The 215,676-nt window shown below is 42.9% G+C and overlaps 10 protein-coding genes and 1 non-coding gene across 15 annotated transcripts; 3 read left to right on the top strand and 8 right to left on the bottom strand.

Moving 5' to 3' along the window:
- Window positions 1-2,393: 2,393 nt before the first annotated feature.
- Window positions 2,394-15,660, bottom strand: GDI1 (GDP dissociation inhibitor 1). The gene is made up of 11 exons (XM_007438642.3): window positions 15,505-15,660; window positions 12,280-12,387; window positions 11,063-11,162; window positions 10,455-10,589; window positions 9,098-9,296; window positions 8,538-8,669; window positions 7,677-7,776; window positions 5,574-5,745; window positions 5,071-5,215; window positions 4,132-4,186; window positions 2,394-3,992 (listed from the first exon to the last, which is right to left on the bottom strand). The coding sequence occupies exons 1-11, from the start codon at window positions 15,547-15,549 to the stop codon at window positions 3,840-3,842; spliced, it is 1,344 nt and encodes a 447-aa protein (XP_007438704.1). The 5' UTR covers window positions 15,550-15,660; the 3' UTR covers window positions 2,394-3,839.
- A 4,551-nt stretch (window positions 15,661-20,211) lies between these two features.
- On the bottom strand, window positions 20,212-31,106 carry ATP6AP1 (ATPase H+ transporting accessory protein 1). Its single transcript, XM_015889923.3, has 10 exons — window positions 30,948-31,106; window positions 29,035-29,161; window positions 28,208-28,282; window positions 26,303-26,496; window positions 25,168-25,208; window positions 24,671-24,756; window positions 23,367-23,602; window positions 22,743-22,790; window positions 21,406-21,640; window positions 20,212-21,062 (listed from the first exon to the last, which is right to left on the bottom strand). Exons 1-10 carry the CDS (start codon window positions 31,043-31,045, stop codon window positions 20,853-20,855), a joined length of 1,350 nt encoding a protein of 449 aa, XP_015745409.1. The 5' UTR covers window positions 31,046-31,106; the 3' UTR covers window positions 20,212-20,852.
- Window positions 31,107-34,116: 3,010 nt separating this feature from the next.
- TAFAZZIN (tafazzin, phospholipid-lysophospholipid transacylase) lies at window positions 34,117-45,716 on the bottom strand. Its single transcript, XM_007438637.4, has 11 exons — window positions 45,461-45,716; window positions 43,238-43,391; window positions 42,339-42,467; window positions 40,109-40,154; window positions 39,906-39,991; window positions 38,589-38,669; window positions 38,391-38,432; window positions 38,248-38,310; window positions 35,537-35,589; window positions 35,323-35,400; window positions 34,117-34,766 (listed from the first exon to the last, which is right to left on the bottom strand). The coding sequence occupies exons 2-11, from the start codon at window positions 43,344-43,346 to the stop codon at window positions 34,665-34,667; spliced, it is 789 nt and encodes a 262-aa protein (XP_007438699.1). The 5' UTR covers window positions 43,347-43,391; window positions 45,461-45,716; the 3' UTR covers window positions 34,117-34,664.
- A 1,015-nt stretch (window positions 45,717-46,731) lies between these two features.
- Window positions 46,732-80,590, top strand: DNASE1L1 (deoxyribonuclease 1 like 1). 2 transcript variants are annotated; one of them, XM_088137777.1, is made up of 9 exons: window positions 46,732-46,821; window positions 65,363-65,525; window positions 67,364-67,452; window positions 68,341-68,427; window positions 69,761-69,873; window positions 71,066-71,178; window positions 72,739-72,896; window positions 73,112-73,208; window positions 76,641-80,590. In XM_088137777.1, exons 2-9 carry the CDS (start codon window positions 65,379-65,381, stop codon window positions 76,773-76,775), a joined length of 939 nt encoding a protein of 312 aa, XP_087993903.1. In that variant the 5' UTR covers window positions 46,732-46,821; window positions 65,363-65,378; the 3' UTR covers window positions 76,776-80,590. The 2 variants fall into 2 exon arrangements, with proteins under 2 accessions (XP_087993903.1, XP_007420525.1); XM_007420463.4 differs by lacking the exon at window positions 46,732-46,821 and adding an exon at window positions 62,178-62,309.
- LOC103057312 (uncharacterized) lies at window positions 58,301-61,963 on the bottom strand. Its single transcript, XM_007420464.4, has 2 exons — window positions 61,248-61,963; window positions 58,301-60,938 (listed from the first exon to the last, which is right to left on the bottom strand). The coding sequence occupies exons 1-2, from the start codon at window positions 61,854-61,856 to the stop codon at window positions 60,237-60,239; spliced, it is 1,311 nt and encodes a 436-aa protein (XP_007420526.2). The 5' UTR covers window positions 61,857-61,963; the 3' UTR covers window positions 58,301-60,236.
- A 382-nt stretch (window positions 80,591-80,972) lies between the features above and the next one.
- Window positions 80,973-87,344, top strand: LOC103062907 (deoxyribonuclease gamma-like). The gene is made up of 8 exons (XM_025165465.2): window positions 80,973-81,113; window positions 82,747-82,835; window positions 83,570-83,656; window positions 84,441-84,553; window positions 86,351-86,463; window positions 86,551-86,708; window positions 87,046-87,142; window positions 87,234-87,344. The coding sequence occupies exons 1-8, from the start codon at window positions 80,973-80,975 to the stop codon at window positions 87,306-87,308; spliced, it is 873 nt and encodes a 290-aa protein (XP_025021233.2). The 3' UTR covers window positions 87,309-87,344.
- A 2,539-nt stretch (window positions 87,345-89,883) lies between these two features.
- Window positions 89,884-94,356, bottom strand: RPL10 (ribosomal protein L10). Its single transcript, XM_007420465.4, has 6 exons — window positions 94,213-94,356; window positions 92,091-92,149; window positions 91,720-91,827; window positions 91,496-91,634; window positions 90,984-91,146; window positions 89,884-90,113 (listed from the first exon to the last, which is right to left on the bottom strand). The coding sequence occupies exons 1-6, from the start codon at window positions 94,233-94,235 to the stop codon at window positions 89,958-89,960; spliced, it is 648 nt and encodes a 215-aa protein (XP_007420527.1). The 5' UTR covers window positions 94,236-94,356; the 3' UTR covers window positions 89,884-89,957.
- LOC112540447 (small nucleolar RNA SNORA70) lies at window positions 91,300-91,433 on the bottom strand. The gene has a single exon (XR_003084536.2). It is a non-coding gene; the product is annotated as a small nucleolar RNA SNORA70 (small nucleolar RNA).
- A 1,133-nt stretch (window positions 94,357-95,489) lies between the features above and the next one.
- Window positions 95,490-107,744, top strand: IDH3G (isocitrate dehydrogenase (NAD(+)) 3 non-catalytic subunit gamma). The gene is made up of 14 exons (XM_007420466.4): window positions 95,490-95,634; window positions 97,939-97,980; window positions 98,892-98,903; window positions 99,602-99,699; window positions 99,842-99,954; window positions 102,068-102,128; window positions 102,504-102,636; window positions 103,136-103,269; window positions 103,723-103,825; window positions 104,176-104,322; window positions 105,279-105,373; window positions 105,551-105,611; window positions 106,951-107,046; window positions 107,552-107,744. The coding sequence occupies exons 1-14, from the start codon at window positions 95,566-95,568 to the stop codon at window positions 107,552-107,554; spliced, it is 1,167 nt and encodes a 388-aa protein (XP_007420528.2). The 5' UTR covers window positions 95,490-95,565; the 3' UTR covers window positions 107,555-107,744.
- An 866-nt stretch (window positions 107,745-108,610) lies between these two features.
- On the bottom strand, window positions 108,611-139,572 carry SRPK3 (SRSF protein kinase 3). 3 transcript variants are annotated; one of them, XM_088137773.1, is made up of 16 exons: window positions 139,419-139,572; window positions 139,062-139,149; window positions 135,905-136,041; window positions 135,452-135,560; window positions 134,321-134,408; window positions 133,104-133,191; window positions 131,956-132,062; window positions 131,520-131,685; window positions 129,124-129,145; window positions 120,305-120,507; window positions 117,901-118,173; window positions 116,899-116,996; window positions 113,055-113,162; window positions 112,012-112,081; window positions 111,427-111,519; window positions 108,611-110,806 (listed from the first exon to the last, which is right to left on the bottom strand). In XM_088137773.1, exons 1-16 carry the CDS (start codon window positions 139,459-139,461, stop codon window positions 110,622-110,624), a joined length of 1,878 nt encoding a protein of 625 aa, XP_087993899.1. In that variant the 5' UTR covers window positions 139,462-139,572; the 3' UTR covers window positions 108,611-110,621. The 3 variants fall into 3 exon arrangements, with proteins under 3 accessions (XP_087993899.1, XP_087993900.1, XP_025021301.1); XM_088137774.1 differs by having other exon boundaries at window positions 120,305-120,455; window positions 129,124-129,149; window positions 139,419-139,571; XM_025165533.2 differs by lacking the exons at window positions 139,062-139,149; window positions 139,419-139,572 and adding an exon at window positions 136,451-136,832.
- Window positions 139,573-144,446: 4,874 nt separating this feature from the next.
- PLXNB3 (plexin B3) lies at window positions 144,447-207,847 on the bottom strand. 2 transcript variants are annotated; one of them, XM_007420469.3, is made up of 35 exons: window positions 207,708-207,847; window positions 202,003-202,075; window positions 196,704-197,801; window positions 196,412-196,591; window positions 184,898-185,023; window positions 184,168-184,268; window positions 183,750-183,882; window positions 183,286-183,442; window positions 181,569-181,677; window positions 180,511-180,622; window positions 180,270-180,404; window positions 179,787-179,997; window positions 177,983-178,155; window positions 177,427-177,578; window positions 176,110-176,215; window positions 175,739-175,869; window positions 175,466-175,642; window positions 171,335-171,536; window positions 170,681-170,920; window positions 169,672-169,833; window positions 166,960-167,108; window positions 166,741-166,841; window positions 165,127-165,344; window positions 164,333-164,511; window positions 163,060-163,126; window positions 161,106-161,424; window positions 160,845-160,948; window positions 160,238-160,325; window positions 158,465-158,634; window positions 157,650-157,810; window positions 157,359-157,506; window positions 148,098-148,162; window positions 146,927-147,002; window positions 145,688-145,762; window positions 144,447-145,511 (listed from the first exon to the last, which is right to left on the bottom strand). In XM_007420469.3, exons 2-35 carry the CDS (start codon window positions 202,036-202,038, stop codon window positions 145,407-145,409), a joined length of 5,766 nt encoding a protein of 1,921 aa, XP_007420531.2. In that variant the 5' UTR covers window positions 202,039-202,075; window positions 207,708-207,847; the 3' UTR covers window positions 144,447-145,406. The 2 variants fall into 2 exon arrangements, with proteins under 2 accessions (XP_007420531.2, XP_087993897.1); XM_088137771.1 differs by having other exon boundaries at window positions 202,003-202,072; window positions 207,708-207,815.
- Window positions 207,848-215,676: the final 7,829 nt, after the last annotated feature.

Raw genomic sequence — 215,676 nt, 5'->3', positions numbered from 1 at the left:
CCTCTCCAGGTCCATGTGCCTGCTTTCTGGGTTGGGGGCAGAAGCTCGGCAATCCTTTGTGTGAAACTCTGTTATGAAAGGGGTCCCGCCGCGGAATCGGCGTCGCTCGCTTTCCGGAAAACTGCGCTTCAAAAACGTTGCCACGAAACGAGCCCTTTAACCGTTTTGCTTCAAGCGTGATCATCGGCTACTTTGTGCGCTATGATAAGTCATTATATGTTTATTAAATATGGTTTAGCACAGTGTTGTCCAAACTTGGCCACTTTAAGATGAGTGGACTTCAACTCCCAGAATTCCCCAGCCAGCATGCTGGCTGGGGAATTCTGGGAGTTGAAGTCCACTCATCTTAAAGTGACCAAGTTTGGACAACACTGGTTTAGCAGGATACACGAACCTGGTGAATTGGATGACGCATGAAGCCGATTGTAGATTGATAAACACGCTGCCGTATAATGTGATCTGAGAACCCAGCCGCTAAGCCCGACGCTCTTCTACCAACGTTACTGCCTGCGTGGAGGAGGCTATTAACTGCAGCTAGGAATTAGCAGTGAGAACTCTGTGAATTTCCCTTTTTAAAGAAGTGTTAGTATCGTGGTTGTAGCTATCCACTCATTGGTCAGAAAGGGTAAAGAAAAGGAACAAATAACCTTAAGGAAGCTGAGCTGCCGAACTTCGGAAATTCTTCCCAGAGGATCGTACTATGCAATATGAATGGATGTATTCCAATGAGCCTTAAATGAGATGTATTATTTGGAAACAATTCTGTTGGGAAAAATGCTTTCTGGAATCCTTTACATTACTTATTTGAAATTTGTTTGCAGTGATTGCTTACAGAAATTGTCTGAAATATTCCTTCTTTGCTGTATTAAAGATGTTCAGCTTCCCCATACGGTGCCAAAGTTGCCAATACATACAGAAGTGATACACATTCACTATTTTTTATTGATCAAGTAGAAAGTTGTCATTTTAAAGTCTGGTATCTGAATCAATCTGATTGACCTCAGCAGGTACCTTTATGCTAGTTGTATATTCAAAGTCCTGCACCAAATATTTTCAGAGGGCAATACTTAAGTTTTAATTGAAATAATCACTAAAGCTAGACCTGCAGATTTCTTTTTAACATATTTTAACGTATAGCAGTATAGCAACTGTGCCAGAATAATGAAAACCTAGCCCATATAGAGCATCTCTGAGGACAGAGCTACAGGTAGTCCCCAGTTTAAGACCAAGTTCCATTCCCAAGATCTGTCCTTTGGTCAAATTTGTATGTAAGGTGGTATTATGCTATATAAGTAGTATTGTGTAATGAACCATTGTGTATTTAACTCGAATCATTTTGTATTTAACTCAAATTTTGCTGCAATAGGCTCCATTCTTAACTATGGGTCATCTGTAACCCAGGCATTCTTGACCTGGGGGACTCCCTGGAAGTACATCACCTTCAGCTGCATGTTTTTTCCCCCCAATGAATAAAGAGATTCAGTGGGAGACATCTTGAAATGCCTTCCATGGTCATTTTATTTAGTGCTACCCAGGTTTTACAACTGTATAGCTGGGGGGCGGAGAATAATAGGAAGAAAAGGCTTAGTAGGAGGGATCTGCAGGGAAAATAGAACTTTTAAGTTATTTGTAAAGGAGAACCAAGCAAAGAAAATATTAAGAACTACTTCCAGTGATTGGTTTAGCAGTGGAACACCAGTCTTGCCTCCATCTACACTTGAAAAGAGGTGTAAATCAATTAGGCTAAGGACATTAAAGTGGTTGAAATGGTGGCAGTGGCAGTACTAGTACTGAAACTGAACAGCAGTCATATTAGATATGGAGTACCACTAAGACAACAGCATTAAATACAAAATAAAGTTAGGACTGAGGCTGTTTTTCCAAATCCTGCAGTTCGTTCTAAGCTTTTGGTTCTTGGTGCTGTATCCGGACTAGCAAAATGGATGCAGTATGACTAGTCTTTCAATTTTTCTAAGCCAGATGGGTCCAAGCACAATTTCCAATGGTTTTGGTTTGGGGAAAGTGAGAGGAGATCAAGGTACTGGCTGTACGAATCTGTACACAATCCCATGCTGTCTTAGCATCTCTCCCTCGCCTCAAGAGTTCAACAGCAGAAAAGGTGCATTATGTGACAGTCTGAAGCCAGAATCAGCTACACAAAAATAGTAATTTTTTATCATTCAAAACACCCTGGGTTTATTTTATAGTGCCACTCCTTCAGAAAAGTTACATGACCAAATTGAGGTGCTTCTCTGAAATTCTTTTATTTTTCTTCCATTTCCGGAATCTGATGTGGTGTCTTCCCTCTTTGGTGAGTTTAGGCCTGGACTTTACTCCCCTGCTTCCCGCCCCATCTTTTCTCTGCAGCAATGGTACCAGACAAGAGCCAGGGCTAGACTAAGTGTATTTATTATCTTGAGACAACTGAGCAGCTGTGGGGTAGAGAGAGCTGACCCCTCACATCCCCCTAGAGTTACAGACAGATTGTTAACCATAAAGCTGGCTTCAGAAGGAAGGAAGGCTCTGATGCAGGGCAGGCCCCAGGCCTCTTTACTCATGCCAGAGCCTAACCCCCACCCAAACCTCATTAATTGTCAGAAGTGCCAACAAAAGTTTAACCTGCTTCATTAATAAGTTACAATAAGTTACAGCAGGTGGCAGCAAGTGGAAAGGGACAGAATCATCTCCTTGTCCCTATGTCCAGCACACAAGAGACATACACACATACACATACAAATCTTCTCACGCTTGAGGCTAAAGAAACTAAGAGGAGTTGAGGGGACAAAATAGACGCAAGACAGAGAGGCCTGTGGGAATCTGAAGTGGCAAGGTGGGGGGCATGGGACCAGCTGCAGGGGCAGCATGTGTGGAAGAGATGGTTCAGAATGGCTCTTTGTGCCCCCACATCCTCACACTATTCCAGTCTCCTCTCAAAACAGAGGAATGCAGGTTCACATCATGATCAGGAGAAATGGGAAAATGAGGAAAGACTGATTATACGTATGGCGAGATATGGTCCCAGATGGTCCACTGCAAGTTAAGCAGCAAGCTGATTCACTATGCACCGGAAGGGAGAAATGCAAGGCTCAGAGGAGTAGGACGGGCACAGCTGGCAGAGATGAGAACGTCCAGCAAATGGAGGGGAAACAGAATGAAGAAGGGTGAGCAGTTGGTAACAGCTGGAGATCAATAGCAAGAATTAAGGCCAAAATATATGTTACATGCATGCTTTTACATCCTAGTGGCTGTTTTTCTTTTCCTCAATTAGAACAGACTAGCAATGGGGCAACCTACAATGAAAAAGTAATAGGTGTACTTAATTCTGCCTCCTCTCAGGTATGTATTTACCTTTGCTTATATTCATGGAACCCACAGGGAGAAAGAAGGAGTTTGCAACAGAAAAGTAGGCAGAATCCCCTGTGTCCAAAGGTGCTTTTTCCTACGAGGGGGCAGAATTCAATCCCATGCAATTCTATGTAATACATAATCTGGACCCAAATCCCTACAGGCACTGGAAAAACTGAAAGAGGCTTGTCTTCAAAGGATTGAGATTGCATCAATTTGATCCAACCTCAGTCTTGGAGAGAGGGTTATCTTGTTCTTGCACGCAGAAAAAAGCAGAAGGGGGAAAGAAGAAGAAAATTATTCTACAATTTTTTTCCTTGTGACTTACAAGGAAAGAAGTTACTAGACGTCTGGCATAGCCTGAATGAGGATCTGGAGGAAGAGCCAATCTCAGTGAGGTGTGGGAATTAAGCCAGTCCCTAGCTGGGAGTGTGGTCCCTTACATGGGAAAAACCCAGGGAGGGTGGGGTTCAGGGGAAAGAGAAAGGAAATGGTCACTGCTCGTTCTCGCCAAAGACATCATTCTGGCGCCGTTTCATGCTTTCAAAGTCAAATGGAGCCCCAGCCATGCGCCGGTAAATGTCTTTGATGTCATCACATGTTGTCTCAAAGTGGGTGGTGGCATCATATGATCGTGAACAGAATATCTGCGAGGGGAAAACAGGGAAACAAAATACAGGTTCACAAGCTGGAATCAATGGGGAGAGGAGGAAAAAAAGGCAAAATCCAGAACAGGTTCTGAAAAAATGCAGTCTGAAACAATTCAGAAAAGCTGAGAAATCTCACCTGACTTTCAGTTCCATCATCAGTGGGTTCATATATATCACTGATGGCCACAAACCTGTAGGGAAAGAAAAGTACTTAAAACCATTTAAATTAAGGAAGTGGAAAGCAATGAAACAAGTCGGTACAAACACATTTATTTTCCTACTCTTGATTCTAATCACATCAATATAATTTATAGATACAGAAACCAGCCAGCCAGGTTCTCTATAGGCTGAATTTATTAGTGTACTCATTAGCACTGATTCCTCTTTCAAATCATTTTTGAGACCCACATTTGGCTAGCCTCAAAATTTCAATTTTCCCAGCGCAAGTTCCACTACCACAACTCACAACAATATCCATCAGAAATTCTATAATCCTTCTGGCCATTCTGTGAGCTGATATAAACCTATTTTTATTATTTGTACATCATCTTGCCCTTGTTCCTTGATATTTTATTATATCATCATTCACTCTTTGCTAAATTCTTTCCCTATTTCAAAACCTTACTATTTAATAATGCCTGTAGGATTCACACGAGGCAATGTCCCACTCACAGAAAATTACTGTGCAAGGTTGATACATCCCTTCTTTCTGCCGTGTTTTATTTTCTTCCCTGGATGGAACAATCCAAAAATTACAGGCCCACTACATCTAGCTGGTGTTCAAGAGACTCATTAATTCCTCCTCTATCACTGCTTGTTGTATTTGGAAAATTCACAGCTCTTTTCCTTAGGCTTTCATTCTTAACCAAAGCTGGAAAGCATCTCTCAGGAATTCCCATGTTTAGCAACCTTTAATGAAGTGCAGCTGTGCCCCAGTGTTCTTATTTCACCTTATTCCTTAATGCCTATACAGTACATGTATCTTCAAGACTGTGAACTGTCGACAGTCTTAGGAAATTGTCCCAAGTTATAGCACTGGACAAACTGTCATCACAATCAACCCAGAGTCACTCACTTTTGGTCCACCGGTTCAAGCAGTTCAAGAGCTGGCTGCACTTCGTTCTCAGGAGAGTCTGTCTCTACAGTAGTGCTGGCAATAGCAATGTACTTGCCCTGGGCAGCCACATTGTGAGCGGAGGAAATGAGACAGACATAGATATCTGGGGTTGGGGAATGAAGAAAAAAGTTAGGGCTGTTGAATACATCCAAATCTATAGCCCCCACTATACCCAGAAGCTGCTCTGCAGCTCTTGAGGAACTGCTGCCAGTCGGTGTGTAGTAGACAATATTGAATTAGATGGATGAGCCCACTGACTTGGTACAAAAGAATTTCCTATCTAAAATGAATATCTGGATTCCCACATTCATTAAGCCTGCCCTGTTTCACATGGTTGATGCGTAGTTAAGTGGTAAAAAAACATACTAGATGCATGATATGCCATTCTGCAGAAGAAGCCCAAAGCATAGTACATTCAACATTCCCACATTTCTGAATCCCCATTATCTACATGCCCTCACCAGATTTGCGTCCCACTTGATTTTGGGGAATGATGATTTGACAGGAATTAGCATCACTGGTGCCACGGATAGGGTGACTCAGGATGCAGATGACGCGCACAACCTTCCCTGCTGGGCGCACTCGATCTGGCACGTAGCTTGGATCACAGATCAACTGTTTGCAGCGTGCCACCTGGAGGGAGGATCAGCATTAGCAAAAGGAAAATGAGGGATTCCCCAGTTCTTCCCTGCACGGTATCATGTGAAGTCCTAGCCTTCTTCCACACAATGCTCTCTAGAGGTATTGGGGCTAGGAATTCTACCAGTTGTACTTCCAACACATCTGGAAGATGTCAGGTTAAAGAAAGCAGACTTAAATGCAGAATGCTGAATGTTTAATTCAGAAATTAATTGTCTAGCAGGATAGGTGGGACACTGTATCCCCATGCAACCGCATATAAGTTGACGTTGATACTATATTCTTCTGCCTGCTGAAAGGAAATGGAAATAATTTAGTTCACCATGAAAGAGCTGTAGTATTCACTGAAGAAAAGCAAAACTAGCTGGAAGCACACCTAATGTTGACTTTTGGAGGGTTTTTTAAAAAAAATATTCCTAATACATTTTCATCTTTTTCTCCCCCTTTGTGCAGGGATTTTAATGCTTCGGCCCTTTTCGACCAGATCAGCTTTCAGACAGGATTGGATTGGATGACTTACTTGGGAATGACTAAGCGAAAGAAACTTAGCCTGGAGTAGCACATGAAAATGATGAATACATAAAAAATCAGAAGAGGGCTTTTGTAGTTCTTGAAACAAAGGCAGACAATACCGAGAGACTTCTAGGTGGGAACTCAGCTTCATCACTGATGCCAAAGTTCTCTCCAACACTTCCTGCCTATCCCCAGTAAGCTTAACTCAAGGCAGCAGGTACAAAAAGTAACAGGAACAAGGAGCAGTACTGTCAGAGGCGCTAGATCAGGCAGCTTGTCGCTGCCATCTTCATTTCTACAGAATGTTTCCAAGAGCTGACATACCCTCGCAGACGGATGTTGTGTCAAGAGAAGGGGGAGGGTCAAAAGGCTGAATAAAAAATTGCCAGATGTTTTCTCTTTAACTTGCAGGTTGAGGAAAGAAAGGCAGCATTGTGACCAGCTGCAGTATGGCTTTCAGGGCACCAGCTATTGCCTCATGATGTTATATACTGATGCTTGCTCTGGAGAAGAGGTAACAAAGGTACACTTCCCAGTGCAATGGGAAGAGGTAAGAAGAAGCTAGCCACAAAGGAAAGCACTGAGAAAGATTCAAGAAATCAGAGCACTGTCGAGGAAGTTCCCTTGTTCTAAACAATCCTCATATTTCAAGGCCTGTGGGGAAAAACAGTTTAGTAAAATGACATCTCCTTTCCTCTTGTTCTAAGGTTCAGGGAAGCAGTCTGAAGGGAGCAGTCTGACCTTAACCAAGAGCAGATGGGGATTCATAGCTCTGCAGTTAGCAGAAATACATGGCTTTCTAAATCCCACCTGGTTAATAACTGATTTGACCTATGCTCCATGGAGGAAGACATGCAGCAGCTTTAACCGAGATTCTATTATCAGTAGATTTAAGAAATGTGTGCTCTTCTAGATTTTGTACCATCCGTGTTCAGTTGGGTACCCTGGCACAGGAAAATACATGAAATGCAATAAATAAATACACTGATGAAAAAAGAAAAGGGGGTAGGATAGGGAAAATGAAAGTGTGGGTATTAAAACTAAATATCTGAGAATACACTCAGAGACATATTTTTCTACAATTCTCTATTAAATACCCAGGCCTGTTTTTATTGTCTTAGCTGAGACTGAAGGGAGGAGGATTCCCCACTCCAACTGCTATCAGTCAATATGGACCAGTTTAGGACTAACATAACGGGCTTAAATGAGAAAGAGTAGCCTCTAAATGGAGTTAAGACAGCAAAGGTAATCTCGAAGTTCTTGAAACAGGAAGTACTTAAGTTACATCAGAAAATAACTTTCAAGGACAATCTTTCTATTTCAGGAACAATCTTCCCTATACAATCACCCTTGACAGCAATTTGATAACCCCTTAACCAAAAGGAATGAAAATGCCAACTTCCAATCCTCACCTCTCCTTCCGATTTGACTCCAATGACCTTGCCACCTTCCATGACAATCTCATCCACTGGCTTGTTGAGCATGTAGGTGCCACCATAGATAGCGCTGAGCCTGATGACATGAAATGAATGAATGGTGAAGGGCACTGGCCAGACCATTCCCCCCATCCCTGCCCCAAAGACGTATCTTGCCAGCTAGCTGTAAGGGCTGGGCTATGCCAAAGACATGCAAGAATTATTTCCCCCATGGCTTTCAGTCTCATGTTATTCTCAACTGTCTCAAGTATCATACTATGGGAGTTCTTGCTTTTTTTCAATAGAATTTAGCTTCCCCTCCTCATCCAAAATTAAATTAACTTTCTTGGAACCCTCAAGTATATAGGGACTGTAAGGCTATGCTCGCTAAGAATTCGAGGAGTTGCAGTTCAAACACATTTGGAGAACACCATGTTAGAAAAAATTGATCTAAAATGGCTCTTTCCTTTTAATGTAGTGTCTGGTTCTCATGTTTATACTTACATCTACCCCAGCATTACAGGAAAAAACCAACAGTATCTTCTTGGATATGTATTTCAAGATCCCTTATTTAAAAGAGAAGTGACCCAAATACCCTCATGTACTGTATCTGTTCTTTGACCACTTCTGGAAACAAGCATCATAAGAATGAAAATTCTTCAAGAGTATAAATACAAGCATGCTTATGTGATGTGTGCATATTACTGGTTGTTCCAAGATGGTTCCAAGAATTTTTTTGGAACAAAACTTGGGGGGAAAATGTTAGCTGATAAGGGCTAAGCACAATGACATTTGTATCTTCTAGTCACAGAACAAAATCAGAGGCAAAAGCCTTGTTGATCGCATGAGAGGAAGTACCTGGCAAAGCCCTGGGGAAGCTCACCCAGGCCATACAGTGGGTAGAGGTAGGGGCTCTTCCCATAGCGGGCCAGGGATTCACTGTACAGTTTGATGCGATTGATGGTCTCCAAGCAGGGTTGATCCAAGTAACTGTAAAGAGAGAGAACAGCCAACCTCAGTCCTTCCCAAAGGAAGAGGGCAATAGGGGGCTTCCCAAGGGAAGAGTGAAGTGTGTTGTTTTCATAGGAAAATCATGTGTTCATAGTGGTTATGGATTGTTTTACATACTGATGTTTTTATGATTATTGTATTGATCCTGTATTTATATTAACACTGGGATCTGCTCAGACTTTAATGAAGAATGTTAGAGAAAGAGATTTTGTAGGATTTTTCTATAACACTCTCTCCTGAAAAGTAACCACCCCCAGTTCACTCTCAGCTGATCCAGCCATTCCCAGAGGAAATGTTTATTAGAAGAACTGTGGGACCATAATAGGTGTGGTACACAGTCAGAAATAAAGGTGACATACAGACAGGTCATCTGATTGCAAGAAGGAAAGTTCTGGTCAATCACTCACTCATCAGTGCGGTAGAGAGCCAGTGCATGTCCTGTGAAATCAATGACATCCTGACCCAGGTCAAAGCGTCTGTAGACCTCACGCATGGTAGTGACATGAGGATCCACTCCTTCCAAGGTCTTTGAATCATTCTCATCAAAGTTTGCCACAAACACCAAGAACTTGCGGAAGCGTCGCTTCTCAAACATGCCCATGAGATCTGTGAGAGATTGGGGGTTAGAGGAAGGGTGGTGGATAGCAGGTTAGAGAGCTAAACAGAACTTTTACAGCCCTAGCAGGCAAAAGGCTCCAGAATTTGTCCCTGACTAGTCCAGTTCAGGAGATCTTAAAATGCTGTCAATAGAATGCAAATGCCTCATCTTCAAAGGAGGAGAAAGTGCCTCTCTTCCTCCTTCAGTCTTGAAAGTGGATTATGGAGTATCAGAGCAATAGTTTTGAGTCTACACGTATATAAAGACTAGCATCAGAACTCCACAATCTCAAATAATATTTGAAATATGGCAAAAGGATTTATAGTCAGGAAGGCAATTATGGCCCATATAAATACAAATCTATCTGCCAAATCTATGCTGCAAGGAATTAACTGTAGAATAATTAAAAGGATCCAAGTACTACCTGTAGAGAAAACTGTCTGGTGAAGCTCTGCATAATTTGCAGTTATAGCCACGCTTCCTTCCTTACAACCTGTCAGCTCTACAGCTGCTAATATTTGGACCAATCACTCCTGATATAAACATATAGTACCAATAGAAGAGAACATATGTAGCTCAGGGTTGCTGTGGAGTCCTTGGGGTTCTCTGAGCTTGATTGTTTTCTTGCAAACGTTTTGTTCCCCGGTTAGGTAACGTCTTCAGTGCTAGCTAGCCAGGTAACGAAATGTTTGCAAGAAAACAATCAAGCTCAGAGAACCCCAAGGACTCCATAAAAATATAGCTATAGATTTTGTATTTCCTCTGAGGAGGCATGTCCATTCCACTGACTTGGAAAGAAAGGAAGGAAGTGGGTGGAGAGCAGCTGGTTCTCCACAAATGACCTTTTTCGTGTGCAAACTAAAGAACTTTAGGCAGGAGAAAAAAGTATATTTTGGCTATCCAAAGTCCTAAAAACACCATTCTAGAATTTTGCTAATGCCATTATATACTGCACTGGTTTGAACTGTTTCAGAAGAAGATTGGTGGTGCTTTGGCAGCTGTTCCATCTTTTTAAACGATTGCAGGGTCTATTATTGAATTGTAAAGCAGAATGCATAAAGTAGAATATACCTTTTAAAATGATGAATGCAAATAAACATACAACTAAAGTTTCCTGTCATTCCAAACACACCACATTTAGCATTTATGAAATCAGGCTCACTTACTGGATGCCAGTGCTTCGGTCTCTGTCGATGGCACCTTGTAAATCTTTCCTGCCTTATAGACAAAGCTGCCTTCCACCACTTTGAAATCTAGGTAGCGTGTCACTTCTGTATACAGCAGCATCTTCACAAGCTGGCCTGTGTGGAAAAAGATAAAGATCCCTGAAGCTCTTCCGCCTGCCTCCATAATAGCTCCCACAATGTATGCAGGACATCATACAACTAGGCTGCATAGAAATAATTTGTAAAATAATAAATAAAAAAATACCACTCAATGAATCAAAAGAAATTGCAAGCAGGAAAGAAAAAATCTTGGACAAGCAGACTTGCATGGAAAGTATGAGTTGAGCTATGGGTATAAGGGACAAAACTCCAAGGACTGATAAGCCAAATGTGCACATTTATTCAATAGTGTAAATCAATGAAATGCTAAAAATCCTGGCATTCTTCAGCAGCATACATTTCCCAGTGCTTATTATGCAGGTTGCCCTAAACTAGTGTGGATTCTCTTGTAGTGATGTCCTTTGTTCCCTCATTTTCATTCACCTTCAAGGAAAACATACCACATCTCTGGCTAGTTGACCAAAAGATCCAAATAGAGTGGGACTTACCATTGGCCATGAGGAATTTGGGGATAAGATCAACGTTCCAGTCCCGGCCACGCCCCATGCACTCAGGGGGCCCCTCCATAATCTCAAAGCGTTTGTAAAGCTGGCAGTTGGAGAAAAGACAAGATATGTATCATAATACTTACAAAAGACATTTCCATTAGAACTTGCTATACTAGCATAACATAATATATCAGTGCCATCAAAATACAAAAAGGAACTCCAGCTCAGTTTTATTCACCAGAGAATGCTTATTTCTCCTGGAGCAGAGCAGCACAAAATTTTGTCAATTCTCCACAGGAGACTATGTGATAGGCATTAGAACCTCATCACCACAAACTCATTTTGTGACCACTGTTATTTTCCAAGTTTCTTCGTGCAGGAATACTTCTCTCTTATATAGCATTTTAGAAGGAAAATTGGTACACAAGATAAACTTCATCTTTTTGTGTTGTGAATAGGCATCTGACTGGCGAAAAAAGCCTAACCAAATTAGGGTTTGTTAGTAAGTATTGGGAGAATACATAGTTTTTTCTTTACTACATTACTTCCATAACCCTACAACCATGGGGTTATAGCTACCTCTTGTAGGTGGGTGAGGCGACCCATTCATTTACAGCTATCAAAAATACTAATTTGGAAATTTCCAAGCACTCTTAGTCATCAAGACACATTATAGGAATGTTCATAGGTACCATTCAGTTACCTGAACAACTGTCTACCTTTCGGTAATATAATGAACCATACATTATCCCAGTAGGCTAGGTTTGTGCTAAGCCACATTACATTATCTGAGTGCCATATATTTTGTGCAAATACAACTGCTAGCTTTTTAACTGCTGTGGTTCAGTGTGTTGTCCAAGCACAGCCTATCAAGAATGAACAACTTCCAGGCCACATGTGGCCTCCAAACTTCTTTGCTGTCGCACCTATAATCACATGACAGAAAATGGGCAGTGTAATTTCTTATTATTTTCCAGTGGAAAACTAAGGAGACAGATTATGAAAAGCCTTTGGATATGCTTAGCACATCTAAAGCAGGAAAGAAAAGGATAAAAAGAAAATAACTGATTTTTTTTTTTTTAAGTTCTGGTTCTCTTGCATGAGGTCAATGCCCTGGCTACTGAAAATAATCCAGTAATAGTCAATGTGCAGTTGCCATATTCTGTATTCAATCTACTTCTAATACAAATATGAACATGCGGAGGCTGGGTTCTCACCTCCTCCAGGGGGGTAATCGATGAGCTCTCACCCCCATAATATGGATTCCGGTCCATGTGCAACACCTTCTTGCCATTCACGGACATGATACCCGAAAGGATACATTCCTAAGATAGAAAGTAAGTAGAATTATGCCTTCTCCACAATAGTTCAAATGTGCTTCCACTGCATGGTTAAGCTTCACAGTACCATATCTGAAGTGAGACATCAATGCATAAATTAGCATCTCATGCAATGGGTATCTTTTGTGTGAGTGTCCTTGAGACTATTCTATCTTCATGACCATCCCAAACTATTCATAGGAGAGAGTTCTCTCTCTCTCTCTCTCTCTCTCTCTCTCTCTCTCAGGAGCTTCTCTGTCCAAGATCTGTAGACAAAGATCTGTGTTGGAATTTTATTAACTGGTAACTGAAGTAAAACTGACATGATGCTCCCTGGTCGTGACCTGAAGTCAGTCTTCTGATGTTCTTTTGCCAATTTACAGCTTCACAGTGTAGAAATTTAAGGCAAATCCTGAAGCTAAGCTAAAGATGAGTGGATGAATGTGCATGACTGTAAGCAAGAGAAGCCCCAAAAGGTATTTTCTACGTTGTGAAAATCAGTGCTGGAACTTAAGTTATCAGACATACTTAATCTTGGTGAACTTCCACATCATTCTGACTATGTTTACACATTAGTTCCACCAACTCTATAAATTTATGGTGTACACACACCAATTTACAAATTTTCTATATGATTTGTTCCTCACCCATTATTTAAACTGTCTAAAGTTACTTCTGCACTAGAGTGATAAGGATTCAGCCACAGGATAGTGAAACAAGCATTCCTAATGTTACAATCATATGTAACTCTCCTAAACATTAATCACATGCGGTACAGACATTACTGAATGTGCACATGGGAACTATATCACTTCTCATCAGTGATGTCTCATGCATATCCAAGAAGCTCTTGCATTTGTGCCCCTCAGCATCCCAAATCACAGCAAATCTCACTAACTTTAGAAATAATTGTATTTCCTTGCAATAATAAACTGTACTTTGAATGTACAATTGGGAATATATAAGGGAAATTGGTGATTAAATCCCTGAAATAACACTTATTAAGGATTCTTCCAAAAGTTTAATTGCAACAATGTACTGGAAGTGGGACAATACAGAGTAGCCTTCTTGCCACAAGAATTGATATCAGGTTGGTGTCATAAGTGGACCAGTGGTTTAGGGAATGAAAGTCTGTAGAAAGTATAGATACAAATGGCTAATGAAGATTCAGTGCTTTTCTCTGCAAGAGCCTTTCCACTGTTGCTCTACAATACAGGAATAAGCCAGTTCTGTTATGAAGGGCCATAGCTCTGTGATAGATTACCCACTGAATGTGAAATGTCACAGGTACAATCCTTGGCACCTTCAAGTTGAGTTAGGAAAGGCTCCTGTCTATCTGAAACCCTGGAGAAACACTGCTATTAATACAAACAATCCTTAACCAACACTTTGACTTGGTAAAAGACATACTTTCCTATGTTCCAGTGACATGAGAAATCCTGCTTAAATCTCCATTAAAGGAGAAGGCAAGAGACTGAGAAAGGTGTGCAATGGATCAACCCCCCCTCAAATACAAACGCATAGGATGCACCGCATGGTTAGGACAGATGGTACTTTTATTCCAGCACTCGGAATGACAAGGATGATGGGACCATATAAGATACTAAAATAAGGGCTATCTATTTCATATTTTGGGAAAAGGAACAGATAGAAGGCAAGATATTTAAGACTGCAGAATAGAAAAAGCCATATGACACTTCCCCACACAGTCACATTTTGTCAGAATAAAAAAAGTGCCATGTGGAAGGCAGGAAAAACTGTCCTATGCTGACTTCTGAAGAAAAAAAAATCCTATTTTGTCTGGCCTTATCAAAGGACATCAAGCAATGGGAAAGCAATTACCCTTGCTGGAAGTATAAGTTAATCCGGTTCTACTAATATGTAAGTAGGCAACTCAAAACATAATGTTATAGAAAGAAGACCCAGGGATGTTAAGAGAAATACTGGAAGCTTGTAAGAAAAGAGAGAAAAAGGGCATTATTGACATAATGAAGATGGCAGGAAGAGAAACAATTATGTCCTTTTTACACTGCAGAGATTTGAAGAGGGGGACTGCTAATTAACATCAATAGAAGAAGCATTTGCAGTAGCATTTTCAAAGGTCACAGTGGGAGAAAAACCACAGAGAGAGTTCGGTATTAAATGAACTGCATATGGAAGATGGATGGTAAATTGTTTGAGTTTCAATGTGATACATCCACATCTGCAGGGATGCTCAGGACAGGGCACATAATCCTGCACTGCAGACCCTTCAATCTTGGGTACTGTTGGGAGATGGGATCACTGTCACATTGGTATTATAGGATCTGGGAGCAGAAAGTGTAACAGATGTATGACAGATGGCCAAAATGACACAGAAAGCTTGGGAACCAAGCTGATACCATTCCTGCTTCCTCCTTTATTGAGATATATTGCCAATGGACCAGAAAACCACATAATTTTGCAAGAGAAGCTTTTTACAAAATCAAAATCAACAGGCTCACCTACTTAATGCCTATATTAAAGGCACAGCTAGAGAGTCCAGTTGATGAGTTGGTAAACCAAATAAGAAGGGTAGACTTAAGGGAATTAAATGAACAAATGAAGATCCATGCAGTTGGTGCCTATCATTTCCCGCTTTCGGGAAGAGCTGATGGCGCCGGGTTGCATCAGAGGAGCTGCAATGGGGCCAAACGCATCACTCACTATGAACTAGAGAACAGGATGAATGTAGCGCTGGACAAAACAACTGCAGTTCAGAAAGAGAGCCGGTGTAATATGGATCCAAAGACGGCGAGGAAAGAGCAGAGGAGGGTGCAGCGACTGCAAGGAGACGCGCACAATAGCCCCCTCCCCCGCACAATCTGTACGCGTGATGGTGTGTGTGTGGCGCCGAATACTGTGTTTAGGAAAGCATTGCTGCGATCCTTAAGAGACAGGGATCGCTTTCGGGAAGGCCGAGGAGAACTGCTTATAGGGCGATGCAAGGATTGCAACCCCACCCGGACCTGGCAGGGCTGCTGATGACGAACAGGGATGTAGGAGCCGGAGGGAATGGGATGCAGAACTGCACGGAGGGGCGGAGGGGGAGAAGATGCAGGGAAGGGAGCGGAGAGGCAGGGTAAATGGCTCCGAAGGACTCACGGTCAAGCCGGTGCCCAGCACGATCACGTCGTAGGCCTCGTCCATGGTGCCGGCTACAGAGCCGCCTCCCCCCTCCCCAAGAGGAGCCAAGATGGGCCGCAGTACCCGCAGCCCGCCTGGATCCCTCCGCCGGAAACGAGTCCCGTTGAAGAATCTCTCCGCCGCGGGGAACCGCCCCGCCGAGCTTCGCTTTTCCTATGCCATAGACGCCAATGGGAGGCGGGGGGGGGAGACGGGAGAGGGAAAAATGCGCGTGCGGTGTGGTTTCTTTTCACAGATTGGTGCCTACGCTTAGAGGCACAGAAAAAGAAGTCCCGGTGCCGCTTTTCCTGGGCCGCTCGTTTGGGTGGGGAAGGTGGTTGCAAATCGCGAGGCCTCTGCCCCTCCCGTCGCCATGGCAACCGTGTTGGCACGATCGGATTCCGGTGCTGGAAGAAAATGGATCTGTAGTTCTGAGCAAAGGCGAAAATAACTGCCCCCTCCCCCGGCTTAGTTCCTTCTCCCCGTCCCACTCTCAAGCTTCCGTCAGAAACACCTTAAAGCTTGCCGATTGCAGCGATTCCCAAGATAATTCCGCCAAGGAAAAGAGGTCTGCGATGGGGAGGGGGAGGGGCAGGTTGGCCTCACGCTCGTTGCATCTTAATGGTGTCGGGGACTGCGGTGCATGCCCGTTCGGCTGCTGGATAATATTTTCGCCAGTTACGAAGCTGCCTGCCAGACTCCAGCTGCATCCCCGCTCCTCGCCAGCCGTAAAATGGTTGATAGGGCTTTGACTCGGCCGAGCAGTGTATGAACGCAGCCTTTGTGGTCTTCGCTGATCCCCCCCGGTTGCTACCAAAGAAGCCCCATTGACTTGCAGATTCACGTCTTGGTGTCTGAACGCTGCAACCGTCTGGGGAGAGGGGTTCAGACGATAATGCATACTATTTTTCGTTTTGCAATATGTAGTAAGACAGAACTGCTCTGGCTGGGGGGGCTGGGCAGCCCCATTTTGGACCCCAGCTTCTTCTGAAGATAACCCTACACTTTGGGTTTAGAAAGAATAGGTTCAAACCCTGACCTCTCCAGTCAAGAGTGGGGAGAAGAAATCTTATCTACAAGCTTAGAGGGCCATTGCCAATCCGGAGATACTACTGAGTATCTTCAGTATCACTCCTGGCCTCAGCAGGGCAGGCCCAGGATTGTCCAGTTTAAAAGAAACTCCGAATCAAGTGTACAGTAAGCAAGCGTACAGCAAGAGGATAGGGGAAAGAGCAGACGAGCATAGCAGGAAAAGAGGCGGGAAGGCGTTTTATGCAGGAGATCCCTCAGTCCTAGTGGCATTGCTGACAATGGTCTCACTAGGCAAAAATCAGACGAAGTGACTGACTCAAGTATGTGATGGTAGTGGGGTTTAAATGGATATTGGACTGGTTAGTCCTATCACTTATATATGTTAGAACAGAGTTTCTAAACCGCAGCAACTTGAAGATATGTGAACTTTAACTCCCAGAATTCCCCAGCCAGCATGCTGACTGGGAAATTCTGGAAGTTGAGGTCCACACTTATTAAGCTGTTGAGGTTGAGAAATGCTGTGTTAGGAGATGCTTAGAAAGTTTACTAGGTTTACTATGTTAAAAGAGCAGCCATTTCCTCTTTTGCCGATGGCACTATTTATGAAAATGCAAGGAAATGTCTCTTCCCTCTATCTTCTCAGCTACGGAAGTAGAAAACATCTAATTCAAAGGCTTAGTATCCCCACTTTCCCATGAGAGATACAGCACTTATGTAATTTTGCTCGATAGATTACAGGAGGAATTGAGACCCACAATAGCTTCAGGTATTGTAATTCCTTCTGTTGAATCCACAGACTTTTTTTGCATATTCACTCCCTGGGAAATGCACTTTTCAATGAAATAAGCATCCCTTTCCTCAATCCCCTCACATCCATGGTACCAACAGCTACTACACGCTTTTTATTTGTTATAGAAATCCAGGAATGGGGAATCTTTCTTCTGTTAGGGGCAGAACATGAAAAGTTCTCATTCCAATTTACATTCCTCAGCTGCTATTATTACATATCTTTCTTGCCTGAGATGTAAATTGACAGCATCCCACAAACTTTTAAAATTAGGCCAAAAACTACTGGTAGATCACAGTAGTACTAAATTGTGGAATCTTTAATTTTAAAATAACAATATACATAACATTTGTAAGTGCCTTTAGTTTTATAATAACTTGGCATATTCCTACAAATTCCACTTTTGTTTAAACAGGATCTAAGAAACCAACTTTTCCCATTTAATATGAAACAGATTGGGGGTTCATGAGTATAGATCTATATATTTACAAGGAAAGGTGTCACTAGAATATCAATATATACTGAAGATCTGGCTATGCAGAACTGTACTGAATGTTAAATAATGTGCTTATAATAGTGCCAAATCTAATTAAGCTATTTTGAAATTATTCTTGCATTGTTTAGTGTGATTTGCTTGCAATGTAATGCTTCACAATGTTTTTTACCACAGCAAAACATGTTTTAAAGGAAATGGGTTTTCAAATAGGAAAGATAGATATTTGTTTCTAAGATTCAATACTTACATACTTTTATAAAAGTTATATAGAAGTAGTTTTGAGCTCTGCAAAAGTATGTTATTGTGTCCTTAAATATAGTGCTTATCTCAGTGTATATAAATGGATCTAAATGAACTGAGATAATATTTAACAATAATAACCTATCAAAATAAATTTACTATCCATGGCCCATTGTATTATAAAAAATAAAATTATGCAAAACATGCAGATAAGCAGCGCCTTTAGATCTACATTTCATGAAAAGGTAGAACTGCAAGTGCTACTTAATTACAGCATAAAAGTCAGAAAAAACGACTAAGTTCTATCTATATATTTAAATATAATGTGCCAAGGACCAAGAGAACTGATTATCTATCAAGACTAACATAATCAATACATAGATTGCAAGCAGACCTATCTTGTTATTTCCTGGCTGATCTAGTGACCCTTAACAGGCCTTTCTCTCTTAACCAGCAACAACACTAGGAACATTACCCAGGCATTTGAGGAAATTGCCTGTCAGTCCCTTGTTTTAAAAGTCTATCATTTACTGAAAAGCCAACAAGTATTTCTGCTGTCATAAAATTGTACCATAATGCATGTATGAACTGCCTTTTTTGTTGTTGAAGCCCATTCCAGAGGCTACATCTGTGTCAACAGTGACAGCTGGAAGCAATGGGAAATGCCAGAGCTGTATACATTCACTCTCTTTTCTTTCACACCCTACTTGGCCCATTACCAGATCAGTCAAGCAACCTTTACTCTTTCTTTACTGACACATTTTACAGGTCAAAATGAAAGTTTTCTCATTGATTTTCTTCTGTCAGACAAGAAAATGTTTATCACATGTAACATTGCCAGGTTTTGTGTTGCAGCAATTGTCAACAGATAATTAGCGGACTGGGTATGGGCAAACACATTGAAGGTCCTTTTATTTAATCATAATTACTGGTAGATACTCTCTCAAACTGAGGTCAACCCTCTCCACTTAGATTTATTGCAGCTTATTTGTTTTTATTAACCAAATAAAACTTATTGATCCTATGGAAGTTCAATTGTTTTTCTTAAAATTTGTCTGGAGGTTATTGGTTTATAAATTTCTCTTAGCATATTAGTATTTTATTAGGCTCTTAATTTAGTTTTGAACAGTTAAATAATTTTAACTTTAATCAGTTAAACTCATATCACTGATACCTCATTTCAGTTTACTCTTATTTTAAAGATTGCACTTATACCTTTGATTCCACTTATGCACCCATCATCTTTCCTTGGTTTTTAATTTTTCTTGTATTTTATACTTTCTGTTATGAAGTTCTATTAATCACTGGCCAATGACTGTAATAAATTGGTATGATTGATTGATTTCACACCATAAAGTCTGCTGAGGAAGAGACTGATCTTTATTGTGAATTTATTACTTGTAAAAATGGATTTTAAGCTGAGGGCAATTAAAATTAGTCCAAGACTGCAAGTTGCTGTCTCCTGCCTTAATTTTTTTTTTTTTTAATCTGCGCTCAGTCGTTACCGACTCTGAAGTGATTGCTTTGGACAAGTCCTTTGCAGTTTTCAAGGCAAGGTGTTTCGGAAGTGGCTTGCCAGTGCCTCCTTCCTAGAGCAGAGCCCAGCTGGCGAGCGCAGGAGGCGGGGTTTCCGTTGCTTCGCACCCTTTTTTGGCGCACGCTGTTTTTCACGCTTACCGGCAACTGCTCCCGACTCCTTTTTGCAAGGCGCCGCCAGCATTTTTCCTCTCACCAGAGTGAGAGTACCCATTTATCTACTCACGTGAGTTTTCGAACTGTTGGGTTGACAGGAACTGGGGAGGAAACAGGAGCTCACCCTGTTAACGCGAAGGCTGGACTCGAATCGCTGAAGCGTCGACCATTTCTGGCCGGCAACTTTCAGTGTCATTAAGCCGCTGCGTCCCCCTCCTGCCTTAATACACATCTAAAAATCAGTACATCAGAATGCACAAAGCAGCATTCATAATTGGCGTTTGCAATAGACTGGGAGAAAAGAAAGAAAGATTATATATTCAAATAGTAAACCATGTTCCATGGGTTCAACTAAATCAAAAGGTGTTTCAGAATCTCTAGTCCTTCATAGCTCACAAGGAACTGCTACCACCCAACACTTAGGCACACACTGCACCGATCCAACTCTCTCTCCTTTATTTGCATCTTTCAAATTGCTGGAACAGCAAGTGGGTCATGAGAAAGAAACCCCACCCAACCTGATCACGAGCAGCATCAAGTCCCAAACACTTGAGTTATTATAAACAGAACTAATCACAAGAACCACAAATAAATAAGGACAAGGGGAGAAGAACTACTTGGAATACAGCAGAATGGGTGCAAAAAAGGGATCTGGGTAAGGCAAGGGGGAAAAATAATTGACCAAAAATGTACACCACTTTACATTACAAGGTAAGGTTATTTCTGTCCAGTAGAAATGCAAAGGGAATGGTGGTTTTCTCTGAAGAGATACAGCCTCAGCAAACCTCAGTGCAGATAGTCTCAGCAGTGTGCAAAACATAGGATGTCCATCTATCCAGTATGAAAACTATATCTCCATTTACTTACAGTTTGTCTCCAGGAATATTAGGTTGAGGAGAGAAAAATAAGGAGGGGGATGTGAGTGAGGAAGCAGCTATACAAGGTAAAGGCCTAGGACCAAATAGAATTTAGTGCATCGTGTTTTGGATTGGGAAGATGAAATGACAGATGGAATGGGCAGAATATGGGGGTACACAAGCTGGCCACTTTTTTGATATGAAGATGCACGTGAACTGGCCACTATTCTGTCTGGGGCACAGAGATGGTAGGCCCCTTGGGGTCATCAAATCGGTCCATAGTCTTGAGGCTCATGACCATGTGGAGGCCATAGGTGAAGATAGCAACAAGAAACAATGAGGTGAGCAAACCCATCCAGATTCCAGGAGAAAAGAAACCAGCACAGTCACTAGCATCAGAAAATGTTTCATTTGTCAGCTGGTAGCTTTGGATCTGCAGGGACAGAGAAGATTGTATTAGTGCTACAGGCTGGTTTAAATCTCCCTATATCCCACTATATTCCCAAAGGGATATTTACAAAGTCTGCCAGAAGTCAGAGGATGTGGGAGAGTGGCCTTGATCTCTGGCTGCCAATCACAGAAAGCAAGTAAAACCCATTCTCCTCCCAAATACCAGAATAATTGATTAAAAAGAAAGTTGGTCCATTGATACAGGGACAAAATGGCTTATTTCTGGAAAAGATGGACAGCTTGGTTTTACAAAGGACTAGAGCTTTCTGTTAGAAACTTCCCACTGTTTCAAGCCAACTAGAATATATTCTCCCCACTCAGCATACCTGAAAATTCATGATCGTCAGTTTCCACTGGGTGGCATTTTTGGCAGGGACCAAGATGCCCCCCAGAGATGGTTCACTGCTGACACAAGCACAGCTGAAGGAGTAGTTGGTAGGGGCCGTGATTTGGGTAGCGTTGAAGACAGCAGGAGGGTATCCAGATCTGACCAGTTCCACAGTGTGGAGGACAAACCAGTCCCGCTTAGAAATGGGATAACTGGCATTTGTCATTTTAAATCTGCGGTGGGGGAGGAGAGAGAAAATCAAGACAGGTGCAAAAAAAGAAGAGCAAAAATATGTAAAAATAATCTGGAGTAGTTCTTTAAAACCTTAGTAACCTTTCTACTCACTTCCATCGTAGTCCTCTGGGTCAATGCGTGAATAAAACTAGCCCCAAACTGCCTAGCAGCGGCAGGTTCCATCATGCATCACTATCTAATATCCACTAAAACAGCTTGTCTTCCATTTTAGATGAGATTTCTAAAAACCCCTTAGGGTTTTCATCAAGCCTTAATACTACTGCTAAAAGAGAAAGGTGGGCTGGCATCTTTCTGTGGCTGAGGATCACACTTAACATTTATTTGAGGCGGGGGAGGAAGAAGGGCTCCAGTGGACAGGGCTGGCTCATATATGTGGACTGGACCAGGATGTTCTGCTCTTTGCTTTTTGGAGGAGACTCAGTGGGAAGCTCCACATTTTAAAAGCATTAGACCTATTTTAGTACTTAAGGGAGTGTTTCTACATTATTTCCCCTTCAAAATGGTGGGTAACCATGCCACTGTCTTTTGGTTACTGTAGTGAAAAGGGCCTTTAAAAGTGAAGTCCTGAGTCAAGGTGAACTCCTGATGTCCACACAGTTTTCTTGGAAGCCATGGGGGCTGGATAAAAATAATTCAAGGGCTCTCTGTGGCTGTGAGACCTCAGGTTAGCACTCTAGATCATAAGGTCAGCCCTGGGAAGAGCTACACACAGACAAACTCTAAGCAACAGCACCCCTCATTCTAGAATATTAACCAAAAAATCCAGCCAAGCCCTTTGATGCAAACGGAACCACAAGAAATAACCTCTCATGCTTTTAAATGCCAGGCTTAAACAGTATGCTTGGTATCCCTTTTTATATATATATATATATATATATATAGAGAGAGAGAGAGAGAGAGAGAGAGAGAGAGAGAGAGAGAATGGATCATTACTTTTTAAAAAAAGGTATCAAATTTCAGATCTGCTGTAGGTAGAGAACAACTTGGTGATTTAACTCACAGACTGAAAAAGACAAGCTTACAATTGGTAAAATATATGCTGTTCTAAGAACAGGATCTGAGAAACCGTGCCAACTTTACCTGATTTCTAATAGTTTCCCGCCTATATTTGGATATTTCAGTAGCAACCTATTGAGAGAAAGCAAAGTTAGTTATACTGGGGTTAATCAGCCCCAAACTATACATTCTCTCTCCGTACTTACTAAAGATTTACATAATCTCCATGTTTAGCCAGTGCTGTGCAAACTTCAAGTATGATTCTACTACGCCAACCTTGAATTTGGTACCACCTACAAAAATCCCAGAGGACTATTTCCCCAAAATCGTGTGTGTGTGTGTGTGTTTAAATCTCACTCATAGTCTGTAAAACCCGAGAGAAACTTGGGGACAAAATGCAGGCAGTTGTGGATGCAAGGCAAAACGGAGCAATCCTAATGACATAGAAAGGCAGGGCTTCAGGATCCTCCACACGCCATAACTAGCAGAAGCAGAATCACATCAAACACGTAAATGTTTACCGATTGACATGCCAGCTTGAATGATTCAAAGGTGAATTCCATTATTTGTAGAAGTGCACTCAGCTTGGTCCTCCACACCCTTAGCAGCCAGCAACCTCCCATCCCACCTATACACACTTTCCTCAACGACAGCTCACATTCTCCCTCATCACACCCCACCATCCTCACAGCCCTCGCCCCAACTCACGTAGAAGCATTGAGATTCCAGGCAGACTTTTCCGCATCAACTGTGGCACCAGGGCCAAACGTTAAGTTGGTTAGGTCAAACTGTGTCTTGTTGATGGTCACTGAGAAATTACTGGCCCAGAAGAGTATTTTTGGGGTCCCAGTTTTGGGGTAACGAAGAGGTGCAAATGCTGTCTCCTTCTGAAGCAGCTGTCGCCCTAGCTTCTCTGGAGCCACATCAGAAACATCCCGGGCAACCTAGAAGGGAATTTTCACTTCTTTATACGCTACACGCATACTATATCCTACAACCAGTGTTCCCAAGGACAGCTTACAAACAGAATTACAATACCACACGTCAAAAACCTCACCAAAAGTCATTTTATCAGAGAATTGAGGAGGAAAAATAAAGGTGGAGAGAACACAGTGGGGCAGAAAAGACTAAGGGAAATGTTCTGTGTTGCAGACAAGGAGAAAGCCACCTCTGCTCTCCAATACAAGACCTTCTCCCAAAGTTGCTATCAAAGTGTAATTTTTATAGCAACAGCAAGGAACAGATTATTAAATATACAGGGAGCCATCGTATTTCATTACTGCCACTGAGTCTAAATGAATTTTTAAATTGATGTTTGCTGGGCTTCCCCATTCTTATAGCACAGGTCCTGGAGCACCACGAAGAGGTCAAGTGGAGCACTTTGCTGCATATCACCCTGGTTTAGGGTACCTCAGAAAGGCCTGCTCTGGAGGACCAGACGGCTGCAGTGGTTAAGGACCTGGGCTAGAAACCGGGAGACCGTGAGTTCTCATCCTCCCTTGGGCATGGATGACTTTGGGTCAGTTGTTCTTTCTCAGTCCAACCCGCTTCACCGGGTCGTTGGTGTGAGGAAAACAGGAAGGGGGAGCGTTATGCACCTTGAATGTCATACAATAAAGCCAGGATCTAAAGCCAATAAATAGGTAAATAAATGCCCCCAGATGTCCACACAGGCATCCATTGTCTGGAAACTCAGCTTTGGAGAAATCAAATTTAGCTCAGCTTCTCTTACTGCTAGCTCTTTTAGCAAAACAATTAATATTTTTAAAGAATCTAAAAAAAAACTTTTGTTACCTTCCTCCTGATTTCACCATTTGTTTGTATATAATTTCATCATCACTGACTATATTTTACTTTTAACATTCGTAATGTAAACCATGTGCCTATTATTAAGCTGTCTCAGACTCAAAGGCGGCAAATTAATGTGGCATCGAGACAATCACGTGTATTCCCAGGAATGGGAAGAGGAGAGTAGGAAGAGGAACTGCAGCGCAATCAGAAGGACTATGTACCCTGGAAGGCCGCAGAGCTGTCAGGATGGCTGTGTAAGGAATATCCTCTGACTGCAGAGCGCTCAAAACCTGTCCCAAGATCTCATCTGCAAGAAGAAATTTTGTTAGAAGAAAAAAGTGGCCCCAGCGCCTCCAATCTGAAGGCTAAAGCCCAGCCATGAATAAACACCCCCAAGCAGCACCACTTGCCTTCTCCAAATCTGGCCCAGTCTGCACATCTGCTCTTTGCCCCCCTATTTCACATGCGACGGCTGCTGTCCCTTGTCAGGGAGAACTTGCCTTGTGACTGCTCCTTCGTACAAGGTAGTCCAGTCAGCAAGGGGCAGACTGCTACAAGCTGTCTACTACAAACTAAATATGAGGCTGACCTTAGAACCAGAGTCCCGCCCCAGGACATTCCAAGCAGATACTGCCTTACTCAGCTCCGCAGGCCCACCCAGAATGCCTTCAGAGGCCGTTCTTCCCCAGTGGATTAAGGTTTTCAAGCTGTTGCTCACCATTGCTGGTCAGAACTTCCTTTGGGGCCATAAGACTAGAGCTGGAGTAGGGAAAAGGGGAGAGAGAAGAAGAGAGAGAACAGACCTTGTTTACAAAAGAGCCTCCAGTCTCCCTTTGTACGAATCTAGATTCTTCCATTACCGTTATCAATGATTCTCTAGTTGGAGAGAGAAATTTTGGCCACCACTTTCAGGAGCCACATTGCTTCTCACTACCTGATATGGAGGGGAGCCCAGATCAACCTTCCAAGACTGTGCAGTGGAGGATGATTTAAAAACCTAGGGGAAGTGCAACATGCATGGGTCTCAAGAAGTATGGGGAAGAAGGCAAGGGGGAAAGTACAAAAGCTGAAATACCCAGGTAGGCTACACAGAGTGAAATAGGAACTGCAGAGTAGGTTGGAGAGGTTGACTCTGGGGGAAATGAATAAGCTGGATCCAAAGCTTGAGGCTGTGCATCCAGAAGAGCAAGAAATGGTAACAGATTGTCTCAATGTTAAGTGTAACGATCAGTAGAATGTTATGTGCTCGTGTAAAGGATTGGAAAGCGGACTGGGGGGAAGGTATGAGAGAGCCATTAAAGAAAAGAAATTACACAGCCCCAAGATAGAGGGAAGTGTGAGAAAGAAATTCAAAATAACCCAGCCTTGGATTAGTATAAGATGGGACAGAGAAAAATTTGGACAGGCTTTCAAGATTGTTGTCAGCCCTTTGAAGTAGGCCAGGTCAAGAAACAGGCATGGCAGGGATTCCAGAAATACTCTTTACTGTACAGCAACAGAATCTTGAAAGCCTGTCCAAGTTTCTCTCTTTCTCCCATTTTATACTAAACAAAATCAAGGCAGAGTTATTTTGAGTTCGTTTCTCCTGCTTTTCTCTTTCTCAGGACTGAGTAATCTTTTCTATAAGTCCCCCCCCCCAATGGCTTGCTCCTTCCCTCCCTCCCTCCTTCCTTCCGCCCTTAATGGCTCTCTCATACCTTCCCCAAGGATGTCAGTACACTCCTTTATTGCCTGCAGCCCTGCAGATGCCTTACTTTTTGCACCCTGCAATACCTGTGTGCACACATGCACAAGCGGGAGGATACTCCAGCCTTAGTAACAAAAACAGAAGCCCTACAAGGCTGAATACCTACCCGGTGGTATAAGGCAATCGCACCATCAGTAAGGCAGGGAGGCTGGCATTGAGCTTCAGCTCCTGCAGAGTGTTCTGGTCCACGTGAAGAGGTGAAATGCCCAGCTTGGCCTTCAAAAAGGCAGGGACAGCACCAGCTGCAAACCAGTCGACAGAGGGAAGCACCAAGGAAGAGGGAGCTGCTCCCAAGGCATTCTGGTGGGAAGACGGTGAAACAGTCAGATCAAGGCCAACAGGATTTCCCGAGGCATGTTGTTAATAGAAGGGCCAGTGCTTCTTCATGATCTTGAGCTGCCGACTGTCCGTCTTTTAGCACTACAATTTTTTGCCTTTCGACTGCCATGTAGCCCATCTCCATCCAAGCCACTCCATGGCCCGAGTTCACTTTAATACTCAGCATTCTAGTCTAATATTTCAGCATTACCATTAATATATCCTAGGAAAAAAGATGTAACTCAAGGATTAAGGGTTAAATGCAGGTTAAGGGTCGTGGGCTAAATGCAGCCTTCCTGAAGTTACACTATAGCTCTTTTAGCCCACTTTTCATTTACCACCAAGATCTGGCGAGAAATCACACCAACGATTTTCAGTGACTGTCTATAAACAGTCTGTGGTTGCACGAAAGGGTTAGGGCTAGGAAAAAAAGGGATAAATGAAACATTTAGCACCTTTTAAAGTTTCCATTTGTAATTTACTGTCTGAAATAAATAGCACTGGGGGAGAGGGCTTTCGTTTGTCATTGTATATTCCAGCCTATTTATGTGAACTCATATGTGGAAAATTGTTGATTATTTTTACATTATTTTGAATTTCGTACACAGTATGAAATGAAAAATGAAAACGGAATAGTAGATAGGAAACAGCCCTTTGCTGGGCCTAAATCTGAATACCTGCATCTCCCCTCTTTAAGTGGCATAAAGAGACTTTATCCATTCACTAGGTTGAATATGTAATTAGATTTTAAGACTGTAGCTAAAATTCAAATCAAGTCTGAATTTTATTCCTTTTCCTTCCTAGAAGCTCAAGACAGCTAGGAAAGCTCTGTCTCCTATTAACATCTTCTCACAGACATCACTTGTGACAAGATTAGCTTGAGAGAGTCTGCAGGCTGCACAACTAAGAAAGAATTTGAATGCAGTTCTCAGGAGATCCTAATCAAACATACTTAAAATAATACATCCCAGCGATCCTGCTGCTTTTTATTATTTAAAAAAAAAAACAACTCCAAAAAAGCTGCTTCTCTTCCTTTCCCGTTTCATTTAATACAGCAGCATGGCTTATTTTTCTGGCTTCCATTCCCTTGCTACCTACCACATGTCTAAAGTGAAGAAACAGGAAGTCGTTCTAGCTTAAAGGACAGCCCAAAAAGGAAAGAAAAAGAAATTCTAGCTGGATACAATGGAAATTTAAAATCTATGACTGAGTTTTAAGATCCTCTTTTTACTACTTCTTGGAAGCAGTGGCCCAGTGGAAAAAACACTTGCAATGAAACCTCAGTTAAGAGAGCCCCATTCAGACTTCAGACACTCAAACTTCCATCCTGAAATGGACAAATCCACTGTGTCTGAAGGAGTCCGGCTGAGGCAGCCAAATATAAATTAATTTTAAGTTGATTTTACTTCATTCATGTGATTTATGACATCATTACACAAATGGAATAATCAGCATAACTTGATATAATTTAAGATTTAACAGACATTCAGGAGTAATGGATCCGCCTTCTTCCCCCAAGTGGCTCATTAAATCAAGGTTTCACTCTATATGTGTGTCTGTGTGTACATATATACACCCACACACATATACAACATACACCCACAAACACATATATATGTTCATACACACAAATACATGCACAGTAAGAGAAAAAGGTGAGCACAATTTACACCTCCCAGTTATTCTCGCTCACCTCCAGATTGGGGAAGGCGCTGTCTGGCTTATTTCCAAACACTCCACCATACGCTGTGAAATCCTCAATGCTAAGCTGTAAGGAAAGGCAAATTCTGTTTTAAACCCAGCTCTCTCTCTCTCTCTCTCTCTCTGGACCACAAGGCTTTTTGCACAGCATTTTTAACATTTTACGTTTTGACAGTAAGCCACCTTGATTTTAGTTCAGACCTACAGAACAGGTCAAAGGAAAAAATGGGCAAAAGGAGCTTTCAACAGAAGACTCTGCTCCGGGTTAGGGGCAACCGACTTTTGCAGCCTGCATGTTTTATTTTCTTGTCATATTAATATGGGAGGGGGGAGGGAGGGGAGGGAGGGGAGGGGAGCAATACCCAACCCTACAAGCAGCTTCAATCAGCACCGGCCAACAAAGACCCTGGTAAGTGCAGTGAAGACATGATGAAATGTCACAAGGTTCTCAGTGAACATGACTAAGCCAAAGCAGCTTCCTTTTATTGCCATGGGCACTCAAGAAACCGGAAGCCTTTTTTCCCCTCACTGAATCCCTAAAAGAACCACAATCAGTATTCAGGCAATGAACTCTATAGCATTAATTAATACTCAGTGGTAAAAAAGTTATTTCCAAAGGATTATTCTACTCCCACAGATTAGAATAGGAAGGATTTAGGAGTCCACATGAACAGTCAACATGCAACCACTGGCAAGAAGATACCCTCATGGCATAAAATTTATTTATTTATTAAATGTGTATGCCACCCATCTCCCCCAGTGGGTGACTCTGGGCGGCTCACAACAAAATATAATGAAGACGCCTGTCACCGAACTTACTTTCTCCTGAAGGAACAGCAGTACATTGTGAGGGCCACTGTCTACTGCTGAGTCCAGTAAAGATGCAAGCTGAGCTTCAGTCACCACATGCCCCTCATGGGGAGCTGCCAAAGGGGACCACAAGGAGCTGTGCTCACAAGACAGAGGGGAAAAAAGAGTCAAAGGAGAAAAGCTACGCTTCTCTTTCACAGGAACTTTTATCTTTCTCTTACAATATCACAGACTTTTTCAGCCTGCTGTCTTCAGGTGTACTGGACTTCAACTCCCACAAATCCCAGACAGCACACTGGCTGGACGTTACAAAAAGTGAAGGCCAACATGTTTGGATGACACCAGTTTGGGGAATGATGTTGATGCAGATAGAACGCATGTGATTAAAATGAGCATTTCGCTCACCACAAGCCAACAGTAAAGCTCTATGAGTTTTTAGGTTCAATATTTGGCCACCTGTTCAGTTTCCATGAAGGTTGCATATCAACTGGGCTCAAGCCCATCTGTGATTCCATATCTGCTCAATGAGGAAATTGCTCTAGCTTGAGCTGCAGCAACTGTAAGATGAGAATAAGTGATAAAAGAGCAAAATAATACATTGTTTGCATCTCTTATCCACAGCCAAGTTTTATTTCAACAAATAAGTCTTTTGAGGGGAGAAGAGAATCTGATGCCAACCATTCCCACCGAATTTCCAAAATATGATTGCTCCTAAGTTTCTCAGAGTCACAAAAAAAGTTATTCAAGACTGTTGAAGTGGAGGAGTAAGTAGAAACCCCATCACATCATCTGTTTTCTTGCATTAGAAGCTACATCCATTTACTAACTGCAATTGGTCACAATACAATTATATCTCCCTAGGCAAGGACAACAACAGAACAAAGGGAAAAATAATCAAATGGGAGAAATGTGTTAAAAAAAAAGGAGAGCAAATTATGAGAGATGTAGCTTCTGGTGGATACACCAAAATGATAATTATGGAAAGAAAAAGGGAAAAAACCAATGTAGAATAATTGTCTTCTCTTATACCCCCAAAACTGGTGGAAATAAACTCTTCTAAGGGTATGGAATGTCCCTTTTCTATACCCTGTAACAGAGATGCAAAAAATCCTATAGCTCTTGAAAAGTCCTCCTGGAAGCACCAAACTTTATTGATTCCTTTGGGAAAAAAGCCATCTTATGTAAATCGAATACTCTGTCCGTGTAGTGTCAGAAATGTCACACTGGGAATCTTGGAACTAAGACGTAATTTGTAAATGACACTTTTGCCAAAGTCAGAATCTCATTGGTAGAAACTAATAATACTGTACTATAAAATACTATAAAATTAAGCTGTTCACTATCTCAGTTCCCTTTAACACAACATCTTTAAAACCATCTTTGCACCCTATTCTGACAACACACATTTCAAGATCTCTAATATCTGAAGCATACTGCAGATCAAAAAGCTACATTTCACAATATTCTTCCAGGTCCATATAGCAAAGGGGAATTTCTTATTATTCCCAGAAATAGTAAACCCCGCTTTGCACAGAGGTGACCAAAAATACACTAAGAGACCCGTTTCACTCACAATCAATAGCGAGAATAGCTAATGACTGAATAATCTGCGATCATGAGACAATCTCACACGTTTCCCAGAATTGCACATGCAGTATAACTGCAGCAAATCAGTGTTCAAGGGAGATACAAATGCATGCGTTTGCAGCTTGGTGGTTTACATCTCAGGGATAACGCGTTTAAAATATCCAGAGCCGAAAGGTGTGGAGAAAGGGAGCGACCCAGAGGAACAAAACAGAATAAAGGCTCGGCTGGCTGTCCACGCAAAGCAATCCCAAACACATCCCTTCGGCCACCTCGATCTCCCATGACTCTAGTCCCCATGAACTCAGCCACGCAGAATATTCCAGAGTCCCACATACCTGTGACTCGACCAAGCCAGCAAGGGCACCTGTCCCGTATGTGCGGCCACCAGCCCCAGGCTCAGCAGCAAAACCCCAAAAACCCGCTGCAACGCCATCTTCCTTCCTGTTCCCTTCGCGGACCGTTCTTCTCCTGCTTTCCCGGCCCGCTGCAACCAATCAGAACCCGGAAGGGCGCTACCGGGCTTGGGAGAATATCCAATTAGAGGTCGGGGCGGGACCTTCAAGAGCCAATGGACATCTCCTTCATGTTGTCCGCCACTTCCTTTCCCGGGATCGGAAATCTCTCCGCAGTTCGGCAAAACTCGATTTTGGCTGTTTAAGGGGATAGTCCCTTTGAAGCCGAGGGTGGCTCAGGGTGATTTTATAAATACGGCCGGCGGCACGGAAGTGGCTTCCACTCAAGGACTGTCTAGGGCTTCCTCCAGAGTAAAAGAGCGTAGACTTTGCAACGTGGTCCTGTTCCCAGGCAGGACCCGTCGCAGGATTTTTTACTCGTGAGGAAAGTGTCATTGCGTGTTAGGAGCCCCTGCCCTCGTTTCCAGGTTGGAAAAAGAAGGAGCTTTTGAAGGGAAATGAGAGGAAGCAGAGCGTAGCCTGTTCTCTTTTCTTAAATTTCACCCTGAGGCCGAGGAACGTGCCTTAAACGTATTCAGAGTACATCCTTCTGTATGTGGAGGATTTACATTGTGCAGAAAATTATATATTCGTGTATAGATAACAAGCGACCTATTTACGTTGATGTTTTGTCTATAGCCCCGAAGCCTTCAATCATTAACCACTGAGTGGATATAGTGGTTAAGAATCCTGGCATGAGTAGGGAGAGGTAGGTTTAAATTTCCCCTCGACCAAGAAACCCACTGAAAGATTTCGGTCTCATAACTATCTTGTGGCTTAACATATCTCAAAATATTGTTGTAATGGGAGGGTCCATGGAGGAAAGAAACCATCCAGAGTCACTCTGCAGTGAGATGGGTGGTGGCAAGTTTGAAATATAAATAAATAATTAAAGTTACTGAATCACTGAAGATGTTACCTAGCCGGGTAATGAAATGTTTGCAAGAAAACCACCAAGCTCAGAGAACCCCAAGGACTCCACAGTTCAACCCTGAGCTACACATATTCTCTTCTATTGGTAAATAAAGTTAGGATAGTAATGAATTAGCATCTGTGTTAGGACCTTTAAAAAACATTGAAATGTGCTGAATATTGGACATCTATTAACCATGCAGACTTTTCAAGGCCACCAGCTAGGCAGAGATACAGTAAGGTATCTCCCATCAACAGCAGTAGCCCAGAGATAGGAAGCATAGCTCTTCAGTTGCCACTAAGATTTTAATTACCGCTTTCTGGCACACATTGAAAGATACTCCTAAGAACTCATTTATTTTATGTATTTTATTTATTACATGTCTACTCTAGCAACCACTGATGATTTTTCATATACCGAACTTTTCTGAATGTAATATCCAGCCCAAACATCCTATTTTGCACATCCTATTGAAATGAATGGAGTTTGTACACAGATGGACAAGCTCTAGGTGGGTTGGGGGGGATGGTCTTTTTCTGCAGCCACCAAAAGCTTATGGGTTGGCTTATCAAGTAGTGAGCTGCAGTGTGAATAATCATAGATCAAAATGTGCTCTTCACCTTGTTATTCCCTTTTTTGATATAGTATGCTGAATTCCTGATACTGTACCTGCATTGCCTAATAATAGATTTACAAAATACTCCAGGCCTGATGTCTGTTATAAAAAGAAGAGGCTGCACTTGTAAATGGAATAACAGTAATTAACCAGTATGACAGAACCAAAGCCTTCAGCAGTCACTATAAAAAAACGGAGGGGGGATTTCCTTCCCACTGTCCCTAATTAACAAAGCATACAATCCAATAAGAATCCTCTTATGCAAATTCCGCCCATTATATTCAGAGGCCTTACCCCAAACAACTTTCCCTGGTAACTTGTCTCCTATAGGTCAGTTTTGCCTGTCTCCCATTCTATCGCTCTTAACACTACCTAAAACTTGCTTCTTAAGGTCTCTTTTCACTGGGCTATGTTTTTAGATAGGAAGCAGCAGTTACCCTTTATTATTGCTTTTAGCTCCCAGAAGCTATTCTTGCATTGCTACCTGAGTATCAGACAGGAAGAGACCACCTTCTTCTCACAGCGGGTATTTTCTCAGTACTGTATTCAATACTCCCTAGAGAAATACTATACTGATCTAACTCCATCTTTTGTGGTTTAACAGGGTCAAAGATTGAGTTTTTTAATTACATAGTATGTAAATTGACAGATCATTGTAACAGCACCTGTTACTGTTCAGGGTTTTATGAATAGCCATTGTTAATAGATACTTGTCAAAGTCTGTAGTTTTTGAATTTATTTTCCCCTGCCTTCAGTGTCTAAAATTCACTCCCTCTCCATAGCCATGGTAATTGTACTGTATGCTTCTAGTTCAGGATTACAGTCACACATCTGATGAAGTTTACTGTAATTCAAAAGAGTAAAAATCACCCAGTCACTCTGCAGTGAGATGGGCAGTGATAAATTTGATATATATTTATATATAAAAAGTTTATGCCAACTTGTTTTGTTTAAGAGCAGTGCCTTAATTATTTTTTAGCAAGCTATCTGCTCTACCAGTTGGCAAAGGGAAGGCCTTTTCCTAGGTACAGGGGACGCGGTGGCGCAGCGGCTTAATGACGCTGAAAGTTGCCGGCCAGAAATGGTCGACACTTCAGTGGTTCGAGCCCAGCTCCGCACAGCAGAGTGAGCTCCTGCTTCCTCCCCAGCTCCTGCCAACCCAGCAGCTCGAAAACTTACATGAGTAGATAAATGGGGACGGCACTTGCATGGAAAGATGGGACCAAGTTGCTGGTAACGCGGAAGCCGCGCACGCCTGAAAATGGTGCGAAGCAACGGAAACCCCGCCTCCTGTGCTTGCCAGCTGGGCTCTGCTCTAGGAAGGAGGCAATGGCAAACCACTTCCGAAACACCTTGCCTTGAAAACTGCAGGGACTCATCCAGGCAGTCGCCACAGAATCGGTAACAATTGAGTGCGGATAAAAAAAAAAGTAAAACATGTTCCTCCCTGAAGAAACCTGAATTATGTGCAGAAAGCCTTAGCCCCTGGCAGGTTACAGAACTTAGCCCAGGCTGCAACAGGTTTGAATCATTTATTGGAAGTTTCCAAGTATAAAACCATTTCTAAACCAATTTTCTACCCAAAAAAAAAAAGAAATTCACAAAATGTGCTATGTATTCCTCCGATGCTCATTGACCAAGGCAAGCCACATAAAGAGAGATCATTGCAAGAATACAATGGGGGCTGCCTTTCCCCTCCCCCATTTACTCCTTCTCCTGTTCTTGCATCACCAGTAGTTGCAAACATGGAGCCCCAGCACCACTAGGTTCTAGCAAGAGGAAACTACACATAGTAGCTGCTGCAAGTCCCTCCCTTTGGGAGGTAGACACCAAAGCAGTACGATGACAGCATGAGGGTCAACAAGGGCATGAGGAGCCTTCATCCAATCTTCTGCATGCGATGCCATTCCACTTGTGGTAGGGTATGGATAGCAGGTGAGAAATGAGAAAATTTAACTTAAAAGCTATGAGTTAAAAGAAGTCCGTGCAAAGACTACATTCCTTGCCACGGCCCAGAACTGCATAATCCATGTTTCAGTAACAGAGCCTCTGATGCTTAGTCTAGTCAACACTAGCCCTGTAGCTTGAAAGTCTGATGCAGTCTCTCAGCCTGTTCCTTTAGAGTCTGGATCTCCTCCTGAATGAAATCAGTCAGGGCTTTGCGCATCTCCATCTACAAGCAAAAAGAGCCACAATCAACAAAGCCATGCAAACATATTCATAATGATTGGGTCCACACACCGTGTTAAGTCATAAACAAGATTTTGGCTTTGGTTTGGCTGGCTACATACATTCTGCTGAGCCCGAACTAAACAGACTACATTATGGCTTAGTATAGGGTATGAATCCAGCTAATGCCTTGCCATATCGAAAGCCTGTTTTGCTAGAGCCACAGTGCATCACCTTTCCCAATTTGGTGCTTGCCAGATGCATAAATGGTACAAATCTAAGCATTCTCATTTAGCATGCTCATTGAATTTCCAAAAGTCTGATGTGAATCATACTAAGGAGGCCACCATAAAGTCAGCATTGGCAACCTCTTCAGTGACTGGCATAAGATTTAAAGAGAAATTTCAACTGTTTTTTTAAATGTAATTTCTTGAAGTTCTATGGATGCTGTTGTGGCTAAGTTTCCTGCAGACACCATGCAGTCAACCTCTGCCATACAATACTTGTCCGATCACTACCCCTGGAGTACAGCTTTCCCAGAACCTTCCCTCTGCACTCACCGCTGACTTGTTTTCTGCCCGCAGCCGCTCTAGCAATGGCCGGACACTGAATGGCTTCCCAATTAACACAGTGATTTTCTGTAAGGAAGAAAATACCCTGTAATGACATTTCTAATGAGGATTTCTGGATGCAGTGTGCTCCATTTTTACAATTTCCATGCTGATTGGAATCCATTTTCCCCTCCCCCATCCAGTTAAGCCCAAACCCCCTCACCTGTCCAGCTCGGGGCACGTAAGGGGGTGCATTGGGGAGTACATCATTCATTCCTAGGGAAATTGAAAGACAGAATAGTTATTTTTGATCCAAGACCTGGTCCTTGTAGAGATTCAAATGACAACATAAAACAGGATTCCTACATATTTACTTGTTGCCCAGAAAGGATCATTTTGGCTCAAAGAAGAACTTGCAGTTCTAAACCCCCAGTATTCCATGTTCCTAATGCAAATAGTTTACACAGATATATACTTCTATGCTCAGCTAATTGTGCAGAAGTTCTTAGAAGTTTTCTCGTAATGTTATTATCCTGTTCAAACAGAATCACTGCAAACCAGTTTCTCTCACCCTCACACAAAATGGCAATTACTGTGAACATTCTACATCAGGAGGTGGGATTATGCAGTCTTCTAGATTTTGTTGAAATCAGCTCCCAGAATTCCACCATGGCCATTGATTTCTGGGAACTTTAGCAATGCCTACACCCTATCCTATTCTCAGTAAAGTCTAGAGGCGTGGGACGGAGTCAAAATTGGCAAAATGGAAGATGGAGCCCCGCAATGCAAGCCCTGCCCCATTTGAATATGCATGTTCAAAAGGGGTAAGGCTTGCATTATGATGCTCCACCCTCCATCTTGCTGGCTTTGATATTCCCTCCATGGATGCTGCTTCCTATTCTACACATTAGAATGATATCAGCAGCAACATTAAACATATATAACTGCTCTCCATACCGATTCCCTAAACCTAGTCAAAATAAAATATAAAGGGAAAAAGTACTTTATTATCACCATGAAATTGGGATCTGAGGACACATCCATACAGATGTTTCAGTGTGCTTTCCTTGTAGAATATCTTGCTCTGTCCTGAAAGCTGGTTTCTGCTTTGCTTTGTTAATGAGGCTGTGAGGGGTAGGGTTCTAAGAGTTTGCTGTGGAGCAAGTTTAAGATGCAGTTATTTGTGACTGCATTTTCCCTCCCACAGCATTCCCATTCCCATTCCCATTTGCTGGGTGTGGAAAAACAAGCGCCAATAGCTATCCTTTATGTAACAGGGGCAGGATTCCACACTGACAGCTTTTTATTGCTTCATGTTGTCTCTCACTCCTGTCCACTGCAAGGTCACCTGGGGCACCTGATACGGAGACTATATGATAAAGTAGCCTCCATCATTCCACCTCGTGAATCAGGCACCGCAGGTGATACATACAGTGGGTAGGATCATGCCTGCAGTTGGGGAGGGTGGCAAGCAGGTAGCACAGTGTGTGTGTGACAGTAAGATTATTTCTAGCAAATATGCCTTTACAGTCGTATTTACCCTCCCATCCCACATTTCCTCTGCCGTCTGCTGTCAAGCATGTTGGCAGGTCACATGAGGGGGGGCAGTATTGGCTGAAGTGCAAGCTTCATGCTGCCTCCTACATGGGCTGTGAGCAGGACACAGAGAAGATCTGGGAGCAGAAAGTACAAAGAGAGAATTCCTTCGTTTCAGCCCATGCTGGTATGCTGCTTGGGCTCCAGGAGGGGAGAGTAACTTCAGAGAGAATCTGACTGCTTCGGACAGCACTATCTCTCTCATGACCCACAGACAGCCCAAGGACAATGCTGACTTTGAAGTCACCCTCCCCTCCTGGGGCCCCTATGTGGCATCCTGGCAGTTTGTGTGGGAATGATGGTGGACCCACTTCAACCAGTGTTGTCCCCCCACCCCCACATTGTGTGATCTTGTCAGACATGCAGCAGGACTAGTGCTGGCCCCCCTGCATGACCGGCTTATCAGCCAATACCCACCACAGGCAACCAGGGGGAAGGGAAGGGGAGGGGAGGTAGCCAAAAGTGGCCAACAGGTACTGGGCAGACCCCAGCCCCTGCTACTTCATCAGCTCAGTAGCCCCAGAAACTCCAGACATTGTACAAATCTCAAACCTTGTGCCAGGAGAAAACAGAAAATGCGACTTTTACATCAGATCAGATAAATATAAATCGGAAATAGCTGGCATTGGCTATGGGCTGCGTCAGGGGGTATGTCCATTTTAAGTAGTTGGGGGCTGGATATATGTGGTTTGAGGAAACAGATTCATACTGGAGTTGTATTCATCCAGGGGACCTTACATCACAAAGAAGAAGATTCCCAAAGCTTGGCTTGTATGTGCAGATGGGGAAGAGTTTCTTGTTCCAGAGTGCCTTGTTGCAGTGCTTCTTTCCCTACTCACAGAAGAAGCCAGCAGATGCAAGAAGGTCCAACTGCTGTACAATGGTTTGCCACTTTACATTTTAAAAGCACCCTCTGGAATGGGCTCCTTCTCAGAAAGCTACTTCCGAAAAAGAAATGGTCAACTAATAAGGACAACTGTTTTGTAGTCATGTTACTCTATTGCAGTAAAACCAAAAAAGGTCTTGTGGCACCTTCCAGACTAACGCATTTATTATCCTTTAAGCTGTCACAGATCATAGTCCACTCCAGCAGATGGTGAACTGACTTGTGAGTTTCTGCCAGCTTCTCTGAGCACATTTTGGACATTTACTTTACTTCTAAGACTATTACAGTCCTGGGTGAGAAGAGCTACTTCTTCTGATATTATTCCTCCTGCATAGGTGTTAAAGGAAAATAAGGTTCAAGAGACCTATCTCACATTTAATCTGGCCATTTTAATTCATAGCCACTGTGAAAATTTTGTCCCCCCCTCCCCACACTCCTGACTGAGGTCTCACCTACATGCCAGAGTGGCAGTATAATTGGGTGCACACGGCACTCAGCCAGAAGACGCCCGATACCTGGAAGAAAGAAAAAGAAGCAGAATTAAAGGTAATAAAGTTGCCCCAGAATGCTCCTCGCTTCCTAGAAAAATACCTACCCCATTTGAAGCGCATGAACTCCTGGGTCATGTTCACTTTACCTGCAAAAGAAAGATGGATAAAATGTGGAGCAATTGGGTGCACTGCAAGGCCCCTGCTGAAGCTGGCAGTCCCACTATGGCAGCAATATGCTATGAAATGCATCCATGCCTTCTAACCCCCAGCAAGCTCCCAGAATAGCTTCCAGCTACTGCTACCTTCTGGGAACATGTGCACCCAGTCACCACAGTTGAGCTTCTCTAGTATATAATCCATGCCTTTCTGGTAGACTCCATCTCCTGTGAAAGGAAGGAACAGAGTCAAGCTTTTCCATCCCACACGCTCCTTACCTACCCTGGGGCTCCTAAAGCATATCCCCAGCTAGACTATTTGTCATCCCTGCTTGGAAAAAGAGACACTTATATCTGTAAGATTTTCATTTAGAGAGCCCTTTTTATCTGCAAAGCAACTGGTGATTTTTAGCAGATCTACTCAGAAATGTTATGATAGGTTACTATTATTTTCATTGAATGTGGCAAGTGTAACACTGGGAAATAAAGGTCCAAAGACCTCTTGCTGCCTCAATATTTAGGGAGGATCTCAAGATGGAAAACTACTTTTCAGTCTGATTTGGGCACTTCTGTCCTTGGTCCTGATATCATCTCTCCATTTGCATCCCAAAAGCTGCTTGCCCTGGTTAATGAATCCTATGAAAGGATTGCGTGATGATTCAAATTCGCACTATTCGAAGTGATATTTCTATGGAAAATAGGGTAATTGGTTCCAGCTTGATGGAAATAGGCAATGAAAATTTTCAAACATAAATGTTTATATGTACATTAATAAAATATTACAGTAATTTTAACATTATGCAGCTGAAGTTGATTTTTAAATCGATCAAACCAACCAACACCAACATTAAGCATTTCCTCTACTTCATTATTTTTTTCTTTCACTCTCTTAAACAAACTTAAAACTTTGTTCTGAATGGCTACTCTGCCAAGGGGAATGCGTTTTTGATTGCAATCCTCCATTCATACAGTTAAAAGATGGTCTGTTTCTGTCATTGTAACACTTCTATTCCTTGTAGATGTTTGCAAACCATAAAAAGCTGATGCAACTTTACCTTTTTCTTTTATTTCCCCTGTGTGTTTTATAATATTGCACACCATAGATTCAGCCATTCCAACATCTTGTCCTATTTTAGTATTGCTATGACCACATTCATGTCGTTCAGTTACATCAAATTTTTGCTCTAATGTCATAAGGAGCCTCTTCTTTTTTAAACTTGCACTGTTTTCCTCTGATGGAATCTTCCTTTTCTCCATTTTGCACACACAAAGATTAGCAGTGTCTAAAATCCCAACCACAACTGTGCATGCACTAGCTTCAAGTATGCACACGCTAGCCTCGCATTAACTGAATTTTGGGTCTCATTAAACACAACCTGGTATCAGTTTACAATATTGCATTATTCGAACTCACACTAATTGCGACCTACCTGTATTCCTCTATCAAGTAAACCAACTACATACCCCGGCAGACAGGAACGCATTGCCCGAGGCTGAAGAAACGAGAATGCAGCTCCTTGGTGAAGCAGATATCAGCAGCTGTTGGGGTCCTGAGAAGGCAATAAAAATATGTCACAATATTATCATATGTTCACCAAACCCAAACAATAGGGACTGAATGGGGCCCCTTCTTTTTTCAGGGAACAGCCACTCTTCCTCATGATTACCATCGCATCTTCTGCAAGTTCCAGACGTGTTGTAATTTCAGGATACCTGCAGAAGACACAACATTAATAACGCGACCAATCCAAACCCATCACTACCAACCAGGAAAAAAATGCAAACATAAAAATCAGGCAATATCAGAAAGCTGTTGGAGTGGCTTTGCAGTTAATAATGGAAATTTTTTACACAAATCACTACCTGGAATGTTTGTGATTCAGGGGAGAGCCACAGAGTTTGATGACCCTGCCTCGATTTGACTTGAAAGGGTGGCTTAGTTTCTGTTTTTAAAACAGGAATGTTTTCCTCTGACTACCTTTCAGTGTGGAATATATATTTTACTATTGTTGGTCACACAGTCAGCCAAATGTTTAGACTGGATTTGGCATTTTTATCCACCTGCCGAGACCTTCCCAAGGACCTGGGATTGGCAGATGTTGTTGTTGTGGTGGTGGTGGTGGTGGTGGTGGTGGTATTATTATTATTATTATTATTATTATTATTATTATTATTATATCATCATCCGGCCTTTTTTATATGTAGCTCAAGGAGGCAAACATACCTAATACTCCTGCCTCCTCCTATTTTCCCCACAACAACAACCCTGTGAGGTGAGTTGGGCTGAGAGAGAGTGACTGGCCCAAAGCCACCCAGCTGGCTTTCTGGGAGGACTAGAACTCACAGTCTCCTGGTTTCTAGGCCAGCACACCAAACTGGCTCTCTTATGCCTCATGTTTGGTGGTATTGCAGCTTTGCTACACATTGAAATGTTTAAAGAGGATTTTGTGCTAAAAAAATACCCTTGCTGAGACTCCAGTTTTAACTCCTGGGTGGCTGATTGCTCATCTTAGGAATTTACAAGTTGTATCATTCAGACAGATTGGAATCTTGAGGGCATGGCTCAGAAGCTTTACCACACTGAACCTTCTTAAAAGAAATATGCTTCTGGAATAAACTATAATGGAAAATATTATTCAAAGTACATCTGAACTTATTACAAACAGTGACAAGTTAAACAATAGGTATCATGGACACATCATTCTATTTGTTAGTACAGTTATGCTTTAAACCTTTGCTTCTTTTACTCATTTATACCTTTTTCATAATTTTAGTGATCATGATTTGTAAAAAATAGAGGCAGATAGACAGCTAAAGATAAATACAAATATATCTGAATACTGAATGCTAGATATTGTTTGAGACAATGTTAGGAATATGAAGACATTCTTGAAGAAGGAATGCAAGAACCATTAAGGAAATGACAACTTTTTCGGGAAAGAAGAAAAGGTGAGAAAGAAACTCAAGATAAACCTAGTGTGATTCTGTTTGGCATAAGAGGGGATAGAGGGATACCTTGGCAGGCTTTCAAGATTCTGTTATTTATACCCTATAATACTAAAGTAGAATTCCAGTAATCCTGTCCCCTGACCTGGCTTACCTTGAAGGGTTGGCAGGCAATAACCACCAATTCAGTGACTTACTGTAAATATGGGATCTATTATGGCGTTTTTACCAAATGAGTGTATGATGTGTTAGGAAAAGTATCAGAGAAAATTTTAAAAGACAAAAATAACTGAGATCAAATAAACTTTGTTTAGATGTGTTTCTGTTTCACAGCCATTACTAGCATTGTTTGATTCAAGATCATTTGCACTGGAAATCTTCAGTTGCTTTCTTGCTGCAAAAATAGTTAGCTAGAGGGTCTAATAAACTTACTCAGAATTTGAAAATGATTAAATATTTGACCAAGCAAGATCCATTAATTACTATACTGTTTCCTGTTCTTGCTTGCTTTTGGCCGAACCCTGAACCACCTACTTCTGAAACATCAGCAATGTAAGCTCCAGACCTCTGCAATTCTCTTATTTCCTTTCTCCCCTTTCTTTTCTTTCCTTTTTTCATGTAAAAACAGTGCATGCGTCAACTGATCTATTTCGGTGCATTCATAAATTTTCCTTGCTGTGTTAATTATATTGCTATTGTTGTTGTTGTTACTAGATGACGTTAATGATAATCATAGCAATAGTATAACAACCCAGACTACAGGCTTACATTTCTAGCCCTTAATAAGAGCAAATTAAAAGTTCTTAATGGAAGTTCGGTGAAAATGGGAGAAGCATCCCCTCTTGCTTGTTAGATGCCAAATCCTAAGAAAATGATGGGGCAGTCTCTCAAAGATAAAAAAAAGAACAACCTTTTCCTCAAACTGGCAACCCTTCCCTTCCCACAGCATACCCCAAAGATGTGGATCGTCCATGCAGGACTGATGGTTGCAGACAGTCAAGAGGGGGGTTCCTGGTTGGCGTTTCTCAATCAGCTCATAAAGAACTTCTTCATTATGGATATTCAGCTTGTTTACATACCCTGAACAGAGGACAACAAGGCAATAGTGTGGAAGGCAGCAGGTACAACAAACACTCAAATGGATTTTATTTATTAATCACATTTATATTATAGAGTTCCAAGGATCTAATTCAGATTGGAGCAAGCCAGATAGAATTAGGATTTTAGACTTCTGGTATTCTGTACACTTACAGTGTTAGTTAGTATTATAGAATGTTTTGGGTATTCAAATAATTTCATATATATGGGTCCAGCAAAGAGACCAAGGTCATAAGCTAGACTGGAAAGTCATAAAAAACATCCCAGAAGAAAGGAATGGAAAATGATCTCTTCAGTGTTGCCAAGAAAATTGCAAACAAATGTCCTGGAGTTGAATTTGACCTGAGGAGACTCAAGTCAAGAATTTTGGTGCCCCTTGCCCTCAGACAAAACTGACCAGTGGAAAAGGCAAGGTATATAAATCAATTGAGTACATTGATCAATCCATCCCTGAGCTAATATCCACCCCCTTCTTTTTCTTCCCTGATCTACTGGGGTTGCTAATCAATGTCCAGAGCTCAGAAAAATGAGAAGCCTTCTTCTCCAAAATCTGCATCATGCATAGAAAAACTAAGACTGGGATCTCTTCCAGTCACTTGGAACATGGGCACAACCTGAGCCTTGCTCTTCCTAATATTCTAAGTAACCTCCTTGATAATGTAGTCAAGGAAGCCTGGAGTCACAGATTTGCTTGATCAATCGATCTGCCAATCAGTCATCAGTCAAACAGAGTAAAGGTAATAAATACTCACTGGTCCAGAAGCAGCTATAGGTACCCACCAATCCCATGACCAGCCTGCTGGCCAAATTCCATGGCAGATTTGGGAACTGAGGAAAAGGCCATTTCACTTCCAGGGGCATCTTCCCATCCCTGGTGATCCTCTAGAGGCAATGCTGTCAGCTGTCCTGTGAATGGAGAGACAGCAGAGTGCTTTTCAACCAATGATTTCCATTATATTTCTCAGCTCACAGAGTTTGCTTGTGCCAAATCCTTCCCCTACTAAGAGGTCTCTGCCCTAACTTGCAGCTGGCATCACACCCTCACAGGATCATCTTTGCCCAAGGATTGCCACACAACATTAAAAAGCATTGCCCTGTATTTTGCAAGAACTGCTACAGTCACAAAACAGGAAGTTATGCCAAGAACACCAAAGACATCTCTCCAAAATCCTGTCCTATGACTATGACACCTCAGATTATTATTCTCTCTATTTAAAGATACTCATCATCAGAATTAAGCCAAACCATGTAACTGAGAGAAAAAGAATGCAGCTGAAATATAATGGCATGCTTATATGAGCCAGTACCATATGACATATGACTACATAGATATAAGACATGTAGAAGCTGATAATATTAATTCCACCTTCAAACAATTAACAAAGCATGTCAGTATCATGGATCCACCCCAGCTCCAGAAAAACTGGTTTGGGGAATGAAAAGGGTGGCATATACTATTATTAGGGGAATAAAGGTTTTGAGATGAACATCACATGAAATTATATCAAGAATAACATCTGGGAGAAATAGGAAATATTTGGAGATAACATAAACTACACTCTGGAGTAATCCCACACCCATTCATTTGTCTTTAGATTGGCTCTCCACAGCTTTAAAGGTCTGGTTCTCAATAATTTTAGGTGCAAGAAGCATCTCCCGATCTGAGTTTCTTTCCACATTATCACAGCTCTCTCCTCAGTGTACCAAATACAGGCCCCAGCCCAAGTTACCTTCACAGATGGTGCTCAATACACAAGCTGCCAGCAGGTATATTTTAACCTAATACTGTTAACATCATTATAACATTATTTAAAGTTTCCCTTTTGGAACTGAGTTAATAAGCATGTTTTCAAGACAGCAGAAAAGTCAGGCATTAGCTTGTTCAGCAGTTTGGTTGGAGCTGCAGGCCAAGCAAATAGGCATCATTGCATCTTTACACTGGTTGCTTGCCTACAATTTATTCCACAGGAAAATACCTACAGCTAAAAAATATTGCTGGGATACAGGAGAGGAAAAACGAAGAGATGCATAGCTCTAAATAGCAGCTGGCAATAGATTTTCTGCTGAAGAGACTTTGAACAGAACCAGTTTATCTGAGCATCAATCTGGAATTTTGACAGCAGTAATCTTTAAAGGTTGTAAATTCCCTTGTAAATACATGATGGGGAAAAGAGCATGCTGAAACCGTAATAATGCTTTGCCTCACACACACCCAGAATCAATCCTGATTTTTTTTCCCAGTAAACCTGTCACTTCCTGCCCTTCTGGAAGTGGGAAGGGACCAGCTGAAGCCATAACACTTCACCCAAATGCCATTCAGTATCATCAGCAATTTCTCCTACTGAAATATACAACTCTTGTTCATCTTTATTCTCCACTTTTCATGGGGCAGAACAAGGATGGGAAAATAGCAGAGAGCAATTCCATTTTCTTCATGGCTGCAATATGGTTTTTTTTTTAAAATAAAAAAACTGAATCTCCAGGTTGCCAGGCAGCAACCTAAACCCTACCAACCTCCATTTGCTTTTTTGTCCTACAAAGCAACCCCCGTCTTTCCCCACCCATTTCTCGAGCCTAGTCCTCCCTTTTCATCACTTTGCAAAGTCACTGAACCACAGTGAACTACGCTGAGCCACAAAGAACATCCGATCTCTTCACATATACTCTCTGTCTGCTTCTCCCACTCTACAAACCCTCCTCTGCTGGTTGCCAGCTTGTATCTGTGAAACCTCCTGTCGATGCATTAGTTGCCCGCCACAAATTCAAGAGGTGCAGCTCTCCCACTGAACTTCTACCTGCTGGGCAAGTGTTACAACCACAGAAATACAATACAACCCTCCACACGCATAACTTTATCGAGATGACACCTCTGCCCAAAAGATCATTCCCGGATTATTTTACGCGCCTTCTTATCAGGCCGTTGTGCTTTCCTTTCTCCTGACCGCCACTTGGGTCACCCATCAAATCCCACTCACCCACTTCCACTTCCCCTTCCCCGGTGCGATCAGGTGCGTCTCCTGTCAGCCTCCTCGTCTTTCTCCCGTGGTGAAAGAGGCACGCGCAGCCCCAGCGCGTCCCAGTTTTGCAACCTCTCGTCACACGTCGCTATATCTTTTCAGCAGGGCTTTCCAGGGGGCAACCGCATCAAACATTGCTGCAGGATCCCGACTCTGAGCTGCTGGAAAAGGCTATCCCGAGTGACGCACTTTCGGGCGAGCCCATGGAGATAGAGAAAAGTATAGAGGGGTAGAACGTCTGATTCCGGTCCAATCATGGTTTAAAAAAGGCCCCCGCTTGATGGTTCTCTCTAGGCGGGCGGAGAAGGGTTTCGCTCTGGCTCTCGTCGTCTCTATGGTGAGCGCCTCCGAACTGTCTTGGGAGTTGCGGCTCGGAAAGCGCGAGGTCAATTTTCAGAGGAAGGGGGCCGATAGAGGGTTTAGTTGTATGATTGAAGAGCCGGGAACTCCGACATTTTGAATAAATGCATGAAGAACAGGGCTCTTGGATTAGAAGACGCCTAAAGATATGGATAACTCTCACCCGGTTACTTAAAATGTGTTTTTTTTCCCTTTTCTGGTTTGAGCATTTGATTGATTATGTACCATCAAGTCGTTTTCGACTCCATAAGAGATTTGCGACCACACAGAGAGATTTTCTCCAGGACGATCTGTCCCTTACCGAGTCTTTCAGGTGGTCCAACACTGCACCCAATGGAGCATATGTCTATGTTATTTCACGCTTCAATACACGCTTATATGGAAAGAAGTGGAGTGAAGTCAGTGGGTTTGCCTTTGGGTAAATATGTTTAGAACTACACTCTATATGCTGCATTTGTTACAAGCTTTACTGTTATATACACATTTGGAAGGAAGTCGGATGAATTCAATGGGCTCGCCTCTTAGTAAATATGTATAGCAGTGTTCCTCAACCTTAGCATCTTTAAGATGTGTGGACTTCAACTCCCAGAATTCCCCAGTCAGCATGCTGGCTGGGGAATTCTGGGAGTTGAAGTCCACACATCTTAAAGTTGCTAAGGTTGATGTATAGGACTGGCCACCGGTTGTGAGAATCTAAGGTAGTATTTCCCAAACTTGGCAACTTTAAGATGTGTGGACTTCAATTCCCAGAGTTCCCCAGCCAGCATTCTGGGAGTTGAAGTCCACACAGCTTGAAGTTGCCCAGCTTGAGGAACCCTGACCTAAGGCGATCAGCCGAAAAGTAAACTGTCGCGAGAAGCGAGCACGCAATGTCTGGAAATAAACTACGTTTCCCAGCAGCCTCGTCAGCCACCACTCCGTTCCCACGGAGTGCGGTCGGTCCAGATCTGGAAACAGCCGTGAGTGGTTTTGTCATTTTAACTGCGGGGCTTTCGGCGGCGGACTGTGAAACCGGAACGCGATCCGTTGTTGAGAGCGTGTAGTTTCCCGCGCCGCTCAAAACGGCGGGAGCTTCTCGAAGCCGTTTGCAGTCCGTGCGGGGCGTCAAAGGGGGACGGTCCGGGGGCGGTGGAAGGCGCCGCGCCGTCCCAGTCGCCCCAAACCTCTGCAGGCAAGGAAGGAGGCTGCGTGGATAAGTCTGACGAAGCACCGAGGCGCACGTGTGGGCTGCCGCGTAAAGCCTTTCTTCACACCAAGCGTTCCGGCGCCTCTTGTCACGTGTAAACAGTCTGCATATGAGTCCGTCCATTTCTACAGACGAGGCAGCGACCGGGAACCCCGTCTTTCTGCAAAAGGCGGCGAGGCGCCTCTCTCGACCGCTGATAGCATTATCAAGGTTGCAAGAATTCAAACGCTGCTGATTTTTTTTTTTAGATTTTTTTATCCCACCTTTATTATTTTTATAAATAACTCAAGGCAGCAAACATACCTAATGCTCCTCCCTCCTCCTATTTTCCCCACAACAACAACCCTGTGAGGTGAGTTGGGCTGAGAGAGGGTGACTGGCCCAAAGTCACACAGCCGCCTTTCATGCCTAAGGCAGGGCTAGAAATCACAGTCTCCTGGCTTCTAGCCTGGGGCCTTAACCACTAGGCCAAACTGGCTCCCACTTTTTTTTTCCCCACCCACAGTTGCCCCCTTGCATCTGTGAAGCCCCAACATTATATACAAGAGGGCTTGTTTGTTTGTTTAAATTGAATCTTCCATGAGGTTTTGGGCTTTTTTTTATTCTTTTGCTATGATCACCTGAGTACAGGTTGAGAACCAGGGACTGCTATTGAATTGTATTTTTAATTAACTTAATTGAAATAGTTGTCCTGTTTAAGTACAATTAATGGAGGGTGTTTTGAACCATGTGTATGTGCGTGTGTGTTCGCTTTACTGCAACTGTGAGAAAATGTCTGTTTTCCACTAACTGTCAAGTGTTCTTAAACCTGCCTGTGCATAATTTGACTTCAGTTCACATGAGTACTGTGCACTAAATTATAAGCAGATGAATCCATCCAAAAGTACTGTACAGGGTCCATTCAAAAGCACTATGAACATGCTCAATAATTATGACTGTTTTGGAAAAGTAATATAGACTCTAATGACAGAGATTTTTAGCACATAATTCTTCTTAAAATAATAGGACTTGGCCTCTAATTCAAGCAGAAGGCCAAGATTAGATACAGCCAGTACTGCTAAAATAAAATTATTTCATATTTTTGTGCTTCTCTTTCTCTGTCTGTTTAGCAATTTTGTCAGCATGCTTTCACATTTTACTGTGTAGTCATGTGGCCTAGAACCTTTTTTTAAATCAAGATTTTATGCAGATTTTTTATTATAGTCTACACAGAATTAATAGCATCTTTGTATGCTGCATTAGCTTTTTAAAACCTTTCCGTATTCGTAGGAGGATGTAGGAATATAGTGCTAAATGAAATGTTTCTCCTATGGCAGAGAATCCATGGAGAAAAAAACAACTTTATCAGTTTGAATTTCTAAGCAAAAGGTTGGAGGTGATGTTCCTCTAACGCTACAGTAATTGACAGCTTCCAGGAGATGAGACTATGAGTCCTGTGATGCTATTCTACCCATGGTATTTGTATTAGATGGTTGACTTGGGTCAGAGACTACAAAATACTCTTTCTCCCTCTCAGATGAGTTGAAAGGGGAATGTTTAAAATACTTTTGGCATGTAATTTTTTACTCAACTGTATGGAGTAAAAATATTAAGCCATCAGATACAACTTCTGTGCTGCATTCATTCCTTAAGCCATTGTCTGCAAAATCATGCTGTGTCTTTTTTTTTTAATCCAAGATATGTTTTTGCAAGTACTTATCTGTGGTGACAATGCACCAATGCTCACCAGCCAAGTAGCATGGGGAGGGGGGGGAATACTTTTTTTTCCCATAGCTGCAGCTCTGCAACAGATCAATACCCAAAGAAATCTGGATTAGTTAACTCCTTGTTTTGACATCAGTAAGGAAGCAGATGGCAATAGCTAGGGCTACCTTAAGAAATATACTAAGTACAGTTTTGAAATAGTCTATCACACAATCTGGAACAACTGAAAAGATACCCAGCCATTGCAAAATGTTTTATACAATTTAACACCTTATTGTAGAACTAATCTGTAAGTAAGTTATTCTCCAGTACAGATAATCCTCGGTTAATGACCATTTGTTTAGTGATGGTTCAAAGTTAGGATGGTATTGAAAAAAAGCAACTTACAGCCGGTCCTCACACAGCCATTGCAGCATCCCCATGGTCATGTGATCACAATTAGGGCATTTGGCAACTGTCATGCATTTATGATGATCGCAGCATCCTGCGGTCATGTGGTCGTCATTTGCAACCTTCCCAGCCAGCTTCCAACAAGCAAAGTCAATGGCAAAGCTGGCAGGACATTGCAAGTCACAGTCACGTGATGTTTCACTTAACAACCTTAACCAGGACTGCCAGAACTGCTGTTGCTGAGTGAGGCAGTCACGTGACATTTCACTTAATGACTGCTTCGCTTGGCAATGGAGTTGCTGGTCTCAGGGTTGTTAAGTGAGGACTGCCTGTAATGGAAAGATTCTGAGGCTAGAAAGGATAGCTCTTCAGGATGATGAGTTTGAGATGATTGTGAAAGGTAAGGTAGTCTCTGGAGCGCTCCTCCCTCCCGTATGATTTGCTTTCAAAAAGAACATGTGTGTCCTTGTTTAACCTGATCAGCTGGTTCAGCATGCGGTAGTGCAGGCAGTGTTGAGTATGCTTCAGTGTGCCCATGCCATTGAGATAAAATGGTGAAGAATTTATAGCATTCACAGTTTTAAAGTGCTATATAAATATTAAATGCATCATTGACTATCTAAATAATGGAGCACATACTATTTAAAACATGCAATTTCATTGTACCTATTGCATTTCTTTTTTCTTCAAATGTATTTATACTTACACCAAGCATTATACAATCAAATAAAATAAACATTGCAACCCCCTACCCAATAAAGCTGGCAGTTAAAATGCATTGTAATTCAACAAACAACAGCTGGGGGAGAGCAAAAGCTGCTATCCAACTCCAGGATAAGTTGTTGGGTTATTTTTCCAAACAGCTGTATTTTAATTAAATTATGAAAAATTATTGTGAGGCAGGTTTCACTTAGTAAGAAGTTCAAGAGTACTGCAAATACAGAGAAGGCCCTGCTCTCTACTTCACCAGTTTTGATGACATTGTAATTGGATATCCTATGCTCACATCTTTGCTAGGTATAACTACATAAACCATATTTTAAACCATATAGAGGTTCAAGATGTGAGCTCCCTACCCCCGTTTAATAGGCATGTTAAAATGGGGAGAGCCTGAAGCAATGCTGTAAATGTGTGTGGCTGAACATGGTTACAGTCTTCCAGAGAAAATTTCTGCTTTATGACAACTGAATAAGAATATATTATGATGACAGAATTAGGTCCAATTGCAACTGTCTGGGACAGTTTTTCCTGGTTCCTTAGACCTAGTGAATTCCCAGAATTCTCAGACAACATGGCCAACAGGACAGAATCCTCACCCAATACCTTTGAGGGGCATCAGGTTGGGGAAGGTTGGTCAAAGAACTGGTGGCACATTTGTGTGGATTCAGGTTCAAAGGTCAAGGTGTGTTCTTATGTTGCCTTTGTAAGGTGTCGTCTGCCAGTTCTTACATATGTCTGTCTTCACTTTGTTACTGGTCTTTTTTTTCTCAGGGAGACTCAGTGGGTTGGATTTACTTGAACTCAATGAGACTTCAGTTAGTGATGACTAAATTTTCACACTGGCCTTATTCCCATATCAAGTAACCCGGGCTTTTGATGAATTCAGTCTGAAGTGTGCAGGTGCCTTCTGCTCAATCATTTTTGGTTGAGTCATCCTGCCAACTCTTTTTCAATTCCATGTGAAACCAGATCCCTGCCTTATCTTTTTCAAACAAACCAGTCATTGGAAGCCAAGAATAAATCATGGCTTATGACTTTGTCTTGTTAGGAAGGGGATAAGTTAGAATTCTGGGTATCAAGTCACAGTAAGCAAAACAGAGAAGTAGCTACTGAGAGTTGTTGAGCCACTCCTGCTGACCAGAGCAATCACTGTGTTCATTCACAATCACCCAGAATTCCTCATAATTCTGGTTTACCAATCCTGGCTTATCATGCTGTCCAAATGTAACCTCTAATTTTACTAAGCCTTAAATGCAGTAAATTGCTCTGGATCTAAGCTGTCTTGAGATAATACTGGAATTGTGATGACTCATAATCTGATACAATAGATCTAATTCAACAGGATGTTCTTGTATTTGTTCTATTCTAAAGCTTCTATCCTGCGTTTTCTACAGAAGCTCAAGGCAACATATATAGTTCTCCCTCCTCCATTTTTCTCCAAACGATAACCCCATGAAGTAGGTTGGGCTAAGAGAAATTGACTGGGCCAAAGCCACCCAGGAAGTTTCTGGGGCTGAGGGTGTAATAGCCTCTTGGTCTCCCCATTCCTAGTCCAACATTTTAGCCACTACATCCAGACTTTGCACCTAAACCACTTCCCAATACTGTATAGCTCATTACATGTTCCTATCCTAACATATTCTATCTTTCTATCTATTTGTATCCACAGGGATTAATTTCAGTGGCAGCGCTTGAAACCCCTTATATCAAACTGGCATCTTCCTCATAATATTGGACTATAAATCCCAGATTTCCTGGTCAGAATTCCCAGCCAATATAATGTCCACTGAGAATTGTGGGAATTGTAGTTCAACACTTCCACAGAGTGCCCAGTTGGGAAATTCTGGTTTGGATTACAGGAAGATGACCTATCACAGTAAGAAGAGTAAGGGAGATGTTTCACATACAAATTATGATCTTCACTACCTACACATTTTTGCCACACTTTATGAGAGGTTCATGTTATAAGAGCTGTGTAGATTGGAGCAAAAGCCTATTTAGCCCAGCATTCTGCTCCCATATGCAAACTATAATCAGGATCTTAAAGTAATAGCTCCTTCCCCAGCAGCTGATATTCAAGGGCATATTATATCCAATATTGAAGCTAATATAAAGCCACCACTAGTTATTATCTGACCCAGATTAATGCTGATTCATAAGCTGAAGGATGTTATTCTTTTGAACTGACCTAGTGGTGACAGCCATGTAACCTTGACTGCTCTTGAACAAGCTAAGCAGAGTCACACCTGGTTGCTATTTGGATGGGAAAGCACTTGGGGACCCCAGGGCTGCAGATTTGATTGGGGGATTTAAAAAAAAAATCTCCCTTGCTTTGGCTGCTAAGGAAACTATGTGGACTATTCATATAGTCACTAGATGTTGAGCTTGATTCAAAGAAGATTTTACCTTAGTATGCATATGTATGAAAGTCATCAAGGGCCCTCAGAATACCTGTATCCTTTTCTGTGTCAATTTCTGGCATGCTTCCCCCCACTGCCCCCCCACCTGCCCAGCACCTTTCACTTTGTTGTTGTTGTTTAGTCGTTAAGTCGTGTCCGACTCTCCGTGACCCCATGAACCATACTGCGCCAGGCCTTCCGGTCCTTCACTGCCTCCCTGAGTTTGCTCAGTTTCATGCTCATTGCTTCAGTGATGCTATCTAACCATCTCATCCTCTGCCGTCCTCTTCTCCTTTTGCCTTCAATCTTTCCCAGCATCAGGGTCTTTTCCAAAGAGTCCTCTCTTCGCATTAGGTGACCAAAGTATCTGAGCTTGAGCTTCATTATCGATCCTTCCAATGAGCAATCAGGGTTGATTTCCTTTAAGATTGACTGGTTTGACCTCCTAGCAGTCCAGGGGACTCTCAAGAGTCTTCTCCAGCACCACAGTTCAAAGGCATCAATTCTTCGGCGCTCCGCCTTCTTTATGGTCCAGCTCTCACAGCCATACATTACTACTGGAAAAACCATAGCTTTGACTATGCGGATCTTTGTCGGCAAGGTGACGTCTCTGCTTTTTAATATGCTATCTAGGCTTGCCATAGCTTTCCTCCCAAGGAGCAAGCATCTTTTAATTTCATGGCTGCAGTCTCCGTCTGCGGTGATCTTGGAGCCCAAATAAATGAAGTCTGTTACTGCTTCCATTTCTACCCCTTCTATTTGCCAGGAATTGATGGGTCCAGATGCCATGATCTTAGTTTTTTTAATGTTGAGTTTCAAGCCAGCTTTCGCACTCTCCTCTTTCACCCTCATCAAGAGGCTCTTTAGTTCTTCTTCACTTTCTGCCATTAGGGTGGTATCGTCTGCATATCTGAGGTTGTTGATGATTCTCCCTGCAATCTTAATTCCGGCTTGTGATTCTTCCAGCCTGGCATTTCTCATGATGTACTCTGCATATAGGTTAAATAAGCAGGGTGACAGTATACAGCCTTGTCGTACACCTTTCCCTATTTTGAACCAATCGGTTGTTCCGTGACTGGTTCTAACTGTTGCTTCTTGGCCTGCATACAGATTTCTCAGGAGACAGGTAAGGTGGTCTGGTACTCCCATCTCTTTAAGAATTTGCCACAGTTTGTTGTGATCCACACAATCAAAGGCTTTTGCATAGTCAATGAAGCAGAAGTAGATATTTTTCTGGAACTCTCGTGCTTTCTCCATGATCCAGCGAATGTTGGCGATTTGATCTCTAGTTCCTCTGCCTCTTCGAAACCCAGCTTGTACATCCGGTAGTTCTTGGTTCATGTATTGCTGAAGCCTAGCTTGTAGGATTTTGAGCATAACCTTGCTAGCATGTGAAATGAGTGCAATTGTGCGATAGTTTGAGCATTCTTTGGCATTGCCCTTCTTTGGAATTGGAACGTAAACTGACCTTTTCCAATCCCGTGGCCACTGTTGCGTTTTCCAAACTTGCTGGCATATTGAGTGCAGCACTTTAACACCATCATCTTTTAGTATTTTAAATAACTCAGCTGGAATACTGTCATCTCCACTAGCTTTGTTGTTAGTAATGCTTCCTAAGGCCCACTTGACTTCACTCTCTAGGATGTCTGGCTCAAGGTCAGTGACCACACCAGCATGGACATCAGGGACATTAAGATCTTTCTTGTATAGTTCTTCTGTGTATTCTTGCCACCGCTTCTTAATCTCTTCTGCTTCTGTTAGGTCCCTGCCTTTTTTGTCCTTTATCATGCCCATCTTTGCACTAAACGTTCCTTTCATATCTCCAATTTTCTTGTAGAGATCTCTAGTCTTCCCCATTCTATTGTTTTCCTCGATTTCTTTGCATTGTTCATTTAAGAAGGCCTTCTCATCTCTCATTGTTATTCTCTGGAAATCTGCATTCAGTTGCTTATATCTTTCCCTTTCACCCTTGCTTTTCGCATTCCTTCTTTCCACAGCTATTTGTAAAACCTCATCAGACAGCCATTTTGCTTTCTTGCATTTCTTTTTCTTTGGGATGGTTTTAGTTGCTGCCTCCTGTACAATGTTACAGACCTCCATCCATAGTTCTTCAGGCACTCTGTCTACCAAATCTAATCCTCTAAATCTATTCATCACCTTCACTGTGTACTCACAAGGAATATGATCTAAGTCATACCTGAGTGGTCTAGTGGTTTTCCCTACATTCTTCAATTTAAGCCTAAATTTTGCAGTAAGAAGCTCATGATCTGAGCCACAGTCAGCTCCTGGTCTTGTTTTTGCTGTCTGTATAGAGCTTCTCCATCTTTGGCTGCAAAGTATGTAATCAATCTGGTTTCGGTATTGACCATCTGGTGATGTCCATGTGTAGAGTCGTCTCTTGTGTTGTTGGAAAAGAGTGTTTGCTATGACTAGCTTGTTCTCTTGACAGAACTCTATTAGCCTTTGCCCTGCTTCATTTTGTACTCCAAGGCCAAACTTGCCTGTTATTCCGATTACTCCTTGACTTCCTACTTTAGCATTCCAATCCCCTATGATGAAAAGGACATCTTTTTGGTGCTAGTTCTAGAAGATGTTGTAGGTCTTCATAGAAGCGGTCAACCTCAGCTTCTTCAGCATCAGTGGTTGGGGCATAGACTTGGATGACTGTGATATTGAATGGTTTGCCTTGGATACGCACTGAGATCATTCTGTCGTTTTTGAGGTTGTACCCCATTACTGCCTTTCCCACTCTTTTATTGACTATGAGTGCAACTCCATTTCTTCTAAGGGTTTCTTGCCCACAGTAGTAGATATAATGGTCACCCGAATTAAATTCACCCATTCCCGTCCATTTCAGTTCACTGATTCCCAAGATGTCGATGTTCAATCTTGTCATCTCATGTTTGACCACATCCAGCTTGCCTTGGTTCATAGATCTTACATTCCAGGTACCTATACAATATTGTTCTTTGCAGCATTGGACCTTCTTTTCGCTTCCAGATACATCCACAGCTGAACGTCCTTTCGGCTTTGGCCCAGCCGCTTCACTCTTTCTGGAGCTACTTGGAATTGCCCTCCGCTCTTCCCCAGTAGCATATTGGACACCTTCCGACCTGAGGGGCTCATCTTCCGGCGTCATATCTTTTAGCCTTTTAACATTGTCCATGGGGTTTTCTTGGCAAGGATACTGGAGTGGGTTGCCATTTCCTTCTCCAGTGGACCACATTTTGTCAGAACTCTCTGTCATGACCTGTCCGTCTTGGGTGGCCCTGCACGGTATAGCTCATGGCTTCACTGAGTTACGCAAGCCCCTTCGCCACGACAAGGCAGTGATCCATGAAGGGGGCACCTTTCACTACTTTGTTTTATCCCTAGAATGCTATCTTTTGGACGCCCATGCTGAGATCTTATGTTCAAACTTTTTAATGTTTATGCATTTTTACGTTAGCCTGACAGTACATATATTTGGACGCTTGGTTCTCAGACACTTAAGACTTTGGAAGTAGCCTACAGTGCTTGTAAATTTCCTTTCTCTCTCTTTTTTGTCCTTTTTATTTTTCCCATGTTCTACCTTTGACTGTACTTGTAAATCAGATAAACAAAAGGAAGAAGATGACTTAGGAAATAGTGCCTAAGTTTACAGAGGATGCTGGAACCAGTATGTGATCCCTAAAAGGAAAGGGAAGGAAGAGAGGGAGGGAGGTGGAATATGGGCATATAGGATGAGGAACAGTCATCCTCTTTTATTAGTTTGGGACTGCACATTTAACAAACATACCTATTAGAGCCATCAGTCTGGACTGCACCAATCCAAATGACTGCAAGACGGCAGCAAAGAGATTCAGAAAGTGCTGTTTGGTACCATCTTATCATTGCCTGGTGCTTTGCAGCCCCAATCTTTTTCTGGATCAATTTTAACTTTTAAAGCTCTAAAAGCCTAGGATCATATTGCCTGAAAGGCTGGTTCAAACTTTAAGGTAGATACAAAAAGCTCTGTTTGCCGCCATCTAGTGGTCATCTGGAATTTGGCAGCCCAGATCTGGCAGTGCCAATAGCTATACTGTACCTCTAAGAATCCCTATTTAAATTGTGAGTGGCTTGCAATGTAATTTATAGACAATAAAGGTAAAACAGACATCTTCCCATGCTTTAGGAACCTCTTGTCTAGTCTGCTGCAACGTGTTTTACACGAGAGCTGCTTTGGGAACAATTTGGAAATTGTACTTGATTAGCATAGAATTGCACGATTAGTGGGGAGCAGGAAGCTTCATCCCATTTTACCTGGGCTTTAACAGTGACTTTATCTTAGCCCTTTCCTGACCCCAATTAAAAGTTTTAGCCTTCAAACCTCTAAACAGCTCAGGACCATGTTGCCTAACTTCTCCCATATACAGTATGTCTACTCAGACTTTGGGGTCATTTTTCAATAGCCCTGTTCCAAGTGTGAACAGTGTGAAGTGTAGCTGGCAATTCTTAAGCTTTTTAATATGGCCTCTCTGTCACATCAGTTTTTTCCTGCCCAGTTGCAAACCCACAGAACGCTATTTATTCCTCTTGGTGGCCAAATGAGAGGCCACGCCAACTGGGCTCTACTTCACCATCCAGATGTCCCACAAATTCCTATTGAACGTGCATTCCACTGTGTATGTATTCAGTCACCTATTATGGGAAGGGGCCCCATGGTCTAAGTTCCTCTTCCTTCTGACAGAGTGTGGCCACAAGTACTTGAGCCGTAGGACAAAACGAAAGCAGCTAGGCTGCGGGTACTTGGTCTGTTCCTCTCTGAAGAAACAGGCAGACAGACGAGTTTGTGGCTTTTCTTGGCACATGTTCGTGCAAGCGCACAAGAGTCCTCTTGGGGCGAAGGCTGAGTTCCCAGCTCTTGCCTATCCTTTTCCGATCTCAAAAGCCCTATCATGCACAGCAGCTAACACAAAGTGCACAATCACTAGATAGGGATGACCTCCTGGCACGCTGCTGACCTTTTTCTCCTTTGGTCACAGCAGTGCAGGTTAGGAAGTGTGTTCCATTAGCCACCCAGGTGTGCTTCTTGAGTTTACTGTCCTGTGGACTGTCTCGTCCTGGCCTAGGAAAGTAGTGAAGGGTGAGCTGTCCTCAACAGCCGGGTGCACAATCAAGGCGCACCATCCCAGACTGAGTGCTTCCCACAAACCAAAGCATGCCACTACTTGCAGCCTTGCTGAAGCCACCCCAGAGGAAGAAGAAAGCTATCCAGTTGTGGGCACAGTAATGGCTGAAAAGCCACTGAGCCACATGTTGGGCATCTGGAATATAACATACAGAGATGTAGCAACAGATAGTATTTCCTGGGTGGGGTTAGGATACTAGGAACCATTACTTGCAAGTTCTGGATGTGCCATGATGCCGAGAGATGTGTGACATATGTCTCTATGCAAACCTGATCTATGCCTCCCTGCTACCTGGTGTTCTGTACCAGTCTGCAGTGGTTGCTAGTCACCGTCTCACCCATGTTTTTCTCTGTTACACAAGATTACTTCATGAACAGTCAATACAGGTAGTCCTCGCTTAATGACCACAATAGGGATTGGAAAAATGGTCATTAAGTGGGGCAGTTGTTACACGAGTCACCACGTGACCGACCCAATTTTATTACCAATTTATGACAATCATAAAGTGATTCACTGCGGTTGTTAAGCAAGTCACTTGGTTGTTAAGCAAATCCAGCTTCCCCAATGGACGTTTTTTGCCAGAATTTGATAACAAACATGTGATTTGCTTAATGACATGTGATTCATTTAACAACCGCAGTGATTCACTTTATGACTATTGTAAAAAAAGGTCGCGATTTGTAATCATGTGATCGTGGGGATGGTGCAACAGTTTGCAATGGTCATAAGTGTGAGTACAGGTCATAAAGCACTTTTTCTGAGGCTGTCGTAACTTTGAACCATCATTAAATGACCAGTCGTTAAGCAAGGACTACCTGTACATGCTGTGTCTTGCAGATAAATTATTCTAAAACCAAAGTAGTAGTATTTGCCAAAAGACCAAAGAAACATAGATGGACTCTAGATGGTAGGGAGTATCTGGGTATCGAGTTTACTGAAACATTGTCTTGGAACTCACATATAGCATCAACAAAAATAACAGCTATGAGATCTATGAGGGCTATTTGTTCCTTCTTCTACTCAAAAGGAGGACACTTAGTTCAACGTGCACTTAAGATCTTCCAGGGGAAAACAATATCACAGTTGATATATGGGGCCCCAATTTGGGGGTTTAGTAAATTAGAAGAATTAGAAGTGGTCCAGAATAAATTTGTGAGATCAATCCTAGCCTTACTTTCATGTATACCAGCGGCAATGTTGAGATTAGAAATTGGCCTCCCATTGATTAATATAAGAGTAAAGAAGGCAATAATCCTGTATTATAGGAAATTAGTTCTTATGCCCAATAATTATCTGGCAAAAAAAATGCCTCTCCGAAAATTTTAATAGCAATAGATGGATGATTCTGTGTCAAAAACTATTTTTTCAATTATCCCTAGATCAGGAACTGTTTAACGACCCAAACTACCATATGCTATTGAGGGACTATTTATTTTTTAAAGATTTTAGACAGGATAGAGATCAGGTATGCAGGCTTAAGTTGGCCAAGTGGTATCATCTTTTTAAAAATTGGCAAGGAATGTCATATTACTTACAGTATTCCATACCCCAGTTCCTGAGACAAGCTTTTACAGAACTTTGTTTTCAAACAATGCCAACAGCCTATTTAGATGGAAGATATAGAGGGTTACCAACTACACACCGTTTATGTATTTGTCATACCTCACAGGTGGAAGATCTGACTCACATTGCAGATTATACCAAGAACCAAGAGTTAGATTTATTACGCCTTTGCTAAGTCAGTTGAATCAGACTAATCTAGAAAACATTTATTTCTTGTTGTATGATGAAAATGAATATGTAACTAATCAAGTTGCATTGTTTGCAATGGCTGCAAGAAAGATATGGAGGCAAATGTTGACAAATAGCGTGGCAAATATTAGAGGGGACGGACTGAATTGATATGGATCGCTGTAATTTTAAATGAATTTTGCTAAAATCTAAGGTTGCAAATAAACGTATGGAATGGAGTGCTGTGTCTGTGTATGCACACCTCTGAGTCAGTGTTGACTCTTGGTGACTGCCTGAATTGGTCCCCACAATTTTCTTGGCAAAATTTTGGAAGTGGTTTGCCATTGCCTGCTTCCTAGGGCTGAGAGAAAGTGACTGGCCCAAGGTCACTCAGCTGGCTTTGTACCTAAGGCAGGACTGGAACTCAGACTCTCCCGGTTTCTAACCTGGTGCCTTAACCACTACACCAAATTGGCTCTCTAATACATACTGAGATGATATTAATTTTAGTTAGCCCTCCTATCGTAGGTACCTTCTCGAGGGCAAGAGGGAGCAAGTCAAGAAACGTGCTGTGATACAAGTGCGAAGGGGTGGAGCTTGCCTTTTGTGACATCACAATGTCGGCTTTGTTATTTTATCGTCATTGTGGTTAGGATTTTAGGAATAAACACTCACGCCTCCTCCTCTCCCATTAAGGCTCTTTTGCAGCAGCCCAGAGCTCCTTTCACCTTGTCAAGGAAAAAAGGCTGCCTCACACGCAACACTCTTCCTCCTATGTCTTCTGCTTCCCACTAAGCCTAACCAGCTCTTCTCCCCCATCAACATCCACACGTTGTATGCAGAAATACAGCCCTGCCAATCTGGCACGTTTGCAGCATGGTCTGCTCTTGGTTGCTGGGCTCCTGTGGAAGCTGTCCAATAAAGTGACTGAGAAACTTCTGCTGAGGTCTACTCAGCAGCGGTTGCTCTTCTTCTCCCCCAACACTCAGTCCTCACACAAAGAAATGGGAGAAGAGGAGTCCATCCACAGGAACAGACATTTTGTTAGCTGCCTCGGTGACCTCAGGCAAGCTTCAGTAGACTGAAATGCTGTGTCAATGAACCTCAAGCAGGAAATCAGCAATTGCATCCCGGACACGCTTCCCTTCCAGTAGGTTCTGATCATCCTTTGGTTCAACAACAATTTTTCGATGTGGAATGACAAGGTACTCCTGTGCTAGAAGGCTGCAGCTGAGGACGTGCCCTCGTGCTTCACAAATATTGTGCAGAACAGCACAGGCGCTAATCACCGAGGCTACGTTTTCCTCTGCAACTGGCAACCGTGCTGTCAAGCACCGCCAGCGGGCCTTCAGCCTTGCAAATGCATGCTCCACAACCACACGGCAGTGATTGAAGACGCAGTTGAAAGTTAGCTTCCTCCGGTCTAGATGGCCTTCAAAAGGTTTCATAAGCCAGGCACGCATTGGGTAAGCTTCATCTGCCAATATGAGTGGGGGAATAAGCACCCCACCCAGCGTAATGGTTGGATTTGATGGCACAAAAGCACCCGAGTCCATCGCCTCACAGATGGAGGACATACCAAAGGTGAAGTCTTCATGGTTCTTACCACTCCAGCCCACTTCAATGTTTGTGAAGCGACCAGAATGATCCACAGTTCCTTGAAGGAAGAACGATAACATTTCCTTGTGGCTTGTGTATTCATATCCCTGTCCAGTGGGGGCACAAATTGGTACGTGGCAGTCATCTATGGCTCCAACACAATGTGGAAAGCCCATCTGTCCAAAGCCATCCATGATCTAGGAAATAAAAGAGGGACCAGCTGAAGAAGCGGGGGGAACCCAGCAAAGATGCGCTCAGTGATGATAATTTGAGACATCGGGGAAATGCAACTTCAGGAATTAAGACCCTGAAGACAATGGCATCTTTAGCCTCACCATTATGCAGGCAGGAATGTGTTAGGAAGGACTCAAGGGGGCCAAAAGGTGCTCCAGTTTTGCTTCAAGGACACTTGCAGGAGAAGGATATTGCTCCCCCCTGCCCCCCGCCCAGCCAACCAACCAACTTTGTCAACCTCTGAACATTCATTGGGTGCACAGGAAACTTACCTTCTGGTATTCCCCCAAACAAATGACATCCTTTAGAAGAACATGCTCTATTGCAAAGCACACCTCAAGAACAATGGAACCCACTGTTGATCTTCCAACACCAAAATGGTGGGCAACCTCCCGGTAGGAAGCCATGGTTGCCAGCCACCACACAGCAATGGCTACTCGCTTCTCCACAGAGATCGGCTGTCGCATAACAGTCAGCTGACGCTGGAGTGTCGGTCGGAGAAGATCAGCAATGTCAAAGAGTGTCTTCTTTGTCATCCTGAAGTTCTCCAGCCACTTCTCATCTCCCCATTCCCCCGTGAGGAGGTCCTTCCACCAGTTGGTGCTGATAGGGTAGACCCACTGGTGCCTGGGGGTTGGGGCTGAGCCCAGCACAGCACCCATTGCCATTCTCCTCAGGTGGGTGACTTGTCGGGGCCCCTGACCAAGAAGCAGGGGGTCACTCTGCAACCGGTTCAGCAAGGCCCAGAGACTCCTGATCCTGCCGCGACACCTCCTCTTACTCCGGGCATACCTTTCCACTAGGGTGGAAGTGCTTCGCAGGACAGCTAGGAGCACAGCAACACAGGAGGAGACAGTGGACAGGTCCCGGGGAAGTTCCATTGTTCCTTGCTGAGCTGAAAAGTGCTAAGCAGGCAGCTCGGAGAAGCTGGAAAAGGGGGAAGGGACAGAAACTGAGGCAGGAAGAAAGGCATCGCTGATTGGCCAGATTCCGCTGACGCACCTTTGGCAAAACAGCCCCCCTCCCTTTTGCTACGAATTTCCATCTTCTCAGACCGCGGAAAACTGGGGACTACGGAGAGGAAGCGACCTAGAAACGCACTGGGCGCGCACACAGATGAGAACGCCTCGGAAAGGACGCGAAGCCGGCGTAGATCGGGCAGCGCGGGGAACCCCGCATCAGTCTGCCAGCGCCCTCCCTCCCTGGCTGGCTATCCGATTCGAGGATCCGTCGAGCCTCTGCCCCGTCTGCTGCTGCCCTGTCGCCGCTGGGCGGGCAGGCGGCGAGGAGTGGGACTGACTTGGTCCCGGCGGTCACCAAACTCAGTGTGGCAGGTGAGTGCTGGCGATCGAGGGGAGGCGGCGAGTGCCGGGTGCATGAAGGACGATCCGATCGCCCAAAGTTGCGTGAAGGAAAGGAAGGGAGGACTCGCTACAGGAGCAGAGTCCGCAGCCCTTCCTATTTCTGGTGTCTGTGTCATGGCAGGCGAGATCAAGCCTGATCTTAAGGGTCGAAGTGCGGGTGTCCAAGATACGGCGACCTCTGGATCCCCTCTGGGAAATCGCAGGATCCCTCCCAGTCCTCTCCCCAAGCTGGTTAAATAACAGCCCTATGCCACTTCCTCTTTTCTGGCAAGAGCTGCTGCTGTCAAACCCGATACCAGCCCCCTTTCCGAGTTCGGATTATGATTCTCAACTGGGCTTACTTCGGAGTAAACTTTATTAGAATTGGCGTGCAAAAATGACCTGCTTCAGTTTTGCTCTGTCAGTAGATTTTGTCAAGAAATTAGCATGCATGTACACGCCCGGTAAACAACTGGACAACTTTGGATAGCGTGTCAGTATTAGGCTTTCAGCACTGATTCTGATTCTTCTAAAATGCTCTGAAATGGAACGAGAAAAGGCTGCTTTGAATTATTATGGTGGATCCCATTCACAGTTATCAGCATGAACGATTTCAGTTTACTGGCTTGAGCAAAGGAACTATTAAGGCTTATACTGTTGAGATGTACTTCAGTTTTCCTTCATTCTACGTAGCACAATCCTGGGCTACCCCACACAAAGTAGGTCTCCCTTCAGTTCAGTTGGTTCAGTGAGTCTTGCTCACAGCCTCCAATTGACTGGAAGCTGCTGCAAATGTCGGATCGCACGTTTGTCCACGAGAAAGAAAGACTATCCACCATTGGCCAAACTTTATTAAAACAAACCCCCAGTTCCTCAAATACTCCTCTTTTATTATGTCTGTTAATTCTAATAAAGATATTGGGCAACTGTACATTTTGAAATGGCTTTTCAACCTTTCCATCTACAGTAATGCCAGCCCGATATTCTCCAGATATCCTAGACTACAATTCCTATCAACTATTGATTGCATGGCATTATTCAGACTACATTTCCCATAATTACTGCCAATGTAGCCACTGGCTAGGTAACAGTGTAGCCCAATTAATTGGGAGAACTCTGGGAAGGCTGAATGATAATACTTTCACAAAACTAACCAACAGGTGCAACACTAACTTTTATAGCATTAACAGAAAGTGAGAGAGAAAGTATCTTTAACATTAAGATTCTGAGATGGCTGAAGCTTGGAAACAAAATCAAAATTTCTAGAGTTTATGATGACTGGAGAAAAATACAAATGTACAAGATGTTGTCAATCTCATTCATAGCTATACCACATGAGATGGAGGTTCCCTATGCAATCCTCCTAGGCATTAAAATCTGCTAGATAGGGAAGGATTTACCCAGGTCTGAAGAAATTCTGGGCAAAGCGTCCACTTCAAGATCCTTCCTCTGTCCTTAGCCCATGTCAGGCTAAGCTTATCTTTCTGCACAAGCTAGTTATCCTAGACAACTTTTTAATTTATTTTATTTTATCAGTCAAATTTATACGCTGCCTATCTCACTGTATAAATGACTCTAGGCGGCTTACAAGTAAAAACTGATAAGCAATTTTTACAAAAATGTACAAAGCTAAAAGCCACCATCCTCAAGCCACCCCCCCCCCAGTATCGTAAACCCCCATTGAGTCCCCATGCTAGTTGACAGCCAGGTCTTAATGCTCTTCCGGAAGGCCAACAGAGTGGGGCCAATCTCACATCGGGGGCAAGATGATCCACAGGGCAGGGCCGACAGCAGAAAAGGCTCTCCTCCTAGACCCTGCTAGCTGATGGGGTCCTTAACATGCCCTTCCTGCTGGACTGGGTGGGACGGGTCGATGTAACATGAGACAGTTCCTCAGGTAACCCGAGCCCATGCCATGAAGGGCTTTAAAGGTCATAACCAACACCTTGAATTGGACCCGGAAGCAAACTGGCACCAAATGCAGCTCACGCAGCAGAGGTGTTACATGTGCAGCCCTAGAGACGCCCATAACTGCCCGCGCCACCGCATTCTGCACCAGCTGCAGCTTCCAGATGCTTTTCAAGGGTTGCCCCATGTAGAGCGCGTTGCAATAGTCCATATGGGAGATGACCAAGGCACGAGTGACTGAGAGAAGAGCTTCCCGGTCCAGGAAAAGATGCAACTGGTGCCCAACACGGAGTTGAGCAAAGGCCCTCCTAGCCACGACTGCCACCTTTTCCTCGAGCAGGAGTCGCAAGTCCAGGAGGAACCCCAGATTACACACCGAGTCCATCTGGGGCAGTTTGCCTGTTTCCCAGATCACAACAATATTGAATTCTCCACTCAGCCATAGGCAGTTTGCAAGGATGCAAGAAATATAGTCTGAGAACAAGCCCCAGAACCTAGGGATGAAACAGATTATAAATCCAGGGCCCAATTACAATTAACATATACTTTGTTATATATGTTATACAAATGACATTGGTGGAGATTCTGTCAAGATTAAGGCTATAATATACAAGGAATACAACATGTGTCATGGCCCTGATAAAAATCCTCACATTCTTACGTGTGTGTGCGTGTGTGTGTGTGTGTGTGTGTTTGAGTCAATCTTGACTCCTGGTGACAAAATGGACAAGTCCCTGCAGTTTGCGGCAGCGTTTTCAGAAGTGGTTTGCCCTTGCCTGCTTCCTAGGACTGAGAGAGAGGGATCGGCCCCAGATCACCCAGCTGCTCTTGGGGCCTAACTCACAGTCTCTTGGATTCTTCAGTGCCTTTAACCAGTACAGCACCCTGGCTGTCTCTGAGACCCAGGTCAAGCCTGAAGACTGTATTGGCCCAGGAAGCATTGACACACTTTCAGTGGCTCCCTTGTGCACTTCTGCTGGATTGGTCTCTGCCTAGTTGCCCTCCTTCCCATTTTTAGCCTAGGCTACCGATCCCTTGCAAAAGATAATTCCCTTCCCCTTCTCCTCGCCCCTTCCAGCTCTTCTCAAGCAGTCTGCTTTCCTTCCTTTCCCTCTCCTTCATTCTTTCACACACAGGGCTGGATTCCTAAGGATGGCAACGCTGCTGCGCTCTCTGCCTGCTGTGCTGCTCCTGCTGCTGTGTTCGGGAGCAGCCGCCTTCCGGATATGTGCCTTCAACGCTCAGCGCTTTGCTCAAGGGAAGGTGAACAAGCCTAGAGTTGTGGACACGCTGGTCAAGGTGGGTGACAAGGCAGCAGCCTGGGGCAGAGTGAGTCCCCAGCTATTTCCTTCCCGTTTCTCTTTGGAGCACTTGACAAGAAAAATATGGAAAACTCATTTTATTTTTGACCAACATTGCAATACCACTTTTCTGTTCCTTTTTTAACAGCCTTCTTATCACAAATCTAAACAAGTGCTGTCAGGTGGAAAAAGAAGGGAAACTACATTGCAAGAAGGTTTTTATGTTGGCATGTTGTCTTTGAACCACATCATATTTTTCTAGGGATAGGGATTGTGTGTTAGGTGCCAAATTCAACATGGAAAGGACTTCTGCTTTTTTTAAAAAATAGCATTAAGTTTTTAGCCCATATGAAGGTATTGAAAAACTTTGAAATATCTGTTCAGAACCTGAGATCAGAACAATGGGATTGACTCCTTCTCATGCCTATTAGAAGCAAATCAACTCTCCAAATATAAAAGAAGTGAAAACTGTTTTAATTAGCATAAAATGGTAAAGGCTGCAATATTGGGAATCTTGGAATTATTTGATTTTTACACAAGACAATGTTATGCAGCAGGGGGTGTATTGAATGTTAGAATGCTGCTTACAAGCATATACACATACATTTGCAGTGAACATGTCATAGAAGAGCTAGGCTTACAAATATTGCCATCAACTAGTTTTTAGGAAGGTCATCTGCTTGTGCTGGGTGGCAAACAATAGCAGACAGGGGCTCATATTAATGGAGGAAAATACAATCTAAAGCAGTAAAGGGTTGACATAGATTTGCTACCTCACTGAGAACTAAGTTGACAACACTGTTATTTTCTATGGGCAGGGAACAAATTCTTTGTTTTGAATAGGTCATGCAAACTTCTGACCGTGCAAACTCCTACCTGCAAAATGAAAAGAAGCAGTCCAGAAATGATTTGGCCATGCCACTGGTTTGTGCAGATGTTGCCTAAAAGAAAAGTTCTAGAATAGGAGAAGACCTTTGCCTTAGAATTTGGGTCACTGTAATTATGTTCACCTGACATACTAAACCCTTAACCTGGGTTAGCTAAATATAATTGCTGTATTCTGATATGATACAAAACCCAAGCAAGTCATGTTGTAGTTTAATGTGATGGCCTGGTTCATCCAACATGCCAAGCCAGCTAGACTCCCATGATGTGCAAAACTACAACCCCCCACCATATTTTAGCCTAGTCTAGCATGCTATGGGAATTAAGCCTGTGAAAAGTTATTCCATCATATCTGTCCTGTAGAAGCCCCTATGGAGTCATGACATCATTCCTCAAATGATGTGACTTATGTAATTGGCATCACTTGCATCACGGCATGAATTGCCAACGGTGCATAATTTGCATCCCGTGTGCAATGATGTCATGATGTGCATGATGTCACTCTTCCCCTGGCTCTGGATACCCATATATCAATGTTGGGAGTCCATTTTAAGTGAAGAAGAGTTGGGTACATAGCAATGCAAAACTCTGGATTCCCTCGTTACTCCTCACTACCTATACACAACTCCATCTCAACATTATTTTTTTGCTAAGTAGGGTTTATTTCTGACTGAGTACAGCTAAGAGAAAAGTGGTGGGAGCAGGGAGCAGCTGGCAGCAATGTTCCTTTCCATCCTGCTCGCCTGATATGTGGACTACTCATTTTGCTGCTTTCTCTGATTCCAGCTCTTAGATCGCCTGGACCATATTGAGAGACGCAGAATCAGTCACAGCAACCAAAAGGCTCGGGGGAGGCAAGGTGGGGATTTCCCCAAAGGAAAGGAGAAACGGGTCCAAACACAGATGGGTTAATTCTTCTACTCTGCTCTATCCCCTTCTTTATGTTGACAGATCCTGGCTCGCTGTGATATCTCAGTCTTACAAGAAGTGATGGATGCAAAAGGGAAGGCAGTGCCTGCTTTGATGAATGCCTTGCGCCAGTGAGTCTGAGGGCTGCCGACGAAATATGATCCAAAAGATCAGAGGGACATAAATAGATGAGCAGGAACTGACCTCAGGGACAACTGAGAATTTGGAGCGATCAAATGCAGGGAAGGACACATATAGGCAGTGGAAGTGGAAAGGACGCATATGGGCAGGAAAGATGGTCCAGATATTTGAAGAAGACAAACAATTGGTTTTCTCCTAGGTGACATAACCTGGGTACAAGTCTCCCCCGCAGCCTCCTCAAAACAAAGGAGAGCTGTGTTTGATGAAGAGTGCTGTGTAGTACTCTTCATGGGCTTTGCATGCCAGAGTTGTCTAATGGGTTTTGCTTGGCTTAGGTCTGTCTGGGTTTGGCCCTCTGCTTCCAGCAATAGCCCTGCAAATCTGGCATCTCATCTGAGGGGGGCGGGAATAAAAGTGGAGACAGAAGTAAGATTGCCTTTGAGAATGAAAGGGAGAGGCTCCTCACTTTTGCAGCTATGGGGCCTGGCCCTCCTTCACCTAGGGCCTTTTGAAAAGGACAGAACTGACAATGGCCCTAGGTGAAGATAGGGGAAAGCAAAAACATGATCTTTCTCAGCAGGAAATCTTTCCCACAACGGGAAAAGCTCAAATCTGGGGGCTTTCTAGCTGACTCTGGAATATTTGGTGACGTCACATACGCTGGGCGATGGTGGGCTGTGATTGGAGGGCTCTCCGCAACTTAGTGCTCTGGTGATAAAGGAGGCAGGAAACCAGTGCCTGGATCCCTGGTCAGGGCCTTCCTGATCCACCCCCAGCCTGGATCAGAGATTATCTAAGATGCCCACCTTTCCACAGCCGCAGACTCTTTGTTCAGCAAATAAAGCATGCTTGAATCTAATGGGGGTTTCTTGTCCCAGGTTTGATGATCTTCACAGCTACAGCTACCTCGCCAGCCCTTTGCTGGGGCGTGGAAATTATCAAGAACGATATGTATTCATATACAGGTAAATTCACTTAGTCCACATGCTTGTAGCAATATTTAAGATAGGGTCTACATGTGTTATTGAACATAGGGATAATAAAATCCCCTCACCTTGCAAAATTTTTAATATCCATGTCAGATGCATTATTCCTTGTGGGTGCCAGATCAGGCCTTTGAGAATACCTCTGTCAACACACAGGGATGTGCTCACATACAAGCATTTCAACTTTATTTATTTATTTATTAAATGTATATGGCCACCCATCTCATACACATGACTCTGGGTGGTTAACAGTAAAAAACATTTTAAAAAAATTAAATTTTCTTTTCATACCACATATATACTCCACATATATGCACACAATCTTTTCTCTATCCATTTCTTTTCTCTATCTATCTATCTATCTATCTATCTATCTATCTATCTATCTATCTATCTATCATCTGTCATCTATCTTCCCTCATTTCATTGCATCCTCTGCCATGTGCATACATGGATTTGTGAGCAAATCCATCCACCACCATGATTTGCTTCCAAACATGAATAAATGCCTCCAGAGTCACACACCTGTTGTCTCCCAACTATCATCCTTCAGACACATAAGGAATCAGCCATACCCTTAAACCTGGAAGAGACCAAGGAAGAAGCTGTGAGATCCCACACACTGCACATTTAACGAAGTCTCACAATTTAAGTTGCAGGAGATGAAAATGATTTGGATTCACGGGCCTGGTATAAGCATACAGGGGAGATCTTGTGGACACAGGTGTGCTTACAGACACCACATGGCCAATCCTTGTCTCCACATAATGACCCTGCTTTTACTGGAAGAAGGATAAAGGACAAAACAATGTGCTAGGACTTTTCAGCAAGTTGTGCCTTGACACAACCTTCTGAATCTAATCCCACCAATCCATCCTCACAATGCATAATCCATTAAGCAAAACACTCAATGCACCAATAAAAGATCATCATCATCATCATCATCATTATCATCATCATCATCATCATCATCTAAGATCTGAAGTAAGAGTGAAAGAAGAAAAGTGACAAAATCAGAGGAGCTGTAGAATCAATACAATGTTATTCCCTTCTTTACTTATAAAAATGCAGTGGCCCATCCAAGGTAGGTGGAGGAGTGGAAAGTCAGAAAAATCAATGGGAGCACAGCAGGTACGGCAAAGAGGAGACTGAATCCTTCCCCCATTGCACTAGCAAGGAAAGTCCTTCTGAAGGTAGGAAGAGAAATACAGAAATCCAGCTTGGAGAAAAATCCAGTGTTGGGTCTTTAATGCTAACTTTCAACCCCTGCCTGGGAACAAGCCTGTTTTCCTGTGTTTTCCACTTCCTGTAGGAATCAGAAGACTCAGATACTGGACTACTATAAGTATGAAGACCTGCATCCAGACCGACCTGATGTCTTTGCTCGTGAACCCTTTATCGCCCGCTTCAGCATTGCAAACAAAAGTAAGATCCCAGATTATAAGTGGGGTTTCATTTCCAGCAGTGGGAAAAAATAATGCAAACCTCTGCAGGAGAAATGATCCAGAGGGAAGTTTCTGGCATTTTTTCTTAAGCCCCATTTCAAAGGCTCCTGCTGTTCTAGAGGATGATACCACCATGATGTTCTGTACCAGAAATCTCTATTCTCCAGTCTAGTTGGATCCAGGGACACGTTTAGAAAATAAGAAAGTAGCAGGACTTCTCATAAAATGGTTTGATGAGAGACTATCTAGCCATGAAAAAGAAATTATTGCTCTAACAAGCCATACACAAGATGGCAGTTGAATGAGTCAGAATCTCAAATGCCAGATGAGAAGTTCCCCCTGCCCCCCACCCAAAATAACAAAACATGAATTTAACAGAATGCAAACTAACAGGTTTCAGGTAACAGAGAAGACATTTACCTTAGAAGCTTACTGAGTACAAGATAAAAATGGGATCTAAGGCTGTATTGTTAGCTTATATACATGCCCTCACAAAGCAGAACACAATTATCATAATATTGATTTCAGAGACGGAAAACTGATCACCCTTGGAAAAACACTGATATTCCCCCCACCCTAAAATCTGCAGGAAAACATACCGGACCATAAAAATCATGGAAACAGACAAGAAGAAAGATTAATTTCTGCTAGCACCTAATGCTACCACTCAGTGGGATAATCCTTCTTCCTTTCTTTTTCCCTTTTATACAAGTTGCAATGTATTTTTCCTTTTTTATATACAATATAATTTCAGTAGGAGGCTTAGCATGCTAGAAAATGAGTTTGTTCTTCTTGCTGCCCCATCTTCTTTCTTTCCTTCCCCAAGAGTTCTCTTGGGCCACGGAGAGGAGGTGGGTGGGGACCCCTTGCTTTCCAGCACCTCTGGCCAGAGATTTTTTAAAAAGAGTTTCAATTTTTTCCCTGATACCTGCATTCAGGGAACCCTGGTTTGTTTCAAGACTGTTTAGGAGAACCAAGGGAAATCAAACAGAAATTCCAAAGCTTAGCTTGTTCTCACTGTTGTGGTTGAATTTATTTCTTTATTTTTAGCTTATCCTGTACTGACTACCCAGGTGTCTCAGTAGTTCATCACAAATAATGTGTTGAGTTTGGTTTCCAAGTTGAGTGGCTGATCCTTACAGTTATCTTTTTCTATTTGCTCTTCTTCCAAGAGCTTCCAGAGCTGGTACTGATCCCACAGCACACAATGCCATCGAAGGCTGAAGTTGAAATTGATGCCCTCTATGACGTTTTCCTGAACGTTCAGGAACGCTGGGGCACCAAGGTATGTCTGGGATTGATTCAAGAAGCAGAGAATTTATAGAAGGGCCTCAAACATAGGAACCCTCACACAGTCCTCCCCCTCTCCCCCCAGTCCTTTTCCACTACAGGTTGTCATCCCCAGCTACATTTGGAATATTAGTATTGCTTTGTCTATGAATACTGTATTCTTACGTAGGAAGACTTGTGATATTCATTCATACCAGCAGCATCCTGCTGTTTTCATCACAAGGAAAGCAGCATCGTGCCATCCCAGCACAAACCTCCATTCCTTTCAGGCATGCACACAACATCACAATCCACGTAGAAAAGGGGCAGGGCTTGCACTGCGAAGTTGTGATGCTGCTGGTATCAGTCTGACCTCCCCTCTCCCCTGTTCCCCTGCCCTCGCATATGGTGTTGATTCAAACATAGGAGAAGGCATTTCCTGGAAAAGATGGTCTTGAAAATAACTAGGTTCCGGGCTTGCTTTTTCTTTCATTCTCAGATAAAATCCTTAAAATCATTGAAAGTAGAATGAAACCAGAATTATATTTGATACATGTACAGCCAGCTAATATTCCACCAGCAACATTTCAGATTAATCTAAGTTTCCTGGGCACTTCCAAGGCAGCTCCACGTTAAGAATGCTATCACTTCATGCCAGCTGGCATGACTAGCTAGAGTTTGCCAATTATCTAAGGCTTGAAAAACCGGCTAGAAATAATGCTACCAACTCTGTGTCCATTTCAACATTTTTTTCTCACTTACTTATGGTAGTCATACTCTGCTGTTCATGAAATGTCAGTACAAGTGGACCAAACAAAGAAGGAAAATAAATTACTCATCTAATAGATAACATGTTAAAAACAGCATTTCATTATTCATGCATGCATATCTTCACAACAAACTCATAGAGTGGCCTCTGTTATCCTTCTGCAATGTGCCCTGATGGTCCTTGGAAAGGATTACAAGGTAATAGTGGTGACTTTGAATGCTCAAGAGTAAAATATAGTCTTGGTTGAACTGTAGATTTCTTGGCAACTATTTATTTATTCATATCCCACATTTATTAGTACAAATCAAGGCAGCATATATAATGCTCTCTTCTCTTATTTTCCTCACCACAACAACCTTGTGAGCGGGGTTGGGCTAAGAGGGACAGACACTGGCCCAAAGTCACCCAGCTGGCTTCCATGCCCAAGGCAGAACTCACATTTTCTCAGATTCATGTCCAGTCCTTTAACTGTTACACCAAACTGGCTTTCAATAGAAAAGTGTTTTGTTATTGCCTTTTTCAGGATGTTTTTCCTACTTCCCAGTTTAGCCTACAACTTTGGGATTTCCTAGTGGTCTCCCATCCATGTACTAACCAGGCCCAACCCTGCTTATCTGTTCAAGATCAGCCATGTGCTGCCACTTGTTGATATCCAATGCTATGTATTATTCTTCAAAAGTGTTGGCACGTTGCTGGGTGAATATCTGCCAATAATAGCTGCAGCTGAAATAGTGCTAACCCACTAATTCTACTAGTCACTTAATGATTTTGAGAGATCTGATGTTATTTCCTTTCCTTCCCCCATAGGACATGATGTTCTTGGGTGATTTCAATGCAGACTGTGGATATGTGGCCAAGAAACGTTGGAAAGAAATCCGCCTGCGTCAGAAACCTGGGTTTCATTGGCTCATTGGAGACCAAGCTGACACCACTGTTCGAGAGAAGACCCATTGTGCCTATGACAGGTGGGATCAGGACTGCTTTTGGGTCCAGAATCCTGGGGCTGAAGGGCAGGGCCCACATGTGGGGGGGTTGGCTTATCATAAAGAAAGAAGGCTCATAACATTGTGACTTTCGGAGTTATTTAATTGGATCACAAACAGGATCCAAGGTCCTAGGCTTGGGTCAAGTGAAATGTTGCAAGATCCATCCTGCTATAATTCATTTCTTTTCTCAACAGGATTGTGATTCATGGTGAACACTGCCTGAATGCTGTTGTGCCTGGATCAGCTGAGCCATTTGATTTCCCCAAGGAATTTGGACTTTCTGAGGAAGAGGTACCAGACACTTTTGGAAAGGAGACAGAAATGGTGTTATGTAACTACAAATGCGTTCTCTGAAGAAAAAGCTCCGTTTATTTCTTGGTCTAGCCATTTTTGTTTCTAAAAAAGGGCACTCAAAGCAAAAAAGCTAAGGAAGTACAGAAAACACAACAAAAACAATCCATGTTACTAAAATCACATAAGTGCAATCAATGAAAGAGCAAGATAATATAGTGCAGCATAAAAACTGAGAAATCTTAATTACATTGAAAGCTCAGTGAATTTTTTTTAAAAGAAGGAAAATCCTTCTGTATCTTAATCAAACGTATGTCTGAAGATGGTGGGATGCATAATAATAATAATAATAATAATAATAATAATAATAATATATTAATCTGAAAACAAAGAAATAAAGATCTGTTATTTCAAATCAAGTTCAACAAGAAGAGGATATCTGAAAAGAATGCACCAGTTCTGGAAAGAACAACATCCAGAATCAGAAATAAGAGAACAGAGGGTAGCAGATCAACGTCAATTTATAATATGAAATAAAGTATTGGAAGAACTGCAAAGGTCTACCCAGGGCAAAGAAATTGAAACCTACCTAATAATGAAAGATCCAGCAAAAGGGGCAGCATTAGGCAACTACAGGCCAATTACCTGCTTACCAACAATTTTCAGATTACTAACTGGTGTTGAGCTGATGCAGTCCCACAACATCTAGTTGAACATAAGCTCTTTCCACCAGAGCAGAAAGGAAACTGCCCAAACAGTAAAGGGACAAAATATCAGCTCACAGTTGACATGATGATTTTGGAAAACTGCATGAGAAGGAAGACCAACTTGAATGTAGCTTGGATTGATTATCAAGAAGGCATTCAACTCCCTGCCACGTGATTGGATAATCAAGTGCCTAGAAATAACAGGAGTCCGTAGAAACATCAGAAGTCTTGTGCAAAGATCAATGGCCTAATGGAAGACACAGTTGCTGGTCAATTGTGATAGACTGGGAGAGATTAATATCAAGAGAGGAATCTTTCAAGAAGACTCGCTATCACCACTACTGTTTGTCCTTGCATTGATTCCTCTGTCAACAGTACTGAACAAGTCAGGCCATGGCCATCAAACATTAAAAACATTTGCCAGGCTATCCTGTCTCCTTTATATGGATGATCTGAAGCTGTATGGAAAAGCACCATATGAAATAGAATCACTGCTCAACACTGTCTGAATATACAGCCAAGATATTGCAGTGGAGTTTGGACTGGACAAATGTGCCACCCTTACCATCAACAAGGGAAAAATAGTGAAAACTGAAAGAAGCAAGATGCCCTATGGAGATAATATCAAGAATCTGGATGAAGCAGATCACTACAAGTACCTGGGCATCCTTCAAGTTGACAACATCAAGCACACTGAGGTCAAGAAGAAGGTTAGTAGTGAATACATTAGGAGAGTGAAAGTCCAAACTCAGTAGAGGAAATACCATCAAGGCAATTAACACCTGGGCAATTCCAGTCATTAGATACAAACCTGGAATAGTGGACTGGACTCAAGCAGAACTAGAAGCCATGGGTAGGAAGACCAGAAAAATAATGACAATGAATCATGCCCTTCAGCCACACAGTGATGTTGACGGACTCTGCTTACCAAGGAGCATAGGTGGGCATGGAATGTTGCAAGTACACCAGACAATTGAAGAAGAAAAAAGAGCATTGTAAGCAAACTGGCTTACAAGAAAGACCAAATGAAGAATAGAAAAGAGACATGGCAAGGCAAAGTATTTCATGGCCAGTACACAAAAAAACTAGTAGGCAACGTAGATAACAACAAGACCTGGCAATGGCTAAGAGCAGGAAAGTTGAAAAAAGGGGCAGAGGGGCTAATTCTGGCTGCACAAGACCAAGCCTTAAAACAAATGCATACAAAGCCAGAATTGAGAAGACAGCAACAGACAGCAAATGCCGCCTCTGCAAAGAAGCTGAAGAAACAGTGGACCACCTAGTTAGCTGCTGCAAGAAGATCCACAGACTGATTACAAACAACGGCATGACAAAGTAGCAACAATAGTGCATTGGAATATCTGCAAGAAATACCATTTGCCTGCAAGCAAGAGCTGGTGGGACCACAAAACAGACAAAGTAATAGAAAATGAAGAAGCTAAAGTGCTCTGGGATTTTAGAATTCAGACAAGGACCTGCCACATAACACCCCAGACTTAACAACTGTTGATAAGAAAGACAAAAAAGTCTGGATAGTGGACATTGCAGTACCTGGAGACAGCAGAATAAAAGAGAAAGAACTGGAGAAAATCACAAAATACGAAGACCTGCAAATAGAAATAGAACAACTGTGGCAAAAGAAAGCAAAGATAGTACCAATAATTATAGGTGCCTTGGGTGTAATCCCAAAACATCTGGAGCACCACTTAAACACCATTGGCATTGACAAAATCACCATCAGTCAATTGCAAAAGAAAGCTTTACTTGGAACAGCTTACTTCATGTGACACCATCAAACAACAACATCTACCTATCCCAGGTCCTTGGGAAGGATTTGATAGATAAAAATGCCAAATCCAGTCTAATCATCTGGTTGACTGTGTGACCAACAATAATATATTAAACTTGTATGCTGCCCAACTCTCAATGACTCTGGGCTGTCAATCCTCAACACAAGAGGCAGGAAAATCATATGAAATGTAATTTTTCAGATACGTTGGCCTGAAACCACTTAAGGCTTTCCTCATAAGAAATGAATGGTGCTCAGAAACAATTTATGATGCTTTAAGAGATCAATTTAGTAGAGAAAAGGGCATAATGGCAACGCATTAAACCACAGTGTGGCCAATTAGGTTTTGGCTTAGTTTGTTATATAAACCTTTTATCCCCTAAATCAAGGTAAAGATCACCATGTGGCTTTTTGTATTGTGGGAACCAATGTCAGGTTTGATCCAATAATTTTTTACGTTAGCCACTAGTTCTCTATACTATGATAGGAGAAAGATATTTAAACAGGATGCTAAAATCATAGGCTAGAATTCACCAGAGGACTGGAAAACCAATCCCTGAACACCATTTCTATAAAACATCAAGATATATTAAGTGACTCCCTCTGTCTAAGTCATCTAATGTTTGAGAGATTATTTTAACTGCCTCTTCTCTCATATTTTCTTCTTTTCCATCAAAGAAGTACTGAAGTATCTGAGATCTGTAAAGTTCAGTGCTCCATGTTTATTAAGCAATTTTAAGTTCTAGCTGCAAGACCTTTCTCAATGATTTGGGATGATGGAAGCTATAGTCCCACAGCTCTGAAGGGCACTGGCTTAGGAAAGGTTGGGCTAAAGCGTTAGAATTTGTGATGAAGGCATTTCCCCCCTTGTGTTCAGAGCAGGAAATAGGAAAATGTCCACTTCTGATCCTTTTCTTTCTCTCCTCACTGTTCCAGGCCTTAGAGGTCAGTGATCATTATCCTGTAGAGGTGGAGCTTGTCTCATCCTGTAAGAAGCTTCAGCCAGCTAGTTTAGCTGGTCTGGTGTTGCTGGCCATAGCTGTGATTTCAGACTCAAGATGTGGCATCTGAAGGAAGAAGATGGCTGCTGTGCTTATCCTGTAGTGAGAGAAGTGGAGGATTACCAAAAGGACACTTGCTACTGTCACAATCAGCGCTTAAATCAGTTATGTTGTCTCTGGATGCAGCTTCCCTCTGTGGTGAACCCCTGATGTTCAGACAGTAGGCTCTCCTCAGAGTACCTTCACATTTTGGATTGATCCTTCTCATCAGGATTGGCAGAAGGACCCTTGAGGCAGCAAAAATGTATAAATTTTTCTCATCCAGTTGAGCCTTGCCTGGGCAAAGACTCTTTGAATTTGAGTATCTACTCATATCCTTGCATTCTGATTTCTTGATTCTGCTTCCTGATTGTACTTTGGCTCAACTAGCTCAGGGATCTTGAATACTGGATAGCTTCTGTCTTACCCTTATCAGAAGCTCAACCCTGACACCCGGTTACAAAGAGAGCTTCCTCGGGCCAGACTCATGATCTGAGTTCAAAAAGGTGACAGCAGGACCTTCCTCAATGAGATTTATATACTGAAGCTTGTGTGCTTTCATTGGCTGCTCCTTTGTCCTATAGCCTATGTTCTCTATGTTCTATTATGGAGAAAATGGACTAAATGGCCATGGGCACATGGAATCTGAGGCTGCTGTGAAAGTGTATTTTCGATGGGATCATGGTTTGGAGAAATATAAGATGCAGTGAAAATTGGCTCCTCTATTGGGCTGGTGCCTCCACCCACACTTTGGATATCCTGATGGAAGGCCTAATCTGGAGAAACGATTGTGCTGGCAAAGGGTTTCACTGTGATGTTTTGCAAGTGGACAATCTTGCATTCTACCAACATAATAAGGTTTCTGCTGTAGCCTCTATCCTCAAATGGATAAGACTGGGTCCTAATGACATCTATGATGTCCTTTATCAGGACCAACCAAAATGACACAAAGGCATGTGCAATATTTGGAACTGCCCAGAACTCTTCATCACGTGAAGTGGGGGGAAAGGATGAGGAGAATTCAGAATAATAGCTCAAAAGTTAAACTGAATACCATAGCCATGAGATTTGCAGTTTAGACTCATTCTGGGAGATTGTCCCAAGCATTCTGGAACGATGAAATAACCCTGAACAAAAGCATGTGGAGACAAAAAGAAGAAGAAAAAAAGCAAGAACTAGTCATTCTTTAACCAAGCAAGTAATGGAAAGTCACTTCATTTCTTTCTTCCCCCCCCTCCCCCTTTTGCTAGGGAACCTCATTTGGGCAAAAGGATCCAGTGAAAAGAGAGAGAGAAAAAACCCCATGACAATAATTAGTATTTAGATCACGCTCTGGAGAATGCAAAGCACTCTACATGTAATATCTTAGTATTCCTTGAAAAGATTATTTATGAAGATTTTATGCAGCTATTTTGCAGATGGGGAGTTGAAGCCGAGAGAAGTTACCTTGTCTAGGATCACTTCCGAATATCTCTTCAATGAAAGAAATACCACATCTTTCTGCTGCTAGTGCAATCATTTTAACAGTGATCATTTTACTAATCCCAGATGTACAGCATTTATGTGCTCCAGTATATATGTGCTGTTCAGACATAAGGAGTGAACATGGGCTTTACACCACAGCTGAACTTCTAGGCAGTGAATTCTGTCTCTGCCTTCCTCCAGAAAGAATTTGCATGTGTTTTCTGTTGCAAGGGATAGCTTCAGTTCGGTGGATATCAAGTTGGACTCCTACCTCCTCCAAAATTTGCAACAAAAATCTGTCAGCTGGTGGGGGAAATTAGGATCTCATCTCATCTCACCCTTTACCTAAACAAGTGATCTATGCAGGTGAAAATATTTGAGTGACTCATAATCCAGTAACGTGTTACTACAGAATGCAGGTGGAGTTCTTAGAGCCACATGCTTCCCAGGACAAAATGTCTTCATGGGGTAAACAACTAACATTCAAGATAAAAGAGTATTGGGATCTTTTTCCTTATTTTTTTAAAGGAAACATAGGCTCCTTGGACTTTATTCTGAAGCTGCGGTATTTACAGTTTCAGAAAAACTGTACATATTGCTTTATTTGTAAAACTGGGTATTCCTGTATCTAAAGCTCCTCTGATAGATACTTTCCAGTTTAACACAAAAGTATATTTCCTTCTGCTACAGAAGGCTTCTTGGGGGAGAAATACCAAGTTTAACCTATATTTAGGTTTCCATCGTTCCAGCTCAGGGCCATTTCTTCCTTTCTCAGTGGATTGCGTCTTCAGTAAGTGCATTCATGAAAGATGTTCTGGAGAGTGCATTTAAAAAGTAATAACTGCTCATACGTAAGCTCCCTTTTTGGTAGCCAAACAGAGCAGTTTGGCTACTGAAAAAAAAGGGTGGGCGGTGAATAATAAGGAACAGAAACATCAGTATAAAACTATAGGAATAGGGTACTTGATTTTTCCCTCTTGACTAAGGGAACATTTCATAAAAGAATAATGTATATGTTTCGTGTGAGTGTATGATTCCAACCTATCCCACTGAGCAGTGTGGACTCATTTTGTACAGTATAAATATTATATATTGTACAACACAATGTAAGCAATAGCTATATCTGAAAATCAGCACCAAAAATAGCATTGATATTTACAAGCTGAAGTTCAGTTCCCTGTCCAGCTAAAAAGAAATCTAGGTCTATATAAACAGGGATGAACATGTGAGCAGAATTGTCCATATAGATAATGGTCTGTAAGCTTCCTTAGTCCTTCATTTATGATTGTTTTAATATACATCTGCAGAACAGAGCCTATCTGGACTTAAAAAGAAAAAGAAAACGCTGGAAGATATTAGATAATTATGTGAAAAAAAATTCCTTTGGGGCAGTCTTAACATATTTCTGGTGATTCATAAATTTCAGTGCTTTCTGCACTTTTACCGCTTCCTAAAGTTAAACACATGATTAAGCAAGCTTTTACTGTAATTTTTAATTTTAACCAAAAAAGTGTTGCCAGTTAATAGACACTGGGGTGGATGGACAGTTTTGTGGATTTTATACCATGTACTGGTTATTTTGTAAACTGGTGTCTTTTGGGGAATCTGGAAATATATAAATATGTGTAAATATCTAACTAAGGAATGAACACTGGATTAATCAGGAACTCTTTAATTCTCTCTAAAATGATGCACTGTTGTTTAAAATGGTCTCAGCAGAATCCCTGCTATGTATTGAAGATACTCACAAAATGTCTTGCTTTGCACTATTTCCCAATCGCTGTCACTCCTTATTTATAGGTTAGCTCTATTCCCATGGCAAAACCTTGTTTTTCACTTTGTTCTTCCCCATTATTTGCAGTCTTTTTTTAAAAACACCATTAATAGAAAATATAATGGGCGATCGTCATGTTTCCAACACAGTTGTTCAAGAAGGATCTTACTTGATGTGGTAAAATTTATTATAAGCATGCATGTACATACAAGAGACCCTGCTTGGTGTAGTGGTTAAGGCACCAGGCTAGAAACCGGGAGATTGTGAGTTCTAGTTCTGCCTTAGGCACAAAGCCAGCTGGGTGACCTTGGGCCAGTCCCTCTCTCTCAGCCCTAGGAAAGAGGCAAGGGCAAACCACTTCCGAAAATCTTGCCAAGAAAGCTGCAGGGATTTGTCCAGGCAGTCACCAGGAGTCAAAACTGACTTGAAGGCACACACACGTGCGCGTACACACACACAAAAGTACATATGGCCACACACATACACATGCTTGTAATACAGATGGATATATACCCACATACATGCACAACCCCAACTGTACCATGAAACTGCATGAACAATCTCTATGAAAAATCAAAATGGATCAATAAAAGTATAGATGTGAAAAGGCGAATTGGCTAGTGTGGTTCATTCAGCCTTCCTCAGCCTGGGAACTGATGGAATTGCACTCCAGCTCATCTAGATGACAACAGGGTAGGGGTGGAAATTTCTAAACGGATTTTTCAGACAACCTTTGGGTCCTACCAGAATGCTCCTGAGGACCATCTACAGGGGATGCTAAAGAATCAGGAATCAGATGGAGGGGGACCAGCCCAGCGAAGTCCAGCGTTTTCTCTGCTACATTGTTCCATGCCCAACTCAACCTGCAGCACAAAAGCCAGTGTCCTCCTCCTTGCTGATGTGGCAATGTAGTCCTCTGTGCCATTGTTTTCCTCCTCTGCAGCTGGAGACACACATGCTCCCTCCTACGATCAAACACATACTAGGCCTATGGCGCAAGCCTTCACCTTTCTGCTTCTCTTGCTGGACATGATGCTTGTGGCTGCATCTTTCAAAATCTGTGCTTTCAACATACGCAGCTTTGGGCAAGCCAAGGCAGCCAACCAGAAGGTCATGGGAGCTCTTGTCCAGGTGAGTTTCTGTTTGGACTTGCAGGTGGAGGAAGTGGTGAGGACAGTGCAGTGAGAGAGGCTGGCACTCAGCCCAGCTTCAGAAGTGACCCAGGGACAGCTGGAGTGGTGCAGGGCAGAAGTGGACAAGTCCTCCCTCAGCCACGGAAGCTTACGGGGTGACTTTGGGCCAGTCACTCTCTCAGCCCAACCTATCTCACAGGGTGGCTGTTGTGGGGAAAAATGGGAAGTGGGAGGAGTATGTATGTCACCTTGAGATCCTGAATGAAAGGTGAGATACAAATCTAACGAAGAAATAGAAGAATCCTCATTCAAAGTAGTTGTGCCGGAAGTCATGCCCAGGCCACCACATTATATGAACAAAAAGGGGAAATGCAACAGTTCATCCATCAATTGGGAAAATTCAACAACTTGAAATAAAAATTGACACCATTTCAGCTGAAGTAGAAAGCATGTTACTGTATAAAAGCAAGTGGCACTCCAGTCCAATCTCATAACTATAGCAATGTTTGAGCAGGTAGGAAAGGTCTCAGATTCAGCCTCAGTTCTCTCTAGCAGAGTTGGGAAGTGCTTTCGTGTTTTGGTGGTTGGAGCTGAGGGGTGATTTTTGCGAAGTGAGCAGAAGCAGGGTTTTCTTTTCCTCCTTTGGTTTCGGAAGGAGTTTGGATTTATGTTTATCTACTTTCTGCTTACTTTAGAACTTACCCTGCATTTTTTAGGACTTATGCTACACAATGGTGGGAAACTGTTGCTATTTTTCAGCAAATATAGGAGGAAGGGGCTGGGGAGGTACAAAAAAGGAGCCTGGGAGTCTGGAGCAGCTCTAGGGTTTCTGTCTGTCAACCCTGGAGTTGACAATACTGACCTTGATTGACCAAAGATCAGAAAGTTACCTACGTTAATACAGATCAGTCACCCTACGCTAACCAAAAGGATTTCTTATTTTAATAAGCATGGGATGACCTAATTCTTGTCAATGAGTGTTCAGTGGACTGGTTTGAGATACAGCATCCTGAAAAATTGGGAGAGATTGGGGGGGGGAATAATGGAGGGGAGAGTAGACATAAACAATCAGGAGACCAAAGGCAAGTTAGTTGGCAGCTTATTTTATAAACAGCAACTGGGCTCAGGTGGCAAGAAACTCAGGAAAAAGCATTTGAGTTCATTCAAAGGGACTCTTTCTTAACAAACTCACTCTAAACGTGGGTTAGAAATTCCTCTTACAGTTTCCAAGATTCTGGATGTATCCAGCATTGAAGATACTTTATAGAAGTCCATGTGATTCTTTCTTTCTTGAACTTGCCCAGCTGCATGGGGCTTGACAACATTAATCACTTATGGAACTTGGAGGGCAGATTATTATGCAATATAGGCCTATGATGCTTTGATCTTCCAAGCAGCAACACCAGAATCTCTTGCAAATAATGTAGAGCAGTTTTTTTCAAACTTGGTAACTTTAAGATGTGTGGACTTCAACTCCCAGAATTCCCCAGAGTTCTGGGAGCTGAAGATCACACATCTTAAAGTTGCCAAGTTTGAAAAACACTGATGTAGAAGATGCTTAGGTGAACATCTCAAGTCATGACAGCAATGGATGGGCATAACAATAAGTATACCTCTTTTCTCACTACCAGATCCTCTCTCGCTGTGATATCTCTGCTGTGCAAGAGGTGCGTGATTCCAAGGGGTTGGCTATTCAGGCCCTGCTGCGGAGGCTCAATAGGTACCAGCAAACACTTCTAATCATAGACTCGGTCTTTATGTACAGCAGAATAATGTGATCTCCAGACAGTAATGCAACAGGGCAAAAATGGAGGACCACACTTTGGCCAGCGCACCAAAGAGTGAAAAACATTAGAATCTGTAGCATTGATATTGTACCTGTTATTCATATAGATTGTTCTAATGGCAGCAGGAAGAGAATTCTTCCATCTTCTTCTACATGTGACTGCGGTCTTATTTCATTCCACAATGCTCTATTTCTAGGCAGAGTGAGATAGATGCTTCTGATCATGGAGTTTGGGTGTCATCGAGGGCAGCACATTCTTAATTAATGAATTGCGGCCTTTTTACATCCAAAGGAGGCTGCTTATGGAATGTTCTGCCTGAGATGTCAGAGTTACTGTGACCATCCTTAAATACTATGCATTTTTACCTGGGAAGTGGATGTGTCCTGACGTTCTTCTGTGTGCAGTGAAATAGCTTGTACTGATTCTAAAACATGTGGAAAGCAGACATAGCTTTTGGATCACAGGTACTTCCTTGTAAATGTTAGTTTAGAATCAGGGAAAAGAGAAACCACCAACAAGAGTTTTATCTCTTCTTTTGGGAGTTGAAATAGGCCAGTTTTCCTGAACCGGGAATGAAATGTACAGTCCCAGTGGGAAGGTGGCATCTTGGTTTTTTTAAGTAGGATGGCATCACTGATTTCCTCCTTCCCCCTCCCCCCCATGACAGGTATGATCCTTCTCATCGCTATAGCTACCTAGAGAGCAAGAGACTTGGGCGAAGCAGTTACAAGGAGCAGAACGTGTTTGTGTATCGGTAATATCTGCAGGATCTGGAAATGTAATTAAACCAGAGCTTCCAGAAGCATAGCTAACACTGGCTGAAATATCTGCGGAAAGCTATTATAACTGCTAACAAACTTTATACTGTGTATCAACACTTAAATCACAGTCTTTATTCCCTAATATCTCTGTCCTGCCTATGATTTACCTTCCCAGTAGATTTGTTTATGATTCATTATGTGCCATCAAGTTTATGTCAGCTCTTAATCACCACATAAATGTAGATGTATTTTCTCCAGGATCATCTGTCCCCAATCTGGTCCTTCAGTAGAAACTTGGGTCAGACAGTCCTGGGTGACAGTAACTGCCCAAGGTGATTTGTCTCAGATCTAAATTCACCTTCATGTATGATGTTATGGTAAGTTCCTTGATTGATAAAGATTCAGGAAACAGTTATGTAAACAACCAGTTGCAAGCTTTTCCATTACCAGTGAAAAGACCTGCCTCCTCTTTGGATTACAGGAAAGTTAAAGGAAACTAGAAAAGCCCTAAGGGAGTAGGCGGTAAATTGGTTCTCAATGAGCAATAATACAATTGCTGAAAAATCTTGTACCCCTTTCATCTCAATAAATCTTGTTAAAGAAGATTCTGTGAGAATCATGCTTGGATAGAGTTACTTTGGGTTTGAGGCAACTGCCAAAAGCAGAGGACTAAGCTATGAAAACAATTAACCAGAGGAAGAGTCCATACTTCATCTTTTGGATAATGAAGCCTCATGGACACAACCTTTTTATCCTGATTATTTTTCTCACTGACAGTAGGGATGCTGTGTCAATTACGGCTTGGTGCCAAGTTGGAGATGAGGATGCCAGAGACTTTAAGGCTTTTGCTAGGGGACCCTTTGCTGTGCATTTCCACTCTCCATATACAGGTAAGGTCTAGTGGTTCTATACATAGGTCTAAGAACTTATGGGCAGAAATTCCTTAAGTCCAGGAACTCAGCGACATGCAGCAAGATATGGCAAGAGAAAGAATGTCAGGGACTGAAATCTTAGCATTTTGTAATCACAACTTTCCAGCTCTGAAGAAGGCATAGTACACAAGATTATAAGAAATACAACCCACTAAATATGGTGGAAACTGTTCCTGAAGTATGTAGCTAATTGTTCTCTTCACTATATAGAGCATTAACTGATAATGGAACAGTTAATGGGGTTATAGGCAGGATTCTATGTATCTTATGCTTTAAAAAAAGAATCTATATACTACTAAAACTCTCATGTCTGTAACCTTCAACTGGGGGAAATGGTGCATCATGGGCAACAATTTTTGAATCAAGGTATCTTGAATGGGCTAATTTACAGAATGCATCCAAAATCTGGGAATCATTACTCCTGTGGGATTGAAATTTGGGAAATTTGTGGCTGCTTCAGCACTGCTGTGCTGCTATGCCACCGTGATCAGCCCAGGTCACATGATCATCATGGGCATATTCCTGACCTCTTTCCCACCTCCCTCTGTCCCCTACACCCAATCAACTGATGGCAAGGCCCGACATGTGAGTGGTGATTGGCTGCTTTGGAAACGAGGCAGAAATTTGAAATCTCTTAATGGCAGTGGGCATTGAGGGAAGGATGAGGGAGCAACTTGGATGCATGCTGGCAAGGTAGGACTGGCTGGGGGGGCACCGGTGGTCAACAGGTGAACCCTCTTCCTCCATTGAGGGAGGGGGCCCCTGGGGACCCACCTCAGTGGGGAGTGGGGCTGCAGTTTTCCTCATGGTCCATGGCTCCCTTTGTTCCACCTCCCCCTAGCAAAGTGGCAGGCAGTTCTGCAGGTCAGCCGAGGTGGAGGAGGAGGCTTCATCGGGACTCTCCTGAGGATTGTGACCGGAGGGCAAATGGCGCAAGCCTATATTATATGAGGGAGGGAGGGAGGGAGGGAGGGAAGGAAGATTTCTGATGCTCCCTGCCAGTTTCCCACAAGCTAAGTCAATGGGGAAGCTGGCAGCAAGTTGTAAGTTGCTCATACTCCCACTGCTTTTTTGGCCTTGGTCATTCTGATTCTCTGTTTAGGTAAAGAAATCTCTCTAAAACAATGACCCAGCAGATCATGGGTTGCCTAGTGCTGAACTAAAAATTCAGCATCCTATCTTGACTGAGATATTCAATGACATCCAAGTAGTTTCTTGGACCAGTACTGCTGATTTACTATTATTGAATAGAAAGGCTTAATATAAACCTAAAGTATACTGCATAATATACTGTAAGTATAATATACTGTATGCCCATAATTATTTGCAAATAATGGAAAAGGACAAAGAACCACACAAGATACAGTTGTGCCACCACAGCACATCCTTATGTACATTTTTGGGGCTATTTTTGTAGCCATGAGGACAAGGTGCTTGGAAGTGTATTGCATTTTTTTTTTTTATGCCTTCAAGTGTTGACTTTTGGGGACTGCCTGGACTAGTCCCTGGAGTTTTCTTGGCAAGGTTTTCAGAAGCGGTTTGCCCTTGCCTGCTTCCTAGGGCTGAGAGAGTGACTGGCCCAAGGTTCCCCCAGCTGGCTTTGTGTCTAAGGCAGAACTAGAACTCAGGGTCTCCTGGTTTCTAACCTGGTGCCTTAACCACTACACCAAACTGTCTTTCTGGAAGTGTGTTGCTAGATGTGGATAAACTCTTCTATCAGCTCACATTGTCTGTCTTGCTATCACCTCTCCACAGTTGCTTCAGACTTTGTGCTGCTCTTGCATCATACCTGTCCTCGGGAAGCTGTCCATGAACTTGACCTGTTGTTCGAAGTATGCATGGAGCTAATTCAATGGTGGAAAACGGAGGTACATTCTGGGAGCAGGGGGTGGATGTTGCTGAACTAGATGAGCTGATGAACGCTTCCAATTTTTCCTCCTCTTCCATCTCAGCAGAATGTGATGGTGCTGGGAGACCTGAATGCAGCTGGTGCCTACATTCCAACAAGCGCATGGACAAGGATCCGCCTGCGCAATCACCCTGCCTTCCACTGGCTGATCAGTGACAAAGAAGATACCACCGTCAGCCACCGGACTTGCTGTTCTTATGACAGGTACTAAATTGCAGCTTCCAAGTTCAGCCATGTTTTCTCCAAAATGTTTCCTTCATCCCACAAACAGTCCTATCACTGTCAGCCTTTGAGGTAAGTGGCCACTAATCAGAAACATGGTAGGGCTGCTCTATGAGTTAAAGTGCGTAATCTGTTGAATTGAGGAACAGTCAGAAGTGCAGTCAGAACACTTCTGAATCCCTTCCCCAGCTAGGCCTATCAGTCCTCCAGGAATGCTGTAAGTTCCTGCCTCCTGACACAGATTGGCCACCTGTACAGTACCCCAATCATCTTGCTGAAACCTGGAAACAGAGCCCAACTGACACCGTCCTTTTCTTAGGATCATAGTCCATGGAGAAGAATTACTCTCTGCTGTTGTGCCTGGATCAGCAAAGCCATACAATTTCACACAGGCACTTGGACTATCTGAAGAAGAGGTGGGTTGGCTTGCTTAATCTCTCTCCTAAACAAAGGAATGATGTTTGCACATGGCAGGCCTGGAGAACCCAGACTTTCTCGTTTTTACAGGCCTTAGAAATCAGTGATCACTATCCTGTGGAGGTGAAGCTGCAGCTTGCTCCAAAGACCCAGCAGGAACTCTAAGTTGTCCACTGGCCTGGTGCATAAAGTGAAGGGAAATGGGAGAAGTAAGTAACCTCTCACATAGGTCCCTACTAAAGATCACCTGGGGTCCAGGAGTATTTGTCAACTTGCATGTTGCCTAATCACAGAAATGAGCCTCACCATCACTACCACTTGCTTCTCATTGTTTCCTATGCTAATGTAATTTTTATTGCTCTCTTTTAGTGTTGGTCACTCCAAATATTGAAGTAACTCCTGGGATTCCATTTCAGCTGGTCATTTCATTCCCTTGAATGGAAAGAATTGGACCTTCTAACCATTTCAAACAATGAAACATTTTTTGGGTGGGGCCCAGGCAATTCTGCTATTCTCCTCACCCCATCTCTTCTTCCAACAAAAGGCTGAGACTTCACCAAGAAGGCGATCTCTAAGAGAATCACCGACAGGAAGAGCCAGTTTCAATGTCAGGAAAATAACCCCTCTTAATAGCAACAGCAGTTTGGTAGTAGAACCCATTGTCCAGAGGTATAGCAGCCCTGATTTGGTGGATGCATTCAAGCAAAAGAAAGAGGTGGGAGTGGACCCAATTGCCTAAATAGCCTTTTCCAGCCCTATGGTTTAAGTAGTAGTAATTAGTTATTATTTGCAGGAACAGTTTTGCCACAAGTATGAATCAAGGAACTCTGTGGTCCTAACCAAGTGTGCCTTGAGTTTCATTACCTGTATTTGCAACTGAATATGAACATTTGACTGGCAGACACGGTATTTGATAAACATTCAGCTGTCTGAGACTCTCCAGGTTAAAATGCCATTTCCAACCCTTAAGATTATAATAGGCTTAATGTGCAATCAAATGTTACTTGACAAGGAGTTAGAAAAATCCACAAATTCCAATGTATTGCTTGTCTACACCAAACATTAAGCAATTTTGTACAATGTTAGGCTAAAATGAAATTAGTTTGTCTCCCAGAACCCAGGCATTTTATCAACTAGGTTAAACCATAGTATGAATTGCTTGACAGTGTATATTGTGCAAATGTGTTTCATTAGTCCAGACTTAGGATGCTGTGCAAACCAAATCATCAAATCACATTATAGTTTGTTTTTAGATTTATATACTGTGTGAATCAGCCATTACGGCTCATAGAATATGGCTCATGGCATACCATGTTGCATGAACCCACCAGTTTACTCAATAAACTGTGGTAAAACGAACTATCGCTTAAGTCTAATTTGTGATCCCAATAACATACTGATTTAAAGTGAAGCATTTCAAATAGTTTTTTCTGCCAAAGTAACCCTTTAAGAACAGACATTTCAGAAACAGGAAAGGTAGATAAAATAAATTTCTAATGGCAGAGATGTCATGATCTTACATGATTCCTTGCCCTTCACATTAGGACATGAAGTCACTCAAAATTTGGAGCTCCTTATGAACCATTTTTCAGTTACATCTTCCGTATTTACATTTTCCAGTTTGCCAACCTTTTGTTTTTAAATTGTCTTTATTTCAGTTAAACTATGTTGGTCCCAGAATGTCTTGCCATCCTCAGCACTGAACAATTCCCTGATACATTAACACAACTGTTTTTTCCCCCAATAATAGTTTCCAACGGGTCTTCTATGTGGACAAGTGATAAACCTGCCTGGCTTCAGTGATGCAATTCACCTTCAGACTATGATAGAAAAAGAATACAACTCCCTGATTTTGTTAAGTGGTTATTCTGAGTTCAGCCTTAGCAGCACTTGGCTGACCTCAATCGAAGCTAAGCAGGGATGGCCCAGGTTAGCATGTGGACAAAGGATGGTTTGGAAATTCCAAAGTTGTTGGCAAGACTACATTCTCCACACCAGTCTTAGTAAATTCTGTCATTTCAGTCTAAAGCCAGTTATCTAAATCATGGCATGATTGAATATGTAATTGATTCTCATCTAGTTCAGATTTTAGAACTTGCAATTTCTCCTGCTGAATGCACATTGGCTTATATGAAAATTGGAAGGCCCTCATGGGGCATAAAAGTAGTACTCAAGTGTCCACATCGGAGTCTTCTCACATTTCTGCCAAAGTACTACTATATCACTGAAGAATTATAAAACCGAACTAGCTTTCTAGGTCTGGAGACTTAAAACACATTTTTGTAGCTTAGTGCTGGTAGCTGTGCATTCAGCTACCACTTCTTGGAGCTAAGAAACATCTAAAAAACAAAGATAATTTATCCCTAACAACCCTCAATAACTTAAAACTTCCTGTTCTGAAGGAAGCTTTTCAATCTGCACAAACTACATACTCAATTTAACGTGCAGCAACCTCCAGCAGTCCATGTAGAATGCACCTAACTACACTGGTATGTTGCAAGGGTTAGACTGGTAAATTGTGCACATAAACATTCCAGGTGGCTTACCAGCATTCCCACAGAAAATAAATGTGCTTTCAGCACATTAGAACCCAATTCTGAATTTTTGCCCTGCAAGTCTTGGGCTTCTGTCCCTTCCTTAGGAATGCCAGTAACAGATCAGCCAGAGAGATTTGCTAATATGAGAATTACATCTTTTCAGATATACCCATTATCACTCTAACAGTAATGATCACAGTAGGTACACAGAGCTGTTTATTTTGATCCGTCTTCTACCAAGAAATTAGCATAGTTGTCCTCTAGCTACATCAGGCCCTCATGCTGCATGCAGGGCACGCCATTTATCTAAAGGACCTCTGTTGGGTATGTATTTAACTCCACAGCCATCAGGGATGAGGCGCTTCTCAGACACCATTTCCTCAAACTTATCAGCATTGAACTTGGTGAAGCCCCATTTCTTGGAAATGTGGATCTGGAAGAGGGAAGGAGAGAAGAGATGAGAAGATTGACCAGGAATCCAATCTGTGCTGAAAAGGCTGAATGCATGCCTCTGCTATTGCCTTCCAGGAACTAAGGGACACAAATACCTACATTCCCATTCCATCTAGAGGCAGTCACTGTAACACAGAAATCAAGGCAGGAAAAGAATGGAGAACACGGCTTTTGGATTTCTTTCCAACCCCTTTATCAGCAGTGGTCATAGGAAGCTTCTATATTTTCTTCTGTGTGATGAATTGGATCTGTTTCCCCATGTATTTCATGTACATGTACAGTATACATGCACACTGGGAAACACAGGGAAGGGAGGGGTTACACACTGCTCTGGGTCATGTGACCAGACGGGAGAAAGAAGAGGGGTTGCAATGGACCACTTGGCAGGAATCTGAGCCCCTGCTGGCTGGGGAATTCTGGGAGTTGGAGCCCATACATCTTAAAGTTGCTGAGGTTGAAAAACACTGCCCTACCAAATTGCTTCTCCCATATGGATGCACTGGGGATGTTACTTTTTTCCTGCAGTCCTCAGCCAGGTTCAGGCCATTTTTTAACATGATTCCCCCCCCCCCCCCGTTTCTGCCCTCCCCGCTTCATTTATTCCCATTCTATTTACTTTTCTGTGAGTTATCTTGCTGACAAGTAAGAATTCCAAGCCCAATACATAATTTCTAACACTCGGTGGATTTGGAAAAAATAAAAAGGAATTCTTATGGAACTGCCAAGTCAATTTGGATTGTGGTGGGACATAAATGTAATAAATAAATCAGAGATAAGAACAGCAATGCAATATGGTCTCCCAAGTTGACTGAGATATTTAACATACATTTAACATATTTATAAAGCCTACCTTCTGACGACCAGGAAATTTGAATTTGGCTCTGCGCAGTGCTTCAATAACATGCTCCTTGTTTTGCACCTTGGTGCGAATGGACATGATGACCTGGCCAATGTGCACACGGGCCACAGTGCCCTGAGGCTTACCAAAAGCACCACGCATTCCAGTCTGGAGCCTATTGAGAAACCAAAGCATAATTTGCAATCTGTACAGTGCACTGATGCTGGTGCCATCAAGCAAACCACCAATCAAGCTCTTTGCAGAATTTCCCAATGCTAAAGTCAGCTGATTACCACTCACATTCTGCTTGTTGCTATACTTGACTAATCTATGTTCCCAAGGTCCCTTAAGGTGCTCTGTACAACAAACAGGGCACGTACACAACCAAGGGAATTGCTGTGTGCAGACAGTGCACACCAGCCGCTGACAGCACCAGTGGTTGGTCGGCTTAATTGACTGCACGCTTATTTTCAGGCTTCGGCACAAGTCAAACATCAAAATTGGCTCTGTAACACATTCCTCACCTGTCAGCTCCAGCACACGATAACATCTTGTTGATGCGGATGACATGGAAGGGGTGCAGGCGCACACGGATGTGAAAACCATCCTTGCCACAACTCTTCACCATATATTTGTTGGCGCAGATACGAGCAGCTTCTAGAGCTAAAGGAAGATGCAGGAGGTAAATAGGGGAGATTACATATATCAGTAGCATTCAAGCAGACAGGCTACATGACCTGCTCCTTACCTTCGGATGACAATTGCTCATATTCATCTGACACCATGTGTCCACAGAGTGGGAACTCATCAACCTTGGCCTTCTTCCTGCCCAGATCAAATATCCTGATCTTGGGATCTGAAAAAAGGGGAAAAATACATAAACACTGTTACATGAGGTCATATGCAAATAAATGAGCGTAAGTTTCTGATATTCCTTATCAATTGTGAAATCACTGGTTAAATTAGGAACCAACATTTTGATCAGGCTACTGAGTCCTCTTAGGCAGTTCCAAATCAGAATAAATATTACATGGCTCTCCAAAACCACAGATATGCATATTGTTAAATGGATTTTTAAATATAGTTAAACTCAAGAGATAATGTTAACATCCTACTTACCAGGAACACCCCTGCAGAAGCGGGACTTAGGATAAGGCTTATTCTTGCAGTATCGATAACTAGAGGAAAAATGTTAAGTTGTGAGTGGGAAATTGGAGTCCAACTGAATGCTTTAAATAAATCAATATTACCATCTTTTGGCAAAATATAAGTTGGGAGGGCTATTCTTTAGTAGGTTGGTCTTAACAACTTCCAACTAGTCAACCTATTGCCTCTTAGTGGAACCTCTAAAATGGACCAAGGGGAGGGGATCAAGAATTTGGCCTCAGAGGTAAACCACCTTACCTCACCTTTCTATAAATCCACTTATGAATCGGAAGTAGCAGTCAAAGCAGAGAACTGCTTCCTGCAGCACTCTGCTGGATTTCTATATTGATTACAATGAAACGGAATGTTCCAGCCCTCTTGGCAATTTGTTTGCTTGCCAATGGGAATTTTATGCCTGTAGCTCAAGGTGAATTCTTATTTATACCTACCCTGCGGTGGCTTAAATTCAAGGCTGCCCTGCATCATGAAGCAAAAGACTAGAAATGTAAAAAAATGGACAGTACCAAATTTTGCTATCATGTACTGTCCGTAGACACTTTTACAGTTTACAGGAAAACTGTCCATTGAATCAATGTTTCTGTCATTGTCATAGTTCTGACAAACTCATAGATTTAGCCTTCTCTCAAATGTCACTGTGGGCTATGTTCCTCACTTCACTCATGCAAGCCTGACAGCTAATTCAGTAGAGCCCCCCACCCCCCAAGTTTCAACCAACCCAGTTTGGTCTAGCGGTTAAGGCACCAGGCTAGAAAGCAACAGACTAAGTTCTAGCCCTGCCTTAAGCATGAAAGCCGGCTGGGTGACTTGGGCCAGTCACTCCCTCTCAGCTCAACTCGCCTCAAAGGGTAGTTGTTGTGGGGAAAGGAGGAAGAGGAAGGAGTATGAGGTTTGTCTGCTGCTTTATTAAAAAAAATAATAAAGGCAGGATAAAAAAAAACTAAAAAAACAAACAAACAAACCTGGGGGAGCATGATCCAGTTTCAGAACATAACAGTGAACATCAACAATAGCTCTTGGTGTAGGCTTTTAACTCACATTAAGGCCTGTCCAAACCCAGTATGATACAACTGCTATAAATCAGTTCTGCAGTTTAAATCTCACCTATTAAATCTATACTCCACACATACATTTCAGAAAATATTCTTACCTAAACTGTTGCTAAATGTTCACGCGTAATCCTATGAAGGCAATGTCAGTATACACTACTTTACAGAAATGCCAAGTACTGTTAACATATTAGAAACAGGGATGAGCATTAGTAAATAACTGTTGCCTTCATATCTTGTGTGTAACTGACCACTGCCAGGAAGAGATGCAGGGCTAAACAGATTCTTCTTCTGATTATGAGCTTTTCGTCACAAGTATGAACATGGGAAATATTTTTGCCAAACCATGGTTAATAATCTTATCTTAGGCACTCCGTATCTGGGCGCAAAAGTTGTTTATTGTCAATTAGTGGCCGTCCAGATCATTGCGGCTCATATATGACAGTTGTACTAATCTCTCAAAAAGTGAGAAAAGTCCAAAGGAACTCAGCATTAAGACGACCCAAACAACTGCTGTGGTTTCCTCCTAGAACAGTGTTTCTTAAACATTTTGCTCTCAGGGCTGCTTCCCACTTTTAAAATTTATGGAGGACCACAAGAGCTTTTGTTTGTATGGGTTATATTTATCAATATTTATCATATTAAAAATGAAAACTGACACATTCGTAGAACATTTATTTCTTGAATCATATAAAAATGACAATGTTAAACCCGTCAGATATTAACATAAATTATTTTTCATGAAAAAAACCCGTATTTTTTAAAAATAATGAGAAGAGTGACATTGTTTTAAATTTGTGCGAGCATCGTCAATATCTGGCAAATAATTTTGATTTTGCGGACTCCTGGGAGAGCTTGGAGGACCCCAGGGGTCCTCGGACCACACTTTAAGAAACACTGTCTTAGAGTAAGGTTTGCTTTCTCTCTCCCTCCCTCCCTCCTCCGGCAGAAGCACATCGCCTTCCCAAGGAACAGCCAGCCACGCTCCCTTTGCTTAATCCTCGGGGCGGAGCGCTCGACAAACTCACCAACGTGCGGGTCGGCGGCCCATGATTGCGGGTCTGAAAGAGAAAGAGTTACAGTATTTCAGTCCCGACGCTCAAAATGAGAACCGGCCTGGGGCCTAGTTCGTTTCCCTTCCCCTGAACCGCACTGCCGCCATCACACGCGTACTCACCTCGCCGAGCGGAAAGAAAGTGGGGACGCGCCTGCGTACCACTTATAAAGGTACCGCTCTAGGATGGCTGTGACCATAGACAGGTCCTCGCGGGAGCCTGTGCTGGGCGGGGATTGCGTAGAGGCCACGCTATAGAGACATGGCTATAGAGACATGGCTCTGGAGTAGCCTCGAATGCTTTCCGGGTAGCGTTGGAGTGTTTATGTTATCCTGTTGGAAGCGGGAGGAGGAGGAATGATGAAGAGGAGAGCATAATAGGCGTTACCTTTGATACAGTCGGGAGAATTATGTCGCTTTCCTACATGATTTTGAATATGACCTAGGAGCCTTAGATATAGGGAACGAGTTCGCTTAAAATAACAGAATATTCTAATAAGATTGCCTGCCTGTATCGCTGTATTTTCGATTTGAGTTGCAGGACACCGTCAGCAGGCGTTTCTCTATCGCGTTCTATTTCGCCCACAAAGTTCGAGTGGATGGTAATTCCTAAAGCCTCCTTTTAAGTTCTTTTTCAGTTCCTCAGGTTACAATGGGAAGATGTGAACTGGGTGAAATCCTGTAATGCGGGATTCTTCTTGAACGCACTGCAGCATTTGGTTTGCACAGTTGGGATAAGAGGTTGGCTTTACTCCTGATATTTCAGGATTGTACAATTTGGCTTTTAAAGATAATTTTGGTGCAAACAGTTTTGTTTTATTGGAAGTTTACAGAAACAATCCAAGCTGTTAATCGAGGCTATTATACAGTCATGAGTAACGCATCCCCCACTTGACTACAGTGAGACATAATTTGTACGCATGTTTGCATAAAACCCAATGCAACACTAATAATGTTGCATTCCATTGGAAATACATTGTATTACAGCAGTTTTATCCCACCATATTCATATGATTCCAAGCGGTTCGCAATAATAATGTGTCTTATCACATTGAATTCTGACTAATAAAATAGTCACTGTCATACTCCGGAAGAACAGGAATGAAAAACGCAACTCGCAATTGAAGCTACAGAAGGAGGAAACATTTTATCTCTATGGAAAGAAAGACAAACCAGAGTGTCCCTTTTTTCAAGTACGGCGCGTGAAGCTTCTCACTATTCCTCGCGCGAGAACACGCCGACTCTCACGGGACTTTTTGCTAAGTCTCGCGATGTCTGAGTTTAGTGTCATCCCCTCTATACGCGTATCCCCGAAGGAGACTGAAGGATGGCCGTTTCGGTGGTTTTGAGCACAGCTAGGCAGCTCTGGAGGCCGACTCTGCTGGCACCTCGATCGGTGAGAGGCTTATTAACATCGAGCTTACGGGACGTGAAATCAAATGGGGCACTTCGGTTCGTTCAGGGGAGAAATGGGGGAACCGGTGCGATATTTCTGATTGGCTGGGGAGAGACTGATAGGCGGTGCAAACGGAGAAAGAAGCTTTTGCATTGGTTCGGCGTCCTGATAGGGGCGTTCCCAAATGGGTGTTCTTGATAGGCGCTTTCTATATTGGGGAGAGGGAGTAGTCGTCGTGGTCGGGGATTATGGCTCTGTTTGATTGGACAATCGAAATAGCTGCTTTTCAAAATGGGATGGTAAAAATCGCACGACTAAGACAACGCTTGTACGTCAGGCTTGTAGGATCTTGTTGGTTTTGCGAGAACAGGTTCACCAGCCGGCTCCGGGTGGGAAAAAAGTGCTCTTAAATAAAGGAGGTGTTTCTTGTGAACATGCTCTGGAACCAGGATCCTGTTTGAGAACAGAATTTAACTGCACTTACCCGAGACTTGTTCATTCCTTTCGTTGAATTTAAATGGAAAAAATGGCTTTGGTGTAATTGTTAAACGATTGATAGTCACAGGGAAGCCCTTGTTGATCTAGTAGAGATGTGTGAAATTGATCCTGTCTACTTTTGCACGCAGCCGCTCAAAGCCATTGGGAACTCACTGCTGCTCTTTAGTGGTAGCTTGATCTGCTGTTATGAAACAACGGAACGGTTTCCTCCTGTTTTATTGTTCACGTTGGAAGCAGTAGTCTGGTTAAAAAAACCATCTCATCCAATTAATTTTTCTGTGCGTTGGTATTGAAAACACAGAAACGAGTCATGGGGAAAAAAGAAAGTGGTAGCCATTGTTGAAAAGCATTTGTTATGTCTTGAGGGCCATTGCAAGTAATTTAGAGTGTATTTGCCTGTATTTGCTTTTGTACAAACTTTGCTGAAGCTTTTCCACATAAACTTTTGTTACTGAGCAAACTCAGGGAGGCAGTGAAGGACAGGAAGGCCTGGCGCAATATGGTTCATGGGGTCACGAAGAGTTGGACACGACTTAACGACTAAACAACATGTTCCTTCATATAGCAGGAAGGACATCCACCCTTTTTTCTACTCACTGGCTTTTCTGATTGTAGAGCAAAGTGTAAAGAAAGGGTAGAAAATTAGCCCTGAGTGTACCTTGCCATTCGCCCTGTTGCTTGTGACGGTTGGGTGGGATTACCCAGCAGGGCCTAAAGAACCACTGGTTCGTTACCTGTGTTGTTGCAGTATGGAAAGAGAATTCTCTCTGCAGGCCTGGCTGCTCATTTCATCTTCCTTCCCACTGAAATCAGTGGGAAAAGAGCTTTTTGTAACAGGCTTCAGGTCAATGTCAAATTGTCCCAGTTATAACCAGGGTGAAGGAAACTTTTATCATTTTTGGTGGACTTGTGAAAAGGCTAAACAATTTTGAGATCAGGTATGTATTGCTATTCAAAAGATTCTTAAAATGATCATTCAAAAAAAAACCAGAACGGTTCCTATTGGGCTTGATGGAGAAAGGACTAGAGAAACAACATGGATCCTTGCTTTTATATATGATCACAGCTGCAAGACTGTTATATGCGCAAAGATGGAAGGATTCACAAATACTTACCGTGGAAGAATGGATTATTAAACTAATGGACTTGGCTCAAATGGTGAAGTTAATAGCATTAATAAGAGATAATACTACTTCTAAATTTGTCTCCTCATGGCAACCCTTCTTAGATTACGTGCTTGTGTGGGGAAAAAATGAAGCTTTGACTGTGGGATTTAATGATTAGATGATTTGTTGATAGAAGTAATGTGAATTTGGATTAATTAGTGGTAAGAGATTAACCTTTTTTTAATTTGTATTCATATCTGTATTGGAGATAGTCGGAAGTCACTTTCTGGTTCATTTTTCTATCTGTTTTCACTATTTTAGTTTTTGTCTTTTTCTTTTAGTTCTATCTTTTCTTTGCTATATTTTCTGATTTGTATTTTAATTGTGCTTTTATATATCTCAGTAAAAGCTTAATAAAAAAAAATTGTCCCAGTTATAACAAGCTTGTGGCGAAATCCTACTGCCCCACAGTTGGTGAAACCTGAGTATAGAATTGCATCCTTAACATTTTTTGTGCATTTTGGTTTAATTTGAATTTGAGCAAAGTATGTGTAATTGCTCTGGTTGTCCCAATTTGATCTTTTGAAAATCACTGATGTGAATATATACAGATCCTGTTTCCCTCTTTTAAGAATCATAGACTTCTGGATTCCCAAGTGTTCTTCTCTTACCTCTCCTGTTTTTTCCCTCCCTCTCACAGGTACAGGCTATAATAGATGGCAATCGCAGGAACATTGCCTCGGTATGTATCATTTATGTATCTTTTACCATAGAAAGATTTTGTTGGGAAAAATCATACCCTGCTCCATGTTACAGCATTCCGCAACCTGGTGCGTTCCATTTTTGTTGGAATAGGTCCCACAGCAACTGTTTTAGATGGTCAGGCTGGGAGTGTAAGTATCATGAGGCACTGGACCATAAAGAATGTGGTTTTCAGTGTTGAATGTAAATCTTCTTTCTCTCTACTGAGTGAGCATCTAAAGAGACTGACTACTGGACTTCATCCAAAGTTAAAAACAATATATTCTAATCCAAGCCTGCTTCAGAACTGTTAGGAATTAGGAATATGTATAATAGGGACCTTTTCCATATTGCCCAGCCATGTATTCTGGCTGCTAAATTAAAGTAATTAGCAATTTGCAGGGAACTGATGAATAATAAAAGATCAGAGCGTGTGGTTGCAATTGCTTTATGCCACTGGAAAATATTTTCCCAGACTTGTTCCTTTGTTAACTTTTTAAAATGTCCTTATTTCACTCTTTCTTCAATTAAAGCTGATCTTTACAACCAGGTTGATTAGCTTCATGGTCACTTTTATCTTCAGATGAAACCTGGGTATCTCTGCAATCCTGAGTGATATTGCCTACTGGAAGTAAAATGTTGCAATTTGTAGTGCTATCATGGCTTGTTTTAGGACATGAGAAATTGTAAATGCATTGCCTGAATTCAGTATTTTATGAATATATTTTACAGTTTCTATATCTTGGGACCCTGTTATGGAAAGGTAATTTAAAAATGGTTTGGGTAATAATAACAAAATGCTCTGTTGATCCAAGATATTGTGATGCTTGATGTTACATTTTCTACGACTAAAACAAGTATTTTTCTTTTCTCTCTGCCCCACCTGCCCTGTTCCTGTCATATCATATACAGCAACAGAGTATCGTAAGTAATTTTCCTACCTCATCAGTGCTTAAAAAAAATTAAAGTGCTAGCCAGGGGATGGAGGCTGTCTCCTTCAGCTACTGAATATCCAAGAGAATTGCAAATCCCCATGCTGGGAAGTACCGGGCAAAGGAAATACTTACTTTTACATTTTTATTAAAAAGTGTTGTTGCGGGTTCAGAATTGATGGCAGAGGTCCATTGTCAAAAATCCTTTTCTTTCAGCTACTAGCTAGATAATCCCTAGAATCTGTGAAAGAGCTTTTCCATGCTGTTACTCCCAGGAATCCACTATAACAAAGAGACTGGATCTGAGACATACAGGCTAATATTTTATGACATCTGAAAACCATTTCCCAGATGAAAGACATATGCTGTTCACAGACACACAGCACCTTGCCAAAATATTCTGGGGCTGTAAAAATAGGCAACACAAACTTCTTCCTCGAAGCCCCAACTTCCCTGCCTCGCTTTGTCTCCCAAGGATGTCTTGCTCGTTCAGACTACCAGACAGTGCACAGGCTTCTTTGTCCCACTGTACTGTTTTTTTCCCCCCCCTTTGCAATGGACAGCCACAGGAAAGTTTTTGACAGTTCCCTGGTTTTCATGGATTGATGGTGATGCTCAATAATGCAGAGAAGACTGTGGATGGTTGGATTGTTTGAAATCATCATCTCTTTCTCTCTCTTTTCTTTGTAGCCTCCCCCAGCCAAGTATGGGGGTCGCCATACTGTGACCATGATCCCAGGAGATGGGATTGGGCCAGAGCTCATGCTTCATGTCAGGGAATTGTTCCGGTATTGTTTCTCTCTTTCCCCCTTTCTAGAACTTTGCCTAAAATAAAGGCAGCCTAACTTTGAACGTTCACTCCTGTTAATGCTGGAGACTTCCATTCTCTTTGGACTGTTTGGCCCAGAGATCTCTTTCTCTCTGCTCCAGGCATGCCTGTGTGCCCGTGGACTTTGAGGAAGTTCTAGTGAGCTCAGCGGCATCGGAAAGTGACATACAAAATGCCCTCATGGCTATCCGCCGTAACCGTGTGGCCCTCAAAGGTAATGGTGGTCCTTTGTCGCACATAGATAATCATGGAGTTGGAGGGGCTAAAACACAAGATGGAAGATGGACATTATCTGTGCTAATGTCGTTAACTCTGGTGGCACCTGGAAAGGGCTATTGTTCATATGGGGCACAGAAGTAGAATTGTACTGCTGAGATATGAAAAGTTAATGAAATCTGGAATGGAGGTGGAGACAGTCTCTTCCCATGTCCTGAATCCTTACAGTGAGAATAAAGAATCACAGTTGTCTTCAAAACTAATCTGAAGAGTTTTTAAAACCTTTCTTAAAAGGTATAGGTACTAAAATGTGTAAATATAATTCAACCAATTCAACCAATACTGTATATAAAAATCTATGCAGGATATAATAAAAAAACTAGCATGGATATGAATACAGAATAAAATACAAATGGGAAAAAAGGAAAAATTAAAATTTATCTACTTTTCTACAGTACAAAAGTTGTAGGTATATTGCAAATTACAACTCAATTTTTTAAACAATAAAGTAAACTTAAACAGCATGGATTGATATTGTCTGATCTTTCCTTTTTGTTAGAAGCCAATTCATAGACTGAGAGTTGGCTAATTTTGTTGAGGTGAGTCTTCCAGGAATGCACAGACACCTTCTTTGCAATAGTCCAGACACTATATAACCAAAACTCTGTGCAAATAGTTCCAAATTTGGGGGATATAGTTTAACAACACATTAACATCCTTAAACCATAACTTCCTCCCAAGGACTTGGTTCATCAGAGTAGTAAACTACCAACAGACATAAGCAAAGCATACACACTAATATACTTTCAAATGTATAGCATCTCCAACATAGGAAAGACAGTAACCAACGTTTTGAACAGCCATTGTTGAAAATATATCCCCGTATGATTTGTTTGTTGAATTACTCTGGTTTTTAAATCAGAAGACACTTATTTAACATTTCCAAAAATCCTAATGGGATATCTTAATTCTCTATTCCAACTTTCTTCTATCCTTTGTGTGTGTGTATGTAGCGATTCAGTTGATTTTTCCTATGATTTTTAAATAGGAATACTGTCAAATTCTCATGAGGTTTAAGGTCAGATCTTAATTTTTCACCCAATAATGTCCAAATATGTCTAACTTTTTAGGTGCAGGAAAAAGCCCAGGATTGCTACTCTATTCAGAACTAAATACTTGCTAGGATTTCAAGGACCCAGGTTCTGGGGTCGGCAAAGCATAGCTTGAGAGAGTAAGTCATGGCTCCTGTGTTACTGCTGAATGGCACCAACAGAACCCCCAGGTTTTTTTCAATTAAAAAAAAATAGGATCTCATGAGATGACCAAATAGCACAAGGTTACTCACTTTTCACATGAGTGCTACAAGATTTTGGCCATTTTAAGGTTTTTAATTTTTTTGATAGACAGATAGGATACACAGTAGTAACTGTTGCCTAGGGTCAGCAAGTTAGATAGCTGTTTCCCACGCTGATAGCAGACTGGATTTTGTCCCTGCTGGAGTCATGCATCATAGCTTGCCTGCTTGAATGTTGGTTCCGCTTAGATAGATCCAAGCATAGTGCCCCATGGGGGCTTCCACTGAGAGCATCTGGGCTCTTAATATTCAGCTTAATTCTAGAACAATCCAATTGGTGTAAAATATCCTGCCTCAGAATGCAGGGTAGACTTAATGATTATTCTGCCCCATACAAGCCTGTGGGTGAGTTTTGGGGAGATGGAGGGAAGACAGTGAGACAACTGTTTTTCCCCTAATGCCTGTTGGGAGTTAGACATGTTGTGGTTCATGTGGCCCCAGTTCTTTCTCTTCAGTCTGAACTAAAGTATTCTGGGTTTTGCTGTAACGTTGCTTAGAGTCATCTTTTGATTCATGCAGTTGGGAGAACCTTTGCATTCTCACAAACAGCTCTGGTGGTTTGGTGCTGCTTATTCCTATTCTGTGGCTGGAGGAACTGAGTTTAATATGCAGTTCAGGCCTTTGTCTTGTCATCCAAGAAATGCAAGAGTGATTCTATAGACGCTTTTCTTAAAGCGTCCTTCTCAATAGCTTAAGTTTGTCTGGACAGAAAGCCAGACCCCTTTATTCATTCATTTTCTTTTCCTGGCTTTTATAGGAAACATCGAGACAAACCATAACCTGCCACCTTCCCACAAGTCCCGGAACAACATACTGCGGTGAGATAAAGGCTCAATTTAAATGGCAGGCAGAGCTTTGGAACTAGTTAAGCCAGACCCACACAACGTGTCACTTTTCAGACAGCCCACCAGCCATACCTGTTGCTCCAGCAGCAACACAAGGAACCATTTATTTGACTGGGGTCTAGCATTAGACAGCCAGAGATAGTGGTCCATGTCTGGGAGACTACCTTTTGCTGATCGGATGTACAGTACAGCCTGTGGTTCGAGGCTGAAGGGTGAACAACTAGATTGAAGAAGAGGGGCGTTGCCTGTTTCTTTGCAGGTTGCATTTCTCCTGGTGCTTTCTTAAGCAGCTGGGAAGCAGACTCTCTCCACTGTGTGAGCTTCCCTTTTCCTTCTCTGTCTCTACAGCACTAATTTGGATCTCTTTGCCAATGTGATTCATTGCAAGAGCCTTCGAGGTTTGGCAACCAGGCACCATGATGTTGACATCCTCATTGTCCGGGAGAACACAGAGGGGGAATACAGCAGCCTAGAACATGAGGTGCTGATTTATACAGGAAGCTCGTGGTTTTATCTCTTTCCCCGTTTGTTCTGTTAGCCTCAACCCCATTTGCATGAGGGTAAATCTCTGTCCTGCAGGAGTACATTTGTTTGCTTTGCTGCATTGAGGAAGGGAAGGGAGTGGTGATAGTGCTGTACGGCAGACTATTGAACCCAGGGCTTTTCAGTGTTGAAGGATCAGAGGTGGTGGCCTGCCAAGTCGGAGACTCATGGACTGGGAGTCCTCTTTACTGGGAGCTGTCAGTTTGCAGTCCAGAGACTATCCTGCTATGTATTCTCAGCTCTTTCTCTACCTTCAAGGGCAAGCCAAAATCCTGGCAAAGACAGCAGGGGTACAGGCGAAACCACAAGCCAAGAATTAGCTTCTTGTAGAAATCCTCTGAGTCAGGATTTCAGTCTTCTTGCCCAGTAGGCACCAGGCCCCGCTTGGGCATGGTGGGTGGTAGAACCCAGGAGCCCTGATCACGCCCTTTCCACAGAGTGTCTCCGGCGTGGTGGAGAGCCTCAAGATCATCACGAAGACAAAGTCACTGCGCATTGCTGAATATGCTTTCAAGTTGGCACACGAAGCTGGTCGCAAGAAAGTGACAGCCGTCCACAAGGCCAATATTATGTAAGTCAGAAGATAGACTGAGTTCATGCAGCAGAGTGGTCCATTGTTGGTTTAACTGTGGTTTGCTGAAGAAACCATAATGGGCTGACTTCATATAACACGCTGAGCAAAAGCCAAAGAAACCAGCTCTAGCTTAGTATGAGGTGTGAACTGTATGAAGAACATTCTGCAGCCTAACAGTAACCAATAATAATAATAATAATAACCAAGCTTTGGGACAAGTACAGTCAGATATGGTGCCTATACGTGCCCCATAGAGACCCTTCAGCTTTAGGGTAATCTCCTTCCTCTGCTGCGGGGTGGGGGCAGGCTTCAGCACAGCTTTTTCTCCGTGTTCTCTTCTGATCCACAAACATTCTTACTCTTCTCTTGAAGCTCTTGCTGCCTCTGCTATCTTTGCTGGAGGCTAACCATTTGCTCTGGCTCATCAGCTCCTCTTTTCCTCCCCTAAAGGAAACTGGGTGATGGTCTGTTCCTGCAGTGCTGCAAAGAGGTGGCAGCTGGCTATCCAAACATCACCTTTGAGAGCATGATTGTTGACAACACCACAATGCAGGTACTTTGATGTTGGTTTAGTTTCAAGTCCGGCTGCAGCTGTAGGAGGCTGCTTTACACTGAGTCAGGCCCCTGGGCCATCTTGTCCACCATATTAACACAACTGGGAGGAGCTTTCCAGGTAGATTTATGGAGCTGTGCTTGGAAGTACATGGGACTGAACTTGGCAATCTGTAATGTCACCTCTTGATCAGGATTTGTGCCTTTTGTACATTGTGGACAAAAATGATTTTAGTTGGAAGTCTTTATGCATACTTTCAGGTAGATGTGGAGGATGTCACCCTGTCTCTCCTTAGGGTGGATAAGAGAAAGGCATGTTGCGATCACTCACTGCCTTTTTTGAATCTCCAGCTGGTTTCCCGTCCACAGCAGTTTGATGTCATGGTTATGCCTAACCTCTACGGCAATATAGTCAACAATGTCTGCGCTGGGTTGGTTGGAGGCCCAGGCCTGGTCCCTGGAGCCAATTATGGACGTGACTATGCGGTTTTTGAAACGGTAAGGTGTAGGAGGTGGCTTAGATTTTCAGAGGGATGGATCTCAAAATCAAAACCCAGTCATGATAAACAATGAGGCAGCAGTCATGGGCAGAGATCTTTCCATCGACTACTGCAGTATTTTCCAATTAGTTGGATGACAACACTGGCAGAATGCAGGGGGAGTCTAAGTGGGCTATGGGCTCATCAGCATGGTACAAGCACCTCCCGATTGGTCAAGCTTGATGAACTTTCAGCTATTCCAGCTGGAGGTGATGGAGCTTTGTAAGCAGCTGCAAGCAGCAGGGTGATCCTTTTCTCCAATAGTTGGTTCTTTGCTTCTTGATGCTGCAAAGAGGAAAAGGACAACAGGTGACCCAAACAGTAGCTTTCTTCTTCTTTGCTGCTGCTGCTGAGTGAATATCTTGTCCTCAATCCTTTTCTAGCTACAATTAAGCTCCCATTGTATGTTTCACCCTTATGCAACTTTGCAAGCAGCTGCTAGAAGCAAGATTCCCCCCCCCCCATTTCTCTTGCTTCTGCCTGCTTATAAAGCAGTAACTGTCTTATAGAACACAGCTATGCTCAGTTGGCCCTCCTCCACCTTGACTTTTAGCTTTGCCTTTCAGCCACTCCTGACTGGTTTGCATTTTGAAACCCTAGCAGCAGAATTTACTCCGAGTGCTATTGCTGCAGTTTTTTGTATTCTTAAAACTAGCAGTAAATCACAGAATTGGTAAGGACTAGTTAAACCACTGAGTTCCATCTCTTTCTCTGTTCAGAACCCAAGTTAACATAGCACGACAGAATACCTTAAATGTGTTTTCCCTGAAAAAAGTGGCCTGTTTTATTTCTATCATGGTAGGACCCAGGTTCTTTGATACAATTATTGGTGGGACATAGCACAGAAAAGGTTGAGGATTGCTTGTGATTACTGAAAATATCACTTGTGTTTTCCTTTATCCCCCTATTCCACAGGCCACACGCAATACTGGCAAAAGTATTGCGGGCAAGAACATTGCGAACCCCACAGCAATGCTCCTCGCCAGTTGTATGATGCTGGATCACCTTAGGTATGTAGTCTGAGGGTAAAATGAAGGACCAGAATATACTGATGGATTCCTAAGAGGAAAGATGACATCAGAATGAATAAATACATGCCCCAGAATCTGCTGCCATGATAATGGGGATGGGAGAAGAGAGACTGATTTGGGTTGCTGCTCCTAAGAAAGATCTGTCATCCATTGCAGATTGCACAGCTACGCGTCTGTGATCCGCAAGGCAGTCCTAACCGCCATGGATGATGTGGAAGTGAGTTGCTCTTATCCTGCTTTGGACAATCCTTGATCAAAAACATTGGGAAGTGATGAAAGTTTTTTTTTTTTTTAAATCTGGTCGCTTCTCCCTGGACTTTAAGTTACCAGTGTCCTTAAAATCCCCTGGAGAACTGGGAATGGGTTTCTTGATATTGGAGGGAATCTCTTTGGGTGTATTGGCCATAATAAACATTATATTACACAACATACTGGAGGGAGCAGAACCAACATGTTTTCCTATTCCAGGATGGAATTAAAGTGCTCATCATAATTCCCTAGAGAGAAATTGGCAGCAGAACCTAAGCTCTTTGAGTTTTCTCAACTAAAATGGTTGCATAGTAGATGAAAACTGACAGCCCATTTGATGTAATGGTTAAGGTTCCAGGCTAGAAACCAGGAGACTGTGAGTTCTAGTCTCATGTTAGGCATGAAGCCAGCTGGGTGACCCTGGACCCGTCACTCTCTAAGAAGCAGGCCATGGCAAACCACTTCTGAAATTTTGCCAAGAAAACTGCAGGGACTTGCTCAGACAGTCACCAGGAGTCAACACTGACTTGAAGGCACCAAAAGAAAAAGAAAAAAAGTGGAACCATTTTTCTGAATATAAGGGTGGATTGATAGAAAATCTACATAGCATTATAGGGCCAGTTGGATTTTTTGGAGAGCTTCTCCAAGAGTAGAGAGTGAAATCTGTCCTCACAAGCCTTTGATCTGCAACAGTGGAAAGAACTGCAACTGGTCCTTCTCTAATGATGGAATTTTGACATTGGAGAGGACAGAAAGACATACCAGAAAAAGCCATGGGATTCACGGGATGTCACATTCTGTTTCTTGACTTCCTCCCCAAAGTTGTGGGGCAGTACATCAACATCCCAACTGTAGACAATGTGATTCATACTGGTCCCTTTGGGTACAGCAGAAAGGCAATTGAAACCAAGAATGTAAAATCCAAATCAAGAAAAGTCCGCCCCCTCCCACTCCTGTCTGCCTGGTGACCACCACCAAAACCTAAGGAGGGGAATTCCACCTTGGGTTTACTGTGCCTAAGATTAATGACACGTGCATGTCAGATAAGCCTAAACACATTCTTCGTACATCTTACTTTACCTTGGGAGTTCCCAACCCATCCTTACTATAACATTTCTTCATTCTCTGTAAAAGTTTAATTTTATGTAACTTGGTAAGATCCTTACTTATGCCCCCCCCCCCCCCCCCGCTTGGGAACTGTAGTTGTAAAAGGCCAGCACTGGACTTCAACTGTGAGGGACCTATTGCTACAATGCAGTTGAGAGTGAGGCTGGCTTAATGTAATTTCTATATTTTCGTCTCTCTAGACCCACACGCCGGATATTGGGGGCCAGGGTACCACCTCAGCAGCTGTTCAGTCAATTTTGAAACAGATCACCAAGCCTAGTTCTAACCTGGCACAGGTAAGAGACTATTAGGATGAAGTTCCTAGATTGGGGGTGGGGCTGCAGTGGCAGTTCACGAATTGCTTGCTTGGGCTACAGAGCATGCAGGACATGGACATAGCTGCATTTATTTTTAGCAGGGAGTGGATTTAAAGCAAAGGGGGAAGGGATGGTGGGCACAGGTGTTGCAGCCTTCTCCAATATGATACTGGTCACATAGATTGCCTTTTACTCCCATCAGCTCTCTATGACAGAAAGTTTGGAAATTGTGACCCAAGGCAGCTGGACGATGCCTGATGGAGAAAATGTTCTAGGGTTTTTTATGGTTTTACTATAAAAAAAGCCAAGGAAAATGTAGTCGAGGTCACTGTAGGTAGGACCAAATGTCACCTCCCCTGCCCTAGATTTTTCTCTTGCAGGGTGGCGATTTCACAGTATACTTTTCATAGCCTGACTCTGTCCTAAAAGACTGGACTGATAGTCTCCATCTAATGCTATTAACACATTTGCTTTTTTTTAATAGTGAACGAAGCTCAAGACCAAAGCAGACACCCATTCCTACTTCAGTAAAAGCAAAGGAGCAACTCTTTTGAATGGTGTAGACCTTTTCATTTCAAACTATTCAAGTACAGTATCCCTCTTCTGTATATAGTGTGTAAGTTAATGTTGCCCACCCAGCTCCCTGAACTAGAGATAATAAATGTAAACAGAGAGGTCTTTTGGACTCTTATTTTTAGTCTGGTTGATAGAAAAACACAATAATAAAAGTAAAATGGAATATCACGGAATAAAAATGGATATTGAAGTATCCTGAAGGTGGATACAGTCAAGGTCTGGATAACAGTAGCCAGATCACGTACTTTGAAACAGAACTGGCTATTCAGTCGGGAATTGGGAATGTTGTGAACCACATTGCAAAAGAACTATATTTTGATTTTGAAAATAAAAGCTCAGACTTACTACAATGCATTTTCCCCCAACATAGGAATAATATACATAATAATATATATTTTCTAGTTTGCTTAACTCTAGTGCTGCTGGCAGAATGGAGGTTCGAAGGAGCCATTGGGCTCTACATCTTATTGTCTCCATTTTGATACACAGAAGGGTTAGATAAGTTTTCTGGTAGTAACCAGAAAATGACCTAATTTGATTTTACAGGCTTCAATAAATGTTATTTAAAAAATAAATACAATAAAAATGCCTTAATTTTTATAAGATCTCACCAAACGTGAGGTAGTGTAAAAACGTTTGGAGCTCAGTGACCACCAGCTAGAGGCATCACACTTCACTCACCGTTGCATTAGATGCCATTTGCACAGAAGGTGATGCTAGCAATTTTAATGTCCTTTTAAGCTGGTCTTGCTCAACTGTCCAAATTTGTTCTAAAATCCATGCTGAGTTCTGCAGCAGGATTACTTTTCTTTTAAATGAGAACAGCTGTATTAATTGTTAAGACAGTAACACCAAAACTGCAAACATTTTTTCATTTCAAAATCCTTGTCCTTGTAGGAAACTCTAACTGGGCTGTTCCTGCTCCCATCCCTGTTACAGTTTGTCCGCAGAAAAGAAGATCCAAACGTTATTGCAAATATTTTAATGAAAAATTCTGAATTCAATCCCTGTAACAGCACAGCATTCAAAACACCTCCACACATACTTTCCCCCAACACTGGCACACATGGGCCTCCTCTAAAGCAAGGCCATGGCTTCTCATCAGGGAGATAACAGTGCAAGAAAACAGCGTTGCCTCGCTCTCACTGGGTTTGGTTCTGGTGCAGCTCAACTTTGGTATAAACAACATTTTCACCCAGATGTTTCCCATTCACTGCCACAGGTTGAGACTGGAGTGTTCAGGAGAATCAGAACCACGTCTTCTAGTTCCAGCTTTACACCACTGACTCCAGACTGACAGCTGAATTTAGTTTCCACAGAAATAGGAATCTAACTCCAACCGACTTTGCTCCAATATTGTATCTCTAGGAAAAGGAAGGGCGTGGAACATTGCCTTTACGCCTGGCTCCAGATCTTTATTTCTTTCGCATTCCTTTCCTTTCCTAGGACACTCGGGAGAGGAGTGGGAGAGAAAGGCTTATATGTAACAGTTCTCACTTTTCCTCCCCTATTCAGTGCATCACAAACAATAGGTAGGCTCCATTGTAAAGGCACAAAGTAGCTTGAATATTTTGCTCATCTGGGTCAAGCCTTTGGGAGCAGCCATTCTTTCGCTGAAAAAAAAAATGCTAATCACAAGTAGCAAGTGTTGAAAATCAGGACAGGAGTTGCAATAGCAGCCCAAGATGGCAACAATTTGAACAACCCCAAACATCCACCATGAAAATACACTAACCGCACACATACAGCTAGCTTGCTTCCCCCCCAAGTTCTGCAAACACCAATGATACGAGGATTATTCTCTATTCCTAATCATCTCAAAAATTGGATAAAAAATGGGCTAAAGGAAATGAAACCGTGTAGAAGTAAAAACATTGGACATCACAAGGCATATAGAAAAACCAGACTGCTAAAAAAATTACTACATACCTTTGCAAAAATGTTTTCCCAACCGCAATGAGGGCTAGAACTTTTTTAGTTGAGGTTCTCAAAATACCAAATTATGAGCAGTTACTCAGCCCCTGAATAGTGAAGAGCATGCATATTAGGGGCTGTAGCCTAGTAATATGAAGAAGGAACCATAAATGCTCATGGAAGGAGGAGGGATACTACTACATCTTTCTATTTATTCAGCTGTTGATCACAATTCTGGAGAATCTTCCCAGCAAATGCCTGATAGCATTATCTAGGTACTGAGAACCCACTGGAGTATGAATCCTTCCTCTTCCACTTTGCTACTGACATAGTTCTACTTCTTTTTCCATGGGCTTCTTTCTCTCACCCCTCTAAATACTTCCACTTTTGAATTTCTACGTCAACATCATGTAACTCTACAAAACTTCATTCACTTGCGTAACAGGTTTTGCTCAAAAAAGGCCACATTTCCTAGAGGCTTAGAAGTTTGGGCAGGGGAAGGGATATATTTTCTTCAGAAAAAAGCTTTTGAATAAGAAATCGGCAACTGTTTCCAGCTTCTTGCTCCAACACTCAGGCACGTCCAACTCACCATCCACCTATTAATACCTTGCACATATCCATCCCTCTCAAACTACTTTTCTGCCACACTTGTTTAGTTTAAGGGTGGGAACCTTTAAACATATACCTTAAAAGGGAGAAAAAAATCTGCAAGTAATCTCAGAATTGGTTAAAAACAGTCAAACAGCATCAATCAATCAACGGCACCTAGAGAAGATGGCCATTGTCAACCAAGAAGGCATATGCAACGAAAGTGTGGGCAAGGGATCCCGGTCATCTTCCATTTGTGCTTCAGAAGTAGCCACAAAGTGATGTGTGGGATTCCAGTCCAGCCATACAAACCCTGGTTTAATCAGCCAGAGTCTCCAATCTTGGAACTAAGAGGAATTCTTCCTCCCCACATCATCACTCCAGCAAAGAGGGCTACACCATGAGCCAGGAAACTCCATGTGGGCCAGAGTCCCCTTACTTCATCAATCAGTTTGCTTGAGCAAGATTTGTCCCTAAGAATTTAGCCATGGGTGCTCGAGGCACTGGGCAGCTGTAGCACGCTCTTCTGGGATGTACTCCATCATGGGCAACAGGAAGTCCGTGAACTGGGCTGCTTGTTCAAGAGGCCACTCATATTTCTCCACCAGGACCTCGTAGAGTCCCCAGTGCTTCAGGTTCTTTATGTGACGTAGTTCCCCTGGCAAGACAGGCAAATGAATGGAAAAGTTGGAAAGGCCTCAGCTGACACGGTAACATTGTGAAGTGATCAGAAGACAGATCTAACATATTCTATGTTCACCATTTGTACAAGGCCACAGGTACACGAGAACATCTAAGTACATCATATTATATGTTAATCAGAATGGAGAATATGGTCAGCAGGTCATATCTTAAAGGCACCGACAAATAGCAGTGACATAAAGTGTTAGAAGCTGCTTCTGCATGAAAGCAACTTCATTCTAGATCCCACCACAATAAACATTGCAACCTTCATGCAATTTACTGCAAGTGGATAGACCATTGTTTCTACTAGTTCATCAGAAAGCTTAAATTTTTCCAAGCTTATTTCACCCTATACCAGGTTTTGTTCAGTAGAACTTTACCTTTCTCAACCCTCTTCCTATAAGCAAGCTTTGAACACATATGTACTGGAACAAAGTTTCCTCTAAAACTGTTCCTCAACCTTGACCACTTGAAGATGTGTGGACTTCAAATCCCAGAATTCCCCGCCAGCATGGTCCACACATCTTCAAGTGGCCAAGGTTAAGGAACCTTACTCTAAAAGATCACCCTCCAATGTTACTTTTTCCAACTTACCTCGCCGATTGAAGTACTCACGCGAGTAGCGCCCTGAAAGAGCAAAGTGGGGGGGAATATCGCCAAGTAATTCAACAATGTGGGCAATATGATCTGCAAGAAGGAAAGCATCAGTGCCATGAGGCCACGTATGGTGCGACCACTCAGTTATATTATAGTCTATGAATACAGGGGAACTCTGGAGTTATAAGCCTGAGACACTGCCTGCTATTTCCAGATCTCTGAATATCTGGCTGGGGATGCAAATTGAAAAAAAAGAATGTCAGGTAAAGAACCTATGCTGGATTCCTCCTTGGTAGCAATATAAAAGATGGTGAGGGATAATTAATGTGGAGTGATCTTGGACTAACATATCCCTAGAAATCTTCACCTGCCCAGTTCAGATCTATATGGGTTCTCCATTTCCCTTTCCACACTGAAACTCTGTTTTCTCAGCATTTCCTTTCATGGCCAGATTTTCAAAAAAGGTCAGTCCAGTTCCTTTTCCCAGCATAACCCTCCAGTGTTCCAGCACGCTACATGCAAATCTGCGGCATCACCCCACACCCACCACCCTCCTTGGTTCAACGAGCCAGTGCTCTCTACCTTCATCCCTTGTATAATCTTCTCCAGAGTGAGGTTCAAAGAGATAGTCCCCGGTTGCCAACTCAAAAGCCTGCCGAATAAAAGAGAGAGGGAATTTATGCTTGTCTACAGGGATAATAGTACCCGTGGAGCTAAAAGGTATCTCCCCTTCCCCAGAGCCCATGATTTTTCAGATGAATCATCTTTAGGATTCCAATTCTCAACCAATTCGTAACACTTCATCAAGAGCTATGAGCAGTGCTTGAATATTTGTTTCATCACACCCTAAAAATCAGATCCCAAGGCTACAAACAGGAGGACTGCACTGGCATGATTTTTACGTATTATTCAGTGGTCATCTAAAATCAGCTTCAGCACACGCGATTACATGGTTAGCTTAAGGCTGGAATCAGCAACGTGCTACTCATCAGCACCAGAGAGTGGTAGGTTACCCCCTCAGACTACTGACAATGTCATCGAAGATTTCAGGTGATTTATCCAGGTTGTGACTCCTAAACACACAATTCACACGCGTGACTTGATCATATTTTAAAAGCATCACAAGAAGCTTTTTGAAGTTGTTTACTGTGAGTTTAAGAGTATCTATCTGTCCATGAAGTATAGGAAAAATCTACCTACTGGTTTTGGGTGATTAGATTAAGATTTCTAAAATAATTCATTTAGGATTTGATAAGGGCTTTTGTTCTGTTTTACTGCTTTAAATGCAAAGTTATTATCTTATAAATACAAACAAGCAACTACCTAACATTTTACATATTCAACTTAAAACAAGTTCGCTTATTATCACAACCACCACAGGGAGGTGAAGAAACTGTGAGCCAGTTGGTTTATAAGGTAATGAATTAGGTGACAAAATTACTTGTTGTTGCAAGGAAATTCACAGCAGAACTTGAAAAGTATGTCAGCCAGTGGTTAGCTGCAAATTACACTGATAGATGTGTTGGAATTAAAAATCTATTCTATCTATTCTGCATAAAAGCAATTGCCAGCAGAATTTGGCTTAAAAGTAACACAGAAGTTGGGGAAGAAACCCTTGAACGTACCATACATGCTGTACTCCAGATATCGGCTGGAGTGCTGTAGACGGCACCAATCAGGACCTCCAAAGCCCGATATTGGCGAGTCTGAATGTCTTCTGTAAAATGCTTGTGCTAAAGAAATGAAGCACAGAATGAAGAGCCATCCACCCCCTTGTGTGTGTGCACAGCATACATCCTCCACAAGTCAACTCTTTGGACAACGGACGTTTGAACAGTAACCCAAATACAGTGGTACCTCGGGTCACGAATGCTTCTGTTCATGACCAATTCGGGTCATGAACAGCTCCGTTCGCAAAATTTTGCCTCCGTTCGCGAACGCCGGATCGGGTGACAAACAGGATCCACGGCCATTTTCCCTCCCGTGACACGTGGTCGTGGCTTCCTGTAGGGAGGGGGACTCTCCCTCCAAGCAATAACCGCCTCCCCACCCGCCTTCCTGTCCTCCACGCCAGAAGTCGCGTTGAGCAAGGTTAGCGTTCTCTCTCTTCGTACTGTATTTTGTTTCATATTTTTGCAGTTTAAAAAAACAACAACATATGGTTCAGAACGGATTAACCGTAATTACATTGAACCTTATGGGGAAATTTGATTCGGGACACGACCAAAATCGGGTCGCGACCAAATTCGGAGGGGTCCGAACAGATTAACCGTATTTACATTGAACCTTATGGGAAAATTTGATTCGGGTTGCGACCAATTCGGGTCGCGACCAGAGTCGCGGAACGAATTAAGTTCATGAACCGAGGTACCACTGTACTCTTCCCGCCATGTCTAATTCCCCCAACAAGACCACCCACCCCAATTTACTTCCCCAAAATGGCTCTCCCAGCAACAGAGCCTGCCTTGCTCCTGATAACAAATGGCTTTTGCCAAACTTTTGTATAATTCTTGCGCTCGGGACTATCAATGCATTTAATATGTTAAACATCTGCCACCTTCTCACTAAAGTTTGAGGGACTAACGAAAATAGAAATGAAGCATTTGGAATCTCTTCAGCGAAAAAAGAAGGCATGGAAAGCTTAAGGGTGAGGAAAAACTGATTCGTCATTCTGAAATTTCCTCCACAGCACAATGAGAAAAAAAACGGAGACATCCCATGGAGTCTCAAAATAGAAGACAGCCCTTTATGTGGAAAACACAGAAGTTCAGTTCCCAATTTTTCTCTGACTTCAATGCTGAGGCAGAAAATCTCTTCTCATTAAGTTTTTATTCCATCTGCAAGTGCTCCAAATAATTCTCTGTCTCCCTGTTCTTTTTAGTAAGGTAGACACAAGGGCTGTGTTGACATGACACTTACCCATGGTAACTGAACCATGGTTTACTCCACCCAATTCTCTGGCCTTTCAAGAGAGAGCAAAACATGCCTATCGCATGGGCTGTCTTCACATAATCAACTAATCACAGATTAGCTAAAATGTGGTTGGCGACATTGTGGTTTAGTGTGTCCTGGCAATATAACCAGAAAGTGGAAGTAAGTAAAAAGAAAAACACCTTGCAAGACATTTGTTATAGAAAATTAGGAATTAAGCTACAGGCAACATTGCCTTGCATATTACATTATCTTGGCAAAAGCAGAACTGGTGAAAAGCATTTATCAAGGTCGTACATACCTCTGCTCTATGAATGCGAGCCAGAAAATCCTTGGTTCAAAACTGGATCATAAAGTCAGTTTTCTTATGCCAGTCTTCCCCAACCAGGGCACCTCCAGCTATATGAACTTCAGTTCCCAGAATTTCTCAGCCAACTTGGCCACTGCTGAAAATTCTGAGAGTTCAAGTCTGTGCATCCAAAAAGTGCCCAGACATACGTTCGCATGACATACTGAACTACAAGCTAGCCAACCACATTTAAGCCTACCATGTTGTGCTAAACCAGCCAGTGTAGCTACTTCATGATTTAGCGAGGTCAAACCAGTCAATCTTAAAGGAAATCAACCCTGATTGCTCATTGGAAGGATCGATAATGAAGCTCAAGCTCAGATACTTTGGTCACCTAATGCGAAGAGAGATCTCTTTGGAGAAGACCCTGATGGTGGGAAAGATTGAAGGCAAAAGGAGAAGAGGACGGCAGAGGATGAGATGGTTAGATAGCATCACTGAAGCAATGAGCATGAAACTGAGCAAACTCAGGGAGGCAGTGAAGGACAGGAAGGCCTGGCGCAATATGGTTCATGGGGTCACGAAGAGTCGGACACGACTTAACGACTAAACAACAACAAATTAAGTAAACAGACTAAACAGTTAACTGTGCATGAGGGTGGCTCTGAACACAACCACTGGGTAAAGTTTATACCACCTATTTAAAAAGGATAACAAAAATAGCAGCCTAAGTGCTGCTGTGGTAAGTGAACTAAAGCAAAGCAGAAATGTACAAAAAGATGCCAGATATTGCAACTATTAATATTAGCATTTTAAAAAAATTCTCTCCCTCTCTCTTTCTCAAAAAATACAAGATTATGATTTATTATTGTTCCACATGTTTTACAAACACTGCTTCATTTTTAGCTGTACTACAAGAAAGTAAACAGGAATATAGCAGAGTGCTGGATTCTGGCCAGAACAGTCAGCGCTCAGTCCCTGGATGGCTTCACTGTCAGTCACTCATTCTCAGCCTGGGATACCTGACAGGATTCCAACAAGAATACAGGTAGTCCTCAAGTTATGACGGCAATTGGGACCGGAATTTCTGTCGCTAAGTGATGTGGTTGTAAAGCACAACATCACGTGACCACATCACTTAACGATGGTGATCCCCGCAGTCTCTGTTGCTGTTGTTAAGCGAGAATCGTGGGTCATTAAGGGGGCACATCCTTGCAACTTTCTGCCGGCTTCCAACAACCAAAGTCAATGGGGAAGCCGGCAGGAAATTGCAAGTCCCAGGTGGCTCACAAGCAGGCCGGCAGGCAGTAAACAGCTGTTGCTGGGTGGGGGAGGGAGGGAGGGGGTGCGAGGGTGGCTGGGGAGGTGTGGCGCAAGTGTGGCAGGGCTTGGGGTGGCTGCTGCTGGGTGAGGGAGGGTGTGCAAGTGACCAGGGAGGCGTAGCACAAGTGCAGTGAGGCTTGGGGAGGGTGCACAAGGGTGTGCAGGTGGTGGGGAAGATGTGGCATGGGTGTGGTGGGGCTTGGGGTGGCTGCTGCCAGGTAGGAGAGGGTGCGTGAATGGCCTGGGAGATGCAGTGCAAGTGCAGAGGGGCTGGGGGAGGGTGTGCAGGTGGGGGAGATTTACTTAAGCAACTTGTGACCTTTCTTGCCAGCTTCCCCACTGGCTTTGCTTGTAGGAAGCTGGCAGGGTAGATTTTAAATCATGATCACATGACTGCGGGACGCTGCAACTGTTGTAAGTGCAAGCTGGTTTGTGATCAAGTGACCATGGGGGTGCTGGGACAGCTGGAACTTCAAGGACCAGTCATAACCGCCACTCATTCAGCACCGTCGTAACTTCAAATGGTCGCTGAAGGAGTGGTTGTTAACTGAGGACTACCTGTACCTCCATATACATCACCCTAACCTTACTAGAATAAGGGTGGAATACATAGTTAATAAATAACAGCATGTAATTCTGAACTCTGCAAATATGTAATTTTCCACTGCGTTGTTTCTGTTGTATAATTTCTCAACTCTAGGAAAGGGAGAGATTCATCTCTATGGCTCCAAATACCTCCCTCTCATATAACACTATTTCACCCCCTTAAGTTTTCCCTATTCTTCCCCTAAGAGTATTCATTACTTTCCATTCTGTTAAGTTCCTAAACAAGCCAAATACCCTTTGCAATGCAACCCTAATTTTCCATTCTCCACAGGCAGCCACCATTACTGGGGAGAGGGAAGACATCTGCTCTAATTACTCACCACCCAGCAGGCATTGCCCAGATCTGCAATCTTCACTCTGATCTTGTCTGCATTTTGGGGTTCCAAAGGGTTCACCAAAAATTCAGAGGTGCCAAAAGCTGCCCAGACAGTTAGGGTAGAAAAGAACAAAGGGGCAACAAACAAGAACAATTGTAAGGAATTGCAATCAAAACACACATACCTCCTCTCTAGAATGGAAATGCTGCTCTAGCATCATATGGGGAGTGTAAGAAAAAAAATCAAAACAGGAGCTCCTCCCACCAGCATAAAAACATCTGTACTAAACCAAGTAGCCTATACCATTCTTAAATACATCAGTTTATGCTGGCTGGGGAATTCTGGGAGTTGAAGTCCGGGCATCTTAAAGCTGCCAAGGTTGAAAAACAATGGATTGGTCTCTACGGAATATCCACAGGGTTGAGAAATGGTGCAGCTTCTTTAAGTCTGGCATCTTTTCCTTCAGCATCTAGTACTGACTATGTGTAGCTTCCAGGCAGGCCTGAATTGGAGCGCTTCCAACCCCTCTCCCCCACCCAAATGTTGAGGCACCTTATTGTGCCACAAGAAATGAAAGCATTCAGAAACAAAGTCTCTTGCCTAGATCTTTGCTTCTGATATAAATAGATCTTTTAATCATCACCAAAGTCAGAATGGTATCAGAAAATGGCATCTTAGAAAGTGCCAGAAACACCATCAATTAAAGCTTTCAGCCCATCAGACCTGATTTACACATCATACTAAGCCATTGTTGTTCAACCCCAATTGGTTGAATAAGCCACCACCGGCTCGCCGCCATATAGGAATCTGGCCTAAGAGGGAGTTTTAATTCAGGGATAATGTGCTACCACAACTTTAAGAAAGTCTGGCTAAGAAGGGAAGAGATGCCATGGCTAAAGGGTTGTAGTGTGTGATTGCCAAGGTAGGAAGCTGGGATGTTCAGCAATGCTTGGCCACTATTTCTCTTTGCCTCCCCATCCCTGCGACATTGGAACAAGTACTCACTGCTGGGTGAGAGAAGCCCTCCGCGCTCCCGCTGGTTAGAAATGCCTGACAAGGCTGAGCCGGAGAAGAGTGATCCTGAGAAGCCGGAGGTGGTGGAGTCAGGGCTGAAGTGATGGCTGGAGGTTCCTGGTGGGGAATGCCCATTGCAGCTGTCGTAGGCATTGTGTGTGTAGAAGCCGGAGGACGACGTCAGGCTTTGGGGGCTACAGGCCAGAGATCCCCCCAAGGGCTCTCCCCCTCCAGAGACTGAGATGGGGCAACTGCAATGCCCTTCTGCAGAAGATGATGGAAGATCAAGATGTCCCAGTAAGAGGAAGGGAAACATCATTAGCCAAGAGGAAAAGGCAGAGCCACGCTTTAGAGTAAAGTAAAATGCACTGAAGAGGGGTGCCTGACAAAACCCTCTAACCCCCATGTCTTATTCAAAGTCTCAAAAGCAAATATCCAAAATCAGAATCTCATTTTTATTTCCTTTTTCATAAATCTTACACCTGGGTCATCCAACACGAGGAGTTTCAGGACAGAGAAATAAAGCTACTTCTTGGTAGAGTACTTCATTAAACTATGGAATTCAGTTCTGTAAAATATAGTAATGGCCACCAGCCTGGCTATCTTAAAAGGAAATTAGACAAGCTAATTCTGGGTGACAGATTCCATTAGTCCCAAGGCCATGTATGCCCTGCCTCAGAGGCAGGACGCATCTCAAGGGTAATTGCTGGGGAACAGAAAGAAGGCAGCACTAGGGTTTGTGGGCTTCTCTTGGGAACCTGGTTGGCCACTTTTGGTCTGATCAAGATAGCTCTTCTTATTTATCATTATCAGATTTTCCAACTGGGCCTGGCTACCATGATAAAAACAGATCAGGTTTCTTGTCCGTATGTTATTTGCGTGCATCACCAACAATCTCTTTTTCTCGGAGTTTTAAAAATCAAATATTTTATTTCAAATCTGGTGAGTTGGTGCTGGTGAACAATATGCTCTAGAACTACAAAGAGTGATTTGAAATTCCAGTATGGAATGATGACAAATTTCTGGATTACTTTTGCAGGTTGTTAGGATCTAGAAAACTCTGGATGTTGTTTTTTTTCCCTTTTGAACATTCCCACTTTGCGTGCAACTCGATCAGCAATGTGTTACCTCAACTGTATGGATTGTGAGTTTTTTTTAATTTTTATTATGAAGGTTTTATTGCTTTTATGACTTGGTTGTGTGGATCACCTAGAGTAGTGTTTCTTAAACTTTTTTTCTATCAGGACACCTTCCCACTTTCAAGAATTATGGAGGACCTCAAAAGAACTTTTGTTTGTATGGGTTATATTTATCTATATTTACCGTATTAAAAATAAAAATTGAGGCCTTCACTGCTACTACCGCTTCTCATGACTGTTTGATGGGATTTTAATATTGTTTTATTTTTCAACATAGGCTAGTGAGTGATTTTGATTTCAAAGACCCCTGAGAGAGTCTCGGGGGACCCTCAGGGATTCTAGGACCACACTTTAAGAAACACTGACCTAGAGCTTCTGCAGTTTTGCTGGTAAACAAATCAAGAACTGAATACATATAACAGTTGAATAAGAATTTATAGAATTTTTGTAGTTAGGCATTTATTCCTTCCTCTGGGGAAAAAACTACCATTATGTGGCAGGATGCCTGTATTAACAACTTGGGCTTATTTGTAGTTTCAGTCCAAACTCTAAGTGACTACTAAGCAAAGCTGAAAGTAGACTGTGGAATACACAAGGACAAACATACAAGAATAAAGCAGGCTGCCTAGCAAAATGTTTTCATAGCACATAGTAAGATATCAAGAGAGGCTCATGTATCAGCCAAGTTTGCAAACGTGCATCAGTGCAAAATCAACAGTTAGTATAATGCAAAGCGAGTCAAAAGTACTACGTTGCACACTATCCACACAGTGACCACATGCCCTTTATTATAAAGGACAGTCCTTTATTTCAGAAAGCTGTCCTTAGATTTATTTTTTGAAAAATCACTTTTGCCCTTTACTTTGGTCTTTTAACTTTTACTGTACAAGTGGTACCACTTAATGCACAGTCTTTCACCTTCATGTGAAAAATATGGAAATCGAATTGTCTCTTTAAAATGAATTTACATATCCTGTTTGATTTTAGATAAAACATGTGTTTTTGTAAAGTTTTTCTTGGTTTTGCTCCTGCATTTTCCTTTCTGAAGCAAAGTTATAAACATCAACAATAATAATTTTTTTTTAATCCTTATGAATCTTTTTCAGATTTGCCCCTTTTACAGGTTTGTCCTTTATTTTTTCCGAGGAAATATGGTCGCTGCGACTATCCACCATGTGCTTCTGCCAGGTTTGCAGGGACGGCCCCAAGGGCAACGGGCTGTACTGCGGTGGGCCAGTCTGCCCCGCCAACCTTACCTGTGGTCACTGTGGATTTCCCGGTCCCTGCATTTGTAGCTGCCAGTTCCTCCAGCTGCTGAAGGTCCCGAAGTCGTTCAGCCAGGAGCTGGCTCTGCCGCTTCTGCTTCCTCTTCAGCTTCTTCCGTTTGTTCTTTGAAAGCTTCCCATTCTGGGAGATGAGAGGGCCCCATGTCACAGCCCCATCACTCACAACTCCAGGGCTGCATAAGAACGGAGCAGACGGGGAAACAGGCAAACAAGATGGATGCCTGCCCACGATGTTTGGGGCAGGCAGGGAAAGAGCGAGAAGACACAGCCCAGGGAATCACACGGGCACTGGTATGTTTGTTAGTGGGCAATGTAAGCTGCCCCCCCCCCCAGGACACCGCATGCAAGAGCTGAAGGTACGCAGGAACAAGAAGACATGGCAGTTCTGCGAGAAGCAGGTAAACCTGCCACAAGCAAATGGCTAGAAAGTAAAGCCAAGTCAAACTCTGCCTGGGCTGTTCCACTTCAAACTGCTGGAAGGGGTGTCACTTGCGTAACTGAAAAACATCCCTAAGCCCCCCAAACGCATCGAGGTAAGAATCTAAGCTAAGACCTACTTTCTGATGTGTAGGTTTTCTAGGTGCTGGAATGTATTTATTTAATCTCCAGGGGGACATTTTGGCTGTATGATTACCACCGCCTGCAGCTTGAAACGGGACAGCCTGAAGAAGATGGACTTACTAACTCATAGTGCATTCAGCCAAATTGCAGTCATCCTGCCAGGAGAGAGGGGCTTGTGTGGAGCACAGGGCAAAGAGAGTTCAGAGTGAGAAGAGCGGAGGCATGCCTGCGTTGGGCCTATCAAAACTAGCTGAGTCCAAGGCTGGCTCAACTGCAGAAACTAGCAATAATGTATTTAGCAATGGCAACAAAGCACTGCGTATTCTAACACTGGGCTCTAGCATCCTTTCTGACTCTACAAAGGGCCTGGGGGCAACTATACAAAGCGAAGAGCTGCTGCTCCACGATGTCAAATGCCTTAGGCCATCCCTTGCCAGGCCAAAGGAAAAATGGGTCACAGCAAAAAAAACAAAAAACCAAAAACCCGACAGACAGAAACAAGATTATACTTGGCACAGGGGTGTGAACTTTGGGGAGCACAAGGCATGAAGAGCGCACAAATGGGAATGAGAAAAATAAAACAGAATGGGTGACCGAGAGGGCAATCTAACATTTACACTGGCAAAGGGGGATATTGGCATCACACAGGCAGTTTTTGAAGGTGGAAAGGGAAAATAAGCTATGGCATAAGGACACAATGGATGACCCTCTGGGTTTCTGGCAAAGTGCAACAGAACCACTTCACTGCCCACCTCTAATACAAAGGAGCAACAGGGATAGCAAGGGGGCATTAATAGCAGGAACTATATCGGGGTCCCTAAAGGGACAGCTGCTGTGTCACTCCAGGACCACATATAACCAGAGCCCTTCCAAGAACAGCCATCAAATCCATATAATTTTTAATGGGATAGAAGGAGGAAATGTATTAAATACAGGGGGAACACTTAAGTTGAATCAAATTCAATTTCTGTCCTGGCCCCATATATTAGTGTGCCCCCCTCCCAACATCCAGTTTGGCTAAGGGCGACCCTTGGCCTGAATGAAGATGCACATCACTTGATCTACACCCAAATCCAAAAACCTGGACAACACAGGTGCATTGTTTCACTCTAATCTGTGCATGTGGAAAAGAGGCTAGCGATCACTGGCATCTTGCTAAGCAAAAAGGTATCCAGGTACACAGAAGTAGAAGGTGAGACACACCTGTACTTCCCTTGCCATAAATCTAGTAGAACATGCAGTAATGGGACTTGCTGGGGTGGATTTTTATCAGATCCCAGCACAACTCGCAATTCAGCAGGGATGAGATACACAAGCTGGTTTTGCTTCTAAGGAGCACCAGACCCTCCCAGCCAAGTTTGTTTCCAGCAATGCTGATCTGAATCTGGAAGCGGTGAAACCAACAAATAACTCACACCTTCTTTTAGATCAGTCTTGGTTTGGTCTTAGGTACCCATCCCTACTTTTTAAAAGAGTGGCCCTGGCACCAGAGTGCCTGCCATTATCTGAAACCCCAGAACAGTAGCTGTAGCCTTCAAGGGCTAGCCCAGATCAAGCAACTTCAACCATCCACACAGCACCCATTTATCTTCAACAGGGCACATAGGTGACTGTGGGGGCTGCACGGTCTAGGAAAGGCCAGGCATTATTTTAAAGGCCCAGGTACACAAGGACCAGATTAAGGGAAAATTAAAGATTAAGATAAAATACAGTATAGCGCCGGCTCTGTAAAAAGAAGAGAAATCAGAGTATGAAAGACTACAGAATACAGAATAAAGACTCTACAGTGTAGAATTGAAAACTGTAAGATATAGGATAATCAAGTATAGAGCTTCAGGTAAATAAAAGAAATACTGATAAAATGAAATAATAGACAAAGGTAGGACAGGAAGTAGGAATTAGAAAGCAAAACAGAAACAGAGATAAAATTGTTTTTTGTAAAGAAATATTTTGTAATTTTTCTTAACAACGCCCCCTCCTTAACATGGAAGTCATTTCTCTCCCTGTCTCTGTTACCATCTCACAAAGAGAACCTACAACGATCAACAATCTCTTTGATTCTCAACACCTACAACCAAAAGCTTTTTCCTTTTTAGTTTAAGGCCTGTAAAAAGCAACTCACCATGGTTGCTTTTTACAGTAAGGAAAAAAAAAGTAAAACGAATGAAACAACAACACACCAAAGCGATTCCCCAGAGCCACTGGAAAGCATCAGGTAATGACCAGGCACCTTCACTTCAGAAAGGGAAGAAAAATCCCAGGAGCCCAAATAAGGATGTTCCTGACAATGGGGAACCACCTGCCCTTCAGCTATGGAGGCAATGCAACACATTTATCTTTGCTGTCTCCTCTGGAGCAACTGCTGAGCTGATGAACATCTTACCAAGACACCCACAGCTGTGTGAAAACATGAAAGGGCACTGCACTTTCGACTGGCACAGCCCTTATAGGTGAAAAGACCCTTGGATTACTGAGATAGAAAAAAGCTTGGGCCAGAAGAAGTGGGAGTGAATTTCTGGGTCACAGGAATGTGAGCTCAGCTCTGGTATTGAAAACAAATTCCTTGGCTATCTAATCATGTTCCTTAATTCTAAAAATATACCAACTCTTGGCCCTGACCACCATTTCACCCTTGATTCTGGTTAGCGGATTTGGGTTTCTAGTCAAAAATAAAGATCTTGCAAGTCCACCCACCTCTGGTTTTATAGCAGAAATGTGGTTAAGAGGAAGCATAGAAGGGAGTGTTTCATTTTTCCAACTTCAATGAAGCATGTTCCAAGATTGTACACTGTACAAGAAATATTGTTGCAACCAGAAAGGACAAATTGCAGGAGAGCTCAGTGAGATGGTTTCTTGATTTTGGGAAGGATGTCCCAGCATGGATTAAGACAACTATAGATCTCCCACATAAGAAATTACATAGTTCCCAACCTCATAATCATGGAGTTTAGCTTGACAAGGCTTTAGTTGGCCAAATTATACAGACAGACTCCCATACAGATAGCTCACTGTGCAAATTTGGTGACTACACAATTTAGCTGTGTGGTTAAAAACTAAGTTGTGAGCTTAAGCTAGAAGCAGCCAAGAGGCCAAGTATAGCCCAGAACTGCCACTAGAGGGTGAAAGAGAACTGGTCAGTGCCTGGCCCAATCCAAAATAGTGGTCAGAAACCAGAATTCACAGGACAACTCGAGTTTGGGTCACTGGCCTTCGCTACTGCACCATCCCCAGCCATGGCAAGAAACAGGAATACAGCAGGATTAGCCACAGCAGTCACAAAAGCTAACTCACCTGTCACTACAGAGATTAAGTGACATTTCCAAACCTTCTGGAAAGTTGTGGATAACTTTTTTACTGCCAAGAATTAGACTTTGGAAATGACAGAGTGCTGAGGCCAGAATGGTGGGAACTAACATTAGCACTTCACCTGATGGGGCAGTGGTGGGATTTTCTACGTATTTTCCTTAACATGCCAATTCCACTTTGCTCCAGAAATCGTTGAGAAATCATACCACTGTGGTTCAGCTGTTTACTGCTTTTTCTCAGCACAACCTTAGGGCCTCCAGGGGATGCAAAAAAGGGGCTAGGACTACATGTAACCCACAGGTTGCCCACCCTGCAATAAAGATGCTCAGGTCAGGTTTCCCCAATACTTCTCTTGCTGGTCACTTTGGCCTTTCTTCATTCTTTTTTACCACCTCCTTGCACAATATGTGATTAACTGGACCGTGGTTTACTCGATTATCCTATTTTTGGGCTTCGTGGTTGGGCAGTCCTAGTTTAAATCCAGCTATAAAATGTAGGCTCCCATGAGAGTGAAATTATATGCAGTATCTTTGATGGCTGACTGTATTTGCACTTCCCTTTTGTGGAAGTGGCAGAGAAAAGTGTGCCTCTGCCTGGCATGTGCTAAGCCATGCAACACAAACTACACATGGAGAAGGAAAAAAGCATCTATGCCAAAAGTGAGCAGCTGGTCTGTGTGATTCAGTCCTGGTGCAAGAGGGGGCCCAAATTAATTAAAGTGGTTGACACCAGAACCTGAAGCAAGTTCCCCAAAATGGGAACCTTGCAGGCCAATTTACACAGTTGTCTCTATCACCTGGTGATGACTCACTTATCTGAATAAGGCAATTATTCAGAACAAACAAAATAGATTTCCAGATCTTGCCAAAACCAATGGGTTGTATCTAGATTTCTTGGCAGTAGAAATTAAGCCCTGCTGACCTCTACAGGAAAAAAGGACAAACAATTATTAACTTGTCCCCTTACTTTCAAAGGGACCCAAATTCAACCAATTTGGTCTGTACTGAGCCCAGCATGTTTCAGCTGAACCAGTTTATTTGTCTGAATGGAAACCAACCAATTCTCAATGTACAAGTCAAGCATAAGAGGGTCAGACAACCTGCTTGTCTGTGCAAACAGGTGGATCTAACAAAAGCAAAGGAGGAGCAGTAGTGACCTGGAAAACTACTGACTAGAGTTACTTTGTGTACATGGGGTTGTACAGACTTATAAGCAAGATTTTTGTAAAGGGCTACCCCTACATCAAAAGGTAAAAATAAACCCTGGTGACTTCACGGAAACGTCCATGTAGTTTTCTTGGCAGCAGTACAGAAACTGTTTGCCAGAGTTGCTTTCTAGGACTTTTTCCCCCCACTCGTGTCCTACAGCATTAGTATTTCCTGGTGGTCCCCCATCCAAACACTCACCAGGTGCAATGCTGCTTGGGCTTTTTGGGAACTGTTAAGGTTAGTAGTTGCTGCTCTCCAATCTTGGGCAACACAAGTAAAAATAGGATCTAGACCAGGGTTCCTCAACCTCAGCAACTTTAAGATGGGTGGACTTCAACTCCCAGAATTCTGCTAAGTGGGGAATTCTGGGAGTTGAAGTCCACCCATCTTAAAGTTGCTGAGGTTGAGGAACCCTGGTCTAGATGATGCTCAGTTCTTTTGGTCTGCTGGGAACTGGGAAAAAGAGCAAGCTCTGATGTGGCCAACCTCTTCCCTAGCCAACGTCTTGCACACTTGAGGAATGATGGGATCTGTAGTCTAAAAACTTTTGAAATGTCACAGGCTGCCCATCTTTAGCAGGTAGGAAGGGCTTGGTCCCCAGGGTTGTAGACACAAGGCATTTGGGGGCTGCTTCTTAGATTTTCTGCAGGTAATTACAGCTGAGTTCAGACAGACATGATCAACACATGGCAGATCAGATGCTGATTTTCTGCAGTTCCACTTAAGGCAGAAGGCCCAGTTCACATGACCAAATCCTCTTCCATACAAAAACCTCCACAGATACAAACAACTAGCATGCAAAGGAGAAAGTAAGACCAGAGCCTTTTCTGGATATGCTTGCTTCCTATGGGGTATTTTATTTTGTTCTGAAATGGGAATTCACATCAACAGAATCCAAAGTGGCCCATCCTTCACCAGCGAAAACAAAGAACTTAGCCTTCCTTCAGTGGAGGGATATTCTAGGTATTTCCCACTTCCAGAATACCCTTTGGACCGTATTCAGAGAACAAATGAATCATAGTGGTTTTCACCAGCAAACTGAAAACAGATTGTATTTCAAAATCAAGGCAGGTTAGAAAATCAGCTCTGGAGTTGTGCCTTTACAACACACAAAACCATAAGCCATGGTTAAGAAACTGCAATGGCTAACCTAAAATCAAACCAATGATCCCTTATCCTTATGATTTATCACCTTAGCTGCTGGGAGTTGTATATGTATGTACACGTGTATGTTTTAAGTGGTGGGAAACAGACAAAGCAGGCCTTCAACACAGCCTTCTCTCCTTGGCAACTCCCATGTGTGCCAGACTACAACTATGACTCCCAACTAGTATGACCCTCAGCAGTGTTGTCTAAATGTTATAGGATCTCTTTTACAAGACATCTGGTTCTTAAGAAATAGGATCCCAGGACAAACAGCATCACAGTACACACTTAAACTCAAATTCGCAGCCAGCCCCTCTGGGCTTGCACGCAGCTATGTATATGCTGGACATTGCTCCCACTGCCTGCTCAGCCCTGATGTTCAGTGAACACTTCTACCATTCAAATAAACAGTGCAGGCGGAGTGTCCCCAAACGCATAATGTTCAAATGCAGGATTCCTCTTCTTACCTATCTTTACCTGACTTTAATATGGTTAGGGTCAAAACGGGGTCTTTCCCCCTTCTTTCAAGTGATACAATTTAAGTCACACAAACGCATTTATTAAACCCAGGAATCCATCAACTTGGGCTTTTTATCTACAGCATCTAGTTAGAGGAGGTGAGAGGCTCATTTTCTTTCCCCATTCCTGCCAACTGATCCTCTTCAACGAGAGATGCTAGAGGCTGAACCTGTAGATCTCCTGAATGCAAAGCAGCACCAAGTGATGCTCCCCCCCGCCCCCGTGAGGTCTGCTGCACCAATGTTTTCAGGTCAGAAGTTGCAACAGATCAGCTATTCTGCTTGTAAAGAAACAGGCGCGCAAAGAAAAAGATGGAGAAAAGATAAGTGGAAATTTGTGAAAAGAAAAAGACACCTAATATATTATTGCCATCTCTGTAGGGAACACAAGAGCCGTGCACGTGTTACAGAAAAAGCGAACATGAATCCAACACTTTGGGCTAGTTCAGATCTAAAGCTGTCAGTTTCTTTACCATAATTAAAAAAAAAAAAACTGGAAGCAGTGACGACTGCTAATATTTCTCCTGTTATGCACAGATTGCTTTACATCAGCCCTGGTATTAATAATGGTTAGCTAACTAACTGACTCACTCTTAGCCAGGGTATATGAACCACTTACTGGTCCTGATTAAGAAATCTTAAATACCCATAATCATGATTAATGCATTTGAGCCAATGCAGTAACTGAGCACAGAGAAGCGTGAGGCAATGCCCATGATCTTGCTGATGGTGTCCACTTTTAAGGGACAGCCATCACTCCATCTAAGACAGCCTTTTTTTTCACATTCCCTTAAGAAGCAAAATAACTCACTGCATACAATGACCTGGCAGGCAAACCAAGAGCCTGGTTTACAGTGGAAGTAACAAATTACACTCCAAGAATTATGGCATTCTTGCTGTCTGTCCAATCCAGCAACACCTAACTCTGGGTGAGCTCTCTATAGCCCACCAGATATTGTTGAACACCAACTTCTAACAGTTCAAGCCAGCACACCCAATAGTGGGAAAGCTGTAGTTCAGCAACATCTGGAGGTTCACAAGTTGCCCAAAGGGGTGGAAAGCATGAATGGACAAAGCTGTGTATACTTCACAAAGTGACATCAGCTCTCCTCTGGTGCCCAGGCTTCCCGTTGCAAACTCTTTCACTTCCCTTTGCTACTTCTGATCCTTAACAGAAGATTCCACATTCAAAGTCATCTCTACTTTAAAGTTACTTTAAAGTTTGTAAGTCAGCAGAAATGGCACATCTACATTAATGTATTAAGAAGCACAAGTGCAGAAGTATACATAGCCTGCAAACGCAGGGTCCTAATCTCAAGATTGCCATTCTCTTCTCCTTCTCTTCTGCTTCAAGAGACCAGCCATACAGCAAAAGGAGAAGGCTGACTCAGGTGGGTCATGGATTTTAAGTTTGGTTGCCAGATACAGAATGTGACCCATGGGGAAGAATCAACCAGCAAGCTCTCCTGCATGAGACAGCCTCACTGAAGTGAATGGGAGCGGGAGCACAAGATTGTTAAGTCATGGGAAGGGGATCTATATCCAGACTAGGCTCTCACATTTCTTGGGATATCCCTGGCCCAGGGGGATGAGCTCTTAGCTCTCTTTGAGCGTAGAGAGAAATAACTTCAGGTATCTCCTGTTACATGGGTGATATGAAGGAGCCGTTGCCTGTGCCACGAGACTGCAGCCACAAACCAGAGAAGACATAAAATGGCCTAGATGGCAATAGTCCAACCTAGGATAAGGAAATTTCCCCCCCTTTCTCTTCTTTGACTGCATACCACCTCTCCTGGAGGTAACAAAGACTGCAAATATCATCTCACTATATGCAAAAGGTGTCCATGGTAGCATTTACAGACAAATTACAGATGCAACGTAAGCCTCAGATGCAACTTGCCAAACATGGAGGAGCCATCCACACAAGGGCAACGGACATGGTGGGTATCGACAGCCAATGAGTCTCACAGAGCAAGTGAGATCCAAAACAGGCACTCTGAAACTCCGTTCCTCCCCCCCCTCACTGCCCTGGACAGGGTGGGGGACTTACCAGGCTTTCCTGGGGTGCAGAGCTGACTGAGGAAAGAGGTGCACAGGTGGAGTGAGGCGAGAAAAGGGGGAGAGAGAAAGAGACAGAAATGATTCCCAGGATCAGCCAGGAAATCCAAAGCAAACAAACATCAATCAGTAATGCTATAAAGGAGGATGAGGAGGAAGAGGATGTGGAAGGCCAGGCTCTCCCACACCATTGTGATCGTTCCACCCTAAAGCTAGGATTAATGTTGTAAAACCAGGAGCAGGCTCTGATCGCCCCCCCTCACTTTATCCCAGAGTTCTACTCTTATGGCCATTCTGAATGTGGAACTACATTCTGAAAGTTCTAAATGGAACCTGAGCCTGATCAAAGGGCAGAATCCTGAGTTTGCTGCTGGACCTCAACTGCAACCGTGTCCATTAACAGTGTTCTCCAGGAGTCACATTCAGAGTCTGGGAGTTTTCTGCTGCTGAGCATCTTAAAGGTGCTTAGCTTTTAATGTAGAAATAGACCACATCCCCAGCCCTTAGGGGCTGCTAGAATAACACCTGATGATGTGATCAACTTCTGATGACATTTCTGAAGCCAGAGCTGGAAAGGGAGGAAGGTAATAAGATTCCCAGTGATTGTTAGAAAAGGATTTCATGACTCATACCTAGTGCTTCATCACTCCCAATGATGAATCGAAAGAGAACCAGGTATAAAAAATAAAGAGATGGAAATCTACTTCAATTGCAGGCATAAGGTGCAGAGCTGGTATTTTTCTTGATGTGGTGTTTGGGAAGGGGAGCTAAATGCAAAACTGAAATATGCTTATGTTGGTTTGTTTGGGCACAAAGCATTCATGGCCCTTGCCTTCATTTGGAACCATCCCTCTCCATTAGTGAACAAACACCTTCCCTACTTCTAAGGGCAGACAATCTTTCTGTGGGTAGAAGTTCACCTTAAAAAAAATAAAGGAGTGTTGCTGGATGGGGCACTGACACAGCACAACACTGAAAGGGGCAGGAATGAAACTTGCAATGTGTATATACCTGGTCTTCATGACATGAGGACCTGGTCTTCATGTCATTTTTTAAAAAACACACAATATACCCATTTTCAGGTTATTTGGTAAAGAAGAGACAAAATAATCATATTGCTAAATTTTGGAAATATGATTATGGGGGCTCCAGGGGGGTGCCAAAATGGGGCAGCCATTCCTGACTAATTGTTAAGGCCTTATACTAATCTTTCATAACCTGATACTTTCCAGAAGTGTTAGGACCAAAACCCTCAGCTGCAGAGAGCCAGTTTGGCCAGTTTAGGGGTCAGACTGGAACCAAGATCCCAGTTCTAATCCCTGCTCAACCACAGAGATTGATGGGCAACTAGGAGCCAGTCACAGCCTTTCTGCCTAACCTATTTCCCACATTTTTAGCAGAGGGGATAAAATGACAGGAGGCCCTCCTGAATGCTGCCTGGAGTTGCCAGAGGAATGGTGAAAAAAAATGCAATAAATAATAGTAATAACAATTCCTCTGGAAGGCATCCAGCTGGGAAAGGCACTTTTATGCTGACTTCCCCAGAACATAGACACAAAACAGATTAGAATGAGAAGCAGCCTTGAATTCTGACAGCAGCATGGAAAACAGGGAAAACTGCTTTGCTCTATCAATGTATGGAAGAAAGATGGCTTTTGTTTATTTTCTTCTTCCTCCACCATTTTGGTGCCTTCCTCCATGCCAATTAGAGCAGCCTCCTGCTCGCTATCCAGGAAGCCTGTTCTCCTGCTGTGTTTAAGCCTTCAGATCATTAATTGGAATCCCCAAGGCAAATCAGTCTCCTTGACAGGTGCCAAATTGACTTTGCCAAGGCAGTGGCCAAGAGTGTGAAAAAGCAATGGCAATCCAATGGATTCACTTTAGAAAATTTAACAGAACTTGCCCACCTTCTCTACCAATCTTACTTCACCTTACCCTCATCTAACAGATTTTCTTTGTTTTATTTCATGCACTTAAGCTCCATCATAGATTCTTTGGGCTGACATTGAAGTTTTTTAGTATCACTGCCCTGGAGGGACCTGGTCTTCATTCTTGCCCCTTTCAAAACATTTCTATTCCACTCATTAGGGTATAAATATTGTCCCTATGGCTCCTTTGAAACTGTCTAGTACTTCTGGATTCAACGAATACCGAAAACGTTGACATTTAAGCAATCCTGAATTCAGGAATCATTGTTGCTCCCTTAATTATGTTTGCATCAATCTAATAAAAGCCTTCATTTGCTAGGGGCAAATTCTGATTTTTCGACACTCAACTTCTATCTTGCCCCTTTAACATTCTTGGGAGAAAGGAGTCCAGCATCAACTCTTGCTCATATGAGGTATCCTTACAAAGATTAAAAGGCACAGACAGGATGGGATTACTTACCTGCAGAACCAGAGGGGGGAGGGCCCCCAGTCTGCTGCCAGAGAGTGGCTTCAGCTGCCAGCCGCCGTATATAACTCTCATCTACACACAGCAGGATATTCTCTGGCTTGATGTCTGTATGGATTATTTTGCACTTTGTGTGGAGGTAGTCAAGGCCCTGTAGCACCTGAAAAAGGAAGCAAACTGTGCCAATGGGGAGCAAAGATAAGAACCTTTTTATGATTCAGGTCAAGAGGATGCAAGGTCAGGGCCCTGGATCTGGAACTGCAACCTTAGGAGTCTTGGTCTTATTAACTACTATGGCTGCACTCAAGTCCCAGAAAAACAGGTGTTCAGCTTAAGGCCGTCTGCTTGGCATAATAAAAAGGTCAGGAATGACCCTGACCGTAAACACTAACCCTCTCCCAAATTTGATTGCAAAGAAATTCATCTTTACCTGGCATAAGATGCTCTTGACACAAGGTATGGGAAGCCCTTGGTAGTTGGATTTGATTATCCACTTCAACAGCTGGTGTCCTAAAACCTCAAGGACCATGCAAACATCTGGGCAAAAGCCACGTCAAGGAAATAACAGCCACCAGAATGAGTGCTCTGGTTGTTAATAAGGCACCAATAAACTGATCCCTTCCTTTCCCTAGAGTACTTGAAGAACTTATAAAATAACTTAAATCAGATATAGGGCAAAGACAGAGAAAGAAAGCTGGTATAAGACAAGACTCTGGAATCATCTGACTGTTGACTCTTAGACAGCACGAAGACCAAGCAAGTTTTCAGATAACTAAACTCCCCTGGAATCTTCTTTCAAAAGCAGCTGTTTGGCAGAACAGCCTTTCTGGGGAAAATGATTGGCCATTTATTTCTTTTTAGCTTTGATTTTATTATAAGGAGTGAATGGATCCAGGATCAATAGAAAAATATTTTTATCTACATGGCAAATAGTTGCTGCAGACCACTGGGAGCCTTGTTGGCCATTATTAGATAAAGAAAACATGTGTGGGGGTGTGTTTGTTTGTGAAGAGGCCAAGCAGGAAGCTCGTGGTAGAATGGAAAAGCACAGAGCACAGCAACTCAGAAATATTTCCCCAAAGCCCGTAGATTAACAGACTTCTTTGAAGCTGCGTTGCCCCAATAAACAAAACATGGAAGTGCTAACTAAACAAAAGTACAATTGCTCTACTAGAGGGACATAAAATTCCTAGAGCCCAGCAACATTTCTTGCATTCACCTATCATTTAAAGGGGCTGCAACCATTTATGCTCATCCACATAGGCCTGATGCTGCTAAAGAGCATAGCACTGTGTTATTTCATGCTAGTCGAAAGGCCTGACTGCTCCCTCAGAGGAAAAAATAATCCTTCTTAGATGTTAGTGAGAAAAAGCCTAAGGTTAGCCATCACTCAGCATAGCAGCTTCTGTGTATGAAAGAAGTTTGGAACAATTTTCATTTCTCCTTCAGACATTTGCACCAAAGATATGGCAGAAACTGGTTTTATAGCCAAAGTCCAGGAACGTTGGGGGAAAAAATTAGAATCCATTATTTGAGCAGAAACAGTCAACAGTTTGCGGATCTTTTGTGAAAGGATACGGACACCGTTGATCCCTGAGATCTTGAAATCATCGATCAGTTGGACAATATTCTCCCGTTTTGGATCACTAGGATCAGAGTCTCGCACCTGGGAAGAGGGAAAGGTACCAGGTAACAAGGGACAAGCATTCTAGATACAGATCAGCAACTAGAAACTCCTGAGCCTAAACAACCCTCTCTGTAAGGATATCTTAAATAACATAGTTGTGGGGAAAGAAAGGCCAAGTGGCCACGTTTGCACAGAACAGTAAACCAGAACTTTTCCTAGAGATTCAGGTGTTCCCACTGGCTCCCCCTGCCAGCGGGCACATCTAATAAACCTAGATGACTGAGCCTGAATTTGTGGTAAAGTGTAAAATATCCTTTAAACTGAGTTTGACACCTGATGCCTTCAAAGAAATGTTCAAATTGGTTTCTTGCAAACATGTGGGATTTCTTTTTTTAACCTTCCCGTTATAGCCTTGGGATTTCATGATGGACTCCCATCTAGTATTAATCCATCTCAATACTGCTTAGCTTTTTTAGAATCTATTTTGTAGATTGGCCCTGAAACAGACCTGTGGGACAAAAATACATTTGGGTCATAGTAATCTCTTTTTCATGTGTTTTGCTGGAGATTTTCTTTTTTGTTGCGGTAATTCAGTGACCAAAAACCTGGCGTTACAACAGAAGAGTGCCTTTTTGGTAGCTATCAACTTCTGACTTCAGAAAGATCCACTCCAAGGTATTAAGAGGATGAACAAGATTATCAAAGTGTATGATCCTTGACTACTGCCAATTTCCAGTCCAAAGGATGATTCTCACTAACAGCAAAGAGCAACTCTTTTAAAACAGCGATGGGAGGTATTTCTGCGTGTTAGGCAAAATGAAGATGCAATCAAACTTTCTCATAGTAGACTGTAAAGAGAAAGAGTATTAATCACTAATTAATAGTCTGTGTTGGGGCTCACCAGAGTATAGGCCCAGAAAATAATGTTCACTGCCACAACTCAGTTCTTGAACGTGTGCCATAGCAGTGAGTATTTTCCTTCCAAAATGTACAATGCTCAAGAACCGCTGTGGAAGCTGATGAGGGGAGATCAGGACAGCCGAATGACACGTTTTCTAGCTATTTCTGGACTTGACTACTTCTTGCTTTAAGACTTAAGTATGTTAACCATTCCTTCAGGAGGACAGGTCACCCACAACTGGAGTAGTCAGAGAGGCATCGGACTTACACATTTTAGTAGCTTGATTTCATCCACAGCCGTTTCTGTGTAATGTACAGCACTCTTCACCACTTTGAGGGCCACAAAGCGCTTCCGCCTGAAGTGATGAGGGAGGGAGGGACGGGGTTAGTCCTGGCTTCCTTAGTCCTCATTTCAAAACATTACCTCCCACTTGAAAGTCCCAGCAGCACCCTCAAAATTGCTCTAAGAAAACAAATTAAAGCTAGGGTAGTAAATTTTAAAAGAATGGCGTTCACAGAAAGCAAAACAGAGGCCTTAGGGACATTCATTCATTCATACAAACAATTTGTAAGGTCGCCCATATCCCAAAAGTGACTCTGGGCAGTGTACAAAGGATAAATACACCACAACAATAGTTTAACATGGCAAAAACTAGGTGGTTCTTTAGCTAAGAACCTGGACTATCTCTGTCCCCATCCTCCAGGACATCCTTTGAACTTAACCAGCCTGTTGCACTTCAATCAGAAGGTGATTAAAAAATGCCCCATTTCCCCATCCTTGGTATTCTTAAGAATTTGCCTCAAGCCAAGAGGCATTGGCTCTTTGGGGAGAAGTAGTCAAGGATAGCAATCCTGTAATTATACTCTGATGTCTGTCTTCTAATTATATCTATCCCTGAGACAAGATGCTACTCCCCATCTCAAAGGGACGAGTACACCTTTCCTAGTTCCAGTTCCTTGCTCTGGATTTAGACAGGATATAAAGGACTTCTATGTACTTCTATTCCTCTTCTTTTTTAACTCTTCTTATAAATGTTACATTTCCTCGAACTGAGCTCCTAATAACTTCATGAGCATATCCATGTAATTTTCTTGGAAATAATATGGTTTGCCATTCCTTTCTTCAAGGATGTTTTTTCAATTGCCAGTCTAGCCTATAGCTCTGGTATGTCCTAGCGGCCTCCCATCCAAGTCCAAACAAGATCCAATCCTGTTTTCAGCATTAACCAAGTCCACCGCCAGATAGCTTGATAAACATCCCACATGCATTGCAACCTGATCACTTTGAAAACGTTAGCTGAATATTTACTACTCTTTTTCAGGTACATTCCTTGCCTATTTAGTATGGGATAAAAAAAAATAAGTGAGTCACCTACTGCTCTTTCCCGTAAGTACTTACTGAATGTCCCAACACAGCCAGACAGTCGAAAAGTGTCCCCATCCAAGTTTCCGTACCACATGATAGCGCCCATTGAAGAGGTCCCCAATCTTTACTGGATAATACCCTCCTAATATAGAACAAAGAAGAGGCCAGCTTAATATACTAGCTGTTATAGTCATGGCATACGGGGCAACCATACACAGACACACAAACTGCCTATTAGTCTCAGGTTCCATCTTATGCTTAAAACAAACGCTCATACATTTCTGTTGTTATTCTTCAGGAATGTAAAAGTGAAAGCCCCAGTGGATCAGACAAAAACAGCTTCTAATCTAATATCTTGTTCCAGCAAAGGACAGCCAGAAGCTTCTCTGCAGGACGGCATCCAAGACTCAAAATGATGCTGCCTGCAAGGGAGCCCCTCCCCTTCACTTAAGAGATCCCAGGCTGCTCCCTGCATTGCTCAGATACCTCGGCAGTAATCGCGGGGGTCCTCTTGCTCCTCGTCATCAGATCCCAAGAGCCCGCCTCCAACTGCGGCAGGGAGAGGCAGGGGGGGCACGGGGTGTGTGCGGGCAGGGTCATCTGCGCAGGAGGGACTAAGTGGCCTAATGGAGAGATGGGGGAGGGGGGAAAACAGATATGGGCAAAAAGAGCCATCAGAAGGCACTTCAAATTTCAAAGTTATTTATTCACAAACAGCTGGGAAACATTCCTTGTCTGCTTCCAACTGAAAGCCACCAACTGGTCACATAAATTACTATGGCAAACTGTCCCAGATTGGTTGGACTACCATCATCCCAAGCTTAAATAGCTAATGAGCCTGGGAAGGCTGTATTACAGAGTAACAGCTTTGGAAAGTGTAATCTCATTTGTTCATATTCTTCCCACTTCTCTCAACTCTTCAAATTCCTTTAGATTTCAGCCCTGGGGGGGCACTAACCTTTCGTTGCCATTACTTTGTTAAGGCTATCAAATAATTCCCATTGTCCGCCTTTGGAGAGTCTCTGTACGTACCTATTGCCTTCTATTTCAATCTGTGCTGTTTTTCCCATCTTGATAGCTCTAAGGGGAGGAGAGATTCACCGCAACCAACTAGAAAGGGAAATTAGTTGGCGGCAAGAGAATGAATAACTCAGCTACTCCTGTGGATTTTCCAGCTCCTGATCAAGGAAATGGAGCTTTCTGTAGCTCTTGATGTCTTCCCCAGGGAGAAGACAGTATTCCTCAGAGGAAAACTCCCAGATTTGCGATGGAGCTGCCAATTCTAGTGCGAACGCCAGGCCCTGGGACAGTCTCTGTCAAAACAGAATAGGCTGGTGGCTGGCACTTTATCTGTCCCACATGCTCCCCTCATTAGTAAAAGAGGCATTAATACCTTGTGAGCTCAGAAACTTCCTCTACCCGTCAAAGCCCAAATGTGCACAGAGACAAGAGATGGACGGAGCGTTAAAAATAACCTAGCAGCTTCCAACAGCTGTCACCCAGGATGGAAATGGAATTTGAATGGGGGGGGATGGGACATGCAAGAGAAAGGAACCAACCCCATGTCTGTTAGGCCCACTAAAGTGGTGGCAGCATGGGCTCCAAGGACTGGATGCTCTTCCGTTAAAAAAAAACAAACACGTCCCTAGCTGTCAGGGACAAGTTGTGGCATAGTTTCTCATTATTCTGTGGAGAACTGGGGTTGGCGTAAATGGTACAATTCACACAGAAAAAGCAAGGAAGAGTCTTGTGGCACCTTGAAGATTAGCCCATTTATTACTGCAATTCGTTTTTGTGGGCCAGGTGTCCACTTCATCACCTAATCTGTAAGGTGGCACAAGACACTGCTGGTTTTGCTGCAACAGACTAACCCAGTTACACGTCTCCTTATCTCAAGCAGGATCTTCGTAAGGAGAGGGATTTGGTTCACCACCTAGCAAAAAGAGGGCTCCCCAAGACTCTTCTACCTCCACATAGAAGGGCTTTTGCTCTTTTTAAACTGCAAGCAATTCCCCAGGAGGAAGAAGACAGGCAAGAAGCAGGATACTGGGACAAGGTAAAGGAAGGAAATAGCATCACCTTTATCATCCTAAGCACCTGATTAAAGGCTGGCATCTACAAGAAGTAGAAAAACTCCAGGGAAACAAGCAGAAGGCTGCTGCTTCACAAATCCATTTATCTCTAAGGAAAAGATAAACAGGTCTAGACAGAAAAGTATTTCTTTTGCTCTGTGTACATGTGTATATATTTAAGTGTAACGTTTTGTCTCTGGAATTTATTTTCTCTGTACTAGCTGTGTGTGTGTTTTATGTTACTTGAAATTTCTTTACAGCAGGTTTCTCAGAGCAGGAGCAGACCAGCATCACCTTGTTATCTGCCGTGAGTCTTCTATCTTCCTTTACGATTTTCTATTCAAAGTTCTACTAGAATGCTGTCTGTGATTTGAACAACTACGTTTTTATCTCTTCGAGTACTGAGTGCCTTGCATGCTAATACTTAAAGTTTTAAATGAGCTTTTATACTCTTTCCCCCCACCTTCATTTTTAATGAAGTTTGATTTTACTTATTTCTGGTGAGATTGGTCTCTCTCTCCACAAAGGAGGAAGGGCTGATTTCTCAAAGTCACATGGCTCAATGCTACAGGGGCAGAAGCTGACATACGGAAAGCATTTCATTTATTTCTCTCCCCCCTTTTTAATTTGCCAGGAAAACAAACAAGCTGTAGGATCCCTATTTCTCTCACATGCCAGGGTTAGGGGAAGACCAGGAGAGGTGCCCCACAGAAGACAGGTGGTAGCAGCAGTCATTATGAAGCCACTACACCAAGACAGGAGGCAGAGTTAGGAGGTGCAGTCCTCAAGGGCTTGTGGGGGAAGAGATCTGAGGCTGCCAATTTGAGACCTGAACCCTATGAGCTCAGCACGTTGCTACAATTCTGAATGCTCGCATGTAGCATCTTTTCTGACTAGTTCATGCATCAATGAAGCAACACTCAGTAGAAAAACTCAATGCAAAAAAAAAAAAGTTACAGCACAGTTATTGTTGTAGAGGTTTAGGCCCACTTGACAAAATCGACATCCATTATTTGGCTTTTTCAGCCCTAATACAATACTGAAGCTAAATTCATAAACCCACCGATGTGCATTGTCTCTGTTTCAATGCACGTAAAGAGGTACATTGTTTTTGGCTGAAAAATATTTCTGTGTGAAAAAAAGACCACTTTTCTAAAATTCACACCTGTGCACAAAAACCAGAAAGTTGCTTTACACCTGCATTTATGTCACTCAATTTCTCTACGATCCCCGGTTCCATGCATGACTATCTGAAAAGTGCTGAGGCTAATGCAAGGGGAGAATGATGATGGCCCATTCATATGTAAACACTACAAGCAATTTACACGTGAGAACCAGCTCTGGGCACCTCTTTCTGCAACTGTTCTGTAACAGCCAGTCAACATGCCGGGTGACCTGCAATTGGCGTGCAAAGCACGTTGCCTTAAGAACCACAACTTGCAGAGGCAGGATGCATTCACATCTACGCACATCCCGCCGAGGGCAGGGTCGCTGCCCCCCACCCGGGCAACCTCAGAGGCCGCATTCAGCGATCTCTCTCCGCTTCCCCGCTCGTATCGCCTCACACTCACCCCGTGGGGATCCCGCTCTCTGTTGGCGGAGGGGGCGGCGCCTTTTCCTTCTTGTGTTTCTTCTTTTTGCCACGGCTGCTCCCCGGGCCTGTGGGAGAGGGGAGGAGCGCGAGATCGATTAGCGCGCGGGGGCTGGAGAGACCCTCGCGCTGCAAAAGTTTCGCGGGCAAGCCTGCGATCGGCGTAAGTGGCAGCGACGGTCCGCCCAAGTGGAAGCCCCCACCTCCTCTCCTGCACCTGCTGCAGCCCCTCCTCCGTGCATCCTCCAGCTCTCCCCCGCAGCCCCCAGGTTATCCGCGCGCCCGGGCGCACAACCCTTCCACTTTTCAGGGCAGCTCCGCGCGCCGGGCCCCTCACCTTTCTTGCTGCTCATCGCCCCCCCGGCTCCGGTGAGCTCCATACAAGCGGAGGATCACCTTGCTGCGCCTGCGCAATCCGACCCCTTCCCAACCGCAAGAGCGGCTTTTGCCCCGACACGTGAGGCCGGAGGGGAGGAGCCTGGAAGCGCTTTGCTCCTTTCGTCCCCCGCCCGCGCTCCTGATTTGCACCGGACCGCGAAGACCAAAAGGAGCAGAGGAGGACGAAAAAGAGGGGTTGCGATTCGTACTTCCAGGAAAAAAAAAGAGCGGGGAGGCGGGGATTAAATGTGCATGGCTTTTAAAGACAGGCAGATTGGTTCCCTGTCTTATCAACCCATCAAGGACGAATCAGGTGCTGCCGGTGGGAAAAACGTAGACTAAAAGTGCATGCAGGAGAGTGGGCTGTCCTTGCACCGCAGAGCGCCTTATTACCCTGGCAAACAGGAAGAAAGATAATTGCTACGCAGCTTTTCACTCAGAAGGGATCAGATTCAAGCCCTGCCCGTTAGTGCAGATTATATTAAACTGATTGATTGATGGATAGATGGATTAGATGTCAGGAAATCTTTGTCTACTCTTAGCAAACAGAGATTTTCTCCATTACGATCTGTCCTTAACCTGGTCTTTCAGGTCTTCCAATGGTGCATTCTTCAGGACTGTAACTGAGTCCATCCACCTTGCTGCTGGCCGTCCTCTTTCCTTCCACCTTTCCCAGCATTAGAGTCTTCTCCAGGGAGCTAGGTCTTCACGCACTGTGTCCAAAGTATGATAATTTGACCCTGGTTGTCAGTGCCTCTCGGTTGATTTGCTCGATGATCCATTTGTTTTTTTTCTTGACTGTCAATAGTATTCTCAGGAGTCTTCTCCAGCACCAACGTTCAGAGGCATCAATACTCTTCCCATCCTGCTTCTTCAAAGTCAACTTTCACTTCCATAGAGTGTTACAGGGAATATCATGGCTTGCATGATTCTGATCTTTGTAGGTATAGATACATCCCAGCATCTGAATATCTTTTCCAAGGCCTTCATTGCTACTCTGCAAGTACTAGTCTGCGGTGTATTTCTTGACTGCTTGTTCCTTCACTGTTAATGGTGGATCTTAAAAGGCAGAAGCTATCTACCGCTTCAATATCTTCACTGTCAATTCTAAAGCTGATTGTTGTACCTGTTATCATCTAAATTAAATGTTGTTCATCTGAATTAGATGAACCAAATATTTTTAAAGTGTTGGAAAAAGTACTTCACTTTGAAGCCCAAAGTATCATTCTGTAAAATAGATGACAGGTTTCAGACATCCTCGTGAGACGGGCAGTGTCTAAATTTGAAATGTAAATAAATAAATAAATATTGGGGAGTGTATTCAGGTTATTGAATTCATGCCTCCTCATTTGTAGCACTGTATGCCTTGGATACCTAGCTTCTACGCTTTTCCATCTCCCTTTCCCATCTCATAACTTTATAAGGACAAGGACCTTAAGGATGATGCTTTCATTCTTGCAGGATCCTGTTATTGTATTTATAATATATTTTGAATACAATTCCTTAAGACTTAAACGTTCATTATCTCTTAATTGAAGTTACAAGAGATAAATGAAGAAATACGATTATATCACATGTGTTTTGGTAAGTAGAGGGATTGTTTCTAACTTTTCATCTCTATCTATTGAATTGATATACTGCCAACATCAATTTGATTCCTGGAAGTTTTAATCCCTTTGGGGCCCTCAACCCCCTTAGAATATACCCACACTACTACACTGAACATGTTATAACAAATAGTTGAGCCTCTGAGAGTAGATAGACTATAGCTTCTTAGGAGAGCACATTTGTATTAACCTTATTTACTAAACTAAAGCAACCTAAGTGAAATGCCCATTACCAGAACAGAAGTTAGCAGTCAGAAGACCCTGGGTCATTCTGTCCTGCACATCAAGTGCTATTCATGGCTATCAGACTAGAGTGGAAAATACAACAATCTGAGGACAGTGACATCTGTTTAACCAAATTTGACCATTTTGGGTAGGAAAAATTGGGACAGTGACTTTCTAGTCAAAACATTTTCCCATGGCAGGTTTTCTGTAGTTTTACAAGATTGCAGATCTTCCGCACTTTTTCCACAGAGGACACCAGAGTAGTTTCTGTCCCATAGTTGTTTTTTTTAAACAACAACCACATACAGAAAGTTAGCATGTCAGCATAACTATTCCCAGTCACTGCTGGTTTTCCATGGATATTTTAATACGGAAATTCAGTCATGAATCTTGACTCTATTTGTAGGTTCAAATGATATGAACCAAGTAGTGATTAATCACCCTAATGAATTCAAGCTAACAAGATGTAGGGTTTAAGCCCAAAGTATTTGAGAGTTCTGCTAAGCAGGAGTCTAAACTAGAGACACCTACTAAAAGTGCTTTTGAAGGAAATGAGGGATAAACTAAGCTATAAACTAAATGAGGGATAAACTAAAAGCTCCCTTCGCTTACAATTATCAGAATCTGAATCCTAAGCATAAATCTTAAAACAGCTGGTAGGTGTTGGTGCAAATCCAATTTTGTATTGTGCGCCTGGTTGGCTTTAGGGAATATTGAACATTTCTTTAGAAAGCTCAAGTGGTTTCCTGCTATTATAACCATCTGTAAACATTGTGTGATGTAATCAGTGTATTGGCTGCTAGAAATAACCACTAAAATTCTGCTATAGAAGAGTGATGTGTCAGCTGCTAAGCCACCGTGTCATGAGCTAATTTGAATGCTTCAGATCTCAGCAAGCAACCTGTGAAGGCCAATCACCAATTCTTCCAAAGAATAAAACTATGATCCCTAACTTCATAAAGCCTTTTTCCTCCTCCAGAGCTTGGATCTGGACTTTTAAAAAGCAGGGTAGAAAAAGTATTGACACTTTTGACATTTGGCGTTGGAGAAACTCCTGGGAATACCATGAATAGCCAAGAAGGCAAGCAAGTGGATCATAAAACAAATCAATCCAGACTCAAAGCACAAATGACCTGGCTCAAAATGTCCTACTTTGGACACAATATGCAAAGACTTAGCTCTCTTGAGAAGTTTATAATGCTGGGGAAAGTGGAAGGAAAGAGAAGAGGATGATCCTCAGGAAGATGGATGGACTCAGTTACCCTCAGTGAAGGGTGCACTGTTGGAAAACCTGAAGGTCCAGGTTGGGGACAGATTATTCTAGAGAATTCTAGCTTGTTGTTGTTCAGTCATTAAGTCGTGTCCGACTCTTTGTGACCCCATGAACCATATTGCACCAGGCCTTCCTGCCCTTCATTGTCTCCCTGAGTTTGCTCAGTTTCACGCTCATTGCTTCAGTGATGCTATCTAACCATCTCATCCTCTGCCATCCTCTTCTCCTTTTGCCTTCAATCTTTCCCAGCATCAGGGTCTTCTCCAAAGAGATCTCTCTTCGCATTAGGTGACCAAAGTATCTGAGCTTGAGCTTCATTATTGATCCTTCCAATGAGAAATCAGGGTTGATTTCCTTTAAGATTGACTGGTTTGACCTCCTAGCAGTCCAGGGACTCTTAAGAGTCTTCTCCAACACCACAGTTCAAAGGCATCAATTCTTCAGCACTCAGCTTTCTTTCTATAGAAAGAATTCTAGCTATGTAGTCACTAAGAGTTGACACTGATTTAAGGGCACATAATTGTAATTAGGGCTTGGATCACCTGAGGATTGCTTTATTACTATATCAATCACTGAAAGAATCCCCAGCTTCATTAACAGAGGCATTATTCTTCTGCATGACAGATCTGCTACAAGAGATGGGCCTTTATACCTTCCTTGTTTGTTTTTTGCGTAGCGGCTCTGGGCTGATCTTGTTTTGGCTCCAAAGATAAGTGGAGTTGAGTTTCCTTAATACATGGTTAGAAGACAACCAGGCAGTCCCTGGGCTTGGGCTAGACTAAAAAGTTGAAAAATCCCAGAAGATAATGGTAAATTAATTCCATATTGATACTGCCCCCCCAAGATATGTTGACTCAAGCTCAACTGTGTAGCATCTTTATCTTACCTTGTTTGCATTTTAAGAACATTTGATCACTAATAGGAATGGGCATTTTCTTTGGGGAAATACCTGCAGTATCCCCAGAGCTCTTTGTCCCAAGTAGACAGATTAACTTGCTGGGAATTGTATGCATAAGTATGTGCTTCCCAAGCCAGCCTAATAGTTACAGTCTGTGACCATTGTCATTGATGGTTGATAATGGTTTATCTCTGCTCCACAGCTATTTTCCTGCCTTGATGCATATGTACACCTGGCTCCTTGCAGTTTTCTCAAGGAGCATACATAATCATGACAGGCACCAAACATCATATTTAGGAATAGCTTTCTGCCCAATTACTAAGTATAATCCTGATTGGTTCCCAGAAATGGACCCATCCCCTTTCAATGGAATGATAAACATCAGTGGTCAGTACCCATAAATGACTGCCTTCTACTTTTTTTAAAAAAAATGTTTGCATATGGAATAGAGATGGCTGAAGCAAGATCTAGTTTGCTCAACTACTGTTACCTGTTGACTTTGGCTTGCCTTCCATCCTAGCCACCATCATTAATTGCCATCATAGACTGATAAGGTTTGGAGGGGCCATTTAGGTCTTTGAGTTCAACCCTCTACTCATTGCAGAATTCCAATTTCAAGCATCCCTGACAAATGATGGTCCAGCCTCTGCTTAACTTTCCAATGACAGGGAGTCTACAACTTCCCTTTTGAATTGGACCCCCTGCTGTCTGCCTGTAACTTAAGGCAATTCCTGACCCACCTTTTTTAGGAGGAGAATCAGATGAACTGAGGCAAATAAAAATGAAAGATCAAATTATAAGTCTGACTGACAAATTAAAGATAAATATATTCCCAGCAAAGCCCACTTCAGGATTCTTAAAGCACTCCAGTATGAAACTGATCATGATCTTACAGCATTTATTTCCAAGGATTGGAAAACAACTAATATAACTCCAATTTTAAAAAGTAATCAAGAAAGTTACAGAACAGTATAGGCCAGTTGTCCTTTATATTTGTTCTAGATAAAGTGCCAGAAAGATTATTAATAGAAAATAAACACATACTTGAATTATTATTTCCTGTGTATTTCATGATTTTCTGCTTCTGCCACATTAAATATTACAGTTTATAATCACTTTTGCATTCAATCCTGGAACTACAGATTGTAAACCCCATCTTAGAATCTGTAAGTAAATCAGACAATAGCATTTTTCTGAAAAGTTGTTTTATTTCTTCAAAATTTCATTAAAATAAATACAATCCCAGAGCAAAAGGCTCTCATATATACATAAAATTGGGGAGGGGATGGCAATAGATGGGAAGAGTTAAAATAAAGACCAATTAGAGTCTAGTGTTTATACAGAGGAAATTTAAAATATGGTATTATCACCAATTGCAATATTAGTGCATTATAAGCCAGAAAATTAAGTCTGGAAGGGATAAAATCCCCAAACCCCCAATTCCAGATCTGTAGTGGTCAGCAGGGAGCTACCCATTAGCCCACAGCTCAAAAGTGGGACACTGTAAGTTGGCACCCTCCATGTAGGGTGCCCAAAATAAATACACTATTTTTATTTACAAAGCCAGTGTTCCAAACAGGGATTACTCCCTCTGCAGTTAGTTTTTAAAAAGAGAATGAGCAGCAAGTGCAAAAGAGCCTTATAGCATCTATGCAGTTAAGGCACTGGGGGTTGAAGAGGGGAAACAGTGGTCGTGGCCATTTTAAACCATTTTAGATGCCCATGAGTGAGATTGTACAATGCCGTCTGGCACCTGAAAATGTTGCTGATAAATTGATAGTGCAGAATTTTCAGGATAGGTTTTCTTGCCCCTCCTCAGCAATTATAGAACATGGTTGCTGTGTAGTAAGTCTCACTGAAGTTGGGAAGATTTACTTCTGAGTAAACATGCTTAGGATTGCAGTTATTGGTGTTAGATCTGGGTAGACAGCTAATTTAGGAATGTTACAAGTCAGTCACTTTGTTCTCTACAAGAGCTGCAATCTGTTGCAGTCGATATGCTAGCTGCATCTTTTGGCCCAATGGATCTTCTTCTAGTGCACTGATTATCTGCAGAAAACACACATAGACAAAGCCAGTTAAATTCCTGCCCATCCTGTTCAGAAATCTTACCTTTTCTCTTCTGCACTCAACCAATCTCTGCCATCTCCCACAGTAACTATTCTATATCTCTCTTCATCCCTCCCTGCTCCCATGACTAAGTTCCAATAAATGTATTACTATACCTGGTCATAGTATTTGTTAATATAGTTGTAAAGTTCTTGCAGAGCCACCAAGCAATTGAGATCAGAGGAATATTTCTGCCAAGACAAGATAAAAAATATTAGTCAATCACTTTTTCATATCAATTCAGACAAACTACCATTATATTATGCATATATTTATATGCATACAACTGTCCAAATGCTTGACTATCCTTGCCATCTGTATCCATAATAATTCTACAAAATGGTAATTTGTGTCCATTTAGCAGATCAGGGAAGCTATCACAGATCCCAGCACTTTCAATTCAAGGCCCATCCAAGAAACTCTTTTCTATTTTGTGCTGGTAGCCCGTTTCCATATTGTGGAACCCTATTCAGAACTAATATGACCTACTTCCAGATAAAACCTGTTCCAAATGACACATGCCTAATCTGTTGTATTTTTAGTTAACTCGAATTTCTGTGTGCTACAGTTTAATATGGCAGGGTAGAGTTCCGAGCAGTCTCTGCTATCACACTAAAGAAGAGGCTTTGTTTTTATAACACATCTCTGTTAGGCTGCACCAAATGTAAGATATATGTATGCAGAGACACCCAATGTACCCAAAGTAATCCTTGTAATGTACAAGCTGGACCTTCCACCTCACCTGTGGATTAAGAGGGATTAGTTGCGTTTCGAAGGACTAGCATAAGATTACTGAAAAAACAACCAGGAAGCACACTTTGAACCTACAGAAGTATTATAGAAATTATCAGTGTTGTTATTAATTCTGGGGCTTTTTTTTGTAGTATGAAGCAAACTTATGGGTGTTCACCAGTGCAGGAAAAAGTTGGTCTATATGTTCCCAGTTGGCAATGAACTGGACATGTGAACAAAGATTTGGCTTTCAGTATATGCAGTGGCAAACCCCTTCTGAAAAACCTTGCCAAGAAAACTGCAGGGACTTGTCCAGTCAGGCTCCAAGAATCAGGCACATCGAACAGATTTTTTAAAAAGCTGATTTAAAGACAGAGATTAATATTCTGGACATAGCAGAGGAATGCAAATAACTCATTTGACTTGGCTGAGCCTAGGTATGCACATATATATATATGAAGGGGACAAAAAAGGGCTTATTTGGGAGCAGTTTGTTTAGGTTGCCCACAGTCTTCCTCTTAATTAAGTTTACATGGCTAGTTTGTGAAGGTGACAGGTTTTTTTTTAATATACTGTTTTGGTTCTCAGTCATGAACGAGGGGAGGTTGGCATTTATTTCTTACCCCTGAGAGTTCAGTCAGGGCTGAGTTCATCTCTTGGTAGCTGGCAGGAACAGTCTGTTGAATATCCGCATAATATCTGATAACAAAGGTTTGGGAGAGAAGGCAAACAATAAATAGACAAAAGAGCATAAGGAAGACCAGCCCCTGGGATCAATGCTTCCAATAATTTATTCTATCTAAATCAGTGTTTTTCAATCTTGGCAGCTTTAAGATGAATGGACTTCAACTCCCAGAATTCCCACCCAGACTCAGTGTCAGTGGCTAGAAGTGTTAAGGTATGTGTTTTTTTTCCACCGAGCAGGATTTCCTAATATCAAGACTGAAAAAGCTTTTGTGAAACATAACTAAGGTCTCTGGTACCCTCTGGAACATTCCACATGCCAGATTCCTTCTGCACAAGGAGCAGTCAAGTGAAAACGACTCAGAGCTCAAGTATACCCAGAAATTATAGCTTCTTCCATGGGAATCCTTCCTCTGCTGCAGATTGACCGGTTGCCCTACACGTTGTTGGGTTGTATCTCTTACCATTTCCACTTCTCTCTTTTTAGAGTACAGCAACATTTGTTGAAAACCAGCAGTGTTGATAAACAAATGCTAGATGCCAACGGCTAAGTTTCCTTTTTTAATTCACAAGGGAAGCTGAAAGGGTTGGTCAGTCCTCACAATGTGTACACAAGGTACTAAATGTGAGAGGGGAGATTTACTGCCAATTCGTGATTATTAGAATACATGGATGGAGTAAAAGTTGTATGTAAGTTGTCAGTTCCCAAAGTGCAGAAAAGCTGTAGAAGTCAGCTTCCTTTCAATGTCTTCATTAAATACATGATAGTTTCTAAATGTTCTAGTTACAATGTTTGAAACTGAAGTGTTTATGCAAAGCCTGAAATCTTTAACGCCAAAAGAGCTGGCTGTATCAGATTTCCTGTTGTTGGAAATGTTGCGGGAAGGAAAAATAAGCCATTGAGTGCCCTGTCTAGTTCCTGGTCCCTTTGTAAATGCTAGTAAAAGCAGTACAGTACTATGCAAAATTAGGGAAGCCATGTGAATTTGCATGATTTAGGGAAACTGCAAATTAATCTTTCCGGTTTGTTTTTACTCGATATCTGTGTACAGCTCCCTCTTATCACCCCTTGTTTTCGTGAAGGGTATTTTGCATTTTGCTCACACTTACTTCTCCACCATTTGTTTGTAGTATGGGATTTCCCTGGCATAGAGTAGTTTGTTGACTGGTGAATCCTGAAGTAAGAGAGAAAAGCAAGAAAAATCAGGAACTGGTTTTTAAAAAGTGAGGAAAAAAGATACACAAGCATCAGTAAATTATCTTTCTACTTCTAGTTATGACAACCTTTCCAAATCTCAAATCCACGGTAATTGAGAATTACAGTACATGAATTGCCATCCAATGTACCTGAGAGGTTTGCAATTTGGGAAAGCTAAGGTATGACAGAATGGGTATTGGTTTATTTTTTAGGCTGGTCATGGATAAGTTTGCAAACAGAACTGCACTGCAGTTCTGTTTCCAAAATGATGAGTTAGCGTAGTATTCTGGATAAAATATCAGATCTGCACAAGTTAGATTCAAGTCCTCCATTAGCCACAATGTGCTTCACTTGTTTGCAGCTTAGTGTGTTGTGCACACCCAACCAATTATGAATAAATCATGGTAAAAACTGTTAACTTCACGTGATCTGCAAATTCAATCGGTTTCAGAATTCAAGTTATCATTAAAAACACACATCAGTATTTTGTACAGTGATATTAGCTGCTTGCTTTCTATTCAGGAAGAAGCCAAGATACACATTTTAAAATAAAGAAAGAAAAACAATGAGACCAACTCAGCATTTTGTATGAGCAGGGCTTGAATTCTAAAGCCGAAATGCAGTTTTCTTCATAGTTGATATAAAGTTAGCAAGAGAGAGAAAGTAAGGAAGGGAGTTTCTCTTGCAGTGTCTTAACCTGCCCCATACCAGAGATGAAGTTGCAGGTTTCTATTTCAAGTGACATGACTTCTAGGCAATCTTCAGCCCTACTATGCCTCATGTCCTAAAATTCGTCTGATGTTGCTTCAAAATCTACCAGGCTTAAACTTTGCCCCAGACTTTAACACGTCTTTGCAACTAAAGAGAAAAACCTGTCACATTTAACAGGCTTGGAAGCTAAGAGACAAGGGTAACTTTTCCCAGACAGGTGTCTTACAGGCATGTTGGACACCAAATCCCATAACTGTTGGCTGTTTGGAGAATACTAGGCAAGGAAGTGGGAGGTATATGAAATGAGCTAGAGCAGTGTTCCTTAAACTTTTTTCTCTCAGGGCTCTTCCCACTTTTAAAAATTATGGAGGACCCCAAAAGAGCTTTTGTTTGTATGGATTATATTTATTGATATTTACCATATTAAAAATTAAAATTGACACATTTGCAGAATATTTATTTATTGAATCAAGTAAAAATAACACATTAAACCCATTAATATTAACATAAATAAATTTAAAAACCCTATATGTTTTAACAAATAAAAAATAATAATGAGAGTGACATTGTTTTAAATTTTTACAAATATCTTCAATATCTGGCAAATAATATTGATTTTGCAGACCCGAGAGGGTCTTGGGAGATCCCCAGGAGTCCTAGGACCACATGTTAAGAAACACTGAGTTAGAAGAACAAAACATCAAGGGGAAAAATTTCCCAATTCCCCATTTACAAGTGGACACCACCCAATCTGTTTGAGCCAAGTTTATCTGAACAGTGCTGGGGACAGACCACAAGGTTGTGCCCACTGAAGGAACGTACAAACAACGTATAATAACTGCTGATCAGTAATGATGTCAAATGTCAGTTGTAACGTGGGTTAGATTTTCTGCTTATAGTGAGATAAGCATAATAATAAAGTGGAGGTTGGCATGAATCAGTTTTGTGGTTAGTTACTTCCTAATTCCCATTTAAAAATACAAGTGCTGATTTAAGATAACTTGTGAACCAGCATCTGCAAATGCCTAAGTAAGCTATGAAGGAGGCTTACTTGATGGAGACCTTGTCTTTACTGAGATGGGAAATTTGTACCAGGCGTATAGTAGGCTTACATGACAAGGTCTCCTCCATTTGAAAAAAACCACAGTTCCTGAACCTGGAAGAGCTGGGTAGGACGAAGAAGAAAAACATTTTTTTTCCTACTTACACTCTCAATTTCTACATGAATGTGTTATTTATTTATTTATTTATTTATTTATTTATTTCTGGGTGATGGAACATTGTGTTACTGGCCTCCGCTAGTAGCCCAGCGACAGAGTTATCATCTCCGTCAGTGATACAGACCTATATCTTTCATCTCATTAAACCCTTCCGAATCATATACAGGCAATTTACAAAAGACAGGGCCCAGCAAAGCGTTAAATATGTCATCCAGCAAACTCTCCCCATATTTAGAATAGGGCTAAGGGTGTTTTCACAATGTGGAGTCAGCCAACAAATGGGGAAAAAAAAGTGTAAAACCCAAAGCATCTCTGTATATGTCACACAACTGACCTCCCGAACTCAATGGACTTCACTACCACAAGATGTGGGGGTCATCGCTAGCTTATGATAGCTTTTCAAGAGAGCAATTTGGAGAGAATTATAGGTCTGTCAGTGATGCTTAGCTGCAGTAATAAAAGCAAAGACATAGTAGCATAATGCTAAATGTCATGTTCTGGAACAAAAGGGAAAGGCTATCAGCGTCATGCCCTGCTTTTTTGGAGCTTTCCAACAGTGCTGGCCTGATTGCCATTGGGAATACAGGACCACCAGACAGTGTGATCCAGGGAGGAAGGGTACAAGTGACCCAGCTGGGCTGCTGGCATGTTTGAGAGCATGCAGTAGAGGCACTCACAAAATGGGTGCGGCAGGGAGACTTAGCTATTTGCAAAATGGCTACTATGGCAGGTCAAAAAAAAATACCAGCTCTTCATCAGAACATAAACTAGTACAGTCTTTCTCAACCTCAGCAACTTTAAGATGGGTGGACTTCAACTCCCAGAGTTCCCCAGCCAGCTTGCCAGAATTCTGGGAGTCAAGGCAGCCAGAATTCTGGGAGTTGAAGTCCACCCACCTTAAATTTACCAAGGTTGAGAAACACTGAACTAGAACTTGCATTTTTGTATGTAAATAAGTAATGTATGTACTTAAGTAATGCATGTATGTAAGTGATGCTTTGTTTTGTAGTCTGGCAGCTTTCTAATTAATTAACTAAAGGAACCTTTAAAAAGTCAAAGGATAAGGCTACCAGATCTGGATAGCAAAAATCTCGGTGACCGCTCAACAGCATCAAAGAGATGCAGGAAACTTTGTTTTACTGCCCTCTCTTGCAGCCTCCAGCAGAAGTGTCTGGGTATATGCTGGTCCCTGCAGTCATCACCCTGCCTAACCTTGCAGGGAATCTCTTTTAAAATTCCTACACATAGTGAGTAGGATTGATGAAAACCTACCTTGTTGCTGATTCCAAACATTCAACCCTTGTTTCGCATTCAAATTATAAACGTTTTGGGTTTTTTGCAGCTTAAAATCCTATGTCAGCCTGAGCTGATTTCAATCTTGTAGTTGGGCATTCAAAGGATCTCATTTGAGAAAGAGCTTTCTCTTTTCAGCCAATTTTTTGGGGTGCTCATAGCCCTACACAGTTACTTTTCTCAGATGACCAGAGCAGGACACTTCTGAAAGGAATGTGGCAGAATGCCAGATGTGCCAGAGAAGCTTTTGAGAAAGAAATTGGACTAGACCAGTAATTAGAAATGAAAATGCCTGTGTCTAAAAAATACAGCATTATCAAAGGGCTAAAAAAAGTCTGAGGGAACCAACATATTATTTAGTTACCCAAGAGGAAATAACAGCAAGGGTTGGTCTGGTCTGACCAGTTCTACGAGATATTATAGGAGACTGTAAGAGAGCAACTTTTGCAGCAAAAATGAGAAGTAAAAGCTATTTTGCAAAATATCATCACCTCATCTCACCTCCTTTCTAGAGCTTTAGGCTGTCCAGGCAAATCGGAAAGTATTTTACAAATAATATTCCTCAGATGTCTGATTATTACTTGTATTGGATAAGCAATGATTAAGATGGTTTAGATTTACAAAAAAGGGATTTTTTTAACAACTGCTTCACAGTCTATAAAGTATTAGAGTCTGATATAGTATGTTGGAGGCCTTCCTCGGGGAATTATAAAAATAGAAGCTTTCCAGGAATTCCAAAGGAAGATTGAAAAACTTAGAATGCAAGCCTGTTTCCGGAGAGCAAATTAATTATATTAATTTTTTTTTAAAAGCCAGTGTCCCTGAGCATGCATAAAACATTTTTTCTTTTAGCCTGGTACAATATAAGCAGAGGAAAAATGAAGATCAGTGTTTATATCTGAAAGAATAGAGACCGAAGTCTTGTAGTCTAGATACAGAGACCAAAGGCTGGTATGCCATATACCTATCCTGGCAATCTCAGATGTCATTACAAGTAAAAACAAAAAGATCTGAAAGCATGGGCAACTCCTGAGGAAATTTCAAAAGCCAGAGAGGCAACTGAAGAGGATTTCTATGGTACAGGGCCAAGGCCTTGGGCCTTGTATGGCTCTCTGAACAACAGAAAGGAAACGCCTCAAGGAGCATAATGATACAAATATAGGACTGGTCCATATAACAAACTTGCCCAACATGAGTATGGCCACTGACTGTTTTTCAGGGGCAGAAATGCATGACCCTATCCCTCCCACCCTAGTGGAAAAGCAACTTCTGCCCGCCTTTTTCTACTGCACATCAAAAGGAGTGTTTTCTGTCCTTCTGCTGTACTTTATTTCATTGTAGGCAAACACACTCCAACTGGCTACTGTGCACCATGGCAAGAGCTCTCCCAGTCCCCTCCAGTGACTGATTGCTGCCCTCCACCGCTATTTTTTTACAGGTTCACTGATGAAATAGTGAAAAGGTGGACCTGTCCTTAAAAAATAAAAAGGCAAAATTGACCAGAGTTCTGGCATTTTCCCTATCTAGCCAAGTGACAGACAAAAGTGTAAAACTGTGTTTTCTTTTTAACGTCAGTCCAAGAGAAGGAAAGGAGCAGGGGAATCCACTAATTCAACCAGTTTCATTTTCATCTGATTTATGAGTGGAAGTTCAGTAGCATAAAAGCCTGTAGTCTACAGTATATGATGCCAGCTGATTATCTCCTAAGTATATAGTGTTTTATTCATGTTTACTTGAAAGTAGAATTGTTTGATCCACTATTTTAGGTACCATGATCCAGGAGAGGGAAATTATATTATAAATTTACATACCTGCAAGAGAAAGTATTTAGATGTGGGAAAGAATATGTTTTGCAACCTAGAACGTTAAGCAAAGTGATGTAACTCAACTAGAAATGCCTGAAAGGGAAATGGACTTGTGAGTCTGATGGGAGTAAGGCCATTCCCGCACCATCAGCAAAATGGTTCTGGAAATCAGCATTTCTGCAGGAGGGTTTGAAGCAGGCCAAAGGCATCTTGAAACCAGAATGATGCTTAATGCATTAAAACTGCTCTGAAAGTGGAATGGGATTTCAGCTCATGTGTTAAGCCTCTTGTATTACAGAATTCCAAAACATTTATCTCAAACGTGACAAGACATGAATTGTCATGTTCATATCTGAAATTGATTAGTCAAGTAGTGGTGAGGATATATCTTACGTGTCCTCTTGATTTAAATGGGATGTTGGGCAAGATAATTCCTGCTAGGACTGCTTTTTTCTCTCTAGTAGCATCAGCAATCAAATAAGTTTTGTTTTGTTCATGTTTATATGTTTTATTGATATTAATCTACATTCCTTAAGCATCCTGATGGTTTCATTAAGCTGCTCTTCACATAATTTTTTTCCCCCCCAAATCATTCCTTGGGATGAGAAAAGTATTTAACCTCTGTTGATAGAAAGCTACTACCAGTAAGGGTTAAACTGTGGGTTAGGCTTAGACATTTTTATTAGGGCTGGTGAAAGATAATTGGTGAAGACAGTCTGACCAGATATCGAGCACGAGCTACCTGTGGAGCAATTCTCCTAAGCACAGTCTCCTTGGAATACAGAACAACTTTTGAATGGATCTTCTTAGCAAACAGAATTAACTCCTGAACATTGCTGCCCCTTCATTCTGTTAATGGCTTGAGGCAGCTTACAAAAATAGAGAATAGAGAAGCAATAATAAAGGCATAATTAAACAACAAATATAAAATACTAAAAACGAAACAATAAGCATCAAATCTTCAAACACTAAAACATTTAAAGGGCTGGTTGAATCAGAATGTTGTTAATTAGGTGCAATTGAAGCAAGATTGACACCTGGTGACCGTATGGACAAACGTTTGCCATCTTAACCTGTCTTTAGTGACAACTCCAACTTCTTCCAAGGACAATCTAATAATTTCCCCCTATCTGTTCATCCTACTTATTTGTTGTCTTTCTACTCTTTTACTTCCCTCAGTATTACCAAACATAATGATTTTTCTCTAGTTTGTCATTTGCTCGTACTGCATGTCTGAAGTATATAATTTCTGCTTGCTGTGACTGCAAGAGAACAATTAGCCTTTATCTATTCCAGGAGTCGTTGATTGGTTCTCTTTGCCGTCCATTACACCTTGAGTAGCCATCTCCAAATCCATAATTTCAGTATCTATATTATTTTATTCTTTCTCACAATGTCCAGTTTCACAGGTCTACATAACCACTACTTTTAGAAATGTCACTATCATTTCATAAACTTGTGAATCTAAGTTTGTCACTGCCCTCATCCCTAGGTCAAGGAAAACATCAGGAATCGCTTTGAAGTCCTGAACCTCACTGACAGAGAACTAGAGGAATTATGGAATGAATTTAAAGACATTGTTAAGGATGAATGTGAAAAGAGACTGCCAAAAATGAAGAAAGAGAAGAAAGCAAACTGGATGTCAGAACAAATTGTGGAAATTGCCAAGAAGAGAAGAGAACCCAAAGCCAAGAAAGACAAAAATATCATGGAGAAAATCTACCTATGGTCACTAGGAGTCAAAAACGACTTGATGGCACATAATCAATCAATTATCTCTAGGATTTCTCTTTACCTCTCCAGCATAATGCCAATCTTAATCTATTCTTAAAACCAAGAAAGCAAAGCTATCTATCATTTTCCTTTCTTCACCACCATCTGCAAGTAGTGTCATCTATGTATCACAAGCCACTAAGTGTTTTGCCCGCCAGTTATGATTCCAGCTGTGATCTCTTCCAATCCTACCATTGGGGTTAATATGTATTCTGGCCTCTCTCTCATTGCCATTCCGATTCTGAACCACTTTGTTTCTCAGAACAGGATCTCCTTGTTTACTGTAACAATTCCCCAGAAGGCCTTGCTTTAATCAGTGAGGCAAAAGTCAACCTCCTTCCTGTATTCTCTCACTCTCTTCATTAGCCATCCTACAGTTGTTATCCATTCTGCCTTTTCTGTAGCCTACTTGTTCATTTGGCTTTACTTTCCCTGCATATGGCTCTAATATTCTTTTTAAGAAAAACACTGTATGAGAAATTATGCCACGATTTGGTGATCTGTGCATTCTCTTGCATCTCCCTTCATCAGTACAGGCATATAAACTAAACGTTTCTAATTTCTATGCCATACAGTCTTGTTTTTAGTCTCTCCCTAAACTGTATTAGGAAGAAACGGCTTCAGCGATTCCATAACACAGACCCCATCACAGAAAAAGCAGAATTATCCATTGAGGTCAAATGCTGCAGGACTTCCAAGAAGTGCCCCACTTATAACCTACTGGAAGTAATGTAAGGCATTACATACCATTGTGAGAATCCTGAACTGACCTAAGAAGGCAATTGGCAACAAATGGTTGCTTTGAGAAATACCATTCATCACCCACTCTACCATGTACTTGGCCAGTTGCAATTTCTGAACTGTCTTTAAGGGTTGTACCATGAAGAGTGTATTATAATAATCCAACATTGAGGTATCAACAGAAATCACCAGAGCCATTGATCTCCTCCAGGTAGAGATACACCTCGTTCATCAGCCAAAGATGATAGTCTTCCCTGACACAGATGCTGCTATCCAGTTTCAAATGTTTCATCTAAGAGGACCCCATATCCTTAGGGGAGGGTGTAACCCTATCCAGAACAGGCACATTTCCTAAATTCTGAGACCCAGTCAGAATCTTATTTACATTAAGTTTCAGCTTGTTCTCTTACAGAGAATCCTTTGCAACCTGAAGTAATTCAGAAGCCCTGGAGACATCCAATCCTAAATTTGCAGGAAAGGAGAAATCTAAGTGAATATTATTTGTATATTGATGTCAATTAGCACCAAGTCTGTGAATTCCCCTTTCTGACAGCCTTATATCAAATATTGTGGTAGACAAGAAAGAGTCTTGCAGAACTGCCAAGGATAATTCCCAAGCAGAAATTCCCATGACTACTTTCTTGTAATGTCTGAAAAGATTGGAATGGAATCACTGCAAAACAGCACTACAAGCCCCCAAGTGCTCCAATAAGATTCTGTGGTCAACAATATCAAGAGCCACCAAGTGATCCAGCAATATCAACAAATTATAATCTGCTTCCTCTAAGAGCTCCTGAAGATACAGCACCACCACTTTCTCTACCAGCTTGGCTAAATATGGAACCCTTGACAAACAGTGATAGTTGTTAAAACTGATCCAGTCCAAAGACAAAGCCTTCAGGTCACCATAACCTAAGGAAGTATTAATGAGCTGAGTGATCATTGACAAGATGGAATCTTTAGGAGCTTATATAAGCCAAGTGGAGGAGGGATACAACAAACAAGTAGTAGTTTACCTGCTGCCTCAAGAGACATATTATGAAACTGACTCAGATAAATGTTATCAGATAATATGGTAGGTTCCCTAGATATGGCATTATTTAAAAGTGACATCATGACCAGCGTGAATCTGAGAGAACTTGTCTAAAAACAACCTCCCAAACTGTTCTCCTTGGAGCATAAATAGAACTTGAGCATTGGCTCAAGCCACCAATAGCTGGAGTCACTTGAAAAAGTACCCAACAACTCAACTTCTCTCTAACTGCTGCTTCTAGAAATGATGAGATTAATATGAGAGTTAAATATCTGGAGGAACGTATTTACGTATATAAGAGGTCAAACTGTCAAATATATGGTGCCCTCTTAGCATTCCCAAACTAAGTTCCCTCCAGTTATACTTGATTACAACTAGGATCACCTCTTTTGGCAATGCAGATTAAGGCAATGGAATTATAGCTCAATCTTTCTGAGAGATACTAGATGGGGCAAGACTTCATTATCCTGTTTGGGTATAGAACAAATCAGTATTATGTGGCCCTGGTTCACCAAAGTGAGGCGTCACCTAACATCACATGCACTCAACCCCAAATCTGTCTCCCTGTTTACTCCATGTGCACATATGCAGACTTACCCTGCCAACTTTGTGTTCAGCTGTTGTACACGCGTCAATAAACGTCTGAGCAATGACACTGAGATTTGCGTCCACATTATCAGAGACACGCACATCAAAGATGAACTGTGGATTCTTGAGCGTATTCACCCAGAAGCGCAGCAGCAGACTGAGATGGGTGGAAGAGAAAATATATTAAAATTGAGGGATTCATGACATCTCTCATCTGCTAATCTAATCTGCAGCCTTTCAAACCTCTGCCTTCCTCCAATCCTGGACAAATCTGCCTTGATCAGCCCATGCAATTCGCACCTGTTGGTTTTCCAGATATGCAAAGTCTCTGGTTCAGTAACCCCATGCCGTGTTGCCAGCTCATCCAAGAGGTCAAACAGATACTTGACAGCAATTGGTACTGGGCGGTTCACGCTCAGCACTGCCTGGAACACATCATCCACAAACTTCTGTAGTGTTCCCTATGGAGGGTAAATAGGAGGAAGAGAAGGGCCTTAGAGATCCGCTGCTATATTTTTTAAAATTAATTAAAAATGCAAAATACTGTCAAAATATCAATATTTAAAAGCTGTAAGCATTACAACATCACCATTGCATTTCTGACAGCTGCAACCTCTAGGAAGCCCTAGTTGATATGATAGCATGTTCTACTCTTTCCTGTTTTTTTAACCAAGAGCTGATCCCTAAGGGGAGCTCTCCTCTATCTTATTGCTCTGTGGTGAGCGATTTTCTTTAAAGCTTTGCAACCATCCAAAGAAACATTTGTCTGAGCAAACCAACTTCTCAGAATTTAATTTTAAGCTGTTCCCATGATTGTGTTCCTGTGCCTTATCATGGTCAGGTTCTAGCTTAGTTTCTTGTGTTGTCTCCTCATTCACCCTGAAAGTACATCAAGGATGCTCGCAATACAATACAGAGCTAAACAGTGCAAACACACATGGGGAGAAGTGGGTAAACTGCTTCCTTTCAGGGAAGCTGGTTTGTCTTTCCTCTTTGTCTTGACAAGCTCTCAGGAATCCTACTTGTGAAGCCACTGCTTTAAGAACCTGTGCATTTGAGGACTGAACGGGATGGCTGGGAGGAAGCACTTCAAAAACACGATGCCTGTCTCTTACCTTCATGGAAAGCAAGCGTGTGAGATAGATCTCAGGAATAGCCTTTGCCCGCTCTCGGAGGCTGCTGCGCCGGCCTTGCTGCTGCTTTGTGGCTTCCGGTTCTTCAGAGGGCTTTACCAGGTGCCAGAGGCGTAGCCCCCCCTCCTCTCCATCCTCTAGCATTGGGGTGTCTGCAAAGGAGGCAGTGAGATTCATCTGGCTATGAGACAAACCAATTCCTTCTTTACATTTCCCTGATAAGCACCTTGTCTTGGGCATAACTGATGCTTGCAAGAACTACTGGTACCCCAATCTGGGGTACCAGCAGTAGCTACTATCAAAAGGGTGAGGGAAAGGATGAGGAGTCTAGGAAGGAGGCTTGGGGAACCATTGGGGTGACCACTGTAGCCCACTTATAGAACAACAAGATGGACAGAGGCCAGGATCACAGATATAGTCTATATAATCAGTGTTAATGATGTTATTTAGCTGGGTAATGAAATGTCTGCAAGCAAACAACCAAACTCAGAAAGCACCAGGAACTCTATAGTTCAACTCTGAGCTACAAATATTATTTTCCACTGGAAGTCTATATAAGCCTTCATAAAAGGGTTTATAAACTTGTATCAAGGTAAAGCCTAGACTAGCCTTCCCCAAACTGCTATCCTCACAACCATGGGCCACACTGGCTTAGGAATTCTGGGAGTTGCAGTCCCAGCAGGTACTTATTTGTTAAGTTAAGTTAGTTAAATTATATATGATTTCATATGCTAATACATCTCAAATCAATTTACAGTAAAAACAATAAAACTATGCTTAAAATATAAAAGCAATCTTCAATGAAAGATTTTCTCCCCCCAAATTCATACTGCGAAAACCTGACTGATGAAGTACATTTTCATGAAGCACCTAAATGTTTGTGTAGTATGTACCTTCTGAATTTCAGAGGGGTGGGCATTCTAGATCATATGGACCACCACAGAGAAGGCTCACCCATAAGCAATCCCAAGCAGCATTCAGCAGCAGCAGCAGCAACGTGTTGCAAACCCCTACCCACCCCAATGTTCTTAATGACCAGCCAGGTTTACAAATCAAGAATGCAAGGTATATCTATGCATATGACAAATTTGACAAATAAAAATAAATAAATATGTATACATCAATCTAATTTTAAGTATAATTTGCATGACCAATAGTGGGAAGGAAGGAAGGAAGGAAGGAAGGAAGGAAGGAAGGAAGGAAGGAAGGAAGGAAGGAAGGAAGGAAGGAAGGAAGGAAGGAAGGAGGGGCGGGCCAGGGGCAAGGAAAGGAAAGGAAAGGAAAAGGAAAAGGGATGGAGAGGAGAGGAGAGGAGAGGAGAGGAGAGGAGAGGAGAGGAGAGGAGAGGAGAGGAGAGGAGAGGAGAGGAGAGGAGAGGAGAGGAGAGGAGAGGAGAGGAGAGGAGAGGAGAGGAGAGGAGAGGAGAGGAGAGGAGAGGAGAAATTGGGAATCTCAAAGCATTACAAATATGAGGAATGGTATATGCTTTCTGGTGCCCTCCTAATGTGCTGGATTACAACTCCCATGATCCCCTAGACAAAACGGCCACTAGTGTTGTTAAGCAATGCTGAACTGCAGAGAAGACGCTGTGTTGCATAAGGCAGCAACGGTTCAAAAACAAAAGTTTTCGCCTTTGAGCAACCATGTTCAATGAATAACCAGAATTGGCTCGATCTGCTTAAGCCAAAAGAAACAACCCACATTATGGCTTACAAACAATGCATGAACCCAGCCTTTGTTCTGAGAGACACTCACTTTCTCCAGAGAAGAAGCTTTGGCCTGTGCCTTGGGAAATATCATTGTGAAGGCGGGGAATGAGGCTGACTGTGGCCCCATCAGGAACCTGGGGAAAGAGGAGTGAAAGATGGCAAACAATGAAAAATGGTGAAGCACAGCAGAGTGGCTGCGTTAGGTAGTTTTATTTATTTTAAAATTTAAATTTTTAAATTTTTAAAATTTAAAAATCAGCTAGTTTATCAGCTAATACTCTGTAATGTAGGGATGAATAGATTTCATCTTCCAGGGGCTGTGCTTTATGTTTTTAGGCCCCAGGGGCTGCAGGGAAGTAATGAAGAAAGGGACAGCATTTTCCCAATTTGGGGAGGATTTCCAGTTTAAAAATAGCAAACGCTATGTCCCTGCAGTATTAAGCCACATGGAAACTTAAGATACCCATTTTCCTTGTTTGGGGGTAAAATAAGGCCTTGGATTTTCTGCATTTTGCTGCTGAAATTTGATGGCATATTCTTAAGGCTGCAAACATAAGGTTGGGGAATGCACATGACCTGCAGGTTGTCCCCTCCCCCCAACTTCTCCCCCCCAATTCTCTTTTCTTCACTGTCATCTCTCTTGCTCCCTGTACCTTGTAATGTTGCAATGTATTGAGCCTTTTCCACTGGTTCTGCATGACCGATGTCAGATCCTCATCCGAAAGGGTCAGATGGCCAGCAACCCCTGAGCGCCATTCTGAAGGTGGGGGGGGGGGAAGTGATAGGTAAGGGACTCCCACTTTCACATGTCCTTCCCCTCCCCAAACCTCCACAGCATAGCTGATACACAATGCTCTGCAAATAACTAGCCAACCTCAACTGACTGGAAACCCTACAGGAAGGAGGTATCTTACCTAAGTCAAGGGAATGCACAGAGGGCCGCTGGGAGAAAGGCACACCCTTGTAGACCTGGTCCAAAATTTTTTCCTTCACTTGGGTGATAGTATCTGTGTCAAGGACACGGGCTGGGATGCGCTGCGTTTCGGCCCCGCTACCAGGACCCCCCCGCACCAAGACTGTCAAAGTGAGGGGCCGATATTCCACATCCTCTCGCAGTAGCCGCCCGTCGTTCAGAGTCCGCTTGGCCTTGCCCGTCACAGCATCCACTGGGCCCTTATCCACCTGGTACTTGATGGCACGGAAAAGCATGTACAAAGGTTCACCAGCGACCTCCTGCATCCAGAGAGACAGAATGGGTGGACCTCCTTCTCTGCAGCTGAAACCATCCCTGCTCTGCAGCGGGACACCTATCGCTATGCTCCTGCAGGAGTTCCAGAGGCTGACTTTCAAAAATCTTCCTTTTTTTTTTTAAACAGACCATTTTCAGGCATTCTGAACAAGCACAAAGCACAGGTGGTGATATTAGCCCATAAACAAAAATAGAAATCCATCAACTGAAATGAGAGCATTTATGTGGAATGTGAGTAATAACCAGAAAAGGGGATAGACAGGACTTTCACTAGCTCAAGGAAAAGCTTAAATTCTTTGCATAATTCCAACCCAAAGCAGAATACCTTGTTAATCAATCAATCAATCAATCAATCATTCAATCAAGCAATCAGTTATTGCTGCAACAACAGTTGTAACATGACATAGCATAAAAAAGGAATGAAACTGGTAATAATAATAATAAGAAAAGAAAAAAAGGAAAACAGGCATACAAAAGAATTAAGGTGGAACCAACAGTACAGTTAGGAGTTTAAGAATTTCTAAGTTAAAGCATGGCAAAGGTAGTAACTTGATTGGTATCTGAATATGCTGTGCAAATAAGCAAAAGAAGCAAAAAGCAGGCAAATTTGCGTAGACTGCATGGTTTACCAGATTTAGAGAACTTTACCTGCCATAGGGTAGAGTTGGGGTACGCAGTGGGAGTTGGCTTATGTTTAAGATTTTTTATCTGTACTAAAGTGAAGGGCTGGACTGTTGTATAAAATAGACTGGCAGTGAGCGTGGGAAAGGGAAGAGAGTTATGTACACGCAAGACAAGCAAAGACACATTTGTAGCTACAAGGGCAATCGATTTTGGCTCCTCTGTCCTATTACTGGTGATCATCTTTTTGGCAACTCAGAAAGATGGATGGGAGCACTGAGGGAAACTAGGGAATGAAAGGAGGCAAAGTGACAAAAAGGCTACAGTAAGATTTGCAAATAGATGTGGAGTGATGTGGATCAAGATTAACAGGCACAGCAGAAAAGATCACACAGTTCCAAAAGATTGGTTGCCATCAGATGTACCATGAACTAAAGTGATGCAGTCACCCACATGAAGGATTTTAGAAAGCAGGGTAGGAATCAAATAGAGGGGAAATAATCCACAGAGAAGTGCACTTCTCCATGGGAGTGCAATGAAAGCCAGTGCAGTATGGCCAAATTATTAAAACCCAAATCCAAAATCCCCAGGAAACGTAAAATGTAAAGGTTGAATATTGGCTGATTTTTCAGCACATTGATCCACACATGACTCTTCCCACTGGGGGAATGTTGTAAGGATCAATAAGGTAGCAGGGAAATCACAAGCTCCTTTTAGAATTGGCAAAATACAAAGCCAGAAATAAATCAAGTTACATTTAACAGGATGCTATTCAGTTGCCCAGAAACAGGAAGAGAAAGCATGGTAAAAAAATTCTCAGATTTTCAACAGGTTTCAGGACCAGGCATAAAGAGTTAAACAGGCAAGGAAGGACAGTAGCAACATGTTAGCCGAAGGGTTCACAATGTGGTAAAGCTAGGCCCATTCCCTTGCCTTTGCTCCCCATCAAACCAATTTAAACTTAGGATATAGAATTCAGCATGGTGCCCAGTGCTTACCCTGAGATAGGAGTAGAGACAGATGGACATCCAGTTGGTCAGTAGTTTCTCCACCATGGTCTCTGTCCTATGGAATGATTACAGAGTTTAGCAATGTTAGAGGAAGTCATTGGCTTACAACAGCAATTGGGACCAGAATTGCCATCACTAAGCGACACGGTCATAAAGTGTGACATCACATGACCGCAACACTTAGCGACAGCAATTCCGGCAGTCCTGGTTGCTGTCGTTAAAAAAGGATTGTGGGGGTCGTTTCCAACTTCCTGCTGCCTTCCCCATTGACTTTGCTTGTAGGAAGCCGGCAGTGAACATCAGAAATCACCGATCACATGACTGTGAGGGTGCTGTGATGGCCAGAACTACAAGGACCTGTTGTAAGTAGCATTTGTTCAGCACCATTGTAACTTTGAACAATTGCTGAACAAATGGTCATAGCCCGAAGACCACCTGTATTTAGTGATATATTGGAACCAGCTCCAACTTCAAGAGAAGGGGGCTTGGCTATATGCTGCCCAAGAATTGCCTTGACTCAAATGTAAACTGTTCATATTGCCTGAGTTTTTTTGTCCAGGCTTCTGTGCAACAGAATGTATACAGAGGTTAACTGGATTCAGCAAAATTCTTTTTGAGACCCAAATATCTGGTATCTGAAGCAGATTATGAAAGGTGCTTCTCCAGTATAAAGGCAGACTTAAAAACAAAACAAAACAAAATTTCAGAGCAGTATTTTTGTATATGTGCACAGCGCTTAAACAACTGTCAAAAAGAAACATAATTTTAACATAAAGTACAAAGGTAGAGCAATCCCCAGAGCACCTTTTCATTTTATTGTACCATATTTTTTTTCAATCAACGATATTCCAGTTTTAAGACTTTTTTTTTTTAGATGTTTTATCCTGCCTTTATTACTTTATAAGTAACTCAAGGTGGCAAATATACATAATACTCCCTCCTCTTCCCATTTCCCCACAACAACAACCCTGTGAGGTGGGTTGGGTTGAGAGAGAGTGACTGGCCAAAGTCACCCAGCCCGCTTTCATGCCTAAGGTGGGACTAGAACTCACTGTCTCTTCGTTCCTAGGCCAGCACTTTAACCACTACACCAAACTGGCTCTCTACTTAATTAATTAATTAAATAGTTAATTTCTTCATTCACTTCTATGAAAAGCATAGAGCTATCCACTCCGCAGAAGCAGCTAATCAATCCAAGATTTTTCGGAAGAAAGTTACCTTTCCCCACTCTGCATCCATGCACGATTGCTCCAGGACCTACCTGCGAAGCATGAGCTTAGGATTCCGGGCAACACAGTGGGCAGCCAGATCACTCAGGAGGGTCTGCATGATGTCCGTCAAGTACTCCAGCCGCCCGTGAAGGGCCAAAGAGAGGAGCGATGCTGCATGGCATCGGTCTCGTTGAGAAAAGGTAGGCTGCGCCTCCAGGGTCCGGATTAACTGCAAGTAGCAGGGAGAGGGACTATCAGCTCTTCTGCTACAGCCCACAGGATGCCCCTTCTGCCCCAAGAACAGCGGGCCACGAGGGGGCAAATGATGGTGGCAGTGTCGCACCTTAAGTTCCATCCCTTCTGTGTGTGCTTTGTGGCATTGCCTGCATGCACAAAAGGGGCACAACTTGTGCTGCAACTGCACAACACTACATTCACCATTTGGATGAAAGCATCAGAGCCTGCAGATGCCTCTGCCCAAGAACAGAAATACAACTCAGAGCTGAAATTTAAACCATCAGCCATTGATGCAGCAGAGGACAATACATGTAAAAATACACTGCAGATGAATCTAGGAGATGCCAGATGACCACCTAGCACTGAATCTGTTTCAACCAGGGAGTAGCTTTGCCTTGCTCTCTCCTTACCTCAACACTGAATGGTACGGTAGAGGTGTTCATATAGGAACTGTACTTCCTGCCATTCTTCCTTGGTCCCACATTGGGAGATTTTCTACCTACAGAATGATTTGCACACACATCCCATCCCCACCAGTGGCAGAGAATCTATTCCGTATTTCAGCCACTTTCCAGAATCTACCTCCCCACTTCCCCAGTGTGCTCACAGTCAGCAGGAAGACTTTGCTGTTCAACAGATTGGAGAACTGTCCCAGGCCCTGCTCCACTGTGGCTCGGCGGCCCTCGGGCAGGTCCAGCACACGTCTCAGTGGCACATCCCCCTGGGCTGGGAAGAAGACACGCTGAGCGTAGGTGTTGTAGTCCAGGAACGGGATCCCAGAGCCTTCCAGCTCCCCACTCAGGTCAGTCATTTCAGTCATGAGATCTGAAGTGAGCAAAGGGGTTGTGATCAGGAGTTGGGACAGAAGGCAAGGAGGGTAAAGAGGTTAAAGAAGAGCAAAAAACAACAACAAACATACAGTACCCAGGCTGCAAAAGGAGAGGACGTGGCGGTGTGCAGGAATGGAGCTCAAATCCTGAAGATTTGAGGTCCGTTCCTCCAGCCCCACCAAGGATTTCCACTCTGTTCGCAGAGGGGAGGGGAAACCCCTTGGCAATGTGAAGGAACAGAGCTCAAATCTTCAGGATTTGATCTCTCCATTCCTGCCCACTGCTGAAACCTCTCAGTGGTGTGAAGGAATGGAGCTCAAATCCTGAAGATTTGAGCTCTGTTCCTCTCGCCCCAGGAAGGATTTCCCCTCCGTCCATGAAAAGGAGGACAAACCCTTTGGTGGGCTTTAGCAATGTTTGAGAGCAAAAGGGCTGCCTGCCAGGGGGATTTCAGCTTCACATGGAGCTGAAACTGTCTGGCAGGCAGCCCTTTCACTCTCAAAGAGCTGCTCGCTGGGAGGATTTCAGCTACGCGCTGAGCTGAAATTGTTCACTAGATGGCTCTTTCACTCCATCCACTTAAGGACCCAGGAGATCACTTAATGACCGGAACCGGGAGTGCCTGGATTGCAGTTGTTGAGTGAAGCAGTCACGTGGGCATCTCGCTTAACGACCGGTTTGCTCAACAACTGAGATGCCAGTCCCAATTGTGGTCGTTAGGTGAGGACTACCTGTAGTCCTTGCTTAACAATGCTAATTGGGACTGGAAACTCTGTCATTAAGCGATGCAGTTGTAAGTCAAAAACCATGTGAGTGCGTTGCTTAGCAATGGCAGTTCTGGCAGTTCCAGTTGCTGTTGTTAAGCAAGGACTGTGTGGGTCATTAAGCAATGACCTCATGTGACCACAACTTGTGACTTCCTGTTGGCTTCCCCATAGACTTTGCTTGCCAGAACCTGGCAGGGAAGGTGGCAAATCGCAATCACATGGCCGCGGGGACGCTGCAATGGCCGTAAGTACGAGGACCAGTTGTAAGTACCACTTGTTTGGCGCCATCATAAGTTCAAACCATCACTGACTGAGTGGTCGTAAAATGAGGACCACATGTATAAGGTTTTAGATCTATAGACAGGTATCTTCTCACATCATTCCTCTGCTTTCTTTCCCTTATTCAGAATCCTTCCTCCTTCCTCCAGATTGATTATCCCAACCTTCCCCAATCAGGTATTCTTACATACTTGTTATACTACATATCCATCATCTCCAGTTCGCACAATCATCTGCTCTGTTGGCTGGACATGATGGAAGCAATAGTTTAACAGACCAGTAGTTCAACCCAGTGGCTATACTCAGCTGGGGGAAAACTAAACTAACTCCATTCCCATTCCATACCAGTGAATTCCTTGCGGCACTGGTCTCCAACGCTGATCTCCATGTTCTCAAGCTGCACTAGGACTTTCTTGTAATCACGCAAGGCTTGCTTACTCTTCCGTCTGTCAGTAGAGGGAGGAAGAGAGACTACTAAGTTTCACAGGAGTAAAGGCCGGTTGAAGGAAACAAAGTTATTTCCCAGCCTGCACATCACACCTTCTGAATCACTGCCATGTTTACCTGTACATTAGAATGAGAAGCAGTACTATAACCACCAGCACTGCTGCCCCTACACCCAGCCCAATCTGGGCTTGGGGGGGAAAACTGGATGGCGGTTCTGTATCATAGCGGACACGACCAAGATCCAGGCGCAGGTTTCCCATCTGTACCTGTAAGGTGACAGCATACAAGGTTCATTCCACAGGTATAGACATAGTCTGTAGCAGTAAAGTGTATAGTCTTGTGGCACTATAAGGACTGAGTAATCTATTGAGGCAGCAACCTGATACAACAGCTGATACAAGAAGACCCTGAATTAGTCTCGATGACCTCCTGATCTGTGGGCTTCACCTCCTAGAATTCCCAGCCACTCAGATGCTGGGAACTGAAGTCCACACACCTGAGGGCAAGCAGATTGGAGAAGCCTCTCCTAATGGTGCCCACCTAAGGTCACTAAGGGAGGCTGATGAACCGAAACTCTTCATTGAACCACACTGGAAAGCTTATTTTATGAATAGAAATAATAAATAAATCAATGTTTACTTAATTACCTGCTATTCCTAACACCTAGTCATAACAGGAAAGAGTAAGAATTAGAGAATTTCCAGTGTTGGTCCAACTAGGGTCTGTATATTTAGTGTACTGGTAAAGTGGCAAGAAGAGGAGCTGGGTCAAGCCTGGAGACCTCTTGGTGCAAGGCAAGAGTTTATAAATTAAAACAAACAAAACCTTAAGCGCCTTCTCCTCCCACTTCAGTATTCATCTGGACCTGCTTCTTTTATCTCTGTGGTTTTCTTGCAGAGTCTGGCTATTTATCCACAGGAAGGTCACAACTTACTAATGGCTCATTTAGAATATGTGGCACATGGGCACTTTGATCTAATTATACCACATCTAATAAAAGATGGGAAAAACAAATAAAGGGTAGATGGGTTGAGGTTTCCCTTCCAGGCCTAATCCATGCATCCACTTTTTCTTTCTTCTCAGAATATCAGGGACACATTTTATGCACTTATAAAACAGAAGCTAATGAAAGCCCTCAGTACAAGTAAGGAAACGATGGGGAGAGGAAGCTCTAGAACAGAAGTGCAAATATTGCAACTTTACCAGACACAGTTGTATCTACCACATGACTACAAAAGAATTATAGTTCAGTATGGCTGAAGTTACTAGCACAGATGCAAGTATAACTCTGTGTAGTTTTAAGGGGTGATTGACAACCTTGAGGGAAATGTTGCAACTAACCTTTGAGCAAGTCAGTTTTAGGATCACTCTGTTCCATCCTGATCTATTGCTTAACCATGGTGACAGTCACCCATGCCCTGGTCACCTCCCAGGTGGACTACTGTAATGCGCTCTACATGCGGCTCCCCTTGAAGAGTATACAGAAGCTTCAGCTGGTGCAAAATGCAGCGGCACGGGCAGTTATGTGTGCCTCTAGAACAGCACACGTTACACCTCTGCTCCACAAGCTGCATTGGTTACCAGTTTGCTTCTGGGTCCAATTCAAGATGCTGGTGATGACCTTTAAAGCCCTTCATGGCATGGGGCTGGGTTATTTGAGGGATTGCTTCTTCCTGGTTACATCTGCCCATCCCATCACGTCTGGCAGAAGAGATATGTTGCGGGTCCCATCTGTTAAGGAGTTACATTTGGCAGGACCCAGGAGATGGACCTTTTCTGGCATGGAACCCACCCTGTGGAACAGCATTCCTGCCAAGATGAGACTGACCCCATCCTCAGTAACCTTCCAGAAGTCCCTCAAAATGTGGCTGTGTCAACAGGTTTGGGGATCTCAAGGAAATGGGGAGTTGATGAGATGGCTACATTGCCTTTAACATCGAATATGGTCTCTCCTAGTCTTTTAATAGTATCAATGTTTTTTTAATTGTGGAATATTTTTAATGTTGTTCATTTTATGGCTTGTTTTTTAATGTATGCTGCCCAGAGTCAAATTTGTGAGAAGGCAGCTATATAAATATGTTGGATGAATAAATAAATAAAATAAAAATGTGAAAGTTATGCACTGTTCCTACATGGGACAGGACTGAGTAGGTAAGAATATAAGTTATACGCTCAGTTTCTGCATTGGGGGTTTCCCAGTTCTAATCCCAAACATCAGTCAAAACCATTTGGGAAAGAAAAGATTAAAATTCAGACTTGCATATCTTAATTCATTAGTTATTTCATTCTTCATAGTTGCACTAAGGGTGCATAGAAAGTTAAATAACAGATGTTTATTTCCAAAGATATTACATTACATTGTTCAACCACTTGAAAAGCTACTCCTTCCTCAAACTTTTCAGCACTGCCACTAAATTACCAAGAAGGAAGTCATAATCATTAAAAGAGCCATAAAATCAAAGTAATTTTATTGTGCAAACCCTGCTGCTGCTTTATGGGTGGAGTGAGAAATTTAATTGAAGCTAAGCAACTATGAGATCAGAATCATTTGTCATTATGCAAATAATTATGCAAAGGGTGTAAACATATCTATATACCCAAAGTACATCCTGTTGCTAGCAAGGGAGAGTTCCACCTAACAACATCTGGGGTTATACAGACTTTTCAAAAGGTTTTCAGAGAGGAAGAACTTTTCCTACTGTATAGAAACATCAGCAAGGGTCTAAGTGAGAGACCAGAAACAGTGTGTGTGGTGGTTGGGTGGGGAATGGGTGTGATGTTCCTACATTTAAATATTTCCAATCCCATCCATTTACTTTCTGAACTCACTATAAATTCTGGCAACACAGAAGACGCGTTGAGCGGCTGTGGGGGTTGCAGAGGGGGCTCACAGTACAAATGGGTGAGCGTAAGAGTCTTGACGGTGCAAATGCTGTTGCCTATGAAGGCCCTCACTTCGTTCTTGCTGATGCCGAGGTTCAAGCCTTCTCCCTAAAGAGGGACAGAAAGGAAGTCATGGGTGAAAGCCCATGTACGACAGGCAAGAATTACAATTACGTCATTATAATCCCTTTTCCTCCAAGTTGGAGGCCATGCTGTGTCCAAGCCTTATGGGTTTGGGCTTATTCCTTTTTACCCTTTTAAAAAGAAATATTAAAACCTTCCTTGGCAGCTGCCTCCCCTACTTCAAACACGCATGCCACTTAAGCAGGAATTCTTTAAAAATACAGCTAATCATAGTAATGCCACATTCTGATCATTGCCAAATGACACCAGGCCTGCATAATTTGCGAACCACCAAGCCAGTTATATACAGAGCTCACCGTGTATAAAAGTTCAGCTTTGTCTATCTGCCTGAGACAGCAAATAAAGTAAAAGCACCCTTCTGCCACCCACAAGGGAAGAAAAAGGATGAAGGTCAACAGCAAGCTGGCAGCTAGATATGGGAGTTGTCTGACCCTCCCACTTCAGCAGTTGTATCTCTCTGCAGATTCCCAAGACATACGACATTTTCTATATTACGCCTAGTACCAGCGGTTTAGATAGTACATACATTCAAAAATGGTGATTTAATTGTTCCAGTTTGTACTTTATTGTTTTTGGTAAAATGACCATTCTATTATATGAGAATCAATACACTACAGTGCAATTCCGTGCAATTCAGTTTATTGGACTTATGATGAATCCAGGTAGAAAGAAGGATGGGGGTTTCAGAAGCGCTAATAAGCAAGTTCTACTAAGAATCATCATGCTGAAAAGCAAGAAGGATTAGTGCCTCCTATCAAGCCCCCGCCCGCCTTCCACAATTCCTGTGTCTGCTTCCCCTAATCCCTCTTACCTCTATATCCAAGACATTGCCAGGTTTAAGACTAAAGGGGCGCCCAGTGGATTCCCGACCAGGCCAGCGCAGGTGGGGATTAGGTTTATAGGAGAAATCTTGGCCTCCGCTGGCATTGCTAAAAGGAACGTGGAATCCGTCTAGCTCAAAAACAAGGTGGCGGAAGTAAGCATTGGATGGTACAGCTGGCGATGGACAAAGGAGGAGAGCGGACGAATTAGCACAGCAAGGTTCCCAGCACTGTGAAGATACAAAAAAATGATGTCAGGCCCAGCCCAAGAACAACAGAGAAACAGTCCAGCCAAGTTCAGTTCTTTTATTGCTTACACCATATAGACAGAATCTTGACAGATTAAATCTGTATTACTCTAACCTAGTGGATATATCCTGGGAGATTCTAGGGAGTGGCTATCCTAAATCTCTCCCTCTTCCCACGATCCAGCTGAGGATTGTGTTGACTCTTGTCTCGCCCTGATTCCTGGAATGTGCTCCCTCCTTCCTGAGAACCTGCTGTGTTACTGTAGTCCATCACATTACCTCCCCCTTTGTAGACACATTCCACCATATCTGGTGAGGTGGCGGCAGCGGGGATGGCTGCTGAACTGAAGCCCCCAACCAAGTCACAACATTCTCTCTTCTCTTTCCCGCACTCACCTCTAACAGATCGCCCACCTCGACACAGGGCTGTGGGGATGTTGAGGACAGCGAGACATGAGGGCCGTGCAAGGAATCACAAGCTCTTTTCTTCCGGATGCTTCTCCCTGCCGATGCCTTCTCTCGCTCCAAAATGGCTTTGATGAGTGGTTGTTGCGCCACATCCAAATTAGTCCCCTCCACGTGGATGATCCTTCCGCCCCTGGGGAAAATGAGCATCCACAAAGATACGGCATGCCTGTGTCCCAGTCTTACACCACCCATCGGTCTGGCATAGCCATCACATTAACAAACTTAAGACTGAAGAGGCCCTGAATGTCTGAACTCAGCCTTAACTTTTAAGTTCTCCCCTTTGCTCCCCAATCCTGAAATTTCCTTGTGTCCCTATATTAACTGTCCACAGTTCTCTTGCTCTCTAAAACAACTCCCCCTACTGTGGCTTTGCATGGGAGTTCCATCCCAGAACGCCAGTCTGGTCCCACTTCTTCCTCTCCCTCAAACCCTAAGCTTAAACATTCCCCTTCCTGCAGAACACCGTGTTTTGCTGTAGTGCTCATCTTCTGGAGAAACAACGGTCTGGGTGTACTTACTACAACATTTCTAGCTATTTCTTCTGATACCGTTCCTCTCTTTCATTCTCCTTTCTCCCTCCCTTAGCAAAATTTAAGGCTAAACTAACTGAACACATATTTTCAGCTTTAATTTGACCCTATTACTAGTTTTTCAAATAAAGAGTTGGTCTGGGGGAAGATGCTGGTTGTTGTTTCATATAAAAAGAGCAGCAGGAGGCCGTGACCTGGCCCTCCCGCCACCCCACTGTCACTGCTCTTTAAAATGATTTCTTTTAAAAGGTTTTCTTTATCACACATTTATAAAAGCACCCTGAGTGTAAGTGCATATAAGTCCTAGCTGATGGGATGTGAGTTGGTAGCTTGCAAGGTAGTCTCTAGAGTAGAGATCCTACTTTGCACAGAATAGCATGAGCATGCTTAGGTAACACTGAGCTTTGGGGCCAATTGATCAAAATGTGCCCAAACTCACCATCTTTACTGTTAGCAGGGAATGCTGCCTGTGGCATGAATACGACTAAGGTAGACTAATCTACTCTTGCCCAATTTATTAAAAAGCTTTATTCTTTACCATCATTTGGTAGTGTTAGGAGTGGGTTCAGGGGAGGGGAATGGGCATGAAAAAAAGAAATGGAAGAAAATTAAGTGACAGTGGAATTATTGCATGAAGAAAAAAATGAGTCCTACTTTCCCCAGAAAGTCAATGGAGAAGCTGGCAGGGAAGGTTGCAAGTCACTGGAGTAAGTCTCCCCTACCTGCACACCCTCCCTCACCCACTTTGTGCTCGCACTGTGCCAGCCACTCGCATCCTTGCACACCCTTCCTGACCTTCGCCACGCCTCCCTCACACCCTCACCCTTCCCCTTGTGCCTGGGTCTTGCAATTTCCTGCCAGCTTCCCCACTGACTTGGTCATGGGAAGCTGTGCCTAGCGACCATGGCATTCAGTTAATGACGACAACCAGGACTGCAGGGATTGCTATCACTAAGCGATGCGGTTGCGCTTTACAACCACTTCACTTAGCAACAGAAATTCCAGACCCAATTACCATTGTAAGTTGAGGGCTATCAGTAATCTTGAATGAGGGGATGCTGGTAGAAGTATTTTAGAAATGGTTATAGGTATAACAATGATGAACCAAAACAAAAGCTGTGAATGTTAGTGTCCAAGAAAAAAAAATGAAAAAATGCTGTGAGTATATTGAAAAATGATAAGGGTGCACATGTAGATGGTTTAGAGAAACAAAGAAATGTGAAAATATGGGTGTGGTTTGCTTATGGAGTAGCTATATGACTGGTTAAAACTGTATGAGCAGATTGTACCTTTGTCTGGCAATTGGAAGAATGCCACAACTCTTTCCTATGTAAACAGAAAGTTAGCAAGAGTAAATGCAAAAACGATGTGGAAATTAGTTTGTTAAGTGTGCCTGGAAGGCGGTAGGCAGAATTCGGATTGAAAGGTTTCAAGACATGACAGTAAACAAAGTTAAAAGTGCAGTATGGCTTTAGACAGGGCAGGGAGTACTGATTTTTGCTCTTCACTGGTCTTTGAAAAATATGTGACTACTAGAAAGTTTATTAAGGCTGCTGATTTAGGGAAAGCATAAGAGAATGTGAATAGGCTTGAAATATGGGATATTTTCTACATATATAGAATTGAGGACTGGTGCTCAGTGTGGTAAGAGTGGTTTATGATGGAAGTAAAACATCCATGAGAATAAACACAATGCTTAGCAAATGGTTCAACATTGAGCAGGGAGTAAAACAATGATGTGTAATGTCCCCTTGTTTTTTAACATGCTGATGGATAAATATATAAGGAATGGTGTGCTACCATTAGAGGCATGTTGATCAAAGATGTGAATGTACATGTGCTTTTGTATGCAAAAGATGCTGTGCTGTTGTCCGAGAACTTGAATGGTTTGCAGCAAATGTGAGATAGGCTGTATGACCTGAGGGACCGACTCCTTCCAGTTGTTTCTACCTGTCCAATTTGATCTGGTACGTTGGGCATGCTACAGGTCCCGTCAGCCAAGGAATGTCGGCTGGTGGGGATTAGGAGGTGTGCCTTCTCTGGCATAGCCCCTGCCCTCTGGAACATTCTCCCTCCAGAGATTAGGATGGGCCCGACCCTGTTGGCCTTTTGTAAGACCCTGAAGACCTGGTTATGTGCCTGGGCCTGGGGCCCCAAGTGTGTTAAGGGCCCTGTTTTCTGGCTATATTGATAGCTAAGGTTATAATTTTCTTGGCTGATATACACATATATGTATACGTATACATACTGTATATATTTGTATCAGGTTTGTATTGGTTTTAACCATCTTTATGATTGTTTGCTGCCCAGAGTCACTTGTCTGAGATGGGCGGCTATAGAAATTGAATTAATTAATTAATTAATTAATTAATGAAACAAGCATGGAACAGAAAATTGATGTATCAAAAACAAGGTAGTTGAATTGGACCGGGAAAATGGAATGGACTGTTCCAAACTATCTATACATGGCAAGCACAGTAGATGAATTTTTACATCCTAGTACTATATTTATTAAAGATGGGAAAATTGGTGAAGGAATATTAAGATGTGCAAATGCTAGCAGAAATGGGTAATATGTGGCCTGTTGTGAGAAATGAATGCCTGTAAAAAGAACTGAAAAGGGCTGAGTACATGAGATATTTATGCCCTTTTGTTATAGAGAAATGAGGATTGGGTATGACAGGAGAAACATAGAAGTTGAATACAATGCAAAGGGGTTACATGTTCAGTTAGTTTGGTCATGCAGAGAAAAAGAAGAGAAACAAGTAGCAAAAACAAATATATGAAGGAAGAGCAAAAATGTTGGAGAAGAAGAGGAAGACTGAGAAATGTGAGAAGTTTAAAGAAATGGCTGGGTATGAAGCATTATGAGAGCCAGTTTGGTGTAGTGATTAAGGCTTAGAAACAGGGAGACCGTAAGTTCTAGTCCTGCCTTAGAGCCAGCTGGATGACCTTGGGCCAGTCACTTACTCTCAGCCCCAGGAAGCAGGCAAGGGCACAAACCACTTCTGAAAAACCTTGCCAAGAAAACTGCTGGGACTTATCCAGGCAGTCATCAGGAGTCAAGACTGACTCAAAAGCACACATATACACACACACACACATTAAAAAAGTATGAAGCATTATACAGACATGGTGGTAGCAAGGATGATTTACAAGGATCAAAAGTATGGAAAAGTATAGGGAATGGGGTTGGTGTACATTAGGCTTAGCTATATTTCCTTTCCTTTTTCTTATTTCATGCCTTTCATTTCTTTGTCTTACTGTGTCTTAATCCTTTTCTGTGCAAAGGGGAGCAGCATGAGGGTAAGTATGTATGGTTATGAAGGATGACAAAGGCAAGCCCCAGGTCTCCCTTCCCCCTCACCTGCAGGCAGACATGCTTTCTTTAAGATCATGCTGCTGAGATACAACTGTGTATCCTCTTGTAAAGAAGGCTGACCTTTTCTTTGCCAAACTGTTGTTTTATACCATGCAAGTTCATACAGTATTAACATGAGCTAGATAAGATCACCCTACAGGCTTTTACCCATGGAAGCTGGTGGATGGGAAGGCCCCAGTGAGCTGTGGATTTGGTGTATAAAGAAAGGATCTCTCCAGCAGTTCACGCTGCGCCATACCATACTCAACACGAACAGTTACCATCTGGGGCGTCAGGCTGGCACTTGTACGGCAAACAATGGTTGTGGGTTCTACAGGTTGCTCGCTGTTGGGATGGAAAGTAAAGAGGTAATATGAGGACTTGGGCAGTATTATGAGCAAATGAGGAGGAGAGAAGATGAAAAGAAGCCATTTTACTCACAGAATACAGGGCAGGTTGCCCACACTGACAGTAATCTCAGTGCCGGTCAGAAGGTCCTCACCAGAGATGGTTATTCGCGTCCCTCCAGCCATGGGACCAAGGCTGGGGTGCAGACTGAGAAGGATCGGATCCTGAGGATGAAAGCAACTATAAGCACTGTAGGCAGTGTTGGTGGGTATTCACTGCATCTAGCTTATCCCTCCTCCCCCCCGCCCCTGAATACCAACCACAACACAGGGGAAAGTTTTCTGTGTCCCAGGTACCTTGCAAACAAATGTGCCTAGCTCAGCCCATCCTTACACCCAGTTCTAAAGCTTCCTTAGAACAAACTCTGAATGTCCTCACTCCCTCCTCCTCTGTCAGACATTGACCTGGTAGGTGAAGTGGCTCTTGGAAATCCCTGGGGGGCGATCTCCTATGGTGACCTTAACAGGGCCAGATAACCCTCGTTTTCCAGGGGGGACATTACAGACAATCCTGTAAGAAAACAGCAAGAAGGCCCTATTATGGGAAAGCCTGCAGAAATTCACAGCAGAAATGCATTTTTAAAGCATGAAATCATATCAGGGGTGCAGGCTCTCGTGAGAACACCTTTTCAAAAGAAAGTTTCTAGTCTTTTGGTTGGCTAAGAACAATATAGTACAGAATCAGAAACAAGAGGAAGTTGAATTTTCAGCTTCTGTAAGTCATGATTGGATTTGGACATAATTCCAGAGTTTAAGTTCTGCTTGGCTATAGATTCAGCCTGGGATCCCAGCTGTGCTTTTTAGTATTTTCTCTGCCTTTCATCTGATGGGAATGTTAATGGCCACCTTCACAAGAGTGATGAGAACGAATGCTATGCCAATTACATAGCCTAATGCTACAGAAACAATTGCCTTCCCATATGGAAAGGTGGTGTTTGAAGCTTTTTCACTGGAAAAACAGTGTTAAGAGAAGCTTATAAAAGGTAGGTATGGATAGGTAAACTGGAGGTTCCCACTCCAAACAAAGACATACTGTTTCTTTAATATTAGAAGTTATTGGTATCCAAGAAACTAATTAGTAACAGAATCCAAATACATGAAAGAACTTCATCAGATGAAGTCAGCTGCTGTAGACGATTTTAGATCAGGCTTAGACAAATTCTTGAAACAGAAGAGATTAGTATTATAAAGACAACAAATCACTGACTAATTTTACATATTGTGCTAAACTGTGATTTGCTTATAGTTTGTGGAATAATCCACTGTTGATCAAACTCACATAACATGCTAAGCCATAAAGACTGGCTTTACAAACTGTAGTGGTTAGATTCAATCAACATGCTAAGCCAAAAACAAACAAGCCACATTTTAGCTTAGTGCAATATGTGTACTGAGTGATACTTGCTGGAAAGCAACAATTCAACCTGACTACTGTCAGCCTCCCTATTTTGTGTAAGAAACAAAATATGTTCTTGAAGCGATCCAGGAAGGCTAAATACAGAGAATGGTTCAGATATTTACATTTAATATCAGAATAAGAAGATGGCACATTCAACAATATCACCAGCTCATATAGCCTGATTCAGGCTCCAATAAGCAAAGTGATGTAATAAAATTAGTTGCAGCCAACTTCCTGGAAGGTCATATTTCTATACAACTCTAAACCAAATGCTCACTGCTTTGGTTTCAAAGAACTGGCAGCGCATGGGGAGTGGTCCTTACCGAGTGGAAACTATGTACTGGGCTGGATCAGGAGCACATGGCAGCCCAGCTACAAGCACACTACTGGCCACATCCTCAAAGCAGTGACCCAGGTTGGACCCTATCACAGTGAGAGCCACGTGTCCCTCCAAAGGTCCAGTGAGTGGATAGATCTAGGAAACAGGAATATGGCATTATGGCACTGCAACTCTAAACTAGCTGCTTCCTCCAAATTCTGTTAAAATAAAAGACAAAAATATTAGCACAAATGCCACAACCAAGCATGACTCCCATAATCTGGGGATGCAATTCCCAATGGAACTGAAGGATAACAGGTAACTGGATTGAGATAGTTAGCTTACCATGAACGAGCTTTGGCTCTACCTAATAAGTGAGCTACTGAGAAGCTGTGGGTACGTGCGTATATGGCAAACAAGATTATTTTTCACTCAAGTGGTAAATCTATATCTGAGGCTTCAGGGGAAAGTTCTCACATTCCTTCCTATATATATAAAAAAAATCTGCATGCAGAACAACTGGGCAACAAGACTATGGGCCCAGTGGTGTTGCTTCTCACCGAGTAGATGATGGGTGATGGGCAAGTAGCCACACCAACTTTGGAGGGACAGGAGTTCTCATAGACACAGCCAGCCTCCTCTTCCAGCTGGCACCAGACACAGTGGAAATGCTGGGGGGCAGCTTTGCAGCGGCTGCAGTCCAAACGGTCAACAGAACAGTTGTACAAAGTCACTGAGGGGAGGCAAAAAGACAAGAGGTGAATACTACTTTAACATTGTCCTGCTAAAACTGCCTTCTCTATTCCAGACATATCTCATTGCTATCCAGGGATGGTAAGCTAGTGCAAAGCCATGGGACCTTCAGCTGCAAAGGGCAGCAGGGCATTGACAGGGCATCCTCAGAGTTGGGAAAATCCAAGCTTAAAAAGTATTTTGCACTATATTTTAAGCTTCCATGAATTATGCATTTTTTAAAAAGATAACAAATATTTGTTTCTTTTGGATCATGTATGCACAATACTGTGCTTTTGGTTTTGATATTTTGGGAAAGGCTCTTGAGTGAAACCCAAACCATAATCAGCAACTTGCAATCTTAACTGTCCTCCTTTCTCTGCCCAGCTTTTAATTTTTTTTTTATTAAAAAAGAAACAGAGTATCAACAGAGCATTATGAATAAACAAATTCAAAATAAGAAAGATCATTACACAAGCAATGGGGAGAACTCTTGTATAATCTTAAGGAGAAAGACATTTGTATAGCTGAAAGGAACACTTGGTTAATACAGCAAAAATTTATAACAATTAAAAGTCTTTAATTAAAGGGATCTTTGAAACTTTAGTCTTGGGCTAATTTTTCAGCAGTTTTATAACCCACTCTTTCAAATCTTTTTGGTCTAAAGAAAAAGATATTTCAATTTTCCATCTTGCAGCATCAAATCTGGCAGGTAAGAGAAAACCCTGAACCTGTCTCAGAATCATAGAATACAAGAGTTGAAAGAGAAGATATTGATCATCTAATCCAATCCCCTTCCCAGTGCAGGAATCCACTAACCAGCCCTGAAAGGTGGTCATCCTTGTTCTGCTTTCAGTTTCAACAAACAACCGGTCCACCCTCTCTTATATGTGACAGTTCTTTAGACTACTGTAACTCATCAACATTCTCTATATACCCAACTCCTTTAATTCTTCCTCAAAGGGGTTGATTTCAAGACCCCTTATCATAAATTCCCTCCAAACCCACTCTCTTTTAAAACACAGTGCCTGGAACCAAACACAGTACATGGTACTCCAAGGGTGGTTTAACCAGGGCATAATACAATGGAACTATTATCTTTATGATCTGGATGCAACGCTTCCATCAATGCAGTCCCAGCCTAACTGGCCTTTCTAGACTATCTAACTAGATCTTTGTTAATCTGCATCAAAACAGAAGATAATTTCAAAATGATGAGTGGAGAAATTCTGAAGCCATATTATATTGTTAAAATTGTTACATGTATCTATACTTTTTGTTCTGTTAATCAGTTTAGCATAATAAAATTAAAAGAATTGATCACCAAAGATCATCTGAGAATTTTCCCCATTTTTTTCCAAAGCTTTGTCCAACAGGAGTAATTAAATGGGCGCTACAACTGAAAGTGGCAATAGCTAGCAATCTGAGTATAATTCTTCCAACAGAGTCTTGAAATTTTCAAATCATGTCACCAGCTTTTAATGTTTCATGATACACCGATCACAAAGATTCAGAACAGATTTTGAATCCATAGAGGGTAGAAGCCTGCTTTTCCCTTTTTAAAACTAAAACCAAAGATTTTCTTAAAGCAGATATCTGCACACATCACAAAACCAAAACTCCATCCCTTACCATACAAATCTCCATGGCTATCAAGGCGTTGGTCATCCCCCACTGTGACGAAGAGAGGCACACGCAGTTCTGGGACAGCTTGGGTGTAGCTATATGTTTGCGACTGACACTTCACACGATGGGATGTTTCCTCACCCCTTTCTTCCAGGGATGCTGGAACAAAAATCAGGGTCCCTTCCACTTCCAGTACACAGGAGACTGTTGCTGGATCCTAAAGGATGGAGAAAGGGCACAACAGGGCTCTGTACACATTATCTGTTCTCCCCAATTTTGCCCACAAAGTTGGCCCACCTTTAATCCCACATTCCTAGGAATCATAGCCATCCTTCCAATAAATGACAATATCCAGAATTCTTTAAGGGAGAAGCGCTTTCAGCATATTTCACTTTGTCCGGAAGATGAGCCCAGGTATCCCAAAGCAGAAGAATTTTCTCAAACCCTCCCTTTTTCACACCCACGACTCTCCTGAGGATTCCGAATTACCTTGCTTATCACTAAGTGCAGATTCCAGGCCACCAGGTTTATTGGCATTTCAACACTGACAGGAATCAGGGGGACTTCTCCATCCCCTCCCACCCTGGGACAGGCAGCTCGACCCCGGGGTTCTTCAGCCAATGCCTAGGAGAAATGGAAAGATTAGGTGTAGCAGCAAGCTTCCTGTTCCCTCCTGCCCATTTGCTCTGGAAAGCTAGGAGGCCCATGCTTTGAAGTGTATATTACTCACCTTGTGATTGTAGACAAGCCCCTCTCTGTTTGGGCAGGGCCCTTCAGGGACACAATGATGACTAGATGGACACCAATGGCACATCCAGGGGCTGTCTACACATGTTCCACATCTATTGAAGAAAGGAGGATCAAAGAAAAACCACCTTTAACTAAGATTATGTGAGATCAGCAAGGTAGGAAAAGCATGGCTTTTGGATCCAATCCCTTAACCTAGGGTTTCTCGACCAAGGCATTTTGAAGATGTGTGGACTTCAACTCCCATAATTTCCCAGCCAGCCATGCTGGCTAGGGAATTCTGGGAGTTGAAGTCCACACATCTTCAAGTTGCCAAGAGAAACACTGCCTTAACCATAGCTCCACTTTGGGTCATGTGACTGGGAAGGAAGAGGGAAGGGGGCTTAGCATAGAGAAATCAGCAGTATTCCAAGCGGCTGCCCAAACGTCTCTCCCATATACAGTTTGGTCCAGCCCATTTTTAACCTGATTTTTCTCTTGTCAATCACTTCCCCCATGGCAACTTTGGTTATGTTCTGTTCACTTTTAGGAAACTTATCCTGCTGATGTTCAGAATCTCAGTCCCTTGTACATAACCTTTTCAGTATCCCATTGGGTTGGAAAGAATAATAAGGAGGGTATATTCCTAAGAAATTCAGCCTATTGAGAATAACTTCTTATCTGTCTTTTTCTTAAGCAGGTAGGTTTCTCCTATTTAGGGCAGCAAAGTAATTCAAAGATTAAACTTTTCACCCAGAGCTAGCTGAGGAAGGTGATCTTGATGTGAGGGGAAGGCTTCATGTCCTGGGGGGCAGGGGTGTACGCACACTTGGAAGTCACCAGGATAAATTATGAAAGATGAGAAAATATAGGTGTAGCTGTGTAATTTGCACACTGTAGAAGAAGATATTAGTATTCAACTTTCCATATGCAGAAATCCAATCTTTTAGTACAAGAATAGCATACAGTGCTGCTTTAATGTAAGGCTTCTTGTTAATCACCAACCTGTAGCCTTTGCTACCCCCACCACCCCACCTCCATCCCCACTCAACATTCGCTCACGGGGTGGAATCAGCAAGTTGGCTCAGGGCATTACAGTCGTAGAAGGAAAATCCCAGGGAGGTTATGACAACATCCTGGAACATCAGAGCTAATACCACAGTCACATGGTCTGAGGAAGAGAAAGGAAAGGTACTTCAGGTCAATTTGTCCCCCATCCAAGTAACCAGCAAGAAGGATGGTGTACTTGTCACACATGCCCACACACACCTACACAAACAACAAGCCTCTCATGTTCTTGAAATATCTTCCCCTGTGCTGAAAGACCTTCTGAATTAATTTAATAAATTTGTTATAGCCCATAATTTATTATATAACTATATAATGCAAATACATATATAACTCTTAATAGCTTTGCTTGGTTTCTTGTAACTTCCAAAGCAATGACTATAGCTTGGCTTGGGATCTTAAAGATGGGCAGCAAAGGGAACCCAAGTAGGCTTTTGAAACCTGGAGTAAAGAATGTGCATAATGTGCAGCCATCAAAGCAGGATAAATACAATAAATGAACAAGAGGAAATGCTGTTACTGATATGACTGGGGTGCACCACTTCAGACTGCAGGTTAGGACTGACATGTTGGGCAGGTCCACCTTACATGGAAATCTCTCTGGACAGAAAACTAGCATGACAGGGAAACCAGAGCAGCAAGCTTGCTCCTGACTTGCTTGATCTGGATTTTTTTTTAATGCGGAATGATGGGCAAGTGACCAAAGTCCTAATCAAGAGTCCAAAGGGGAACAACCTAGGCAAGGATACAATCTCAGCAAGATCTAAGTCTCTCTTCTGGTGGACCTACTCAGACTAAGAACCAGAAGCAGAACCAAAATTGTTAAAGTGTTAAAATGTTGGAGACATTTGTATGTTTGTTAGGTCTCTATATACACATTTGCAAGAATAGGCAGAGCAAGAAGACTGGTAGTTTGAGTGTCATACAATGGTCTGTCTAGACAATATGGAAGACCTTGCTAGTGGAACTGAAGGCAGCTCCCGCTGTGCCATCTGACTAAGGCAGGGAAATGATTTGCACACACAAATCTTACTGGCTCAGAGCAAATGCTTAAAATCAGTTCATTACTTCCTTAAGATATTTTAACCATTTTCTTTGTATCTGAGCGGGCTCATAAGAGAGGAAGACAAGGAAATTTCATTCCTTTAAAAAAATAGTACTTCTTCATCCTAATGTGCATGACCAGAAAGCAATAACTAAGGCTGCCAACTTTTCAAGGTGTGTGTGTGCTGCTGCTGTGATTTTGATTTTAACAGTGACCTGATTTGCAGATGTTGAGCAAAGTCAAATATTTATCAACATACAGGCAACTCCTAGATTTGAGAAGGGCCTGATGCTAACTTTCCACCTAACATTTTATTTATACACACACACACACCAGTTTGGGGAATCATGATCAGTCAGGACACCATACCATGAAAGGAGTAGGCTTGTCTGCTCCAGTGCTCTCACTGGCTGGGCAGCCCCAAAGGCATCATCTGATTGGCTAAGATTGCTTCTATTCTAACTGTTAGGGAAATAATTTAAATTAAAATGACACATAGCTAAAGCCTCAATTGCTGATGCAACACTTTTCCATCTAGCATACTATGACTTTTCACCACTGCAGTTCCACTGTATCTCTAGTGCTTCTGGCTAAAATCACCCTCATTAAGGAGCACTAGGATGCAATGTGGTCAGTGTAGGAGCCATATGTAAGTCCCTCGCTCACCTTTGCCTTCTTGGATAGGTGGCACCTGCTCAGGAACAGGGGATGAGCAGCGAATCCAGGAGTCTTGCAGCTGGGCCTGGCTTTCTTGAGTTCCAAATGCACAGTGGTAATGCTCTCCCTTACCCAGTGCAGGGAGATTGGGAACCAGCAAGGAGATCTGAGTTGGGCAGGAAACACACATTATTTTCTTGGAATACAGTGCAATTAAGGCTTATGCTTTTAATGTGGAAGACGAAGCAATTTATAAATTTGAGTGAGATACTAATTCATGCAGAATCTCTCTTAACAATAGTACCCTGTGGCACATGGGGGAAAACAGGCTTGAGATTAATCCAAGCAATGTGAAGAACTTAATTTAAATTTGCAAAACTTAATTTACATGTGCAAATATTCAGAGGATGATGGCCAGCTCAGCTGTTAAATCGTAATAAATCCACTCCTCAATTTGTAGCTGTCTCACTCACCTCTGTTTGTTTTTCTCGACTCTGATTGGCTGGTAAAATTTGTTCCACTCTCAAGCATTGGCTCTCATCTCCATAGCTCCAGAGCCAGTGATTGGCCAGCCCATGGCGCTCACATTCCAATTTCCGGGTACACCTGCCAATCATATTAGAGATGAAGAGAAAAAAGCTGGTTTTGTATAACATGCTAGACTAAAATAGGATTGGCTACTTGTAGCTCAAAGTTTTGTATTCTGTAGACCCAGCCAGCATAGTTGAGTTATGATTCAGTGTATTGAGTGCATCCAGGCAACTGGATTAAATTCAATAGACCATAGTTCAGTTAACAATGGAACAAGGTGTTGTGCAGCCCTGTCAGAATCCATCTCTCTTCTTTTAAAGCAACCCCTTCATATTCTTCATTCTCTCAACAGAGGCCCACCTGCTCTGCAGGACACACCAGCCACAAAAGGGGTCTTGAGCATGCAGGCATGAGGCACAGTCCTGGAAATTAGGGCATTCTGAGACTGGGATCTTGGACACCTGAGTTAGAGAGTCAACAATATATTATTACTGGTTTTGTTTGTATGGATAGGAAAAGTTATTCACATTGTACCTTTATAGCAGATACAAGCAGAAGAATCTATCTAATTTGCATCAAGTTTTCTACCAGACTATATAAATGGCAAATCTATTCTGAAGACAATGCTTGCTGGCTTGTTTTAGCAGAATTTGAAGAGTATAGAGGCAGATGAAAGATCTAAATAAGAAAACGGGGTAAGAGCAAGGGATAAAAGGAGCGGCTTCTGATTCGGCTGGAACTGATCCACAGAAAAGTTCCTGGTATGGCAAGTCGTAATTACACAGGTTGCCTGTGTTAAGCTGGAGTGTAAACAAAAATAAAATAAAAGAGTTCTCAAGGCTTATGGTGGTTGCCAACGGCAGGGCTCAACCCTGTAATATTCATAATATGTATAATCTAATAAGGGGAAATAATTTACCTCTGAGCTAATGGTAAGTATACAAACAACAACCTATGCTGTGGTTTTTATATAAAAATACTCCCAGGTAGAAAAGAAAACAACGAACAACAGGTTTTCGTAAGCCCAGATATAGTGCAGAATTTCCATTCTGACGAATGGATGGGAAACAGTGACAAATTGATGGCTCACCTGTGAAGCTGTCATCACATACAGGTGGGCCCCACTACTGTCAAGTAGCAGGTCTGAGTTGACAGGAGAGTTCTGGCCAGTGGAGATTGTGCTGTAGGTCTGTGCCACGGAGCCATTCAGATAAATCTAAATAAAACAGTAAAAACATCGCTACCTGTTCTCAGAACATTGAGTACAGCGATCTCTAACCTGAAGCCATCCAGATGTGTTTGGGCTTTAGCTCCCAGAAATCCCAACCAGCAACCCCCAGCTACATCCAGAGGGCTCTCTAGTGTGGATGTTGACTTAGAGCATATACCACCAAGGAAATCTCTCTCCCTCTCTCCCTGTGCCTTCTCCTGGCAACTGCCTGGACAAGTCCCTGCAGTTTTCATGGCAAGGTTCTCTGGAAGTGGTTTGCCCTTGTCTACTTCCTAGAGCTGGGAGAGTGACTGGACCAAGGTCACCCAGCTGGCTTTGTGCCTAAGGCGGGACTAGAACTCACAATCTCCTAGTTTCTAGCTTGGTGCCTTAACCACTACACTAAACTGGCTCTCAAGGAGTTCTCTACACTACATACGTATACACATATGTCTCTAGTACAGTCCACCCCTATTAAGTGGTCTGTAATTTTTTCCCATAAGTTCTATCAATGGTCTCTCTCAAAATGAATAATGTGTTGTTTCAGATTGGTGCCTGCTCTGGCTACATGTTCACAATGCCATGGTATTGCTGCGGGGAACAGCTGTTCTAAGTTGAGGCTCTGTAAATATATATTATGGTGGGGCTGGGAGGAGGACAGACTTGTTTTTAAGGGGCAGACTCATATAACTGCACCTTGGGCTGGACCCATTCATTCCCTCTTTTTAGCAGCCCTTTTAAATTCCATTTAAAACCAGGGAGGGTGTCCAGGTGTATTTTGAAGGTGTGTAGCAATACCTATGATGTTCTGTGATCCCCTGGAACAGCTTTTCCTACTGGTCCCTGTCAGTGCTGTTCATGAAAGATGGGAGTGGGATGGTTCTGACACAACTGGAAAAGGCCACTCTGGGAAAGACAGCTTTGGAAAATGGGCCAAAGGTCTTTAAAATAAGGGGTTGTTCGGCTGGTTACAGTGAGGTGGGTTGATAATTTACATTTATGATGTACAATGCCCTAACCTGAGTGGATGGTGGAAAAATTCTGTAAAAGAAATAAAAGCCATGTACATTAAAGCATTCTGAAGCTGCTCGAAAAAGTTAATTATGAAATCTATAGATAAACAGGTGCTTCTTTTATCTAAACTGGCTTGGTTTGTAAGACTTCCCTTGCAGCTGAAAGAGACATCAAGAAGCTGAGAAATTAAGGCTAAAGATCTAAATGAAGACATTCTCCCCATGGTAGCAAAACTAAATAATGAACAGTTTGCTGGCCTTGAATAACGTCCCAACATGTGATGCCTGAAGCAGTCACTGCACCTCAAACTTGCAGTAGGACCAGCCATTTTGGTATTATCTGAAAAACAACATGAACTGATATACAGTGGTACCTCGGGCTACGAACGCCTCTGTTAACGAACTTTTCGGGTTACAACCAGCTCCGGCCGCAAAAATTTACCTCGGTTTGCGAACTCCGCCTCAGGGTACGAGCAGGATACGCGGCCATTTTCCCTCCCGTGACACGGTCCGCGGCCATTTTTCTGCCCCGACATGTGGTCTGCGGCCATTTTTCCACCCCGACATGTGGTCTGCGGCCATTTTTCCGCCCCTGACACGTGGTCCGCGGCCATTTTCCCGCTCCTGACATGTGGTCCGCGGCCATTTTCCACCCCTGACACGTGGTCGTAGGGAGGGGGACTCTCCCTCCAAGCAATAACCGCCTCCCTGTCCTCCACGCCAGAATGGATTAACGGTAATTACATTGAACCTTATGGGGAAATTTCCTTCGGGTTGCGACCAATTCGGGGTGCGACCAGAGTCATGGAACGAATTAAGTTCGTAAACCGAGGTTCCACTGTACTGAAGAGAAGCACCAAAGCTCCATTTCCCTTCCCCCAAGACTTGCAACCTTTTCCTGTAGAGTTCTTGCTTGTTTTGCTTTTTGTAAAGAGAAGGATATGGTTGACACCTAGGATCCAGCTGCTGGGTTTTAAGCTAACTCTGCAGGATGGAGTAAAAAAAACAATACAGCAGTTGTGGCAATGCAATCAAAGCCCCATTCCCTTTGCGTGTGCGTATGATGTCAACCCACATACAAAAGGGGTAGGGCTTTGACTGCACTGCTGTGGCCCCAATCTTCACTTTTTAAAAACTCCCCGCCTTGCTGACACTACTGCAGCTCAGAACACCTTATATTAATACAAACGTGATGGTAATTTGAAGTGTTTTCATTTTTCTGTATGCTTTAGCGGAATTGTGTTTTGTACTTCCAAGGCGTTTCCCTGAAAGAGCTCAGCCCTTAAAGGAAACATAGAAAAATTAAAGTTAATAGGCACCCCACAGAAATTAAAAAAACAAGTGGGGCAGCTCAAGTCTGGTGGCCTGCCTATTCATACACCCCAAGGCTTTGGTGTGTCTCCAAGAGTCCTATCATGGACCACCAAATTTCACTAGCAAACCACTCATCAAATTTTATTGGCAAACAGCTCAGAAACAGACTCTTAAACATCTGAATAGGCCAGGGTTTGGGGGGGGGGAAGCTGACAAATAAATAAATACTAGCTGTTGTTGTATAATTTTCAATTTAAATAATTTCTGTTTGTTCATAGAACAGATGAATCCAGAATTGTCACTCAAGACACAAATGATCAGGGACAGAGTATATTTTGGACATGTGATGCAAAGACCCAGCACCCTTGAGAAGTCCATAAAAATGTTGGGAAAAGTTGAAGGAAAATGAAGAGGAAGATGAGCATGGGCTCAGTTATGATAGCAACGAATGCACCATTCAGAGACCTAAAAGGCCAAACTGGAGGCAGAATGTCTTGGACAGAATCCATCTTTGTGGTTGTAGAAGTCAACACTGAGTTGATGGCACTTAATCAATTACTGACAATATAGATTTGAGTAAGTTTGGAGGTTTGGAAAACTGTAACTTCAGTTTTAAGGAAAAATGTTCTGGGGCAACAATGGCAAAAATACATGTGATATTTACTAAAGCTTTTCTACTTTTCTTGAACTCTTGTAAACATTCACTTGCCATAGGGAGAATATTCATTTTATTTATTACTATATTCAATTTGTTAAATATTAATTTAAATCCTGCTTTTTAAATTCTGTCTTGGTTCTCAGCACTCTGCATTATTAAGGTTGAAGTCCTAAACAAACTTATTTAAGAACAAACTCCACTAACACAAGAGGGTTTCTTTTTGAGAATAAAAGCAGAAAGCTGTGCTGTAACATTGCTGTATAAAACTGACCTCTATAAAAACATTCAGCAAGGATACCATGCAGAATTAAAACTCATATACTACAATAAGAATGTAAAATCTAAAACATGAATATCAAAAGCTGGAACATTTTGCACTATAAATTCCAGAAAAAAATCCATAATCATGTGAAGGTACACAACAGGGAATAGCACTCAGATGGGCTCCAGATGTTTTAGATTACAACTCTGATAATTCCTGACTACTGGACACATCGGCTTGGCTTATGGATGTTCTCCAAAATATTCGTACATCACCAAATTGCCTATCTTGGGTCTAGAATGTACAACCATCTGAACTGGCCTGTTCAACCCGGTTCTGATGCCTTTGACTGGCAACAGTGAACGCTTCTAACTGTGGCCCTTTTAACTGCATGCTGCAAATTCTGAGTTTGGGAGTAAGACAAATGCTATACTACTAAGCTACCCCATTTCAGCCCTTTACCCATATGGGCTAGTTTCACATCATATGTTTGTTTGGTCTGCTTTTCATTGGTTGAATCCAGACATCATAGTTTGTAAATTATAGGTTATGGTTTAGACTGAGGTATGAAACCAGCCTTTATAGGTTGTTCAGCAAAGCATGGTGTGATGTGAGAATCCAGCCATCCATTCCATGCTTTTGTTTTGGGATAGCTGTTCTATGGAGTAATTTGTCATGGTGTGTTTCTTTTTCTGGCTATGGGTTCATAGCTTCAATGCTTTACCAGCCCATAAAGATCACAGGCGGGTGCAAGGTGTAATTTATTCTAGCTCATTCCATATACCTCCTACTTCCTTGCCTAGTATTCTTCAAACAAGTGTTCTTAAGATGGGTTGGACTCCCTGGCTAGCAGTTATGGGATTTGGTGTCCAATACGCCTGTAAGATGCCTATGTGAGAAAAGTTATCCTTGACTGTTAGCTTCCAAGCCTATCAAACATGACTTTTTTTTTCTTTAGTTGCAAAGGAATGTTAAAATGTATGAGAGAAGAGAAAGCTAATGGGCACTTCAAAATATTACAGTGAAGCCTTGTTTTAATGAACCATTTGGAAGGAGGTGTGTCTGTTATTCCCATGTCCGTTAAATATGAAAGCATGTCATTCTGGTGATCTATGTCATCCACATAATGATGTCATTCTGCAAATGATGTAAGTTCTGCCATTTCCTTAATTGACATTATTGATGTAAATGATATAATATGCATCAATTGCAGATTGACATCATTACAGAAATGGTATAAATCTTATCATGGAAGTTGTAAAATTAAGATAATTCAACTTGCCTTCTCTAGACTACTCCAGATACAGTGGACTTATCCATTATTTTGTGTGTGTGTGTGTGTGTGTCTGGAAGGAAATTTGGTCCGTTGCAACCAACATTCTCTAAATGGGGTGGGGGGAAGTCTGTTAAATCAAAGTTTCACTTATTCTGAAATGCAGTGCTTGGAGATATTTCTCTGGGGGATTTTTTTCCCAGGTGAAAAACTGCAAGCATAGCCACTGGCAATCTTCTCCCACTCAGTTTTCTATCAATAGCAATCTCAGCCATAAATTTGCAAATGCTTTATGAGAAGGCAGGCTGCAGCAGCAATGAGGAACATATTGATGCAAGGGAGGCCTTTGTGTGGGAAAGCCTGACCAGATAAGACACACAGCTGGAATGGTGTGTTCACGGAGCTAGGCACGTTTGTGCCTCAAGCACTCTCTCATCCTGTTGTGTTAGAAGGAGCAATCTCTCAAGTAATCGCAGCATAATGAAACCTCTTTCTCAACAGTAACATGGGAGATACTTTCTCAAAAGTTAACATGATGTTAACTAATTCTGCAACTCTATACATGCTTACTTTGAAGTGAGCCCCACTGAGTTCAAGGAAAGTTCCTTTCAGCCAAATAACTACCGGACTGGATGCTGCACTAACAGTGTGGTAGCTCCAGCCTGGGAGAGACACCAGTTCAGTTCCTATCTAAGACATGAAGATCACTGGCTGATTCCAGGCCACTGACTTCATTCATATTTTATGCTAAAACACAGTGTATTGAATCAACCTGGGTGCCTTCAACATGTTAAGCTCAAAACCATGATTTACAAAACCACAATTAGCTGAATCAAACATGCTAACCTGGAACCAACCCAAACACATTTTTTTATAACACACTGAAGCCTGCTTTGCATTAAAAGTAATCCTAAAGCAGCTTAGCCATCATTTCTCAGCCTAAATCTACTTCAAACACTGAGGATAAAACAGGATAAAAGCAATCTCATACATACAGTGCTCTGGACAGGTAGGAGGAAGGGTGAAATACCTTGGGATAGCAGCACCAAATGTAACCCAGATTTGATTTAAATATGCCTGGTTCAGCCTATAACCAGAATTATGCACACTTATGCATTAAAAATACATACTTATGCTTTAAAAATCTTCCCAGACTTGGCGTCTAGAGAAAGCAATCAGGTTTTCATATATATCTGAATATAATTTCCTTATTTTGCAAAACATATCCTGCAAAATCAGCTTAAGTAAGTAATAATGTAAAACCAGCCTAGAGAAGTAATATTTTTCTATTTAAAAAAATATTTATTCACAACAAGGCTCTTTATAACAGATCAATTTTAAACAGATACAGCCTTTCATATGGTTGCAACTAAAAAAAAAAACACAGGCAAAACTATTGGAGGGAGGGATGTCCTAAAACAAGGTGAAGAAAGGAGGTAGTAAAAGGTATCTCTTTTACAGGTACTGAGCATTTGCAAGAAATGGGTGTTGGGGAGAGATTCCAAGGAAAAAAGGCATCAAGGGGAAAAAGAAAGATGAGAAATTAGTAATTCAGTTATGTAGAGCAGAAAGGATTTTAAAAAGCAAATAAAGAGAAAATTTAGATAAGCAATCAAACAATGGAGGGTTCAAAAAAAGAAGTAGTAAAGGGTAATTCTAGAAAAGGCTTTCATTGTGCAATCACTCCACCTCAATCAAATATGGCATTGTCTTGCCACTTTTACAGCATTCCTTTATTTTCTCACTGCTTCTTTTTTTACCTCCAAAAAGCCAGGAAGGAAGAAAAGACAGAAAAGCATCAAACTGGTATTTGATCGGAATACTGTCTCCCTAGAAGACAAGCTTGAGAAGAGGGAACCAACAAAAGAGTATAAGGAAGTTGTAATGTAGACAAAAAAGTAATATGGAGGAGGCAGGTAACAGAAAGCAGAACTGAGACTATGACAAACCAAGAAATGGCAACATAGAAAATAGAAATAATAATCCATCAGCTTGGAAAAAATATCAGAAAGTATCGGACTATTATCAATAGTCAAAATCAACAGAGCTATGTGGATGAGGAATCTTGGGAGTAGTCGTCCAACCACCTGGAAAAAACCAAGTTGGGGAAGCCTGGAATAGACCCAGACCAGTATGTCCAGGACCAACAGTCCTCAGGATACATAAAACCTGTCCAAACATGCAGCTCTCAAGGGATCAGTTAAGGCAGGAGTGTAAGTAAAGCTCCCTGGGATTCAAGGCAAACCTTTCAAACAGGGTATCAATGGCAAGAGAGGTCAGATGCTGAGGCCCTCCACCTTGACAATTGAGAGTGGGTGGGAGAAAGGGGAGAGGACCCTTCTTCCCTGCAACACAGAACAGTAGAGGAGGGCTGAATCCCATAAGGGTTTTCCCTGTAGAGAGTGAGGAAGATGACCTTGACCTTGAGATATGCAGGAACCATTACCTAGGCAAAAGGGGCTGAAACATTCTTTAAGTCCAGAACAATGAGATAACATCTGAAAGCACTTCAGGCAGACACCTCCCTAATGCATTGAATAAGGAGGGGGAGGAGGAGGTACAACATAATCAGACTTGCAAATTTCTGCTATTATAGCCAATCTCAATCCTGAGGTGCTGCTGGGCTATCAGCTGACTCAGCGGCTGTGGCTTTTCCTCCCTTGCTTCCTCTTCTCTTCCATTCTGCTATAGCTTTTCTTGGGGTGCCAGACTTCAGCTACAAAAATCTGAGCAACCACTAGATGGTGATACAGAAACCCTCTTTGCAGGTCGTAGTGGTCATTTGGATTTTTGCAGCCTAGATACAGTAAGCCTTATTGGATGAAGGCGTGGCGCTAGGAATGTGCAGCAGAGGGAGTCTGATGGCCCAAGCTGCTACCTCCCATTTTTTTATTTATAAGGCTGCCCAACTCTGTGTCACTGAGGTAAGGCTTCTGGCAAATGTTGGTCTCTCCCCAGGTAGCCAGCTGAGAAAAGGGCGGGGGGAGGTGTCAAATCCTCACCACCTTGACATTATCTTGGTCACTTGGGGCCTGCCATTATCTCTCAATCTAACCCACCTTCAGGGCAGCTCTGAGGGTCAAGCAGGAGAAGAAAAAACTTGTGTTGAGATGCTGGAGAAAAGGCATTGGGGTATGTCCTATCACAAGCAAATCTGGGCTTTCCTGCAATCCAGGATGTGAGAAAGGTCTGGGTAGAAAGACAAATAGTGGGTTGTGAATTGGCTAGAAGGAAAATATGTCTAGCTGCTCTCAGATTGCTGGAGCATTTCCCCTCCATTTACAGAGCTCACTGCATCCCCAGCCTGTTCAAGAATGCTCCTTTTTGCTGGTACCAAAGGTAGTGTTGAAAAGCAGTGTGTCTATGCTATCGAGGCCTATAGTTGTGGGCTTCCTTCTCTCCCAAAGAATACCTGAATTTAGGGGTGCTAAATTCAGGTATTCTTTGTTCCCAAGGTCACACTGGGCTTTCAAAAACCAAGACTCCACAAGAAATGGGCAGAATCGAGAGAGAAACTACATGTGTTTTCTTTAGACTTAAGTAACATTAAATAATTACAATTTGGAGGTTGTTTTAGGACTGCATCCAAGCTTTGAGGGCCACGGGTAGCTCTGTGACTTCAGCAAATGCCCTTCGGTGCTAAATCCGATGGTTGCTGAAACACCTTTTTTCAGGGACAGTCTGCCTTCCAGCAAAGCAGCTTTGTAGTGGTTTGAATAACAAAGGAAAAAGAGAAAAATGCTTAAGAAGATTATTGGGAAAGAATGCACAGCCCCAGTATCCCAAATGAGTGAAACTGAGAAAGTGCAGAGCAAAACACTGATTTCCCAATAGGTCATTCCAATCAGAAATAACAACAGAGATAAGCAGAGATACTAGGAAAATCAACCAAAGTCAGAGATAGTTCAAAAGAAGACCAAAGAGGGATAAAGGAATGTTAGAAAAGTGACTCCTGTAATGTTCAGGTGGCGAAATGGAGAATCTGCACTCTCTTTGGGAGAAAAGAATTAGCTAACAATCACATTAATCATTCCTAATATGAAAGAAGAAGGCTGCCCTCGTGCTGACATCTTGGGAGCCTAAGCTGCAGGAAACACTAAGAAGTCTTTATCCCCAAAACAGACATAAGACTAGAGTAATTCCCACTTCAAGCCAGGAGCAACACCAGAAAAAAGACCCTGGTTGGCAGAGGTCATTCTTAGAAAAGCAAGGATTTATCCCTGCTGTGCAAAATGATAATATACTCAACTTGAAAAAGGGAAAATAAATGGGGCAGAAGGAAATATTTCTGGCACTCATTTGCCATCCCTCAATGGCACAAAGCATGGATCACATACATGAAGGACCTTCCTGTTCCTGGAGAAAGATCCCCTACAAGAGAGCACCGTGAAGGAGGTGGGGCTTGGGGAAGGGAAGCAAGGATCCAGGCCACTGGAAGGGGGAGGAAAAGGAATGGACTTTGGGGGATATCCAGCCTCTGATCCATTTCCAGAGCTGCATATATAAGACTTGGGAGTTTTATGCAAATGTGTCAGACTTGGGAATATTCCCTAAAAGTTCGAATTGGCAGACATAAAATGAAAGAATCCTGAACCCAATCATTTGTTTCAAGCAAAAGAGTAGAGCTCAAAATTATTATTATTAGGATTACCATTTTTAAAAAAATCAGCAATATAAATTAAGAAATTACAGACAAATAACTTTTGCTGTTATTATTAAACATGACTTGCTGCAGTGGTACACAGTTTATACTCCCAATCCTTAACTGTGGAGTTTCTCTAAAGTTGCTGACAAAGAGTTGCTTTTAAAACGAAAGAGAAAAGTATTACATACATGGGAACAATCATATTCAACCATTTCTGTGGGGTTGTCTCCATATACTTCTTTGTTCTTACCCTGCCCAAACCTTTTGGAGTGTGGCCCCTAGCATGCCTTGCAGACACAGCACAGTTGCACTTCACCAATAGACAGATGAACTCCCTACACATTTTGCCCATAGCAACAATCTTGTGATGGGATGGCAGTCAGTGACTTGCCCAAAGTCACCTAGTTTGCTTTTGTGGCTGAGAGTGGACTTGAACTAAGGCATAACCCAGTGTTTTAACCATACAACCACACTGGCTAAGAATTATTATCCTATTTTGTACTAAGCCATAATCTGATACTTCAGTGCTGACTTTGCACAGCGAGTGAATTCTGCAATTATACAACACAGTTTAGGCCTAGTGTTTAATTGAACGAGACCACTGCAGATAGTTCAACAAACCACTGTTGAAACAGATTGTGACTTTATGTGATACTTTTCTCCTAATCAAAACCCTCTACTGCAGTTTTTCACAACTGTTGTCCTCCAGATCTGTTGGACTACAACTCCCATATTTCCCAGGTATGTTGCTGTGAATTATGAGACTTGTAGTCAAGCATAGCTTCTCTACCCTTAACTTCTCCCTTTATCATATAGAACAAGTATAGCAGCATTAAAATCATCCAAGTGCAAGTACTGTAAATGTAAACTACCTTTCTAACATAAGCAGCACAGTAGTCTTAATCGCATCTCAACAATAAATTTCAGACCCAGTCTGAAAGGGAGAGACTGTCTGCCTTCAAGTAAGGTGCTGGCACAGCACACACGAAACTTGCAATTTAAAATAGTTTGAAACATACAATTAAAACAAATCAGACCAAATCTTGCTCCACAAGAGGCTGAGACAAATCAACCTTGCATGTAGAAGACATCATTGGTCATTAATTTACAGAAAGTTGAGTCACAGAGAGAGGGAAGAGAAAACACTCCTGACCAAGCAAATCCTTGTGCTACCTAAAACCTAAAGTTCAGTTCTGCTTCAAGATAAGCCAAATTCTGCAGGCAGCAAAGATGACATAATTTAAGCAGTTGTTATTTGTGTGGGTTTAGTTAAGCTGTACAGGTTTAATTCTATTGCCAACCAATGGGAATAGCAAAGAAACCCTGCAGGATGCTGCATCTTGTCCTTGAGATATCGGATTTCCTCCATCTGACTTTAAAAATATCACAAATATGGGCTTCTCCATTAAAAAAAACCCCTCATCTACAGTCATACTTATTTGATACATCTTCTTACTTGAAGAACATAGAGAGGAGCAACTCTGGATAATGACTCTGTGACCAACTCTGAATTGTGAAATTTGTGTACAGCGCTAGCAATTCCATCCTCCATTTTTACTAAATAATTATTTACACACTTTTTGCCAGTCTAAGAGATACACCAATGTTGAGTTTCTGAGCCTGAAAGCTGGAGTGGTTTGGGGCCAAAAAGAACATGAGTCAAGAGCTGTTAGTTCTGCACATCTGGCCCAACAATGTTAGGAATCTAAGCCACTGAAACGTAGCTTTATCTGGGACTAAAGTTTCATTCCATCTTCTTCACCCTGGTACCCTTCAGTCTAATGTTGGCTGGAATGACAGAAATTGTAACCCAACACATCTGGAGGGCACCAGCTCAGAAAAAGCAGCTTTATAGATTGTGTTACCATGATATGGTCTCTATTGCAAGAACTAAAAGAGAATAAAAACTCATACACAGCTTTTAAATGTTTGGTAAGCGTCTCGCCAAAAATGCTGAACCAACCTGCAGTACCACTCCCCACTTCAGGAAACACTGCTTCGCCAGTGAGTGAGTCAGAAGTGGAGATGCAACACTGCTGGGAGATTCCTCTCCACTGCCCCGGCTTCTCTACTCCAACATCACCTCCTCCCAAACTTGAACATCCTTTTCTCATCATTTGTCCTCCAGATTTATTGGACAGACAATGAAAGTTGTCAGACATCTGGAGGGATCAGGATGGAAAAGGATGAAATGTTATACATAGCTGAAATTACCATTATTGCACCCACCTTGTGTAGCTGTCCAACACCATCTCCCAGGAAGGCGATGGTATGGCCTGTTTCTACCATGGCAGCCACAGCTGTCAATCTTGGCACTGTAGTCAGAAGTGCCTCAGCCACCAGTGGCTTCCGGCTAGCAATGGGGCTAGGTGTGTGTTCATCCCCACAGGGGTAAGTCTCTGGGGACTCCTGGAAATGAATAACATGAAAAACAAAAAGGTTGGAACACGGCCACCTTGGGGTGGGGCAACTGATCCTCTGCTCCTAAAAAGAAGAGAGTCATTCCTCTCCTGCTACTCACTTTGGATAAAGAGCTGCAGCGAGAGGTCACTCCGTACTCAATGGCAGCCTCCTCTTCATTGGTGGCACCTAATCCAGATGAGGTGTAACACAGCTGCCGTGTCCTCTCTATCACTGCATTGATTTCGCTCAAGCTGTAAGAACACAATGCAGTCCTCCCAGTTGGAACCGCAGTGGAGCCCTGCCCAGCAGCTAAAACAACAAAGAGGGTTTTGCCTTTTGCAGCAAAACCAGGTGCCAGATGCATAGCCTGAGCCAGGTTGTAAGTTTGCCCTTGAGCATGCTGGCATTCGAGAGGCAGCTCAACATAGGAATAGAGGTTGGTGTCATCTATGCAGGTCCGGGAGAGGTAGGTACGATATTCCATCTGTGCCTTTGCTCCACGCCGAAAGAACAAGAAGTACACGTAGCCATCAGAAGCAAAGGCACCCACATAGCTGTTGTTGTAGTCTGAGAAATCACCCACAACCAGTTTGCCCATTCCCTCATTGGAGAAGGCCTGTGGTCCTTCCAACTGGCGGATGGTAAATGGTGGGATGCCTCCGGAGAGTTTTGCGGTCAGCCCACGACCCACAAAAAGCAGGTCCCGGCCATTGTGTTGCCCCACCAAACCAACTGTTGAAACCCTTGGCTCGTTGGCTGCCACAAACTGGTTGTCCCCTGGATCCTCAGGATGGTACAACACTTTGGTGATATCCGACAGAGCTCGTTTCTCACATACTCCCTGGAAGAGCTGCCCACAGACTACCAGCTCCCCAGCCCGCTCATTGGGTAACAGGAGCTTGTTGGAGTTGTCCATCAGCCGGGCCTGCGGACACTCACGAACATCACGGAAAGGTAGACACTCCGGACTGTCTTGGTTTGGCCCTGTGCGTGCATGTCCTACAAGCCTCAGCTCAAAGTCCAGTTGATATACAGCATTGACGGCCCCCACAAACAGTCCCCCTGTGCTCTGGGCTTGAGCCAAATGATTGAATGTATTGTTGGGAACCACGAATGATGGATAGGAAGGGGGTCGAGCAGCTGGGTACAAGGGCAGCAGGAGCATCAGTGCAACCATTAGGGGCAGCAACAGGCGGCCTAGGATCATGGCCAAATCCTAGACAAGAGAGAAGGGATGAGCAACAGTTAACACAAACATCCTAAGCCAGCCTTCCCAGTCATTGTGCACTCCAGATATATTCAATTTCAGCTCTCACAATCTTCACTCAGTAGGTCCAAAGGGGTCAGGGCAGTTGTAGTCTGCATTCATTCACAGGTCCCTAGGCATTCTCAACCTTGGCAAATTTAAGGCAACGCTGGCTGGGGAATTCTGGGAGTTGAAGTCCACGCATCTTAAAGTTGCTAAGGTTGAGAAACCCTGTCCTAAGGTATCTTGGCTTCTAAGAAGTAGAAATGGGGGAGACTCACAGGATGCCCATAAGGTGCCACCATTCCTCCTCTCATCACTGCTAGGAACTGCCCAGATTCATTCCAAGTGCCTGTGCCCCAAAGCACTGCAATTTGGCCACCAAAAGCTACATTGCCTCCTTGCCTCCTAAAAAGCTCCATCTGCAGCAAAAAGGCAAAGCAGCAGATTCATGAGTGAATGAATAGTTTTATACTTGGTCATATAAGACCAAATTACTACAGGCAATGATTCATTTTCCTCTCTCTCACCACAACTATTAAATCTGCCACCGAACGTGCGTTTAAAAAAATCAGAAAAGGGGGAAGGCTGACTGAGCAACCACAATCCTTTAATACATCAAAGCAATTCAAATGTCCTCAGCTAATCTATCACATTGCTGCAACCAGCTCGGGACATAACAAATACCAGACTCAAAAAAAGGAGAGAAAGAAGTCTCCAAGTACAAGCCACATACGCTTTCAATATCCAGAATCTGTCAAGAGACCAAAATTAAAACATAAGCAAGGTATGTTTGTTTATAAACATAAACAAACTCCATTGCTCACCCTGTGGACACTTTTGCTGCACTCCAACCACTTCATTTTAAGTAGTTCAAGTCCAGCTGTGTTTGCACAAGTTTAACCAAGTCAGTTAACTTGGTTATTCTTTAGCTAGGTTAGTTGGTTTATGGTTCACTATACTGTCCACACCCAGAATTAGATTACTTCAATTAGCAGACTCTAACGTGTTGTGATAATCCAGCCATATGATCTATTTCCACCTTACTACTATGTGTGATAAGCATTACTCATCTCATATCTTCCTCCGCTGTGTTCCTGTGTTGAGTTGCTATTAAGGCAAGTTTCTTATTTGCTGAGGCATATACAGCCTTGACTCACACAAGCACACAACCAGCAGCCACCTCAATGTGGAGATGATTAAGTTGTAAGCCTGTACTACACATGTCAGGGACCATCCTAATTTAGAAATGAGGTAGAATGAGCCTGTCCCGAAAAATCTAGCAGGGACACAGCAGTCAACCACATGTGGGTGCAGAAACTGCAGGCCCCTTTCAGCAGAGTCTGCAGGCCCTCACTGACAAAAGCAGCGTTGCAACATCACACCATAAACTCCGCCCTTTGGTGGCATGTGCGTGATGCACATAGAAAAAGGACAGGGCTTAAACTGAGACACCACAACACTCCTCGTGTCGCTCTGACTCCCCCTTGCTTCCCCTGAGGTTGCCTTTGTCAGCTTTATTTAACTGTGTGTACATCTTGCAACTCACCGATCTTCAAACTGTACTTAATTGTGGCTCAGCACGTCACTCGGGAATCACCAGGCTAGACAGACTGAAGTTAATCCCAGGAGGATCCTTTTTTGCCTCAGGAATAATGTCTGCACCAGTTTTTTTTTTTTTTTTCTTCTTGAGTAGGGTCTGTCTGGTCTACCACAGATCACGATTCTGCATTTAGATCCTCACTAACTGGGCGGTGAAATCCCACTGATAAAGTTCTCTAAGCAGGCAGTGTGGACAGCCCTTCTTTCTCCCTCTAACAGACTGGTAAAACCAGATTAACTTGTGCAGAAGAGACACCATGCCAATTTGATGACATTTCAAAGAGACAAAGGAAGTTTTCTTTCCACTCAGTCAGCTAAATACTTGCAAGGGGAACTGGGATTCTGATTACTGTTAGTGGGTAGGCGTTGGGAACTGGAGAGCTTTAGGCTGGATTAGGCTGCTATAAAGAGGAATAATTGTGTAGCATGTGCATTAGGGCAAACCACATTTGGGGCAGCTAGAAAACCGATATCCCTGCTACACAACGGTGCTGCCAAAGGTAACCACCAGGTAAAGGCATCAACTGAGGACCCCCAATTCAATGTCACACTTAAAAAAAAAAAAAAAAAAGTCAGCCTCTGTCCTCTCCCCTTTTCTCCAGAGAGACCCTTTGGAGAAATGAGGATGCTAGGCCGTGCCAGGTACAGCTTTGTTCTGCACTGGATCCCAACATGTTTTTTCAACTGGGTTAAAAAAAGAAAAAAGAATGACGAAGAGCAGGGCCATTGCCCTGTAAGGAAAAGAGAAGGAGAGAGAACACAGGTGCCGTGGAGAGAAAATGAAAGCCTCCAGAGGGGAAAACATGGGGCGGGGGAAAAAAAGGGAGGGTGAAATATCCAAGAGTGCACAGAGGTAATCCTTGGGCGGGGGAGGGCAGGGCATTTGGCAGCAGCACTGCAGGAACGAACACACCATTCATCTGGCTCACCTTCCCAAGGAACGACTCAGCTGTGCCCCGCTGCAGCAATCCATAATCTGGTCATTTTGCTGCCTGGCGTAGAGGCCAAATGCCCCCCCTTTAAGCCGCAGCCAACACTTCCACCAGGCTTGTGCACGATTCAGGCCCCGGTTCCTGCCTTTCTTTCCACCGTCCTCGGCCCTCACCCCCACCCCCCAGCTTGGTGTCCCCAGAAACCAAAGGCTTCACCCTGCTGTGTGACAGGGAAAACTCTCTTGGCCTGGAGCCTCCTCTGTGATGGGATGGACTGAGGTGCTAAATGAGGGACGGGCCTTCTGTCAGAAAGCATCCACTTTAGAACTGAGCGCCCTCCCAACCCTTCAGACACCAACTGGGGTTTAGCAACCTAGAGAAAGTGATTAAGAGTCCCTTAATCTCCCTCTCTCAGTGAGGCCACAGCTCAGCCACAAACAAGGACAAAGAGCAGAGCCACTGGGGGCAAAAAAAAAACGTAACAGGGAGGACCTCAGTTTCTACCCTGGTTGCTGCTGCTGCTGCATGAGATAATTGGAGTTAAATATTTGCTATCTCTTATTTCTTTGTAGACAAAAGGCCTCCAGAGGCAAATCAATGGGGGGGGGAGTTTAAAAAAACCCTGGAAACTAATTCCAATCCCAGATGTTTCACAACCTCAACTGGGGCCAAGATAGGCAAGGCATGCTTTGTCATGAAGGCAATATGAAGTGGCAATATGGGAACATGAATGTGTAAAAACAGCACTTCAGACAAAGTCTCCTTGGCTTTTTCTTGCAAACCAGACAGACGGACACTGTCAAGAAGAGAGGCCTTGGCAGGGAGCCTCTCCCCACTGACTCTACTCTGATTATTGCTCTGGTCCAGGCTGTTGTCTAAACACTCACATGGAAAAGTGACTTGTTTTCCTTCCCCTTTCCTCCATTAGTGAAATTCCCCACCTTGCTTTGCACATAACCTCATGACCAAGTTCCCCATTGAATTACCCAGAAAATGGACCTATCTCCTACATAAAGCAGGGGAGAGAAGAGAACCCACTTATTCACTTATTATGGGCTGGAAATCAAGCCTTCTCTCTCTCTCTCCCCTGTTTCATCTCCCCCCACTGCAGGTTGGGGGGCAGGAAGCAAGGGACTACTGGAGTTTACAGTAACTCTTCCCCCATCCCTCCCCTCCTGAAAACAGCTGGAAGGAAGCAAAGAGAGAATAAATGTAGCAACATCCCAAATCCCAGGAGAAAGCTTGAGAGGCACTCACAGAAGACAATGGCACAGGGGTGGAGCTGTTAGAGACAAAGGCAGCTCTACACACACACACGCACACATCCATCCATCCATCCATCCGTAAAGAATTCAGGAAACTTGATCCCAATATTCAAATATATTGTGTTGGCATAGCAGAATGATCTAAGTCAAAACATTATCACAGGTGGTGGCTACCACCAAGCTATGACCTAGAAGAAAAAGTCACCCATCATAAATGACATTTTCAGAGTCAACTTCAACTTAAAACCTGCTTACACCAACACTAGTCCCAGAGATAGAACCCAGGGATTTCTGTACCCCAGCAAGCTCCCAATTTCCCTCTTAAATCTCCACCTCCAGACCAGTTTACATCCTTGCCCTTCTAGTGCTTACCGACTGGCTGTGCTGGAGACATTTCAGCTCCCACATGGTAGGGTCAAGCAGCAGGACTCCACGGACATCCCTACTGGAGGAGGAACGAGATAAGACAGCATGCCAGTGACTTGAAAAGGGAGTTTGCCATGGTGATTCAAGGCTGCATCAATGGCTGCTGTGATAACCTCCCTGATCAAAGTCCCCACTGTTCCCATCTTGACTGTGCCATCACAGAGCCACACAGGGCTAAAGAGTTCATTATCCTGTTGACACAGAGCGCTCACAGCTCTGATACATGGCACTGACATCCCAGAGAAAATGGAATGGGTGGAGAAAAGAAGTGTCTGGGAGCACAGAATGAAGGTCCTTGCTGGATTTTGGAGAAAGAAAGCAGTTATTGCCAGCTGGGATATCAGCTGAGTGGAAGGCTGTGAGGAGCAGCAAGAGGACAGGTCAGGACATGGGTTGAGTTGAGCTCCTCAGCGGAGAACAGAAGAATTCTTTGTAATTTCTTTGTATGGAGTTGTTGATTAATTGGAGGGGGCAGATAGAGAGATGCCTGGTTTGCTAGGATTGAGAGACCCCTTTTCACTTTGGCAGTGATGGTGATATTTTGTTCTTTGGTTTTGGTCTGTGGAAGAAAAGCTCATTCAACAGGCCAAGACTGACCAGAGATTTTGTAATTAATAAAAGGATTAAGCCAGCCCAGGCAAGGCCAAAGCATTGCATGCAGAAGACGGCTTAACACCCTGATCCCCCGAATTTGGAATTTGACTTCCAAATCTTTCTGGCTTCTACTGGTGCAAAGAAATAGTAATGCTTGATGTGTCAGGCTGTAGGTCTCCCCAGTGTTTAACTGGACAGGTCTTCGACAGAGCTAGTACAAAATGAATGTGGGCTGGCTCCTGGGGATCAAAGCCTTGCTGATTCCTACTCCGATGCCAATAATATTGTATGCTGCCACATAAGGCAACTGCATTAGTCCACCACTGGTTGGTGCATTGAAGGGGCTAGACTTGACTCACAGACTTTGAGAAGGTTCTGACTGTACATCCCCAACAATCCAAAATACCGCCAATCTGATTTCCCCCTCAGTCCGTGGAAGCAGCCCTTTCTTCTGCCTCTCTCCAGCAATATTGTCTCCCCTCCCACACCAACAATTCCTAGGCAACCTGATTGATTCTTCTATCACTGGCTCCAGGAAGCTAAGAAATCTGGGATGTTTGGCCTAAACAGGGAGCAGGACTGGACATTTCTGCAAGAGAGGTGGGCAATGTTTATAGCCATTGAGGGTAGGGGAAGGACTAGGAGTCAAACAGGTTACCCATGTGTGGATGAGATACAGAACCAAGGATATGGGAAGGTCTTGCTTCATCTAGGGTGGCCCCAGATATGTGGCCTTTCCTGCCACTGCAGACGTTTCCCACAGATTCTGTGCTATGTCTGCCCTGGTGGCAACCGAGGCCTCCATCATCTGGAAGAGAGAGAGCTTGAAAAGGTGTCAAGGTCAGCAAGAAGCTGCAGTTCCTTGGCGGGCACCCAGCACAGCCGCCCCCACAGCGGGAAGCAGGCGTGGGGAGAGCTATGCCAATCCAAGGGCTGCTGAATGCCCCCTTTGTCTGGCTCAGGGTAGGGGGGCAGAAACAGAGCCACCCCTGATAAGAGTCCAGAGGATGAGAGACTGTAACTCAAGGAGTTCAGGGCTAGTCTGCTTAACTCTTGAAGCCCCCCCCAATGTTTGATCCAAAAGGGGGGAAGGAAGGGCAGCCCCCATTCTCAGACCATCACACCGAGGCAGCCATGGACACTCCAAACTCAGCCTCACCCACCTGAATTCATAGGAAGCAGGGTTGTCTCAAAGGGCAGAGAAACGCACAACCCAGCAGGAGGAAAGCAATGGGTTTTTTTAGTGCTTTCTAGGGTAAGAGGATCTGGGGCAGGAAAACACACGAGGACTGAAAGAGGGTCAAAGCAAGTCAGAGTGTTAAGGGAAAAAAGAGACAAGAGTAAATGTGGGGCAGATGTGAAGGAAACACTGTTCGGGGGGAAGCTGGTATCTTGCCACTGGATGCTCTGTTTCCTGGCTCCATATACATCAGATTTTAGGGCCCATGGCAATTGCCTCACTGAGCTCAGAAGTACATAGTCCCCTCAAAGAGCCCTCAAGATCTCTGCCCATTTTAGTTCTCTTCCACATGCACACATACCACATACATGCCCCCCCCCCCAGCATCTCAACCCCATCCCTTACTTACAACAGCCGCAGGCACCGGGCGCGCACCTGTTCCTTGAGTGGGAAAGCAGGTTCTCCCTTCACCTGGAAGGTGCTTGGTGCTGCTGCCTTTGTACAAGCTGCTCTGCTGGGCTCCAGGTGATATAGTGGTGAACCCAACCCACCACCCGACGTCACTAACACCCACACCGGCAAAAAACAGTGGGCGGCCTCTGGTACTTCCTCACACGCAGCAGCAAGTGGGATTGGAGCCACAGCAGGCCTCCCACCACAAGGCAGCCGAACACCAGAACTGCATATCCAGCAAGTGTCTATGACTGAGTAAGGACTGAGAGATGTTCTCCCTCATTGAGAAGAGCACATCAGCAGACAAAGGGCAACCCCTAAAATCTGGTGAGGTTGGAATCCCCACTCTGCCACCCTTATCCATGGCAATCTCATAGACAAAGAAAGTATGAGAGAGAGAGAGGGGGGGTCACTATGTTTGTTATATAATTTGAGCAGACATTAAGCCCACTTTGTTAGTAGATAGTAAACACGGGCACTAATCCCTCACCCACTGCCCTGGGTAAGGGGAGGGGAAAAAGAGAATAACACTGCTTGGAGTTAGAATCATGTGCTTCTTGGCAAATCCACACTTCTCTGGCCCCATTATCATCTCCTGCTTAACTATGCAAAAACTTTTGAAGGGAAGATGGTGTAGCAAGACTGCCTTTTTGTTCCTTGCCCCTTCTCTCTCCCCTTCCCCCCCTAAATTCACACCCCTTTGGAGATGAAGCAACCAACAAACACCCATTGTTAATTTAATAGCTGTGTAACTATATAGCTGAGTCTGTTGGGACTTGTTCCTAGTCAACAGCAGAGGGTTTGGGTGGGTGGGGGTACACAAATACCCACCTCACCCACAACCGGCAACTGCTTTGACAAGCCCTCTCACAACTGTTCACCCTCAGAAAACATCACAAACTGTATTACACCTGAGTGCCCAGGAACAGACGCTGCCTCTGTGCCACAGAGTCCAACCCCTCATGACTGTGTCTGAAGTGGCTCCCACTGTAATGACCCCCACTTTATGGAATACTCTTCCCCAGAGGTATATGCAGCCCCCACCTTGCTTGATTAAAACAGGTTTAAATCAACATCCTTTTGGTCGCAACAGAACGACTGTAGGTGCCTATCTTGGGTTTTACCTTTGCTCTGGATAGTTGTTTTTTGTTTTTGGTACTAGTTAGATTTATTTACTCATTACTACATTTTTTGGTTTGCTTGATGTTGTCTGCTGCCTTTGGGTTTCGGGGGGGGGGGAGTTTATAAGTACTGTAAAATAAAATAAAATAAATTTGCTAGGTCCATTAGCATTATTGCACTAAGCCACATAAACCAAAGTTTACCAACAAGAAAAGTTGGGCTCACACAATGCACTAAGCCAAAGCCAAACAAACTACATTCTGGCTCAAGGCAATGTGTGAATCCAGCCAGAATGGGAGGAGGGGAGAAAGAAGGGGGAGGGAAGCAGGACTTCTCCATAAACTCAGCAAATGGTGAGTGGGTGTGGTAGTTTTTCCAGATTGTTCACATACTCTCCCAATTGTCCCCTCCTTGGTTGGTATTTTTTTTTAATACCTTATGTTTAGGCCTTTGTGGTTTTGCAAGAGAAAGAAAGACCTGGAAGAGAAGAATCTGGGGTGCTAATAAATCTAATATAAAAATAATATTTCATAGTAACAATAGGTTTGCATGTAAAATAGCTGGTGTGAAGAAAAGCCAAGTCGCGACCCAGATTTCAGCACCAGTGTCATCAAGCTAAGGTCAGGTAGGGGACAGCATCCTAAATAATTTATGTTTCATTAAAACAAAAGTTATAAAGCAGGGTTGTCTGTTCAGCGTACAGATAAATGAGACTCCTTCATACACTCTGTGAAGAAGCCTTATAATGACTGGGACTCTTCAACGCAAAGGCTATTTCTGTTCTGGCTGGTGATGCTGGTTACTCTTTTACAGGCAAAACTGAACTACAGCCAACTACTGTCATTCTTCAACGGGACACTAATCGCCCTGGCACAGCCATCTGGCACCCTCCCTCTGTGCTGCAAGCGGCAGGACCAGAAATCAGCTTGTCTGTGAATTGTAGCTGGACTTTCTAGTGTTGCAGATTTGATACATCCTGAAGGCCAAGGTGGGAGAAGGTTGCCCAAGCCTAAGAATTCATCCCCAGTCATCACACCTCTCTCTCTCTCATACACACACCCGTCTATCATGAAATTATAATGCTAAAGTTATCCTTCCCACCTCCAGTGTCAAAGGTGGAGAGACCTGAATGCCAGTTTTTCCCCTCTTTTCCATGTTTTATTGGGAAAAAGAGGAGCATTGCTGTGGCTGATGTTAGTCCTACTACTGATGAGTTTCAGCATGTCTGGAAAAATGGACCTCCTCACATCTGAAGTGTGGGTCTCTCTGTAGTTACATGGGAAATGCAGTCTGCACTTCCTTGGGGACAACTCAATCTACTTTTAAACCCGTAAGAAGAAGCCTTTTTACAAATTAATCTCTCTCCCATATCTTTTTTTTTTTAAGTAATCCTTGATCAGGAATTAGATTGTGCCTTTCCCTCAAATTCATATTTCACAGAAGCACAATTAAGGTCAGAGTATCAACATTCCCCATGCGGGTACAGTACATGATTTTTATAACCCTGTTCTCAGTTCCGTAGTTTTTGTAACTAGCTCAGATTAACAATTGCGGGCAAAGTGGAATGCACATTCCCACCCAACAAGGGAGGCTAACACAGATCTTGAGAAGGGAGTGGGGGGTGGGGAGAGACACACCAAAACTTAGTTTTCTTCTTTCAAAAGACCCAATACTTGCACTCTCTTCTTCCAGCCTCCAAGTTTGGCAATTTCACTTCACTCCACTTTTCAACTACACCCTAGTTGAGAAGCATCCCTCCAAGATACTTAATTTCCTAGACTGGGGGGGGGGGGGGTGCGGGTGAAGAAAACTCGGATGAGAACAGATAATAAAGACGAAGGGAAAGAAAGTCTGAAGCGAGACTCGATTTTCGCGCAGCAAAGAGGGGCGCTGAATGAAGGAAGGGAGGGAAAGCTGCAAAAAAAGGTGTGGAGCGGCGGAATGCTTGGAGAGCGATCAAGAGAAAAGGGAGTGTTGCTGGGAGAAGGAGTCGCTGAAGAGGCAGCCAGGGGAAACAGGGTCCAACGGATGGGTCGCCCCTGGGGAGCAGGGCGAAGGCACCGGGGCGCGCAGGCGGATGCTCTGTCCGGTTCCTTCTGCACCGCAGAGACAGCCCCAGCTGGGACTCGAGCAGCAGCTCCAAGCGAGGAGCAGAGGAGAGAGACCGCGGCTGCAGCAAGGCGTGAGGATCGCTGGAGGTGCGGCGCACACGTGATCTGCCCCCGAGGAAAGGTTCCCAGGGCGCCCGGAGGCGCATCCTACAGGCGCCCCCCGCCCTCCCCGCCCGCGCAGCGCTACCTACCTGGCGAGCGAAGTTCGGGAGAACTCGCGACCAGCCGCCGCTCAGAGCCACGAGCCGCTCCCGAGCAGCGGCACCGACCGCGCTCCTCGCCACTCCCCCCACAATGCACCGCTGCCAACTCCGAAGTCTCTCCGCGGCCGTCCACAGCCCACTCCAAGCTAAGCCAAGCCGCCACCTCCCCAAGCCCCGAGGCCGGCTGCAGCTGGAGGGGCAGGAGCGCCCCCTGCTGACTGAAGCGAGCTAAGGCCGTCTGCCGTCCGGCCGCTGGATCTTGGAGCGAACAACCCGCGCAGTCAGTTTAGGCCGTTTTAAGGCGATTCCAGCGGACGCCGTCATTCTGCAATGACCATCCCATCTTTGTCTCCGTCCTTTCTCAAAATATGAATGGGGAGAAACGGCATAGATGCAAAGACTCGTACCAGAAGCGCCAGTCTCTTCTTTCTAGAGCTTTGCTCGCTCCGGGTTTGGTGCTGATGCCAGTCCACCTGCAGTTAGCACGACTGCAGGTGGGCAGCTAACATGTGGACGACCATTAGATGGCAGTCAAGAGATTTAGAATATTCTGCCCTCCTCTGCTGCCATGTAATGGTCATCGGATTTTTGCATCCCGAATCTGGTGCCCTATTTATCTTAACAGTGGCTTTCCCCCTTGGATTTGGTTGTGACATACGGTTCCCGTCACCTTCCCAATAAGATGGATGTTTGCATTGGTCTAATTGTTATCCTGCACATTGCAGAGGGTTGGACTGGATGACCCTTGTGGTGCCTTCCGACTCTATAATTTTTTGATTCTATGTACCTGCATCCTAGTCTTGCTCCAGAATGCCAGCATTCTAAATCGTTCAGGGGTGTTTTCAACCGCATTGTCTATATGCACCCTTAGTTTTAACTTAGAGTGGGATCAGGTATCCAAGAGCGGACCTGACATGCATGCTTTCAAAATTCTAAATTTATAGGAGAGAAGTTTTTTTAAAAAGCATGTGCAAACTCCCCACAGATGTGTGTTAATCTCCAGACTTCTATAAATTTGGTTACATTTTTTTAAAGATGAAAGTTTTGCACACACAGATAGTCCAGTTATCCGTGCGTGTGTTCACAGCTACTGTCAGTGGGAAGAAGGAAAGGAGAGAGGATTGGACAAGAGACTGAGGTAGATAAGCAGAAGAAACATAAGGCAGATAAATATCCATTTGTGGCCTGTCTACAAACATGGATGAGACCATAGTATGCTTTTCAACCAAGCTTATGGAACGGGGATGAAATGTACCAACACTACGGGTTCATCTGCACGGCAACAGCAGTGTGCATTCCTCCTATCCTTGAGATGCGAGACAAGCACGTCAGTGGGAAAAAACGCTTCCCCCACAGCTTCCCTTTTACTGTGCCTTAGCAACGGGGCCAGGATTGTGCTGCCCTCACAGAAAGCAATGTGGGTTACTTTCAGGCAGCAACTGGTTCTCCTCTTTCAAGTCTGGGCTAGGAAAAAAGGCAGCTTAGTGGGTGGACAGCCACCCCCTCTGACCCAGACCAGAAGGCTTCACTCCTTCCACCTGCTACAGCCAATTTGAAGTGTTGCCTGAGTCTTCTTTCATTAGGAAGCCTTGGAAAATGTGTGGGGTTACATCTTTGGGCTGAATTCAGTGGGATTTCTGCCCTGGTGAAATTGCCTGTAGGATGGCAGCAGCGGGGGGAGGGGGGAATAACACATGAAATTAAAATTGATTGCTTGTGTGATGGTGTAAAATGGAGGGGGTACCACGAATGAACTGCCATGGCAGGGCCAGACAGAAAAAGGCTGCTTGTAGACGCTTTCAGATCCTCGCCTGCACCAGCCCGATTACAATGAAGCTGTAAAGACCATGGAATGTGTGCTACTGTATTTAACTAGGACCTCTGAGGTGAAGAGACGCAACGCAGACAGTTACCCGGGCCCTGCTTTTGGAAGGAGCTACACCCAAAGTATGGTCCAGTATTTGGAATATTTCAAAGAGTCAGAGGGGACATGTTTTTCACTGAAGGTAGTACAACAACAGAGTGAATATAGAATGCCCTTGTTTTGAGTTTCCCCTGAAGTCCTGTTTCTTGGGCCATTGGTGGACCATTCAACAGATGAAAAACTATGGAGGAAAATAAAACAGGGCCATAGAATGCAAGGAGAAGAAAGAAGTCCCCACTGCCCAAGTTTCAATAAGACCCTACATGAATGGAATTGCCATCCAGAAAATTAAGGATCAAGCAAATGGATGCAATAGGCTGTCCTGCTGAAGAAATGGCAATGGTCTGTGCATCTGCAAAAACCAGCAAGGGACATGTTTCCAAGGCATGAACCCATGCAAGCTTTGTGTTGCCTTCATTTTGTATACCCATGAGATATTGATCTCCCAGTAGACCTGTGCTGGCTCTTCCATGAGCACAAACAATAGCAAAACTGGCCATGTAGAGATAGTATTCAGTGACTGAATGGAAGGGGGCAGTCCTACATGGGCCAACAGCAGCTAGTTGACCACCATCCTTCAAAGACTTCTCCTCCATACAACCTAGAATGTCCATATGGGAGGTCTTCTGCTGTGATAGCTGGGAAGACACTACTTTCATATCAATGAAGAATACCAGTATCTATGAGGTGGAGGCTCCATCATGAGGATGTGTCCTTGGCAAAGGGCAAGTAGGGAGTCTCTGTACTCCAGTAAGCAGGCTGTATGGATGACCTCTATGCTGAAGTTACAAAAATAAGAAAGAATGAGAAAACATTGGTAGATTGCAAAACAAAAAACAAAAACAAAAAACATGCAGGTAAGCAAACAATTGTTTCTGATGCAGAAAATAATTATTGCAGTGAGTTTGGAAAGTTGTGCTAGACTTTTACCAAATCCAAGCTGAGTTCTAAAGAAATAGGACTGTTCCCTTTTCACCAATGATAAGGCTCAGGAAAGTCCTATTTTTCTGATGCCTGGTCCCTACAAAATCAATATCCCTAATTTTGTCTATAGGAGAATATTTATCTATTAGCTTTGATTTTTTTGTATAAGCTTTTAGAATTGTCAGTCTTCAGGGTTTCATCTGACTGTAGTTTTTTTTATCTTTTCCAGCTAGAATTTCTGGCACCACCACTGCAAATTTATTTTGCATTGCTGCATCACATCTGAAAGTTAATTGCTTGTGGTTATTGCTCATGTCATCCTGGCTCTTCTTCCGACACAAGATGTCCCACCTCCTGTACCAGGAAATGTCTCCTGCTTCTCTTCCCCCTGATCTGGACAGTCACAGTGGCAGCACAGTGAACTTGTCCCACCACACTCACTCTTAAAATGAGTGGTAGAACTGTCCAAAACAGCCCTTCAAGGGTTCACTCTGAAGAGCCCTTTCTTAGGGTAAGACGCTGGGCCACGCTAGGGCACTCTGTGATGGGCAGAGGGTGGCAGCTGTTGCCAAATGCTGTTAGTAAGAACAGGCAATCCTTCCAATGATGTGTGTGCTTTTCTGCCCCTCCCACCTGGCTTCATTGGGGTAAGGAGGGGGAGGGTGTCCCAACCTGGTTAAGACAAGCTTGTTCACAATTATAGCAGAGTCAACTGATTTGGGATTTGCCAGTTGATGCTGATAGGGAGGTGGTGGCCTCACATCTGCTCTTTCCTCAAACTCTTCTGCTGCTCCCATCCTGATTAAGAGGGGTGGGGTAATAGAAATGCTTACTTATCACTACCCTAAACCACCTGACTTACCTAGTCAGCTGCTCCCAATACAGTACATCTTTCCTGTCCTGGATCCTTTTAGTTGGGTCGGACTACAACTACCATTGTCCTCAGCTTCCTTGATTTTGTTTTTCTCACAGCAAGGCTGGGAAAAGACTCAGCAAGCAGGCAGATACACAGTCAACCCTGGGCACCCATGGTGTGTGCATGCATTGTGTCACTGTCATGATGCAAAGTCCGGGAGTGTTTCGGTGCGCAGTGGGAAAATGAGCAGGGTGGGCACTGGAGGTTAAAACAGTACTCTGGAGGGGGCTGCAACTTGGGGGTGGTCCTGCATTCATGGCTCCTATAGATGGAAGCCATAGCCAAGGGTCCCTTGGCCCGGTTATGGTGGTATACCATACCCTTTCTGTAGGAAAAAGGTTCCGGCAACAGTAACTCATGATGTTATTACCTCTAGGTTGGATTACTGCAATGTACTCTATCTGCAGCGGTCCTTGAAGACTACCTACCAGTTGCAGCTGGTGTAGAATGCCTTCTGCATGCAGATGGAGAAGAGCAATTCGGCAATATATTACCAGTACGCAGTGCCAGCTCAAGGGTGTGTGGCACCCCTAGGCCACATTGGCTGATGGTGCCACCTCCCACCCATGCACAGATTTGCATTTTTGGAATGATTTGGAAGGAAGGGTTGCACCCCTATTCTTTGGTGCCCTAGGGCAGTGCCTACCTGTCTTTAGTTTCACTGGTTTCTAGTAGGTTTCCAAGCACAAATCAAGGTGCTGGTATTCACCTATAAAACCCTACAGGGTTTGGGGCCAGGGCATCATCAGAAGCATTTCCTTCAAATAGATTCTGTACAGTCTGCTGGCCCTGTTTGGGAAGGGATGCGTTGGGCACCTGGGAAGTGAAGGGGGGAAATGGCCCACTGAAATAAGCTCCCCCCCCCGAGATCTAGATGGCCTCTCTACTCACCTTCTTCAAGATAGCTGTCAAGACCTGGTTATTCTGATAAAGTTTTAGACACTGAACATCTTGCGCTTCATGTGCTGCTTTAATCCTAGGCTTTTATGAATTGTAATAGTAACTTTAATGTGTTGTGTTAGAGATTGAAAGAATCCCTTATTTCTATTTTTGTGACCACCTGGAGTTTTCATAATGTGTTGGTATGTTAACATGGGAAATAAAATGAATCAATAATAGGTGCCATTTGCCCTGCCTTGGGCTTCCTAAACTAATCATCTGCCTTCAGAGCAAGTAAAGGACTTGAATTGCCAGGACAGCTGAACTGAGATTCAGATGGTGCCCTTCTGTACCTGGAATGGGTGACAGTAGCAAAATCCTTGGGCCTGGGGCTGAAAAACAGAAATCATCTACATTTACCGTTTAAGCTGCTCCTGTCCTATGCTTCTGCCAGCTTGACTATAAACCAGTTTAAAAGAATAGTGTCTGGGCTGAGATACTTTGGCAACAGCTTGCAAGGTATTCCATCTGGTTGGACTATTTTTTTTCCTACCGAGCTTCCTACTTCTCCCTGTGCTTTTTTTTTTAGTCCAGTTTGACCAATTTTTCCAGTCATGTGAGATGAAAAGGTTTCACCCCCCCGATCAGGGAAAGAAAAATAGTTATTAAATAGTAATTTTTTAAAAGTTTCTGCCAGTTTTTGAACTAGCAACCTTCTATTTGCAAGGCAAGAGTTTTTGTACTACAGGTAGTCCTCATTTAGAGACTGCCTCATTTAGCGACCATTCTCAGTTGTGACGTTGATGAAAAAGTAACGTTGCAACCAATCCTCGCATTTATGACCTTTGCAGGTCAGTAAAGCAAAGGAAAGCTGAAGTAAGATCATAAGCACAGTCACAGTTTCACTTAGCAACTGCTTTGCTTAATGACCAAGTAGCCAGTCCCAATTGTGGTCACTAAATGAGGCCTATCTGTATTACAGCAAGAGCCAGTATGGTGTAGTGGTTAAGGGATCAGGCTAGAAACTGGGAGACCATGAGTTCTAGTCCCGTCCAGGTACAAAACCAGCTGGGTGACCTTGGGCTGGTCCCTTTCTCTCAGCCCTAGGAAGGAGAAGGCAAGGATAAACCACTCTGAAAATCTTGCCAAGAAAACTGCAGGGACTTGTCCAGGCAGTCGCCAGGAGTCAACATTGACTTGAAGGAAAAAAAACCCTCCTATTACAGCACTTATTATATTGATAAGTATCAGTATTTAAAAGGTATTTATAGCAAACATTGACTCAATGGAAGGGGTATCTGACCACTGTGAAGGATTTAATGAACTGCTGGATTTACCCGGCAATAAGCAAGTGTGTTGTGCCATCTAAAATGGACAAGAGTGCTTGAGGCGACATAACACGGAAAAGGGTACATCTGAAATGGAGCAGAAAAACATGCCTTGAGGTAACATTAACAGTAGATGGGAGATTAACAGAGAGTGACATTATCTGCTCCTGCCATCTGGAAATAGTTGCCTGACTGATCTGGTGATGGGGGACTAGTCAGTATGAATAAGCCCTTACTCTGAACTTGCAACCTCTGTCTTGTAGTTAATATGTTACACCAGTTCTGCAAGAAAGGCCAGTGTATGTGTGAATCAGGACCATGTTTGCACGGAATGTGGGGAGATAAAGTGATTTATGGCGCCCTTGAAGATGGCCAGGTAGATGTGACAGCTGAATCAAGAGCTATTATACCTCCAGGTTCTACTCTTACACTTCATATCACGGAGGTGAGACAAATTAAAATATATACAACCATTAGCACAATAGGATTCAGAATTCATAATGTCCCTTTCTTGTCAAGCTTTTGTCTAGCAAAAAAATTAAAATACAGGTTTTTAAATCTTGTGGCTGGGGCTAGTCAAATCTCCTTTTTCATAAAGCAGGTCCCATTCTGAATCTGGACTGCACACTGCAGAGAAAGGGGTGGAAACTTTGTTTTATCTCATCTATTTCATTTTCCTTTAAAATAACCCCTTCTTGCTGAATATATTTGCTCCTTTAAAAAAATACTTTAAACAAAGGGGGGGGGGAGGAGCTAATAGCAACTTAAGAAACGTAAACATTTAGCTCATCCCCGAAAATATTTGATTCATGTGCAAAGCTTGAGAAATGCTGTATTCAGCAGTGACATCTGGAACATTGCTCTATGTTTGTTGTGGAAACATCCCCCTCTCCCTTTGAGATGTGAGGGATATCTGAATGGATCTCTTCCTGACTTCTTAAAACTTGAGAACAAGCACTGGAAATTCCAGTCACCAGGTTCATGGAAAGAGGAAGGGCTTTTAGGACTTTTTACTGATGTCACTTGCAACACGTGCCTAACTAGAAAGCCATGTGAAAGCAAAAAAAAAAAAAGAAAAGAAAAAAGGCAAACATCAGCAGAAACCTCCAGCTGATTGTGCTTGATTGGCAGGAGCTCCTTATACAACTGCTGCCTCTGGAAATCAACTTCCATGAGGATCTGGCAAGCATTACAAAGCACCAGTTTTACAAAGGGAGGCTATACAAGAATGAGGAGCAGTCTGGCTAGGCAGGAAAGATAAATCTACTCGCATCTTCTTCAGCCTGGGTTCCTGATACTGGCCTAGCTAGTCAAAAATGCTAAAGCAATGTTTTTCAATCTTGGCAACTTTAAGATGCATGGACCAACTCCCAGAATTCCCAGCATGCTAGCTGGGGAATTCTGGGAACTGAAATTCACACATCTTAAAGTTGCCGAGGTTGAAAAACACTGTGCTAAAGACACAAGAGGAAATATGTATATGAGTCCTTATTGGCATAGCCTTTCAAAGTATGAGCAACTGAATTCTCAAAAGCGCTTTTGGGGTTCCTTTTTTGTTTTTAGGCAGGAAGCCCACACAAGTGATTTTGTTCCTTCAGGAATGAATATAGCATGTGTGTATTTCAGAGTTGTTGCAAATCTGGGCTCCCTTGCACAAATTTCAGCTTTTCTAGCATGATCCACTTTGCTCGGGTTAGAAACCCAGTCACTGACAAGAAGGCAGAATGCAGTGGCTTCACTACACCATTGGGCAGTCAGCTGGCATATCTGGGGTAACAAAAAGGCAGCAACAGCTTAATTATTTAATTTGTTCTATTGTATTTTTATTGCCAGAGCTAGGGTGAGGCCCTTGTGATTTTTTGTGCCCCATACCCCAAAACAAATTGGCTGGTTTGAGATATCATGGCTGTAGGGGACTCCTTGCTGCCAGTTGTGACCCTAATACTGTCTATTAACTGAGCTGTGTTCTAGCTAACCATGGGTGGA

Source organism: Python bivittatus, unplaced genomic scaffold (genome assembly GCF_059951505.1).
Source record: "Python bivittatus isolate LINGU-HERP-01145 unplaced genomic scaffold, Pbiv_v1 ctg000220_np1212, whole genome shotgun sequence".
NCBI classification, from domain to species: domain Eukaryota; kingdom Metazoa; phylum Chordata; class Lepidosauria; order Squamata; family Pythonidae; genus Python; species Python bivittatus.
The sequence above is the reverse complement of the archived record's forward strand: the minus strand, read 5'-3'. Positions and strand labels throughout refer to the sequence as shown.

Coding starts and splice junctions, on each gene's coding strand:
- LOC103057312 (XM_007420464.4), bottom strand. CDS start 61,856: ATGGAACTTCCCCGGGACCTGTCCACTGTCTCCTCCTGTGTTGCTGTG. Junction 60,939..61,247: donor GTTTGGGGGAATACCAGAAG/GTAAGTTTCCTG, acceptor TTTATTTCCTAG/ATCATGGATGGCTTTGGACA.
- GDI1 (XM_007438642.3), bottom strand. CDS start 15,549: ATGGACGAGGCCTACGACGTGATCGTGCTGGGCACCGGCTTGACC. Junction 5,746..7,676: donor GAGTCAAATCGGAAGGAGAG/GTGAGGATTGGA, acceptor TCCTCCCTCCAG/GTGGCACGCTGCAAACAGTT. Junction 4,187..5,070: donor CTTGAACCGGTGGACCAAAA/GTGAGTGACTCT, acceptor CTTTCCCTACAG/GTTTGTGGCCATCAGTGATA.
- RPL10 (XM_007420465.4), bottom strand. CDS start 94,235: ATGGGCCGCCGACCCGCACGTTG. Junction 92,150..94,212: donor GGCCGCCGACCCGCACGTTG/GTGAGTTTGTCG, acceptor TTTTTCCTCTAG/TTATCGATACTGCAAGAATA. Junction 91,635..91,719: donor TGAGCAATTGTCATCCGAAG/GTAAGGAGCAGG, acceptor ATCTTCCTTTAG/CTCTAGAAGCTGCTCGTATC.
- ATP6AP1 (XM_015889923.3), bottom strand. CDS start 31,045: ATGGCGTTGCAGCGGGTTTTTGGGGTTTTGCTGCTGAGCCTGGGGCTG. Junction 29,162..30,947: donor CTGGCTTGGTCGAGTCACAG/GTATGTGGGACT, acceptor TTGTGAGCACAG/CTCCTTGTGGTCCCCTTTGG. Junction 26,497..28,207: donor GCGCCTTCCCCAATCTGGAG/GTGAGCGAGAAT, acceptor TCTTCCCACCAG/AATGCCTTGGGAGCAGCTCC.
- IDH3G (XM_007420466.4), top strand. CDS start 95,566: ATGGCCGTTTCGGTGGTTTTGAGCACAGCTAGGCAGCTCTGGAGGCCG. Junction 99,955..102,067: donor TAACCGTGTGGCCCTCAAAG/GTAATGGTGGTC, acceptor TGGCTTTTATAG/GAAACATCGAGACAAACCAT. Junction 105,612..106,950: donor CCGCCATGGATGATGTGGAA/GTGAGTTGCTCT, acceptor TCGTCTCTCTAG/ACCCACACGCCGGATATTGG.
- LOC103062907 (XM_025165465.2), top strand. CDS start 80,973: ATGGCGCAAGCCTTCACCTTTCTGCTTCTCTTGCTGGACATGATGCTT. Junction 81,114..82,746: donor TCATGGGAGCTCTTGTCCAG/GTGAGTTTCTGT, acceptor TCTCACTACCAG/ATCCTCTCTCGCTGTGATAT. Junction 84,554..86,350: donor TTTCCACTCTCCATATACAG/GTAAGGTCTAGT, acceptor ACCTCTCCACAG/TTGCTTCAGACTTTGTGCTG.
- TAFAZZIN (XM_007438637.4), bottom strand. CDS start 43,346: ATGCCCCTGGAAGTGAAATGGCCTTTTCCTCAGTTCCCAAATCTGCCA. Junction 38,670..39,905: donor ATGCGTTCCTGTCTGCCGGG/GTATGTAGTTGG, acceptor TTCCTTTCACAG/GAGATGGAGTCTACCAGAAA. Junction 35,401..35,536: donor ACGTGCCCCGAGCTGGACAG/GTGAGGGGGTTT, acceptor TCTTCCTTACAG/AAAATCACTGTGTTAATTGG.
- PLXNB3 (XM_007420469.3), bottom strand. CDS start 202,038: ATGTGGGAGCTGAAATGTCTCCAGCACAGCCAGTCG. Junction 183,883..184,167: donor TGGTGTGTCCTGCAGAGCAG/GTGGGCCTCTGT, acceptor TATGATTGGCAG/GTGTACCCGGAAATTGGAAT. Junction 160,326..160,844: donor ATACATTGCAACATTACAAG/GTACAGGGAGCA, acceptor CTCTTTCCCCAG/GTTCCTGATGGGGCCACAGT.
- SRPK3 (XM_088137773.1), bottom strand. CDS start 139,461: ATGGAGCTCACCGGAGCCGGGGGGGCGATGAGCAGCAAGAAAG. Junction 120,508..129,123: donor CTGCACCCCAGGAAAGCCTG/GTAAGTCCCCCA, acceptor GTTCTTATGCAG/CCCTGGAGTTGTGAGTGATG. Junction 112,082..113,054: donor TCTGGAGTACAGCATGTATG/GTACGTTCAAGG, acceptor TTTATTCGGCAG/GCTTTTGAGTTGGCAACCGG.
- DNASE1L1 (XM_088137777.1), top strand. CDS start 65,379: ATGGCAACGCTGCTGCGCTCTCTGCCTGCTGTGCTGCTCCTGCTGCTG. Junction 67,453..68,340: donor TTGATGAATGCCTTGCGCCA/GTGAGTCTGAGG, acceptor TTCTTGTCCCAG/GTTTGATGATCTTCACAGCT. Junction 69,874..71,065: donor CTTCAGCATTGCAAACAAAA/GTAAGATCCCAG, acceptor TCTTCTTCCAAG/AGCTTCCAGAGCTGGTACTG.